We start from the raw sequence: 269,596 nt of genomic DNA, 5'->3' as shown, positions 1-269,596 counted from the left end.
GGCCAGCGTGAGCAGCATAAAGTAAGTACTGGTCTTATCCTTCTGTGTCCCAACTAACAGATCCTCCCTTACAGGGAAGCTAACGACGCCTGCAAGCGGCTCATTGAAATGGGTGCTAACACGGTGATTCTCACACTGGGCCCTCTGGGAGCTGTGTGGGGAGCCAAAGATTCGCCCGGCAAATTCCAGCACGTGCCCGCTCCTCACGTCAACAAAGTGGTAGACACAACGGGCGCGGGTGACGCCTTCATCGGTGCACTAGCCCACAACCTGGCCCGCTTCCCAGATAGAACCCTCGACGCACACATTGCGGCCGCCTGTGAGGTGGCCTCACAGTCTGTCCAGCTGCCAGGGACCCAATCGAGCTTCCCCCGCGCTTAGCGTGGCTGCAGGAGACTGTCTCTAGTCCCGTGTACTTATATCTAATAATAAACTCCACCATGAAAAAAAAATCTGTGCTTATCGTTGCTCAACGTATATAAGTGAATAAATATGAGAAGCAGGCTATAAATATCCCCTATTTAAAATAAAGCACCAGGGAACTAAATACTTACATCTGTGTGCACACATCTTAAAAAATCGAATTTACAATAGGAATGAGATTTAGCTGGATTTTTCTTTCGTAGAGTAGTGCGTTATGAATCACATGTATATGATTTAGAGGTAGCTTTCAATCGGATTGAGCTAAATGATACAGTGATACGATACCCATACCTATAGGTCAATACCAAATCAATTGGTTTCAGCTGTATTATTTGAAGATATATCATATTATGAAGCAATTTGAATAATTATTAGCTGAAATTTGTATTTAAAGACACCAATAGATTCTGTAAATGCTTGAGGATACACTAGGATATATGTGGAGACAATGCCCTGGGCTATATGGAACATAATGACTTCCAGTATTACGAATTTGACTAGCAACAAGCTGCATATATTTGAAACACTTGTTCTCAGTTCGCAAGACTTGACCCAGCAAATTAAGGGTTTGATTTTGAAATTACTTCAAGGCGGGGATGCCTTTTGGTTTTCTTCTGTACGATTTCACGTTTATATCTGAGGTTTATATATGGAAATGCTTTCAGTTTATCGCATGAGGAGAATCGGATCTAGATTCTAGATAAATTCATATTTCCACGCCGATCATGATAAATATATATAAATATATGTATGTGGTTGACGAGTTGACTCAGGACGCTCCAAGCCTTGGGGTTAAATAAAATAAAACGACAATTATATATATATATTTTTTTTGCATTTTTATTTCGATTCTTCACTCCAGCTAATTATATTTTAAACACATATTAAATTAGATTTGTATTTCCCATTCAGATAATGTTTTCAGTTTTTCTGGTTTAGTTAGGCCCCTGGGGGTGGGGATGTGGACAGGCCATCGACTGCCGTCCCCTGTTCGATTGGCCGCAGCGATAGCTTGACGGCTTATCGCCCGACCAACAGCGGATCAGGATCGATCCGCTGGTCAATCGACAATCGGACGGTAATCGGCGCGGATCCCGCCTGACTATAATTTCGTTAAATTCTAATACCTTTCGCTTTTCCATTTCCTTTTCCATATCCATTTCCACTTTCATTTCTTATTTTTTCTTTTCATTTTTACTCTTCTTTTTCTCTTGCATGTACAAATATTGGTATGTATAAGTTAAGTATAGTTGGTTGGGGGACTGCGGCTCTTCGCCGTGCTTTGGGATGGGAAGAGGGGGGGTCGGGCATGCCTGGGAATTAGTATTTGTAGTTTTAGTCGGCTTTCTCAGTAGAAGTAGTTGAGTACATATGTTTCTTTGTATGTTTATATAGAAGTATGTATACGTTTGTATAAATTTAGAGTTAGTTTCAATGCCCATTGACACGCTTGCAGACGTTGTCGTTATCATCTCGGCATCATCTTTCTAGGGGGGTACATACGATCCATCTATTCGTATGGGTAATGGGTAATGGGTAATGGGTATGGGTATAGGTATGGGTATGGGTACTACAACTATCAACTAGGTGTTTATAGAATTCTTTGTTTAGCTATGCAATAGACTTAGTCATATGTTTATGGTTATAGTTTCTCATTTATTTTGCTCTCCATTTTTTTATTGTTACTGCTGCTTATCGGCAAATCAACAAGTGCAAACAATACGGAAATTATGCAATTCGAACTCTACGAAACACATGCCAACCGACCCCAACAATTGCCGTGCATTTACCTTGAGGGCTGGGTCAACGTTTCAATCACTAGACTTTAAGTTATCCTACGCAAAATACACTCCCTTCAGTATATATGTATGTACAAAAATGTAGTTGAGAGAGATGAATCAAAATTTATACGGTAAAGACAGTGTAAAAGGAATTCGGGCTTTGCTTAATTTTCTACGCAGATCATTTTGTTCTGATTTTATATCGAACTTTACAAACGGGTCTTAAGTTGCAATTTGTATGTACAAAAAAATGTTAAAATTGTTTTAAATAATTTGTTTGTTTAAAAAGTATCCAAATACCCATCGTTCTGTTTAATATTCAGAACAGAATGTTGTAGTTTTATAAAGCAAACATGCATCTTGCGTATGATAACCACGCATCAAGTAGTGGAACCATTGTGCCCAACTGCAAGGGATTTACGAGTCATTTCTGGGGCCGACTTTATCGTGTCAACTGGATAAATATGCTAACTACGCTCATTAAATAGCGAAATGAAGAAATTTTAGTTCCTGGGTCTGTTGGCTTCCAGACTCCGAAAAGCTCTTGCGCAGCCACAAATGCTACACGAATTTGGGGTCAAATATAGAAAATAAATAAGTAATTACAAAGCGCCATCGGCTTTTTGGATGGGATGGGGGAGGGCACTGAGAGGCGAATCACTGCCAAGGGGAATCTCCTCTCCCTGTTTTTTTCTTCTTTTTTTCGTATGTTAGATGGTGGAGAGCTAACATTTTTACTATATTATATACACATACACGCAACTACATGTTACATAAATACACACACATAAGAAACGTTGATTTGAATTTTTGTTTATAATTTATATATATAAATATATATAACACAGGCCAACAGGGGTGTTGCTGCAGTACTACACGTCACTGTTCAACGTTAATACACACATATACACTCCTCTAAGATGTGCTACATTTTTAATTCATTGATGTTCTATGCGGATTATAAAAACGAATGATCCAGTGTATCTTTGAGAGGCAGCAAGGGCCTGGCCTGTGTAATATTTATACGTATATTTATATATATAATATAATTTATATTTCAGAGTTAATTTGCATTATCTTTCATATAATTTCAATTTGCTTTTGTTTCTCTTTTTTTTTAGTTATTTTTGTGGGTTTTTCTGTCTCTTTTGTCGCTAAATAGTTATAATTTTTTCTAAAAATTGATGCAGTGTACATTGGCTTAGTTTGACTTAGTGGTTGCATATCATTTGTTTTGTAGAATTGTCCTTATTCGTGGATTACATATTCATACTCTTCAGTATATAACGGGTAATCCTCCCTGCAACTTGATTAAAATTACATTTTCTTTTATAAACGTTCCTTTTCGTTTCTTTTTCTCTAGATCGATGGAAGGGAAGTATCCAGAGAGAGAGAGGGAGAGAGAGAGAGAGGAAGAGACAGCTATTGCTGACTAAACGTAAAGCGCTGGCTGCCTGTTTCCCTCGCACTCTTCTCTCCATCTCTCTCTTTTCCGTAATACAGCACAACTTTTCCAATGTTTCAAAATTTCTTCGCTTTATGTTATTTATTCGCCTTTCAAATGTGTGTGTGTGGGTCTTTTTTTGATTAACTTTAAATAGTTACGCGTTTTTAATAATTTTGAATTTTTTTTTTTGCTTTAGACACTTTTTTCTTTGTTTTGTTTAAAGTTATGTCTTAAATATCTTAGTCGAATTTAAATAATTAACGACTGGCATTCTCAAAAAAAAATCTGTTCATCATATGTTTATGTATCATGTATCATGTATATATATATATGTGTGTGTTTGTGTGTGTGTGTGTGGGTGTATATAATGAATATTCCTATGTAGGTGCGTTTTTAATGCTACGGTTTTTTTTTTATATATTAATTTTCTCCATTTAATTTTTGTTTTTTGACTCATTTTGTGGTTTTTATACGGTTTTCATCCGGTTTCTGGTTTATTGGAACTGTTTCCTGTTTTTTTTACTCTCGGAAAGGCCTGCTGAGGCTCTCTCGCTGCTAAACGGCGGCATTTTTCGTAGGTGCTTGATAGTTGTTTTTTTGTTGTTGTTGTTTGTTTGTTTTGTGTGTGTTTTGTGGTTTTAACATACATTTTCATTTCATTCCCCCATGCGGCTTCTTTATGGCTAGCCGTATAGATCTTAACTCTAGATAATAATTATTTATGCACACATATCATATCATTTGTTGTGTGCTTTCTCGTTTTCGGTTTTTTTTTCTTTTGCGGCTTCTTTTTTTAACAATTAAACGCAAAACTATTCAAGTTCTTAGCTGGGTTTTGTTATTTTGTTTTCGTTATGCTGTGGTCTTTGCATCCTATGTACACGCGACTATATGCTAGTGTTCAATCGGTTCCCTTCCTCTGCCTCCCCTCACTTCCCTGTGGGCTGACTCTGTCTATAACTAAACTAGTTTGCTCAATCTTACTCGAAGTAGTGATAAAATATACTCGTACAAGCTACAGGCGCGCGCATTAAAGCGGAGAAACACAAAGGCATTAAAAAGTACAAAAAAAAGAATGGTTGCTTCCGTAATAGTAGTAATAGTAGTTTAAATTAGAGCTCGTAAGTGTAATAGTAATAGTAAAACGTAGCGTTTTAAGGAGCCAGAAACTTGTAAATTAACAAAAGCAGTTCCAAATGCTGACTGAACATCGCCTGCTATCTGAATCGCACTCCGAATCACCGGTCCAAACTAAGTGTTTAATAAATATTCATATTTTACGTCACCGACTTGGCCTATTGTAGGGATCAAGGATTTCTTATAGGGATTTTCTCCCCTTGTTTTTGTTTGTTCTATTCACAGCGGTACTAATGGATTGAGAGTTCGTTCTTCTACGTCTTATTTTTTGTCCAACAAAATCATCTTTGTCTTCGTTTCGTCTTCATATTTATAATGATCTAACGTCTTGTGTGTCGCCCCCGATAACTTCTCCATCATCGATTATAATCTTCTGCCTTGTTATTCTTAATCTTTCTCTTTGTCTTTGCCGGGATCTGTTTTCTCTCGATCTTTTTGATATTGTTCTTTTTGGCTTTGCCTTGCCTTGCCCTCTTGGCTCTCCTACCTGGCTTTGCTAATGGAAGAGACACGGTCCTATCAGCTATGACCTATGTTGTGTTCTGGTTCCATTCGAATGATTTTTTCATAGTTTTTCATGGTTTTATTTGACACTCATGGTGGTTTTAGTTTTGCCGCTCGCGGTTTTAAATTCTAATCGATAGTTAATCAATAGTTTGTTACATTAATTAGCACAAAAGCGTTTGGTTATAGCATATCCGTGTATATCCGTAGATCTGTGTACAATCGATGGCCCAGCACGAAGCAAACAAAAATGCAACTTTAACAGACATGCAATACAAACTAATCCTCCTTTTCGTTTTTGTAGTTCTGATCCCCTCGCTGACTGCCGCCTGATGTGGCGGCTGCGGTATCTGCTTCGACCGGCTCCTCCTAGATCTCCTGTTCGGGCTCTTTGTAGAACATTACATGCTTGCTGGTGGAAATGGCGTGCCAAGCTGCGGGACGAGACGATATGAAAATGAAATTATTCGTATTTGATGATAAAAATAGTGCGAATAATCCTAACAAATCAATTACGCAAGTTCGGAAACATAATTTAGACTTTTCTTAACTATCAACAGACCGTTCACTAGGTTTATAACTAACTAGGTTATGCACAGCCTACTGTGCATTAATCCTGACCAAAATAAATATTGACAAGGGACTCGATTTCTCGATAACTCACTGCTTGAAATGTAGTCTACGATTGGATCTATGCGGGATGACGATGCAACAGCCTCGGCATCAGCCTCCGCTTTCACTTCCGCCTCCTCCTCCACGTCTACCTCCGCATCTCTGAGGTCGGCCAGGAAGCTCAGCTCTTCTAGGTCCTCGTCGTAGTCCTGTACGCCAACATTGTAGGTCGTATAGACGGGCGCAATCTTCGATTTGGCAACTGGGCTCTGATGCTGATGCTGCTGCTGCTGCTTGGACTTGGACAGAGACAGGGACTGCGAGGACTCCAGTTCCTGGGAATTTCTGCGACTGCAGCTGTTACTGCGTGCCGCGGCCGCGGCCCGGGCAGCGGCTATGATGGCCGCCTCAATGTCATTGCAGGTCTCCAACTGTTGCATGGAGATGGGGACATTCGGCAGCGGCTCCTCACTACTGCTGCTGGCCCGGCTAAGGAACTGGTTGATGTGGTCCTTCACGGACGTGTTGGCGGCACCATAGATACCACTATCGCTGGACTGGTTCGCCACATGGGCCGCACCGGATCCCGATCCCGAGCACAAGCCCATCGGACCGTTGCCTCCAGATGAGGAGGATATCGAAACGGATGACGACGAGTTGGAATTTGGCGCCGAGTCAGACGAAGGTGTTGAGGATGTCGACGAGTTGATGATGCTGGATGAGCCCGAGTTTGTGGAAATGGCCGCTGAGTTTGGCGACGACGACTGCACGGCCTCGCCCGAGATCGATAGCATGTCCAAACTGGCCGAGCTGTTGACCACATCAGAGGCAGCGCCCGAATCATTCAGTATCAGCTGCTGGTAGCTACTGGAGCTGACATCCGACTGAGTGGCTGCTGCGTTTTCTGTCTCCTTCTTCTCAGTTTTGTCCTCCCCGATTTGTTCTGGTTCTGGTTCTGCTTCTGGAATCTGATTATCATCCTCCTCCTCATCCACATTCTCATCCATGGGCTCTGGCTTGTCCATCTGTGTGGCTAATGGTTTTGCCTGTGGCTCTGCCTGGGGCATTGGCCCTGGCTGTAGCTCTGCCTGTGGCTTTGTTGGCTCTGCCTGTGATTTCGGCTGCGACTCTGGTGGTTTCACCTTCTTCTCACTCTTCTCCTTCTCCTTTTCTTTCTCTTTCTCTTTTTCATTTTCCTTCTCCTCTTTCTTGTCGTCGAAGAGCTTCAGCTCATCCTCGTTGAAATCCCCAAAGATGAACTCGTTGTTGAGTCCCTCCTCTTCCGAGTCGCGATCATCGTTGAGTATTATCACCGCCGGCCGACCAGCGATAAGCTCAGGTGTCAGCTTGCTGCTGGTGTGGGACATCTTGTGGCCCATCTTCTTGGTCCCCTCGGTCTGGGTGGCCGTCGTCGACTTCTGGGCAACTGGCATGGACACTGGAGTAGTCGCCGGCTCTTCGTTGCCAAGCTTCATGGACTTCTTGCTGCTGGTACTGCCCGAGCTGCTGCTGGTGGTGCTGCTTGCGCTGCTGTATGACAGGTCCTTTGACTTTGTCTTGGACTTGGCTGAGGTAGTTGGTAATGATGTGGTTCCCGTGGATTTGTCCACCATCTGTAACTTGGTTGCGGCAGCAAAGTTGAAAATTGATGACGAGCCCGTCCCTGCGGACGATCCTGAACTAGAAGTTGGATAGACGCCGGCTGTCAGAGACACATTGGTTGTGCTATGCCTCTTGACAGTCTTCTCAAGGGCTGGGTACTGCTGATCGAGGTTGCTGCTGTTGAACGTATAAGTGGCATCGTGCTCCACACTCTTGGACTTTTGCAGCGCCGGCTGTGACGAGGAGAGGCTGCTGCTGGGGGCAGTCGTGCAAGTGGGGGTGAGCTCTGGCGAGGCATCAACGTCGCTGGTGCTGCTGGCAGGTGTCGCATTCAGGCTCTTCGAGTAGCTGATCGATCCCGCCGACGACGAGTTGTTGCTGGAACTGGCCACCTGATTGGTGGCAGTGTTGCTGCTAGTGCTGGTGGCGGTGCTGATGGCTACCGGTATGGATAGAGCTACTGGCAGCTCTGGGAAATCCGGTTTGACTTTAGACTTGCTGCCCTTGCCGCCGGCGGGCTTATCAGCCCCACCAGCTCCTGCAGCTGATTCGGACGGCTCTGGGTCGCTGGCATTTGCACTGCCATTGCCACTGGCATTCTTCAGGGCCTCCCGCTTGTTGCGGGCTATGTCCGCATAGGAAATTGGAGCTGGTGCCAGGGTCTTTTTCTTAACCTGACGTTGGGTGGCGGCCTGCGCTGCCCGCTCCTTGTTGTTGGTGGTGCCGGCGCCGCCGCCGCCGCTGCTGAAGCCGAGACTCTTCTTCTTGACCGTCTGGATCGGCAGCGAGTGGACTGAGTCGAGATCACTGGAATCGGATTTCTCCGAGGGCGGCATCGAGGATGTGGACTTGCGTCGCGAGCTGTCCTTTTTGACCGAACCCGACCCACCATGATGATGATGATGATGGTAATGATGATGGTGGTGATGGTGATGCTGCGGCTGCGCATCCTGGTACTGCGGCTGCTGCTGCTGTGCCGACTTGCTCGGATACTGGCCATGATGGTTGCTGGAGCCGGAGCCAGAGCCAGAGCCGGAGCCCGTGCCGCTGTTGGTGTACGCCGTGTAGTAGTGGGTCCGCTGGGACATCATGTTGGAGGAGGCAGATTTTGTGATCTGCTGCATGCGCTGCAGATTGCCTCCCGCGTGGGCAGCGGCCGCGACGGCCGCATCGTCCATGGTGACGGCTCGCTGCTTCTTTGGTTTCTTCTTCTTTGTCACCACATGGAATTCGGCTGTCTCTGAGAGGACGGTGTTCAGGGCATCCATTTCGGACATACAAGAGAGGGCCGGCAGGGAGAGCGGCATCGGTTCCGCCTCGATATCGGGCTCAGAGCGGGCCGCAGCCTTACCCAAGCCTGGCTTGCGATATTCCTGATCCCCCAGATACTGCAGCTCCTCGGTGCCCCAGGAACGGCGCTCTCCTTTCCGCTGCTGAGCGGCGGTTTCAGCGACCTTACGTACTTGGACTTGGACTTGGACAGGTGTGACCTGCTGCTGCTGCTCCTTGCTGCAGTTCTTGCTAATGTCCGCCACGGAGGCAGAGTTCTGTTTGCCACTGCCACTGGCATTCGCATTGTTGGAGTCCTTCTTCTGGGGCATCATCTCGGTGGTGGCCGACTCGCGCTTGAGGTCGTCCGCCTCCATTTTGGAACAGCTACGCAGCTCCTCCAGCGAGTTGCTCTTCTTAAGCTTCTGGTTTTGCTTCTTGCGCTCCTTTTTCTTCTGTCCGCCGCTGTTGCCATCGTTCTCGATGTACTTGACCAGCTGCTCCACCGACTCTTTGCCGCGATACCCGGCCACTGACTCGGCATCCACAGTGGTTGTGTTGCGCTCCTGCTGCGACCTCTTCTTTGACTTGGTCTTGGTCGGCTGTCCCCCAGTGCCGGCACCGGCACTAACTCCGACTCCGGGACCCACTCCAACTCCGGCTGCGGCTCCGATTCCTCCCGATCCGTTCCCCACGTTAACCTGCTGCAACTGGCTATTGAAGGAGGCCGCCACTGCAGCGGCTGCCATTGCAGTGGTTGTTGTGTTGCTCCCGGTTGTGAGCAGCGTGGACACGCTGTTCTGGCGGCTTGCGGACGATGGCGGTGCATTTGCACCCATCGTAGTGGTGATCAGGGCCGTAAACTGATTAGATCCGCTTCCGCCATTGCCATTGGCATTGCCATTGCCATTTCCATTGCTACTGCTGCTGCTGGGCGTGCCATTGGCGCCGTACCCATCGCTCAGGGCGTTGCCATTCTCATCGAGGTTACGCTTTGGATATAAGATGTTTTTGTAACTGGTTTTTGCTTTGTGAGTCGTTGGTACTTACCGATGTGGACTTGGCACCCGTTACCGCGGGACCTGCACGACCGCTTTTCCTGCCAAACACATCCCCCGAGGATGCGGCTCGGCTTGGAAGGGATATCGTCGACGTATCGGCGTAGACCGAGGAGCAGGCCGTATAGCTGTCGCTCAGCGACACATAGCCGGCGTCTACTTTGCGGGTGGGATCGTCTACTCCCCTTTCAAAGTGTCCACCAGCCGAATACTGTGCCTGGAGTTGCATGTTCTGTTGGTGTACTTGCATGTGGGGCATTCCGGGTGACCTGATGCCAACGGACCCCAACAACGGCAGGGTTTCTCCGATTTGATACTCGCCTCCAATGGCCGAATCCCTCGACTCGGGCTGATGCGGGCTGTAGTTTTGCATGAAATTGTCGAGCACCTTTGTGCTGAGATACGACGTTGATGGATTGGCGCCGCCTGCTTTCTTCTTTTTTATTCCGCGATTGTCCTCCGAAAGCTGAACGCGGAAAAGAACAGGAGGAAACGGAGAAAACGAAAGTTAGTATATTTCCAAACACGAAATCTGATTCGATCGCGACTTTGCAAACCCCCTTTTTGCGGCAGACTTTTACAAATCACAAATTCAAAGGGAAAATGTACAAAAAAAGTCCTGCCCCCCCCCGTGTTAGTTCCAACTACCCCCCGTGAAGTGAATATGATATGATGATCCCACCTATTAGGCCAGCAGATGGGTGCGGAGTCCTCCATCTATCCCTTCTACCTATGCATCATACCAGATTTTGTCTACAACTTTCTTAAATCAATGGTATCATAATACATAGGATATTCATATATAACACCTGGGACAGGCACGCACACCCACTATCTCTCTGCAGGGCGTAAATACGTAATACATACATACAGATGCATATACATATTAATGGAATGGAAGTTAATGCGTGCGTTTGTGTGTTATGGTATGGGTGTTAGTGTATGTGTTTGGGTGTGGGTGTTTGTGGGGTAGACATAACTTGATTAATTCTACATTTCCATTTAGAGACTTTGTCCGCAAGAGACGACGTATAGAGGAATATTGATTATTGCGATTACTACAGGTTTATGGATTACTAATTGAATTATGCTGCTCGCTGGCAGGCCATGCCACGCCATTGAAGGGCAGCTGGCGACCTTACAGCGTCGCATCTTACCGCCTCAAATGGACTTGACCCAATTTGCCACCCATCGGTTTCGATTAGACTCGATTGAGCTATCTCCCAGAGCGTTTGATCCATACAGACGTCCCATTGATTCAGTGTATCATCGCTTACCTCCAACAGGCATTCTTGTTGGATTGGGCCAGCGCCTGCGGCAGCACTCCCACTCGCACCACCACCCGTCTCATCATCATCCATATCGAACTGGGTGCCGGCCTCAGCCTCGCCCAGGTGGCTGGGCAGGCTGCTGCAGCTGCCGGCACTGTTCTTGCCAGCTGCAGCCTGGGACTGGGATGACTCGCCCATAGTCTGTTTCAGCTTGGCATCCATGGACGTTGTCGCTGGCTCAAAGTTGACGCTGCTCGGAAGGCTTCCTCCCTCGCGCTGCCGTCCCGACACCGACCAGTTCTTGATCTTTTTGGAGGCAGAGGGTGCGTTTTGGTTGTTGTTGTTGTTGTTGTTGTGCTGCTGCTGGTGGCGACGGTTCGCGCGTCCACTCAGCTGGTAATCACAGTTGAAACGTTGGGTTGTCGCCGATGTGGCTGCCGCCGCTGCTGCTGCTGCTGCCGCCGCCGCAGATGTGGTGGCCGCCCCACTTCGATGAGCCGCCTCGACAAGATCCTGCAAGGAGCCGCCCTGCTTGTGACGCTCCCCGGATCGATTGTTTGTGTGGTGGGTGTTGTTGTTACTGCTGCTGCTAATGCCGGCTACCCCGGATGTGGACGCTGACGTCGCTAGAGTGGTTGGGTTGAGTGTGAGGCAGGATTTAATGGCACGATAAGAGATCTCTTCGTCGTACTCAGCCTTTTTGAGCATTTGCTGCACACAAAATTGGATTGGATCGAGATTAGGGCTGTGAAAAGCGCGTGAGAGGTCAGAGTACTTACCAGAAAACGCTCGCTTTTGTTTTTCCTGTCGCCAGGATTACGGTACCAATACGCCTCCTCGAGAAGCTTCTTCAGTGACGCATCATCGAGATCATTGAAGTCGCTATCTTCCCAGGCATCGTATTTTGTCTGCAAGATGTATCAAGCGTCTTTAAAATATAATGTTTTCAACGTTTCGCGACATTGCAAAAAAAAATAGTTCACACACACTCACGCACACACAAACACACGCACCGCACTCCAGCGTCGTGCATAACCTCACTAGGAAGCGACTCTCAATCCGAACGCATGCGAGGCTCTAACACTTCTACTTTGTTCAATGCACTTTTCCAAGCAGTATGACAATTGTTTTAAATCAAAGCTTATGGAAACACAAAACACATGCGGAATGGTGGAAACACACGACTCAAATAAATGGGTATAATAAAAAATAGATGTATGTTTGTTTGTATGTATATAAAGTGCGGCGGTTCAGTCACGGATGTGGTTTGCTGAAATATGTACAGATTTCTGTTGTTTATACAGTTATTTTATCGCTTCAGGAATTCTAACCAAAGCCACACACAAATGTCGACTGCGATCTGCAGAACAATTTCTCAAACTAATTTTCGTTCCTTTCCTTATTGTGCGTTTTCTTTGCGGGCAGCGCATTACAGCACTACTATAACGGTTAACTTCTCTATTGCGGACCTCCTTTTTGTACCATCTTCTTTATAGATACATATGTGTGTGTGTGTGTCTGTGTGTTGATAGGAATGTTCGGGAACATCTATGCATACATACATGCAATTGTAAACATGTATTAGCAGAACAGATGTGATTCTTTTTTGATTAGGCAGGCAACGTGAAAAAACACGATCAACCCGCGCTTACGCAAATATGAAAAACAGTTCGGTCTTCGCTAATGTGGTTTTCCGAAACCAATTTTGTACTGCATTTGTGTATTTTTATGTTTTTTCGAATCAAATTTCAAACAAATTCTTGCTTGAATTTCGCAACATCTGTTCTTTCTCAACATTCCAATTTTACTTGCGGATAGATATCAGAACCATTAATGTTCCAATTAAGAGACATTGTGCGTGTGATTTAACAGACTTTTAACATTTGCATTCTCGCCTCCTCCTACCCTTGAATAGAACAGAATAAAATATCGTTGATGAGGATAAGAAGACCAAGCTTTTGAATGCTAATATTGTCATTTTTATCGCATCAATATATTATACATACATACATATGTACATATATCGATATAGGAGGCTGCCTAATTAGCGGCTTAATTTTGATATAAATGTATTTATCGTCGTAGTTGAGGTTTTCATTTCGGCGCGCCATACTTGTTGTGCAGCACAGACGGGATTCTTGCTCGATTGAAAAGGATGGAAAATTGTGTAAACAAAATAAACAGCCCGCGATCAACATAACGATTTTGTAATCCCGTCTCGAATCAATATCAAAAACATGTACAGATGTAGATTTCTCAATTGAAATGAATTTTGTTTCTTTTATTCTTTATCATCTCCACTTTGCGGCTCAATTCAATATCGGTTACTTTTCCAATTTCGCTTAAGGCACAGATCGCCAATCGCGTGGGCGTGTCAGTACGAGTGTGTGTTAAACAAAAAACAGTGATGTGTGCGTGTGCCGGTGGTATTCTCCCTTCAAAATTGTGTGGTTCCTGCCCATGGATTATCTTCGTTAGGGGTATCAAAGTAAAAGATTCAAATGAAAAATGAGCAAGCAAAATACAAAAAAATTAATTAGAAATAAATTCAGCTTTCTTATCGTGCTAATATATGTACATAAATGTGTTGTGTGGTTAATATCTTTGTTATTTGTTATTTTTTGTCATCTTCTAGGTGAGTTCTTATTTTATATGTATTTGCATTTCCCCACGATGAAAATAAGCCATTTAAATCGCCATTTCTTTACCCAAAGCAACGTAATTCTTAAGAGCCATGTCAGGGTGATTCAATATTTCATTTATTCAAATTTTTGTACGGCATGCAGCTAACAAACATATTATGGAAAGTGATTAAAAGGGACCTAAAATGTTTAAATGGGTTCAAATGATGCAGAAGAGAAGTAAAATATAGGTAAGTAAATAATGTGGAATGATATAGAAATTAATCATAAATAATAGTGAGTAGGATTGTTAGTACGTAGCTTATGATTGATTAGTATGTATGTATGAATATAATTGATTAACTTAGCATACATTGTATGTACTATGATTAATATAGGTAGTATGTGTGATTACTTATTTAAAAGCTAGTGAAACGGTGAATAATTTCGATTAAATGATATGATAGATACACGTGCGCAACCTGGCGGGGTGCACCGAGGCTGTTCATGCACCGTCGTCCCCATCCCACGATACAATGACGTATTTACAGATGAAATAGTTGCGAAACCAATACAAGTACCAAAACAAAACAACCAAATAACCAGAGGGGGGACGGAGTGGGTTTGGGGTTTTTGAAGGATACAAAGATGATGATGATGATGATGATGATGATGGATACATGTCTCTCCGTGTACTGCACTCACCTTTTTCTTTTTCTGTCGCTTTCCCACATTCTGATCATCCTGGGTTTTACCCGTCGCTCCCACCCCATACTGCAGGCGCCTGCGTGTGGGTCCTTCCAGCTTTGACGTATCGTCAAGAAATGAGTAGACGAAGTTGGCGGCCCCTGCTTCTTCAGGAGTCGTTATGTTACTGGAAGTTGACAGGACCTCTGACGCTGATGCTGACGTTGACGCTGATAACGATGGTACGGGAGTGGTGGAGCTATCGCTGCCAATGCCACAGCCACTGCCACTGCCACTGCCACTGGGATTGTTATGACTGTTAATGGTACTGTTGCTGCCACTGATTGGGGGGGAGTATGACTTCCTCTTATCGCTATCTGTCACTGACTTTGATGTGGATTTCGTATTTGTAGACGCTGCTTTTTTCTGGCCACGAAACCCGATACTCCCATCGTCACGTTGCACCGGCACGCTGTCGTGTTTTGCCAAATTATTTGCCATTGCTTCTAACAGCTCTTCTGTGCTATGTGCGGTCGGAGTTGTCTTTGTCGATGTTGTAGTGGTAGTGCTTTTGCTCATAGTCCCAGACGCAATTGATACAATGGGCGTATGGAGTATAATGGATGGTATCTTACTATTGGCTGCAGCCAAGCGCTCTGCAGATCGCTCACCAGAAGCGGTTGCAAATGAGGTTGTGGATGGTTGTGTTGTGGATGATGATGTCTCTGGTGATGCTGGCTTTTGTTCATTGTTCATCTTTTGGGTGGCATATAACAGGGCGACCAGGTGACGAAACAATCAAATGCCATCAAAAATTTCCCGAACCTGTAGAGAGCCAAAATACACATATATGCCATGATGGTTAGTATGTGCGACCCGGGGTCTGTGGTCGTGGTCGTAGTCAAGGCCAGGGATTCAGCTACTGCCCATAGCCAAACCATACTTACGAACTGTTGCCCGGTGTTGGGCTTATCTGCTGCTGGTGGGTGGCTCTGCTTTTCCTCTTCCCCACGGTATTAGCTAGGAAGCTCACAGCTGGCCAGCGCCTTGCGGACGCCACCGCTTCTGCTAGTTAACGATGCTGCCGCTTCTGTTGGTCTTCCGTTAGTTATTGTCGATTTCAAATAATATAGTTTAGGGGCGCTGCCCTCCTATTGCGTATTGACTTCTACTCCTCCTGCTTTTGCACTTGTCAAGGCACACACAAAAAAATAACCGAACCACTCGCTCGCTGTGGCGCCGAACCACACACTGTTTTAAAACACGGCCAACTGTCCTATTTTCGCAGATCTACGTTGACTCAACAATACATTTATTAGTTCTTCTGTGTAAAGTGAGATATGCGGCAATCAAATGTGCGACAATTGCACTTGTGCTGCAACAAAATGTTGCAGAGTGTCGGTTGATGCCTCCTGCTGTTGTTGTTTGCTTGGGTTTATCGGATGACAGTTAAACGGCTGGGTCGTAGAATTAAAACACTGCACAGAAAAAGCATGGGATGAAACATTTGTATCGTTAATTACTTGACAATTCTTATGGTTGCCTTTTTAGGCGGCCTCGTCTTCGTCGGTAGCTTCACAATTCGTAAAAAAATTATTCCTTTTTTTGCCATACAAGCCAACTAGTGTTGTCAAGCTACTGAATTCGAACTGGCGTTGCCAGTGCAACGGCATTCCATTTATGGGCGAATTTTATGGACGTAATACTACTGACGAAGATTATCCCGGGGCTATAGGACTCGATTTATTCATTGTTTGTTAAGCGCGTAATATTTAATCAGATATTGTCAGATTATTCGCTGCGGATAGCTTAGCTTAGCTTGCGATTTGTTGCGCACGCTAGTTGGCAACCCTGTTGCTGTTGTCAGTGGCAACACCAGCGCAAAACACGTCATTTTGCCACACAGGTTTTTTTTGCAATTGAAAAGGAATGCGCCTTTTTTCATTAGTATGTATACATATGTTGTCATATATATGATTGGGCCCTGTATGTGAATGCATTAACAATGCTTACAATGCACTTTTTTGTTGATCACATTTGTTATTCACTGATACACACGATAGGCGGCGACAGCTGTATAACATTATGCGCACACGCACACACTTACACTTGGGAGCGCAGGTATGCCTACAATCTATGCACTGCTGCTACTACACAGAACTGTGTACATTTTTCTGACCTTCTCTTTGAACATTACAAGTAAAACGGCATTTATACACTGAAATTGCAAATTGCCATTGTGGCAGAGAGGTCAAAATGCACAAATATTTGATTGTAAATGCAATATGCAACTGTTTGTAGCATGCACAACAGGATTTGTTTCATCGCACAGCACATGAAAAATTTAGAAAAGAACACTTTTACGCTGTTGCGTTAGCAACACTTTTTCCAACTTTTTGCAACACTGCAAGTGTCAGCAGCATCGATATTTATAAACTGTGATGTCACAACTCATTCGAAACTATCGCCTTTTTATACTATACCTACGTTTGTTGATATTAGAATGCTTAAAAGGAATGTAGATTTATTAAAAAAAACTTAAATTGATTAAATTGTTAAATATTTACTGTCAGTATTGATGAAATTATTTGCATATTGATTCTTTTAGCGGGAAAACATCAATACTCGATGTGTTCACAAATTACATCGATGAAATATCGGTATATTTTCATTACCTGGCAACCCTTTTTGCATATTTGCAAGTTGCTTGTGTTCTTAAATTTCTTGAATAGCACCAAAATATACGAGTGTGTAATAATAACAGGGGCAAATGAAAATTAATAACAAATACGAGTTCGACGACGACGTCGCATCAATATGCGAGTCGACGGTAAGGCCCCCTATTTCCCTGCACTTGGTGTCTCTCATTCATGGGGTACCCCTTTTTTCAGGCTGCATTGACCGAGGGCTGCCGCCTGCCGGTGCGTATGCACAAGACGGATGACTGGCCCTTGGCAGAGATCGTTAGCATCAAGGAGCTGGACGGTCGGCGTCAGTTTTATGTCCACTATGTAGACTGTAAGTAATTGGAATTTTCTCGAAGCGAGAAGAGGAAAAACTAACCGATCTTGACAGTCAACAAGCGCCTAGACGAATGGGTCAACGAGGAAGATCTGTACACCAGAAAGGTGCAGTTTCCCCGTCGCGATGGTTCTCAGACTGGCACCAGCACGGGCGTAACAACTCCGCAGCGCCATCACTCTCTGGCCGGTAGTGTGTCGCGTCCCACTTCGCCCCAGCATCTGGGCATTGGAATCAGCTCCGCAGGGGCTGCTGGCATTGGCAGTGCCGGTGCCGGTGGTGGTGGCGGAGGCGTTGGCGTTGGCGTTACCGTTGGCGGCAGTGTCACTGGTAGTGGAGGAGCTAACGTTGCAGGAGGCGTAGTCAGCGGTGCCGTAGTGACTACAGGTGGCACCGTAGGCGGTGGAGAGTTGGTCAACGGCAACAATGTCCTGGCTGCTGCTCTGCAGAAGCGTTTCAATAGGAGGCGCAGGGTTCACGGCAACACCCATGGCCACCACATGCCGTCGCAACAGCCGCAGCATCCACAAACACCAAACGCTCAGGTTGCCACACCTTTGCATGTGACAGGTGATGGTCTGATTCCCACCGCACCCATTGAAGATGGCGATGGGTCGCAGGAAGGCAAGATTCCCACGCCCAGGCAGTCGGGCAGCATGGTCACACACCAGGACGATGTGGTCACTCGCATGAAGAACGTGGAAATGATCGAGCTGGGCCGCCACCGCATTAAGCCCTGGTACTTCTCGCCCTATCCCCAGGAGCTCTGCCAGATGCCATGCATCTACATCTGTGAGTTCTGCCTCAAGTATTGCAAGAGTCGCAAGTGCCTGGAGCGTCATCTCTCCAAATGCAATCTTCGTCATCCGCCGGGCAATGAGATTTACCGCAAGCAGACCATCTCCTTCTTCGAAATCGATGGACGCAAAAACAAGGTGTACGCACAGAATCTCTGCTTGCTGGCCAAGCTGTTCTTGGACCACAAGACGCTCTACTACGACACAGATCCATTTCTGTTCTACATTATGACTGAATTCGATTCGCGCGGCTTCCACATTGTCGGCTATTTCTCAAAGGAAAAGGAAAGCACCGAGGACTACAACGTGGCCTGCATATTGACAATGCCGCCGTATCAGCGCAAAGGCTATGGCAAGCTGCTCATCGAGTTCAGCTACGAGCTGTCCAAGTTCGAAGGCAAGACAGGCTCGCCAGAGAAGCCGCTGTCCGACCTGGGACTGCTCTCATATCGCTCATATTGGGCCCAGACAATACTGGAGATATTCATTAGTCAGAATCCCAGCACTGAAGGCGAGAAGCCAACTATAACGATCAAGTATGTTCCATTCAATAATTCTGTTATTTCTTTTGCTAATCGGCTGCTCCTCCCCAGCGACATTTGCGAGTGTACTTCGATCAAGAAGGAGGACGTGATCTCAACATTGCAAAACCTTAATCTCATCAACTACTATAAGGGGCAGTATATAGTCTGCATCAATCGTGACACCATCGAGCAGCATCATCGCGCCATGGAGAAACGCAAAATTCGCATCGACTCCAAGTGCCTGCACTGGACCCCCAAGGATTGGTCCAAGCGCTCCAAATGGTAACCCAACCTCTCACCCTGCCATGCAACGCTCGCTTACACCTAGCTATAATATTTGTAAATTCATTGTAGATGGCCTGCTATTGCTATTAACCCAGCCACAGCGTGGTCGCTTGAGCCGGCTACCCGCCGCAGGACTGACCTGACCAGCGCTGGCATGCCCCGAGCCCCGCAAGAGACTAACTGGAAGCCTTGTAGTTCGTAAATAATAGTTTTTATCTGTTACGCTTTTAATAATGTACAAAGAATCCATGTATTCCAAATATATTTATGACGAGTCAACATTCTTGCCCGATTCCCTCGGCGGTAGCTCACTGACCGGATTGTCCAGTGCCTGAAGAATAGCCGCTTCCAGACCGTTCTCCACAAGCTCCACCGACGCGTGCACCGACTTGAGGGCCTCGTGATTGTCGGCACAGTTTTGCTGCTGCTTTCTAAGTTGGGAGCGCGCTCGGTGGCCCGTCTCCAGCTTGATTCTGCACTGCTCAATGGTCTGTTGGTCTAAGATCGTGGGTTCTTTGTCGCTATCAATTTTTGATGCCAACATTTTCACATCGCTGGCTATACATGGGGGGGCCTGATCAAGAGAAACGCGTTTCTGAGCGTCTGCGGCGTTCCGCAGCAGGGTGCACTTCGCAATGCCGACCAAGCGCTGGTAGTGGCTTTGGTACTCGCACTTGGCGTCTAGCCAGTTACGCGCGTGCTCCTCCACATTGCGCTGAACGTTCTTGCTGTCTTCGGTGAATCGCTTGATGGCTTCCAGATGTATTAAATATTGTATATCGTCGAGACCATTGTCTGCAGCTAAGAATGATGATTCCATTTTGGATTCCACTTTTTTGAAAATGGTGACTGTGCTATCGAAATGCGCTTTCGATTACTCCAAATACAACCAAATGAGAGAAGGTGGCGCATTCTGCTACACTGTGACGTCATTCGGGATGATTTTCAATGTTTGATGATCATATCCAAATATAACTTTAAGCGGGGTATTATACTGATAAAGAATGATTATAATGATTATAATAAAGGCTGAAGCTAATATATATATTTACCTCACTATAGTACCTTGTCACCATTATTGAGTTATCGAACATATTCTGGCAGCGCTATGCCACCTAGACAGTGCTGCCAGACTTCAATCCAACACGTGTTGCCGGCTGTTTCGTACTGTGGGCGCCTGAAAAATAAATATTTGTTCATAATTTTTCATATACTTGGACTAGCACGAAGAAATTGTTTGATAATGGCGCGTGGAAAGAAACAGAATCCCTTTGCGGCCCGAAAACGCCAAAAGCGCGAAAACGTACGTAGCCTTTTCCATCAATTTTTCTCTTAAAACTATAGTTTATTTTTCTGTAATTCCCATTACTGTGATTCAGGGTCCACAACGCCCCGATCGGCGTTCCGAGCCTTACGAGGAGACCAAACGCGACAATATATCATTCATCAAGTACTATCACCTACAGAAGATTTGCCACACAGAGGAGGAATGGACGCAGTTCCTCGAATCCATTCGCGACAATCTGCCAACCACGTTTCGTGTGACGGGTTTCAAGGGCGAGGCGAAGGCCCTGCTGAACATCATCGAGACGCAGCTCTTCACCGAATATGTGCGCGCGGTGGCGGAACTACACCAAAAGCCGCCAGAGCAAGTGGAGCGACCCCTGTGCCTGCCCTGGTATCCCAACGGGATGGCCTATCAGCTGCAACTCACGCGCAAGGACATTCGACGCTCAGAGCCTCTTTACCGGCTGCACAACTTTCTCATTGTGGAGACGACGGCGGGAAGTATCAGTCGTCAGGAGGCCGTCTCTATGATCCCACCCATTGTGCTGGACGTGAAGCCCACGGACAAGGTCCTGGATATGTGTGCTGCGCCCGGCTCCAAGACGGCCCAGCTTATCGAAGCCCTGCACGCCTCGCCCGAGGAGCACAAGATCCCGCCCGGCTTTGTCCTGGCCAACGATGTGGACAATAATCGCTGCTACATGCTGGTTCACCAGGCAAAGCGTCTGAATTCGCCCTGCCTGCTGGTGACAAACCACGACAGCAGCATCTTTCCGAACCTGTTGCAGAGCAACGAGGACGGTGCCAAGTCCGTTCTCAAGTTCGACAAGATCCTCTGTGATGTGCCATGTTCCGGAGATGGTACGCTCCGAAAGAATCCCGATATCTGGACCAAGTGGAACTTGGCCCAGGCCTACAACCTTCATGGGATACAGTACCGCATTGTGCGTCGCGGTGCCGAGATGCTCGAGGTGGGTGGGCGCCTGGTCTATTCCACCTGCTCTCTCAATCCCATTGAGAACGAGGCTGTGCTGCAGCGCATTCTGAAGGATGCCGATGGAGCCCTCGAGCTGGTGGATGCTGGTCACCTAGTGCCCGGCTTGAAGTACAATCCCGGCATGACAGACTGGAAACTGGCCACCAAGGAGGTGGATACTGTATACACAAGCTTCGACGAGGTACCGGAGACGCTGCACACCATCATCCGTCCAGCCATGTTCCCGCTGCCCGCCGAGGACATGGCCAAGATTAACCTGAACAAGTGCATGCGGATATTGCCGCATCTGCAGGACACCGGCGGCTTCTTTGTGGCCGTCATCGTTAAGCGCCGCCAGCTCAGCTTCGAGAAGAACGATGTGCAAGACTTGGTGGAGAAAGCAGCTAACACTGCCGTCGAAGAGCCCCAACTCGACGAGTCCGGCAAGCCCATCGAGGCGAAGAACGTGCCGTGGGGACCACAGCGGAAGCGAAAACGACTCCATGGGTATAAGGAGGATCCGTATGTGTTCTTTGGAGAGGAAGATGCCGACTACAATGCCATCAAGGAGTTCTACCAGCTGGACGAGTCGCTCAGCAAGCGCTGTCTCCTCACCCGCTGCGTCACCGAGAAGAAAAAGAACATCTATTACTGCTCGGAGCCCATCCGGAAGCTGGTGGTGAACAACGAGCACAACATCAAGATTATAAACACAGGTGTAAAGACATTTGTCCGCTGCGAGAACCGCCACACGGTTCATCCATATCGGCTAGCACAAGAAGGTTTGCAGACCTCCAACGCGTTCATGGGCAGCAGTCGTCGCATCGAGATCCATCGCGACGATCTGGTCCGGCTGCTTAACTGCACCGATCCCACGAAACCGCCCTCGACCCACGAACTGAAGCAGTCCACCCAGGACCGCTGCAGTGAGCTCGGTAAGCCGAATAACCACTTATGTCGCAGAATTTTGTAATCTCCATCTTCTGACATTTCGCTCTAGGCGTGGGCAGCTGCATCCTGAAGTACGTGGACGAACAGTTCACCCTATTCGTGGTTGGATGGCGCGGCACTTCTAGCCTGCGGGCCTATGTCGATCGCGACGAGACCATTCACATCCTCCGTCTGCTCGGCGCCGATCTCAGCAAGTTTGAGGTCAACAAATACGAGGAGGCCAAGAAGGCGGCCGCCGCAGCAGCAGCAGCAGCAGGAGCAGCATCCGCCGCAGAGAATGGGGCTAATGGCGCAGAGATAGAGGCCCAAGCGACAACACCCACAGCCATGGAAGCGGATGAACCGGCAACGGAGAGTTAATGAAGTTATAATCTCCTTGAAAATGCATTAAATTTGACTCTCCGCCTCCACTGATACCCTCTTCTCTGGAGGGGTTTGTATAATTACTATGAAAAATATACATATATGTACTCTAATATATAGTAATATTTGCTCCTTTTTTGTACCCTTGCAGACAGTACTATATATAGCATATATGTATATTAAATATAAATATATATAATAATATTAATATACTAGTGGGCAAGAACCCCAGCCATGGGGGGGAACTACGGGACCACGACGACCCAAAATTTTTATAGATATTAATAGAGATAAGCCGTCGACATAAATCGGATTACAAGGAACATCGGATCTGTTAGATCAATATCGGAACAGTATATCATTTAAATAGATATATATAGAAATGGCCAGACTTCCGATTGAACAAAAGAAAAATCACAGTTTCCATGGAATCGACCAATCAGAAGGATAGGTGACCATGAACGGGTGATAAATGTTTAATTCACGCAATCGGCCAATCTATAAATATGACAGCTAATCGATTGATTAACGAATGGAAAGCAAGTGCCTCCAAGATTGTACTCTTTTTACCCCACTCAAATTCGCCGCCCGATAAAGAAAGAAATCATTATTTTGAATACGTTTTTGTTATAAAATGTTATATTTATGGTTTTATTTTTGTTTTTCCAGTATAAATATATCATATGTAAAGTATATAAAAAAAAGTTCATTAAAAAATTACACATACTCTTTATAAAAATGTTTGCTTTTGTCTTATATCGTTTTCCATACTAGTTGTTTCGTTTTATACGCTTCATACGTGTGTGGTTTTCATGCCTTTTAAAAAGTATTTCTCATATGTTTCCTTTTGTTTTGTTTCTCTTATTGCGTTTCATTTGAGTAAAGTAAGTGGTTTTTTCGTGTGTTTTGGAAACAATTATGCACAAATATATATTTATAGGGGGAGGGGGCTTTTTTATAGACGAATGTTTAATGTTAAATACGTTTGTAGGAATGAGACACTGTGTTGCCAGCAACAGCGGCGACGGCTACGGCTACGGCGGCATCGGCAGCTTTGTTAGTACATAATACAATTTGCAAAGAGAAAACCAAAATACATACATGTAAAAAAATAATAATAAAAAAAATACTTTTTCAAGCAGGCAGACAATAATTTATTGGATGTGGTACAGTAACAGTCTCACGATCTGTGTTGCAAGCTCTCTCTCTCTGTCTCTCTCTCGCTCTCTCTTTCTCTCTCCCCCCACCAACCATCGCTGCAATGACTGGCAATGCCATTCCGGTAATTGTTCAAGTTATTGTGGAGCTTTTCTGATGGATGGCGGCGAATGAGGCGGCTTGAGTCTGTGCTTCGTGGGTTCTCCTTCTATTACTCGTATGTACGTTAGCCTGAACTGAATGTTCGTTTTGATGGTTTTAGCAAATGGAAAAAGGAAAAAAAAACATATATACGTATAGTGTGTGTGTGTGAGTGTGAGAGTGTGTGTGTTTTTGTATGCGCTTAAGAGAGATGCAACGTAGTTGGCAATGCTGGATGCGCCTGCCATTTTGGCTTAGGCCTTCTTCTCGGCCTCGATGACCTCCTTGGTAGGCAGCACGTTCTTCTCGTTGGTCTCGGTGTGCTTCAACTTTTTCGCATCGAAATTCTCGATGCCGGCTATGAATTGATTCTTCTCCTTCTCCTGCTCAATAGCTGCAATCGAACAACAGAGAAATAGAGCGCACATTAGTTGCATTCACCAACTAAGGCAATACGCTTGGCCAGCCAGACAGACACGAGAAACAACCGCTATGGCAGCGGCAAGGCCGGGCCAATATCGTTTTATGGCCAACAACAGATGGTGTCCAAACAGAGCAGAATATGGCCAGACAGACAGCCAGACAGACAGACTGACACTCACCTTCCTTATCGGGCAACGGGTTCTTCTCGTTGGTCTCGGTGTGCTTCAAGTTGTTCTGATCGAATGCAGTGATGCCCTCGAAGATCGATTGTTGGGTCTTCTCGGCAGCCACATCTGTTCGAAAGAGCTCCCCTCAGTTTTTCTCTTTTATCGAGATCTAACCTACTATCCAAACTCACCCTCGGCTGTGGGCAAAATTATCTTCTCCTGGGTGCTGGCATTCTTCAGTTTCTCCGTGTTGAAACCCTCCAATTGGCTCTTCAGGTTCTCGGCCACCTTGGGCAGATCCTTAAGTGCTGGGGCTGTGGATGCCATCTGAAAGGGTACAATTTTTGTTAAAAATTAGCGAGGGAGCAACAGGAAAGGAAAGGAAAATATGAATATTTCAGGGACGTTTAACATACTCGAATTCAAAGATCTATTGTGCCCTCTTTATCCGTCTTAAGAGAACTGAGACTAGCTTTCTTAGCTGTGAAGGATATAATTTAAAGTAACTTGTAACCGAGAAAAGTGAATGTGCATTAAGTGTATGCAAACTGGATAGAATCGGTTGATTTCACATCCACTAACTTTTGAATTCTGGATACCACATCTGTTTCTCTATCTTTGCTGTGATTGCCGCCGCTATGGTCTCAGATTTCCAGACAGATGCACCATATGGTTCGACTTATCGGGTTAGAAACACGTTTCTATTCCATTCTCCCTTCATTCCTTACATTCTTTTCTTCTTTTCGAGCGGAAGAGGATATCAGCCAGTTCGATTAGGCGGAAACAAACATTGATAACATTGAAGTTGTTTGTTTCTGCGCTTTAATAAATACATTATTCATTTTCGTAGAAGACATTTCTTTGTTTACCGTTGATTTACGGTTGCGATTTCCCCATAGAAAGATTGTAATAAAATTGCAAAACAATATATTAATCATGAATTTGTCAACCGATAACCGATGAGTCATGATCAAAGGACGAGGAGAATGAAGAGGACTGCCATTTGCGTTATTGTGTGATTGTGTGCGTGGGGTTCCTATCAGGAAACCAGCACTAAAGAGGAGAGGAACAGGGTAAAAGCAAAGAATGAGTTCAGCGAACCTTTCGTCATCGTCATCAAGCGGGGAAAGAGATTAAACTCAAATTCGACTCATGACTGGGGTTCGGGTTCGGTTCGGTTCGGTTCTCTTTCGTATTTCTTTTGTTTTATTCTCTGGCCGCCGTTATCAGGGCGTTACGGAGAACGTTCTTGAAGAATGCTGGCCGTTCGGTTGGGGCTGAAACCGAGGCCGTGGTCGGGCTGTTAAATTGCATTTTATCACGTTTATTTTTAGTTGCAAAATTCGAACTAAAGGTCCCCTTGGTCCCAGGGTCCCAGTGTGCGTGCCCCAACCCATGCTTCACTCATGTCCGCTATCAGCATTATTATTTCCACAAAGAATTTGCTTTGTCCGCCTTTCATCAATATCGAAATCAAGTCATCAAAGTAGTATTGCTTCTGCATCCCGATAATTGAACAGCTGCAAGCGTTACAAGGGCAGCGACCGCACCAAAACCAACAAATCTATATACATATATGTATGTATGTATGCATGTGTATATTTCTATGTATGTATTGTGCATTTACAGACCATAAATGGTCTTAAAGCTGCGCCTAAAGCGGATAGCCAATCATTGTGGATTGACTACTACTAACGGCCTCCTGTGGCAAGGCACCTCACCTCAGTTCTCTGCGCCACTCCAAAAGTTCAATCCAACCCACTCCACTCCCCCAAGCTAAGCTCAACCAAGGTGTATCTATACGGGGTTGCCTATTCTATCGCTCTCTCTCTCTCTCGCTCTCTCTTTTTGCGACAATTGCAATTGATACAAAGTATGCAATTATTGTGGGAGAGGGAGCGCTCTCTGCGCAATCCTCACATTGCACAAGCACAGTTCAAGTCTCTGAGATTGTTTATGCGTAGCCATCTGATCATGATTACCAATTGATCGTGAACTATTAAATGCTGATCGTCCATTGAAATCGTTAGCGATTTGCCGTCGATTAATTGACATCACATAAACGGGGTTTCGTATTAGTCAGCTCCTTGGCAGGCAGCAAAACAAAGGAGACTCAACATGCAACTCTGCATACATACAAAATGAGTTGATTGGAATGGTGATGTGTGGTGTGGGGAGACGGGGTGGATAGGATGAAGTTTGCCGTGAATCAACTGCCAACTTCGAAATATGGTCGCCCCGCTTAAAGCGACCGATGAATCATCAGCCGACGTTAGCCGTTGGCATTGCCATTGCCGGCTCTGTCGCCACGCCGCCGCCACCGCTGCTTGCTGTTGTTGCTGCCGGTGCTCTGGCTCTGCCCACACACTCTCTTTTGCTGCTTCTTTCCAGCCGTCTTTTGTCAGCTTTCCACAGCTCACAGCGCTCTTTCCAACTCTCTTTCTTTCTTTCTTTTTTCCTGTTTTTGTTAATTTTATATCTTGTAGTGCTTTTGGGTTTATGACTTTGTTTGCTGATTGGAGCTCTTAACGAGGGGGAGCCCATGGAGGTGGAGTCGGCGCCAAGCTGCCAACAAAAAATTAGTTTTGGACACATTTGAAAGCCAAAATGAGTCAAAAGAGTGCTGATGCGTGGCAAAGGCCAGACAGAGAAGGGAGCGAGAAGAGGTACCAGGCACAGCAGACGGGCAGCAGCAGAGCGCAGAACGAAATTCGAAAAAAGGGGAGAAATGACAGACACGTCCGTTTTACACCCTCGCCGGCGCTGCCACCAGAATCAGCCTCAGCCAGCGTCGCCAACTCCTGCGGCACGTACAAAAATATGTACATACTACTGTATATACAAATATACGTACATATGCATATCATACATACATATAAGCGACAGAGAAATTCACAGTGAATTTTAAATATGCACATATGTACATATATGTATATGCAGGCGGCAAAGCCTACTCATCCGTCTGTTAAATTTTTTTCATTTTAAAATAATTTTTTTGCGATAACAAATTTGAAATTGGTGACAGCATAGCCAGCCACTGCAAGCGCCGCTGCCACGCCCCGCAAAAAGAGACACACACATGTGCATGTGCATGACTTGCGCGCAAGCCGTAGTTTTCGTGGGGAGGATATTAAGCAGCGTCAAAAGCGCCCCGCCCAAAGCAGCAGACACATACAAGCAGGCGTATAAAAAAACGAAGTAAAAAAATGCCGGCCGGCACGCTCAGGTAGGGAGAGGGAGCAAAAGAAAAGCTTTAACCTCACACACACATAAAAGGAAACAGCGACAAAGGCGCTTCAACAGCTGCGTTTTACAAGGGGCGAGAGGGAGAGAGGTATAAAAGCCAAACCTAACGGGTAAACCACCATAATAAATATTTATAACAAATCTGAGAAATCTCTCACTCTTCCCCATACTCATCATTTCTGCAATCAATGAAGAAGCGCAGTCAACAAAAAAAAACCAGTTAAGTGCTTTTTCTACTCTCTTCTGTCTTCGGCTTCTTCTTGCAGATTTCTTTTGGCCGTCTGCCACAATGGAAGGAGAATTGAAAAGAAATTGCCGGCCCACAATATAAGGGGAGGGGGGCGGAGGCGGATGAGAATTAAAATAAATTAAATGTTAGGCTCACCTTAAGTTGTTTTTTGTTTGCTTTGGATTCACAAAAAAAAGATACCGGTGAGGTGTAGCTATCTGGCTAGGTTTGGTTGGCTCTGCTCTATATATATTTATATATAAGCGGTATACACTATGCAAATTTTTACACTTGATTTCAGAAATTTATTTTCATTCAATTCGGCCGCGGAGAGCACAAGCTAACTAGATGGACGACGTCAAAACTGGATTTGAATCAATTTTAAAAACTTGAAAAAATTAATTGCGCTCCGTGGTAGTGTGACCGCGGATTTATCGATAAAATATGCCGTCCGACCGTAAGAAATATACCAAAATATACCATCTCAGTTGAAAAATATACCGTAAATATACTGACAAATTCAAGCTATATTTTACATGTGCCGTTTTTGATATTCCGTGAAATATTACCAGCTATATAGAACATTTAGCCATGCCCACATAATTTTATACGATTTATGAATCTATTTTCTACTTGATTGGCTTAATTTTAACATTTGCTTTTATTGTATCTGGATTTGAATCAATTTTAAAAACTTGAAAAAATTAATTGCGCTCCGTGGTAGTGTGACCGATAAGATATGCCGTCCGACCGTAAGAAAAATACCAAAATATACCATCTCAGTTGAAAAATATACCGAAAATATACTGACAAATTCAAGTTATATTTTACATGTGCCGTTTTTGATATTCCGTGAAATATTACCAGCTATATAGAACATTTAGCCATGCCCACATAATTTTATACGATTTATGAATCTATTTTCTACTTGATTGGCTTAATTTTAACACTTGCTTTTATTGTATCTGGATTTGAATCAATTTTAAAAACTTGAAAAAATTAATTGCGCTCCGTGGTAGTGTGACCGCGGATTTATCGATAAGATATGCCGTCCGACCGTAAGAAATATACCAAAATATACCGTCTCATTTTAGAAATATACCGTAAATATACTAACAAATTCAAGTTATATTTTACATATTCCGTTTTTGATATTCCGTGGAATATTACCAGCTATATAGAACATTTAGCCATGCCCACATAATTTTATACGATTTATGAATCTATTTTCTACTTGATTGGCTTAATTTTAACACTTGCTTTTATTGTATCTGGATTTGAATCAACTTTTAAAAACTTGAAAAAATTAATTGCGCTCCGTGGTAGTGTGACCGGGCATTCCTCGATAAAATATACCAAAATATACCGTCTCATTTTAAAAATATACCGTAAATATACTGATGAATTCAAGTTCTATTATACATATTCCTCGTTTTTCATATTCCGTCGAATATTACCAGCTATATAGTACATTTAGCCATGCCCACATAATTTTATACGATTTATGAATCTATTTTCTACTTGATTGGCTTAATTTTAACACTTGCTTTTATTGTATCTGGATTTGAATCAATTTTAAAAACTTGAAAAAATTAATTGCGCTCCGTGGTAGTGTGACCGGGCATTCCTCGATAAAATATACCAAAATATACCGTCTCATTTTGAAAATATACCGTAAATATACTGATGAATTCAAGTTCTATTATACATATTCCTCGTTTTTCATATTCCGTGGAATATTACCAGCTATATAGAACATTTAGCCATGCCCACATAATTTTATACGATTAATGAATCAATTTTCTACACAATTGGCTAGTTTTTAATCCTTGCTTTTATTGTATTTATTGTAAAAAGGGTTAAACAAAATAGTTCAACAAAAAAAACAGTCGCAATGTTGCTGGTATTTAAAGACATGATGCGTGTATAGGCCTTTGTACACCCTATTTTGTTAATTTTATATGAAGATCAAACGTAATTTATTAAGACCTTTTCTCAAATTGATATTCTTTAGACATAATCAAGTACATTATTAGTATCTTGTATATATTTATGTCGATCCTGATACCTACTGAGCCTTGGAAAACAAACGCATTCACAATTCTATGACATCCATTTCCCCCAGGGTATGTGTGCATGGAATGGGACTCATTGTTCTGAACCGGTTATGACGACTAATTCTTGGTTAATCTTTCTTCCGTCGAATATTCCCAGCTATATAGATCTCTCAGTTTTGCCCAGACAATTTTATATGATAGCTGAACCAATTTTGATCAAGATTAACTATTTTTAAGTACCTTCATGTTTTTTGTTTTGACAAAAACACGATTTCATCAAAAATGTTCAATGTCGCAGGTTGTGACGTCAATGTTGCTGGTATTTGCAGACTCATTTGTTGTCAACTAGGGTATTGATCGTTTGTATACCCTATTTCGTGAATATTATATAAAGATACTGTTTTCCAAGCTGCTTTCAAACGTAATTAATAAAGACCTTGTCTTAAACTGAATTTGTTTGGCCCATTCATGCATTAGATTATAGATTAGATATATCCTGATCCCAAAATATCGGTTAAAACAGAGATTGACTAGTTTCTGCATTAATTAGAGCCTGGGATGACAAATATTTTCTCAATTCTATAATATCCTTTCCTAGGGTATGCATTGTCGCTTGCATGTTGCCGCAACATGGAACGCGATTTTTGCATTAATTTAATTTAATGTTGCTGCAGCAACATTTTTTGCATTTCGTTTCGCTTTAATCGTTCATAGTTTGGCGGTATATTTAAAAGAACTAAGTTTATATGGATATATTATATGTATGTGGTGTATATCAAATACATATTTAAACTAACTTATAAGTACCAATTTAATAGTAGTCCCTGCTTCGTTAAAGTGACAAACATGGCAAGTACCTGCTGAATAGCCTGATGGCAGGAAACGGCCGCGACAGAATGTCCGGATATGTCGTATTAATATTCTCCAATAATTGGGTCACATTCACCATAAGTCGATATCCAAGTACAGTAATTTAAGTACATAATTTAAAAGTATGGAATGAGACTCATTGTTGTCAGCCGCGTAAAAGAGGTCCTTACCCGATTCAATAAATACCAAAATATACCGTCTCATTTTCAAAATATTCCTCGTTTTTTATCTTCTTCGAACAAAAATTTCCACAAAATTAACGACACCTGAAGGGGAAATGTGTATGTTGTTGATAAATTTGGCCGTTTTTTTCAAATAAGCCAGTGATGCCAGTATGAACAACTTTGTTACATTATTTTTTTCCATTTTTGAAACAGTTTGGATTTTGATGGCAAACGATCGGGAATTTACCGCGAATTAGTATTTGATGTGTCCGTTGACATGGCTTTAAATGGCATTTCTACACGATTTCAACATTGGTGCATTGGACTAGAGAGTGAGTCCATAACGAGTCTTAACATATACTGCAAATTATAAATAAAATATACTGTGCTAGACATCGTGTCTAAGCAGCTACTATACATTTTTTCCACTAGACTTGACTTGAACTAACAATTAAAGCCTTATAGGGAAAGCAGGCAGTTGGAGCGGAATAGATATGTACATATGTATTTACATATATGTTGTCGTTTGGCTTTCTAGTCTAATTACATATTTGTACTCCAAGTGTCCTTGGCTGGACTTGACAATATTTTATCGTTTGTATATGTAACAGAAAATGTCTGTAAATTATCCTTATGGACAGTTCATATAAGCTATAAGGTACGATAATAATATTAATATTTTATATATATTTAATATTATCTGGCTAAAATTTGAAATTTTCGAGTTACCAAATTGTTATTTGATAGAAGAATCTTTTGAATGAAGCTTATACACCCTAAAAGTTATACGACCAATAAATATATTTCCAAACAGGGCCATCTACCATCTACATTTTGTTACCGTCAGGATCGGACGAGTTCTAGTGAGTTCATGACTTGTAATTAATAAAATGTCACAAGTCGTAGATTCAATAGTGACAGAAACAAAACTGTAGTTATTATTTGATGGTTACTGCTTAAAAGGAAGAGTATGATCATCGATTAATATATTTACACATTTTGGCTTATACATATATGTACTTTAAAAAGGCTTGGTTTTGATCTACGTCAAAATACATCTGTGTATATACAGTCGAGTGGCTCGGATTATTGTCCGTAGCAGTCAGAGGCGTGTGCTACGCGTAGTTCGCCGACCGGCATTCGTTCCACACCTGCACCATTTCTTCAGGATCGCTGAAACCGTGCGATGCTATCACGTTGTTGTAGCTATCGGGCCCGGAATAGTGGGGTCTGTGGAAAAGAAAGCCGTCGCAGTGGTGGACGGGAATACGTGCTTTGAGCGCCACAATGCCCAGATAGATGTCATCGAAGCGGAACATGGGAACTCGCATGCTAGTCTCGTACATCTCGAGCAGGGCGCTGCGGGAGAGGATAAAGGCACCGGCCGTCACATACGGCGGCCACTTGTCGAACGGGTACTCCTCCAGCGAGACATACCACTTGCTAAACTTGTGACGTAGTGGCGACGTCTGAAACACGTAGCCGGCAAATAGCAGATCCGGATGGTGGGTATTCCGTCCACGGCCGAGGAACCGCAGAACATTCTTAATAGACACATAGTAGTCGTCGTCGACGAACATATAGAAGTCGCTCTGGTTGAAGTGCTCGCTGGCCCAGCGCATGCCCATCATTGTCTTGATGGTGTTGTTGAAGTAGACATCCACAAAATCTGCGTGTACAATGTCCCCATGCTGCTTGGCCTCCCGGCCCACATCGTCCATGCTGTCCGGGGAGGTGCCCAGCAGAAAGGCGCGACGGATGTGAACGTCGGAGAAGCGGAACTCATAGCCCCATGTCTTGCGTATAGCCTGGCGTCGCCGCACATTTCCAATTGCGCTTTTGACCAGTATAGTCAACCGGGGCGGATCCACGCCCGTGAATGCGGGCATTTGCAGAAATTCGTAGCTGGAAATTCCGGAGGAGGCCAGGCCCTCATCGTGCAGGGGATAGTAGAAGTGTTGCTCAAAGTCCAGCTCATGCAGATGCGTCAGCAGCCCGCAGAAGTCGATTAGGAATATGATGGGAACGGCCAGTGAGCATTTTAGCAGCAATTTATAATGTTTATTTAACATTAGTGTTGTGGATATTAAGTTAGAGCTCGAGAAACATCGATGTTAACATCGATGTCATCGATGGTTATTTTTGTCTCAATATATTTAATCTACCCTAAATTTAAATACAAATTCTTTTCCATTTGCTTATTTGTTGCCGGATACTATGTTGAATTGTCTTTGTGATAGGTATACCCTTTCTGGCCAAGTAATTTAAAGACCTCCCGTCGTACCTGTTATATTTTAAACAATATTTGATCATCTTATTCGATACATATTTAATAAGTTGCAAGGTGTGTGACATAGAGAGGGGCGTAATTTGTGATATAAAAAATATGTGAATTAGAGCGAGAAATACATCGATCTTTGCGGACATCCCTTTAAGAACGAATATAATAAAATTATAATGTTAAAATATTAAAAATAAAAAAACCTACTTTTATACTTAAATACTCAACTTATGCTTCAGGTATTCGCGCAAGCTCAAAAATATGAAATCTATTAATTATAAATTCCCATTCGTTCACTAGGGAGTTTTAGGCACAACTCAGCTTTTATTTATATAAAAAAAGGGGCCTAGTGGTGCCAAAAAGTTAAGTTATGGTTCGATTTTCCGAATATTTTATTTTATGGCTGAGGGAAAATTAGCATATATAAATCCTTAAAGCAAATACTTTAAACTTATTCGATGATTAGATCAATCATATTAATAATTTGAGTAGTAGTAGTAGTAGTGTCAATAGGGTATACAAATGTCCATACTCCGGTTGATAAGCAACAAGTCTTCAATTACCAACAACATCGATGTGACAACATAGCGACTATTACAAAATCCTCAAAATCAAGGAATATAGTTTCCAATCCTTGACGTAGAACGATTGAAAATTTAATCATTTTAGCGCAGTTAAGGTGAAAGATATCGTGTTTCCTTTTTTTGTTTAAGTTCAGAGGAAAGATGGCATGGATCTGCAAAAAGAATTTACAATATCTTCCGCCATTTACCTCAAGTCGTTGAACTGTTTAAAAAAAGGGGGATTAAGTGGGCTAAGTTTTTTTTTTGTTCATCGGTATATTTACAGTATATTTTAAAAATAAAACGGTATATTTCTGAGGGTCACACTGAAAAGTAGAGAAATATTTACGAATTGGAATTTTTTGTTGCTTGGCGCCCGAAAAGAATTTGTTGTGGCAAAATGTCAGAGGAAACAGCCGCAGTGGTGGTAGCCCCCTCCACTCTCACCACAGCCCAGAAGTCACGCATTGAGCGCAATCTGGCCAAGGCCCAGAAGTTGCGAGAGGCCAAACTCGTCTCGCATCCTTATAGGGAACTCGGCAAGTAGGTTTGACCTTACCGTCGTAAGCTAACATCGCAGAGCTTACTCTCCATTTGATTTCTTTGTAGAAACGGCGATACTCAACTAGAGGAAGGGCCGAGTCAGGGCACCTCGGTTATCAAGGTGCAGGGCACCAAATACATCGACAGTGGCGGAGGCTTCCTGCTGGAGCAGCCTGTGTTGCCCGCGGCTGGAGCGGGAGCTACAGAAAGGCCAGAGGATGGCGCTGTTCCAACTATCGTGGACGATGCCATTGCTATACCGGTGGTGTACGAGGAGTGCCTCGATTGCGGCGATCCGTTTGTCGACTCATATCTGTTTAATAATTTTGGACACTCGGTGTGCGACAAGTGCCGGGACACCGAGGAGCGCCACTCGCTCATCACCCGCACTGAAGCCAAGGCCGAGTATCTTCTGAAAGATTGTGACTTTGACAAGCGCGAACCGCCGTTGCGCTACATTAGCCGCAAGAATCCCCATAATGTTCGCTGGGGAGAGATGAAGCTCTACCTGCACTCGCAGGTGCAAAAACGGGCCATGGAGGTGTGGGGCAGTGAGGAGGAGCTCGTCCGTCAACACGAGGGACGGGAAGAGAAACGTGAGGTAGGAAAGGCCCGGAAGTACAACAAACAGATGAAGCAGCTCCGCATGGAGGTCCGCAGCAGCATTTATACCAAGAAAACGCATGCCATACACGAGCACGAATTCGGGCCGGACACCTACAATGAGGAAGAGGACGAGTATACGCACACCTGCCTCACCTGTCCCTACACAGAATCCTACGAGAAGATGTAGAATATCCTGTCGCCACACCTAAGAGGAAAACCCATAACTTCTTCACTTAAAAACTTATTTCGCCATATTTTGTAAGACCCTTGAAGGGAAACCTTTTGATTTTGATTTAAAAATGTATTTGAATGCTTTTTTACCGCCAAATGAATGAAATATATTGGAAATTGCTAATATCTTTAAGACATTCAACTTTTCCAACATTGACTAGCTGCAAAAACAGAAATAGATATAGACATATACATACACACATATGTATGTATGTATATGCGTACAGTTGGTTGTCCAGTTGTCCACTACTTTTTCGTTTTATCTAACATGCTATCTATGTACTACATACATACATATGTATCTCTTCGCAGCAAATTTAGCAAAGTGTAATGTCGTACAGCTATAATGGAGAAATTTTCATGTTCATGTTTCATTTTCAAAAAATATTTTAATTTAATTTTGCAACCACATAAATTGGTGCTTCAAAACCGAAAAATTTTCCTCGCTGATATTAAAAGTAAACGGCTTTTTATACAGAACAAAAATTGTAATTGCAAAAGGAAACAACTTGATGGTTTATTGAGGCATTAACATAAATTTGACACCATTACCATAGCAATTTTTTTTGTAAACAAAATCCCCTTCCCGCCTACTCGTGGGAACTACTATGTCAAATACTCAAAATATCAAAACCAACAAAATCGCAAAGGAGCTCGGTACTCCTCTTAAAGTACCGGAGGGACAAGCCAATCCCTCTGCACCAGCGCCTGGGAAACCGGGTCCAAAGAAGACGGGGAAGGAGACTGAGTCGATCCACCGTCTTCAGGCAGCAGCCGCAGCGAGGGGGGGATCGAAAAGCCAATCGGGTCCTTCCAAGTCGGGTGGCTCCAAGGGCGAAGCGGATACCGGGGTGGCTGCCAAGCAGAGCGTAATCGCGGCTGGTAAGCGCACCGGGACCGAAGAACCCTTGGGAGCCCCGGCGGGCAGCGCCTCTGCACCACGGGGAGGAAAGCCGTCGTACCAGGACAGGAGACGAGCGGCTTTCATCCTGTCCAACGAAGACCCGAATTTTAAGGCGTCAGCCGAAGGAAAGGAGCAGAGGCTGTGGGCCTGCTCAATCCTTCCTCTGTTCCAGCCAGCCAAAGCCGGAAAGGGCGCAGCCAAGGCCCCAAACAAGCGGCAACGCTCAGCGGAGGACCCCGCAAATCAGCCAGGCCAAGCCCAGCAAGCCAAGCGGGTGAAGACCCACCTCACGAACCGGTCGTTCGCTGAGGTGGCGAGGGGCAAGACCCTGATCGGTGTCCTGGACAGGGGCGCCGAGGACGGCCATGTCCCTCGCGATAAGTGGCACCTGGTGGAGAACGAGCTCCAGGACCGCTTCCTACTGGAACTGGAGGAGAACGGCGGACCACCGCCAAAGTGTGAGGACGCAGGGTGGCATCAAGGCAAGGTGAAAGCCATCGCCTGCCAAGACGCTCCCTCTGCGGCCCTCTACATGAAGGCGATGGCGGCCCTCAAAGATTTCTATCCAGGGGCGAAACTGGAGGCCGTGAAGTGGGAAGATGTCCCTAGCCGCCCGAGAGCCAGAGCGTGGGTATCGGCTAAGCCTGCAGAGCCTGAGAAGATCCTCAGATCCGCAGGTCTGCAACCCCCACCTTCCTACAGCCGATTGGAAGGTGGCAAAGGTGGAGGATATCCAAGGGCAGAGGCGCCAGATTATCCTCGTCCTAAATGAGGAATCCATTGATCTCCTCGCAAAGTCGGACGGTGTAGTGGATTATGGCTACAAGAAGGTCACCATATCCACTTCCAGTCCCACCTGAACGATAGGTGGCCAGGGCTGAGGGCGACGCGCCATCTAGCGGAAGTCCAGGGAGGCTCGATGGTGTATGCGGACATCGGGGGGAGCTGGAGCCGTTACTGGGGATATAAGGAAGAGAATAGGATTAGTTATATGTATTAGTAAGGGAAAAAGGGATAAATAGGAGTGAAAATATTAGAAAACGTGGATTGGATTATGGAAATCGTGGAGCGTGGACGGAGTAACGTCGAAATTTGAAATTTTGTGCTTAAAACAGAAAGTTTGAAGTGAGTACAGAAAAAGCGGGCGATAAAATAGGTTGTAATGCAGAACATTTTACTAACAGCCGGCAAGGAATATAGCCACCAGAACCGGGCCAGAAGATTTCCTGGAGAGGAACACTGGAGTTCGAGAAAGTCGACTGCAGAGAAGAAGACTGTCCAACGGGAACCTGAGTGAGATCGTTCCAGTTCACCAAGTAAAAACCCCGAAACCCTATTCACACACACACACACACGCGCACACGAATACACGGACCTATATAAATTTAGGGCTGACAAGCCACGGCCAGCGATCGCCCACGTCGTTTGAACTTAAAGAAAAAAAACATAATCCGCACTCCCAACACCGTTCCACATTAAATGTTATTTTGTTCCGTGTGTTGTCCTTTATTCAGTATTTAGTATTAGCTTAAACCGTTTAACGTAAAATCTTCGCCATTGAAAAAAATATGTAAAACCACCAACACCTTTCACACACCTAAATCTGCGATCAGCTGTTCAGTTCCAGAAGATTAACCCTTAGTGGGTGACGCGGGGGTCCCATCAGTCCACCGTATTTGGTCGAGCGATTTGTGGAAAAATATTGTTTATTGTTTATGTCCCGGGGCCGTCAGCCATCGGGTGCTACAGGGGGACAAACGGATGACGGGTCGGCTCGCACAACTGTGAACTCGGAGCTGAGGCGCAGCCGCTCCGGTTAGTAATACCCGGTGCGGTCTGCGTCTCACACCCCCCCTAGGATACAGAGGGTTGCGAGCGAACCGTCACCCGCCGTAACTGTGCACACCGGTGGAAGTGCGACTATACTCTCCCCGTGAGGGCGGCTGGAAACAGGTCCTAGCACGGTCATGTCTCTGCTAAGATGCTGGCGAATGGTAGTCGGGCGGAGAGAAGAAAACTCTCAGTGAAATTACCCCAATCCAATCCAATCCACACTGTTATATGCCGAGGGATGCATGGCCGGGGGGGTGCCCGGTCGCTAATATGCGGACTCTGGATACCTGCCGACCTCCAGTTTAAATCAGGCTTCCCGGGGCAAGCGGGCTATGCCTCGGGTGACCATCCCCTTCCCGCCTACTCGTGGGAACTACTATGCCAAATAATAAATATATAAAAACAAACAAAGCCGCAAAGGAGCTCGGTACTCCTCTTAAAGTACCGGAGGGACAAGCCAATCCCTCTGCACCAGCGCCTGGGAAACCGGGTCCAAAGAAGACGGGGAAGGAGACTGAGTCGGTCCACCGTCTTCAGGCAGCAGCCGCAGCGAGGGGGGGATCGAAAAGCCAATCGGGTCCTTCCAAGTCGGGTGGCTCCAAGGGCGAAGCGGATACCGGGGTGGCTGCCAAGCAGAGCGTAATCGCGGCTGGTAAGCGCACCGGGACCGAAGAACCCTTGGGAGCCCCGGCGGGCAGCGTCTCTGCACCACGGGGAGGAAAGCCGTCGTACCAGGACAGGAGACGAGCGGCTTTCATCCTGTCCAACGAAGACTCGAATTTTAAGGCGTCAGCCGAAGGAAAGGAGCAGAGGCTGTGGGCCTGCTCAATCCTTCCTCTGTTCCAGCCAGCCAAAGCCGGAAAGGGCGCAGCCAAGGCCCCCAACAAGCGGCAACGCTCAGCGGAGGACCCCGGAAATCAGCCAGGCCAAGCCCAGCAAGCCAAGCGGGTGAAGACCCACCTCACGAACCGGTCGTTCGCTGAGGTGGCGAGGGGCAAGACCCTGATCGGTGTCCTGGACAGGGGCGCCGAGGACGGCCATGTCCCTCGCGATAAGTGGCACCTGGTGGAGAACGAGCTCCAGGACCGCTTCCTACTGGAACTGGAGGAGAACGGCGGACCACCGCCAAAGTGTGAGGACGCAGGGTGGCATCAAGGCAAGGTGAAAGCCATCGCCTGCCAAGACGCTCCCTCTGCGGCCCTCTACATGAAGGCGATGGCGGCCCTCAAAGATTTCTATCCAGGGGCGAAACTGGAGGCCGTGAAGTGGGAAGATGTCCCTAGCCGCCCGAGAGCCAGAGCGTGGGTATCGGCTAAGCCTGCAGAGCCTGAGAAGATCCTCAGATCCGCAGGTCTGCAACCCCCACCTTCCTACAGCCGATTGGAAGGTGGCAAAGGTGGAGGATATCCAAGGGCAGAGGCGCCAGATTATCCTCGTCCTAAATGAGGAATCCATTGATCTCCTCGCAAAGTCGGACGGTGTAGTGGATTATGGCTACAAGAAGGTCACCATATCCACTTCCAGTCCCACCTGAACGATAGGTGGCCAGGGCTGAGGGCGACGCGCCATCTAGCGGAAGTCCAGGGAGGCTCGATGGTGTATGCGGACATCGGGGGGAGCTGGAGCCGTTACTGGGGATATAAGGAAGAGAATAGGATTAGTTATATGTATTAGTAAGGGAAAAAGGGATAAATAGGAGTGAAAATATTAGAAAACGTGGATTGGATTATGGAAATCGTGGAGCGTGGACGGAGTAACGTCGAAATTTGAAATTTTGTGCTTAAAACAGAAAGTTTGAAGTGAGTACAGAAAAAGCGGGCGATAAAATAGGTTGTAATGCAGAACATTTTACTAACAGCCGGCAAGGAATATAGCCACCAGAACCGGGCCAGAAGATTTCCTGGAGAGGAACACTGGAGTTCGAGAAAGTCGACTGCAGAGAAGAAGACTGTCCAACGGGAACCTGAGTGAGATCGTTCCAGTTCACCAAGTAAAAACCCCGAAACCCTATTCACACACACACACACACGCGCACACGAATACACGGACCTATATAAATTTAGGGCTGACAAGCCACGGCCAGCGATCGCCCACGTCGTTTGAACTTAAAGAAAAAAAACATAATCCGCACTCCCAACACCGTTCCACATTAAATGTTATTTTGTTCCGTGTGTTGTCCTTTATTCAGTATTTAGTATTAGCTTAAACCGTTTAACGTAAAATCTTCGCCATTGAAAAAAATATGTAAAACCACCAACACCTTTCACACACCTAAATCTGCGATCAGCTGTTCAGTTCCAGAAGATTAACCCTTAGTGGGTGACGCGGGGGTCCCATCAGTCCACCGTATTTGGTCGAGCGATTTGTGGAAAAATATTGTTTATTGTTTATGTCCCGGGGCCGTCAGCCATCGGGTGCTACAGGGGGACAAACGGATGACGGGTCGGCTCCCACCGCCAAAGTGTGAGGACGCAGGGTGGCATCAAGGCAAGGTGAAAGCCATCGCCTGCCAAGACGCTCCCTCTGCGGCCCTCTACATGAAGGCGATGGCGGCCCTCAAAGATTTCTATCCAGGGGCGAAACTGGAGGCCGTGAAGTGGGAAGATGTCCCTAGCCGCCCGAGAGCCAGAGCGTGGGTCTCGGCTAAGCCTGCAGAGCCTGAGAAGATCCTCAGATCCGCAGGTCTGCAACCCCCACCTTCCTACAGCCGATTGGAAGGTGGCAAAGGTGGAGGATATCCAAGGGCAGAGGCGCCAGATTATCCTCGTCCTAAATGAGGAATCCATTGATCTCCTCGCAAAGTCGGACGGTGTAGTGGATTATGGCTACAAGAAGGTCACCATATCCACTTACAAGTCCGATCGCAAGGGCAGGCAAGCGGAGGTCGAGCCAGACCCGGAGCTGCCGGAGATCCCGAAAGAGGGGGCCTCGTGCGAGGAAGACAACCCGGCGTCGGATGCGGCGTCCATGATGTCGGACGACATCTTGGACGACTACGCGTTCGACGAGAGCGACATAGCCAGAGGTCTCAGCCACATCGTTGTCGGGGAGGAGCCGGAGTCCCCTGACAGCGATCTAGAAGCAACAATTGTGGAGGCGAGCCTCAGGAATGTCGTTGACGCTCCTGCAGATAAACCTCCACCATTGTAAGGCAGCATGCGCTGCTCTACTGCTCCACCTGGCCAAGGGTGGAGCCGACATAGTCCTCATTCAGGAGCCCTGGATCCTCGGAAAGAGGGTCTTCGGTCTGAGGACTTCTGACTACAAGCTATACGTAGCTGAAACCGCAGGTAAAATTCGTACCTGCATTCTTGCAAAAAGAGAGTTGCACTTATTTTTGCTCCCAAATTTCAGCAATGAAGACCACACCGCAGTGAGCCTCGAAGGCCAGGAGCGCTCACTGAGGATCTGCTCCGCATACATGGGGCATGAACAACCAGACTCCCCTCCACACGCGCCTCTCCGGGCTCTAATCGCAGACTGCTCGGCCAAGGACATCGGCCTAATTGGTGGAATGGTGGAATCCGAAACTGGGTGAACTCCGGAAAGCCTCCCGGAGACTCTTCAATAAAGCTAAGGCTGAAAACGTTGAGCAAAACTAGGCCGAATACAAGGCCAGTCTGTCAACCTACAACAAAGAACTTAGAAAAGCCAAACGCGCCTCCTGGCGTAAGTTCTGCAGCGAAATCGAGAGTAACTCAGAAGCCTCACGCTTGCGCAGAGTTCTCTCGAAGACAACACCCACCCTGGGCTACTTGAAGAACACCAACCAGTCGTGGACTACGTCCAGCGAGGAGTCGCTAAATCTTCTCCTAAATACCCACTTCCCTGGCTGCGACCCAACTACCTCGCGCCTCCTTCTGTCGCCTCAAATGCCATCCTGAGACTGCTAAGCCAGGAGAACATTTCCTGTGCGATCAGAAGCTTTAAACCCTACAAGTCCGCGGGGCCAGACGGCATTTTCCCTGCCCAACTGATTCACGCGGGACATAATGCCATTAACTGGCTCAAAATAATTTACGAGGGAATCTTCTCCCACGGGTGCATTCGTGACACCTGGCTTCAGACCAAAGTCGTATTCATACCCAAGGCAGGCAAGCCCTCGCACACTGCCCCAAAAGATTTCAGACCCATAAGTCTATCGTCTTTTCTTCTAAAGGCGATGGAGCGGCTCCTGGGGCTGCATCTCACGGCATGCATTCCGTCCAGTCTGATATCAGACTCCCAGCATGCCTATCGGAAGGGAAGATCCACCGAAACGGCCCTACACTCGATCACATCGATCATCGAAGCGTCCCTTAACTTTAAGGAGTACACCCTAGTAGCCTTCCTCGACATAGAAGGCGCCTTTAACAACATCCTTCCGACCGCCATCACGGGCGCACTGACGGATCTGGGCGTTGACTCCAGGACGGTGAGCCTGGTCGATCAGATGCTACAATGCAGGACGGTTGAGGCATCACTGGGGACGTCAACGTGTACCAGATTTGTCAGCAGAGGCACACCGCAGGGCGGAGTCCTCTCGCCCCTCCTATGGAACGTGGCAGTGAAAACACTGCTGCGGGAGATAGAGGGGGGTGGCTGCCGTGTGGTGGCATATGCGGACGATGTTGCCATAGCATTCTCCGGAAAATTTCCGCAGACGTTGTGTGAGTGCATGACAAGTACGCTAGTCTTCAGCAACAACGCCAAGTATCTTGGCCTAATCCTCGATAGAAAGCTCGATTGGAAATTTAGCTTAGAGGATAGAGTAAAGAAGGCCACAGTGGCCCTCTATACTTGCAGGAAAGCCATCGGACTAAAATGGGGAATGACCCCCTATATAGTTCGGTGGCTCTACACCGCCATCATACGACCAATCATGCTCTATTCAGTGGTGGTATGGTGGCCAGCCTTAGACAGAAGGACATGCCTCAATAAACTCAGCAGAGTTCAACGCATGGCAGAGCTATGCATAACTGGCGGGCTACGCACTACTCCAGGGGAAGCCCTGGATACTGTGCTGGACCTCCTCCCTGTGGATCTCATGGGAAAGAAGGTGGCAACACTTTCCGCACTCAGAATGAGAGAAGCCAGACTGTGGAAAGCATCCGCGGTTGGGCACTCGGGAATCCTGATGAGACTCCCGCAATTACCATAGAGGACAGATTACTGTATTCCTAGTGATCACCTCTCGACGCCCTTCCAGGTATCAATCCCACCTAGGGAGGACTGGGAGATGGGCGAACCAGGACCTGCAAATGCGGTCCACTTCTACACTGGTGGCTCAAAGCTAGACGGCCGCGTGGGAGGCGGAGTCTACTGCAGCGAGCTGAACATCAGTCATTGCTTAGTGTGCGTCTTCTCGGGCAGCCAAGCAGCTATTAAAGCTCTAGGCTCAATATCGTCGAACTCAGCGACTGTAAATGACTGCCGCAGGTTTCTGCATGAGATCGCAGAGCAGTTAGATCTCTTCCTTATATGGGTCCCCGGCCACAGGGACATCGAGGGGAACGACGCCGCCGACGAGCTAGCCAGGCAGGATACTACGATTCCTCTCCTATCGGAGAGGGAGCAAGTAGCGATGCCCTTGGCTACGGCAGGCTCCTAACGCACGAATTGTTCGAGCAAAATGCCAATAGGAGATGGCAGCAAACCGTTTCCTGTAAAGTCTCAAGATTGATATGGCCATATCGATCGAAGAAGCGCTCAGCAGAGCTGTGTAAACTCAGCAGAGCACAGTGCTCTGCAGTTACTTGCATAGCCTAATTTCTATTGTAGTTTGCATTAAGTTTAAAATAAGTTGTAAATACGAGCATTTACCATCATTTATAACAAATCACGACCCCATTTCACCCATCTACACCCGTCCGATCCCCCATTAAACAAAGACATCACGATTAAACGAAAACACCACGATTAAACAACATCAGCAAGCATCAGGAAGCAACAACCTATTTCAAAGGGGCTGCCAATTCGGCCAATACAGGGTTCAAAGTTTTGTTAGTATTTTTTTTCTTTATGTCAACCTAAAATATTAATTAATAATGTTTAAGAAGATAAATAAGAAAATATAATGGATATAAAATGAAAATTTAAAAAGTATAATGAGTGAGTAGAGAGCTGTAGTTGGGTGGGACGAGAGCAAGAAGAGGAGCGGGACCCTGAAAATGAAAAGGCAGCGCGCGAAATTGAAAAGTGGCGCTCACGGAAGGGATGGCCCTGCTAGGAATAAGGATACCAACTATCCCCGCTGACGAGAGTGCCAACGAGGACAATCCTGGTCAAAAGGTTAGTTTTGTTTTTTGTTTTTTTTTTGTTTGCCGGAAAGAAATCCTAGCCGTCTTAGCCGCTGAGAGGAGTAGAAATCAGAGAAGATAGACATGGTAGTTTTTTAATCGCAGGTAGAAGGGAAGGCATTTTAGGTCCCGAGTTGTGGTCCAGGTATTACCAAGGGGTAGGTTCTCACTATCCGGAGCGGAAGAGATGAGGAGATGCTGGAGGATCTGTCAAGTCGCGGTCCGTATTATGTCCAGAGGCATTAACGTCGTTGTCCGATTCGGGCGATCCACTGTGATCTGATGAAAGATACAGAAAAGAGAGTTGGCACTGAGAAAAATTAAGCGAAAATAAATAGCCAGGGGAAACGATGGGGTCCACTCACCTGCAGAACTATAAATGCAGTTTTCTCTCGTCTCACCCAATAAATTATAGGTCAATTGTTGTCTGAAAGATTTTGTGTGCAGTAAATTGTTTTTTTGTGATTTGAAGTCGAGTTAGGAAAACCAAAGGGGATATAACTTTTTCGAGGACTGAAGACCCTCACTATTATTGTTAAGAAACAATTTTAGAAGTAGGAACTAGGCAGGTCATTGGAAAAAAGGGGTTTTTGTTTGGGAGAGAAACTATTTATTTATTCAGTGTTTTACATATTTAGGCGAGTAATTTAAATTAATCAGTTTATTGATGTAAATTAACCTATTTATTTATTTATTTGAACATAGAGATAATTATTCGCGTATTTATTTATTGCACTATTTCTCTATTTGGTCGTTGTCATTAAATATTTTTAGGATTAATCAGTCAGGTTACGTTTACGTTGTTTGTTTATGTTAGTCATATCATAAAATATCCAACTTATTTAGGGCAAGTATACACACGTAGGTAAATTTATGGTAAAGCCGTCAGTAGGCCGGAAGGGTCGTCTCAAGTGGTGAAAAACGTGCAGGCGGGGTTTTACCAAGAGGACTCAGAGGCCGGAGCAGTGGGAGGTCAACAACAAACCCGGATGGACCTGGAGTTACCGTCCGAGTTAAGGTCAGCCGTGAGTGCAGCGTTAGCCCAAGCACAGGAGACCTACCGAGCGTCACTCGGGCAGGAAATGGAAGCACTGAGATCGTCGATGCAAGCAGACATGCGAGAGATCAACGCCGTTGTGGGGATCAGAGCGAACGCCGAGTGATGCTACTGGAAGGAATCGGGGATCAAATGCAACCAGTCTAGGAGGAGGTCAACCGGAAGAACCCGCGAACCAGCAAGCACAGCCAACGCACCTGTTCGTGGACAACCGGGCATTGGAAGCCGATCAGAGGACCCAAGTCGAGCAGTGGACCCAAGCCGATCAGAGGCCTGTGGAGGATTGGTTGTTCAACGGAAAAGGCTCAGGAGCAAACCCTAACAGGAATCGACCGAGTTTCGGAGAAGCTAGGCAGGATCAAGTGCAGATACGAAGATGGGGGCTTAACTTCGATGGCGATCCAAAGGGGATGCCCGTGGCGGAGTTTATATTCCGTGTGGAGCATCTACAGACGGCGTATCAGGTACCGTGGGCCGAGGTGTTGAAATCCTTTCACACATTGGTCAGTGGTCACGCTAGGGACTGGTACTGGATGCATGCTCGGACGGTAGGAGTGCCGGAGTGGCCGAATCTGAGATATGGTCTCCAGCAGCAGTTCCAAGTTCGTTGGACAGCGTTCGAGCGAGAGCAAGAGCTCAGGGAACGCCGACAACGCCACGGGGAGTCGACAGACCAGTACATCCAGGAGACGTTGGTGTTGAGGTCGAGATTACTGAATCCGTTCTCAGATTACGATCTAATAAAGATCATAAAGATAAATATTAGGGATGCAATTTCGAGGTTGATCTAAACGATGCAGATACTAACAGAAGAGTGTGCGGATGACGAGAAACTGCTTGCGACTCGATGGGCAAGGAGCGGTCCAGACCACGGACTCCGGGGGCGATAGCTCCAGTTAAATTGCTGGAATTTCTCTCAGCCGGGACACACCTATTTTGAGTGTGAGTCGGCCGTGCGTAACTTGTTCTGCTACAATTGCGGGCTGGCCGTGGTCATCCTCCCCAAATGCCCAAAATGTAGGCCGGGAAACGGGAAAAGGAGCACGACGAAATTGGAGGAGTCGAGTTCCACGTCACGGCGAAGCATCCAGTAGCAATGCCCTCCAATGATAAGTTAGAGACACCTAAAGGAGGAAGTAGCGATAAGGATGTATACACAATTATATATAAGGGTAATCAAACTGTGTTACCCGAGGCTAGGTGGTCCATGAACGAGCCAATGACGGAAAGACAGCGGCAGTGCGAGCAGGCCAGGAATCGGATAATGGGAGACGAAGTCGATGAGAGTATCCGAACGAGAGCAGTCAGAGCACAGCGGACAGGTTCCAGGGGCACAAGATTTCAACGCTTTCTGGGAAAAGGTGGCCTGGAATTGATAGGAGAATTAGAGCTGAAACTGCAAGATACAAAGAAATTCTCCGTGCAAACAGCGGGCGGCACACCCCATAAAATACTGGGTCATGTGTCGGCGGTGATGGCGTATGGAGGCCAGAAGCAGACTATCGAGTTGTTCTTATGTCCCTCGCTAAAACAACCTCTGTATCTAGGGGCTGATTTCTGGAGGAAGTTTGGTCTGGCTCCACATATAGTAAGCCTGGAACGACAAGAGGAGTTAGCCCAAATTGAGGCCGAAGGGCTAATCAGGAGTAGACCAACTCAACCGCACTAGCTGACACGCAGCAGACCCGTCTGGACCAGGTCTGGTTTGGGAAGAACGACGCTCGAAGAACGACGAGACACGAAATACACTTAATCGAGGGAGCCGTATTCGTAAAGGAGCGCTTTTACCCGGTATCCCCCGCGGTGCTGTTGTTTGCCGAGGTGGACGAAATGTTGCGTCTCGGGGTCATCGAGACCAGCAGGAGTCCGTGGAGCAATCGCGTGACTTTGGTACGGAAGCATGGAAAAAACCGATTGTGTTTGGATGCGCGGAAATTAAATAAAGTAATATTGAAGGATGCTTACCCGCTGCAGAGCATTAAGTCAATCCTAAGCCGTGTAGAGGACACCATGTACATCAGCAGCATCGACTTAAAACACACATTTTGGCAGATATAGCTGGAGCCGGAAAGTCGGACGTACACAGTGTTTCTTTATCCAGTGTGATGCGAGCTAGTAGCAGTTCCCTTCCAGAGGGATGATGAAGGAGCAGAGCACCCAATCGCATTGTTTTCGGCGAAGCTAGGAGAGGCACAGCTCAACTATAGCGTACCAGAAAAGGAGTGTCTAGCGGCGGTAAGAGCCATAGAGAAGATAGCAGATCATGCGCGATTTGCAGTGGCTCATGCGATTCAAGGCACTGGATGGGAGGCTAGTCAGGTGGTCGTTGGCTCTCCAGGCTTATGACTTCGAAATCGAGCACCGCAAAGGAAAGGACAGTATCGTCGGTGATATGCTGTCACGTCCCTTTGACGTTGGAGTTCGCTACCACAGCCGGCCTCCTTCGAGGATGAAGAATACCGAAGAAAAATCGAAGCGGTCCAGAACGATGAGGATAAGTTTCCAGATATGAAGGTGGAGGAGGGACTGCTGTTTAAGTGCACCCAGTTTGGCCGGCCGGAGTTTCCGTGGAAGCAATGGATTTCAGAAGCCCTATCGGGCACACTGATCCAACAGGCTCACGACAGCGCTGTGGCAATGCATGGACGGGTCGCGAGGACACTGGGACGGCTGCGACAGTTCTCGAATGTTAGTCTAATAGCTATCCTTCTTGCATGTTCGCGTTCGGTACGGCTATGCACCGTGCGTCATGCGGCAGCGCCCCTCGGTCGGTTGGGCGGGAGGAGAGCTGCGTTTTGTCTGGGATCAGCGCGTTCTGCGGGTTTCACACGGGCCACTTGACGGTGCAGTAACTGCATCGCCTCTTGAAAGATGCAGTCATTGCATGTCAACGTCCAAGATAATGCTCGGATTATAATTCCCTCTACCATAATATATCCACCACTAATTCTTTTCCTGTTATTAAATTACTAATCCTTACACACCTTTCTAGTAATAAGTAATTTTATTGGTATTTGTATTTTGAATGCATGCTTAGTTCTCTTAGTAAGTTTAGTATTAATTTTCCTCAGATATTAGTCTAACAGCTATGCTGCATGCTCGCGTTTGGTTTGGCTACGCGCCGCGCGGCATGCCCCTTGGTCGGTTGGGCGGAAGAAGGGCTACGTTTTGCCTGGCATCCACGCGTAACAGCCTTCTGCTGATTTCAGAGGGGACACTTGACGGTGCAGTCTTTTATAGTTCGATAGGGTCCCAAAAGTGGTATCCGGCAATTTCCTAAGCCCAGGCGAGATTGGCAGTCGAGCACATGGAACGCTTCAATCTTCCACTAACCCCACCACCAAGAATCCGTGACGTTTTCAGGGCCAGACAAGCACAACGCTCCAATGCCAATCCGTTATAATTGTAAAAATGGAAAACGTCCACGAGAAGATCAATCTTCTCAAAAATAATGGTCTACCGCTGCAAGAGCAAGTGACAACTGAGCTTACAGTTTTTTGGTTTCGACTCGGAAGCTGTTGTCTACGTCAATGAGCAGCTTTTAAGAGAGAACTATCAAATATTTCAAGAGGCCATGCGAATGCACCTGTCTTTACTCGGCGCTGCCTCGCTCATGTACGATCTTACGATAGAGAGGGCATTCAATGCATTGAGCTTATGGATAAGCTTTCGTCGTTCGCACCATCTAATGAGCCCGCACAGCCAATCCCCCTCGCTTCGATTGCCTCCCCCACTTGCTCCTCGGTTGGATCGGAAGAAACAGCAGCAAATAGCTTTCGCTCTTAATAACATACATACTGCTCTCTTATTAGTTAGGTTATTGTTCTTATTATGTTTTTATCACAGTTCTTACACACAGTTAGTTTATTATTTTTCAAATAGTGAGTTTGCGCCCCTAATAAGTTCTCCTTTTATTAATGAATGGTGAGTTAGGTAGTTCCATAGCCGGTAGTATGATTAATTTAGATTTCTCTTTGCTCAGTCAAATGTAGATATTATATGAGTATCTAATACGTGGTTTAATTCTGATTTAATTGATTTGTCAATTGTGTGTGATGGTTATGTTGTTTTCGTTCGGATCGTATTGGTGGCGTTGCTATATTTATATTTGAATATGAAATTAAAATTTAATGTTAAACGTACACAACGTAGTGAATCTCCTATTGAATATCTCTTCTTGGAGGTAAACATATATCAAAGACAAATGGACGTACATATGCTCTGTTGCGTCAGCTCTCATCATCTAAAACTTTTTTCCAGAAGAAATAAGACTATTACTTGCTAAAGTCATTCTCATCCCTACTCTCTTTTATGGTTTAGAAATTTTTGGCATTGTGACGCTCGTGACTTGCGCACATTAGTAGAAGTCTTTAATTTAATTGTCCGTTATGCATTTAATTTAAGTCGTTTCGACCATGTCTCACACCTGTCTCGTAAAATACTTGACCTCAACTTGACCTCATGGATAGATTTTAGAACTAAAATCATAAAATTGTGACCACCCAAGAGGCAGTTCTTCATTTACGCTATCCGCTTATGGAATAATCTTTCCCCTAGCATCAAAACTCAATTTCACTTTAAGGTTAAAAAACACTTAGGAAATCAAAATAAATTAAAAAATTCACTCAAAAAAATAAAAATATTAGTACAAATAAATAAAATAAATAAGAATAAATAATTAATAAATAAAAAAAATAAAAATAAAAGAATAAATAAAGAAAATTATATGAAATGTAAGAATAAGCAATAATATATAATAATAAGCGTCAATAACAATTAAGTCACGGCTCTCTTAAGTTTTCTGTTATCGCGCTCAGCCTATGTACGCTCTCAGTGCATAACCGCACACACCTACATATGTAAAGTTATTACTTGTTATAAGCCACTGCTTCGACCCTTCCCTCTCTCTAGTCGGTCGTTCCTCTTCGAGGCAGTCGGTCGGTTGTTCGGCCTCGGCCTCGAACAAAAAACACACAAACAATAAACGCCAAATTGTAAACGGAGCAATTTTTTTCTTGTAAATTTTAGAGTCAGAGTGGCCGAAAAAGCTCGGCAGCTTCCAACAAATGTTAAATGATATTTATTAGATTTAGGTAAATAACTAACTGTAAACTTGTACCGCTAGGATAGAGAGAGTTCTGCCGACGCAGGCGCTAAAGAGAAAAGAAGAACAAACAAAGTTCTCTTCTACTGCGCACGGTCGGCAGAACCGAATCACGTTCGGCACTGGCGGAAAAGAAAGAAACAAAGGGTTCGATTAGGCTGGCGTCAACGCCTAGATGACATGGTAGTTGGCATTCGTCATCACTCACTGCTGGTACTGCAGGCGAGTTTCTGTTTTCTGTTGTGTCTCCAGCATATTCGAATGCATGGGAACGCATTCTCAGGGACTTTGAGTTGATGCATGTATTTTCATACAAACCAAAACAGATCAACACATGAATATAAATAAATAGAATACAAAATGAAGTCAATTAATAACTTGTTGCCATTGGCTTTTAATTAGCTGCAGAAGATCCCGGATTGCCTTGCGAATGTGCCACAGCCTGTGCCGTTTTCCAAGATGCCAAAGGAAGAAATGGAATGTACGAACTTTATAATTGTGCAGTCCTTGCGCAGCTTTCGGTCCTCGTCCAGCGTCTGCTGTTGCTCCTCCTGACCGACTGGACGCAGGAAATGACCTTTCCAAATACCTCTTCTTCAAGTGCCGACCATGAGTTTGTTGACTGCAGTAGGAAGACCACTCTTGGAAAGTGATCAGTCGCAGCTGGAGTGGTAGGCACTGCAAGAAAGTTTGGGGTTAGGCGTTTGGTGGAAGCCTGTGGGGTGGATTTTGCCTCTCACCATTGAATCTCCGCTCTGAGAATCAAGGTCGTCGCTCTCGTCCAGCCGCTTGTGGAAGATCTTGTTCAGCTTGAGATTTATCTGGGGAGGCCTTGCCGTATGCCTCAGGCAGTTCCTCCAGCAGACGGTGGTGGTGCTCCGTGGCTCATTGCTGGCATTGCACGTGGAGTGGTCCTCGAGGATGACAGTATCCAGCAAACATATTGGTCGGTGGCTCCTCCGGGGGCTTATTGCCTTTGGGCAGAAGGATTAACCGCTGCACTTTCCACTGCTCTAGAAAAACTTCTTCCCGTGGGCATTTGTTGAACGTGTCAACAAACACGTCTGGTCTGGTGGTTGCTCTAAGCTTTAAGATCTTATTTGGGATCCCGTCCGGTCCTGGTGCCCTTTTGTCTCCAATTCTCCTTATGGCCGCTGTCACAACCTCTACGGAAATCTGTTGCCACAGCTTGGGGTCTTGGCGCGAGAAGCTCTTCCCGATATGGGTGATGTGGGAATAGGGCCTCCACAATGCTACCAAGCAGGACCGGGCACGTCACTTCTGGCATTGGCTGGCTCCTTATCTTCTTGGTGACGACCTTATATGCCGTCCCCCAAGGGTTGACGTCAGCCTCCTCGCATATCTGCCTAAAGCAGGCTGACTTGCTATCCTTTATGGCACGCTTAAGTGCTCATTTCGCTAAAGTTCCTCCCCCCTGGTGTCGAATTCAGGGCGACCTCGTTCTCTTCTTCCTCGTAGGCAGGTTTTCCTTAGCGGGTTGACCTCCGTATTCCACCAGTAGCAGGGTGCTTCTTTTCTGCATGGCTTCCTTCTTGGCATGGCGACATCGCACACCAACTCCATGAGCTTTGCCAGTTTCTGGGCCAGGCTCTTTGCCGTTTCCCGCGCTGGGCTCCAGATGGCGTTGCGCAGGAACTCCTTGAAGGTTTCCACATCCAGGTGGTCATCCTTCCATTTAGGTCCAGTAGTCTTGGCTCGTCATTTCATTTTTTCTCCGCCTTCCAAATAGATCGCCTGGTGGTCGCTAACGTAAACTCCTCGCTTACTCTCCACGTAGATCCCCTACAGAGGGAGACGCTCATGAAGGTTAGGTCGCTAATGGACCCTCGTCCCGCCTTGAAGTAGGTTAACTTCCTGCCGTCATTCGCAAATATTACATCCAAGGATGCAAATTCCTCGAGCAGACATGTGCCTCTTTTGTACGGTGGAGATGGCTTCCCGCATCTGCTGCTGATCCAACCGCCTCTCGGTTTCGCCTTAAAAGGCTCGCAGATGAGCACGATTGCCGTCTTCCTCTCCCTGACTGCTTTTCTCTAGAGAGACTGAGTAGCTTCGCAGTGATTTAAGTTCAGCTGAGTGAATCTCATGCTGATCTGTTACTCAGGGGGCATCTACAGCTGCCGGCCACGAGCTTCCAGTCTGCGCTCTTTTCCTTGCAGAGCATGCACTGTGGTTCTAGGCAGCAGTCCTTTGCAGCAGCTTAGATCTGTCCACTTCGCTACTGCACTGCCGTGCCATGTGCCCAATTTCGGGGCATCTAAAGCATTCGGTGACACTAATACGCTCACGCAGTCTACATCTTACCGAACCTACCTTTAACACTCCAACTGTCAGAGCCTTCTGGCCGCTCTCCGCTGGCAGCCTGATTATGGCCGTCTGTGTTCCCCCGTATGCCTTTCGCAGCTGGATATCATCCGTAGACAACTCCGCCAATTCAACATGGCTTCTCAGAGCTTTGCATATATCCTCCGTGGTGGTTATCTCGTCCAGTTCCTTGCACTATACGGTCACACGGTGCGACAGGCTGCGGACCTCCGCCTGCTCCTTCAGCGTATTGGCTACCAGACTTTTAAACGTCTCCGTCTCCTCTCCCGACTTGTTGAGCTGTAGCAGTAGCTCTCCCTTTTGGGTCCTCCTGATCCTGGCGACCGCATCACCGAGTCCACGCAGGGTTTCGTCCGTCCTCACCTTGCGCAGTATCTCAGCATAGGTCTTTTCGCCTTTGGTGGCAATGACGATGGCATCTGGTCGCGTCTTGTCCGCGAGCGCTCCAGTTGGCTTTTGCGGCCTCTTCCTTCTGCGTCGGTTGGACACTGTCAGGAATGGGGTCTCCTCCGGCTCCTTTCTCTTCCTTTCAGCGTGGGCGTCCTTTTCGACTGCTACTCCCGGTGTGGTCTGGACCACGACCGTTGCCTTGGTCCTCTTTGTCCGGGGTGTTGGTGCACCTGCAGCCTGTTTCCTCTTAGGCTCCGGGAGAGGTCTTAAAATCGGTGACGTTTGAGAAGACTGGTGGGTCCTGATCACCGCCTTAGCTCCTTCATCGTGCAGCTGGATAGCAACCAGCTCATACAGCACCCTTATACTCTCGATCGAGTCCCGCATGGGTTGGTGTATGGATCGCCTCTTGCCATCCTCGAGCATCTCCACGAGCTGTGTGATCTCTCGTCCTAGATCGCGCAGCGCTGTGCAGCCCTGAGCTTTTTGGTTCTGCTCCGGGCCAGCGTGGGCCGGCAACGGAGCGTCAGTCCGCTCGCCAGTTGGCGTTCTCGCCATTTTTTTGCTTTTATTGAAGCCTTCTGATTCGTTCGTCGTTATGGGTGTGTTATTTTTACTCATTTTGTTGGGTCCCAACTCGTAAGCCGTTGTCCTTGTTTGTTGTACAGTCGCGTTATGATCCCATGGTTGTCTATGCAAGCAGGGAGGCCATGTAAGGGTCGGGAGTTCAGAGCCGAATACAAAATATTAAATATTTACACTAATGCCTGATTACCAAAAAAATGTAGTCTTCTGCCTATCTAACATTTACTAAAATTCCACTATGATAACTATAGATAGTCTCAAAGGTGCGCGCGGTGGCCCTGCTATCGGAAATGTTTGAAAACGCCCAGTTATTGGACGTTGACATGCAATGATTGCATCTATCATGAGGCGATGCAATTACTGCACCGTCAAGTGGCCCGTGTGACACCAGCAGAAGGCTGTTACGCGCGGATCCCAGGCAAAACGCAGCCCTCCTCCCGCCCAACCGACCGAGGGGCGCTGCCGCATGACGCGCGGTGCGTAACCGAACCAAACGCGAGAATGCAAGAAAGATAGATATTAGACTAACATTCGAGGAAAATTAGCACTAAACTTATTAAGAAATTAAGCATGCAATAAAATACAAAATACAAATACCACTACAATTACTAATTACTAGAAAGGTGTGTAAGGATTAGTAATTTAATAAGAGGAAGAGAATTAGTGGAGGATTGTGGAGAGCACGCCCATGGCCTTATTTACCATGGTAGAAATGTGTTCGGAAAACTTTAACTTGGGGTCTAACATAACACCTACATAGATCATCCACCAGGGTAATTCTCTCAAGAGAAACACCAAATAGGGTGTAGGGAGCCAACCTGTGGCTGCCCTGTGGTACTCCCGAAGAAACCTTTACTGGTAAAGAGAGGGAGTTTTTGAAGAGGACTCTTTGAGACCTAGAACAAAGATAGCTAGAAATCCATCTCTGGAGGTTGGGCGGAAACCCTAAAAGGTCAAGTTTATGTGCTAAAAGGGAATGGTTTACAGAGTCGAATGCTTTACTAAAGTCGGTGTAAATAACATCCGTCTGTAAGTTACCTTGAAAGCCTTTAATAATGAAAGAGGTAAACTCTAACAAGTTCGTGGTGGTTGATCGCCGCCTTATAAATCCATGCTGAGTTGGAGATATAAGTGACTTGCAGAGATGTTGCAAGTGCGGAGTTAAAACCTTCTCAAACAATTTGGGAATAGCGGATAACTTTGCTATACCTCTATAATTTGTTGCATCAGACTTGCTACCTTTTTTATGGAGAGGAATTATAAACGATTCCTTCCAGATTGGGGGGAAGCAAGAGGAATCAATGGACAGGGTGAATAGTTTAAGCAATGGTCCACACAGAGCCTCGGCGCAGTACCTGAGTACACAACCTGGAACTCCGTCTGGACCCGGTGAAAACACCGGCTTAACTAGTCGAAGATCTTGAAGTAGGGAATATTCATTTAACAAGGGACTGAAAATGCCGTTCGACCTCGGTAATCCGTATGAGTATATATTTTTATAAAGTCTTGATTTTAAGTTTTTTAGACTGGATAACTCGTTGGTAAACCAAGGGGGTTTTCCAGATCTAATCGGACAAGAAAGCGGGACACAAGAATCAAAAAATGTGCCAAGAGCATTTTAAAAAATGTTTGTGCCTTTTGTGACATCAGTGCACAAGTACAAAGCGGACCAATCAAAATCCCTAATTAGGTTATTAAGCTTCGCAAACTCGGCTTTACGAAAGCAGCGGACACGTTCAGGTAGTCTACTCGACCGATCCAATACAGTTGGTCCTATGTCTAGCGACACCTCGAAAGTAGGGTGGTAGGCGTCTTCAGGTATAGTGAGCGGAAGGGCTCGGGTTAACAACACTATGGTCGGATCCGATACAAAGCATAGATCAAGCAATCGACCCAAGGAATTTTTCACATGATATGAAAGCGATATGGGGGGCCTATTCTTCTTCTTAGCCTTAAACTCCTTCACCACCAAATGCTCCGGCCAAAATTTGGTGGAGCAAATGGTGTCAAATTGAGTTGGGGAGATGCTTATCTTAAACGACGCTATCTCCCTGGCATAAGAGAAGTTAAATTTCTCCACCTTTAAACCCACGGCTTTTATTTTGCTTTGAATGAAAGCAATTACATCATTAGATGTGAGGTCAGGGGCCAGCCGTGAAACAAAAACTTGTCGTTTTGGTGGGACTCCCACCAGTGGTTTAGTCACCACAGGTCTAGTACCTGTGGTGGCAATATCCGGAGGTCCGGAACGTCTATTTACTGGTGGGATCGGGATAGACGGGACAACTAGTGAACTTGCGGACACCACGGACACGGACGCTGCAGACGTACTTGGCTGCACATTCTCCGAGGCGATGAATTCGGCTACCGAATCTGCATCGCCAGCAGCTGTCGTTGCCCTTGGAGTGGAAAACGAGATCAACTGCTGCACACTTGGAGTGGTCGGAGTCAGTTTTTCGGCGGCGCACGGCTGAGTGACGGTTGGCACTTGCAGGTCCCGCGGAGTGACCTTTTTACGCCTCGGAGACTCATTCAGCAGTTTTAAACCGCTAAACTGAGCCTCCATGGCTAGGAGCCGATCGTATTGGTTTTTGAAACCAACGGTCAGCTCCTTAAAGCCACTCCGCGTCTGCCTCATGAAAGCCACCATGTCTTTCTCCACCGCACGGCATGCCTCGCAACTTCCTCTTCTGGCTCTGGCTGCGGCACCTGCTGGAGCGACTCGCTCTTCTTCTGCTTCATGGATTTTGTTTATCTGTGTATGTGTGTAGGAAGCTGGGTTGCATACGGTACATAAACCGTCTACAGTTTGGGCGTCGCAACTAGAACTTGAACCAGTTGGACTGCGGAGAGGGTATCCTACGGTGCGCAAAGTGAGGATCTGAAGACACAGCGACAGCCTCTGTTGATTGCGATGGAAGATGAGTGACAGGCAGTTGTGGTACTGTTTCTGATACTGATTTTATTTACAAAAATGATTCTTATTTATAGGTACAAAAGTGCTGAGTCTTTAAAATATATGTTTGTGTATTATGGATAATTTTGGTGTCTGGTGGGCAATTGCGACATTTTGATGGTCAGCAAATGCCTCCGCTGTCTTTGCACTCTGCGGAAAGAGTGCATTGTCAGCAGAACTCACTGCAGTGGCTAGTGCATTGTCAACAGAACTCACTGCAGTGGCTAGTGTGTTTGTCGTGAGGTATTATATTGCAAACAATTTATCACATTGATTGTAGAGTCAATCAATGATGTTTGATTTTTAAGCAAGGTTAATAGGTGATCTTCGTTATCCTTAACCTTTGCTATAGTTTCCGACATTTCTCGGGCATATGTTGAATCTAATACGCCAAATAGACTGCTTGCGATGTTTCCAATGATGTCCAGCGGTGCCCTTTGCCTTCGTGTTCTTGCTATTAGTGTATTTTCAGCTTGCAGGTCCTCTTCTATATGTTTGAAGTGCTGATACATACTGGTGCATGCGTCTACTAGTTGAAGTTGTGTGCATAGATGTCCAATTTTTGTAGTCCCCATGGTGAATGTGTTCATGTCTTTCCAATAGGGCCTTAAATTGTAATAGACAATGATGGTCCAATCAGTTGTCGCAAGTTGGCTGGTTCCTACTCTTTCAAAGTATATACCCGGTTTTGATCCAAACTGGGTTATGTTGATTGACTGTGCCATCGCTAACGGTACCAGCAACAACATTACAAACATTGTCATGGTTAACGACAATTTATTCGGCTGTGTCCTTTTCCTAGGCTGTCTGTCCTCGGATGATTCTTCGTTTTCTGATGGATCATCTATCGGATGTTGGATGTTCCTTCCTTAATGTTAGCCGAAGACTTCCTCCACTTTTGACGCTGTTGCAACTGCTGAAGATATTCATTGGACCATTGTGTCCAGAATGAGTGCTTCAACTTTGACACTGCTTGCCATCGATTTCCTAGCGTCTTTGGCTGCTGGGATGGCTCACTGTCAGCTTGTGCGGTTAACGGCTCTCCTATCAGGAAATGCCCTGGCGTTAGTGCTGTTACGTCGTTTGGGTTGTCAGATATCGGTGTTAATGGTCGAGAGTTTAGTATGGCCTCTATTTCGACTATAACCGTTTCTAACTCCTCATAAGTTAGATTTGCCGTCGTCACATTTTTTAAGAGGAGATGTTTGGCAGATTTTACTGCAGCTTCCCATAAGCCGCCGAAGTGTGGTGCGCGAGGAGGTATAAATTTAAACTGTACCCCTTTGTTGTTGCACTCTTGTACAATATGTTCTTTTGCCTTTTCCGAGAATATGGCTTCTTCTAATTCTTGAAGTTTGTTCCTGGCTCCTACGAAATTCGTAGCATTGTCGCAATGGAGCACTTGACATTTTCCTCGACGAGAGATGAACCGCCGAAGTGCCGCTAAAAATGCTTCTGTGGTGAGATCACTGACAAGCTCCAGATGTACTGCTTTAGTCGCGAAACAACAAAATATAGCTATGTACGCTGTATTAGGCTTCTTTCCTCGAATTTTATAGTGGATTTTGAATGGTCCACAGTAGTCAACACCAGAATTGAGGAATGGCCGTGCTTGGGTGACTCGAAGAGGTGGCAGATTTCCCATGATTTGTTCTAGTAGTTTAGGCTTGGCTCTAGTGCATTTCACGCAGTTCTGCACAATACTTCTGGCCATGTTTTTTCCTTTCAGTATCCAGTACTGTTGTCGTGATGCTGTCAGCAATGCCTGTGGGCCGCAATGCATGTTTTCCTTGTGTATCTTACCAAGGATCAACTTCACAATTGGATCGTTGTAGGGCAGGAGCATTGGGTGTTTGGCGTCAAATGAAATGTTTGCCGCTTCCAGTCGACCACCTACTCGTAAGATTCCCTCCTGATCCATGAATGGTGTTAGAGAGTTAATCGAACTTCCCTTTTGTGTTTCCTTATGTTTTGTTAGGTGACGTATGTCTTCTTTGAAGTCATTCTGTTGTATGTAACGAATGACAATTTTCTGAGCTTCTTTCATCTCATTGACTTGGACAGTCTTGCTTGTGTGCGTTTTCTTTCCTCGAAAACGCATCATGTAAGCTACTATTCTCAATAGCTTGTTGTATGAGTTGTTGTGCTTTATTTTGTAGTTTAGGTCATCCTCCTGAGTGATAGTCATAATTGATGACTGACCAATCTTTTGGGGATTTGCACTGATCAACTCCTCTTTTGTAGCCACAAATGGTGGTGGCCATGTAGATGTTGGGCCGTGTAAAAATAATGGTCCATAAAACCACATGCTATGTTTTATGAACTTCGTCGCCGTCATTCCTCTGGAGAGTACATCTGCTGCATTATTTTCGGATGAGACATGCCTCCACTGTCTTTGTATCGTCAATTCTTGAATCGTAGCTATTCTTGTAGCTACGAATTTGTCTCGGATGGATGACGAGCAGTTAATCCATGATAATACGATCCTTGAGTCAGACCAAAAGAAGGTTGATGCATCTTCCATTGATAACTCTTCCTTTACTTTTGCTGTCAATTGAGCACCTAACACCGCCGCTTTTAGTTCCAAACGGGGTAATGTTAATGCATTGATGGGCGCTAAATGTGATTTGGCACATAGCAATTGAATCGTTGCCCGCTTATCCTTATGTATTGCTCGGATATATACTGCAGCTCCAAATGCTTTCTCCGATGCGTCAACAAAGGTATGTATCTCCGATGATATCGGAATCTGTCCTTGGAATATATGACGTGGTACTTGTATGGAGTTTAATAATTTTAACTCCTCCCTGTACCTTTTCCATTCCTCCTGGAGATGAACTGGAAGCGCTTCTTTGTAGTCAAAACCTTCCTTTGTGAGATGCTGCATAAAGATTTTTGCTTTCATCACAACAGGTGAAAACAATCCAAGCGGATCGAAGATCCTAAAAATTTCGGATACGACATCTCTTCTGGATATTGTTTCCTTAGTGGCAATCTCCGTTTTTCCACAGAAATGGTCGGATTTAGGCATCCACGTTATTCCCAGGGTCTTCACGCTGCAGTCTTCATAAGTGGTATCCTCCAGTTGTACATTTGGAATCATGTCTTCCTTCGGAATGTTCTGTAGTATGTGCACGTTGTTTGTGCACCATTTTCTCAGCTTAAATCCAGAATTTTGTAGGAGTTGGTTAAGTTCCTTCTGTTTCTGGAGGGCCTGTGGTATGGAATCTGCTCCTGTTAAGCAATCATCCACATAGAAATCCTTTTCTAGTGCATCAGCTCCAGCCGGGTATTCTCTCTTGCCCTTTTGAGCAAGATATTGTAGGCATTTTGTGGCTAAATATGGAGCTGCCTTAGTTCCATATGTTACAGTTTTGAGTCTTTAATATCTCAGATCTTCTGATGGATCATTTCGCCATACAATTGTTTGATAGTACTGGTCCTCAGGATTGACCCAGATCTGACGATACATTTTTTCGATGTCTGCCGTAAATACATATTTGTGCATCCGGAATCGAAGCAATATTGAAAATATCGAACTTTGCACAGTCGGACCTTTATGCATCAAATCGTTGAGTGATTTGCCGGACGACGTAACAGCAGAAGCATCAAAGACAACTCTCAATTTTGTTGTAGAGCTGTCAGGTTTCATCACACAGTGATGTGGAATAAAATAACGTGATCGTGCTATTTCCTTAGTGTGCATTTCCTTCATATGCCCAAGTGCCTCATATTCTTTCATGAATTGCACATAGCTTGCCTTGGTTTCCGGATCTCGTGACAGTCGTTTTTCCAGACAAAAAAGTCGACGTGTAGCCAAATCACGGCTCTCCCCTAGGGAAGAAGCATCTTCCAAAAATGGGAGTCTGACAATGAATTTCTTGTCACATGCCATTTGAATATTTTGAACAAAATATTGCTCACATCGCTTCTCTAGAGGGGATGAGCATGGTGTGTTGCTCGGGAATGAATCCAATTCCCAAAACTTGGAGATTTGCTGATCCACCTTGTCCTCCTCAGTCAAAACTGCACACGTGCTTTGGCTCTTTGACTCCTGTCTTAGCTTGCCAGCCACTATCCAGCCTAGTTTCGTTTCCTGTAGCCTGGACAATCCTTTTCCAATTGATACATGCTTGTCTTGCATGATTTCGAAGTAATGTTCTGCTCCCAATAGTATGTCTATTCTTCCAGTCTTGTCAAAGTTGGGATCCGCCAAAGTGATATTTTTCGGAAGCTTCCAACGAGACGTATCAATTGACTGTGCTGGTTGATCTGACACTATGTGTGTCAATACTATTGCTTCTAGTCTTGTATTAAACTTGTTATCTTGTGAAGTAAGCATAACATTGACTCTTGCTTTTGACTTTTGTGTTCGTCCGCCAATTCCATTTGTTTGTAGTTCTGATTTTGTGACTTTCAGATCTAATATTTTCAATGCTCTTTCAGAAATCACATTGACTTGAGAGCCTGAATCAAGTAGGGCTCTAAATTCACCCATTTGTCCATTGTTGCCTTTTATTGTAACAAGAGCAGTAGCTAGTAATACATAAGTGTTTTGACTACTATTTGATGATGCTTCAGTTTTGGCTTCAGACTTGATTTCCAAATGTAGTAGAGTGTTGTGTCCTTTATTGCACTTAACACAATCTCTTCTTTGGCAATTCTTTGCAGTGTGATCGCGTTTGAAACATTTGACGCAAAGTTGGTTCTTTTGAACCCAATTTAACCTCTCTGCGACAGTTTTTTTTAAAAACTGCGTGCATTTGTAAATAGCGTGATTTGGCTTTTCACAAAAATAGCAGACATACTGACTTTCAGTTCCTGCTGAGGCGCATGTGATGGGTTTCTTTGTTTTTTCCCATCCAATGGCTTCCAAGGTAAGGAACCTTTGTTCGAGAAATTTCATTAATTCGCTCAAAGGCTGTAATTTCTTTGTACTTTGTATGGATTGTTCATACAAAGTGTGAGTCTGACGATCTAACTTTTTTGTCAAAACACATAGAAGAATCGGATCCCATCCAGCTGTCTCTATATATATGTTATTGAGTGCTGATAATGTTTCCTTTACATTATCGTGCAAAGCCTTAATGGACTTTGCATCATTGGAAGTGCTTGGTTGATCCAATAATTTTTGAATTAATGCGTTACTAAGCACTCTTTTGTTGCTGAAACGCTCTTGAAGCATGTTCCATGCCGTTGTGTAATTACTTTCTGTTAGCGAAAGGTGGCGTATTAAATTTTCCGCTTCTCCCGTAACATTGGTTTTTAAATACCACATCTTCTGAATGACCGATTACCGATCACCGATGCTTCATGAATCATTTGTTTAAAAATGTCATGAAATTGTTGCCATTTTAAGTAGTCACCATCAAATTTAGGGATAGCAACCTTAGGCAGGGGTCATGCATTATGCATATGTGGAGCAGCGATAATTTTTTGAACAGCGTTTGCTTCAGTCATTGTTTGGACTGTTAATACTGCATCTTCAGCTGCAATGTAATTGTTAATGTTATATCCCATTTTCACAGGATCAATGCATTTTTTATAAACTTGAACGTGGATCGCTCTAATCTCATCCCAATATTTGATTATTATTGGTTTGCAGTCCTTTCGCGTCTCATTCGTCATTCTGTTCATGATGCGCTCTAGACTTTCAAGCAGCACCTTTTGTTCTCGGATCATGGGCTCTATTTCAGGCTCACTCTCCATAGATGTAATGGATCCTGTATCTATATCCATTTCTAGTGCAGCTAACTGCTTTGTAAATTCGTCTTTATATCTGACGACCAACTCTTTTGTGTGTTTGAAATATTCGTTAGAGAAATAACTGTGCTCAATTTTTGAGTTTTGAGTTATTTTTTTTATGTTACATTCCTCCTTTGAAAATGCGTCCCAGAGCTTTGATAGATTCTCAATGCGGGATTTAAAATATTCTGGTTTCTGCTTCCTTTCAGCAGAATCCTTTTTATAATTTCGTACCAGGCTCTGAATCTCTTCGCCTGTGGCAAGCTGCCTGTCTAGCATAACATTAATGCTTGATGATGCCATTTTATTTTATTTATTTTAATACTTTGACCCGATGGAGGTAATTTGTTTGTCACTATGACTGGTTGTGCCTCTACTCACAACCACGAAGATGGTCAAAGTATCTCAATAAATATTTATGACACTGGAATTCTTATTTCCAATTCAACCTTAGTCGCCAAGTTGACTGTGATGGTTGAGTTAGATCCAAATAACTCCAATTACGTTTTCCTTCACCGAAGGTTTTAAATCACAACTGTGAGTGTTGTTGTATGTATGTAAATTGGTCGCCAAGTTGACCAATTATGTAGTATTTTCCAACTAAATCCAAGTTCCAAATCGGGAACAACAATCCAGATGAACGGTTAAGTGTCCAAAAGTCGGGGGTCACCAAATGAACAAATCAAGTGAATCTCTTGATGTAGATTCACTTGATTCTGTGGTGATTGTCAATATGACAATCGTATGCTGAAAATGTAAATTTGTATGCTACCGGTTCATGTACCAGTAACAAATGGTCGCCGCAATCGGTACTTGAACAAATTGGGCTTCGGAGATGTGAATACGTCAGAGGTTTCTTTCGTACTGATTTTATTTGGTAAAATGCGAGATTTATATACAAGTTCTATGAGCATAATTTTTTACATAGGATATTAGGTATGTTTAATTAGTTCTGAGTATAATATTGCTAGGAAATTTGTTATATATATTTAGGACTAAGCAAGATTTGTAGTAAATCCAACAGTGGAATATTCCAAGGGTCAGATTTATGACGGTCACAATGGTTATCATGCAGATGGTGTGAGATTTGACCACAAGCAGGTCATCCAGACTGTGTTCAATGATAGTGCTGTAAATATCTTAGCAGTGTATGTACACAAATTCATGCAGCTGTCCGTTGAATATTTATTTAGGTCAGTAGTGCATGTTACATATTTATATTTAGAGCATATTATCGTTTATTTATTTAGGTGGCTGCGAAATCTTAACCTTTTATGGCTAGCTATTTTCTGCGCTTTCAGTTTTCTCGTATCTTTCAAATTGTGGATGCCACAGATTTTCGCCTTTTGAGGGGGCGGAAGTGGGCGGGGCAAAGTTTTGAAACATTTTCGTAACAGTGACATATCACAGAAGTCCGGATATAAAAATGTCGTTGCTCTAGCTCTTATAGTCTTTGAGCACTAGGCGCTGATAGGGACGGACAGACGGACGGACGGACAGACGGACAGACAGACGGACAGACAGACAGGACTCAATCGACTCGGCTATTGATGCTCATCAAGAATATATCTACTTTATGGGGTCGGAAATGATTCCTTCTGAACGTTACACACATCCATTTTCACCACAATTCTAATATACTCTTCGAGTACCGGGTATAAAAAGTTACAATTAGAGCAACAAAAATATCGAGTGCTGCGAAAGAACAAGAAAGGAGAACTCATGTGGGTGTTTTTTTATTTTTTTTTTGTTTATAATAACTCTTTCATTAATGAAATTGTATATGCCTAGGATTTAACTATAGATGATTGGTAATAATAAGCTGTGCTAGATAGGGAGCTGAGTTGAGTTGGGGAGAACGGCAGGAAGGTCCGGTACGGCCGCAAAGCACTGCTTCGCAGGGACCATGGTTCCTCCTAGCCACTCTCATTCCTTCGACGCTCGCACCTACGCAGTTCCTTCATAGCGTCGGCTGCAAAGTTGCTCCATGCCGATCATACCATGGGATCTTCCACAATCGCCTCGATCATGTTGTTCGGCGTGAGCTGCCTGCCGGCGGCTCGCCTCAACTCCTCCTGGATATGCGCGAGCCGCCCATATTGGAAAATGATGTGCTCAGCGTCTTTAATGGCATCGCCACACCACGAGCAGTTCGGCGAGTTCTCATGACCGAACCTCCAAAGTTAATGCCCGAAGCAGCCGTGTCCGCTCAGGAGCTGTGTGGTGTAGAAATTAACTGCTCCGTGCCGCCTGCCGATCCAAAATCGGACATCCGGGGTCCACCGGCCGTTACCACAGACATCCCATTGGCTTTGCCATACTCTGAGGCTTTCTTCACGGGCCTGCTTACGCGCGACTCTCTTTGCCGCGCTGGCCCGGGTGGCTTCGGCCACAGTCCTCTCCTCAAGCACCAGAAGGTCGACAGGTAGGACTTCCGCGATGACTAAGGCAGCGTCGTCGGATAAAGTCCGAAAACCCCAACAGATTCGAAGCGCACAAAGGAGGTGAGTGGCTTTTACGCCCCTAGCGTAGCTGGCGACTTTAATGCCATCCGCCCATATGTCTGCTGCATAGCATTCGGAACAGCGCCCGACTCGTATTTGCTGCTTTCTCCAGAACGTAGCTGAGGTGTTCTCGGAAACTGAGCCTGGTGTCGATCATCACGCCCAGATACCGAATGGCTCGTTTCGACGATAATCTCTGGTCGCCAACCCTGATGCGAGCGGTCTCCACCGTCGAACGGGTGCTCACCAGTACTGCTTCAGTTCTAGTCCCGCAGTCTGCAATAAGCTGGATTGAGGTGTCGCAATTTGCTTCGGCGACGTCCAGGTGCTTAGCTACCAACGACAGGGCGACGTCATCTGCATAGCAGGTTAGCTGACATCCGCCTGGGAGTGCTAGCTTCATGACACCATCGTAGGCAATGTTCCATAGAAGAGGACCCATCGCGGATCCTTGCGGAACGCCTGCCGTTATGCAGTGAGACTGCACGCCGGCCGCCGTATTGTATTCCAGCAGTCTCCCCTCGAAGTAGCTCCGAACGATTGCCTGTAGGTATTGGGGTACACCGCGCCGGTTCAGTGAGTCCAAAATGCACTCCTACTTTACAGAGTTAAAGGCGTTCTTGATGTCTATGGTGACAATCAGGCAGTATTCCTTCTTGCCGCCCTTCCATCGAGTTCCCTCCACTGCCACCGTTGACTTCCCTCTCCTGAAGCCGTATTGGTTAACTCATGTGGGTGTTTTTTTTTTAATTTTTTTTTTATTGTGAAAACAATATTAACAATAGTGGGTGGTGGGGAGGAATGGGTTTTTGGAATGGGAATTTTGAGGGTAGGTCCGCTCCCGAGGGACTGCCGCTAGGCATTACTTCGCGGTGCGGAGCTTGGTGTCTTCTATGGCTCTAGTTGGTTCGGCATCGCTCCAGCCTACGCAGCTCCCTTATGAAGCTTGGCTCCATATTGGCAGCCGCGTGCCACGTCTGCTCGTCGGCTACCATCCGCTCGGTGAGGGTGTCTGCGCTTACTCCTGGGCTCGCCTCTCCTAGCATCTCTCGTTCCCGACGAAAGCGGGGACAGGAAAAGAAGACGTGCTCCGCGCCTTCATCTACTCCTGGCCCGCAGTAGCTGCAGTACGGGTCATCGGCGTGCTTGAAGCGGTATAGGTATTGCTTGAAGCAGCCATGCCCCGTTAGCAGTTGGCCGAGGTAGTGGTCAATCTGGCCTCTCTTCCGCTGCATCCATGGTCTCAGCTGGGGGATTAGCCGTCTCGTCCATCTTCCATTCTCGGCTTGGTCCCATCGCCGTTGCCAGCGTGCTATAGTGCCAACTATGTGGGTGTGAGTGTATATGTGTGTGGATTTTTTTTTATGGATACGCCACGGTGGGTGAGAATCTCGAAGATACGTGACCAGCCCGTACCAGTCAACGAACTGGGCTACCTCTTCGGGGCTTCCCAGCTAAACTTACCACGCACATTTACATATCTCATTCCATGCGGGATCACCGCTAAGTATTACTTCATACACGCATCCATCCACTAGGCATTGCGTGTACGTATCCATGAACGGGGTGGAATCCACGGCGATCGCAAGTTTAAAAGCTCTGTTTGGAACTCCGTCGGGCACCGGTGTCTTTCCATTACCCACTCTAGAATGTCTAGCATGGCTTGGAAGTCTGGGCGCCCCCTGGCCCTTTGGGAGCGTCTTCTGGCTTGCAGACAGGCCTTCCTAAGACCACTTATCTCTTCGTTCCACCGTGGGGCGGCCGATCTCTCCTCCGCCGATCCCTGAGACCAGTCTGGTTGATTGAAGATTTCCGAGAATGCTTCCTCATCCAGACCAGCATCTTTCCAAATTGGCACGGTAGTTTTCGGCGTAATAATTTTTTTTCCGAGTGCGAAGTATCGCAGCTTCGCATGCCTTGAAGACCTCCACGGTATGTACCGGCCACACGTGTGGGTCCGATTATTCACAATTTTCGCGTTTTTTTCTACAGGCTTTTGGCTAAATAAACTACCGCGCGGGAGCACTAGGAAAACTCGTCCGCACTTGTTTCACTTCCTGCTTGCCTGGTTTCGAAGGCGTACCGGCCTCTCACTCTTTGGGCTCGCCGTTGCGCTCTGAAACAAGCCCTTCTAAGCTCGCCTAGGGGCACACAGCCTCTGGACTGCGTTGCATTCTCGGCCATATGTTTTATGCTTCATTGCATCAACCCATATTGGTGCAGCGTACATTAGCGTTGAGCCAACTACGCTCGCTAGTAGCTTTCGCCTTGGCTGTTTCGGGCCTCCGGTGTTGGCCATGATGCGGGATAGGACCACTGTCGTCTTTCCTGCTTTGCTGCTTGCATACGCCATGTGATGCTTGAAGCTGAGTCTGTGGTCAATCATGACCCCCAGGTACTTCAGGCTTGGACTGGAGCTAATAGTGCAGTCTCCAACTCGTATCGTGGCCGTCTCCACTACTTTCCTGCTGCTTATGAGCACCGCCTCCGTTTTGTGGGTGGCTAATGAGAGATCCCTCCCTGATAGCCATGTTCTGGCTCTCTCTACCGCGTCGTTGCAGATTTCTTCCGCCGCTTCTTTCTGTTTTGCCACTACGACTATTGCTATGTCGTCGGCAAAGCCTATCACCGTGGCGCCTATTGGCATATCCATCTTGAGGATTCCATCATACATGATGTTCCACAGCAGCGGGCCGAGGACCGATCCTTGGGGAACTCCTCCAGTGATTTGGTGCTCACGTGTCCCCTTATCCGTCTCATATACATATGAGCACTCGGTCTCTAAGGTAGTCCGCGATGATATTCTGCAGATACGGCGGTACTTGAAAGTTTCTCAATTCTTCTATTATGTGATCCCAATTGGCAGAGTTGAATGCATTTTGGACATCGAGTGTTGCCACTATGCAATACTCTTTGGTCCCGTACATCCATCGGGTGCCATCAAGTTGCTATCTCACATACCTCGCCGATTGCGTCCACCGTGGACCTGCCTTTGCGAAACCCGTGCTGTCTCGGTGAGAGCTGACGCGTTACTGCCTTCTCCAGCCTGGTGTGGATTATGCGCTCGAGGATCTTACCCACTGTGTCGAGCATGCAGAGTGGTCTATAGGATGATGGCTCCTCGGTCGGCTTGTTCCCCTTGGGTAAGAGGACTAGCCGCTGTAGCTTCCATGGTCTGGGGAAATCCCTTCGGACATGCACGCATTGAATAAATCCACGTACATTTGTGGATTGGTCTCAATAGCCGTGCGGAGAACGGTATTTGGGACCCCATTAGGTCCTGGTGCTTTGCCGTTCTTGATCCGTTGTAGAGCTTCGAGGACTTCTGCTCCCGTGGTGGCTTCTATTTCAGGTGGCGGAATTCTATCCATCACCCTCTGGGCTGCACTTTCTCTGGAAATAGGGTTTCTACTATGTTAACCAGCAGATCTGCACACATTGGCGGCGGGGGACTGAACATTCGCAGTCTCTTCATTACCAGCCTGTATGCGTTCGCATCTGCGTCATCGCAGAGCTTTTCGAAGCATTTGCGCTTGGCATCCTTGATCTGCCTCTTCAAGCAGCGTCTGCTTTCCTTATATTCTCCTTGGAGCCTCTCGAATTCCGGGGAACCTCTCGAACGCTGGTATATTCGTCTTTTCCGCTGGCACTCCTGCCTGGCGCTACCTATTGCACCAATACGTTGGCCTGCGGTTGTTCAGGCTTCTTCTTTTCCTTAGCATGGAGGCATCACATGCTTCCAGGGTATGTATGGCCAGTTGGCTTGCTCTTTCTTCAGCCGTACCGTTGGTCTCGTAGTCCTCAAACATGGCCCGGACCATATCCGGCTCTAGCGTTTCGGTCTTATAACCGATCTGCTTGCCAATGAACGGGTTAGGTGCGCCCGCTTCCTGGATTTCACATATGAGGGCTTGGTGGTCACTCCCGGTGGCCACTAACTTCCCACGTTGTACTGCGGCTGAGGCTGCTGCTCACGAACGTAAGGTCTATTATAGACCCCGTTCCAGCTCTGCCGAACGTCTGCTGTGTGTCTGGGTTGAGCAGTACGACATCCAACGTCGCAAAGCATTCTAAGAGCGCCTGTCCCCTTGGGTTCGTTCTCGGGCATCCCCACTCCGTCGCCCAAGCGTTAAAATCGCCGGCTATGAGCGTAGGGTGTTTCTCCCGCGCATCTTCAGCAATCCTTTCCAGTGCCTGCGTCGCCTGCTGTAGGCTGAGGCTCGGGGGCAGGTGCAGCTGTATATGTGCACTCCATTTATCCGGGCCCAGGCGAATCCGTCTGCGACGTGTGTTTGCAGTAGTTGCTGTGTCGGACTCCCACAGCTCCATATCGCTGCCTTCTTGCTCGAGTCAGCAATCCACTCTCCCGAATTGCATTTCCGGTATTGCTCGCTTAGACTGCTACATCAATACGGTGCTCCCTTATGGTCTGGTCCAGCAGCTGCTGTGCCATCTCGCAGTGGTTGAGGTTTAGTTGGATGGTTTTCATCTATTCTTCATTTGCTGCATCGCCTTTTGGTACTGCGGGCCCCTCGAACTCGTCGTTTGGTGCTTCGGGTCCTTCCCCCGGTGGCGCTTGCAAAGAATGCAACTTGGTTCGACTTTGTAATCTTTGGCCTGGTGGTCGGCTCCTGCGCAATTGTAGCAGCACTTCGTGAAGTCTTGGCTGCTCTTACAATTAGGCGCGATGTGGATGAACTCCATGCACTTGTAGCATCTTCTGGGAGTTGACTTGGGTCGTATTCTGCAATACCCCCACCCCAGGCGAATTCTTCCTTTCTCCAGGAGTTGCTTTGCTATGGCCGGTGGAACTTTCAGAGTCAGGGTCTGCGTGCTCCTATAGGCTGGTTTGATGGAGATGGCTGCGGCCTCGCAGATTTCCACCCCTGCCTGCGCTTTGATTTCCGCTACGACTTCCTCTTGGGTGGACACTTCGTCTATGTCCCTTACCTCCAAGATGACAGTTTCGGTAAGACTCCTTACTTCAACCGTGCTTCCTAGCGCTTCCTTGACTGCTGCCTGCATCTCGTGGGTTTTCGGATCCGCCGATTTTTCCAGCATCAGCAACAGCTCTCCTTTTGCTGTGCGTCGCACCCCTTGCACCGATTGCCTAGCTTTTTAAGACTTGGCTCTGTCTTAACCTTCCTTAGAATGTCTGCATATGAGAAAGCGTGGCGGTCTTGGTCGTTGCTGCTGCTTTGGCGTTGGCCTTTGCCTAGCTACGACCTTCACCCCGTCACTTCCGGCTGTGTAACCTTGGCTACAGACTGCGCCACAGAGATCGCCTGCCAGCACAATTCCAACTCTCGCCGCAGATATTCGATCTCATCCACCAGATCCCTCATTGGGTTCGTGATGGACCCCTTTGGGAGCACCATCAGCTTCCTCAACTCTCTGGCCTTTTGGCCCAAGCTCGCCAAATGCGCCATGGCCCTCTCCTTCGGGTCTGCTTGCTCCTCTTGGGGGCGTGCAGCGTTGGAGGAGAGGAACTTGAGCGCTCCTTCACTGCTTCCGCCGGCTGGTTTGGCGATCGCGCCAGAGCATTTTTCCGGCGAAAGGGATTCTCCTCATCCCGGGCGAATGAGCTTGTCAGCGGAGTGCTGCAAGCCGCAGCTTGTTCCCGCTGATCGCTCATCTCCGATCTGGCCGTTGATCTGGCAACTCCGGTTGCTGTGGCCGCGCCCTATATTGGCCAGACGCTGTCGTTTTCCAGCACTTAGCTCCGTGCCTCCAGTCAGCTGTTCTTCAGTCGTTATTCAACACCACTTGCGGTGTGCTTGGCCAATTTTGCCCAAAAACAAAAAGAAGGCAGCAACCAACAGGTGGCGACAAGAATCACAGCGAATAAGAATAGGAAAACAGGCACTTACCTGCGAGATCGAGCCCGACCAGGTCCAGCCACTGTTGAATGCGCGCTATCGTCTGGTTGCAGGTCGTTTCCACGACGGACAGGTCTTTTGACACCACTAGGACAGCCACATCGTCTGCAAAACCACCATGTGTGCTCCGCGGGGGAGGCTGAGTCGCAAGATGCCGTCGTACATTGCGTTCCACAGAGTGGGGCCAAGCACTGAACCCTGCGGGACGCCTGCCGATACCTCGTATTTCTCCGTGCCAGCCTGCGTGTCGTACAAAAGCAGCCTTCTCTCAAAGTAGCTTTGTACCATCCGCTGTAGGTACCTGGGTGTGCCGGATCTCTCCAGCGCTCTTAAGATGCAGCTCCACCTCGCCGTGTTGAACGCGTTCTTTATGTCTAGAGTGACTGCTAGGCAATACTCTTTCCCGCCGCACCGTATTGGTGCGGTGAGAGGTCGCCAGCCTCCGCGATGGAGCGTTCCAGCCGCGCGCAAACCACCTTCTCAAGCAGTTTACCCGCGGTTTCGATCAGGCAGATAGGCCTATACGACGACGCTGTCCCCGGCGGCTTGCCTGGCTTGGGAATAAGCACTAGCTTCTGGATTTTCCACCTCACAGAGAACACTCCCTCACGAAGGCACTAATTGAGCAGCTTCGCAAAGATGTCCGGACGCGTGGAGAGGGCGAGCAAGAGGGCTCTGTTCGGGATAGAGTCCGGCCCAGGAGCCTTGTTCGGGCTGATGCTCCTGGCTGCGCGTTCGACTTCCTCGAGTGACACCTTCTCGATGTGTGCCTGACTGGGCGGTTCCAGTGTGAGGCAACGGACATCCCCGATGTGGTCAGCCCTGTACGGAAAAAGTTCCTCCACGATGGATCTTGTCGTGTCGGGGTCCGATGGGGGTGCCTGCCTCTTGGCGCAAAGTTTGTTCGTCACCAACTTGTACGCCCTTCTCCATGGGTCCTGCCCCGCAGAGTCGCATAGCTTGAGGAAGCACTGGCGCTTGCTATCCCTAATGGCCGCCTTGAGAGCCCTTCTGCAGTCCCTAAACGTGGATTGCCATTGCGGAAAGGCAGTGCTTCTGCGCGAGCGCTGGTAGCAGCATCGAGCTTGGTTGCATTCCCGGCGTAGCGCGGCAATGTCCTCGTTCCTCACTCCTCAGCCCACGCGTTGAAGTCCCCTCCAATGGCTACTGGGTGACGTCCTCTAGCATCAGCCGCTAGGTTGTCTAGAGTACCTGCGAACTCGGAGAGCGTCAGGCTTGGGGCGAGGTAGACGCTGTATATCCACACACCTCCGACCTTGGCGCGCACAAACCCAGCCGCAGCGCTTGAGAGGGAAAGCTGCAATGGCGTGGCCCCGCATGACCATATCGCGGCCTTTTTGGTGGCATCCAAGATGAACCCAGGGGACTCTCTACTTTGGTATGGCTCGCTGAGGATGGCGAGATCAATTGCCAATTCTCTTATGGTTTGGCTCAGCAGTTCTTGAGCCGCAGCGCAGTGGTTGAGGTTGAGCTACATAACCTTCATTATTTGGCCGGCACGGTGGGCGCAGTCCTGGCTGCAGGGCATCTCCTGCTACCCGCATAATGGTTCGTCTCATTGCTGTTGTTAGCGGTGCAGATGAAACACCGCGGATCGCTTTGACAGGTTGCCGCCTTGTGCCCGTTCACGCCGCATCTGAGGCAGCATCCGTTGCGATCCACCGCGCTCTTGCACCTGATTGCTAGATGCCCAAACTCCAGACACCTGTAGCATCGTCTTTGAGCTGTCCGCTCCCGGATCCTACAGCTTGTCCATCCGACTTTAAGTTTCCCCACCATGAGCAGGGCTCTTGCCTGCACGGGCGGCAGGCACACAACTGCCAGTTGCGTACCAGCGAACAAGGGCTTCAGGCTTTTAATGGCGCTGGTGTCCACACTGGGGGCGTCTATCGATGCATCTATCGCTGCTGCGATGTCCTCCTTCTCGACCAGGCTGTCGAGATCCCTGACCTCCACGTAGAGTTCTTCTGACACCGCCCTGATGCCCGTCTGCAGTCCCAGTGCCGCGCTGATATCCTCCTTGAGCTTAGCTGTGTTGCTTTTGCTCGAGCCATTGAGCCATCGAGCCATTGAGCTCGAGCAGCAGCTCGCCCTTTGCCGTCCTCCGGATTCTGTTAACAATTTCCCCTACCTCCTGGAGCTTGCCATCCTGGCGCCTGGTGACCATACGGAGGATGTCGAATGACTATCGCGTCTGGCCTTGGCTCGCGCTCACGGGGCTCCCTTTTTTTCCTTACCCTAGGGCCCACCTGCTGCCACTTGAGCTGTTTCTTAGCGGCTGGGGTGGCACCATGGTCCACTGTACCCGAGGGAGTTAATTCATCCTGGGACTGCGCCGGCGGTTTGAGCTGGGTCGAAGCTTGCTTGTGCCTCTCTGCCTCTTTGTGGGCTCAGCAGCCATTTGAGGCAACTCGCGCAGCCTCTTTGAGCCGGTGTGCGGCGGCTTCGCAGCTGTTTGGGTACCAGTAGTGGCGGTCTCAATTGTCCTGGTGTGCAGCTTCTCGAAATTGTGGACCACCAGGGCCTGAAGGGTTACCACTCTCAGGGCTAAATCTTTCATCACGTTGTCCACATGCCGCTTGTCGTTCATCCTCTTGACCCGAGTACCCAGGTTTTTTAGCAGCTCTAATGGGTCAGAGTGCGATCGGTCCTTCTCTTTGCCATCCGGACTGGGCTTGAACATGCTCGAGCCCTGAGCTTTCGCAGGTGCTGACGGTGGTGGGGATCTGGCGTTGCGCCTACCAAAGACTGCGTCCTCAGTCATCTTCTCTATCTGTGTGTTTGGTGTGTGAGGGGTGTTGTCCATGTAAAAAGAATCTCCACTCGAGTTCGTTATTCCTGGCCGCAGTACGTAGTCACCGTGGTGATCCCATGGGTGTCTTTCCGTGGAGTGAGGCCCATGCGAGGGTTGACCCTGGGCCTTATGAGCACCAGGGTTCAGAGCCAGATCGGTGATAGTTGGGATATGAATCAACCAAGCCTGCGCAACCACCATAGTGGGACGGCCAGGAAGCGTGTGCAGAAGTGTGCGGAAGTGTGTGTGTGTTTTTTTTTTTTCATGAGTTTTCCCGCATCCCTGGCACAGCTTAGAACGATCTACATCGCTCCTACACTGTCTGGCAATGTGGCCGAGCTCCATGCAGCGGAAGCATTTGGTGACGCTGACCCTTTCCCTAAGTCTGCCTCTTACCCAGCCGACCTTCAGTCCTCCTATTTTGAGTGCCCTGCGGGCGTCCTCTGTCGGAAATCGGACAGTTGCAATCTGCGTCTGTCCGTACCCTCTCCTTATTGATATGTCGTCCAGTGCCACGTTTGCCAACTGGACCTGGGACATGAGGGCGTCCCTTATCTCCTCCTTGGTGGTCACCTCGTCCAAGTCGCTGCATTCAACGATGACTCGCTGTTGGAGGGCGCGGACCTCTGCTGCGTCCCCTAGCGACTCACCGACCAGACTCTGGAAGGACGAGGTTTCCTTTCCTGATTTGCTGAGCTGGAGCAGGAGTTCCCCCTTTTGGGTGCGGCGGATTCTTGCCACCGCCTCTCCTAGCCCTTGTAGCTTCTCGTCTCCTTTTACCTTTCGCAGAATCTCTGCGTAGCTGCTCGGGTCTTTCGCCGCTATGATGATGGCATCCGGGCGTGCCTTCTCCGGTGTATGAATATGATATAAAAAATAATAAAATTAATATATATATAAAGAAAAATAAGAATGAAAAAAGAATATCGAAAGACCGAAATGAATATCCAAAACGAAAATAAATTTATATTTATATATATATTTTTTTATGTTGGGCAGTGTACGTGTCGGTTAGACTCCAATGCATTACCGACTAAGAGAACTAAAGAACGGAAAGCTCCGAATGTTTTTACCGCAAGCGTTGCGCTCTCTTAGCAGCAGTGGTCGTCCATTGCGCATGACTTTTAGATATATGCGAATATGGCGAATAGGCGCAAAGGAGAAAATAGAAATTAAGTCACTTACAGCTTCAGTACAGTCGTCCCTCGCTTAAAAGGCGCCTTTGGTTGTTGAGCTGTGGGAAAAATGTTAATGTGTGCCGATCTCAAAGGGGGTGAATACTCGGTAGGTTTTGTTTTTCTACTATTATTAATTTTTTTTTTCCAACCAGCAAAATAAATTATTTCCCCTTCGAACAATTTATTTATTTTATTTTATATACATATATGTATATATTCCTAGCGCGACAGTATTTCTACTTTATGTTAATGCGCTAGTCACATGGAGTTCACATAGTTGTGTGCTTTTAAACAGAATGATTTTCTTATTCCAACATTTTTAGTACGACTAATATTTATTATTATTATTTGGTATTTTTATTTATTTATATATATTTTTTTTATTATTATTATTTTTTTTAAGAGTTTATCAAGTGTGTTTCTAATTTCTCCCTAAATTGCGTTGCTCTACTAATATTTTTAATATTGAAACGTAACTCGTTCCATAACCAAATAGCATTTGTTAAACATTGTTTTCCCGAATTGGCAAGTTTGTACCTTACGGTTATTAGATTCAACGCTTGCTAAGATTGAGATATGATCGGTTCGTTTCTTATTAATAGACCTCGGATTTTGCATATTTGCATATTTTTAAAGGATTAAGATAGAAAAATTCTGATGACTCGTACTCGCAGCACCTCCGATCCTCCGATCCCCCAGCCAAGTGCTTTTCAAATATAGTCAAAGGAAATCAATTGAACAAAAATTAATAATGAGCCCACGACTATGCTGATGAATAAAATATGCAAAATCCGAGGTCTACTTATTATATATGTGGGCAATGTTGTTAAATGTTACTTTTAGTTTTTTTTTAGATTCAGCGTCACAATTTCAAAATATTTCAATCCCATAGAATAAGGTGGGTGTCAAATATGTCTTAGTTGGGTTAAGTAAGTATTTTTGTGTTGGTGCGAGTTGTCTTAGTAGACAATATGTTCTACCAGTAGCTGTTAATCTTAAGTTTTCCACATGATCTACGTAATTCATTTGTTTTACTTCGATTTCAAGTTTTGGATAGGCCATCGTATTTAGTTGCTTCTTGTATATAATTACACATTTACATTTATCTGGATTAAGTGCCAGACCATTACGCTTCGCCCAGCTACTCACATTGAGCAAATCACTGTTACACACACTTATACACTCATCAATTTTACTCAATGGACGACTAACATACATTTGGACATCATCCGCATACATATGTATGACTTTTACAATTTAACAGTACGTCTGGCAGGTCATTCACATACTCGTATAATGAGAACAAAAGCGGTCCAAGAACTGAACCTTGAGGCACACCACGTGTAGTGCTCATCATTGAAGAAATTGTACTTCCACTTACTACTACCTGTCTTCTATCAGTTAAATTTTAATAGCTTAATAGCTATTACTAAAATTGAAAAAGTAGACTAATTTACTTAATAAGATTTCGTGGTCAACCGTGTCAAATGCTTTACTGAAGTAAAGTAGTATAAATAACGTCACATTTCCTTCATTTTGTTTTAATCTAATGTCTTCCGTTATATTTACTATTGCCGTAGTACAGCTTCTTTTTATTCTGTAAACTGACTGTTTGTCACTTAGTAGTGCATTGTTATCTATTTGTCTTAATTTTAAGCACTGACTGGCACACATGAAGCTAAAGTTATTATCACAGGAACTATTCGGTATATTGTCAAGATAATGATTGTATGCTACTTCAGGTACCCCGTTTATCACAAATATTCAATTTAATTCATCTATGTCTATCAATTTTGGTGTTATTTGTCCTCTTCCCTATTCCCAAGTCTTTGAGCTCCCTCCATGTCCTTCTTGTTGATATTACACTTTGAAACCTTACAGAATTAAAAGACTTTTTAGCTGTCAGTATTAATTAGTGTGGTTTTTTTCCTTAAAGTTTTAAATTCTTGATAATGAACAGACGTTCTGTAGCGTTTCCATTTGTTATATGCTTTGTCTCTTAATGATATATTGCGTGCAATACATTGATTGAACCATGGATTTTTCTTTAATTTACGCAGCGGTACGAATTTCTCATAAAGACATGTTATGTGAGCTCGTAGTTGTTCTACTTGGGAATTAACATCATCCATGTTAAATATTATATTCCAGTCATATGTATTAAAATTATCATTAAGTTTGGTAATGTCAATGCTCTTAAAATTTCGGTACCATATGTCGTCATCAATGTCGTGTGTTTGCAGTGTTTGAGAAATGTGTTGATCTTCTATTATTGACAAGATGCAAGCCTACCGATGCCCTCGCTGACGCCATATGTCGTTCCTTCGGTATATTGCTATATGCTAAACTCAAACTAATGATAGCTAAGACATATTTGACACCCACCTTATTCTATGGTATTGAAATAGTTGGAAATTGTGACGCTGAATCTCAAAAAAAACTAAAAGTAACATTTAACAACATTGCCCGCTACATATATAATAAGAGACGAACCGATCATATCTCAATCTTAGCAAGACAAATATTCAAAATGGATTTAAAGACATGGATACGGTACAGAACACTTATTTTTCTACATCGAATAATCTATACCAGACAGCCGAGCTCCTTATATGATAAATTAACCTTTGCTTCATCAAATAGAACGTTGAATCTGGTAACCATAAGGTACAAACTTGCCAATTCAGGAAAACAATTTTTAACAAATGCTATTCGGTTATGGAATGAGTTACCTTTCAATATTAAAAATATTAGTAGAGCAACGCCATTTAGGGATAAACTAGAAAAACACTTGATAAACCCATAAAAAAAAAAAAAAATAAATAAATAAGTAAATAAAAATAAATAATAAAAATAATAATTAAAAAAAAAAATAAATAAATAAATAAAAAAAAAAAAAAAAATAGGAAAAAAACAACAAAAAACAATTAGAATTAGTATTAGTATTAATAATACAAATATTAGTCATAATAATAAAAATATTAGTCATACCAAAAATGTTAGAATAAGAAAATCATTCTGCTTAAAGCATACAACTACATACATATGTGAACTCCATGTGACTAGCGCTTTAACATAAAGTAGGAATACTGTTGCGTTAGGAATATATATACAAATAAATACAAATAAATACAAAAAATATAGAATTACGTCAGTATGGCTTACAGATAGGTCTAAAATTTCGTCAATTTCTTGGTGGTAGATTAAATTGCGATGTGGTCTGGACAGACAGCCCAATAGTAACTTAAGAGAACTGTTAGAGGCCGATAACTCTATTAAATGGTACTCTATGGCACTTTCTGGAGGGTGTTTGCATATTAATTTGGATTTGAGTTTCTTGTTTATGTATATAGCAACACCTCCACCATTTCTTTCCCGCTCAGATCGGTATAGATCAAATCCGGTACACAAAATGACATTATCACATAGATGCGGCATGAACCACGTTTCCGAAACACAAACTACATCAACATTCGATTGTTCAAACATATATCGGAACTCATCTATGAGCATTTATATGACAAAATTGTATGCCATCTTTTTGTTTGGCCAGCGTACGAATCAATATCCTACTATTCGTTGGAAGTCTATTCATATTGAAATTTTAGAATAGTTTTTCAAAATGTGAAAAAACCGAGAACTGCAAATTATTGTATTTTACGACGACCTCCCCTTCTTAGCCTAGCTTACCTACGGTGGCAAAGCGGTGCGAATTCGCCAAGAGCGAGAGAGGTTTTATTGCGCTCCCGCTTTGCCCTAGCCTAACTTACACTTCATAAGACTTCATAAGATTCGATCCTAATAACCAGTATAGGCAGAACCAGTGGCAGAAGCGCCAACTTGTGGATTCGCCTCCTGAACGTGGCTCCGCTGCTCGTCCTTAGGTCGACCACTCTGAACCTTCCGTCCTGCCCGGCGGTTGTTCCGACCACCCTTCCAAGGAGCCACTGTTGAGGGGACAGGTTGTCCTCGGCGACGACTACGAGGTCGCCTTCCTTGACATTTGGTTCCTCCTGGTGCCACTTGCATTTTATTTGTAATCCCAGCACATACTCCCGGGACCATCGCTGCCAGAACATTCGCCTGCCTGATGAGACAAGCCGCCATCGCTTTAAGCAGCTCAGACCCTCCTGGTCCGGGGTCCAGGGTGCTGGGGGTGCGATAGCACGATCTCCAGCTCCTCTGCGGTGAGGAGAGCGCTTCCGAGTGCCGGTAGAAGTAGGCTCTTTGCAGACTTCACACCGGCCTCCCAAAGTCCGCAAACTCGCACCCGCTTTTTGACACGAATTCGCGTATCGCGTCCGCTTCCGGCGGACGACTTGGCGACTTGCTCCGACGAAATTTGTCGCGTTATCGCGGACATCCTCGACGAACGACGAACCTTTCGAATGCCAACAAGGAATTAGTCGTTAAATCGGAGACAATTTCTAAATGAACCGCCTTGGACGCAAAAAAAAAACAAATAACGCAGTCGTATAGACTGGGCCACAAAAATCAACGCCACATACTAAAAATGGGCGGAGAGCACGGAGCCGGTCTGCGAGTAAGTTACACATCATATGGGTCTGGAGTAGAGGCTTGCATTTAAAGCAACGAATACACGACCATCCAAATGCGCTGTCTAAGGATACTCACGAGTGCTCGTGGGCCGGCATGAAAATTCGTTTGATGCAGATAGCGAACGTATGTCTGCACAAACTGCGAGCGTTTTGTCAATAAAAAGGGAAACTTGGCATTATATGACATACATAGGAGCGTTAACTAGTCGCCCCCCAACTCGCAACAACGAAAAAGAGCACCAAGTCCCAGCCTCTTCATGGATGAAGGGATTCAAACGCTGAAGACTGGGGCCTAACTTGGTGCCTTTACGAACCCTTTCAATATCTTCTTGAGACTCATTTTTCTGTGTTATTTCGACTATTTTTAGAAACGCCTCGTCGTATTCTACGGATAACGGAATTTTTCCAAAGTTGAGACTTTTGTCTTTGCATTTTCGGATGAAGCGGAACACGAAAACGAACACTCTTAGCAGTTTGAGGTGTGACGAGTATCCCTCGATTACATCCACTAAATAATTTGGCTTGGCCGCGACGGTCAGTCCGACCGATTTCTTCCGACTTTCCATCTGTAGCTCTTCTTCGGAATGCTCGAAGTGTGGATTTCTGGGCCAGCTCTCTTCTTCACACTTTAAGAACGCTGGTGCACCAAACCAGCTCGACTGCACGATTTCCTCTACGTCACAACCTCTCGAAACTATGTATGTCTACTGGGTTCTGTTCTGTTGGCACATGCCGCCACGTAGCGTCACTTGACCACTCTTGAATCTCCGCTACTCGGTTCGCAACGAATGTTGACAACGACGAAGGGTGGGATCGGATCCAATGAAGAGTAGCTTCTGAATCTGACCAGAATATCATTTTCTCAATTGGAACCTTGAGCAGTGATTTGATTCGGTGACAAAGGTCTGCTAGAAGGTAAGCGGCACATAACTCAAGCCTTGGGAGCGTTTTCGTCTTGAGTGGCGCTACTTTCGACTTTGCAGTCAACAAGGAGACCTCGAAACCTTCTGCAGTCTTTCTACGGATATAGACGCAGGCTTCATAAGCTCTCATGGATGCGTCGGCAAAGGCTTGTACCTGAATCGGTGACGTGGTGAAACAACGATAAGCAACGGTGAGGAGCGAAAGCGAGACGAAAAAATGCACCTCTGCAGCTGCGTATTGGTATGCGTGCTTGGCCAAAGACCCAACTATACATATATTTGACACAACGAAAACGAGACAGGGGAAAGGGGTGACAGCGATTGCGGTTAAAATGAGTTATATGTGTAGTTATTGCGTCCAAGAGGGTTAGATGTACATATGTATGTATATATGTTGAGCAAATGTATAACTCTAACTACAGCATGCAAATCTAGCTCTACTATGTCATACGTACATATGTGCCAAGAATTGAGAGCGAGGTGCAATTGTTTCAGCGCAAGACAATAATTGCGAGTTTTTTAATCTTTTCGTCTTCACTCGAGCTTTCAATTTTTTCACAAATACCTCTTGATAAGATTGGAAATTCCAGGTGCTGTACTCTCCTCTTCTGATGCTGGATGCTCCACTTGGATCTCCTTTGGTAGATGGTATATGTATGTATATATCTCCTTTTGTATATAGCTGCAGACAGGGTATTGCACGACCGACGCGGTGATTTTCAGTTTGTTTGTTGAATTATTTGCATACACGTCGCGGTCAATTTGGCAATTTAGCTGTAGCACATATGCATGTACATAGGTATGATAGATTTTGGCTATTGATCTATTCTCCACTGTGTCACTGTCACTTTTGCCTTCCACTTTTAATTAATACGTTTAACTTGCAAGTCCACCCGGGGGCGCCATGAAAATTTAGAATAGTTTTTCTAAAATAAAGAGACCGAAAAACTTGGGTGACTGCAATTTTTTATTTTAATACGACGAAAGAAAAGGGGTGCGTGCGTTCGATTTCATGGATTTTTCTCGACTTCCTCCATATATTAAAACAATTTCTTCTATGCCTACCTTACCTACGGTGGCAAAGCGGGGCGAATTCGCCAAGAGCGAGAGAGCGAGCTTTTATTGCGCTTCCGCTTTGCCCTAGCCTAACTTACACTAGACTTCATAAATTACGATCCTAATAACAATTATTATACGCCAAATGGCGCTACAACCATGGAAGCGGTGCCCCACTCTGATTGCACGCATCTCCAACCTAGGAGGTTCCTTATCCACAGCTTGAGTGCTGGGTGTGTATTAGTCGCTACCAGGCGATTTGTTATTGCTTTCGTAGCCACGCTGTTAAATGCTCCGGAGATGTCCACGAAAACTCCCAGTGTATACTTTTTATTATGAAGGGTCTCTTGCCCTTGTTGTCTATCTTAAGATATTTTCACAAATCATTTATGATTGAATTCTTATATTCTGTTCCCATGTCCGTAATGAACGTCTTCATCGGACCGTACTTCAGAATAAAGTTTTCAAATATTGCTTTGGCAACGGTTGTTGCGCTTTTATTTGGAATTGGTATGGATACTAAATACTTTGTTAAATCGCATATTAGCGTAACTGCATATTCATTGCCATTTTCTGAGCATGGTAGTGGACCTATAGTATCCACTATCACTCTATCAAAAGCCATGGTTGGTATTTCCGTTAGTGTCATTGGGGTCCTAATATGAGTTGTTATTTTAGATTTCTGGCATTTTTGACATTTACGTATGTATTTTTTGATATGACGAGTCATGTTTTTCCAATAGTAATGTCTTTTTATTTTCGCTAGCGTTTTCGAAATGCCATTATGACCTCCTTGAGTTGGATCGTCGTGAAATTTAGACAGTATCGCTTCTTGATCTTTTCCATTTTCTATTTGGGTCACCGGCTTGAGTAGCGCTACTCGTAATGATTTTAATATTTTATTGCCCATGTTCTTAAAAGATTCAATTGAACTTAATTCAAAGATCTTTTCGCTCGGTGCCATTTTGAGCTGGCCTTTGGAAGAACTGACCTAAGTCAAGGGTTCCATTGGTATACAGATCGCTAACATCAATTCTTGCTACAACTTTTCTTCCATGTTTCAAAAAACATATCTGATTCTGTATGTGCAAGGCCACTACTTTCCGTACTTCGTCATTACAAATGACTTCATATACGTTGGGCTTAGAAGCGTTGTCAAGAGTTTGCATAGGCAAATCTTCTTGTACATTTCCTGCGCAGGAATTTTTCTGTCTATTTTGTTGCCTGGTAGTGACTTTCAGGACTTTGTTGTGCATGTCTTTTAGGTCGGATATTGTAATCCTGGATAGGGCGTCTGCCACGAAATTGTCTTTACCCTTGAGATATGCGACTGTGAAATCATATTCTTCTAGATCTAATCTCATTCTGGTTAGTTTTGAACTTGGATTTGTCATTGAGAACAAATAAGTTAGTGGTCTGTCTTTACTGTAAAATGTTTTCCATAAATATATGGTCTGTAATGTGTAATTGCCCAGTGAATTGCTGCTAACTCTTGTTCTGTAGTAGTTTTGTTGCTTTCACCTTTGGTAAATGAGCGTGAAGCATATGCAACTGGGAGATGTTTATCTCCATATTTTTGTGTTAGAACAGCTCCACATGCGTGTTTACTTGCATCTGTAATTATGCAAAATTCTTTATTGAAATCTGGATATTTTAATAATGTGGGTTTAATTAAAGCCTTCTTTAAGTAATCGAATGCATTTTGGCATTCATCAGTCCATTGAAAGGTGACATTCTTTTTACATAATCGAGTTATGTGCCGTGAATAGTCGGCGAAATTTTTGATGAAACGTCTATAGTAATTGCAAAATGCAACGAATATTCTAGCGCTATCTGCGTCTTTAGGGACTGGATATTTTTCGATGACGTCATATTTTTTATCGTCGGGCAAAATGCCTTGATCAGTGCACTTGTGGCCTAGAAAAGTCACTTCGTGCATGAAGAAAGCGCATTTTTCTGGATGTAGCTTAAGGTTGTTTTTCCTAAACACAAATCAAAAACGTCTGTTAAGGCTATTACGATCTTTGAATACAAGGTTGACAACCATTGCAGAAAGAAGAGGTATTGAGATACATGTCCCAAAAAGTCTAGGTTCGTTAGCTCATTTTGATGAAAGTCAACTAGACAATATAGATGAATCAAAGCCGATAATAGACACTGAAGTCGACCTTTGCAAAGATATAAGACGTCGGAAGCGACTCGGAACTAAAAACCGAAATAACAATATCAGACAAAATGAACCAAGTACAAAAAGATCGGCAGTACGTGAAACTAGTCTCATCCTCTATCCCAGAGTTTGACGGCAGTAAACAGTCTCTTCAACGTTTCTTAACAGCATTAAAAATCACGGATAGGACTAAAGGAGATCAAGAAGATCTAGCCATTGAAGTTATCAAATCAAAGATAACGGGCTCTATCCTTTATAAAGTCCAAAGTGAACAAACGATCAATGGCGTAATCCAAAAGCTTAATGATAACGTCAAGGGAGAATCCTCTGACGTTATTAAAGCAAAAATATCCAATATTAAACAAAAAGGAAAAACGGCATCTCAATATACCACCGATATTGACAATCTGCGCAAGCAGCTCGAAGCATCATATATTGATGAAGGGCTAGACGCAGATCACGCCAACAAATTTTCGACGAAAGAGTCCATAGCAGCCATGACTCGCAATTGTGAGCATGACAAGCTGCGCCTAATACTTGAAGCAGGCAACTTCAATACTTTCAACGACGCAATGGGTAAATACATCCATTGCAGCACCGAAATAACTGGAAATGCCAGCACAGTGTTTCATTACAGAGGCAACAGTGGTCGCGGTTATCGAAGAAGTTACAATAACCGCGGCAATAATAGATCGAACAGAGGTAATTACCAAAACAGAGGTAATTACTATACTAACAATAACCAAAATAATTACAGAGGCAAGTATAGAGGCCAAAATAGAGGAAACTCTAGGGGCCAGGGCAATTCAAACAGAGGCCAAAACAATGCCTACAATGTAAATGTACGAGCTACTGAAAGTAGTTCGGAAAACCAATAAACCCCTTAAGATATTCAAATTGTGCGATAGTATACAACATCAATCTTAGTTCAGGAATATTTATAAAGGTTAAAAAAATTTGAAAACAGGTAATACATTTACCTTATTAATAGATACTGGTGCAGACATTTCAATACTAAAAGAAAATATCGATATTTTTGATAATGTTAATGTTAACATATCAACCAAAATATCAGGAATCGGCGAAGGTTCAGTTTTTTTTTCAGGAAAGTATATAATCCCACACGATTATCATTTAGTTGAACAAAACTTTCCAATCCCTAGCGATGGCATTATAGGTATAGACTTCATTAAAAAATTCAATTGCCTATTAGATTGTACACATACTAGTGACACTCTAATACTAGGGCCAAACAATCTTAACTTCCCAATAAACATACTTATCACACACACTTGTGATAATAATGCCACAATTCTTCCAGCACGCGCTGAAGTTGTCCGACAAATTAAATTATCGTCAACAGAACATACCGTTCTAATCCCGAATCAAGAAATTGAGGACGGAATATTCATTGGAAATACAATTTCCAATAAAAACAACATTTTTTTCCATATTTTTTTGTCATATATATAAAAAAAAATTTATTTTTTTTGTGAGTATTTGTTACCCTATTCTCAGAAATGAAGTGTGAGTAGTTTTAGTGAACGGCTGTTAGCTTACATAATTGTTTACAATCATTTAAAAAAAAAAAATGCTAACAGCACGTTTGTTAGTTAAAGCCTAACAGAATTAGTATTTCGCAAGCTGCATTTTCATGCATCAGCTTGCTTTGTGGTAGGACTTATATTAAGGCAAGTTAAGGCTTGCGCATTTCTGCGGCCCCTTTGCGTTTCTTCGCTCTTTGGCGAAGTGTTGCCTTTATATTTGCAATACGCTCTATGCAGCGTTGTCGGTCCTCTTCTTCAGTTAACGACTTCAGGATGTCCTCTTCTAAATGCTTTTGGGTTAGAAGTTTCCTTACTTCTCCTCCTCGTTGGGTTTTGGGTTTCAGCTTCTTTTGCTGGGGAGCCCTGTACTCAGCTATTGTGAGTGGGCGTGGTCCCGCGGTTGGATACACTTCTAAAGCCTCTTGTAGGCTGAGTGCGTCCCTTTGCTCAGTAGGAGCAGCTGGTGCTGGTGTTTTCGTGTTACTGTCCATCGACGGTGCAAGGGGCGGTCCTATGCCACTCGCACTTTTATTAATGTCCCTTGCTGGGTCTGGTGGAGCCGGTGCTGGTCTTCGACCAGGTTTTTGTTGCCCATGCGCTCTATGTAGCGCTGTCTTTTAAATTTTCTTATGCCTGGCGATGAATAAAAATTGTTATTTGGCAAGCTTGTCACATTCTGTATTTGAATTGTTGGACTGTAATTTGGTACACATCACTTTAAATGAAAATTGTTATTTGGCAAGTTTGTCACATTCTGTATTTGAATTGTTGGACTACAATCTGGTACACATCACTTTCTAGTTCACTTTTATTGTATCTATTCGATCGGTTGTATATATTTCGGGCAGTCTTTGGAATCTGCGTGCTGTTTTAATGTTTTTACTTCTAACATTTACGTGACGTCCTGTCACGGTCGCCGTGTAGAAATGGAATCGTAATCGAATAGAAACAGCGAAAACACTTCTGTTCTTTCTTCGGGTTGTATTCGGAATGAATTCAATTTATTCTTCATAAACTTATTTAGCCTAAAGTACATAATGTTCTTGGTTGAGTTCTGTCGCTAAGGGCAGAGGCAGAACGGGATCATGTAGCATGCCATATGTATGTATGTGTATATTTATGTTTGTAAGAATGTATATGCAGAAGGCATATCATATACATTGGAATGCTCATTTGGCCACTTGGAATATATTGCCGACACTGCAGTTCTCACGCTGCAGGCCAGTCCACATATAAGGGACTGATCGTATTACGGCTCTTGAGTGTGGCTATGTTACGTAAACATTGCGACAAAGTGTCTTTATGTTTATGAGCGTGATACTCTACATTAACTTTGGGCATATGACCACTTGACATATTGTATACACTACAATACGGTGGGCATATGCTTATTTGGCATACAGCATACTGCAATGGTGTGTTGCTCGGGAATGAGTCCAATTCCCAAAACTTGGAGATTTGCTGATCCACCTTGTCCTCCTCAGTCAAAACTGCACACGTGCTTTGGCTCTTTGACTCCTGTCTTAGCTTGCCAGCCACTATCCAGCCTAGTTTCGTTTCCCGTAGCCTGGGCAATCCTCTTCCAAATGATGCATGCTTGTCTTGCATGATTTCGAAGTAATGTTCTGCTCCCAACAGTATGTCTTTTCTTCCACTGATGTATCGATTGATTGCGCTGGCTGATCTGCCACTATGTGTGGTAACACAATTGCTTCTAATCATGTATTGAAGCTTTTATGCTGTGATTTGAGCATAACATTTACTCTCTTACATTTCCATTTATCTGAAGCTCCGATTTGTGCACCTTCAGATTTAAGATGTTCAATGCTCTTTCCGAAATCACATTTACTTGCGAGCCTGAATCAAGCAGAGCTCTAAATTTACCAATTTGTCCAGTATTGCCTTTTATGAGTACCTGAGCAGTGGCTAATAGTACATAATTGCTTTGTATACTGTATACCGATGCTGCAGTTTTGGCTTCCAACTTTGTTTCTAAATGAAGAAGAGTGTTATGTCCTTTGCTGCATTTAAAACATTTCTTGCAGCGTGGTCACGTTTGAAACATTTAACGCATAGTTGGTTCTTTTGAACCCAATTCAATCTATCCGCAGCAGTTTTCTTTAAAAACTGGGTGCATTTATAGATGGCGTGGTTAGGTTTCTCGCAGAAATAACAGTAATATTGATATTGATTCTGCTCCTGCTGATGCGCATGTGTCTTTGTCCTTTCCCATCCAATAGCTTCCAGAGTTAGGAATCTTTGCTCGAGGAACTGCATGAACTCGCTCAACGGCTGTAGTTCCTTCGTATTTTGTATGGATTGCTCATACATAGTAAGAGTTTGACGATCTAAATATTTTGTCAACAGACAAAGAAGAATCGTGTCCCATTTGTCTGTTTCTATCTCAATGTTGTTTAATGCTGCTAATGTTTCCTTTACATTATCATGCTACATTTTTATTGATTTAGCATCGTTGGTTGTGCTAGGTTGATCCAATAGTCGTTGAATCAATGCATTACTTAGCACTCTTTTGTTACTAAAACGATCTTGTAATATATTCCATGCTGTAATGTAGTTTCTGTTAACGAAAGGTGGTGTATTAAATTTTCTGCGCAAATTAGAAAAACACTTGATAAACTCTTAAAAAAAAATAATAATAATAAAAAAAATAAAAATACCAAAAAATAATAATAAATATTAGTCGTACTAAAAATGTTATAATAAGAAAATCATTCTGTTTAAAAGCACACGACTATGTGAACTCCATGTGACTAGCGCATTAGCATAAAGTAGAAATACTGTCGCGCTAGGAATATATACATATATGTATATAAAATAAAATAAATAAATTGTTCGAAGGGGAAATAATTTATTTTGCTGGTTGGAAAAAGAAAAATTAATAATAGTAGAGAAACAAAACCTACCGAATATTCACCCCCTTTGACATGGGCACACATTAACATTGTTTCCACAGAACCACAACCAACGTCTCCTTTAAGCGAGGGACGACTGTACTGAAGCTGTAAGTGACCTAATTTCCATTTTCTCCTTTGCGCCTATTCGCCATATTCGCATATTTCTAAAAGGCATGCGCAACGGCCGGCCACTGTTGCTAAGAGAGCGCAACGCTTGCGGTAAAAACATTCGGAGCTTTCCGTTCTTTTAGTTCTCTTAGTCGGTAATGCATTGAAGTCTAACCGACAAGTACACTGGCCAACATAAAAAAAATATATACATAAATATAAATTTATTTTCGTTTTGGATATTAATTTCGGTCTTTCGATATTATTTTTTCATTCTTATTTTTCTTTATATATGTATTTATTAATATTATTATTCTTTATATAATATTCATATACCGTATCGTTATTATATACAGATGTATATCTATAAGTTTTCTCTCTATTCTTTAATGATTAAGACATATTTTTTGAATTCAATTAATTCTACTGGTCGAAATTAAATACTTGTGTTACTTGTGGTTTGGGGGTGTATAGCAGCAGCTGGACCTGGAAAATGTTTATTGAGACCAAGATGAACACATCTACAAAAAAATTTTGACTGACAATTTAATGCCGAGTGTCGAAAAATTGGGTCTTGAAGCGAAAAATTTATTGTTTCAACAAGACAATAACCCCAAAAATACCTCGTATTTGGTTCGAGAATTTGTCCGAATAATTGTTGTGCGTAAAAAAGTGGCCTTTTTGATATTTTTATTTTTTTTTTATATGATTTGAAATTAGCAGTAGTAATATCCATGTTCATAATGAAATAAAATTTTTTTCAAGTTATTTATAAAGAAAGTTGATATAGACGGGTGTCCGATTAAATGTTGTGCTGACTGTAAATGCGACCACCATTGCCCTCCCTTCCATGATTGCTAAATTCCATATTAAACGTGAATAGCGATAAAAAAAAGTCTACCTATGCATGTACTTGTAATAAAATTGATAGATACAAAAATAAAATAAAGGCAATGAAATTAATGATTAAATTAGAAAAATATAATGTCGAATGCAAAATAAATATAAAAGGAATTTGTTTGTGGGTCAGTGTAAGTTAGTTTTACCATGTACATGCAGGCAACTGCATGGAAGGCACCATTGCTCGGAAGCAACAACACCAACGACTAACGCTATTCTAAGCTCTGGCGCTTATGCTTACGAGCATGTCGTTTCGGCTAGCGGGAAGATGGGCACAAAAGGGAACAGCAAAACATAGATTATTATAAATAAAAATTCAAAATGACTGTAGGATTGCATACAGTGCTCCCTCGCTGAAGGCGCCTTTCGCTGCGGTTCTGAGGAGATGTGGGATTAAAGGATTAGGGTTCCCCGATGGCTTTGGCCCGGTCTATAGAAAAGTTTGGTATTAGGTTATGTTCTCTTTTTATTTTCTAGTTCAGTGCTTCTCCCTCGCCGACGTGACCATTGGTCCCTCTAAGTTGAGCTCTACTGTAGAGACGAGGCAGCGCCCATGCCCCAATGCTTATATTATATAAGATTATATCATATTATGACGAGACTGTAGCACTTGTAGCAGGAAATTTGGAGTTTTTTGTGGCGCCATCTAGTGATCAGAGAGGCAAGCGAACGATGGGTCAGAGAAAAGAAAAAGGCGTTAACAGGTCAAAATGTCAGGCTCTCTCGGTAGGAAATTCATCCAAGGACCTTTTAGAGGATTGTCGCCAGAAGGTTGGCGTCCCTATTGGCTATTCTCTCTTGAAAGTCGATTGAGTCGGTTGTGAATCGATCCGAAGAAAAGGAAAAAAAACTAGTGAAAGAAAAAATCTAGGAATACCCAAACATTTCGATTCGAAGGGAAACCTCAAAGCGTTGTCGTATTTATAGTCTTGGCGCTTAATAAACCGATGGAGCCATAAGCTGGAGAAACGGTACGATAGCACATTGAGTAGATTCTGTTATTAATAAATTAAAACTTGAATCAAAGGAACTAGGGCCGATCGGTGAGTGAGAGGGAAAATTACTCACTCGAATTTATTTCGTAAAATGAAACTTGTAAAATAATTACGGCGTCCATTCAAAAATGGAGGACTGTCGATTTTAACGCTGTGCTGGGGGTCTCAGACTGTTCAGATCTAGCCTCAGTCTCTTGAAAGAAAAACTGTTGGCGAAGGCAGACGAGCTATGTTTGGCCAGTCCACGTATCAAAAAAAGCGAAGAAAAAAAAACGGAGGAAAAATCTTGACAGCTGAATGCAGCTAAGAAAAAAAATATATTGTGCGGTTATTGGAATATAATCCTACCAAGAAAAATAAATTAAATGTGTGTTACGTGCCAATTTCAACTGGTATGTTTCTCAGCCTCGCTAATATATACCACCTACACTCGTGGCGTAGGGTAGTGCCTTTTTCATTATAGGAATTTCATTTTCCAGATTGGCGGTTAGTACCAGCTTAAAATTCGGCCAATCTTTTGGTACGTGTCTGGTCTGATGAGCTCGTGAGGTGGCTCAAAGGGGGCTAGCTGAGGCCACCGGACGGGTCGCAGGTTGCGGATAGCGAACGACCTACATATATAAAGGTCATATAGCTATGTCAGCTGCGAATGAGCGGACATCCCTAGGGAGAGTACCGAAAATAAGCAGCCCCGGACAGCCAGCGGATGTTCGTGAAGTAGCAACACTGACGATGCGCTTGTGGTGCCGCCTCGTATAAGTAGCTCACACACTTCCCTATCCCTACACACTACCTACCCACATCCCAACTCCCACATTCAGCTCATACCGGGCCGGACTAAGAGTGTTATTCGACCAGCCTGGCTGGGGCCCGGTATATAAAACTAGCCCAGTCGTTAACGGAGAGCTCAGGGACTTGGCAGCCCCCTGTTCTAAGTATGCTTTATCCGAGCAACGTGGATCTCTGCCCGGACGGACCGTACCCCTTCTCTGCAGCTCGTGGGAAAAGAATGGAAGAATTTAAAAACAAACAAAATGAGTCTGGCACTCCCCAAATGCCAACAGGGAGCAATCCCAAACAGGGGAAGGCAGAGGCCCAAAGGCCTGGCCCGACTCGCAAATCAGCAGGGAAAACCTGCGCGGCGGAAGATGCTAGGGAGAGCCCAAGGGGGTCCCATCCCGGTGTCGGGGTGGGTGGTGAATTGGCTCCCAAAACCGATACCTTGGCAGAGTGGCTATGCAATCCTGCGGCTGCTCTGCCTGCTGGTAAAGTGGCTGGTGATGAGTCACCATCTACTAGTGTCCAAGCCAAATCTTTAACATATGCGGATAGAAGGAGTGCTGGCAATATACTCCGTCGGCAGAACGCAAGCCAGATGTCCAGCCCGACGGAAAAAAGGATAAAGAAGGTTCAGTGGGCCTCGAAGGTGCTGCCGAACTTTGGCAAGGAAGCACCGAAGAAGGAAGCCCCTCAGCAAAAAAGGCAGCGCTCGCAGGAGACTCCGGGGCCGACACCGAAGCGCTCCAGAGTGATGCCTAACACATCGTTCGCGCAGATTGCCAGAGAAAGGACGCTGATTGGCGTCCTGGACAAAGGCAGCGCGGACTCCCGGATACCTAGAAACCAGTGGAAGTGGGTGGAAGCGGCACTGGCCGACCGCTGCTTCGAGCTGCTGGAAAAGCAGCCTGGACCGCTAAGCGCGATTTCCTCGAACTCGGCCACCGTGGCAGACTGCCGCAAATCTCTGCACGAGATGGCTCAGCAATTTGCTATTAGCCTGATTTGGGTCCCGGGTCACCGGGACATCGAGGGCAACTGTATAGCGGACGAGCTGGCCAGATCTGGCACTACCATCCCCCTTCTCCAAGACAAGGAGGATATCTGTATGCCAATGGCCACCTGTAAGCTCATTATAAGGGAACAATACAAGCGACTAAAAAACGATATGTGGCAAACAGTGCCACGATGTCGCACAACTCGCACAACCCTCCGAGCTCCTCAAGATAAGCAGGAAAAGGTGCAGCGTAGTCACACGTTCCCTCACGGGACACTGGCTAATAGGCACCCACATAACGATTTTTGTCGCAGCTGTAGAGACGAGGAAGAGGAGGAGACAGTGGAACATCTGTTCTGCTCCTGCCTCCTGCTCCGGCTACAGCACCTGGGCTCAGCCTTTCTACACGAGATCTCAGAGATGTCCAAACTATGTCCCAGGAGGATAGCGAACTTTGTGAGAGCATCTGGATGGGATAATTGCTGACAGGAAGTCTCACAACGCAGGAAGGAAATGATCCTATGCGGTATCACAACGGGCCGAAACCGGCGTAAGTGTGACGGGTTCCGAGCGAGCCCGGCAGCCGCCTCAACCTAACCTAACCTTGGTACCTGTCTGAACCCCAATACGAAAGCTCGCAACAACAATTTCCACGATATTAGGGTCTCCGTTTGCGACGAGGGACTTATGCTCCTCGCCCAACTACAGCTCCGTACCCAAAATTCTCAACGCTTTGGCCGAACAGCAGAAAGCGGGAGGGGTAAAAGATCTGCTCATCAGTCGCTTGCGGGCGCGGGCTGTTTATGCGTCGCGGAGCCGGAATATATTGTAGGCCGTCCAATTCTGCAGAAGTTATAAAAGTGGAACGTTGCCGCAGTCCATGGAAGCGCTTCATCGCTGTTTCAACGGGTTTATTGAAACCAATCAAAGGAATGCCGTAAGTGATCCGAAAAACAGTTTTACATTCCCTGAATAGCCTTTCGTTTGCATATTTAATTATTTATCTATTTACCTAATATAAAAAGTTACACTGCCTTTAAATTTGTAAGTTATATTTGTAATTTATATTTTAATTAGTTACTAGTTGCGATGCGCGCTCGATTGTTCAATATGAAATATAGTATTTAACATGAATTGGTGCTAGAGTTCGATATGCTGGGCAAAGGAGGGTAATATGGTTGCATAGAAGGCTGTAAAAGCCTCCTTTATGGGATCACCGGATGAAACGGGAGCGGGGATCATGGTAGGGTGGGCATAAGTGGTCACAACAACATGTGTGTATGTGTCCGTGTGCGTGGTTAGGTGTATTTGCTCATGTTCGTATTTGTGTCCGATACTTCGCTGCACGTGAAATTTTAAATAACGTTACTGTATCTGTGTTATGATTGTTGGAGTAGAGCTGTGTCCCGTCCGTCCTGGGAAATTACAACCCCCCCCCCCCCCCCCCCATTTCTTGCCGATGAGACGGAAGCCGGAACAAGCACGTGCCCGGACGGGAGACGAACCATCACCTGCTCAGCCTTCCTTGAAGGTTTCCAATACCCAATATGCTACAGCGGTCAGGCCTAAAACGCTAGGGAGTGGCCCCCTCGAAGATGAAGGGATGAAGGCTAAAGCACAATACAAAGCGGCCCTCAACATCAAAAGCCGGCTGCAAGGCAAGGCAGACATCTCCCAGGAGGAGAAGGTCAAGCTGGCCTGAGCCGAGCAGCGAGTAGAGGAGGGCCGGCTACATTACGCTCAGATGCTACAGATGAGGGCGTCGTATGGCGAATTTGCCAATAAGGTGGAGGAGATGATGGCCACCAAGAGGCAACGCGCGACTGAGAGTGCCATGAAAGACACACCTGCGAGCAAGCGGCAACGCGGGCCCAAGAGTGCAGCCCCTCCACCGAAAGTGGCCAAGAAGCCAAAAAGCCTGATCGTGGCACTCATTGACCGCAGCGAAGAAAACGGCAAGATGTCAGCGGCACAGTGGAAGCTGGTGCACGCGCGTCTTGTCGACGCACTCTTTGCACACATGGAGGAAGACCCCGCGGCCCCAATGCCCACGTTCGATGGTGCTGGGTGGCTAAATGGGGTTAAGATCCTGAAGTGCAATGATGACCCAACCCTAAGGTGGCTAGCGCGCACGGTCTGCCAACTGGAAGGAAGTGTGGGAGGGGGCCAAGCTGGAGATTGTGGACCGGGAGCTTTTCCCGTCCAAGCCTAAGGCGAAGGTACTCCCAATCACAATCCAGGAGGACCGAGCGCGGAAGCTCCTTCAGCGGCAAAACGCGGAAGTGCCAACGACCGATTGGAGGATCTTACACATTGGTAGCTCACTACCCAACGAGGGGGGGGGGGGGGGCAATGTGTGATCCTCCAAATAAATAAGGAAGCAGAGGATCTGCTATACCCCAAGTTCGGGAAGATGGCGTGGGGCATGGGTAGCGTCTACCTGCGCCTCAAAAAGCGCCACCCTGAGGACAAGGACGCGCATACCCTGCAGGCAGGCGAGGTAGAAAAGGACCTAGGTCTCGAGTCCATCGTGGAGGCCGCCCAGGGTCTTGCGCTTGAAGACGAAGAAGAGGAAGACGGTGACCTGACGCTGGTAGTCAACCCGTCAGGTGCAAGTGAGCCAGCCACCCATGCTGAGTGTGCTGCAGCTCAACTTGCATAAAAGCAAGGTAGCTTCGGCGGAGCTGCTCATCGCCATGGAGCCTTGCTCGCCGACATAGCTCTAGTCCAGGAGCCCTGGATTGCGACAGGCAACTCAGTGGCCGGACTAAAGTCTTCAAATCACAACTAGTTATACTTAACACCGGTAAGCAGGAACACAATGTATGGGGAAGCGCCGACATCAATGACAGAGGTCACTCTTAGACTTTATACTAGCAACTAATCTCTACATGGCAAACGTTGGGGAGGAGCACACCTATGGAGTCTTAGTGTGGTGGCAAGATACCGAAAAAAAAAGTATCATAAGCTTATGGAAAAGACTCAGCGACAGGCTTTGCTCTGTATCACAGGGGCGCTGTATATATATACAACGACTCCAAGATGGACGGAGGAGTGGGAGCGGGCATAAACTGTACAGACCCTGAGATAAGGCTGTCATATAAGCTACCGGACCAATGCAGCATATTCCAAGCAGAGGTTTTGTGTTATCAGGAAATCAGCAGAGGCCGTTCTTCTTACTGAACGAGCACACGATGCGGTCAACCTATCGAAGGAAACGAGACGGCGGATGTACTAGCTAAAGAAGGCGTCGGGCTGGCGAATACGAGAACCGAGAACTTTCCTGTCTCCCTTAGAACGCTGCAAAGTGATCTAGAAAAGGAGTCCAGATCACAAACCGAAAGTAGGTGGAGGAGTACCACCACCTGCAGAACATCGAAGGCATCACACACAGAGACACTTGTAGGAAATGTGTGGAACCTGGGGCAACCGAAACCCTGGAACATCTCATCTGCAACTGTCCTGATCTCTTAAGGGCAAGGAGGAAATACCTGGGCGTGCCGGTGCTGGCATCACTGGAAGATGCCTCCAAGAGGACGCCAAGGCAACTGCTGGCATATGCGAAAAATACTTCGATTCTCGAGGACTTAAAAATCCCCTAAACACTGCCGCGACGGTTTATACCCCCCTATCGGTCTTACTAAGGGCCATATTGCCGTATGTGGGGCCCCGCTGAGGTCCGTCCAGGTCAACCTAACCTAACCTAAGCTAACTAGTTTTTTTGTGGGATTTTATACATTTTATCTATTCATTCAATGTGGATGATTAGATCATGGTACTTGCGGGTAATGTTATTGTTTTCGCCAGTAAGTAAATAAATTTTATAAAAGGTATTTACTTACCTCGGAGTAGATATGGATAATTACATATGTTTCGATCTTCAAGACAGCCTCTGGGAAAGACAGGTCCATTATCGGAAAAACAACTCTCTGTGTGGGATACAACGCAATGAACAAAGAGATTTTGTTTTACATATGCCCGTACCTAAGGCAAGCCTGTACTATGGTATCGATACTGGAGATACTTCGCGTTAAGGGCGCTGGAAGCTTGGGCCCTGGAAGAAACGGAAACTGAAGAGCTGGAGAAGGTAAAAGGATGCCGGATTGGGAATAACAACGGTAATGCAGCATCGTATCCAGTTTATCGAGGGCGCAGAACCTTTTCCAAATCGGCATTACCTTCAAACCCCAGCGATGCAGGAGGTGGTCTGGTCCGAGCTGGACAAGATGCTGGAACTAGGAGTCATCGAGGTTAGCGATTGTTCATGGAGCAATCGGACGACGGTGGTGCGGAACACAAATAAAAATAGATTCTGTTGGGACGCGCGAAAACATGAACCAGCTCTCCGTAAAAGACGTTGAAAATGGATCCTGATAAGGTTGTGACTATTCAGTGATGGAGGTACGGAGATTCATAAGAACCGCAGGATGGTAAAGGCGATTCATCAAGAACTTCGCAACAATCACTGTACCGCTAACAGATGCCCTGAGGTTCGACTTTGAGATCGAATACCGAAAGGCAGTCGACAACATAGTGGCATATATATATATATATATATATATATTTATTTATTTACATTTATACATATATAAATATAGTATATATACACTATCACGCTCAATCGAGGAGATGTCTCTAGATCCGACGGAAATCCTCGGATTTCAGTCGACGAAATTTGAACCAACAGAACACCAGGAGTTGAAAGGAGAATTCTGCAAGAACAAACAGTTATTGCCTGACCTGCGAGTAGACGGGGACCTAATATTCAAGCGAATGGCCTTCTCGCAAATGGACGACCACGTGGAAGGGTCCATGTGGAAATTATGGATTCCCGCGGCATTGACAAAAGCTCCCATCGGTGGGATAAAAAATACTTCTCACCGATTAAAAAGGCATTGCTACTGGCCGGTGATGACGGCACATGCGCGGGAGTGCTTCCGAACCTGCACCGAATTCAAGGAATGCAAAGCACCCAATTCCCGTAGCCAAGTAGGGATCGGTCAGTAAGTAGTCACGAAGAGGCCATTTGAGACAATTTACATAGACTTTCTTGGAAAGTATCCTAGGTCAAAAAGGGGACAGGCCTGGATTTCTGTCGTTGTGGACCATTTCTCGAAATTGACCTTCTTGAAGGCGATGAGAAAGGCGACCGCTCCGAGCTTCATTCAATTCCTGGTGCAAGAGGTCTTCTAAAAATTCGGAGTGCCAGAGGTGATCCACTCCGACAACGGAAAGCAGTTCCTGTCAAAGACGTTCATGGACATGGTCCGCGCCTTCGTGATCCAACACACGCGCACAGGAGTCTACTGTCAGCGAAGCAATGCAGCCGAGAGGGTAAACCGAACGATACTCGCTGTGGAGATAATGTTTTTTATCCCCAATCGGCCGACTAATTATTTCGAATTAAATAAAACTCGGCGCAGAAATAAAATTACGATATGTTCTTGAATGCGTGACATCCAAATTGCAAGTGTGGCTTGCCTGCCCTTTACATTGCCGCTCCGATCGCTAAGCGCAGCTTCGCTCGGCCGACGTCGGTAGGCAGACGCAAAGCGGAGATAGCGAAGAGCGAGCTGGCAGAGAGCGTTTAGCAGGGCAGGCACGCGCAAAGCTTTAACAAACAAATGAGTGACATAGACATAAGTAACAAACAAAATAAGCGGCTGAGGGCCAAGAATTAGGTGATGTTTGGCAAGCAGCTAATCGGCTGGGTTCTGCTCCAAACACTCGCTGCCATAGGCGTAATGCCTTTTTTCGCCGGCAGCTTCCCGAATCAGGCAATGCTATAGAAGAAAACGAAAAAAAATCGGGGAAAAACCATAACGGAGCTGACTAGTGGGACGAACGAAACCGAAAGTACACCCAATATATATAAGTGAGTCCGCTCCAAAGGGGGAGAAAAAATCATTTTTGTTTGGTCAGTCCATAGGGAATTGGGCCCGGGTCCGCCATTCTGGATCATTTTTTTTTTTATCCCTCGGAACCATCCATTTTAAGCCTTTATTATATCGTATTTTTTAAGTAACTAGTTTAATAGCAGAAAATAGTTAATAAAATTACAATACCTATACTACCTTCTAAATATGATAAAACTTAGAATTAATCATTATTCTTGATCAAAAAAAATAAAACTCAAAAATAATGATTATCAATGATTTTTATTTTTTTCGCTTAAAATAAAACTCAACAGGAATTTACGGCTTCTGTGTTAGAATGTTCGCCAATATTATTGAATATGCTTGTCAAAAGACCACAAAGCCACAACCTGCGCTAAAATTTTCCTTTTGAAAATACATTAAAATTGTTTGTTATTTTTGGTTTTGTTGTCGGAAATACGTTTAATTAATAAGTATTATTTAATTTTACAAAAAGTAATTTCGACAATGATTCGTCCGGGAGGTTGCATCTCTGATCAATGAGCATCATTTTGAGTGCCGAAAATGATCTCTCAACACTTGAGTCGCAGGAACTGAGTGCACCACTTTGGCCAGCTGGTATAAGTTTGGGAAACGGTATCGATGCTCCTCCCAATACTCCATAATATTGGAGGTCAAGCAAATTGGCTTTGGGGTATAGTCGTCAATTTCGGCATATCCTTTCTTGATGAGGTCTGCACGCTCTCTATCCTCAGTTTCGTCTTCTGAAGCTACCTCAATAGTTTGCAAAAACTCGTTCAATAGCGAGCAAGTGTCTGAGTTTTGCGATTTACCGAACGAAGTTATCGTCAAGCTGCTTGAGAAAGGCTGTGCCATTGCACTAGTCTGAAATATTAATTTTTAATATGTTATGTTATATGTATAAAAATAATATAAATACTAACGGGTTCTTTCAAATTAAATAGCTGCAAGAAAAGCTGCTTTAACTGAGCTCTGGCGAGCATCAGGCTTATTGGGTTCTGCAGCAATACTCGTCTTATCCGTGGATCCAAGTAGATACTGCAAACGATTGCATCGCACCCCAAAAGGCTCTCCTCCCTGTCACGGATGCACTGGCTCAAAGCTTGGCTTTCACTGGTACTTGCTGCTGCCACAGTGAGCTTCAGCTCCAGCCATAACTCGTAGAAGTCACCCATGAATAATTGAGTGCTTTGTAATTTTACTGTTGCAAGGTATGCCGGTCCCAGGGTATTAACAAGCCTTTTCAAGTCACTCCACTCAGCTGCAGTTAATTTTAATGAGCTTTTTAGGCGCCATTCGCAAAAATCTTCGAACTGTTGCAGCTTGCTCAGCATATTGTATGTTGAATTCCAACGAGTCGCAACATCTAGCACTGGTTGGGGCAATGACTCAGTTATTAAATACCTACATTACAAAGAAAAACGACATTGTATAAAAACATTTTTTTGTTTTTTTTTCTGAGATTGCGCCCCATCTTGAAACGCGACTAAGAATCAATGCATTAACACTCGCGGCTTAAGATAAGCAATTCTAAAAATAGATAAATAAATTGAATGAGCGTAGTCAAGCGCAAGTAAGTTTTCGTAAGTCTTCTTCCCCCCTCAGGTACGACTATGAGCAACTAGCTTTCCTTATCTTTTATTTGTTATTGATACATAAAAGCAGTAGTAACGTAGTTTCAATAAATACAAATATTTGTATATATTTACATAAATAAAACAAATAAATGCTGAGATTTATTTTGAGCGAAATATAATATATAAAATTGAATATATATATATAAAATTATATATATTCAATATATATAATATTGAATGAATTTTAAATGTATTTTCAAAAAGAAAATTTTAGCGCAGGGTGTAGCTACATTCTAACATTCTAACACAGAAGCCGTAAATTCCCGTTGAGTTTTATTTTAAGCGAAAAAAAAATAAAAATCATTGATAATCATTATTTTTGAGTTTTATTTTTTTTAATCAAGAATAATGATTAATTCTAAGTTTTATCAAATTACTCAAAAATAATGATTATCTGTGAAGAAAATCGTAAAAAATCGAAAGTTTACAAATCATGGCAGCAATGCATAGATTGTACAAAAATAAAGATTTTGGTGTAAATAGTGTTTTTCTAGGTCCATTAAAAATAAGAGATTTTTTTATTTAACAAAAACAAAACTAATGATTATTTGCGGTCCCTGGTTTCTCTATCTTAATCCTTTAAAAATATGCAAATAGGCAAATTCCGAGGTCTACTGATGTGGTATGAAATAGTGCGGTCCTGGTAGAATAAAATTTGCTGTTGGAGACATATGACCGAGCTCGAGGTACACCTTCATAGAAGCAAAGCACATTTCTCGAAACGAGCTATCTTCTAGACTTCTACAGTCTAACCATAAGAGTCGGCACTTTGCCACTAATATCCGGCTGCTGGTTCGTAATGGTGCTGAGAACCCAAGAATGTGCGACGAAACTATGATTATTTAACCTCGACTATATATTGTAGTCGGTCAACCGGCGCAGGATGTGACGAAATCTGCACTCTATTAGCCTGACCTTGCGAGGGTGAACATCTGTGCAATAGTGTGTGGTGTGAGCAAAGTCTGCACTTAGAGGATGTGCACTGGGAAACTCTATGCCCAGATTTGATGGGAATTAATGCACAGCTGCTTGCCCTTTGCAAAGTCGAACCGCTTCAACACGGGTATCGCCCCAAATCCCAAATTATAACAATTTTGAATCGAGTGGTTGGAGCCAAAATATATGCACTTTGGATCGGTAGACTTTTCTGCCCTTGCGCAAGGCAGCGACGACCTGGTGTTTTTCTTTGGTTTTCCTCTTCCTTTGGAGGATTCATCTGCTGAAAGGTGCTGGTAAAGATGAAGTGCAGTGCGTTCAAGCCGAACAATATCCAAACCAAGCACGCATAAGTTCGTTAAAATACCAACGCATAAACGCGTGAACGAAACAGCCAAGCTTTGGCTCGACGGATCAAGTTCGAACCACGTTCGACACGATACGTAAGTTAAAACGAAGACGAAGCGGCAAAGTTCCACAAATTTAAGAGAAGGAACGAACTGGGAAAGCAAACAGTCGAACGATGCTCCAATGTTATAGTTAACATGCCTGAAAAAAGCTCTCAAACCAGCTGAGCTTTCAGCTATAGTGTGCGCGAGCCCTAAGAGAGACCGAAATGATAGCTTCTTAACACACGAACGAAAACAAGGCTGCGAAAGCAAGCTACGAAACGAAACGCCATGCTGTGATCAGGGTAAAGACCGAATGAGACAATAAAGAGACGCGTAAGTGAGGCATTAACGAGATGAATTTTTGAAGAGAACGGCAATGCGCATTAGCTTACCGCTGAAAGCGTCAATGTTTTCCCGAATCGAAAGACGAAATATTGCAGCCCAAGAACCGAAGTAAGCTTTAAACTTTGGCGTTGGCAACCCAGTATTCATGCTTCTTCTATCTTGGCTCTTCACTATGCTCTTCATTCTCCGGTCTGCTGGCGCTGGCGCGACACACGGTTATTCGCGAACAGCGTCTCCCAAATACCACGTCCTCTGCCAACTCATTTCGCTGCGAATTCAGCTCCTCCGTCAGTTTGTTATTTGTTGAAAACATTTCCTTAAATGGGTCCCAACTCCACTCCGTTGTCGTCAGCTGTAGTGCGTATTCACCTTCGCAATCAAATGGGTACCTTTCCAAGAGTGAGGTCCATGCGAGGGTTGACTCTGGGACTAATGAGCTCCAGAGTTCAGGGCCAGATCGATGTTGATTGGGATGGATCAACCAAACCTAGGCAACCATCTTAATGGTGCAGCTGCCGAGCGTTAGAAGGCGCCTGCCACGGTTTAAGCGGGACGGGAGCGGTAAGGACATTAGCCCATAAGTCATTTCAACAGCGTATCAAGCTGCCTACTGAGGTCATGGAATGCCCTGGCCGTCAGCCCTATATCAGAACAATCATATGTGGCTTCCAGTATACCATTCGGAGGACCTTAATGGGTTCGGTGCGTCGGGCAGGTTGGTAGCCTGCCATTTCCATTTTCTGTCCGCTGGAACGAATTCCTATCAGGATGGGTGGCCGTCATTTGGAGCAGCCTTTTTCCCCAGCCATTTGCGTCCGTTATGAAGTGCCGTTAGTTGGAGCGTAGTCACCTGCCTGCTCTAGTAGATCCGCGCATTGTGCCCTTCCAGCATAAAGCAGATGCTCAGAAGCTTGAATGCTGAGACATATGTCGTTAATAAAAATTAAGAACAGAAGTGGACCAAGTGCACTTCCCTGTGGAAGGCCAGAAGTAGCCAAGAATGGGTCCGAAGGCTTTCCGTTTATCAATACGACATACTATTTCCGCTCAAGATATGACCTAAACCAACTGAGCAGGAAGAAATGAATCCCTAACCGATGCAGCTGGGCTATTAAGGCACAGTGTGAGACTTTGTCAAAGGACGTTAACGCTGCACACCACTGTCACTGTATTTTTGTATTTGGTAATAGAATGACTGACGTGATATATTGTATAATCCACTGATATTTTGCATCAGAATACCAGGGTTAAACTTCAGAATGATTTCATTTTTGAAGAGATTCACTCCATTCCTTGTTTTACCCATGTTTAAAAAATTATTGAGCTAAACTAATTTGTATCAGGAATTAAAATCTCTAAACTAAGATAAGCCGTAACAATGGTTTCGCTTTCTACCAACGGCAGATCAGTGCAGCTTAGCTCAGCTTACGAATGAGATTAAGAATCATATTAAGAAAACCCAGCATTCAACTTCAAAGATTATTTGCAATATACTTTTTGCATTCATGTATTTAACGGTAAATCAGATAAGAGAACCGTTACATATAACATTTGTCAAAACACAACTCTAAACGTTGCGTAGAGTTTTTTCAATATACTTTATTATTATTATTAAATAATGCTAATACATGTTAAAACTTAATATTAACAGAAGTTGGAGCTATAGCTACTGAGGCCTTAAGCTCTAGGGTAATTGGGTCAGATTTTATACATATATACAAAGTTGTTGGGATGAGTATTTATTTATAGTATTTTCGGTTATATATTGTGGAGGATATTTGCAGTTTGAAGGAATTTGAGGATAATTTTGGAATTTGAGTTGGTAGGGTTTGCGATAAGGTGCATGGGGTCGTTGTTATTGAATGATAGGGACCTTTGTGGTGAGAGTGAGGGACAGGTGTATAGTGTGTGTCGTAAGTCTATGTTCGAGTTGTGGCACAATGGACATGTGTTGGGCAATGTTTTGTCAATGTAGTGGGCGTTGGTCAGCTTGGTGTGGCCCAGTCTCAGTCTATTAAATATGACCTGGTGCCTTCTATTAAGGATATTGTTTTTGGGGGTGTTGTTGGTAGCGAGGTTGCTAATTTGTTGGTACCATGTAGAGGTGTTTGTGAGGAGGTCAGTTTGTTTGGATTGGAGGATTTTTTTTAGGAAGTGTGCAATATCGGTAGAGTTGTGGTTTGGGGTGTAGATAAGGGGAAATTTGGCGTTCATTTTGGCTGTAGAGTCGGCGAATTCGTTGCCTTTTATGCCTATGTGACTGGGTATCCAGATTATTAGGATCTTAGGCAAGTGGGTGGATAATAGGTTTCTGATCGAGGAGGCGTAGTAGGAGTGATTGTTGGGGTTCCTGAGTACATACATGTAGAAATGTTAAAATGTTAGACCGTTTTTTCGATATTTAGGGTAAGTTTTATAATACTTCTACGGTGTTTTTTAATAATAATTGCTTGACTACGACTTTGGCGACAGACAACTGATAAGACGACGGCTAAGAACTGAGTAATGAAAGTGCCCTCTGTACGCTTGACGGCTCTCTCGCTCTCGTGATTCGCACTCTGCTCTCTCGCGATCAGGAGTGCTGCCAGATTTTGAGCGTCAAAATAGGCTAGATTTTATAAAAATACAAGCAAGAACAAGCTAAAAATTGTAAAAAAATAGGCTACAAAATAGGCTACAAGTAAAACAGCACAAAGATATACATTTCTAATTGTGTTATTATTTCATACAATTTGCTATTACTCCAATCGGTATATTTATCGCTGGAACGTATTAAATTTAAATAATTTCCGGTAATTGATAGTTGTGGCAACATTTGCCATGACGGCGCAATCCATATGCGTTAAATTTCAAACGAATTTTAGTCGTATACATCGAACAAGTAAATATTTCTAAAACATACCTTATATTTAATATTAAGTTTAAGAATTTAACAGTCATTTTGTTGCTTGGTTCTGTCTTTGTTTGTAGTGAGGCGGACGAAGCTCAATTCCTCAAGACGATATTGATGATGCAGTGAAACCTCCTAGTAGCCATTGCAGGAAAAATGAACCGTGGGGTTTCCTGGTATATACATACATATGTATTTATTCGGGAGGTCGCGCGGTAGCTCGGCCGTTTGAATCGGGGGTGACTACTAACACTTATGATCTATCCTCTATGCTGGCTTGAGCGCCGTGTGGATAGTGAACTGTGGATCGTATACCTCCCGAGCGCCAATCCGAGCGCGCGAGCGCAAGTTGGGACGGGGCGCCCGGAATTGGCACAGTGCGCGGCAATCATCTGCTGCTGGCCTGAACAGTCTTAAGGATATTCAGTTGAGAGAATACCCGTTCAATCACAGCATTTGACCACGGTAGACTTATAATTCCAATGCCAAATAAAGCCTTTTCTTCAAAAGGTTAGTTTTTGCCAGCATCTTTATAAGTCAGTACTTCTGACCAAAGCTTTATTGTGTCCTCTGTACTTTAAGGGACTGTAACGAACCTGCTTTTTGGGCTCGCTTGAGTTTCTGGGCTCGCTCAGCGGTCGGCAGATTCGCCGCAACGTATTTTTATTGTTGCCCCCAACGACAAATGAAAGGACCTTCCTTTTCTTCGGCTTTCTTTATTCGGCTTTATTCGTAATTATATTAGGACTTAGGGCTGTTACAATTTTACTTATCTACGGATCTCCACCACGCGTGGGCTCTCGTCGGGTGTGGCAGCGCTGAGGCTAATGATTGGCCACGGGAAAGATACCGCTTCGTCGCCGCAGCCTCCTTTTATAGCCCCTTGACGGGCCCCGGCTCGGCGTCGGTAGTTTTCCATCGCCGTCTCCTGGTTTCCACGGCCTTCGTAACGGGGCCTGGCCGGTGGCGTGATCCCATGCCCTTATTTGGTCATGCGTCGGATCACTGCCGGCCCGATCCCGCCGTCTCCTCTGCCCCTCGCGTGTCTCTCTCTCCGAGAGCGGGACACTTCTCCTCTCGGGGCCCTTGGCCTCTTCGCCGCATCCGGATATCCGTGGGTATCTGGACTGACCTTCGCCTTATCCGGCCAGCCATCAGCCTTTATCCGACCGTCCCACCGCCTTTATCCGGCTGTGCTTTGGTCGCACTCGGCCTGTGGGAACCTCGGTTCCTCACACCCCCCTCTTTCTTCCCGCAGCGGAATACTCCCGTTTTCCGCGATCTTGCGACGGAGTGTGCCTTCCTCATTCAAACGGCACTATTTTACGCGCGCTCTTTGTTGCACCTGGGATCACGGGCGCCCTGGCGCCCTCTGGCGCCTTTGCTCGGGCGGCGCTGCCAGCCCTTGCAATTTTCTGGCTGGGGCCACTAACCATACAGTATACTGTATAGTGCTGGAGCCGAACCCCGCCTATCGATAAGATGTAGGAGCGCTTCTGCGATCCACTCGATATTTCCTCCCAGTCAGTATTCCGTTTCTTTCTTTTCCGTCTTCTCTTTATTCATGTTCTTCCCGCGTGTTTTGCCTTTTCTTTTCTCCCCTTTTTTTTTGTTCCTTCTGCCCCCCTTTTTCGTTTCTTCTTTTCATTTTTCCTTTATTTTTGCTCCCGGAACACCTCCGTGCGCGTGGCCGACATTGCGATGCAGTACCGCGTACCCCGCTCGCTCACCAGTTTCTTCACCCGCCTACCTACGAGGCGAATCTGGGTCTGCGCGCGGATCACCGCAGCCGGCCACTCCTCCCGCGGGATTGCCGTCCAGTGGACCGTGGCTGCCGGTGCCGAGCTCTGCCGTTGCAGGGCCGGCCGCTTCGGTCCTGCATGGGGCTCCGGGCAGGAGGCCTGCCTCTTCAGGGCTGGGCGCTCGACCGCCCTCGACCTCTCCGGCGCGGGCCACACCCACGGCCCGCGTTCCCACGCCTCGACCTCCGCGTGTTCCGTCGCCGCCTTCGCTGCCTCCGCCGTCGCCATTCCTGCCGCTGTGGTCGCCGTTGCCGGGCCAGCCGCTGCTTCGTCCGTCGCCGCCTTCGCTGCCTCCGCCGTCGCCATTCCTGCCGCTGCTGTCGCGGGATCAGGTTTGGGGTTTCTCCTCCGCGGGTCCCTGTCGTTGCTACCGAGGGGGCTTTCTTCCCACACCCGGGCGCCGGTCTCTGGCTGGGTCTCGCCCGGGGCGAGCCCCGAGGCCCACGTGATGTGCAAGGTCTGGTGGTGCCAAACCATCCCCTGGCGCACGGCGGTCCGCACCACCTGCGACACATATGGCCCTATTACGGCCGCCTCCGGTCCCCTCCATTGTGGCTGCTGCTGCCACTGCCCCTTCTCCTGCTGCTGTTGCTGCTGCTGCTGCTGCTGCTGCTGCTGCTGCTGCTGCTGGCGCTGCTGCTGCTGCTGGCGCTGCTGCTGCTGCTGGCGCTGCTGATGCTGGTGCTGCTGCTGCTGCTGCTGCTGCTGCTGCTGCTGCTGATGCTGGTGCTGCTGCTGCTGCTCCTCCTCAGCCTGCGGTGGCCGCCTCTCCGGGCCCTCGTCGTCCTCGGCTGGTGGCGTAGGCTGCCACAATTCGCCTTCCTCCTCCTCGGCCTGCTGCAGTCGTCGCTGCCATTCGGCCTCGGGATTCGTGGCCCGCTCGCCCCTGGCCGGGGGCTGCGCCCCCTCGGTCCCCGCCTCGTCGGCCCGGGACTGCATCGGCGGCAGTACCACTCGGAATGGCGGGGGTGGCGGCGCATCGTCGCTCTCGTGGCCGGGCTCCTCCTTCCTGGTGGCCCTTCCCTCCTGTCGCCGCCGCGCCTCCAGCCGCTCGTTCCTCCGCCGTCGGATCATTCGTGCCGCCTCCAGCACCCGGTGGATCCGGCGCTTCTCCTCCGACGTCGCCTCCTGGAATTTCCGTTTCAATGCTTCGACCCGGTCGCGCAGGGTCAGCGGCCTTCTCACTCTGGCCTTCTTTTGACGTCGTCTTCGCTCTCCCCGGCCCCCTCGTCCGAGGATACCGTCGGTGACACGGAGTCGTGGCCCGATGGCGCCGGCGATACTAACGGCGAGGCCAACAGCTGGAGGAACTGGGAGCCATCGCATCAATCCTCCTCGTCGCCACGCGAGAGCACGGACGCCCGTCGCTGACGAGAAGCATCGGCGCGGTAGCCCCCTTCTCCCACTATCGCCTGCTGCTCCTCCAAGAAAGCCCTCAAATCCTCCATCTTCTTCTTCCCGTCCTCGTGGGTGAGCCGTTTTGTCTCCATTTTTTTTTTCTTCTCTTTTTTTGCTGCGATTTCTCCTTGGTGATAATTACATTCAAGTGTCCGCCGTTCCGTCTTCCACCCGCATATATACCCGCGTTGCATTACCAGTCGTTCCCTCTAACGGTGCCGGTGCGTCGGGTTTCGGTCTCTCTTGCCTGGTTCTAACGGTTGTTACGTGTGTACTCATGGCCTCGTCTCTCTACAGGCCGCGCTCTCTAACGGCATCTTTCCCCTGGTTGGGTGAGTACCGACGCGCTCTCCGCTCTCTATCCGACTTCGCCTTGTCTTTCTTTTTTTTTTTGGATACTGTTGTGTTCTCGCCGCGTTCTTTGTTGGCTGACGGATAATATTTTTCCATCTTTGATGGACCCACCCCCTTCCCATTTGTGCTTACGTATATTTCTCCTTTTATTTTAATTACAATTTAATTCCCTGCTACCGTCGACCTGTTCTTCATCCCGTGCTGATTGGACCCTCCTTGGCCTGGGTGAGTTCTCCCGACCCGGATGACTTTTACTTAACCCTTTCCAGCTCGCCCTCTGCCCTCACTGCGGGTCCTTGCCGCCACCCGTGCCGCGGTTCTCCTTCCGCCGGCGTGGCCTGCTTCCGGGTTATCGTGGCTCTCCTTTAAAACCCTTTCTCGGGCATATTTCGGCACACATAACTTCCACGAGGCGACTTCTTCGCTCTCGTTCTTGTGGCCCAGATACCGCAGCTCTTTCCTGAAGAACTCGCACTTGTCCGCATTCAGCCGCAAGTTGGCCAAGCGCAGCCGTCGAAACACCTCTTTCAGGTTTCTTCGGTGTTCTTCTTCTGTTCGCCCGATGACCACTATGTCATCCTGGTACGCGAATGCGTGCGGCATCATCTCTGGCCCTATCACTTGGTCTAATGCCCGTTGAAAGGTGGCCGACGCGGAGTGTAACCCAAACGGCATCACCTTCCATTGGTATAGCCCCTTGCCGGGCACCGTGAACGCCGTGATCGGCCGGCTGCTCTCGGCCAGGGGGATCTGCCAATATCCATCCTTCAGATCCATGCTACTTATGAACTTCGCTTCCCGCAGCTGATCGAGTATGTAATCGATCCTGGGCATTGGGTATGCGTCCTTTACTGATCTCGCGTTTACTTGACGAAAGTCCACGCACAATCTCCACTTGCCATTTTTCTTCTTCACCATCACTATAGGCGAACTGTAGGGGCTCTTTGACGGCTCTATGCATCCCTTTTCTAACAGTTCGTCCACTTTCTGGTTAATCTCGGCCTGCATTTTGGGGTTCTTTGGGTAATATCTTTGCTTAATCGGTTGCGGGTCACTCATGGTGATTGTGTGCACCGCCACATTAGACACCCCCTCGATCTTGGAAAACGCCTCCAACTCTCGGGCCAAGAAGTCCTCCACTGGCTCTTCCCTCGCCCCCTCATTCCGCCTCCTGCTCTCCGCCACCTCTCGGGCGGCCGTTCTTAGGGTCGTGTCCGTTTTGTTGTCGTACTCCGGACCTGTCTCTCTAGCTTCGGCCTTCGCCACGGACAGTCTTTCCTCCTGGCCTCCTCGTTCCCGATCTTGGGCAGGGATCACCACCCTGTGTCCTGCACAGGTCACCACTGCCCACCGTGGCTTGCAGCTCCATGCCCGCGACCTCCACTACTGCGGATAACTGCTCCTCCTCGCTGATCAGCCTGCCGACTAGGCTTGAGGGACCGTTTCTTGCGACCCTGGCACGGCCCTCCGCGGCGTGGGTCGCGGGGCGTTTCCCGTCTTCCTGCAGCACTGCCATGCCGAGATGCCCACTTTTCCGCATCTCCAGCAGTAGGTGAGCGGTCGGCCGTTGCACTCCTGGCTCCAATGATCCGCGCCCCCACACCTTCGGCACGCCTGGGCCGGATTCTTGACATATCCATTCTCGATATTGCCGTTGGTCGGTGTCGGCAAGAGGCCATGCGCTCCCCTTTCCTCCCGTGCTGCCTCCTCCAGCGGGCCGTCTTTGCATCGCCGACATGCCGTCGTCTCGGCCGGCTTGTGGAAGGAATTCGCTGCCCGGGCTTTCACGGTTGGATTCTCCCGTTGGAACTCTAGGCGGTCCCTTTCCAGCGCCTCGAACTCGTCTGCCAGTTCCATCATGGTGTCGAGATCCTTGCACCGGTGTGGTCTCATATACGCTCTTAAGTCGGGCATGCTATTCTCCCGAATCAACTCTGTTTGCTCCTCTTGGGGACATTTCAGGGGTCGCATAAGTGTCTGCATCTCTACCATGTATTCTTTGAACGGCTCGCCCCACTTCTGTTTCCGCATCCTCACTTCCTGCAGCAACTTCTCAAAATATCCCCGAGGCAGAAAGTAAGCCTGGAAGCTGGAAGAGAACTCTTTCCACGTTCTCCACTGCCGATTGTTCGCCACGAACCACATCAGCGCCCGTCCTTTTAGCAGCTTGGGATCAGATCCGGATCCAGACCGCACGTCTCGGCGGACCACTCGACCTGCTCCAAGAACTCGAGAGGCTTCGTCGTACCGTCGAACCGGAACGACCACTCTCTCACCTGTTTCGCCACTCTAGCGTAGTCCAGGTGTGCTGGCCGTGTGGTGGCTGGTTCGTTTCTCTCCCTTTCGGTTTCTCGGCTTCGATCCCTTCCTGGGTGACGGGACCTGCTAGGCGTCCCTGTGTGTGAGCGTTCCGGTATTGGCACTGAGAGACTCGCGATCAATTCTCTTTGTATATCGACTGGGGACCTCCACAGCGCCGCCGCGGCTGCGCCGGGTGGGGGCGCCTGGTGCTCGTACGCGGCTTGTTTGTCGTCCGCCCGGGGTGTCGGCGAGGACCTGTCCGCCCGACACTCCCATACCTCTATCAGATCGGCCCACTCTGCCTCATCCTCGTGTTCCCTCATCCATTCCTTAAATGTTCTTCTCATTTCGTCCACGGTGCCCTCCAGCCGCACGCCGAAGGCTTTTGGTCGCACTCGGCCTGTGGGAACCATGGTTCCTCACAATAGAGATATCCGAAGAAGGTGGAATATACGAGCAAGTAATGAAAATAGTGAAAGGGGGAAGAATCAGTTTCACACACAGGAATTCCTGTTCCTGTTGAACTGAGACTGTGAAGTGTTCCGAAGTGAAGTTAGAGTCCACTGCAATTAGAGTCCCTCCTGTACGTCGAGACGAACGGTCCTTTCTAAAAGTTGTATACCGACCTGCCAAAACCTCGGAACTAAGAATGTCCGGCTTTAACCAGGTTTCAGTAAACACAATAATGTGGGAAGCAAATGCAACACTATCCCGGAAAAGAATGCTGAGCTTACTACGGAAGCCTCTAACATTCTGATAGGTTACTAAAAGAGAAGTTCGTTTTTTGGAAAGGTGGAAGCAAGACGGAAGAAGAGTTGAGGAAGTTGAGGTAAAGGGTGGCACACTGGAAAGATTTGTAAGGGTTATGGGGGGCCTATTCTTCTTCTGAGCCTTAAACTCCTTCACCACCAAATGCTCCAAAAATGGTGCCAAATTGAGTTGAGAGATGTTTATCTCAAACGAGGCTATCTCCTTGGCATAAGAGAAGTTTAATTTCTCCACCTTTAATCCCACGGCTTTTATTTTTCTTTGAATAAAAGCAATTACATCATTAGATGTGTGGTCAGGGGCTAGCCGTGAAACAAAAACTTGTCGTTTTGGTGGGACTCCCACCAGTGGTTTAGTCACTACAGGTCTAGTACCTGTGGTGGCAATATCCGGAGGTCCGGAACGTCTATTTACTGGTGGGATCGGGATAGACGGGACAACTAGCGAACTTGCGGACACCACGGACACGGACGCTGCAGACGTACTTGGCTGCACATTCTCCGAGGCGATGAATTCGGCTACCGAATCTGCATCGCCAGCAGCTGTCGTTGCCCTTGGAGTGGTAAAAGAGATCAACTGCTGCACACTTGGAGTGGTCGGAGTCAGTTTTTCGGCGGCGCACGGCTGAGTGACGGTTGGCACTTGCAGGTCCCGCGGAGTGACCTTTTTACGCCTCGGAGACTCATTCAGCAGTTTTAAACCGCTAAACTGAGCCTCCATGGCTAGGAGCCGATCGTATTGGTTTTTGAAACCAACGGTCAGCTCCTTAAAGCCACTCCGCGTCTGCCTCATGAAAGATACCATTTCCTTCTCCACCGCACGGCATTCCTCGCAACTGTAATGCAACCCATTACGTTTGGCTATAGCATCACTCACGAGGCCAGAAAATCCAGGGCATATTGCGTGCACTACTCTGTCGTAGAGCCAGCAGGGGACATTCGGCTGATCGTGGGTGATCTGCTTCTTACAAGTTTTTTTGGCGCAGACCACAGCGTATTCCATTTGTATTAATTATTTATTTACTAAAGCATTTGCGAAAAAAAAAAAAGAAAATTTCCAAAACAAATTGGTATCAGACCAATGTGCCAGACAACGCTCAAAGCGGAATTAGTAAAAAAAAGAGAGCAGAGTGAAGAGCGGTTATAGCGAGAGCTACCAAGCAGAGAGCGCTATTGCTCAGAAAGTTTAAAGAGCGAGAGAGAAAGAACAGTTATTGCAGTTGAGGTGATAGAGAGAGAGTGATAAAACAACAAAAGCTACAAGACGCGAGCTGTAAATCAATGTAATGCACTCACGGCAACAACACAAACACGACAAGCCGACGCCGAAAAATTTGACACACAACACAAATCAAAAGGCATGCACTCGCGGAATAGAATAGATTTCCAGATAGTAGGTAGGATTAGGAAGGTATTTAATGTTTATTTATGAAAACACCGGTTGTTTATGCAAAACAAAGGGAAAATATGCGGAGCGCAAAACAAAAACGCGTCTGATCTACGAAAGAGAACGAACGTAATATTCTCGAGATATGATTTATGTAGAATACACAGGACAGAGCTGTCTTCAGTTTGAAGAGCAATCCAGTGTGCCACACTCTGTCAAATGCCTGTTTAATGTCCAGGAAGACTGCCGTGCAGTATTTCTTCTCCTTAATGGCTTCCAGGATTTTCTCCACGATCCTGTGGGACATCCTGAAGCCAAACTGGTGATGGGGGATCAAACCGCCCTCGTCCAGTATTGGTTGGACTCTACGTAAAAGTAGTCTCTCGACAACTTCGGAGAGTGCCGCCAATAGGCTTATCGGACGATAAGAGGCGAGATTGGCTGCAGGTTTCCCAGGTTTTGGGATCAGGATTATTTCAGCGCATTTCCACTGGGTAGGGAAGTGTCCAAGCTGAAAGCATTTGTTAATTATGTTGAGTAGGAGGTTTGGACACGTTAAGCTTTGCGATTTCCGAAACCACCTCCTCGGATTCCACCATAGAGATGGGGAGAGCCATTTGGTAGGGCATGTCGAGGAACTCGGCCGTATCATCTTCTTCCTGTTGGAGAATGGAGAAAAATCTTCGTATAGATGTTCGTATAGATGCTGCTAGGCATTACTTCGCGGTGCGGGCTGTGGGGTCATCTTTCGGACTTAGTTTGTCCGGCTTCGCTCCAGCCTGCGCAGCTCCTTGGTCACGCTTGCTGCCATGTCGGCGACCGCGTTCCATGATTGCTCATCGGCTAGCATCTGGTCGGTGAGGGTGTCCACATTCACTTCTGCAAGCGTCTCCCCTAGCCTCGTTCGTTCTTGCGAGAAACGGGGGCATACAAAGAGGACGTGCTCTGCATCCTCGTTGACTCCAGGCCCGCAGCAGCTGCAGTACGGGTCGTCAGCATGCCAAAAGCGATGCAGGTACTGCTTGAAGCAGCCATGCCCCGTCAGCAGTTGGCCCAAATAATGGTCCATTTGGCCGTGTCTTCTTCGCAGCCATGGGCTAAGCTGGGGAAGGAGACGTCTGGTCCACCTCCCTTTTGCCGCTTAGTCCCAGCGCCGTTGCCACTGGGCTATGGTGCGCTCTCGCCGCTCGCTGGCTACCTCCACTCCGCTCTGCCGCTCAGCTGCCAGGAGATCCAGCGGGACCATGCCTGCCACAACAAGTGCGGCGTCTTCAGACACCGTCCGGAAGCAGCATGTAACCCTCAGGGCACAGCGTCGGTATGATGCTGGTGCCCACACTGCTGATCCATATACCTTAGTAAAATGGCTATATGTGCACTGCTTTGAATGACGTTTTTTTTTTAAACACGTATTTTCTTGATTTATTTTATATTTTTATTTGGTTAGCTGTTAATAAGTAAAAAACAAAAAGGCACAACCAAATTCAATATCAATTTTTTTAATAACAAAAAAAAATAATTTTTCATTTTTTACATAGAAAATGGGTATAACAGCAAAAAATATTTTTTATGAACAAAATTTCCAAGGAACAAGATTAAGGGAATATAAAATCTTTTAATAATTAATAGAGTTAAATTTATGCTCCTGAAGCTTTTGCAGCCTACTGGGCATTGAATTTGCAAAGTTTTGTAGAGTTGATAACTCTATCCTGTCCCATTCTGTGACTATCGCTTGTTTCAGTTGCTTCAATGTGTCGTACTGCCTTGTACAGGCATAGACTTTCGCTGCAAGTATTCCCCACAGATCCTCAATTGGATTTAAGTCCGGACTCATTGCCGGCCACTTCATCAATGGTATCTGGTGGGTCTCAAAATAGCCTATTGTAGCACGGGCAACGTGAATTGGCGCATTGTCCTGTTGAAAGGTCCATTGATCCCCATGGAAATGCTCAGCAAATGGAATTAGCTCACTATCTACCAATTCTATATAAGCTTGAGCATTCATTCGGCCGGATACAAAACAAATTGGGGACTTTCCTTTAGCACTAAATGCAGCCCAAACCATAAGCGATCCACCGCCATGGTTCCGCTTGTAGCAAGTTGCCCGTGGATGACGTGGATCTCTCCAATACTTATGATGGCCGTCTGGACCATCTAAATTAAATTTTTTTTCGTCACTAAAAATTATATTTTCGAATTCGAGGTCCCAGAACTTGTGTTTTTCATAAAAGGCCATGCGCGCATCTTTATGCCGTTTACTTAAGCGAGGTTTGCCAACTTTGTTTTGATATGTGAGGTTCAAATTTTCGTGTAAAATTTGGCACACACGCTGCCTGGTGATTTTTAAACCCAGTTCTGCCTTAATTTTGTTGCAGCTCATCATGTCTTCAGTTGCCAGCTGCCGCATGTGCCGTTTTGTGCGTTCGGTAATGGTTGGTACCGGGCCAAGCCGACGATTAATGCGGTAACCGTCTGGATCTTTTAAAAAGTTCGAAATCGTATTACGATGTCGATTCATTAGAGAAGCGATGCGACCAGTTTTCATGCCGGCTAACTTCATTCCCTTGATCCTTCCCTGCTCTTCCTCAGACAATTCTGAACCACGAGGCATTTTTAACTAAAAATTCAATTTTCTTTATAATTCTTATCGGTTTGATGCAATAATGAGCTCTTACGTACAGAATCAATCAGCTTGTCACTTTTACTAAAAAGATGCTAACACTGCGACTCTCACAACATGAATAAACATGATTGCACATATACATATCTATTTTCTACTTAGAGCGCGAGCTTGATCTCTTATCTAAGCTAACGGTACCACAAATAGAGTTCAAAGAAGACGAAAATGTGTCATAACTGAGCACAACAATAAGAGATAAGAACTGCATAGTTAAACCAAACAAGCAGTTATTACTTTTAAAGAAAAATTGAAAATAATTTTTGCACATATAGCCATTTTACTAAGGTAGGACTATAGAGGTGACCACCCCAGCGATGAGCTGCCTGCTGCGCTGCCGTGGTCCTCCTGTATTGGCCATCATCCTGCTTATGGCCGCCGTTGCTGCAGTCGCTTTCGCGCTGGCCCAAGTGGGCCTTGAACGTCAACCTCTGATCCATTATTACCCCTAGGTACTTTAGCGCAGGCTTGGTCCTGATGATCGTGCTACCGACTCTCACGCATGCCTGTTCGACCTTCTTCCTGCTGCTCATTAGCACAGCCTCCGTCTTCTTCTCCGCCAATGCTAGCCCGTTGGCTGCGAGCCAGGCCACAATCATCCCGACTGCTAAGTTGGTTTTCTCCTCTGCGTCTCTTACGTGTTTCGACACTCTCACCAGTGCTATGTCGTCGGCAAAGCCCACCAGGGTGCACCCTTCCGGTAATGTAAGCCGCAGGATGTCGTCATACATCACGTTCCACAGTATCGGCCCTAGGACCGAGCCCTGTGGGAGTAGCTGTGCTTTACGAATGGGAGTTTTGCGCTTGATATCCACTGAATCCGTGCCAGATGAGTTGTTTTCGTCATCACTGATGCCTTGCTGCGGGATGGGGGAGGCAACAACAGTATCGGTACAAGTATTTATTAAATTCGATATATAGGTTAGGTTAGGTTCAGGCGGTAGCCTGGGGGAGTGATGAAACCCTCCAAAGCTCATTTGGACCTGTAGAAGGTCCGTTGTGGTGCCGCATGGGCGTGTGCCCCTTCCCAGTGCCTAAAAACCGTGGAGAAACAGGCTGTTGCAAATTAAGGGCAGTCCCATCCGGAGGCTTGGATGAATCTGGACAAGGTCCCCGGGTTGAATTCGGCCAGGTCCGAAATGTCTGTGAGGAAAGCAGCCCCGAGAAAACGAAGACGACGATTTCCAAGGGCCGGGCAATGGCAGAAGAAGTGGGGGACCGATTCCTCCTCTTCCTCGTCGCGACAACTCCTGCAGAAGTCGTTATGAGAGATTGACAGTCTAGAGGCATGAGTGCCAATCTGCCAGTGTCCCGTAATGGCTCGAGTAACTGCAGAGCACTGTGCTCTGCTGAGCCTATACAGCTCGGCTGAGCGCTTCTTCGATCGATATGGCCATATCAATCTTGAGATTTTACAGGAAACTGTTTGCTGCCATCTCCTATTGGCATTTTGCTCGAACAATTCCTGCGTGAGGAGCCTGCACGTAGCCAGAGGCATCGCTACCTGCTCCCTCTCCATAAGGAGAGGAATTGTAGTACCCTGCCTTGCTAGCTCGTCGGCGGCGTCGTTCCCCTCGATGTCCCTGTGGCCTGGGACCCATATAAGGAAGAGGTCTAACTGATCTGCGATCTCGTGCAGAGACCTGCGGCAGTCATTTACAGTCGCTGAGTTCGACGATATTGAGCCTATTGAGCTTTAATAGCTGCTTGGCTGTCCGAGAAAACGCACACTAAGTGCGTGTCTAGAAGTAGTTTGGAGACGTTGGAAATGGCCTCCTTGATGGCTACAACCTCCGCTTGGAACACACTACAGTGATCCGGGAGCCTGAAGCAATGACTGATGTTCAGTTCGCTGCAGTAGACTCCGCCTCCCACGCGGCCGTCTAACTTTGAGCCATCAGTGTAGAAGTGAACCGCATTTGCGGGTCCTGGTTCGCCCATCTCCCAGTCCTCCCTAAGTGGGATTGATACCTGGAAAGGCGTCGAGAGGTGATCAGTAGGGACACAATAATCTGTCCTCTCTGGTAATTGCGGGTGTCTCGTCAGGATTCCCGAGTGCCCGACCGCGGACGCTTTCCACAGTCTGGCTTCTCTCATTCTGAGTGCGGAAAGTGTTGCCACTTTCTTTCCCATGAGATCTATGGGGAGGAGGTCCAGCACAGTATCCAGGGCTTCCCCTGGAGTAGTGCGTAGCCCGCCAGTTATGCATGGCTCTGCCATGCGTTGAACTCTGCTGAGTTTATTGAGGCATGTCCTTTTGTCTAAGGCTGGCCAACATACTACCGCTCCATAGAGCATGATCGGTCGTATGATGGTGGTGTAAAGCCACCGAACTATATAGGGGGTCATCTTAGTCCGATGGCTTTCCTGCAAGTATAGAGGGCTACTGTGGCCTTCTTTACTCTATCCTCTATGCTCAATTTCCAATCGAGCTTTCTATCGAGGATTAGACCAAGATACTTGGCGTTGTTGCTGAAGATTAGCGCTTCCCCACATAGTCTTGGGGGAATCAGTGCCGGAACTTTGTACTTCCTAGTGAAGAGCACCAGTTCTGTTTTAGACGGGTTGACGCCTAGACCGCATTTGTCTGCCCATTTTGACATCTTCATGAGAGTGCTTGTCAGGCACTCACACAGCGTCTGCGGGAATTTACCCGAGAATGCTATAGCAACATCGTCCGCATACGCCACCACGCGGCAGCCACCCCCCTCTATCTCCCGCAGCAGTTCGTTCACTGCCACGTTCCATAGGAGGGGCGAGAGGACTCCGCCCTGCGGGGTGCCTTTACTGACAAATCTGGTGGACGTTGACGTCCCCAGTGATGCCTCAACCGTCCTGCATTGTAGCATCTGATCGATCAGGCTCACCGTCCGGGAGTCAACCCCCAGGTCCGTTAGTGCACCCGTGATGGCGGTCGGGAGGATGTTATTAAAGGCGCCTTCTATGTCGAGGAAGGCTACCAGGGTGTACTCCTTACAGTTGAGGGACGCTTCTATGATCGATGTGATTGTGTGTAGGGCCGTTTCGGTGGATCTTCCTTTCCGATAGGCATGCTGGGAGTCTGAGAATAGACTAGGCGGAATATTTACCGTGAGATGCATCCCCAAAAGCCGTTCCATCGTCTTCAGAAGGAAGGACGATAGACTTATGGGTCTGAAATCTTTGGGGGCAGTGTGCGAGGGCTTGCCTACCTTGGGGATGAAGACGACTTTGGTATGAAGCCAGGTTTCCGGGATATATCCATGGGAGAAGATTCCCTCGTATATCCTTTTGAGCCAATTAGTGGCTTTTTGTCCAGCGTGAATCAGTTGGGCAGGGATGATGCCATCTGGTCCCGCGGATTTGTATGGTTTGAAGCTTTTTATTGCCCAGGAAATGTTCTCCTGGCTTAGCAGGTTCATGATAACACTTGAGGCAACGGAGGGAGCCGCGATGTAGTGTGGTCTGTTTTCATCGCAGCCGGGAAAGTGGGTGTTAAGGAGAAGATTTAGGGACTCATTGCTGGACGTTGTCCATGATTGGTCGGCGTTCTTCAGGTAGCCCAGAGTGGGTGTAGTCTTCGAGAGAACTTTGCGCAAGCGCGAGGCTTCCGAGTTATTCTCAATGTCGCTACAGAACTTACGCCATGAGGCGCGTTTGGCTTTCCTCAGTTCTTTATTGTAAACTGACAGACTGGCCTTGTAATCGGCCCAGTTCTGCTCAGCGTTTTCAGCTTTAGCTTTATTGAAGAGTCTTCGGGAGGCTTTCCGGAGTTCCCTCAGTTTCGGATTCCACCATTCAGGTTTCTTCCGGCCTCTGCTCTTGCTAGAGGGGCAGGATTTATCTAGCGCCTCATTGCAGGCGTCGGTAAATAGTTTAACAAGATGAGTCGTGGCTTCCCTGGAGATCTCCTCCTCAGGTGGAGTCTCAGGGAGAACACGACAGAGGTGGTCTGAGTACCGAGCCCAGTTTGTCCGCCTAAGGTTCCGGAATTGAGCTGGTCTCGGTAGTGAGAAAGAGAATACGGTTTCCACGTACCTGTGGTCCGAGAAGGAGTGCTCTTCCAGGACCCTCCAGGATACGATGCTCCCGTGTAACTCATGAGAGGCAAGTGTGAGGTCCAGGACCTCCTTGCGGTTTTTAATAATGAAGGTGGATTCACTCCCCCTATTTAAAAGGACCATCTGAGTGGTCAGTAAATAGTTGAAAAGGTACTCACCCCTTTCGTTGGTGTCAGTGCTTCCCCACTAGCAGTGGTGTGCGTTGGCGTCGCACCCTACGATTAGGCCGGTGTCCTTGGCCTCGCAGTCTGTGATTAGCGCCCTGAGCGCCTGTGGAGGGGGGTCTGGTTGGTCGTGACCCATGTACGTGGAGCAGATTCTCAGTGAGCACCCCTGGCCTTCGAGGCTCACTGCTGTTTGGTCTTCATTGCTGAAATTTGGGAGCAAAAATAAGTGCAAATCTCTTTTTGCAAGGATGCAGGTGCGAGTTTTACCTGCGGAGTCAGCTACGTATAGCTTATAGTCAGGAGTCCTCAGACCAGAGACCCTGTTTCCGAGGATCCAGGGCTCCTGAATGAGGACTATGTCGGCTCCACCCTTGGCTAGGTGGAGCAGGAGAGCAGCGCATGCTGCCTTACAATGGTGGAGGTTTATCTGCAGGAGTATCAGTGACATTCCTGAGGTTCACCCCCACCATTGTCCTGTCGTGGTCGCTCTCCGAAGAGTTCAACTCCTCCGCGACCCCGATGTGCTTGAGATCCCTAGTGAGATCGCTCACGTCTGACACGTAACCATCTAGGATGTCATCCGACACCACTGATGCCACGTCTGACACCGCAGGCTTGATCTCCATACTAGGGATCTCCGGGGGCTCCAGGTCTGGCTCGACCGTGGGTTGCATGCCTTTGGAGTCGGACTTGTACGGTACTACGACTACCTTCTTGTAGCCGTAGTTCACAGCGCCCTCCGTGTTGTGGAGAAGTCTGACCGACTCCTCGTTCAGGACGAGGATGATTTGGCGCCTCTGCCCGTTGCTCTCCTCTACCTTGGCCACCTTCCAATCGGCTGTGGGAAGGTGGGGGTTGCAGACCTGCAGAATCCGGAGAATCTTATCCGGCTCTGCAGGCTTCACCGAGACCCACGCTCTGGCCCTCGGCTTGCTGGGGATGTCCTCCCACTTCACGACCTCCAGCTGGGCTCCTGGGTAGACCTCCTTGAGCGACGCTACCGCCTTCGCGTAGAGGGCCGCCGAGCGAGCACCTTGGCAGGCGATGGCTTTCACCCTGCCTTGGTGCCACCCGGCGTCCTCACACTTGGACGGTGTACGGTGAGGCTTGTAGCTGCTGTGAGGAGGCCTAGGGTTTTTGGGGTCCGCCGAAAATTAGGCACCGTCTAACGAGAGGCAAGACAAACTCTCTTTAACAGTCGGCAAAGAGGGCCTGGGATCAAAGAGTGGGTCAGAGCCAGGTCAGACTTCCTCGTCGAAAGGAGAGCGAGTTCCAAGTCGAAGTCGGACAAGATAAAAGGCTATAAATAGATGGCATTGGACGCCATTGCGGGATTCCAAGCCTGGTCGACAGCATTGGATTTTGTTCACCAAGTGTCCTCTATAGTGGCAGCCGTATTTGAATATTCAAAGAAAGAAAAAAGAGAAAAACCATCTAAATACAATAACTAGTGAAAAGTAGCCCAGGCAGTGAGGCGGTGATTAGTGAAACCTCTTCGATACTCCCTTTCGACGGGTCACCCGTTTGGGTAAGTTGTGGAATAAAAAGACAGTCTAGCGAAAGTGTATAAAGGTGTTCTGTGGGTGCAAATTTCCATAGGTCTTAAATTGGAGGAGGCTCGTCTTCCACGACCGCCAGCTGAAATTCGTAGAAATTCGCCGGAGCTTTGGGTCGTCGCCTTGGAGCAGTTCGGCGAGCCAGAGAGGAGAGGCCAACTAGTGCCCGGCAGACGGCAGCCGCGTCGGCTTGTTCATCGCTCCGCGTATGCGTCCATACCCCGTGCGCAGGGGAGGAGGCAAAGAAAAAAAAAGTGTTCTGCAGTGGCGGCAAATAGTGGCAGATCGAGTTAGAAAATTTCTCACAGAAGGCCAGCCCAGTTCAAAATAACAATAACAAAAAAAAAAAGAATCAAATATAAGAAACAAATAACGGATCGTAGTCAGATGCTCTAAGCATTAATACCCGAGTATTTTATTCTCCCTCTCATTTAGGCTTCTTTAGCTCTCTATCCCTTTCTATCTCTCTCCACCTAACTTTGCGCTGCGGGCGAGCCCCTACATACCGGTGCCCGATAAGCGCCGCTGATCTGCACATAGGAATGCAAGACTGAGCGCAGAGGAATGTAAGGCGGCGTGAGGGACGGGAAGAAAAGAGACAGACAATCACCGTTAAAATTAACTCGATCTGCCTGAGCCACTCGGTCGTCATCTCATTTTTTTTGTGTGTGCTAATTGTGTGTGTTCTTCTTTTTTTTTGAACTTTTCAGGGGCCCAAATCGGAAGCGCTTCGTCGATGGAGGTTCCTGTAAGTCGTTTAATTGGGTAAATAAAATATGTATATGAAAGTTCGAAAAATATATAAAAATATGAAGGTTCGCCACGGGAGCGCACCCAATTAGTGGGTTGAAAAGAGAGGGCATCAAAAAGTTCACCTCTTGATTCTTTTCCCTCGTACATTACACCTACTCTTTTAGTGGATCGCTATGACCAGCGAATGCTCACATAAAATTTTCTCACATTTCTTTTGTTTTCACTCCTATTCAAATCATCTGTTCTCTCTCATACCTAGCCTAAACTTCTTATTTATTTACCGTACTTTACTCAAATTATTTAAAATTAAGTCGTAGCCAATACTCGGGGAAGGGAGAAGCTAATGAGTACATTAAATTACTGGGGATCACTAATTTTAGTCATAAGAAATAAATAAACGTTTATAATGTCTGAGTAGAAGCAATAGTGTTTGATCTCATGCAGCAAGCCCCTGTAGGTCTCGCATAATATAAGGGGTCTTGTAACAAATTATGTGGTATCGGGCACAGCAAGACCAAGGTAGGGTGGGCGAACATCACTCCTCATGAACAGCTGAGGAATTCTTTTCGTTGTCCGTTCACCAGTGCAGTTATTGTCTTTCGTTTTAGGTGTTGTGCTTTCCGTCCGGTTTCATATGGCTTATTGACACGCATTAAATGTAAAATAATAATAGGGTAGGCCTCAGCTTAGGAGCAAATAAACAAGAACACCACACTCGTGGCCGACGAGCCAGTAGCCGGAAAATTGACAGCGTGCCGCTTCAAGCTGAGAGGACCATCTCGCCTACATCGTGGTTGCACGTTACAACGGTGGTCCTCCATTCTCCTCCAACTCTTGGAGGAAACGGTCTTGGAGCTCGTTTTCCACGAGGTGCCACTTGTCCCTAGGGATCTGCCCGTCTTTAGAGCCCCTGTCTAGGACTCCAATCAGGGTTTTTCCCCTCGCCACCTCGGCAAACGAGCGGTTGCTCAGTGTCTTCGTCCTCTTGGCTTGTTGGACTTGTGTGGCGGTGTCCTCCGCCGAGCGTTGCCGCTTGCTTGGGGCCTTGGTTGTGGCCTTGCCAGCTTTGGCTGACTAGTAGTCGGGCAGGACTGTCTTGGCCCATCACCGCGATTCGATTCCCTGGGCAGACGCCAGGAACACCGGGTCGTCGTTGCCCAGGATGAAGGCCGCACGTCTTTTGTCCTGAAACTTGGGCCTATCTTTCGAGGCAGAGGCGCCGCCTGCCGGGGTTGTCAAGGGGTTCCCGGTCCCAAGGGGTCCGTCAGCCGCGATATCGCTCTGCATGGTCGCCCCCCCGGTAACCGGGTCGCCCTTGGGGCCCCCCGACGTGGATTGGCCCGATTGGCTTTTCGGTCCTCTCCTCACAGCGCCTGCTGCCTCGAGACGGTGGACCGACTTAGTCTCCTTCCCCGTCTTTTTGGGCACTGGTTTCCCAGATGCGTTTGTAGAGGGATGGTCTTTTCCCTCCGGCACTTTAGGAGGAGTGCCGTGCTCCTTTGCGGTGTTTTTTGTTTTAATATTTAAATTTGGCATATTTGATCCCACGAGTAGGCGGGAAGGGGTTAGTCGCCCGGGGCATAGCCCGCGTGCCCCGGGAAGCCTTATTAAAACTGGAGGTCGGCAGGTATCCAGAGTCCGCATATAAGCGACCGAGCACCCCCTCGGCCATGCATCCCTCGGCATATGACAGTGTCACCTTGGATTGGGGTTATTTCACTGAGAGTTTTCTTCTCTCCGCCCGACTATAATTAGCCAGCATCCTGGCAGAGACATGACCGTACCAGGACCTGTTTCCAGCCGCCCTCACGGGGAGAGTATAGTCGCACTTCCGCCGGTGTGTACAGTTACGGCGGGTGCCGGTTCGCTCGTGCCCACCTGTATCCTATGACGCGGAGCACAGTCGCCTTGGATCCAGGGCAAGCCATGAACCCGAGGCGCCTGTGCCCCGTTCCGAGTCTACAGTTGTGACGAGCCGACCCAACATCCGTTTATCCCCCCGTAGCACCCGACGGCTGACGGCCAATTCGATATATAACACTTTTAAATTAAAGTGCGCTTCACTTTTAGCAATGAAGTCCTTGAAGACATAAAACACTTCTGACTTATAAGTCAGTAAGTATGTTACACAATAATGTGTATATTGGTCAATAAAATGTTTCACACTTTGCCACTGCAATTCTAATAGGTTTTTCCAAGATTTTACTATCATCAAACAGATTCTCATTATTGACTAAATGGTCTGATGCTCCAAAATCCAGAACAAATGAAATTTGTTCTTCATTATTCTTTTCACGTTTAAACATAAATGCAAAACCTTCTGGAACGTCTCCAGACTGAGCAGTTATAGTTTGTAGATGTTTGTTCTTGTCATAATAGAATTCATTCTCTTTCTCTTTCTTATACTTATATGTAACAATCTTTCTATATGTGGCCATTTTTGCCACAATGAAAACCATTTTTACTAGTAAACTTTTTATTAGATTTGATCTAGTTTTTATTTGGTTTGAATTATAATTTTTATTTTGAAAGTTTCTAATTTTATTTTCCTATATAAGACTATTAGTGTTGTATCTTTACCGACATTTTTCAATAGCTGTTATTACACCGTCACATGACCCCTTGCCTCACATAATCGCCCTTAAGCTTTAATCGCAAAAACTGCATGCGGACAGACAACTGCGATGCCAGTCTCTTTTTTTCATATATAGCGTCTACATTTTTAAAAATCATTTTTGGCCTACAATCTTTTGGCGAAAAACCAAGGAAGGAGTGACTTAAATACACTGGATGTGCTAAATAGCCTGCCGTTAGGCATGATTTCTGAGGGTTTAATTAGACACTGGAATCAGACAGACCGACAGATCAAACTTGTGCACTCAATCGACTTTCAATTATAACTCCGTTTATTCTCAAGCGGCGCCCTCTTCATGAGCGGCTGCTGCTTGCATAGGCTCCGTTCGCAACATGGTATAAGAGCGCACGACATTACAATTCAAGAGCGTGATTTCATACATGTTTATTAGGTATAATTATAGATATATATATATATGTATATATATATAGGCAGGCAACTGATTTGCCTTAACATACACTATAATTATTCTTTTAGCATTTCTTTCTTGTTTCTTCCAGTCTTCTGTTATTTTACCACACTCTTGATCAATAACCGCGTCTGTTTCAGTTAATAAAGCTCTTATTCGAAACTTTCAAATGGAGTATTTTTCTCTATCGAAAGGTTTTATGTTCCTTTTTTGTTTTTCCATTGTATATAAAACAAAACTGTGTACTTATCTGCAGTTATGAGGCGTAGGCTGCGCCCATAACCCATTGAAAAACATATGTATATACAAGGCACGCAGCCTCTTGTACCCCTCTAGTACCAGGCAACTAGTTCCGCATCGGTGCCGCACTAGCTACCATTCTCACATCTCAGGTTCCAGATCGATTACCCGCAATGGGCGGAGCCACCCCTGGTTCCCGCTCGATTACCCTTCGATTACCCGTGGCTTGTTGCTCAGGAGGTAGTTCCGAACTATTTACCAGTCGAAAGCAAGCAATTAGTTCCCCACTCGACTACCCTTCGATTACCCGTAGCTAGTTCTGACCTAGTTACCAGTAACTGGTTCGGAACTAACGACTGGTAGTCAATCTGGCAGTCTGGAATAATACAAAAATAAAAACACAATGTCTCTTAATATGAACGAATAATTTTTAATTTTATGCTGCTTAGTCTACTCCTGGTTTTTTGTAAGACACTTCTTTTTAAATACTCTCTTCTTCATCCTCTGCATTGCCTTCCGTAAAGTGCTCATCGCCAAGCGGAATACATTCTGTAATTAATATTTGTTTTATTTAATTGGAAAATTTGTAAGTGTCTAGAAGTGAAAATGGTATTTTACCTAGCAAAGCTGCAAAGAATTCTTTGTGGGTCCTTAGGGCCTTCTTCCCTTGGACCCCATCGACATTATATGCCAGAACAATTTTATCGCTGAGAATAAAGCTCAAGCTGGCTAAAACGCCAGTTGGCTGAATAATTGATTTCACTGCTGTTATCTGTAAATGAAACATTAAAATATAAAGATAAGTCAAAGAAAAATGTCATATAATTTAGAGTTTAGATTACATAAATGCTCCTATTTAATTTATTTTGTCCTCCAATTCTATTATGTGCTCCTCAGATTTGATTGGGAACTGTCCTCGAATCGGATTCAATTCCACCTTCTCCTTGACCAGCTGTTTGATCAAAATGGTTTGATCCGCCAAAATTTGGACCACTGTTTTTAGTTGATCTAAAAAAAAAGTTTTTAATTTATTTGATTCAAAAAATATTAATCTATTAATCTTTATTTGTCTTGCCACGAACAACAGCATTCTCCCGTTGCAGAGTTTCTAAAAGTATATAAATATTTATTTAGATGTTTATTTATTTATTTATTTATTTACAGCGAGGTTAGAGTTAAAACTATTAACCTAGCTTATTAGTGATAGCACTGGTTACTATGACCTTCGGCTATGTTGTTATTATGTTATGCTTATTATATTATGTTTATTATATGTGAGATGTATTCCATAGGTTTTATATTAGAGTTAGATTAATGGATATAAGTTAGTTTCTTTCAGATATTTTATGATTAGGTCTATTTCAGTTTTAGTTGGGTTAGAGAGGAATGTCAGTGGATTATTGTTAGCGAAGATTTTGAAACGAATATCTGTGAGTTGTGAGGATGGGCAGTCTTTGAGTAGGTGTTCTATAGTTACTGGAACGTTGTTCAGGCAATGCGTACAAGTATTTATTTTGGTTGGGTCTAGGTAATGTTGGTGAGTTATTCTTGTATGTCCTAGTCTTAGTCTAATTATTTTTGTTTGTTTTATCCTTGATGTGGTGTTTTGGTCTAGTCTTTTGGTGAATTTGTCGGCTGTTATTTGGTTGGGATTGATAAATTGATACCAGTTCGATGTTTGTTCTAGTTTTATAAGTTTGTCTTTAAGCATTTTTGTCTTGAGGTGTTTATTAATGTCTGATATATTGTTATTGTGTGTGTATGTAAGGGGCATTGTTGAAGCTGATTTCGCTTTTTGGTCTGCTAGTTCATTTCCTTTTATGTTTTTATGACCTGGGATCCAGAGTAGTTTTATTTTTGGATGTAGTTGCATTAGAAGAGATCTAATTTTAGATTCATAATAGTTGAAGTTATCGGGGTTGCCTATAGCTTGAAGAGAGGATAGAGAGTCTGAACATATCATATATTTCCCGCGCATAGATTTAACAATTTGTATTGCCTCGAATATGGCTATGATTTCGGCAGAGTCAATTGAAGAAAAATTTTGTAGTAAGCCCACTTTTAAGGTGTTTTTTTCCGTTGTGATTGCAAATGATGTGGTACTTATGGTTTTGGATCCATCCGTAAACAGAAAGGTGTGATCATTAAATTGGTTTTTTATGGTAAGAAAGTGTTGTTGGTATATAGAGTCGTGTGTATTATTTTTGTCTAGTTATTCAAGTTCGGTATTTATGGTATTTGGTTGGAATTTCCAGAAAGGTAGGTGAAAGGTGTTTATGTTAGCTTCCATTAAAAGATTTGTAATCGGGGTTGTCCTGAATGCTCCCAAAGCTATCCTTACTGCACAGTTTAGGATGGTTTGAATTTTTTTAAGCCAAGTTATTGAGGAATTGCCGTAAAATACTAGTCCGTAGTCAATTTTAGAAACTATTATTGCTTTTGTGATTGATATTAGTGTATGCGTATTGCAATTGAACTTGTTACTGGAGAGACATTTTATTATATTAATTTTGTTTGAGAGAGAGCTAGCTAAGTCTTCTATGTGTCTAGTCCATCTATATTTTGAATCGAATGTGAGTCCTAATATTTTTAAGTGGTCTACGCTCGGAATGTTTAGGTTTCTCGTTGTTATTGTGCATTTACATTTATGTTACATTGACGGCATATATGTAAGTGTTTGCATTTATCAAATGATAAGAATGAGCCTGAAAACGAACACCATTCGTCGATTTTTTGGAATAGATCATCGAGAATGAAATTTTCTTGGGTTTGGTTTTTTTTAAATTTGACAATAATATGAAAATCGTCTGCATAGGCTGTGAATGTGAGATTTCGTTGGATAGTAATGAGGTTTGCTAGTTTATTATATGCTATTAAGAATATAATAACTTATATCGGTGATCCCTGGGGGATTCCGTTATGCAGAGGAAAAGTGCTCGATAGGTTTTTTGCTACGCGACATTTGATTTTTCTCTTGCTCATAAAATTAATATTATAGTTAAGTATTTTTGGACCGATGTTCCATTCTTGGAGTTGCTTAGTTATTGCATGTAGTCCAATTTTGTCAAAGGCTTTATTGAAATCTAATGATACTATTGACAAATGTTGTTTGTGGGATAATGCATCAGTTATCAGATGATCTAAGTACGCTAGATTGTCTGTAACTGATTTTCCACGTTTGAAACCAACTTGATTTGTGTGTATATGTTTGTTTGTAGTAACAAACCACCACAACCTCTTGGCTATGATTTTGTCTAGGACTTTTGCGAAGCAAGAGTTTAGAGAAATCGGGCGGTATGAGGTTATTGATGTTTTGATGTAGCCGGGTTTAGCTATTGGTATAACAAGACCTATTTTGTAAGTTTGGGGTATATAGTTATTAAGTATATTATTGTAGTGTTTTAAAATTCGATCCTTAACTGCTAGGGATGTATTTGCAATCATTGGGTAGGAGATTCGATCAATACCTGGTGTATGGCCCTTTAAGCTTGAGAGTGCGGAGGAAAGTTCTATGGAAGTGATATCTGATTCTATTTTCTGTGCAGATTGCGATGGAGGAGAGCTTTGATATGTTGAAATTGAATATTTGTTGTTAGTGAACATGGATGAGAAGTTGGAATCTTTGCACTGATCAGACCAGTATTCAGCAAATGAATTCTATCCCGTCTTCACTAATTTTTCTAAAAATTTGTTCAAGAATTTTACTAGGCTTTCGGACACATTTTTTTAAAGTTTGTAAATAGTTCTCAAATGCGTACGAGTCTCCTCTCTACGGTCTCCTTTACGTGCAATAAACTGTTGGAAAATTGTGCACAAAGAGATCTAAAATTCGTTGACAATTTTCTTTATTGTATTCACGAAGTTTAGAGCTGCAAAGAATTCTATATGTGCAATGTAATAAAAGGAATTCATAATAAAGGTCATCACTGACCAGCTTATTATTTACAAACCTTAACAAAATCTTACGCATCACTCCTACCTCCTCTACCAAATGCATACAATCTAATGGAATCTGTGTCGCCATGGAAATATCCATTACTTCTAATATTGACCTACAATTTATATATTGGCTGCAATGGTGACAAGGATATCTTCTTAGCGCAAAATCTTCATTAGTAATTAAAGCCCCTGAGGTAGTACTCTAAGTCAAGATTCGGTCTACCTTTCTAGCTATTTGTGTACATTTTGCACAGCCATGACGAGATGTGTGTCCTGGCGAGCCGCTAATAAACGCTCTTGCTGGAGAATCGCAAACTACTGCCCTAATAACTATATTTATATCTCTGCCACAAATGGTGAGCCTGCCATTCCTCAACACTTTAAATTCTAGAGAAAATTTTGCCAAAAACTCTTCACAGCTATGGGGCTTACTTTTCCCTAAAAATATACCTACTGGAAATACTGGAACATTTGGATAATTGTTAACTCTAACTAATATTGGCCATAGCTGTGCCCTTGAACTTCTAAATAATGGAAGTCCGTCAACATTTATATCAATATTCTTCCATTATATCTGTATTCTGACAATGTCGTTCCAGCTGCCAGGCTAGGCCTATGTGAAGATGAGATCCTCCACCAACTAACTGAATATCACCTCTGTGCTGGCGTTTTGATTTATAAAACGGACAAACATCTATATTTTCCTACTCAAAATACCTACTAAATCAAGTGCACATTCACGCGTTGGCGTGTATGCTTCATAAACCACTGCCTAAGTTTGTCATTTAATGACGATTCATTTGGCTAAATTTTGGGATTTTCATAGATGAATTCCTCCTCTTCTATCATAACTTCTTTTTCTTCTAATTTTTCTGCCACTTTTTCTACCACATTTTGCACTTCCCTTTGCTTACCTTTCACTCTTACGGACTCTACGCAAATGTCTATTGCTCATCATTTTATTTGAAATATATAATATATTTATTCACTATGTGTAAATTCTTGTCCATTTGGTTATACAGGGTATGAATGTGTACTATAGAAGCTGTGAGTGCTGTCGAACCCAACATGTTCAGGGCGAACAATGGACAATGGCGGCACGAATGGCGTGGAAAAATAAGATTCGGACAGGCACACTGGACGCGATCAAACAAGTTTGATCGAACTGGTCACTGATGTGTGTCTGACCTGCAACGATTAAAATAAAACTAAAATAAACGGCAATAAAAAAAAAACGAGGGGGAACGTTGTGAGTTGCTGCGGACACCGCAACTCTACAGTTATCCCCGATACTAAGTCAGTATGGCTCCCCTCCGGCTGACGCCGCTAATATTAAACGACACGACAAAGAGTGCGTGCGAGAGAGACAGAAAATCAGTCTGAGCGTGACGTCGGGCGCTGCGTAGCCACTGCAAATTAATTTGTTGCTTTTGGCTACAAAAATGATCCGAACTGAATCAGATTCAGCAATCGGATAGATATGGTCGTTATCTATGATTCTGCGAATTAATTTTTCGCGAATGTGCAATATTGTGGATGCAACAGATTTTCGCCCTTTGTTGGGGCGGAAGCGGCGGGGCGATGTTTTGAAATACACTTGCAACAGAGACATATCGCAGAAGTCTCTGAACACTAGGCGCTCATAGGGACGGACAGACAGACATATCTCAATCGACTCGGCTATTGATGCTGATCAATAATATATATACTTTATGCGGTCGGAAACGATTCCTTCTGGACGTTACACACATCCATTTTCACCACAAATCTAATATACCCCAATACTCATTTTGAGTATCGGGTATAAAAACCTCAGGGCTGGGTAGCTCCCCTTGCCCGCCAAATGTAGACAAAAAAGGAGACATACTACTTCTCGGGACATCAAAACTAACAACAGCCTAACAACAACAAAGAAAATCATAAACAGACGGCTATCAAGTGGGTGAAGCTTGGGTGTTATCACTTCGCGCGCCCGCCCTACCTGTGACCAAACACAACGTTCATTTCGGCCACCCTCTGCTGGAACGGTAACGGCTGGCCTAATCCATGGCTTACTCCACGCGTCCTCCCTCTATTTTAAATTTAATGCATCATGCTTCAATATATATCCAAGCTTTAATAATTATAAATTGACAATTTCATCTTTCTCATTAATAAATAGCTATACTCAAAATTATCACTAACCAAAAAGAAACACCAAAACGTTCGACACAAAAGCAAACACGGAAATAACTGCTGAAATTTCGTTCAACCAACAGGGATACCCTCACCCATACGTAATGGAATATGTGTAGATGAGTGGATCCAGTTTTACGGAAGTTAATTTAACTCGGGCCCCTACGGAGACTTAACCTACCAAGAGCTCTTGTTAAGGGTCCCCGCGACATAAACAATAAACAATATTTTTCCACAAATCGCTCGACCAAATACGGTGGACCCGTGGTGGTGGGGCGGGGTGGGACCCCCGCGTCACCCACTCAGGGCTAATCTTCTGGAACTGAACAGCTGATCGCAGATTTAGGTTCGTGAACGGTGTTGGTGTTTTTACATATTTTTTTCAATGGCGAAGATTTTACGTTAAACGATTTAAGCTAATACTAAATACTGAATAAAGGACAACACACGGAACAAAATAACATTTAATGTGGAACGGTGTTTGGAGTGCGGATTATGTTTTTTTTCTTTAAGTTCAAACGACGTGGGCGATCGCTGGCCGTGGCCGGTCAGCCCTAAATTTATATCGGTCCTTGTATACGTGTGCGCGTGTATGTGAATAGGGTTTCGGGGTTTTTATTTGGTGAATGAGACCAAACGTGTGGCACGCACTGGAAGGCGATGCAACGATCGTGTGGTGTGGCTAGAATCGCCCTGGCAGCTAAATCGTCCTCTTTCACCCTCCCCCTTCACACGTCCCGCGCTACTTGGCTCACACACGCGCAACTGGAACGATCTCACTCAGGTTCCCGTTGGACAGTCTTCTTCTCTGCAGTCGACCAGGAAATCTTCCGGCCCGGTTCTGGTGGCTATATTCCTTGCCGGCTGTTAGTAAAATTTTCTGCATTACGACCTATTTTATCGCCCGCTTTTTCTGTACTCACTTCAAACTTTCTGTTTTAAGCACAAAATTTCAAATTTCGACGTTACTCCGTCCACGCTCCACGATTTCCATAATCCAATCCACGTTTTCTAATATTTTCACTCCTATTTATCCCTTTTTCCCTTACTAATACATATAACTAATCCTATTCTCTTCCATATATCCCCAGTAACGGCTCCAGCTCCCCCCGATGTCCCCATACACCATCGAGCCTCCCTGGACTTCCTCTAGATGGTGCGTCGCCCTCAGCCCTGGCCACCAATCGTTCAGGTGGGACTGGAACAGCTTTATTTATTAAAAATTATTATTTGAATTGAATTGAATGGCCTTCCGAATCACTTTTTCTGCGGGCTCGTTGGGTATTTTCATCTTCACCGCCGCTGAAATAATATGGATATATTAATTCATTAATTATCATGTTTTTTTTTAAGTTATTTTTAAACCTACATTCCGGAACATTTTAAAATTCTTTAAAATTTTTGAGTGAAATGCTCCAACTCCATGGCATTGGGTGATAGATCTGGCTCTTTTTTAATCTGAAGTTTGAGCAGAGCCACCGCCTCCGCCAATGTTTGTGATAGCACATCAAGTTTTTTTTCTAATCTAGAAAATGCAGCCATCATACGTTGCTCTGCCGAATCTGCAATACAAATTTGTATAGTTATTATTATTATTATTATTATTAATATTATTATAATTCATGTACTTACGCGATATTGGCTGTTCTTCTGGCACAGGTTCTGTGAAAACAATATTAATTGGGTCAATACTTATTTCATACATCAAGCAAAAAAATTATATACTTACGCTCTGCTACTTCTCTCTGAATTTCCTTTTCTACTCCTTGGCGTTCAATAAGTTCAAATTTTCTAGCTATCTCATCCCTTTCTTTCTTAACTAATCTTCGCAAATGTCGACTACCAACCATTTTGCTTTCTTTACGTATTTTAATTTGGTTTTTGTTTTAAAATATGAATTACTTTTTTCAATGACGTGACGTGACGTCGGGCCACTGCAAATTGATTTGTTGCTTTTGGCTACAAAAATTATCCGAACGGAATCAGATTGAGCAACCGGATAGATATTGTCATTCTCTATGATTGTGCGTTTTTAGTTTTCTCGAATGTGCAATATTGTGGATGCAACAGATTTTCGCCCTTTGTGGGCAACAGAGACATATCACAGAAGTCTCTGAACATTAGGCGCTCATAGGGACAGACATATCTCAATCGACTCGGCTATTGATGCTGATCAAGAATATATATACTTTATGGGATCGGAAACGATTCCTTCTGGACGTTACAAATCTAATATACCCCAATACTCATTTTGAGTGTCGGGTATTAAAACCAAGTTATCATAAACAGACCTAGACAAAACCATATCCTACACATGTCGATTGTTTCACTACGTGAAACACGCATAGACATACGCCACATAATTCACAATCGCCCCCCTCTCGCCGCACAGAGATCCACAACGTTCAATAATACAGACCCCATGCAATATATTGCTAACAAAATTCTGGAATTTCCAGAAAGTTACAAAATCCTACACAATATATAATCAACACTATAAATATTCATAGTTAATACATTTGTATTTATATTTAAACTGAAACAATAACCCTGGTGAGCCAAGGCCTCAGGAGCTATAGCTCAAAATCCTGTTAGTTTTTTATTTTAGCAATTTATTATTATTGTTTGGCTCGAAAACGAAACAAAAGAAACTTTCGGTTCCACCGTTAAATTACAAAATATAAAAATGTTATCAGAGAAAGTCCACCTCTGAAATATGTATACCTACCACGAGACAGGCGTTGTCTCGCTAAATTTATTTAAAAATCGTTTCTATGATATATTAGGAGCCGAAAGACCCTACCTTGGCCATCTTTACTTAGCTCAATTTAACGCCAGACCCGACTTAGCATTTATCACGACCCCAATCACCTGCCAGACCAGAATTGGCCACCACTTGGCCCCACGGCTATTCACCTAGCATAATACATATAACAATAATAACAATTTGAAGCCAATGGATTGTATTAATTATTCATTAAACAAAATAGAAAATGACAAAAAAACTTTATTCAATTATAGTATTAGCTTTTAATTTGAAGCCAATGTTTGTATTAATTAAACAGTAGTCTTAATAAAAGAATTAGAAATGCATTATGATGGTGTATATGTGAATACTTTTAATCGCTGAAACATTTTGAAAATAGCTAGCGAGTGTACAATTTCAATTTTGTTTAGTTCTGAATTGTTTTTGTGGTTTTAGTCGCGGGTATAAGTTATGCATTTACTTGATTAATCGAGTGAGTCGGCTGAGAGGATTAGCCCTTGAGGCTGGTCATGCCCGCACGCATTACCTCGTCGACGAGCAGCAGATTGCTGGCAATTATGGAGCAGGAGTTGAGTATCTGCTTTTTGACGATGTAGTTGTCGTAGACACCCATATCGACGGGCTTCATGGGCTCACCAGTGGCCAGATCGAGCCCAACTAGGTCCGGGTGCAAGCGATCCTCGACGGTAAGCTTCACGATAGTGTCCTGGGCGTCGTATCCACTGTTAACGGCTAGCGTTTTGGGTATCACCAGCAGAGCATCAGCAAAAGCTTGCACTGCCAGACGCGCCTTGCCCTTGATGGTGTCTTTGTATGCCACCAGCTCGTTGTAGGCACGCACTTCGAAAGCGCCAGCGCCAGGTACTAGAACTTTGTCGGAAATTGTGTTGTTGATGGCTCTCAGGCCATCACGGATGGCATCCTTGATCTGAGTAATGGTGTGCTTATTAGGTCCCTTGATCAAAATGGTGACCGAAAGCGGATTTTTGCAGTCTTCCACAAATGTGTACTTGTTCTCACCCAGGACATGCTCGTAAACTACACCAGCGTAGCCGAGATGCTCCTCTTGAAGATCGTCAAAGGAGTTCATGGCGGTACCGCCGCAAGCCAGAGCCAAGCGCTCCATATTACGGCGTTTGGCGCGACGAAGAGCCAGAATTCCCTCCTTGGCAAGGGCATCTAAGGAAATAGGATCTATTCCCTTCTGGTTGATCAACACGAAAGTCTTGTCTGTGCCATCGCACACCGACCGTTTCAGTTCAATCACCTTCTTCACACGCTGATCAATAAATTCACGTTCAGCACGGACGAACGCCTCCCGCTCCTCGGCCGTCTTGTAGAAGAATCCCGAATTGACCTCAGCCTTCTCGTACTCCAGGGAGACATTGGCGGTGAGAATGTAGACATTCTCCAACCGCTTGGGCATGTCCGGATGGCGAGCGCCATGGTCCATGACCAGTCCACGCACCAGCTGCGTGTCCGTGTCAGTTTTGTGCTGCATTTCCATCAGCTCAACCATGTGCAGATCAACAGGCTTCTTATCGTTAGCTATGGTCAGAACAGCTTCCACACACACCTCAGTGAGCAAATCGGCCAGGGCGGGATGCACTTTGGTCTTCAGACTGGTGTTCGCGATCTCCACTAAATTCTTCTTGTTGATTTCCACGGGCACTTTGACCTTGTCGAGGACCTCCAGCGCCTTGTCGCGGGCCTTCTCAAATCCCTCGGCCATGATGCGCGGATGCAGACCCTCAGACAAGTAGATATCAGCCTGCTTGAGAAGCTCTCCAATCAGCATCACTGTAGTGGTGGTGCCATCTCCAGTGGAATCATCCTGGGCCGTGCTGGCCCTGGCAATCATCGAAGCAGTTGGATGCTGGATCTGCATTTCATGAAGCAGGACATTGCCATCCTTGGTTATTTTAATATCCCCGGCTCCAGAAACCAACCTAGAATATTCGAGAAATTTTTGTTAGTGTGCGTACGTTAAGCGCGTGCGTCACTCCTCTTTCCACAGTTTCGCTATCCGGCTAATAGCAAGGGAAACATTTTGTCCCCTGCCTTGACCTAGACTCAAAATGTTAGTTTCTCTTATCTTATTATTTTCAGTAATAATCTATGAAATCCGTGAATCTTTAAGCTAGTTCTGCGGTTCTACAGTACCGTCAGCTGGCACGATGACGCATGCCGCTATTGCAGTTCGTTTCTAACCTTAAACATCACGGGGCACGGCATCTGTTTCTGAATGCATGTTTTTCGACTGTGTTCTGTCGCTAATGAATTTAAACTCTGGTGGCTAGGATGTCACAGTAATAAAGGCAGTTACTTACATTTTTACTGTTCCCTTGGGACCCAGGTTGGTGCGCATCACATCCTGCAGACCTTTGGCGGCACTGATGTTGATGGACAGAGCCTGAGCGGCACGGGCGAACTCGGCCTTGGGATTCAGCAAACTGATCGAAGCCATTATGTTATTTGTTTATTTAGTTTTCGTTTAAAAATTGAACAATTAATTGAAAATTTCCTAATTTCAACACGCTGAGTCGAAAATGCAGACAACAGTATGACCACACGCAAGAACCGATTGTTTGCCCAAAAACGATTTCATTCATAAGTATGTTATGCGATAGTTTTTAAACTAGTCGCCGCTACCACTTACCATACAGTACATAGATGTGCCAGTTCATATAAAGAATATGTAAACGAATTTTCTGCGTACGCTCCCAGAGTATTCGGCTATATACGTATATCCATCCAGTTGGCATTCCAGTTGAGCTGGGATCAACAATGCGGCAGAAATTGTAGTTTGTTAAGCTGTTATGACATTCGAATTTTCCAAATTTTTCTGCAAAGAGAGAGATAGCACGATAGACAAAACGCAAAATTAATATTCGTAGCCGTCTCGAAAGACATATCCCGGCTATCAGTCAAATAACTGAGACATTTGTGACATTGTAATGGCCTTATGACACTAGACTTTGAAGCTGGACTAGCTGAAAAAAACAGAGACAGCCCTATGGAAAAAGCACGCAGTGAGAGCGAGAGAGATATATGCTAGTTTGTCCAGCGCTGATCACAGCTAAACTGGTAGACCAAAACCCCTCGGAGAGTATGCAGAAAGTTTATTTGTGACGTATGAACTGACACATCTATATACTGTATGGTTAGTGACGAAAAAAAGACATGAATTCTTTATGGTTTCTATACGAGTATCATCTCTTATCTGTACTTAAAGTAAAAAAAAACCTGCCTCAGTCCCAGTGTCAACAGGCTATTAGATTGGCCCTCCAAGTCCAAAGCTAATATATATTAAAGTTATAATCTTATTCATAATTTTTTAAAACGGGCAAGGCTAAGCTACCCCGATATATATCGTTTTCTCCTATTAACAAATATATTCACACCCATGACAATTGACTAATAAGCTACAAATACTACGTAAACACATAAGTCACAAAAGCTGTTTTGTTGTAATCTAACCAATTCAACGTGAAATCGGATTGCACACATAACAGCAGGTGGTAGGCTTTATAGTGCAGCGACGCAAATTAATTATCCACTATTTACAGCTTAGAGGTAGCATAGTACGCCCAACAAATTTTAGTGGAGGTATTTGGTTCGGTTTCTATCTTTGTTCACAATGAGCCACAATGAAGACCGCAGCTCCGAGTGCAGTGCCGAGAAAACAAACGACGTCGAGGCGGCTGCTGCTGGCAATTCACGCCAACAGCTGGGAACCTATCGCGTTTATGTGGTCACTTGGAATGTAGGCAGTCGCTTTCCGGACAACATATCACTGCGCCAACTGCTCAGCTTGGATGATGCAAGCGATGCTGCAATCTCGGAAAAGCACTTGCCGGACATATATGCCATTGGACTGCAGGAGGTGAATGCACAGCCACAGCAACAGGTTTTAAGCTTGTTTAAGGAGGATCCGTGGACGCACAAGGCAAAGGAGCTTCTGCGCAGCTACAACTATGTGTCGGTGAAGTCAGAGCAGATGCAGGGCCTGCTGCTGACCATGTTTGTGCGGCGCCCTCACGTGGAGCACCTGCATGACATCGAGGCGGAGTTCACGCGTACTGGCTTTGGCGGCATTTGGGGTAACAAGGGCGCGGTGAGTGTTCGTTTCACAATGTATGGATGTGGACTGGCCTTCGTGGTGGCCCACTTGGCTGCCCACGACCATCAACTAGATGAACGGATCGATGATTACAAACAAATACTGGAGAATCACCATTATCACGTGAAACACTATCGTGAGATATACGACCACGATTATGTCTTTTGGTTCGGTGATCTCAACTTTCGGCTACAGGGCAACGACTCTTCAACAGAGGTTAGGGAGGCGTTGCGCGATGAAAGCCAGCACGAGACTCTTTTAAAGCGGGATCAGCTGTTGCATGTTCGGGAACACACACAGCAAGCTTTCCAAGTGATGCACGAACGAATGCCTGCATTTCCACCCACGTTTAAGTACAAGGAAGGCACCTCCGAGTTCGATTTGAAGCGTCGTCCCGCCTGGACGGATCGCATCATGTACGCCGTGCAGCCTTCGAACCGTCAACGTGGCATGCAGCTGGCCATCGAACAGTGCTCGTACAAATCCCACCCAGTATACAACATCAGCGACCACAAGCCGGTCACAAGTGATTTTACTATCAAGATGTATCCAAATGTTCGTGCCCCAGGTGTGAGTTTCTCCCCTATTTCGTTGTGGAGCATTGGTGATGAGAACACCGTGGAGTACCACAAGCAGGCGGAGTTCGAAGAAGGTCCCCATGACTGGATAGGCATATACCCCGTTGACTATGCCAGCTTGGCGCACTACTCTGCCTATGAGTACGTCAACCAGGCTGAGTCGCCAACTTCATCGGACTCGAACAACGAGCGCGAATACTTCGATACGCCTGCCCCGCATCGGCGTGGCCGCCACCATCATCGGAATCGCCAGCGTCTGCGGCGCCAGCAAGAGACGAACGGAGAGCAAGTGCGCATCGACTTTGCCGACGACGTGGAGCTACGGCATGGTGAGCAGTACCTGCTCATCTACTTCCGCAGCACAGGATCGCGGGGTGTGACCAGCCTGTCGGGGATCAGCAACGTGTTCGTGGCTGAGAAACGACGCGGTTCGCCTTATCGGACTGAGTACCATGTTGACTAGCTAGCCGAGGCGCTGGACGTCACTATTATTTAGTCCAATAGCAACCTGAGTTCGTTTTGCCCTATCAACTGCATCCATTCTTGTTATGATTGTCATTTTGTGATTCTGTTTAGTTGGTTGCCTGTTAATATAGTATGTATGTACATATTTTTTCAATGTTTTTCGCAATGACCCCTATATGTGTGCCTGTATGTCCGCAGAGGACGTGTACATATACCTACAAGCATTTAGTTATACATATGTACACACATTGTTATAGAATTATACAGAAAATCCAACAAATAATGTTCGTGTACTTGCAGCTTGGCCATTTGGAATTACTGTATTCATTTCGCCATTTATATTGCAGTTTCATGGAATTAGAACCGGTTTGTCAATTTCATAGCGGATAATTATACTAACAAGCACGTGCTGCTCTAACCCATCCCGCCCTCCCACTATGTGCTAGAAAACAAAGCCCAGTTGACCAAAGCTACTTGGTTGAGAGAGTAAATTCAGCCAGCTTCGGCCGCTGCTGGGCTTTTCGACTCGTACAAAATATGAAAAGAGCAGTGAATTCATACAAACAAAGCTTACATACATTCCCTTGCTGACATCAGTTACCGTCTTTACCGTCCCGTCTGCTGAGTTGAACATCTTAGCAGAGTATGTCGCAAACATATCCTGTCACAACTATCTATAGAGCATGATGGTGAAACATATCCCTGTCAGATATGCACGTTGAATTCGCCCAAAATTATTAATGGGTAAACAAATATTTCCAGTGGAGTATACTCGTATGTAGTTGTTATTGCTAGGTGCATACATATGTATAACATTCTATGTACAAACATATACACATGTGTCTATCTCTTAATATTCATTCCCTAAGTGTATTTTATTCTGAATGATATATAAACTTACTTAAAGCAACGTGTTATATGTATATATACATTTATATATATTAACATATAAAACTAAAACCAAAAATGTAAAGGATTTCAACTTAAAACATTTGTTTTTTTTTTCAAAACACTTCTGGAAAAAATGCGAAATCTTAGACTTCCTACTATGCCTTACGTACCTACCTTGGCCTTTGCAAGTCACTATATAAATATGTACATATGTGTCTTGTTTTTATGTACATAAATATGCATATTAAAATTGATCAAACTTGACTGCTGCTTTAATTGACTATTCGCATGTCTCTTTTTTTATTAAAAGTAGCAAAGATAAATGGGTGAAGCTACTAAATAATGTGCTTATTCTTGATTTTGCTAGAAGGCTTTTGCTTCAGGGCTAGAAGTCAGACTAGATTTTCCCACTAGATTTAGGCTATGTTCCCATCAACGGACAAGCCGGAAAGAGGTTCCATTCTCTTCCTGATATACAGCATTAATGCGATCACAGAACAATTCCGTGATAATACATACATACAAACGTATGTGCATATATCGTGAATATTAATAAAAGTCCGACAAACTCTTGTGCAGAGGACCCAATATACACATATTTATACCGCTTTCGAGTGATACGATAAACAATTTATGTAAATTTATGTGTATAGTGCTCAAAACCTCGAACCACCATCCACCATGCATTCCAACTCCACTAAATCGGGTGGACATTGAAGGATGGTGTACGAAATACGAATATCAACATCAATAGTGTATACAATACTTAAGTCGGGATGAACTGTTGCCCGCTTGTAGCTAACAGCCGATTTTATTGCTATGTTTCTTGAATCTTGCTAATGTGAAAGGTTGTCATCGGTTGAGGGTAGAGTTGTATCGTAGAGGCTTTCCCACAACTTTCCGCCCGGCTCATAGTTGGATTTGTTGGATAGGATGGATCTAGTTTCGTAGCGAGCGAACCTCTGGTTTATGTTGCCAATCCGAGTGTTTTTCGCACCAGACGTCGAGCGATACTATTGAACTCTTCCCTTCGCTCGCGCCACATTATGGCCGCATCAACATTGGCGCCACTCTCGTCGTTGGGTTCTAACAGTAAGAACCACAGTCATAAGATCAGCTGCAATTCGTGGGCCGACGAAGTTTTACTCACCCGCCAGCATGCTGACCACGCTAAGCAAGATCTTTTCCACGCTTTGGACTGGACTCCACCGCTCGGCCGACAGCTCGTAGCCCAAGGGATCGTCGCCGGGCGCATGTAATATTGATATGCAAACGCGGCCATCAGCAAAGATGTTTGGATGGAACATATCACAAGTGAATTTCATTTTTGGCGGACTCAGTGGGTAGTCGGGTGGAAAAACGAGTCGTGCGGGAAATACGCCTCCCTCGAAGCAAGTGCCCTCGGGTCCACTGCAAAGCGCACATAATGGATACAACTATAAATGATAAGGCACTACAATGGCTAGAGCCAGTACTCACGCAATTAACGCCTCCCATTCGAAGAAGTTGTCTTCACTAACGGGACCAGCTACGATTCCTTCCGGTGGGTCCAGCGTTAACTCTATGAGAAGCGTGTCATTCAGCTGATAAACAAAACTAAAAAATTGTTGCAGCAGACGCAGGGCACAGGCCTATGCAGTATTTGGACTTTGGCGGATCTAACAACGACAACATAATCAACGCCAACACCCGCACCAGCACCCGCGTCTGCTCACGCACCATCATCCGCCCCACTTACGTTTGTATTCCGCCATAAGGCGACGAAGTGCGGATCCAGCCATTGCCCTTCTTTTCCACTTGACTCAGTCCAGGTGTCTTCGTCTTTTGCGACGAGCGCAGCGATCAGAGCTCGGATACGGCGTCAATTCAAACACGTCGTAGTAAATTAGCTTTGTAATATTTATTTATATAAAATATAATACAAGTATGTGTTTTTGTCAATGTCTGCCCCAAGAAAAAAATTTATACTACGTCAGCAGGGTTGCCAGGCTTTAATTCACTGTTAACTAAACAGTGCCAGTGCAGCGTCGCACTAGCTCTCTGTTAACTAACAGTGTTATGAACAATATGAGTCATCTTAAGCAGATGGCTAGCTCCAATACTCGTATTCTATTACACTTCAAGACCAGACTAGTCTGAAAAAACTTACACGATAAATTTGTGTTTGTTGGTTGGTAAACCATATGGCCATATGACATTAGAATTTGCTTACTGTCTAGCTGCGAAAACAGTCTTATGGAAAAAGCATGCAGTGACAGCGAGAGAAATATATGCAGTGCTGGGAAAAAGGATAAAAGGATATTATAGAATTGTGGAATTAATTACGTTTTAAAACAGTATCTTTATATAAAATTAACTAAATATGGTATACAAATGGCCATACTCCGGTTGACAAGCAACAAGTCTTCAAATAACAGCAACATTAACGTGACAGCATAGCGAATATTTTTGGTTGAACTTTTTTGTTTAAGCTTGGTTTTAGTCGATATTTTATTCTATTTTTTGCTGCTTTCAAAAGACAAATACGCAATGATATGAAATTAAGCTACCGATGTTTTGCAAAACATCGATGCATCACTCAACATCGGTATCAGCAAAAACATCGGAAAATATCAGTAAACATCGGCAGAAAAACATCGATGATCGATGCATTGATGTTATTTTACATCACTAGCTGGTTATCAATCATCGCTCGCACGTGCACCGAAAATGGGAGATGCTGTGGAAGCTTTATTCGTCAGCGCCTGCAGCGAGGAAAACACAACATGCAGCGTCCAGGATCTGCGCACCGGCACCGACCTAATGAAGTACAAGGGCGGCGGGAATGCCCAACACCACAGTCTGGCTATGATTGGGCTGAATTATGTTCTGGCAGCCAACACAATTAAGCCTTTGCTCCACGTCTGGCCTATCAATAAGCAGGAGCAGATGTCGAGCCTGCGATTTGTGTTGCCAGGCAAGGCCAATGCTATGGCCCTCACTCCAGATGGCGCGTACCTGGTAGTTGGAATACAGGAGAGCATTTATATCTGGCACATGAGCACTGGCCGCATGCTGAACACCCTCTCGAAACACTACCAGGCCATAACCTGTCTGCGCTTCACTGACAATGGCGAGCGCTTTGTCAGCGCCGGGAAAGATGGGGCCGTTCTGGTCTGGGACCTCACCTTCTCTGTTGCCCCGCTAGACAACGGCAGCCAGGAGGGCAGTGAGCCTCTGTACAGCTTTAACGATCATGGCCTGGCTGTGACGGATCTGCACACTGGAATTGGTGGCATTCGCTCCTACTTATACACAGTGTCCCTAGACCGCTGCTGCAAAGTATATGATCTAAACGGTGGCATCATGCTCCTCAGCATTGTGTTCCCAATAGCACTGCACAGCGTGGTTGTCAATAGGATGGAGACCAGCATTTATGTTGGCTCCGCCGAAGGCAAGTCGTTTGTGTTTCACAATTGGAGAGCGCCACGGATGAAGGTGAGTGACTATAAAAATAATAATAACATGGCTAATCATGGTTTATTGCAGGAATACCATCTGGAGGAGGACGATGCTCAGGCCTTTATCGGCCATACGGTTGGAAAACCCATAACCTCCTTGGCTCTGACAATGAATGCCCAACTGTTGGTCTCTGGCGGTGAGGATAAGCAAGTCTGCGTTTGGGATGTTGCGAGTCGGCAGCTCATGAAGAGTATTCCCCAGAACGGCGTGATCACTAATCTGAGAATCCGTCTTCTCAGTCCCGCCATTTTCCAGCCACAACACAAGCAACCACAATTATTCGCAAACAGTCTCAAGCGGATGATCACGCCTCCGGATGTTAATGATTATATTGAGTTGCTCGTCACCAACGAGTACCCCAAAGCACGTGCCAAACCAAAGCTAAATTTTGACAACTGTAACTTGGGTCCGGAGGATCAAAAAATATTACAAAAAATGCAGCACGTAAATCTGGGCGCCGATGACGTTGACGATGACGATGATATTGAATTTGACGAGGAGGCGTTGAAGTCAACTCGGCAATCTTCCAAAGTTAAAGATGAAGATGTGGCTTTAGCGGTCGAGGAAGACTTTCATAAGGCCCATTCCAATGACCCTGCAGTACAGAAACTTATCGCCGAAAACCGACGACTCAAAAAGAAAAACGAGGAAGTGCTTCAAACCATGGCGAAGTATTTGGTAGACCATTCGGAAAGCGGCAAGGGTCCTCCACAGAGAAATCGCAAGAAAGCTCGTAAGAACTAGTGGTTGGCTCCACCCGTGCCTTTTGTTTACTTAGATTATAGCTCATTACTATATAATAAGAAAAACTTAAGACTGTAAAGAAATCAGAAACCAGCTGTCCGAAAAGGGCAGTGCATTTTCAATTATCCGCTGTTAACTTTCAGGCTGCAATTTTTATGCAAGAGTGTCAAAGTGTACGGGCTAAATTTCGTGTAAATTTATGAAGATAGAAGGAATCTATCTTCGTCCGTCTCGTTCGAAGCCTAGTTCTCAGAGGATATAAGAGGAAGACCAACAGAATGTTGTGTGTGGACTGCTCTTATATCACAGTTTATTAAAGAAAAACTGCCCCCATCTAGAATTTTGAAGACACGAGAGTACTAAAGATGCTATATCATAACGAATAGTTATGTCTACCAGATTGAGGAATGATTCTAATGAAGAATATGTTCTTGTATATGCATCAGCCGGATTGTACTTCGGTGGTGGGATAATCGTACACTCTAAAACGTCGCTTCCAATGTTCTGACTGGTTTTCAAGTGGCCCAGTTACTTGTCTTCGTGAACTGCTTAAGGTGGAAAGTAACTTCGCAAAATATCCGGATAAAATGTTCTTACTCAACGGCGAGTTTACTTTCAAGATTGAGTTCTTTAAAGACGAGAAGTCATACGCCAAACCGAGGGATCGGAACAATTGGCCTGATCCCCTATCCTCCTGCTCCTTCCATAATTATTCGTATAAATACACATACATTCTAGTTCATATATACGGGTGCTAATAATTATACAAACAAATATTGCTATACGTTTACGTATATATGCATACAAACAAACAAAAAACACGAACAATCTAATACAAATGAAGAGAGGTACAAACAAAACATTGGAAATCAGCTTTACTTCGATACATTATCATTATTCGGCTGTCCATTCATGTCATCATCGGCAGTCTCCTGATCGCCAGATTTTTCCTTCTGCTCCGCGAGCTGGCGACGGATCTCCCTATTGGAGCTTAGCAGCTCCCGTAGCTGCGACATGATGTCATCGGTGCGCTGTTCAACGGCGTCCAAGGCGCAGCTGAGGGCGTCCAGGCTCTGGTTAACATCTTCCATTTCTGTGAAAAGCCATTGTCGTTATCAATGCTGTGCATTCTTGCCTAGCTAACCTTGTAGATCTGCCTCCGGCACATTTGCTTTTCCCGGGTCGCTGGACGAGGTGGGATCGTGGTTGTTCTTGGGCGACATATTCCTTAGCTACGCTTCCCCTTTGCAAAATTAAATTTATTTTTATTTCTCCGATGGAGATTTAATGTCACGGGACAGCAGCTTGAATGCCATTTTCTCTCGATTTTCAACACTGAATAGATATACTAGACAAATATACCGATACAGTATCGAATAATGCTCGTATTCCAGTGCACTTTCAGAAGTGCTTAGCCAGAGAAATATATGCTTCAGTTTCAGGCAGCAAAGAAGAGGTAAATTCATACTCTTAAATAACAGTTCTCTATACAAATATGAATCAGCTGTGCTCGTTGATGAACTGGCAAACAACCACTTCACACAAATTTATCGTTTTGTTTGTGTTTCATACTGCTCTGGTATTAAGGTGTAGTGGAATACGACCATAAGAGTAGTTAGGATTTTATGTGTGCTGGCCTAAAAGTTACCTAGACAAGATACAAATTTCGCTAGGAATGATTTCGTATGCATTTTATACAAATCCGGGAAAGTACATCCCGTCGTGATGGATATCGATAAGTAAGTTAAAGAAAATTTTCACGATAGTTTTCTACCTTGCCCCCTGACATAACATCTATTGACAAATCGAAATGTGCTTTAAATACCAAACGAGAATATTGTTTACACAATTTAACGTGAGTCTGAGTGGTATGTGGCGGCATTATTATAAAACTCAGAGGTTTCAAATTTATTAGCTACCGCGATGTTATGCCACAAAGCAGGCACCGAAAGGGAGCCGTCCTGTTGGTCTGGCCCATCCGCCAGATCCGAAGACCGTCAGCTGCGACTATATAGGTCCGCCAGATCCGCAATCGAACCTCCGCCCCTACGTGAGGCACTACGATGAAAACGAAACGGATCTGGCTAAGAAATTGCGATTGACGCGCATCGAAGTGGAGGCTTGGAACGCGAGTTTCTGGACCAAGCACAACAAACGATTCTATGAGGTTAGCTGGCCCCAGTTCTTTTTCCTGGCTATCTCTCTTGTCATCTCTTTCGCTCTGATGAAGACTTAAAACAAGTGTCGTTTTTAGGAGAAGGAAGACTTCATACGACTGCACAAAGAGGCTGGCACCGAGGACATCTCGGCCGATCGCATGAGTGAATTCTACAAGACCTTTCTGGACAAGAATTGGCGAATTCATATGATGTACAACCTCTCGTGGTATCTGAAAAACTTTGACATGCTCACATTGGCGTTCATGGTGCAGGTCCAAAAGCTTCTGTCTCGCAGAAAGAGACGAACAGGAGTCTGAGTACTCAGAAACTAGTTTCAATTCGTTTTGTTAATTTGATTTGTTTCGTTTTGTTTTGTTGGATCGGGTAGACTACACTCGAGTATATGTATGCACCAATTTAGTTCTTAGGATGAAAATTTTTTGAGTATTTAAATAGACAAATAAAGTGAAACGTTTCAAATGATTGCAAAATGGTTGCATACAATTTACTTAACACTTATGGAGATGAAAAAAAACGCTTTCTGGATAGTTAATATTCTTAATTTTAAGGCGAACTAGTTAAATAAAATAAAATAAAATACAATATATGTATATTCGTATGTCTACGTATTCAATGAAGGTTGTGCATATTACATTTATTACTCCTGTTGAGAAACAAACTCGCTTTCATGTCTACTCGCTCTACCTTCTAATGTCCATTGTACGAATGCAAAAACTAATAATCGTTATAATTATGATAATATAATAATGGTAAACAAAAAGGAAGGCACACACGCATAAAGTCAAGTGGCGGCACTCGCTGGGGTCTATCTCTGTGGGGCTACAAACACGATGAATAATATTGTGATGATAATGATGCTGAGCTGATTGTGCTCTTTGTGGTCGTGGTGCTTGGGGTTGAGGGGAGGGTGGGGTGGGGAGGGGAGGGGAGTATGTGGGGTGGGGGGAGGGGGGAAGGAAAGGGGAATCGTGCAATAATGTACCTAACATAAAATACATATTTTTTTTTTATAGAAATTATACAGTATAGCACTTCAATGGTGAAAACGCTGTCCATTCCCACTCCTTCCACTGCCCTGTCCCCCTTCTTACGGGCGATTAAGGATAAAAATTAGCTACAGTGGGCGGCGGGCACATATAAAATACATAACTTGCAGGGTCCTATGCTCTATGCTCTATGCTCTATGGTCTATGCTCTACAATAGCACGTATTCATACATATAACTACATATATGTACATGATCTACACTGTTTAGAGAATGAATGTTCGGATTCCCGGTCACTGGGAGAACTTCCATGTGGGTTGGTTCGTGCTGGTGCTCGTTGCTGTAATCGCTTCTGTTGCTGCTGCTGCTGCTGCCTTTAGTTCATCCACTTGCGACAATTGGGAGCGCCACAGGCACACGGTATCTTGTGTGCATCATCCTCTATGTCAAACTTGTAGTCATACGAGAGCTGCGAGAGCATGCGAGAGAGAAAACAAAAATTAAAAATCCGTCTCCGTGTCCGTGTCCGGGTATGTGGAACTCACCTCCTCGCCACGATAAATTTTACGCTTGGCGAATATTATGATCCGCACATCGCGATCGACCTCAACAATCTCCGTCACACAGTTCGGATTGCAGGAGTGGTTGATGTAGCGAGCCAGGCCGCCGCTCAGAGTGGCGTCTACGACGCGATCCTCGTCAAGGCGGAACATATAAATGCCTCGATTCTGCAACGGCAAAGAAGTTCAGGATGACTCAATCGTCTACATTGATTGGCTGTCACGTACCTTGGATTCGTACTGCTTCTCCCGTATCTCGGAAACCTCGGTGCGAATGACCTCCCCAATATACTCGATGATCATGGTGTGCTTTTCAATATCTCGGGCCGCATACAAGCCCAGGCCCTGAATCTTCGACCTAAATGGTGGAGAAAGAAAACGGGTGATTTCCGAGGGCCCTCCTGTTAGTCTTGGAATAAACCCACCTCGCCAAGTAGACGTTGTTGCGCCACTCCTGCTTCATCTTTTTGTACTGGGAGCTCTTGGAGTGGACGAACTGCTTGCTGTAGGGGCAGGCAACCTCTCCGGCAATCGACGCCGAGTTGGCCATGCGCTGGGTGCTGCAGCTGCCTGCGGTCCGCTGGGTGTGCGGCTTGCGCCAGACGAGCAGCTGCCGTTGCTTGGGCTCGGTGCGGGCGGCGCCGGACGGATTGATAGCCAGCGGGAACTCCAGCAGCGGGTTGCGGCCGTACTTGAATCGGTAGTCGGTGAGCGTCTCGATCCCGGGCAGGCTCTCCAGGATGCGCACAATGGCTGGCTCCGTTAGCCCGAAGAGGTCCTCGCCGCTGATGTGTTGCGGGAAGAGCTGCAGCCACTTGTGCACCTTCCGCAGGCGGGTGATGGGCTGCAGGATCTGCTGCCACACCCCCGTTGGCGTGCTGGCCTGGAACTCGCGCTCCGGCTCCTTGTCGCTGCCGTCCTGAACAACGATCCGGAACTCAGGCTTGCAGCCGGCCTCGGCTATGGAGCAGATGTACCGGCACCGCCGATTCGGACGCCGCACGCACCAGTAGTAGCGACTCTGCGAATCACGAGTGGGATTGGGATGACACCATGGACGCGGGAGAGCGAACAAGAGGTACTTACCACCTTGTAGCCAATGGGGTAGATGAAATGGGGCGTGTGGAAGGCCTCCAGCTGGTGGGGCAGCAGCTGGCCCACATTGAGGAACGTCATGTTGCCCACCCGCAGCAGGTTGCTCAGCTCCGTGTAATGCATGACGGTGGCCACCTGACGGTTCTCGTCGCGGTCCACGAACACCCGACGGTGCACAACGAAGGAGCTTAGCTCGTTCTCCATTGGCCCGAAAGCGGCTCCAGACCCAGACCCGGACCCGGACCCGGCATTGGCACTTCCGCTGCCTGCGTGGGCCTGGGCGTGGGTGTGGGCATGGCCATGGGCACTGCAGTGCACGGACTTGTTCTTGTAGAAGACGCACTCCTCCCGAATGGCGCAGGGCAGGTGGTAGAGGTTGTTGCAGCGCGACTTGAAGCATTTGATGGTAGCTCCCAGCTGGTGGCAAGCGCTGCACGCCTGATTCAGCCCCGCCTGCAGTGCGGTCTGGAAGTTCATCAGCGCTCCGGACAGCGTCTCGTACACGCCGTTCGACCACAAGGCACAGTTGAGATGGACCTGTACGAGAGGAGAGGGATTCAAAGATGAGGGATGAGGGATTAGAAGGGGCCGCGACAGGCGACAACATTAGGACATTAGTCTCACCCATTTGTCCACATCGAAGTTGAGCAGCCGCGAGGGTCCGTCCGCCTGGCCGTCGCCGCGTTGGTTGCAGAAGACGCACTGGCGCGTGTCCTCTAGGTGGCTGACCACGTCCGTCTCCCACACCGTGTTGTTGGGGGCAGCAAATGAAGTGGCTCCATCGTACTCCTGCTTGATGTCCGTGCTCGCGGACGATTCCGTGGCGAAGCAGTCGCCGCTAAAGCACTTGACGATGCACTTGCGCTGCAGTGGGGGCGCAGCGGTCTCGCTGCCCAAGCTCTGCTTCACGTCGAGCTCCTCCTCCGGCGGCTCCGTCTTCACCACATGCTCCGGAGGAACGGCCGGACACGAGCCCGACGCCAAAGTGCTCTTCGAGGACCCGCTGGCCGCGAGCAGAGAGATGCTGGCCGCCTCGGCCTTTGCCTGGACCTCCTTCCCGCTCCACTTGAACAGGGCCAGGCAGGCACGATCGCAGAAGTAAAAGAACGGAGGCGGCGGCGTCTTCCGGGGCAGCAGCGCCATTAGCTGGGCCAGCCGGGGCAGCTGCTCTTCCAGCGGAGGCATGCTCTGGCTGGGCACCCGCAGGCCGCTGGCGGGGACGACGTTGGCACAGCTGCGGCACAGCTTGCGTCGCCCGTTGAGAATCTTCCTCAGGTGGCCGTTGCTCGTGGAGAGGGGCCGCTTGAACGACTCCTTTTCGGCCTGCTCGTCGGCCTCCTCCTTGGCTCCCTGGCTCTTTGGCTGGTCGAGGCTGGGCTCGGAGCCGGTCTTCGGGTCCGACTTCTCCTCGATGAGCTTGCATGTAAGGGCGGGCGTCAGGTGCAGCAGATTGGCCAGATCCCGCAGCACGCCGGCTATGTTGTCCGTCGTCGAGGAGTGCAGCGAGAGTATCACGTTCTGGTTCTTCTGCTGATAGTTGTTGTTGTTGTTGTTGCTGTTGCCGTGGCCGCCCCCCAGCTCCATCTGCTGGCCCTTGCGCAGTTCCTCGGCGCAGGTGCGGAGCAGGGGCGAAGTGGGCATCCGCATGGTGAGGGGGTCCTCGGCCAGGGCCACCGGCGACATCCGCCCGTGGCACCGACTGTTGTTGTTCAGCAGAATTAGGCCCGGAAAGCGGGTGAGCCGCGGGAGGGCCGTCCAGGCGGTCAGGGACTCGCCCTCCACCAGCTCTGTGGTCTCCAGGTTCGCGTCCTTCACGGCCCCGATGTGCCGCAGCAGCCGCTCGCGGGGATTCCGCTCGATGTGGGTGGAGAACTCCTGGTCGTAGAAGTCGTTCTGGATGCTGGACATGGGCTGCGACTTTCCCTCCACTCCCACCAGAGACCCCGACGGAGATGCAGAGCCCCCCGTCGGGCCACCGCTCCCGCCGAAGCGTTCGCTGTCGTACAGCGAGGGAATACTGGGATGGCGCACCCGACCGAAGTGGCCCAGCAGCGATCCGTCGCATTCCTCCAGCGGCCAGCTGCGGGATAGGGAGGCGCCGGCCTTTAGCTTGCCGTTGCCGGAGGTGGACCCTCCCGATCCGGATCCCGATCCCAATCCCGTTCCTGCGCCCGCCATCTCGCTGCTCCCAACAAGGAAGTGAAAGTTGCGGTTGAGGTGGGGCTCCAGCACCTGAAGCGGCTGCATCTGGCGGATGTGCGTCAGCAGCTTCTCGGTAAATGCATCGTGGTCCTCCTCCACCTTGGAGAATTTCCGCACTCGCTTCTTCAGCATGGGCGAGGCGGCGGCACCGCCTCCGCCTCCGACTCCGACCACTCCCGCGGGCACAAGACCAGTGCCGGGTGCTCCCTGCACGTACTGGGTGCCCGGGGGCATGCGGGCCAGCTGCACCATCGCGCCTGCTGGTAGCGTCCCGGACAGATCCTTGAGACTGTTGGCCGCCTGCCCGGCGTTCGGATTGCCTCTCCGTGGCTTCTGCACCTCCCGTTTGCGCCGCTTGCGCTGGTCCCCGGCTTTGGGTTCCATGGCCGTTGGCAAGCTCTGGGGATGGGCCTGGGGATGCCCCTGAGCATGTGAATGAGCCGCCTGCTGCTGCTGCTGTTGCTGCTGGTGATGTTGCTGCTGCTGTTGCTGCTGCTGATGCACGTGCAACTGCATCTGGCCAGGCATCTGGCCCTGGATCTGAGACTGCATCTGTGCCTGGTGGGGCGTCTCGCCCGGCTGCCCAGTTTTCTTCGCGTAGCTTGTGCTGGCTGAAATAAGCTGCATCTTGTTCGTTTCCGTCCCAGGGGTTCCGGGTGTATTGGTGCCGGGCGGCGGCGGCTTCATCCTTATGGCCAGAGGCAGATGCTTCTGCAGCACGTCGTCGCTGTGAGAGGGGTCAGGGTGGTTGTGCTGCAGCTGGAGCTTCTCGTCCAGCTGGGGATGCGACTGCATGGATAGCTTCCTCTTCTGCGCCTCCCCCGACTTGAAGGACATTTTGTTGGGGGCCAGGATTTGGCCCATTCCCGGCTCAATCTGAATGGTGCTGTTGTTGTCCTGGATCTGTCTGCTCCAGCTGTTGGTTACTGCTCCCGATCCGGCTGCACTGTGCACTGCTGCCGATGCTGCTGTTGTCTGGAGGTTGTCCGAGTTGGTGAGCGGCTTCTCGGCCTGCTCCGACAAGGGCACGCCCAGGGACTCTTGCTCCATTGCCATCGACATGGCCATGGGCATGGCCGAGGACTTGTGCTTCATCTGCAAGCTCATATCCTTAGAGGGCTTGGTGGATATGGAGATTGTCACATTCGAAACGGGAGCGGTGGCCAGCTCATACGGCGGCGGCGGCAAGAACTCCGTCGACTTGCTGCTGGACGTGGCGGAAGACTCCGCCAGCTTCCTGTCTCCCATTGTCAGAGTAGCGTGCGTGGGCGGTGTCGATATGAACGAGGTCTCCTTGGACACAATCTGCACGGTCTGCTTCACTTGGTGTTGTGGCTGCTGCTGCTGCTGTTGCTGCTGCTGTTGTTGCTGCTGTTGTTGCTGCTGCATTTGCTGGGCAGCCGGGGGCGGTTGGGTGGGTGTTGGTTGCGGTAGGCCTTGGATCGAGGACTGCTGCACCAGCGGCATCTGCTGCTCCAGCTCCGCTGCGGCATTGGTTGCAGGAACGGGAGCTTCAGGGGCCACAGAAGTGGGGGCGCAGGCGGAGGCGGCAACAGATGGGGCGACAGGCGGAGCAGCTGGCGCTGCAGACGCCGACTGCTGGCTGCCTCCATTCCCGTTTGCTACTGTGGTGGTGGTGGTGGGTGTGGCCACGGATCCGCCGCTGCTGCTGCTTACTGCCGCCGGCACGGGCGGAATGACCGGACGGGCCAACTGCGCCTCCAGGGAGCTGACTAGGCCCATGCTCGGGGCCCGCACGTTGATCACCTTGCGGGCGGACAGCGGCGCTGTGCTCGCAGCGACGTGGGCGGAGTTGATGCTGATTTGGTTGAGGTTGTGGCTGCTGCTGCTGTTCTGGAGCAGCTGCTTCAGCAGCGCGTTGTTCGAGTCATCAGAGTTGGCCCGCTGGTGCTGGTTGCTGTTCGCTGCAGCTGGCGCAGATGTACCGATTGTTGCTGTGGCTGCGGCTGTGGCTGTGGCTGTGGCCGTGGATGCAGGCGGGCCTGGAGCTGAGGTTGTGATGGCAGTCAGCGTGGTGCTGGCGTTCAGACGCTTCTCGGTCGCCACTAGGACTTCGCCCGACTGCTCGCCAGCTGGAGCCAGAGGCGGGGCGGCGGGAGCATCCTTGACTGTTGCTTCCTGCTTGACCAGCAGATTGGTCTTGGGCTCGTTGCTCAGCTCATCCATCTTTGGGATTATGATCGAGAATGGCATCGGTTGCAGTGCCTCTGCCGCCGCCAGGCTTACACTCAATTTGGTGGGCGTGGTGGCCGGTGTGGTGACCACGCCCAGCCCCAGTCCCACCACGGAGGGCACCGACGTGAGCTTCAGCTGCATTGGAGCCGCGCCGGCGCCGGCGCCCGACACTGACACTGATGACGATGACGACGACGAGGACGGGGATGGTTTGTCCGTATTCGGGTCCTGGTTGAGGGCGTGGTGCATCTGCAGCGCGGAACTGCTGACGGTGGTGGTGATCATCTTGGGCTTCTGCTGGGCCATCGTCGTCTTCGACAGCACCAGAGATATGTTCTTGTTCTGTATGGAGATGATGGGCCGGGCCCCCATTCCCGGCGTGTTGATGCAGATCGTGCCCGCCGTCGACTTGGCCACAGCCTCGTTCAGTATGGCCGAGACGGATACGGAGGAGGTGCTGCTGGACATCTCAGAGCCGCTGCCGGCGGCGGATGGCGTCATTGTTACCGTCACGGGTACCGTGCCGGTTGCCTGCGCCACGGCGGTGGCCACACCCGATCCCGCGCCCGCTTGTACGGACTGCTGCTTGAAGATATTAAAGCTGGGCGCGCAGTTGTGACTGGCCTTGTCCAGGGGCTTTATCACGACGCTGTTGAGGTTTCCGAACTCGTCGCCGGTTCCAGAGTCCTGCGATTTGGGCTTGTTGAATATGTTCTCACTGTAAGTTATCTTGTGGCCGGCCAGCCGGGTGGCTGGATTGCGACAGGAGTTGGCATTGACATTGACGCTGACTCCCGCCTCGTGGGCCGTGTCGCCAATCTCGGAGGCGTCGTGCAGCTTCTCCTTAACCATGGAAAACGTTTGGTTGGGATTCGAGGTGGTTATCGAAACAATGCTGGCCGTGGCAGGGGCCAGGCTGCCGCTGTTCACCTGTTGGGCCTGCTGCTGGACCTGCAACTGCTGGACCTGGTGCTGGTGCTGCTGCTGGATCTGCAGGGACATCTTCTTGCTGACCACCTTGGCGGCGACTATTTTGGTGTTGGCAGGCTTGATCTGCAGGCCCGAGAACGAAACGATTGTGGTGGGGTTCTTGGGCACGCGCTTGATCAGCTTCGTGTAGTTGAGGTGCTGTTGCTGGTGCTGGTGCGCCGCACTCTGCTGCCCGGACGGGGAAGCACTGGCCACGGCGGTCACCTGGCCGGGCTGCATGATCTGCTTGCTCTCGACGATGGTGGCGCCACCGGCGGTAGCCGCCCCACTAGCACTCATCAGCAGCGGCACGGAGATCGTCTTGTTGCCGATGGAAACCTTGGCCGTCGTCTGGGTGACCTCCGACAGCTTCTTCGCGTTCACCACCAGCTGGGTGGCCTTCATCTTGGACTGAATATTTACGCGGTTCAGGAGCGTGGGCTGGTGGGTTACTTGCTGGCTGCTGGCGGTCGTCGCATTGAATATATTGTAGTTGGCCTGTACCGACTTCTGGTTCATTATAGTGGTCCCTCCCACGCCTGGTCCTGATCCGCCTCCATTGTTCGCATTCAGTATTATCGTAGACGTTGTGGATGAGCTGACGGTCACGGGGGCCACTGCGGATGTGATCACCGTGGCAACGGAGGCGCCGGAGGAGGCAGAGGCCGACGCGATAGTTGAGTTTTCGGGCACCACCTTTTGTTCAGTTGCCGAGGACGGCAGTAGGGCGTAGTCCAACTCCTCGGCAGCTGGCAACGCTGTTTTGTTGGCCAGCTCGACATGCTCGGCTCCTCCACTCGGCTCGATTGAAATAGTGGAGGCCGTCGAGGAGGAAGAAGATGCGGACGACGGACAGACGGCCTCCTTTTTGGTAAAGCTTGTAAAACCTGGAAGCGTGGTTTGAAATAATTGGTTATTCATCGATGCCAAGGGATGCTACGGGTTGAATTGAAATATGTTTGCTAGTTCATACTCACTCTGCTTTTGACTGCCGTCGAGCGCTTCTTCAGGCTTTATTGCACTCATTTCAGCGTTGGCTCCAAAGTTACATACTATAATCTTATCCTCGCGCGGATCCCAGGCATTCTCGGTGCCGACTTGATCCACTTTCGGGTGTTGCTCAACAGCAGACTTTTCGGAAGCAGCGGATGTTTGTTTTGAGGCTGCAGCTGTTGATTGGAATGCCAATGACGGGGCTTGGACGGACCCTCCTGGAACAGCACGTTGCTGTTGTCGGTGGTGCTGGTGGTGTTTCTGTTGCTGTTGTAGCTGTTGTTGTTTGGCGGGCAAACTAGTCGAGGGCGGGCAAAGCAGCAATTCGGTTTTGAGTTTCTTGCGATTCGGATCCTCGGTATCGTCGATGCTGGTGCGCTTCTGTATATTGATTGCATTAAAATTTAGCGCTGCGGTTGCAGATGTTACACGTTCGGGTTTTGCCTTTTCGGCGGCAGCAGCCGCAGCAGCAAGCGATGTTGTCACTTTCGATATATTCATAACAAACAAGTGGACACTGGACAGAGTCAGTCGCTAGCAATGAATGCTGGATCAGCTTAAATTTCGTGCTAAATACATACAGAAAATGTTTTAAAACATGCACTATTTGGACAAAAATATTTTCGTGTATGCAGTAGCAGTGTATCCTAAACTTTTAGCTAGTGAAAATACATGAAAAAAATACCACGAAATATACAAAATACAGGGTTGAGTTTTTCGATAACAATGAGTACACACTTACCAGCTGTGCTCTAGCCAGTGCTACCATCATATAGTTTTAATATGGACTTAAAAACAAAAAAAAGACAATTTAAAATAAACTCAAATTAAATTAATATAACTTAAATAAATAAAGACCCATTTTTAGAATACAACACAATTTTTTTTTTTATGTAAACACATGCCAATGGTTTTGATCAGCCATCGTTTGGTCTTTTTTTTTTTTTCTTATTTCAAAATCAATTTAATAGGAAATTATGATTCTTCCGGCTTCATGAAAGTAGAGAAAATTTGTCCTTTACAAACATTTTTATTTTTTTACTGTTTTAAAACAATATAAATCGTTTCCTTTCAATTGAGACAATATTGATATCGAATTTTTTATTTCTATCTGCACGGAACTGTCTGGCAACGCTGTCCATCGATGTTGTCAAAATCAAACATCGATGTTGGATTGATACATCGGATTTATTCTTCGATGCATCGATGTATGACCGATGTTTCAAAACTTTCCCATTTGATTATAAAACCGAATATTCAACAAAGGAAAAATTAAACTTGAGCTTTCATAGCAGAGTTTTACATATCATAGGACTAAACGAAACAATATTTAACATAAAAGAAATGATTATGCTTTCATAGCAGTCTTTTACATATCACTGTAGATATCATCAGATATATCAGAAATATCAACTAATATTTCAAATAAGTACTATTTGTCAATGCTTTGCAAAAACCAAAATGCGGCTTAGTCGCACAGGTGAAAGTCTATTACGTTTTCGACTTAATATGTTAGCAGCCGCTGAGTACACCCGTTCAAAATACACCCAGAAAATGCCATTAACGTAAAAATTGCATTGCAATTTTGTATAAATTAGGATAGGTACTTTTCACACCGTCCCAAAAACACGAAGAATTGCTTTCAAATGAGGCAGGCATTGCTGTGTTTGCTGCTTACAAATTTGAAACTAATCGATCGATGTTCTGCAAAACATCGATACATCACTCAACATCGGTAGCAGCAAAAACATCGGAAAACATCAGTAAACATCGGCTGAAAAACATCGATGCTCGATGCATCGATGTTTTTTTACATCACTACAGCACATTATTGTTAAAAAAATTAACTCAAATAAGAAATGTGGAGCGTGAAAACAGTCACACAGCTATTCAAAAACAGTCTGTCAAGTAAGCGCATATCCTCTAGACCTGACCTTGCAATCAAGTCATTCGAAATTTCAGCAGGCAAGTTCGCAGCCATCAACACAGCCGGCCTCAAGTATTTTGCTCCTCCAATCAAATATCAAAGTAAGTTTAGAACTCTTAGAAAAGCAAAAACTCATTTACTTTTCTTTTAATCAGATGTTGAGCAGCCAGAACGTCCCAAACTGCGGATCATGGAACGCATGCCGCAGCTGCCACCTAACCTACGTCCGCCCAAAATGCAGAAGCGCTTACGCTACATGCGTGGCCCAGAACCTGTCCACAACTCTCTTCTCCACAAGCAGTACGCGATAGTAGCCACTGGCGGTGGTCGCCTGCGCTGGGGCCACTATGAGATGATGCGACTTACCATCGGTCGGAAGATGAACGTCCAAACAATGTTTGCTACATGGCGCGTGCCCGCCCCCTGGCAACCCATCACAAAGAAGGGCCAGGGCCAGCGCATGGGCGGCGGTAAGGGTGCCATCGATCATTACGTAACGCCCATTAGGGCAGGTCGTGTCATAGTCGAAATAGCTGGAAAATGCGAATTTGTCGAAGTAAAGGGATTCCTGCAGCAAGTCGCCAACCAACTGCCATTCCAGGCGACGGTAGTCTCCCAGGCGATGCTCGACGAGAGGCTGGCCGAGGAGGAGCAATACGCCCGCGAAAATCAAAACCCATTCACCATGAAATACGTTATTCAAAACAATCTGAATGGTTGCCATCGGTGGCTTTCTCCCGTAGATCACAAGTGGTTCGGCAAGCACTTGTAGGTCGCTCTAACCAAACTGATCCGTTTACGGATCCAATAAACAAACGACCCGTTGTTGAGTTGTTAAACCCGAATGTGTCTACCTGGGAATTGTTGGGATTCCCGCCCCCCCGCAACTCACTTGAAAAGAGAAAGAATGGAGGGGAATTTGGGGAAATGTACGAGTTCTATTGCAAACATTTGTTTAATTTTCCATTTCTTGTATGTGGATAATATGTAATGCGTCATATAATATGTTTTATGTTTCATGCCGTTGCAGTTGTATTATAATTAATATATATGTTTATGTATGTGTGTGGTAATAGCCTTCTTCCACTGGGCCACCTCGTCTCGGAGTCGCCCTCTTTGCTCGGGGCCGTGTGTACCATTGTCTTATCATCGTTGTGGGCACTGGCGTGCCCGTGCTTACGGACCAGGGGAAGAGGGCAGTAAATGTCGATTTATGTGTGTGGAATTCGAGAGGATCGAATTTTAGCTTGTCGTCTAACAGTCGGTATCGTACCAGGCAGCCAAGTTATTGTTGTCGTTGGGTGGCGTCGGCATGGCATCCAAGTCAAAGTTCAATGCACCGGCATCGATCTCGCCGACGTCCATGTCCATGGAATAGGGCGATGTTGGTGCCCCGCTGGGTGGGACGACAGCACCGCTGCCGGCGCTAGCACTGTTAACACCTCCGCTATTGCCAGTAGCGCCGCCACCGCCCACCGGGCTGCTGATCTCCAGACCCTGCATCGAATCTATTGGTAGAGTATCATATCCTGCGAACAAGCGATAGGGAGAGATAGAGAAAATGTACAAAAGTTAGATTAGTGCGCTTGCCCCCTGCAAAGATCCTCCCAAAAACTATTAGCTAAACGTCAACACAAGGTAAACACATAAATCAGCCGTTCCCCAATCATTTTCCACCAAGTGGCGTCAACTACGGCAGCAATTCCCATTCGTTTGGAGCTCATGACCCATCTGCATGCACATCGCTTATATAAACTAAGGACTATAGACTATACATGAACATAGTACGTGTGTGTATAGATAGATATAGTATATGAGTTTATAGCTAATTTAAAAAGGCTACTTCGGGCTACTTAACATGCAAAATGAACCAGACTGAACCGATCTAAGGGGCGGGCATTCTCCGGACAACGTCATACGCTGCATATTGCATTATCGAACGAAAGCAAACTCAAGGAACGTAAATTAATCAAGGGCAAATCAAGGGAAAATAAGTTTTAAAGTATTAATGAAAAATAGATTCTGCTTCCTCAGTCAACCAACAGCCGCTGTAACGCTGTAACGCACCTAGAATCCATGGAAAATTTATGAAGAAAGAGAAAATATGAAAGTTCATAATGCGAAGATAGTCCTAGCACGGCAGGCAGATCCTGTCAGTTGTTGTGTGTTGGTGGGTGTGCCTACAAAAGTGCGTGTGAGGTGCGAACATAGTTATATATGTATGAAATATGCACATGTCCGGGGTCCCTAAGCCTTAAAGGTTGATAATCAAAGGAAACAGCCATACATATTGTATGTATTGTACGCTTGCTGCGTTTAAAGTCATATATTTTCCTCTAGCTGCTTTCGCTTGGGCCAAGACTGAGAGATCGAGAGAGATCCTGGTCGGACACGGGAAAGAAAAAGGCTCAGTGTCGTTTAGTTTAAGAAATGAAAATCAGATTGAAGAATTGCAAGGCAGAAAAGGGGGCAGGGGATTGGGTATGCTATTCCGATTGCGGGAGGGGGGGGGGGACACAAACGAAACTTATTTCCATCGCATGCAGCGATTGACTGGGGGTGGACAACGAGACAAGTTAGCAGGGTGGGTGAAGTGGAGTGGAGATCACATTGAATAATATTATAATTGGAGGAGTCTTCAAAGTTGAAACGAACTTAACTTTAGCATCGATTATTCATATGTTATATGTAATTTAGTTAAATTGATGAACTGACACGATTACGATTAAATGCAGAATATGCATGTAATAAATGTGTGGATGGTGAGGGCGGGGCTGGGGGTGGAGGTGGACTTGCTGCTGCTTGCTGTGGCAGTGGGTGTGTGAACACTTTTTGATTATTCTCCTTCATTTTGGTGCGGGGGTGACACAAAGGGTTAAGGGTAAAGTGGGGCGGGGGCGGAGGCGGGGGCTCTCGGAACGGTGTTTCCTTATGCATATGACATACATACCTTGCTGATGGAATGCGCGACCTCCGTGCGAACTGTGCACACTGGGCGGACCTTGTCCGTAAAGGCCCTCATATGCTTCTTCGGGTCCAAGCATATCCTGTGATTAATTGATTTCGTGTGTTTGTTGTTGTCGAAAGTTTGGTTCGGTGTGTAGTTGTGCGTGTGTATATTGCAGTTGTTTGTACGTGAGTGTGGGTGTGCGTGTGCGTGTACGTGTGTGAGTGATGTATTTATTTTTTCAGTTTTGTTTTTTGTTGGATGGATCAGAAGTGAAAAGTTGTTAGGAAAGAAGAAGACACAGACACAAGTTTGTGTTGCGCATTTTTCAGCGAGAGTGACAGAGAGGAAGGGAGAGATACGTGGATGTAGACAGTTAGTTTTTGATCGTGTGTGGTAGTGGTATTGGTATTGGTGGTGATTCGGTGCGGTGATTCGTCGGTTGTTTCATGTTTTACCGTTGCAGTTGGTTTTTTGTTGTGATTGGAATTGTTTTCGTGTGTTGTTTTGTTTGGGTTTGTTTTTTGTTTGTTGTTGGTTGGTTTTTACAAGTTAACATAAAGGAAAAAAAGAACAAAAAGTAAATAAAAAAATGTGAATTAATTACAAAATCATAATTAACACAAACAAATTTCAACAAAATCTGATTTCTAGGCGAAAATCATTTCAAATTTATATGTATGTACACTTATGATTTGAGAGAGTATATAGGAGGGAGTTGTAGTTGGGCGGAGCTGAGGGGTCGATATCGATTGCCATCTACAGACAAATGCTTTTTCTACCTACTTATCGATCTATCGGTTCTCGTAATACAGTAAACAGAAAAAGAATAAAAAAAACAAAACAAAAAATGTAAATTTAAATTCAAAGGCATATTGAAATCTTAAGCAAGTCCAAGGAATATTAGGCTATTATATTGGTCGATACTTATATGAACACAAGTACAGAATGCTGGAATAGTTTAAGTTTCTACAATTTTACAGTTGTATGTACAGAGTTCGCTTCGGCGCGGACGTGGAGGGGGAACAGAGAAGCAAAGTAACAAATGAAAACCCAATGGAAGCCGGAACCCAGGCAAAGTACACCTTGTGGAATATGGCCACAGGCACAAGATACCAGGTACCGGGTGCCAGGTGCCAGGCTGCTGGCCGCCTCACTTATGACTAGTGTCCACCCACCTGCAGATCCGGACCCATGCCTAAATCAGCATTGGCCCAAATGTTGTTGTCCTCGCGCAGCAGAGAGTTGGTCAGCTCGATAGAGAGACGCTTCTTGTAGTCCTGCGGCTTGTCCTCGCTCATGCGGAAGAGCACTGCGGCGGCGTACGTGGCCACGCCCTCGTTGCGGGAGTGCAGCAGATCGGTGAGCGGGCCGGTGGCACCCTCCTGTTCAATGATCTCGGCACCTTCCTTGTCAGCGGCCAGCTCGCAGAGCACGCCGGCAGCCACGCGCTACGCAGAGAGAGACGTGAGACATTAGACAAGATTAGTGAGCACCTCCTTTCGGATTGGGTTTTTCGGATGCTGGCTTACCTGGATGTTCTCGATTTCGTTGAAGAGCAAGCGCACAAAGATCGGAATCACCGACTGCTGGCGTATGAGGGCGCGATTGTGCGACTCCCGAGCCAGGATGTGCAGGGCCCCCACTGTGCCCTCGACAATTTCCTCCATGCGAACGCCGTCGGCGTAAGCAGACGGCTGCTGGGAGCCCGTGGTGGCAATCGATGAGCGTTGCTGCAGGAAGAGAAGGGTCAGTACCAGTACCAGTACACCGAGCGCGAGTAGGGATGGAATGGTGGTGGAATCTTACCCTCTCAGTATCCTGGAAGGCGCGCATTAACAGGCGCACCAAGTGATGGATGGCGCCGTGCTCTCGCAACGGGGCATGGTTGGCCGGACAGAGGGCCAGGTTACGAATCAGCCCGATGACGGCCTTGATAAGCGGCCACCGTGATGGGGGATGGAGCAACTTCACAATAACCGAAAGCCCGTAGTTGAGACGGACCGCGTTCTGCGCCAGCTCAGAGTCGACGTGGCGCGAAGTGAGGTGGCGCAAGGCGCATACAGCCGGCTCGGTGATCTCCTCGCGATCGCCGGCATTGATGATAGTGCGGACAAGGGCGTCGACACCGCCCACCTGGCAGACGGTGGCCTTGTTGCGCTGATTGTTGCACGTCAGATTCGAGAGGATGCCGGCGGCACAGGTGACCACGTTGACGTCGGTGGAACCGAGAACCTGGACCAGTGACTGCAAGAGGGCCTCTAGTCCCTCCACCTTGGTGGCCGCATCCGAAAGATTGCGCAGAGTCCACAGGCAGTTCTGGACGAGACGGGGCGACATGTTGCCCAGGTGCATGGCCAGCGCCTGCATGCCGCCGGCGTCCACGATTGCCGGCTTGTTGCTTGAGCACACCGAGAGCACCTTCAGAACGCGCGATGTGGTCCAAAGGAGCTTCTCATAGTCATAGGAGCGCATGATGCGCACCAGTTCGTTTGGTCCGCCTGAAGCAAGAATGATGAGCTTGCTCTCCTGATTGCCGTAGGCCAGGATCTGCAGACAGTCGGTGACGATGGCCAAGAACTTAACGTTGTTCCTCTGAAGCAGGGTGACCATTTTCTGAAGACCGCCGGCCAGGCGCACGGCCATCTTGGAGCCATCCTGGTGGAGCAGCAGGTTATGCAGCGTGGTGATCGCATAGAAGAGCACGCTCTCGACGGGCGACGATAGCAGCTTGACGAGGGCCGGGATGCCGCCGCTCTTGAAGATGGCCAGGAGACCCTGGCGATGGTGCGACAGATTGTGGAGGGTTCCAACGGCGGCCTTGGTGCTCTCCAGGTCGTTGCTGTTCGATATGGCGCGCACCAGGGCGGCCACCATCTGGGGACTGTTCATGATGGCATGGCGCGAGGCCTCCTTCTTGGACAGTTGGTGGACCATCATGGCGGCCTGCGAGACCACAACCTGGTCCTCGTCGTTGAGCAGTTTGATCAGCTCAGGTATGGCTCGGGTGGCCAGCTCAGCGTCGTCCTGGTAGTTGATCAGGTTGACCACGGCATGCTTCAGCATCTGCGACGGCTCCGACAGACGCTGAACAGCCGTCGGCTGCTGTGGGTCGAACTGTGTCGATGGTATCTCGATGCCCTCCTCCAGGGTCTCCGGGAACATGGCGGCTCGCACTCGCTGCGAACGCGTCTGGCTCAACTGCTGGTTCATGTCGTCCACCTGGTCCTGTGTGAAGTTCTGCGGGAATCCCGTGTCCAGGTCGAACATGAGCGGATCGCCCTCCATCTCCTCATCCTCTTTTCCGGACAGCGACGGCACCTGGGTGACGGCCCCCGAATGGATACCCGAGTCGCCCAGATACGAATTCTGTTGCCACATCAGGGTCTGCTCCTTGGCCGACACCATGGGTGGCAAGTCCGGCGGATTATATTGATTATTATGCGACACTGCCACAGGACAGAAAGGGGTACAACGGGTTAGAGATGCACAGAAAATGACAGATTTTAAAATACTTATGTACAGCGTGGAAAACATTTGCGTCCACAGATTGAAGACAGCATTACAAACCCACCAAACATACACACATACACATATACACATGTATTTATGTGGATGTGTATGTATGTTCCAGCCCCCTTTCCCGATCCACACTGCTGCTATCCCAAGAATCTTTTGAAGAACGACAACGGAGCCCATCCTCGACATCAACATCAAGCAAGGACTGCCTCTCTAGTCGGGATGCTCCCCGGCACCACACCAGGCCTCGCCCTCTCTCTCGAAACGAAGGATTGCCAAATGGAAGGCGACAGTGACAGAAAGTGAACATGCTGCAAAAGCGGCAGCAAAATGCGGACCTAAGCACAAAAAAGTTGAAAAAATGTGAAGCATGACAAAATGAACGCTGCAGGATATTCCAGGACGAACGCTCACACTCACACTCACACTCACACTCACACTCACACTCATACACAAATACACTCACGAGGAATTGACGGGTGATGGGGAGAGTTTGCTTGAGAGTTTCCCACTGGAAAGGCAAAGGATTTGAGGGCGTTTTGTTTGCCATTTCTGGCTTAATTATGCAGTTTCAGGCCCACTTCTTTAGCTTTGTTTCGGTCCTTATACATCCATACATACATATACCGACACGAACACGTCCGCGTCCGCGTCCACGATTCATCAGTGCACAGGCCACGCCCACACCCCGGTATCTGCCTCACTGCATTTGCATTCACACATTTTCGTTTCATTTCCCAGATCGATTAAGCGCTTTTTGCGCCTCATCCCTCAAGTGGGGCACAGCACTCCAAGGAAAAAAAAAAAGCAGAGGACCACAGCGGCCGTAGCATAATTTATGCGAAGCCTTTACGTAAAAATACTCCTTGCTTTTTTTTCCTTACTAATTAAATTCCGGGCAAAAAAAAAAAGGCGCACACACACACAAAAGAATGTGTGCATTTACGTCGTAAATGAGATTGAGAGAGGACGAGAATGGGTACCCACGTGTATGTGCATACGCTCACGAGTGGGTGTGGGTGTGGGTGCGTGGGTTGGTGTTTGAGAATCAAGTTTCAAAGGGTACAACAATAACGCACATTCTTCGCCTGTCCCCGCCCACGGCAGCCGAGTGCAAATGAAGTGGTAACGAAAACACAACACACGAGAGAGAGCGAGATAGATAGTTAGATAGATAGGGGAAAAATACATGTACAGATGCAGTTGCCTTTCCTCCGTTACATTTTTAAGCTGCAGCAGCATAAAATGTTAAATTGACACAGGAAAGTCAGTCAACCATCAGCAATGCAGTGGGTGGGTGGGTGTTTGGTCTAGTTTGATGCATTTAAGTTGGGTGTGAGTGCGAAACGATGAGATGAAAAACAAATTAAAAGATAATCCAAATCCATACTGGTACCCCCCCAGGTCGACAATTCGGCCTACTCCTCGGCAAATGAATTCGCAGATTTTAGAGCCCAAAGGGAGTAATTTACTTACTTGTACGATTCTGGGCTGGCATGTAACTCATCTTGGCGATTAAAGCGCTTTACAGCACACCTGTAATACAGAAAAAAGTGAGTAATGTAAAACATGTAAAATTTCTGTGTGTGTGTGTGTTATGTTAGTTATGCATTTTTGTGCATGTGTGGAGAAGATATGAAAAAGAATTGAGATGGCCTAAGGGGTAACGTCTCGTCACTCGGTACCCAAATTATTTATTATTATTTACATTAGCAAAAAAAATAGATGGTTCTTATTTCGGTTTTACAGGAGTTGTTTACCCGTAACTCGATTCAGCACTGATAAGCTTATCCGTTATAAATTTCTTAGTAATTATCTTTGGTTTTCACATTTCCACTTTGAGAATCTGCAGATCAAACATAATTCGAAATATGATGCGTCTTTAAGTATGGCATACACAAAGAAATTCGCAAAAGACTCGCAAACAAACGCTCTGAAATATGGGTAGTGTGTGTCCGCGATCTACCTGCCGAGAACCTTAAGCCGAGCACTTTGTACGAACCTTGCGTTTAGTTAATTTTCAATTCAGTTTTTTTTACTATTTTAACACCTCCTTATACTAACAAACTGTATATTTGTTTTAGTTAGAAACTACATGCAACTTTATAAGAGACTAGTAAGAGCCCAGCAGAAAATGCGTCCGACCAGCTTGCTCATTAGAACGAAATAGACGCAAGTGACGAGGCAGCAGAACCAGAAGCAGAGGCAGACGCACTTGCAGCAACACTGCACGAGCGCAAGAGCGAGTGGGAGCGTGTGAACGAGTGAGAGGAAGAAAGTTAAGGGCAACAAATGGACAGGCTGAAAGAGCTGCTGCTGCTGCTTCTACACAATGCAATGCTGCGCAGTGTTGCCATCCATTCATCAGTTTGTGCATACATACATACACAGGCAACAAGAACGGATTTGACGGGGTTTTAGCTACTCTTTGAATGTAAGATTAGATAAATCTGAGATAATTTGTCCGATAAAGCGCTAAGCAAGCTCGCAATCAATTATTACTTTCTGCCTTTGGCGTTGTTTACCATCAAGAAAGCAAAAAACAGCAACATAATTTATCGAATACATACAAATTCTGGTTGTGTGTATCCATCTCCATGCACACATGTGTACATGTAGATGTAATGTATGAGTGTCAGCATACCACACCACCGCTGGTTACTGGTTTGCCCTTGCCAACTAGTAGCTTTCCTAATGTTTTTTATGCTGCACAGCAGTTTACCTTGCACATATACGTATCAAAATCTCACGAATTAATATGGAATCTGCGATAAATCTACTAACTCGAATTGCTCACCGTGTCAGTATAGTTTAATTCTGCTGCTCTAAAGCAGATTTCCTTTCTTTAGACGCACTTAAACAAAAAAAATTACAGCAATCCTCGACCTGTGAAAACTATGTATATCAGTGTGACCGTGGACTTATCGATAAAATATACGGTCTAGCCCCTTATAAATATACCGTCTCTTTTCAAAAATATACCGTAAATATACCGAAGAAAAAGCGAACTTAGCCCACTTAAGCCTCCTGTATTTAAACAGTTCAACGACTTGAGGATAAGGCGGAATATATTACTGGTTGTACATTTTTTCTTGTAGATGCATGCCATCTCGCCTCGGAATTAAAAAAACCATGATATCATTCACCTGAACTGCGCTAAAATGAATAAATTTTCATTATTTTCGGTGGAATATTAAAATACTCCTTTGGTCTACAATGGGTTAATTGATCTCTGTCAAGGATTGGAAACCAAATTCCTCGATTTTGATATTCGGTTTAATATTGCTGGATAGCTGGGACGCTCAGCACTAAAAACAGTTTTATTCGATAATTGAATACATTTTCTACAAGATGGTTCACTTCAAGCACTCTTTTCATTGAGTTGTTTATAAAATATGGCTTAAACTAAACAGGTAAACAGGTAGTTTATATTCTTAGTTGAGCTGCATCACAGCAGCAAAGAAGCGATAAATTCGTACCCTGGAATAATAACTGAAGCAACAACTCATTAAAATAACACAAATGTAAACACAGAACGTTGTGTTTGTGTTTTTATACTAAACTAATATTTAGAGTGGTGGGATACGACCATAAATGGAATTTCTACATTTGTTCATGGAATTTACTTAGTGTGTTAGCAAAACAAGCTGATTTCATTATCGGGAAAAACAGCAGAACATTTGATCAGTTTACAAATACGCATCTCCAAGAAGTTGGTAGTAGCTGTATGACATTAGACTGTGCTAACTGACTAGCTTCTAATACAGAGACAACCTTATGGGAAAAGCATGCAGTTAGAGCGAGAGATGTACATATATGCGACTAGTTGGCTTTCCAGTTGAGCTGGGAGCAGAGCTGCGGAAATAACAAATTGTTACACTTTTCAGATCCAAATTTGCTGGCTGGCTGGATCTGTGTGTTGCAAAATATCAGTTAGTCAGTCTACGAACACTAATTTTGCGTTTTGTCTATTGAGTTATCCCTATCTTCGCAGCAAATTTAACAGAGTATTATGCCATACAGCTATAGACCCAGTTGACCTAAAAAGGAAACAAAATCGAAAGAGCTGAAAGAACAACTTAGTTCACTGATATAAACTGAGAAACGAGCTAAGGTTGGCTGAATTTCCTCACGCCTACCATAGATGACAGGCGGATGAACATTTCCAAATGTATGATTCAATGATTCAAATATATATTGTTAAGAAAATCCATGACACAAAAGCGATTTCAATATTTCCATTTTTCCAAAATACATACATATGTACATTACATGTGTATGTACGTATGCGTTGAGTACTAACTCTGCAATCTAATTTTTAGCCTTTATCTTTTTGAAATACGCACCCAAACAAGCGTGTGCACGTATGTACATATGTATGTGTGGGTGTTTACCGACTGCACTTTTTCATACACAAATATTTGTCCATTCTAGGAAAATTATAATTTTAAGAACTTACCGCGTCGGGTAAAGGTAATTCTGCTTAAAAGCAGGTTTCTGTTAATAAAACACTCTTAAATCTTTAATATTTAACAACAAATACCAAATGTGAAAACTATGTATATGGCGACGACTACAGAACTAGTGATGGGAGGTACTTAGCAGCGATACACAAACCTGCTGGGACTGCCAACCTTTTTTTATTCATAATGTGGCGCGGTCATGTTTTCAAAAAAAGTTTATTGTAATTATTTAGGTAGTGTACAGTACTTGAAATAGTTAATTTCACAAACTAGATAACTAGGCTTCCATTCTTTAGTTATTTATTTTGTTGACAGCTGGCTCTTCAGAAGTTGTCACTGATGCCGGCACCAAGTCACATGGCTTGGGCGGATCTTTGAACCTCTTTGAACCTAACTGCAGTCTTGCGGCGCTCCTTTCCGTCATATAAGCCATACACCTGAGCGAATCCAAAGTATACACCAACAGTAACAACTCCAATCACCGGAACAATGATAGCAAAGCCACCCAGACATGCAAAGAACATCATAGAGACAATAGTGAGAAGAGTGCCTGGAACAAGTGGAAGTTTAGTAAAAAAAAATCACCCACAAGCTCGGGCTTCTTACCTTCTAGCACCAAGAGGCCCGTAAAAGTCATCACCATGGTGGCGATTCCGAAGCCGAAAATAATCAGGAACGGTATAAGAAATACCAAGCTAGCTGCCAGCAAACAGATGGCAATGTGAGGATTACGGGCGCACCATACCGCCGCAGCTTCCAACAGCTCGCTTCCACTTAGCTCGGACATAACAAAATGCCGAAGCCGCAACCCTGAAAGTCCCAAAAGGGGTAGTCAGAGTTAACAAATTGGACTAGAAACGGCTAGCTACGACTTACATGACTTTTGCACGGTGTTGAGTAGGAGTTCATGGAATTGATCCTGACTGGGGGCATGCACATTGGGCTGGGCATTATTTGGCGGGTTGCTGGGATTCTTATTATTCGCCGCTTTCGCTGCCTTCTTTGCCTTATTCGAATGAGCCTATACAAAAATGCATGTGTACATATGTATGTATTAGTGTGCGTGGAAATAAACTCATTAAGCGGAGGCTGAAATGATCCATCGAACGTGAACTTTGGCTCCGCTGCCCACCACTTTTCCTTTGAGCTGCCCATCTTATACCATTTTGTGTGACTCCAGCCGAACGTGGATGATATTTTACTGTAGCGACCCAGGCTATACTTATTCCAAATAAAAAAAACTTGTGGCACGTACAACGTCGCTAATATTCGAAACTGTATTTTTGATATTCAATTGCAAAAATGAACGCAGAACGTAAACATTGATTGGGCTGCCAACTGGCTTGTAAGCTCGATTGCTCAGTGTTGCCACTCTATGGCGATTTCCATTTCAAATTCTTTGCGTTTCTAATGAAGCAAAAACCGCAGTCCATTGAATGCAGGACGCTCCGTGATGCGCTCCGCCATCAAGTTTTCGCCATGGATCGTCATGCTGCAGCGCAGTTTTGGGGCATGCAGGAAATTTAGCTCTAGGGCACACTTTCGACCCTGCACCGGCAGCCAGCCATACATTTGCGATTCCAGCCGCGGTGTCCCCAAGCGCAGCTGCCTCTGCCGCTCCAGGAGTCTCTCCGGTTGGGTGTAGCGCAGAAAGCGCAGGGGCTGCGCCGGCTTCCGCTGCTCGTACTCGGCGTAGAATTTGCGAGTCAGCATATACTCTAAGGATGAGGAGCAGGTGGAACAAATGAGGAGATCAAAACGTCTGTCAAGGCACCTTTGCTAACCGGAACGAAGGCTTCGTAGAGGCGTATATGCCTGTTGGACTTTCTGATCAGCTCCTGTTCAAAGTCGTACGGCAACGGACGCGGATCGCCCTCATGGTGGTCCTGCCCACTTTCTCCGTCCTCCTCGCCATCGCCATTCTCCGGTGCTGCGCCGCTGGACCTCATCCTGATTGCCTCGCAATTCTCTCAACAAAGTTGTACTCGACGCCGAACCGACTCTGCGACACCGTCTACACCCCGTCGCGTGTTTCCTCCGTATGACTTGTTCGTCGGTCTTACTTGATTCACTGCAAAAACACGTCTATCAGTACGTTCGTCCGTCTGTCTGCTCATTTCATTTTGCTTTCATTTACAAAAAATTGCACTCATTAAACTTTCGCCATTGTAGCTGTTGTTGCCGGATGGCAGGCAATGCTTCCAATACTACACACGCATCCCCACGTCTCCTCACTCCCCGCCATCCACGACATACAACGCACACACAAAAGGAGCCGCGCCGAGCCGCAAGCAGTTGCGGCAGTAGGGTGTGGAGGGTGTGACCCACAATCACAGTTCCGTCGACGTCAGAGGCCACTGCAGGGCCTGCCAGCCATAGCATAGCACAGTTTCGGCATACTTTTTCACTCCCAGCATTCCATTCCCTTCAAAAACTTTCACTTCAACTTCGTTTCCAGTTCATATCATGTCATTGGCGTAATTTGGTACAAGCCAAACCGAATCCTTGAAGTAAAAGGAATTTCCGAAAATAAACCCATTGAAATGATTACCATTGCGTGTTTAGGCAATCGCAGGCGCAGCCTGAGCCGGAACACACACTCGCAACCTCTGCCCCATGGCTCTGTTGCGCAATCGACTACACTACTCCTTTCCTGGGCCTCTTGAATGTCGCCAATATTAGATAATCGAATCTAATTGAATGCATAAATACAGGTATAAATCAATTTAATTACAATACAGCCGACAACAGTCAATGCAAATAGTCAACACGCATACACGATTTCCAAATACTTTTATGAATTTATGTACATATTGTATGTAAGCATTTACAAACCTTGTTTTTGGTGATTAACAGAAGCAAAATGATAAGTATTCGTTATGATAAATGAACTGACAAAAGAATAAAGGAAATAAAGAAGGAAGAGCATCCTCATCATCTCATCTCCCTGCCTGAGGGAGCAGGAATGTACCCTATTAAAACTATTGAGAAAACCCTTACTGGAAATCCCTTTCAATTTTGGTTCGACGTTAACATCCCAAAGGTTGCTACTCATTTTAAAAACAAACCACTTCTACGTTAGGTGTACCAATATCAGTTTTTAATCCCAATTTAAAATTCTGAATGGCATCAACATCCGAAATTATTCGGAAGTTCGCTAACAAATTGGTTGTAGCCTCAGCCATTTCCCTATATACAGATTCCAAAAGCAACATTTACCAATTTTAAACCAAAGATCCTTAGAACGCTCAAAGCACTCGCACGTTTTTCTTTAAAATTTAACCGAATTCAATTAAAACTAGAATTTAGTTGAGTCTAGAGGGGATCAGCCTGAGTGGAAAATACAAAATTACATCAATCAATCAATCCTTGAACAGAGCCCTCCCATGTTATTAATGATCTTATCAATCTTATTGTGAAAACTAAACAGGAATGGAATTAAGGAATTTATCTATGCAGTCGCAGATTATAGGCAGACAGCATATCTATATATCCAATAGATACGCGTTGAGTTGAGTTGATAACATAACTATTCAGATGTTCAGATGTGAATACCTTCTAACTAAGTAAATACATATCTACAGATCAGTCGTGTTTAGTTTTCGTGGTGAATGTCCAGGACGATGACTAGGCAGCTCCCTACTACGTCACGGGGTAGAACTCTCGGTACGCAAACTGTTCGATAAACTCGGGGCGCTGACAGGTGAAAAGCTCACGGGGGTTCTCGTCGTGGGAGTGCTTTTCCAGCGCCTTGCGGGTCTTCTCCTGCAGCAGCGCCTCGTCGAACTTCACGCGCTGCACAGTGGTCTTACGCAGTATGGTCTGCACAAACTGTGACCACACCGATCCCTCCTCAGAATCCACCACTTGCTCCTCCGATTCCTTCTGCTGCTTCAGCTCGGGCTGCACAGCCTTTTCCCTGACTTCAGTGTTAGTGTTAGGGGCTGGCGGAGCCTCCGCTGGGACAACAGCCGGCTGAGCAGTTGCTGTCGCCACAGCCACGGCCTTCTCCTTGGTCGGCGTCAATTTTTGCATGAGGGTTTGCAGGCGGTCCACCGTCTCGGACATCCGCTTCCGGAAAGTCACGAGGCGCCGCGTGTACTTGAATAGCTCTCGCTGTTCGGGTGGCTTCAGTTGGACGACCTTCAGGGTGCCTAGCTCGACAGGATCGAGCAGTGGGGAAAAGCTGGGCGCCGCGTCTTTGGTGCCCATGAGGTAGATGCGATGTACAAACGCCTGCATGGCGGTGGTGTTCATCAGGGCTATCTCGTAGCCGACGCAGGCCTTGAGGATAGCTTGGTCGATGTCGCCTACTTGCGGAGTTGAGTTCGCATGTGAGAAAGAGTCCGCCAAGGCGGCAATCTCCAACTGAGTGTGCAGAGGATCCTGCTGCCGATCAAGACCGTCTAGGACCTCGGCCAGATGAGTGCGCATCACCTCGCCGTCGGTCTGGAAGCTAAGCAGCTGGAGGTGCTGAATGAGTAGGACGTTGGCCGCATACTGCTGCTCCAGAGCGTACAGCTCCCACAAGGACCGCATGCGCTCCTCATACTCCTTCTGAGCACCCGCTCCGAGGAAGTTGCTGATGTTGCTGTCGTACAGCTGCAGGCCCCGGATGAATGCCACATCCATTGTAAACTTGCCCATGAAGGCCAGCACATAGTTGAGGGCGTCGGTGGTGCTAGCAAAGTTCTCGCGGCGGCGGGCAAAGAACTCATCTAGGTCGCTGACGGTCAGCTGGTTCCGCAGCACCTTGATCTGCAACAGGCTTTGGTTGAGTTCACGCTCCTCTCGTATACGCTCGAAGTTGCTCACCAGCACATCCCCCACCGGTTGTTCAAACTCGTCGAAAACCTCGATGTCTACGGCCATGGTGGTGGAGTGTTTGCCCTTTTCCTGGTCCCTATCCCGATCCCGGTCTCGATCGGGGATCGGCTCCGCATCGTAGTTGGGAAAGTCCTGCGACTGGCACTGAGGCACCCAGTGCTCTTGTTCGACCAATTGCTGCTCGCGACTGCGCTTGAAGATCGCATTGGCGCTGAGTCGCTGCAGGTCCAGGGAGCCGAATATATCCTCATTGTGGTCGTGGCAGCAGTGCAGGGCCGACATGTCCATGGGGTGTGCCTCCGTGTTGAAAATGTAGGCGCCGGCCTGTACGACGCACGCGTTCTCCTCCGTTTCTACCAGCTCACCTTGGGCCCCGTCGCTGTGCAGAAAGTTGTCACTGTCAAAGAGCAAATACAGGTACTTGCTCGTCTCAGCCAGGAAGAACGACTCCATCCGGTTCTCCTTCTCATGCGTCAGCACATTGCGAATCTGCCAGAAGAGCGAAAATAATCGACGGGAAGAATCAGCTTTGAGTTATGCTTACCGTTGCGTACCCACACTTGGTCTTGGCACTGAACTCGAGCGATTCCAGCACCCGCTCTCCAAGCTCGAGCAGGTATTCGTTCTTGGTGGATCGATACAGATACATTGCCGACTCTATTAGCTCCGGGCGGAGGGGGTAGACCTCGCGATCAGGGGACGCCTCGCCGGCGGCAATATTGTAGAACTCGGGCAAAAACCCGTACTTCTTCCACACGCTGATGTAGCGCACGATGGTGCGCATGGCCGGCTCCGTGTCGCCGATGATGCTGAGGATGCCGGGCCAGAAGGCCTCGAGCGACTGGAAGACTGGCAGAGTGACGTGGCCCTTGTTCATGCCTACCCACACGTACCAGTCCTCCTTGCGCATGTACTTGTCGATGGCGGCTCGCGCCTCGTGAAAGAGCTCGAGAAGCTCCGGCCGGTTGAGCAGTATAGCGGCCTTTACCAGATACTCGAATAGGGAGTCGACGCCCGCGCCGATGCCCGAGTCGAGGGCTGTCCAGCGGCCGCTCTGCACGTCAATGTGATTGCCGAAGAGGCCGATGGGAGATCGATGCTCCCAGAGGGCGTACACGGCCTGCAGCGCCACCTCCTCGTAGATTTTGTTGCCGGTTAGGCGGCTCAGCGTGCCGAACTCGACGAGAAAGGTGCCCACACCGGCTGTGCAAGTCACTGGAGTCTCGCCCTTGGGAACACCGTAGCGGAGATTCACCGTGCCGTAGGGCATGCCCGTGTTGGTGTCAAAGGCCGGCAGCAGGCGTCGGGCCACGTCCTCGGCCATGCGCAGCAATGGACCCTGGCAGGGCCAGCCCGGCTCCGGCGCGACGCCAGCGCGACGCGACAGCAAATGGGCGGACAGCAGACCACCCACGATACGGATGTTAGTCTCGAAGACGGACACGTTGATGTCCCGGTCGAAGTTCATCTTTTTTGTGAGCAGAGTGAAGACTCGCTGAAACTCGGTGAAGTTGCCCATAGTGGCCAATGTGTCCAAGGCATCGATTAGCGTAAGCGAATAGCTGCCCCAGGTGTCGTGGCCGTCGCAGGTGAGTGGGCGTAGCTCGTCATAGTTGGAGGCGTGCGTCAGATAGCCGTCGTAAGCGTGCTGGAACATACGCCGAACATCCTCTCTAGGGGAGTAGCATGAGGATGGTAAAGTGTTGAACGCTTTGATGCCAATACAAGCTACTTACCGCAGCTCCAACATGCGCGCCCGTGTGTAGTGCTTCTGTGAGATTCCCTGAGCCAGCAGACCGAGGAACACCCACAAATGGCATATCACGTACAGGTTATTGCCGACTTTTTGCATATTTCACCAGGCTGAGGCATTAATCGGTCAGTCAATGAATAGCACTAATCCAATTATGAGCATTCTCAATTTGCTATAGCCAGAGTCATGAGGCGGCCGTATGATGTGGATGCGGCTCTGTCTACGTTGTGGCAAAACAAAAACAATGAAAACTTTTTTATTCAAACCTCGGACAGATACTCTTTCGATTCTATATACACCTATGCACGACGCATTTACATCCGTTGTCGCACTTTGTCACTCTAAAATTGATTCAAACATAACTCCAGCTTATAGTAAATACGTTTCTATCACCCAGGTATTTCTTAATTGTATATTTCGGCAGAGGGATGACGAACTCTACCAACAAACGGGTATGGCTGTCATAAGGGTATCAACAGCTGTTGATACTCTAAAACTATCGGCCGGGCTACCTCTGCAAGAATTTAATATTTTAACAAAACATACATCACCAAATAGATGCAAAAATGCGTGTTTTTAATTACATCAACGTTTACAGTGTAGATTATTTAAATTTTTTAATCGATATATTTTTTACTACTGCGCGACACTCGCGCCTTTTCTTTGCGACAAGTTGGCAGCACGACTTTTTATTTCTCTGCTGGCCATTCAAAAGTGTGTGTTCTTTACGAATTGTGTTGTAAATTCAAAATAAAGGGGAATTAAAGTACAAAAAAATTGCACAAACTATATAAAGTAGTAAGTAAACCAATATAGCACTTATATATTTAACGATACCTTGTTAGATTGTTCAATATGATTCGATTTAAGCAATTGTTTGTCCTGCAAACAACTGGACCACTTTCTGCCTGTGTGCCGAGCTATTTTTTTAATGTTTATTTTTACTAAACATATCCTGCGAGTGATTATTAAAACCAGATCAAAGCCTATGGACTTATCTCTGGACGCTTTGAAATGATTTGTGCTTAAATAGGCAGTGCATTGTGCAAAATGCAATTGTGTGTAAAGTGTTGTCCGTTGGGCCAAAAGTAACAACATAGTCGCCCACTCCATGTGGGCTCGTGTTTAAAATGGCCCAAATGCTATGAAAGATGTCGCGATTGCGTTCAAAACTATCTTAGTCATATATTGTCCCATAATTTATAGAAAGTGTCGCGAAAACCATCAAATTATAAACAATTGAAGTAAAATATTAAATTTTTGAAGCAGGGTTGTCGCCCCTTCGCACGCTGGTGTCGCAGTAATCGATTCGGAAGTGTGGCAACACTAAAACTTATCGAAAATCTTACCCCACGGTCGATAAGATATTTTCGTTGCTTTTTTTTCTTCTGCCTCAGTCGTACAAAAAAGGGAAATATGTATAAGAAAGTATAAAAAATCAATTGCTAAAATCAATTGTTTGAGTGCGTGTGTATCGACCATTAGTAGTGCCATTCAAACTTGTACGAGAGAGCAACAGTTCGGACGAATCAAAAACAAAATGGAAATATGCATAATATGAAAAATTGTCAGCAATAACAAAAACAGAAGTAACAACAACAATAACAGCCGCAGAAGCAAAAGCAATATCAACGTGTGTGTTGTAATTGTTAGCCAGCAGCAGCACGTACGAGGGGAAGTGTGCATATGAATTAGAATCGTGGGACGACAGCGACGACGACGACATTGAAGTTCGCTCCTCTCTTATACGCACAACTTGGAATGCAGCAACAGCAGCAGCAGCCGGAGAAAAAGCACGAGACCGAAAAAACAGCACACGGATGCGGATGCGGATGCGGATCAGGATCAATCAATATTCCCAATCAACAAACCCAAGGAATCAAAGCGATTGAGTAGCTATACCACAGCTATCGGGAATCGGGAAGGGAATCACGCGCCACCCCAATACGGAAAACACACCAGAGAAATGTTAGCGAAATTCTAAGTTACATACATATCTACAATTATTGTTGTTGGCGCATTGGCCAATGTGTGTGCGCCCGTGTGTGTGTGTGCGTCTAGTGCCCATTTTCTGCGTAGTTGTGTGTGCGATTGGACTCTAGGCGAATGAGTATGTGTGTGTGTGTAGGCCAGAGAGACATACAGACAGCCAGCAGCAATCCGTTTGGTTTGGGTTGCGGCGATGCCAAATAGTCTCGTCTGCTCAATTAATTTATCGTGCCTCAATTGCTGACAGCCCCGATCCGATCAGTTTCCATGCTAATGCATTCCCTGCCATTCCGGTCGTCCGTCCTTAAAAGTGACTGCGGATCCAAGGTTGCCCCTGCCCCAGCCCGTGCCCCAGCTCGTGTCTGCTCCCGTCTCCAATGTTATTGCTATTGCTATTGCTATTGTATAACCCCAGTTGGATCGGCTCGAATCTCTTGTTTATCTTTGCCATTCCAGTGGCCAGGCACAAAGTACAGTAACAGCTGGCAGCAGCAAACTACACACGAGCAGAGCACAAATGCGTGAATGAGTGGAGGAACCAGTGGGAGTATGACCGGGGGGGAGAGCTGATTCGATTCGATTCCGATAACCCAACAGCCACTCACTACCACAGTCACCTGTTCACGTTAACTGTTATCTCGGAATGTGCACAGAAGAGTGGACACCGTCAGTAGTAGATCTAGACTCGGATTCATGCTACGAATGGAACGGAAAGGAGAGGCACTTCTAGGCACTCCCTGCTCGGGACTTTTAGTTGTATGTCCGTGCTGTTCCGCCAACAGTTGACGGTTATGCAAGCCTGCCCCCGCAATTGCAATGTTTGCAGCTCCCTCTGTACGACCAGGCACTGCTCACACATACACAGGCGCGCACTCGAGGTCGAGCAAATGTTAACTTAAGAATACTTCTTGCAGAGCCCAGAGCAGCCCCGCAAGAGAAGCGCAAGGAGGAGGCAGTAAGGAGTGATTGGGGAACAGGACCAAGGGTAAGGGTGGTGTGGGAGTCACCATGGTGAGTACCAATCTGGTGGTGCCGGTGGTGCTGTGGGGACCCACGGCGCCCACGCACTGCATCTCCAGTGTGTTTCTTTCGGACGACCAGTGCACCCTGGTCACCGGCTGCTACGACGGACAGATTTGTCTCTGGCAGGTGGAGCCCAGCACACTGAAGATGTCGCCCCGCTGCCTGCTGGTGGGCCACTCGGCTCCGGTGCTCTGCCTGGTGCGGGCCTCGCTGCTGCCCGAAAACAACTTCCTGGTGAGCTCCTCGGAGAACGGCGAGATGTGCACCTGGGACCTCATCGACGGCAAGTGCATGGAGGCAGTCAAGCTGCCGCAGGTGCACACACAGATCCAGAGCTATCACACGGCCAATAGCGAGGACATTCGTCTGTTCTGCATCGGCTATTACGCCGAGATCATGGTGATGGACCCGTTCAGCCTGGAAGTAATCTACGTGCTCAGCTCCAAGGTGAAGCCAGACTGGATCTCGGCCATCCACGTGCTCCGGCCCATGCGGCGCAAGGACGACGTGGTCCTGGCCATCACCACCACGGGCACAGTGAAGGTGTGGACTCTGACGGGGAACGAGAACAAGCACGCGGAGCCCATCTACGAGAACGAGTCGAAGGAGATCCGCTGCCTCAACGCCATAACCATGAACTGCTGTGCCCAGAACCAGCGCACAGTGCTCTTGGTGTGCACAAAGTACTGGCAGATCTACGACGCCGGGGACTTCACCGTTCTCTGCTCCGTGATCGCGCCGGCCCGCGAGCGCTGGCAGGGCGGCGACTTCATCACATCTGACCGCGTCATGCTCTGGACGGACGAGGGCAAGGGCTACCTGTACAGGCTGCCCGCCAACTGCATCCCCGACAACAAGGAGTTCCACTCGAAGAGCGTCGTCCGGGACGCCCCCTACCTGTACTACGTGCTCCAGCATGCCGGCGACAAGGTACTCTCCTGTCCACCAGCCATGAAACTGCTGCTGGCCGGAAGCAACGCAATAGGCAATGGAAATGGCAACGGCAGCGGCAGCGGCAGTGGCGGACAGCACAACCTGCTGCGCGGCGACTCTGAGGGGTACATCTCGGTGTGGAATGTGCCGGAGGTACCGCTGGACAACATCAGCATACTGCAGGCCAAGCAGATGCCGCCGCGCGTCCTCAAGCCACACGTGTGCACTTCTCTGGTAGAGGCCTGGTCCATTATGGATCCGCCGCCCGTGGGGATACTGGATCAGCTGTCGAGGATCACCGAGTCCCCGGTTAAACTCACCTCGAGCATATACTTGCCGCAACAGAGTCGGCTGGTCATCGGGCGCGAGGATGGCAGCATTGTGATCGTGCCCGCCACCCAGACGGTGATGATGCAGCTGCTGGTTGGCATCAAGCAGAACTTCAGCGACTGGCCGTCGCACCAGATCCTCTACGGACACCGCGGCAGGGTGAACTGCCTGCTCTGTCCCTCCATGATCCACTCGCGGTACGAGAAGTCGCACCTGCTGTCCGGCGGCATCGACTTTGCCGTCTGCCTCTGGGACCTGTACAGCGGCAGCATGCTGCACCGCTTCTGCGTGCACGCGGGGGAGATCACCCAGCTGCTTGTGCCGCCGGAAAGCTGCAGCCCGCGGATCCTCAAGTGCATCTGCTCGGTGGCCTCGGACCACTCGGTGACTCTTGTCTCCCTGCAGGAGCGCAAGTGCGTTACCCTGGCCAGTCGCCACCTGTTCCCCGTGGTGACCATCAAGTGGCGTCCACTGGACGACTTCCTCATCGTGGGCTGCTCGGACGGCTCCGTCTACGTGTGGCAGATGGAAACCGGCCACCTGGACCGGGTGCTCCACGGAATGCTGGCCGAAGAGGTGCTCTCCGCCTGCGACGAGCAGGCAGGCGAGGACGGGGTTGGTGGTGGCTCCTCGGGGGTGAGCGGCGCCTCGACCAGCGAAATGGGGATGGCCAATCCGGCGGTTCACTTCTTCCGCGGCCTCAAGTCGAGGAACATGAACGCCATCCGCCACGCCACCCAGCGCGGGATCACCCAGCTCCAGCAGCTGCAGGGCCACAACCAAGGGAACTTTGACTTCCTCATGAAGCACCGCAGCAATCCACTGGTGATCCAGGGACTGCGCACCAACCCCAAGGACGCCGAGAGCCACATCCTGTTCTTCGACATCGAGGGACTGATCTTCGAGCTGCACAGCGAGGAGTACGCCCAGATGACGCCGGCCACCTTGGAGGCGCTGGGGGTGCACCTGCAGAACCCGAAGGATGGCAAGTCGATGCACCTGGACGCGAGCAAGAAGATTGGGGACTTCTTCAACAAGGTGAAGAACAAGGCCGTCGACGTGGAGAAGATCCTGAAGGACAAGGACAAGCACGGACTCGTCCAGAAGTTCAAGGAGAAGACGGAGATCGTGGAGAAGAAGGTTCAGGCCAAGGTGGAGAGCTTGCAGAAGGCGGTGGAGTCGCACGAGGAGCAGCAGGACCTGAAGAGCAAGATCGCCTCCAAGATGGAGGTCACCCACGTGATGGAGGTGGCCCAGCTGCTCCTCTCGCTGCTCCACTCGTGGGGCCTGGACCCGCACCTGGACAAGATGTGTGAGACGCGGCTGGGCCTGCTCCGTCCCATCGTGCCCATCTCGTACGGGGTGCTCTCCAAGGCGGGCTACATGTCCCTGTTGCTGCCCACTTGGCAGAACAACTACGACATTCCGCCGGGCCTCCAGCTGCCCTCCAGCTCGAAGAAGCGCCCGCTTCCGGAGGAGCTGCAGCGCCTGGAGCACCTGACCGCCATATTCACTTCACGCCTCCACTGGGAGCTGAGCACCACGCTGACGACTAACCACATCCTGGCGCTGGTAGCCATGTCGAACACGCTGCTGTCGATGAGCGCCGCCTCTTTCCTGCCGGACAGCGAGAAGCACAAGAAGCTGCAGCGCCTGGCTCAGCGGACCGACTCCACGCTGAGCAACGAGGAGGAGCGCGAGGAGATCCTCGCCCACCACATTTCACAGATCAAGCATGCCTGGAGCCTCCTGGCCACCCACCACTGCTTCCTGTTGCCCGACAAAATCGAGGCCCTCGAGCCGAAGAAGTTCAAGCGACCCCAGGTGGAGATGATGGTGAAGCGATGGCAGCACCACTGCATCGAAATCCGCGAGGCTGCCCAGCAGATCCTGCTCGGGGAGCTCACCCGCATGGGCAAGAAGGGGCGAAAGCAGCTAGTCGAAAGCTGGGCTCAGTACCTGCCCCTCTACACCCACACCGAGCCCATCGTGGGGGCCCAGCAGCAGCTGGTGCTCCTCAGCCAGAGCTCGAGCGGATCCCATGCCAGCGTCGGGGCTGGAGGCGGCGGCGGCAGCAACGGCACCCACTCAATTAGTGGCTCAGCTGCGGGTGCCGGGGCGGGAGGAATTCCCGGCGCGGAACAGCACCATGACGAGGACTACGAGGAGGAGGAGGAGGAGATCATACGCAAGCCGTCTAGTCTGTCGGAGCTGAAACGCAAGCAAACCACGGCCGTCATCCTGCTGGGCGTGATCGGGGCAGAGTTCGGGCAGGACATCTCACAAGAGTCGCCCAACCACCGCGGGAGCATCAGCCTCGCCACTGGGGCGACCGGACAGAGCGGAGAGCGCCGCATATCGTCCGTGGTGGAGGGCTTCGGCATAGCCAATAACCTGGCCAGGCTCACCTCGATGGCCCTGGCCCACCTGCTGTATGCGCCGCCCTCGCCCAAGCTGCCCCAGTACACGCCGCTGCGGCGAGCGGCCATCGACCTGCTGGGCAGGGGCTTCACGGTGTGGGAGCCCTACCTGGACGTGTCCAAGGTGCTGCTCGGCCTGCTGGAGATCTCGTGCGAGGGCAAAGCGGTGCCCAATCTGAACTACAAGCTTCCGCTGACGCCACAGGCGGACGCCTGCCGCACGGCCCGGCATGCCCTGCGCCTGATAGCCACCGCCCGACCGGCGGCCTTCATCACCACCATGGCCCGCGAGGTGGCCAGGTACAACACGATGCAACAGAACGCGCAGTCCATCAACGCGCCCCTGACGCAGTCAGTCCTGTACAAGGCCAAGGGCGAGATCCTGCAGTGCGTGGAGATGCTGATCGACAAGATGCAGTCGGAGATCGCCAGCCTGCTGGTGGAGGTCATGGACATCGCGCTGCACTGCGTGGACAGCAACGAGCTGAAGGTCCGCGGCCTGGCCGAGCTCTGCCCGCCGATCTGCAAGTTCAACCAGATCTCCCATTGCTCTCAGACCCGCCGCATCGCCGTCGGCGCCAACAGCGGCAACCTGGCCATCTACGAGCTGCGTCAGAACAAGTGCCAGATGATCCCCGCTCACACGCACCCCATCACCTCCCTGGCCTTTTCGCCCGACGGCAAGTATCTCGTCTCGTACTCGTGCGCCGAGAACCGGCTCTCCTTCTGGCAGACGAGCACCGGCATGTTCGGGCTGGGACAGTCGCAGACGCGTTGCACCAAGGGCTACTCCACGGCCCCCATTCCGGACGTTTCGCGACTCAACCCCATGCGGCTGGCCAAGCTTGTCTGGATCAATAATCGTACGGTGACCCTCATGCTGGCTGACGGCTCCGAGACGCGGTTCAATGTCTAGGGACGCAATCTCTAAGGCAGGAGGGACGAATGTATTTTAGCAGGCAATCAACGCGGGCTTCAAAAGCGACGGCGATACGAAACTACACAACAATAATTATTATGAATGAAAACGAAAACGAAGCCAATTTATCTAAGGATTATGTTTCTGCAAACGACGCCAAGCAAACGAAAGGCGCGAAAAGAAGCGGCAGCAAAAGGATAAGGAAACGGAAACGGAAAAGGGCAACAAAATCATTGCGATCGATGCGACTCACAAATTAATTTTGTTATTTATTTATATATCCTACAATATGTGTATGTATATTCTATCTATATATTCTGTATCTTTATGTATTTTAATGTATGTATTAGACGATTTTAACGTATCGTACCTTCCACTGTTGCGGCACGGCAGTACGCCAGGTGTTCCCCCAATATGGCAGTGAATCCGTGCATCCACCTGTATGCCCCAGTATCCCCTGCTAATTTTATTCCTAGAGCTACATATATTTTACCGATTCGCCGAACGTGCACAGCACGTGTTTTACCTCCTGTTCCAGTTCCAGTTGCAGTTGCAGTTGCAATTTCTGTTCCTGTTTGTCGTTGTAACCTACCTACAGAGAAAATATTACCTATATCCAAATATTAACAGTCGCCAATAATTACTATAGTGCATACTACCGTTCCGACCTACAGGCATGTGTATACAAAAAGCAAGCAAAAACAACCACAACAACATCAACAACCACAGAAAGAGGAAAACCTTGTAAAACAAAGAACGAAAAGCTGTTATTATGATTACAAACTATTATTATTATTATTAATATTATTACTACTATTGTATGCTACTATTATTACTATTATTATCCATATTTGTTATACATAATGTATTGTTATATATATATATATCTAAAGAACCTAAACAGATGTATTGCAAAACGTTACAAAAAGTTACAAAAGAAAGAAAAGCAAAAGGCAAACAAACCCACTAAATAACTAGAAAATAGAGCCAAGTGTTTTTTTTTTTTCTATTGCTATCCTAATTGTAACTACTATTATTATAATTACTTTGTTTTTCGATGTAACTCGGCCTAGGCGCCAGGCGTATCTAAAGTAAGAACTCTTTGTTTTTGTTTCGTTCTGCGGAAACTGTACAGATAATTCTGTGTAAACAAGAACACCCACACACGTGCATCATTTATTCTGAAGCTCGGAGAAGGCGGATAAGCATGGAGTGTCGAGTGTCGAGTGTTGAGCGAGGAACCAACCGCTTGCCGAGCGCGAAATGTATCCGAGAAACTATTTATCCTAAAAACATACGATATGTACGTTATTATAGAATGGAAATTGCAATGTACGCAATCTTTATGTATCTAATACCTGAAACACACGCAAGCGTCCATGTTGCATGTGTATCGAATTGTATTGTGAATGAATGTATTGTATTTGCAAATATTGTATGTGCTTCACCTACGAACTACACTACATGTATGCACATATGCATAGTTACATACGAGGTCCTTCAATCAAAGTATTACGCAACAAAATGAAACGAAACGAAACGAAATGAAGCAACTAAACCAATTATGTACCGCAGCATACAGCAAATAAAGTCAAACATGAGGAAACCGTTAATATTCCAATCATTCCCTTGACCTTCTGCAGAACCGACAAGAAGGGGTCTGCGTGCGAGACACAGAGACTCATCAAGCCATCAAGCGTACCATTCACATGGGCAAGTGGCGGTGCTTATCTCTTCTATGTGCATAGATCTCTCGTATAACTTTATAAATATCGTGACCACAAGCAATTTTCTCTCCCTTTTCGGTTCAGACAAGACACCACGAAAGCGTCAACCGTCATTCGCGAGTACATAGTATGTACATTAGGGTTCCGCTTATTTGTGTGCGCGAAGAAAATGCGTCGAAAGATAAGGTCTGCACCTCTAAACATTGTTTAAATAAGCGCAACCCCAATGTAAATAAATACTTGAGACCTGCATGAAGCCACAGTATTCATAGAATCACAGCTTTACTTATGCCCCTTTAGTGCATTCGATCTTTATTCGATCCTGCCTTCAGTCGGATTCGAATCACCCCGAATCACTAAAGAGTTTCGTTTGTATGCGGAGAAATCCCTTTGTGTATGCGTGGACATGTGCAGTATGCATGCGCAACACTATTGCACACACGGAAATCGGTATCGTGCATGCACAAACATGTTGTGTACTCGGCACCCACCCATGACGCACCCACAGTCGAACAAAGGCCCTCAGGCCGAGGGCGAATCAAAAAAAACCAGCATTTTGTATGCTGCTTTATCGTTCTGTCTACCAGAAAATCAAGTAGAGAGTGAGCGAGAAAAGAACCGAGTCGATTCGGGATTCGCTTTATTTGGTCCGTTTTGGCCGAGCTATTCGAAGTTATGAGAAAGCTGAATCGCTGATTCGGTTGTCCGTTTATGCAGAGCGCTAGGACACACACTTGTAGATCCATGAACTTGAGTATAACAGCAATGGAATTGAAGGTTACTGCTGTCCTGAGAGCTTTTCCATCGTGATTTTTGAGGAAAAATCAATCCGGTTTATCCGTTAAATAATTCCATTTTCTATAAGAAAGAGCTTTTCCATCGTGATTTTTGAGGAAAAATCTATCCGGTTCATCCGTTAAATGATTCCATTTTCTATAAGATTTTACAGTTTTATCGGCGTTATTTTATTATATAATTTTTTAAAATTGAATTCAATGAAAAACGATCGTTAACCAAATGGTACTTTCAGAGTCGCGGCCCAGGGCGACTGTACCCATACCCGGTACTCATTCAGTGTATCAAATGTACATACATATTTATCAGGAGTCATTATCGTTCGCTATCCGCAAAAGGTCCCGATTGATTAGTTGGTGAAGGCGGGTAGGACATGGGCATAGGAGATACCGGCTATCTCTATCAATTCTCGTTAAGAAAGAGAGAGAGAGAGAGAAAATACATAGAGCGAGCACATAGCAGGGGATCTGCAATGGGTAATTCTGGCTATATTTTCCACAGAATTTTGTTATTTTACCACTTATTTTCTTCGTAATAATCACGGTTGATTACAAGTTTAATTACACTAAATTTAAAAAAATTTACATTCAGTAAAATACTCTTTTTTTTTATATGCAAAATATGAAAAACTCTCTTGAAAACTGTAATACTTTTTCAACTTTCGCCTACATTTGTTGATTCAGAGTGTAATTTAACGGGGATCGAACAGTGACCCGATCTGCTTCAAATTCTTGATATTTTGATATATTTTAGTAATATGTAATTTCGCCTCAGCAAATTTGGTTGATCTAGATCTTAAAGTGTCTGAGAAATAAAACAATAGGGCGGACCATGATGAAATTATGCAAGGTGGTCCGCAAACGCAACGCGCCCTCTTTTCGGGTCTTATTTTTCTCAGTACGACTCGTTTGCTTGTTGCAAGTGGCTCCATGTTACGGATGTTCACAAAACTCCAATGCCAAAAAACATTTTCAAATACACCGCATCTAATAGATGAATTTGTCTCAAAAGCTAACAATACATATATCTGTATCTGTGTCTGTGTCTCCTCTCACATCAAACATGGCGTCAAAGTTGGCTCTCAGTTGTGCTGAGCGTAAAATAAGACCCAAAGAGAGAGAGTTTGCGGACAGACACACATGCCTATGTATATAGACTCGGCTTTGATAATGATCCAGAACACATGTCTAAACATTATGGGGTCCGAAACACATATCCAATTAAACAAACAAAGGCAGAGCTAGTTTTATTCAATGAGATATTTTCTTGTCCGCCGATCTGGCTATATTTTTGAGCAATGGTTCACCCCCAGTTCACGAGAACACCATCGCGAACCGGTTCAAGCTTCAAGCTTCATTAGAAAATGCGACTTTGATGTCAAGTTAGATCAGTGGTCGACACGGCCCTATCTTCTGGGCATAGGAGAGCGTTCTACTGCAGCGCTGCCGCTACAGGTACAGTACAGGCTACAAGAGCGATCCGGCGCCGTTTTGCCTGCTGTGAACGCACTGCAAAACGTGTGATAGGAGGTACGAGCGGTGGGAGGAGGCTACTGCCGAAGACAACCCAACCCCAGAACAAACACTGCCACCGCCTTACCACAAAGCTTCCAAAGAACATTTGCTATAGTCGGGCTAGAATAAGAATAATCAGATAGATCGAAAAGACCTTCCTTTGGCACTGTTGCCCGAATACTGTTTACGTTTACCCTCTCCCTCGACAATTGATAAAAGTATACTCGTACTTGTGTAAGTATCTCCAAAGCCCCAAAGAGTCAACAGCCGTGCCTGCCGAGTGTTCCGATTTCAGGAAAAGTAAGAAGAAATCTTGGGTTGTAGGCTGTAGGCTCACTACTTGTAGGAGTATTAGCTTGAATGTTGTTTTCTAGATCTTCAACTGTCTGTTTTCTCTGGTCCTTGCAGCTTGTATTCGCCCAGTGAAAATGCCCGTCGCAGAAGCTACCAAAGGCAAGGGCAGGAAGGCAGCAGCCGTTTCTACAGCCGCTGCCGCTGCCGCAAGGAAGAAATCGAGTGAGGAGGAGGCCACCGCTAAGCCAATGGATCACGACGATGACAGCAGGAGCGACAATGAGCAGAAAAAGGATGCCGGGGCTGGTGATGTCGATGTGAATGCAGGCGAAGACGACACAAAAGAGGGGGACGCCACAGCCGAGCCTGAAGCAGATCTGGAGCATGACGAGGACGATGAGCAGGATAGCAACGAGAACAGCGAACCGGAAGAGCAAGTGGATCCGCCGGCCTTCAGCCTGGCCACGCTAGGACTGCAGCGCGTGGGCAGCGCCCCACCACCCAAGCCCAAGGTGACGAAGGCTCCCATCCTAACGCTGAATGCCCGTGGAATGCCCGCCCGAATTCGCAAGAGAAACAAGCTCTTTTACGACGAGAATATTATCAACGACGACAAACCGTTGCGCATGAGCCTTGCCCCAAAGAAGGTGTCCGGTCGCCCGCCCCTGGGCGCCGGTAGACCTGGCAGCGGCTGCTCAGGGAAAGTGGCCAACACCGCCCCCGCCAAGGTGCTCAAGAAGCGCAAGGGCGTCGTCTCGCGCTACATGCGCTCCAGCGACAACGGATCCAGCTCCACCTCAGCCGGCAGCCAACATCAGATGACGGCAGCTGGCAACAAGAACAAGAAGACGCCAGCCAAGGGTCAGGCTGCCAGGCAGACACAGTCCGCTGGCAAATCGAACCTATCTGGCCACAAGTCGGGCAAGGGCAGCGGTGCAGCATCCGGAGGAGCCAAGGGTTCGGCAGCCGCAGCTGCTGCCGCGGCCACTGCTGAGGAGGAGGCTAGCCAGGCTCAGGCCCTGTTGGCGGCCAACAAACGGGTGGGCCAGGCGATCGGGCTCCGCCTGCGCAACCTGCTGAAGCTGCCTAAGGCCCACAAGTGGGCCATCGCCGAGTGGTTCTACTCGTACATAGACAGGCCGCTTTTCGACAGCCGTGACGAATTCCTGAACCACGTGAACGAGCTGGACCCGCGCCTGGGGACGCGTCAGCTCAACCGACACGAATGGTCGACCATCAGACGCCAGATGGGAAAGCCTAGGCGCTGCTCACCCAACTTCTTCAACGAGGAGCGCAAAGAGTTGGACAGGAAACGAAAGCTTATGCGCACTCTCCAGTCACGCAAGCCGGGCGAGCTGAAGGACTCCGTTCTCCTGGCGGATATGCCCGATAAGATCCCCATGCCACTGCCGCTGGGCACCAAGGTGACGGCTCGGCTGCGCACCCCCCAAGACGGCATCTTCTCCGGCACTGTCGCCGCCTACGACTCGCTCAACGCCACGTACCGGGTAACGTTCGAGCGGCCCGGCCTGGGGACCCACGCCATACCGGACTTTGAGATAGTGTCGGAAAACTTTCACGAGATGCTGCCACTGCACAGCTTCACCAAGGACTTCCGTCCTAACCTGATGAGCATCTACCAGACCAACAGCCTGGGCTTTACCACCAACCTGGGCTACACGGCCAGCCTCTCCAGTAGCTATCTCCAGAAGCGTCCCTCCGCCAATGGGAGAAAGGCAGGCACAGGACTTTTCGGCCCTCAGAAGCACCTGGCAAGCAATAATGCGGCGGCAAGGAACGCTCTTAGCATGAAACTAAACAAGAGTGATCCCCTGCTGGGTCAGGACGCCATCGGGGAGAGCCCGATACGGCCGCAGCTGATACGAGCTCACAGGTACTCTAACAAGCTGCTGGAGCACCTTGTCCACTTGGAGAAGCATATCGCGGTAAAGGCCGAGCGCATCAATCGCCTAAACAAAATGAACTCCACCGCGGAGCTGGCCATCGACGACATGATGGGCCATGACGAGGCCGGAGAACGCCACCGCCGTCAGATCGCCGACAACTTCCAGCGCCAGTACGCCTACAACATCGTCTCCATTGAGCGCATCAATACCGACCTCATGTATGAGCTCACCAAAGTACAGGAGCTCTCCTCTACGCTGACGCGAAATCCGAATGTTCAGGCCATGATCTCGCCCACGTACCTGCGCGAGGAGTGTCGGGCCAAGGCGAACCGGACGGTAGACGGCATGAACAATGGCCTTGTGAAGAACGAGCGCATGGTGACGCTGCTAAAGAACCTCACCACGCTGCTGATAGTCACGCAGAACCTCGGCGGAGACTGCCCAGTTGGCAAGGTCAGGCAGGTGCTCGAGGGCTGCATGGAGGAGGTGCGCACCAACCTTGTGAGCGCCGATAACATGGATGTGTTCCACAAGAGTGTCCAATTGCGGCTGGAGTTCATTGCCCAGGACATCACTCGGAATCTCGAGAAGCGCAGGCTCAGCCGGGCGGCTGCCGAAGATGTCAAGTCGCCAAAGACACCCAAAGAGGAGGGGACCGATGAGGAAAATGATGCTGATGCCGACGACACCTCAAAGTGCAAAGAGAAGGAGGATAAGAAAAAGAAGGCAGTCGATGCAGACGATTCTGGCAAGGTACTAGCACATAGTAAAGCTGATGACACCACAGAAGCTGGAAAAGAGACAAAGCAGCGGCTGCAGGAAGACAAGCGTGAGCGGATGGACGTGGACAGTGCAGGGCAGCAGGCAGAAGGCGAAGATGACGAGAAAATTGACTCCGAGGCCGAAACAGACAATGCAGAGCAGCAGCGAGAGGATGCACAGTCGCCGAATCCCGCCGTCACCGACGACTCCCAGATAACCATCGAGTCGGTGAAGGAGTCCGAGGATGAGGAGGAGGAGGAGGCGGATATGGTCGGCGTTGAGCGGCTGAACCTAGAGGAAGGGAACTCCGACTTCCAGCATGAATTCATTTATGAGACGAAGTAGAGACGTAATCCAAAACAAATGCGATTAATTTGTCGCGCTTTTTTAGTTTCCTTTTTTTCGATGGACCATTTCATGGTCTGGATCTAGGTTAATCAAATGTAAGAGGGGACTATCAGCAAGATATCTCCGAGGAAAATATCGAGAAGGCGTTGCAATAAAAGGTGTAACAAAATAGTGGCAGTCTTTGCTTTATTCACTGAAATCCTCTTCCTCGTCGTTGTCATCCTCTTCGCTGGACTGATTCAGCCAGTCGACCAGCTTGACGAGGCTCTGGCGCAGCTGGGCATGCTCCTGGCCACCGAGTTGGGCATACCACGCCTGGATGGCATCCTCCGACACGAAGTCCTTGTCGTATAGGTAGTGGACAATCTGCGAGATCTTCTCCTGCACCAGCGGATTCTCTTCGTACACGTCCTGAAAGCAATCACTCATCATTCAAATGCCCCTCATACCCTCATCCGCAGATGACGCACCTCTAGGGCTTTCAAGCAGTCCAGCATGGCTTCCTCGCTCTTAATGTAGTTTGAGACCACGGGTCCCAGCTGCTTGAAGGCGGCGCTGATGGCCACCAGCACATTGTTGTTAGCCGGCTCGACGATGCACTGCATACCGAACACGGCCTTGACCACATTGAAGTTAACCTCCTTCAGGGACATGTTGTAGGCATAGCGCGAGGAGTTGATCTCCAATATGAGGAAGTCCGGATTCGACTTCTCCCTGAAGCCGCGGGACAGCGAATCGATCACCTCGCTTAGGAAAACTAGAATTGGGGAAAACGCAATTAAATTCAGATCTAGACCCAACGTGCATTCAGGTGCATCTCATCTCATCTCACTGTTGGTGTCGTCGGGTAGGGGCGTGACGGCTCGCGACCCTTCATCGTCGTCGTCGCTGACGTCGCTGCAGTAGCTGATGTCGTCCAGTGGCGCCATCAGGTCACCCATTTTGGGTATGCAGAGCGTCTGCTGGGGCAGCAGCTCCTCGTCATCCGAGTCGTCGGGATCCCCCGTGGTGATGTCGCTCACGATGTAGGCCTGCGGTCCAATGGCCTCTAGCTCCACTGCCTCGTAATCCTGTTCCTGCTCCTGTTCCGCCCTGCGTTGTGTGCTCGGTGAGCTAGTGACCAGGGTCTTGGCCAGCTTCGTTTTTCTTGGGAGCACGCACTTGGCGCCCACGACGCAACCGGCGCTGATATCGCAGTCCGCTTCAATGACGGCGCTGGATCCCACCACGCAGTGTTCCAGCCGGCAGTTGTCTTGTATAGTCACGTTGGCCATCAAGAACACATTGCTCAGCTGACAGTTCTTTCCGATGCGGCAGTTTTCCCCAATGACCGTGTCGCTGATTACAGTGCCTGCCTCCACATGGCTGCCCGCCTGGATCACCACATTCTCACGCAGCGCTACCTTGGACACGTGCGCCTCGTGGCTTTTGTAGATGTTGTCCTTGTGAAAGACGTACTGCTGGTGCAACTTGTAGACGCCCATGTCAGGAACGAGTGGGTAAGCCCAACGGTTGATGATGTCCCGGCTTACAAGTTGGTAGGAGGGCCAGTTATTGACTTTGTGCGCGTACTGGGCGGCCGGCAGCAGGGCTACGTAGATGCGGCTGTCCAGCAACTCCTCGTTGATGAGCAGACCACGCACGAAGTCGTCGCGCGTCTGGAAGTCAAAGTTGTCGCTAAATAGCGAAAGCATCGAGGGTGAGCCGATCGCGATTTGCGGGTCCAGGAGGTTGTGATGCAGCGCGACGCAAGAGTTTCCAAGAAATACGTCAAGGGGAATCTGGTAGCGCGCTTCCTTGTGGTTCATTCGCAGGCGCTGGTGATAGTGGAGGCGCGCATTTTGCTTATCGACAGCAATGAGAAGCTCGTTACCGGTGCGGGCATTAATTGCGCACTCCTTGAACACCAGTGTGGCAGCTGTGCCCTTGTCGAACTTTGCCATCCGCTTATGCTGGTCCAGAACCGGCCGTAGGTCTGCATTGGTGACAGTATCAGCGCCCATAAGGATGAAATTACCCCGGATAAGGGCCTTGGCGTCGAGATCTCGCATGGCATCGCCGAAACAGCGGCATCCCTCGCCCCCGATCATGTGTACAGTCATTTTGAAGGACCAGGAGGCATACGTGGCAATCCCTGCCCTGTGAACATAAAATATTGAACGGAATCGAACAAAGTGTGACTAAATGATTGTTTACTTGATGTGGTCGCGTATTTCCTGGAGGTAAAGGCTGGCATAGACGAAGACTTCCTCGACTCCGCTGCGATTCAGTGCTATCAATGCATAGTCCAGCATGCTCACGTTGACCAGGGGAAGCAGGGCCTGCGCGGAGAGAAAGGAGGCACGCTATAAAACTTTCCGAGGCGGAAGTGGGCCAATAGCTACCGTAGAGCCTTCGTCGGAAAGCGGCTTGAAGTTCCATACATTGTTGTCGGCTATGAGCACCGCCTGGACGATTTCCTTTTCGAATTGTGCCATGCTATCTAACCAAACGACGCTTTCCCGTATTGGATACTAGAGCCTCAGCTGATATGGCAGTGTTGGTAGACCGCTGTTACACCTTGTTATGGGCGGTCTTAGAGAGAGCCGATAGTCTGGGCTGGGAATCTAGGTTATTAATTAATATTGTTAAAAATAGATAAATAAGAAAATATAATATGAAAGTCAAGTGTAGTTATGAGTGCGTAGACAACGGTAGTTGCGTGGGACGAGAGCGAGAAGAAGAGCGGGACCCTGAATAGAAAAAGGGAGCGCGCGAATTCAAAATGTGGCTTTCATGGAAGGGAGGGACCACGCTAGGGATAATAATATCAAATATCCCCGCTGAAGAGAGTGCCAACGGGGACAAGCTTGGTTGAAAAGTTGGTTTGGTTTTTTTGTTTTTGTTCATCCGTCCGCTGGTCTATCGGGTCGGAAACAGCCCTGACTTCCCCGTGAGCTAGCTGGGAACGATAGGCCAGGGTGGTAAAGAGGCGGGTCGTAACAACTTCCACTGAGCAGGTTTCGGTCCCACGAAAGAATACTATAAAGCCACAGTAATGACATGTTTTTTGAGCAGTTATTCACGCGTGTGACAGTTTTCGTGTGAGATGTGAACTATGTAATGGATGCAATCCATTCAATCACGGTTATGAACAATTCAGAATCGAAACCTGAAATTTAAACGTAATTATCGTCATCGCCGATGAATAAGTGGCTGCCTGTGTTCATATGTGTGAGAGACAGCGTCCAGCGTCTGTGATACGCCCGCCTTGACGGAAAATGAGAACCCCGAGACAACAGCAACAACAACGATAAACCGAAGCAGAAACAAACAAACGGCTACGGTTTCAACCAAGAGCAGGGTCAGACCAGAGCCCGAGCCCTCAAGTTCGCCCTCGCAATCGAAAGAAACGCCCATTTCGCATCGGAATTCCAATCCCATACGCTCGTCATTAATGTCACTTTTCGCTGCCGCGGCTGACTGGCGCGCCAACTAAAAATAGAAAAGCAAACAACTATCCATATCGAAGCAGTTGCCACAGCACATCACAGAAGCCAAGTATTTTTCTGCATTGCGAGATTAAAAACAACGAACAAAAACGCCGGAGCCACCTAGACTCGGACCGACATCACAAACACAAGGAACGAGGGAACGAGGGAAGCCAACCAAAGTATCAATCAATCAATATTCCTGGCAATGGAAAGTGTGGGCGACCACGTCCCGAATGGACTGACAGGGGTCAAGTCGAACCTGGAAATAGTCAGGGAGCGTTTCAAGGAAGACGAAATAATACTCTATGTAAGCCAACGCGACCCAACCCAACATAACCAACAAAAAAAACACAAGAAAAAGCCAAAACAAACAATGTCTCCAGCGACGATGAATAATTATCGGCTGTACGGCACGGAGCTTACGTGGTCGCTACACAGGCAGTGACGAAAGACAGCTCCGAGCATACGTACATATATGGCCGCTCTTCTCTCCCAAAGATAACACTTTTTGGTTTTTTATGTTCCAGCTATTTGAGGCTTATCAGATCAAGGGACCCGAAGACGCCAATCGACTACTGGCGCTGGTTTCTTCGGAGTCCGGCGGGACGTTTGCCATCATCTCGTTTTCGTTCGTGCGCACGCCGCTTACATCTGTAAATGAGTTGATCGTCAACAAAGTGTTTGCCATTGATGAGAGTTTCCAGCTGCAGCAAGGTGAGATGGAGGCTCCTATAATTTATTGATGTATACATAAGTCTAGGTGTTGCCCATAGATTGCAAGGGATCGATCACGGCTTACCAATTTGACCTGTCCACGGCCGAGGATGGACCCATCAAGTACTATTTCTATCCAAGTGAGAGCGCCAGCTATGAAGAGTTCGTGGCCAAGATCATTTCCTGCAAGAGTTCCATGGCCCGAAGCGATCCCGAAACGGTTCTCAACTTCAGATGGCTGAACGACTACCGCCAAATCGGCGAGGTCAAGCAGGAGCTGAAGAAGCGCGAGAGCGAGTACATTGTCTACAAGGATATTATGTGAGCAGCCTCTGTCCCACCCAACACCCACTAATATATATGCTCTTTTGTTGTAGAATCTATTGCGCCACTTGGAACGTGAACAACAAACCTTGCTGCGACAGCCCTGACGGTCTGCGGTCCTGGTTGGGATGCAGCGAGCGGGCTCCTGACATCTATGCCATTGGCTTGCAGGAGCTGGACACTCCTGCCAAGGCCATGCTTAACTCCACCCAGGTCCAGGCCAGTGTAGCCCAGTGGAAGTAAGCGCAAGACCCACTTCCCACTGAAAGCTCGCACATACTCATTTCTTGCATGTCTCGCATTTGCAGCGAAAAAATGGTGCAGAGTGTCCATCCAGATGTCGAGTACGAGATCCTGCAGTACCACCGTCTGGTGGGCATCATGCTGACGGTGATCGTGCGCAAGCAGTTGCGCCAGCACATCCTGCGCTGCCGCTTTAAGTCCGTGGCACGTGGCGTTCTGAACACGCTGGGCAATAAGGGCGGAGTGGCCATCAGTTTGCAGTTGAACGAGGGACACATTTGCTTTGTTAACTCCCATCTGGCCGCCCACATGGGCTATGTGGAGGAGCGCAACCAGGACTACAATGCAATAGTGGACGGGCTCCGATTCGACGATGGTCGCACCATCAGCGATCATGAGTAAGCTCCGAGTACGAGTACAATGAAACTTACACTTGAGTTACTTTTTTGTCCACCTTGCAGCCACATCTTCTGGCTGGGGGACTTGAACTATCGCATACAGGAGCCGCCCGGGCAGCAACGACCCGGGCCGCTGACGGATGCCCAGACGTACGAGCTGCTCCTACAATACGACCAGCTGCGCCAGGAGATGCGCAAAGGCAAGTGCTTCGAGGGGTACACAGAGGGCGAGATCAAGTTTCGGCCCACGTACAAGTACGACCCGGGAACTGACAATTATGACAGCAGCGAAAAGCAGCGAGCGCCCGCATACTGCGACCGAGTGCTGTGGAAGGGCACGCGCATCGAGCAGCTGGCCTACAACAGCATTATGGATATACGACAGAGCGACCACAAACCCGTCTACGCCGTGTTCCGGGTCAAGATCAAAACTCGCGACGAAGTCAAGTACAAGCGCGTGCAAGAGGAGGTACTGAAGGCGGTGGACAAGCGCGAGAACGACAACCAGCCACAGATCAGCGTAGAGAAGACTGTTATCGACTTCGGACGGGTGCGCTTCAACGAGCCGTGCATGCAGGACTTTAACGTGTACAACAGCTGCCCGCTGCCGGTCGACTTCAGCTTCAAAGAGAAGGACATCCACGACATATGCGAGAAGTGGCTGCAGGTGGATCCACGAAAGGACAGCCTGATGATCGACTCGGCGCGCAGCATACGTATTAAGATGGTCGCAGACGTGCACACGATCAGGGGTCTACTCAAAAAGATCCGCACCAGCGACAACTTCGACATCCTCATCCTGCACGTGGAGAACGGACGCGACATCTTCATCACAGTCACGGGTGATTACCAGCCCAGCTGCTTTGGCCTCTCAATGGAAACGATGTGTCGCACTGATCGCCCGCTTAGTGAATACTCACAGGAGCAGATCAAGCACCTGGTGAGTCCTTAGTCCTTAGTTGCCAAACGTGACGCCAAGGCATTGAGTTAACTTATTCTATGGGCATGCAGATGAATGATGACTCACAGGAATATTGTGTGACGATGCCACGCGAGTTCTTTCTGCTCATCGACTACTTGCACAAGCAGGGATCCAAGCTTGAGGGCGGATTCCACACTTTCGAGCCGCGAAAATCTGTGAACGCACACTTCAATGTGGTGCGCGACTGGCTCGACACGTGGTCCGACGAAGAGTTTCGTAAGTTGTGCTAAAACCACATATCTACACCTGACTGACACCTGATTTTCTGCGACTCCAGCTGGAACTCCACAAAGCGCTGCACAGGCGTTGCTGCTCCTGCTGGACCTGCCCGAGCAGGCGCTGCTTGAGCCATTTGTCGAAGATCTGCTGGCGTGCAATAGCAAGTCGAAGGCCATGGACTACATAGCCCTGCTCAGTCCACCGAAACGCAATGTATTCATGCACTTGTGCATGTTCTTGCGCGAGGGCATCGAGTGCCAGTACTACGAGCTGCATCAAGTCGGTGCGTCTTTGATTATCTTATTCAGAACTTCTGAAAATCGTATTAATCGTTAATTTCCTCTGCGCAGCTGTCACCTTTGGTCGTATTCTTCTGCGGAGCAGCGAGTGCAAGGCCTGGCCGGACTACAAAGTCCGTTGCAGTCAATTTATGCGTCTGTTTATCGAAAGCGACGGTGCTGATTCCCTGGCCAATAGAAACGAAGGAGCTGGAGCGGGATCGAAAGCCGACCTACCAGCAGCATAGTTATTCAGTAAAATGTCGATATTTATCTATATTCATAGGGTTAATGTATTTATTTTACTTGTTGGTACTTTGTTGGAACGCCTACGAGAAGGTTCCGTCCGGCATTTATGTACGTTTCTCTGTTTTACATGTTACTTGTTTATAAAATCCCGTTCGAGATGTCCGTCGCGTGGCATGCTCTTCATTCCAACTCCCTTCTGGGTTCTCCTCGAATTGTTTCGTACTTTAAGTAGTTCTGTGTTGAGGCAAGTGTTAATCTTCCCTATGCGACCCACTCGAAAGTACCAAAAACATGGAGTCACACGGAAAAGTGCAGGCAGTCTAAGACATTGAGCCTGCTCAGACGTTTAATCTTGTCAGGTGAATATCAGTTTTACGCTTAACAACACAACCCCTGGCTCTCACGCATGAAAAAACGAATCTGGAGACCGATAATCACTGGAATTTCATGTGGAAATAGACCACATAGCTATAAGTATGTACATATAGCATTCAGATGTACTATGTATTGTATTGTGGGCTTAGAAATTTAAATACACGAACGTAGCGTACGAGCATTAGATTAAATCCACAAAAATGTCAAATTGCGCCACGCCCTGGTTTCAGTTTTGTCTGAAAATAATTAAAATTGTTGAATACTACTTTTATTAAGATGGTTTTTGGTATTCGTTTCAAGAATTGTGGGTGGGAAAAGCTTTGTGTATTGCCGAATAAGACACACTCAGTTCAGGCCTTTCCGTTTGCCGTGTATCCGTATTCGCACTTGGAAAGGTTAACGCCCATGATGACGGAACAGAGGTATCGGCTTCAATAAAATTGGTCCGTGATTTGATAAGAGTCCAAGAGTCGAACGATTGCAACTGCAATTGTTTCCGCTTGGCGCTCATATTGACTGCATGAATGTAAATTGCTTGAAACTCAAAGGAGTAGTCGAGCTCTGGAATATCAGGCAATCACACATCTGTTCCCTCCACCTGGGAGTGTGCCAAAGTACGGAAGATCTGTAGACATTATTGAGTCGAAATGTTCTCTCTCGAAAATTAGTTATGGAAACAGGAGGTGACCGTAGTGGGAATTCGCATCACAGAATAAAGGTAACGCGCTCGAATTGACTTTATTGAAATGCCCGACGCTTGCGTTAGCACAACTTAATCGTCGCGAAGCATCAGGCAGGGCAGGGAATGAAACAGACTATTATCTATTGAACCAAAGATTGTAGAATAATTGTAGACTTTGCCGACGAAAGGTCATTGGTGGGCGTTAGATCGTTGGGCATCGAAGTACACGCAGAACACAGCATTATAGGTTTAGATCATTATTTATATTGGTAGAATTAACATCATAGAATTTGTATATTCATAGCATAAACATATGTAGACATACACATACACATACAGACAATACCAAGACAATGGATGCCAAAGTTGGCATACGATTATACGTACATACATATGTTTATTAGAGTGGGGAAGGGAAAGGGGCGGGAGTGGGGGACCATGGCTGCCAGGCCGATTTCGTATTCATATAGTATATAGTATATAGTGGCAGGTAGTACACTCATACACATATATATATATATATCAAATTAACTAATTATTTTATAAAAACCATACAAACTCCTCCACTTTCAGTAATATATTTAATTGGTTGTTTTTGCTGGTGTTCTCTTTTAAGTGATCCTTTTTTCTTGGTGTTCCTGATTCTGTGCTAGTCCGAGGGGAATGAGATTTTGTGGGGAGCTTAGGTGAAGCTGCAGCACGAATTTGTCTTTTTCGCTGTCTTATAGAAGGCCTTGCTCTGTATGGACAACTTTTCCGATTTGTTGACCATGTCATCCAACTTCTCGCCCCGCTCCAGCACAGCCTCAATTGTGTTCTTCAATATTATCGTTGTCTCGTCCAGGTCATTCTGCATTTTCGTGAGCGGATCGGCCTCTACGGGATTCTGATATTTCGACAAAAATGCTGGCAGTAGGTCAAAGGCTATGGTGGCCTCCGTACCGTTGGGCCACTGGTCGGCGGACACTTTCGCCGTGAAGTCGTCGAGTATCTTTGTAATAAGTGTGTGAGCAACTCGGTGCGGATACTCATGATCGGCAATGAGCACTCCCGCCAGATTATCGGCCCGAACATAGACGTGACACATGTAGGCATCCTGCTTAACAGATTGCCTAAGCGCTGGCTGTGTGCGTTCCACAATCGTTTTCGATGCGAAGCTGCCGTGACCCAAACGAGAAGAAATGTTAGTGCGTAAGCGCTGGTCATAAGAGGGGGATGGACATTGCGCCGTCGCTGTGGCGAGGGCACAATGGTCCAATATGAATTACTCACGTCATAAACTCATTGACGGTGCTACGTTGGAAAAACGAGAAGGACTGCAAGTCGGATGCTGTCTTCAGTATACGCGCTTCGCTGGCACCTTTGAAGAAGACGCTCAATGCAAACAGCTTGACCATATTTATCTATTTCTATTTCGCTATTTCAGCGCTCTCACTGTGCAGTTTGCGAAACTTGTAGCTGCTGCTCTCTTGCGTCTGGCTCTGCTTGTAGAGTGCCTTGCGTGGCTTGTAGGTTTTTTAATGTTTTGGTGGGTGGGTTTGAGATAGCTATGTCATTCACTTATTGCTTTTCACATCGAACAAGAAAAGTGACAATCGTTAACCCAGGGGTATAGGAGTGTTTCGCCTAATTGGAGATGGGAAACGTCACACCTATCGGCTACCATCTCAATCACATCGGATACAGTTTTGAACATCTATCGATACAACAATGCTCCTCCTATATTTTGTTGCAGTAACGGCTTTCCCAGATCTCAACTCTTCTGAACGAAAAAATGTCGAATTCTACGCAAAAGAGAAAAATCTTGCCACTGGCTGAAATGCAGCCTACCATGACTAACTTTTCGACGGTTGTTCTGATTATATCGAAATCGTCGCCTAACTTGTTCTTGGACAAGCTCAGTGGCAACGAACGTGGCGTCATCACGCTAACGGTACGCGACTCCATCAGCCACATTACCAATTGCACGTGCTGGGGTCAGAAGTCATGCGTGGATGAGTATGACGCTATGCTGCACATTGGCGACGCGGTGGACATCGTCGGCGCAAAGGTGATGTCGCTTTCTATGCCCCACGAGCCTCGCTATCAGCCCCGAGCTACCCTCTCGTGCGCACTAACGGTCAACGAAGGCTCTGGTCATATTGTGCGACACGACACCAACGACACCGCCGTAAAGGCCCTGCAGCAGCTCATCCACAAGCCGCACAAGCCCCTTGGCTCTGCCCTTAATCTGGTCGAGGTTTGCAGTGGCATTGGGCTTCAGGAAAGGCTTATCAATGCATATGTGGACCTACTCGTGGTTGTTGCCGCGGTTCGTCCGTTGCGCGAGCTGAAGCGCAAGCTTACCCCAAGCCATGGGAAGGACAACGGACTACTCCAGTGCCTCGAACTGATCGTGATCGATGCCAGCTATCCAGATGGCATGTTGCTATCCCTGTGGCAAGCGGAGTGGATACGCCGCGCCCAGTACTGGGAGCCGCGAAGAACCGTCCTGCACTTGATCGATGTGCGTATCTCCTATTCGGACTACTACCGCTGTCCAGTGCTCAACCACGCCGCCTGTACGCTTATCTATGAGAATCCGCAGGCCGCCGGCGGAGACTGTGATGCGCTACTCTCGTTTGTCGCCACTGTGCCGCTTAAGAACTTTGAACAGTCAGTCCTAACAGATTTGCAGGACCTTCCGACAGGTGAATATTATCCGCACTTAGCGGATTTGGCATTAGTTTATAATCGGCTCTCAATTTTGTCTTCGACAGCCTGCGAAATCCAAAGCCAGATGACAACAAAACAGATTTACTCTCGTGCCGAGGGTGAACTTTGCAATCCAGCTAACGATCGTTTTACGGCCGTGCTCTACTGTATGGTCACCAAGTTCGACATTGACGGATTTTCCATGAACACCAGCAAGAAGTGGCAAGTGGCATTTCCAGGCTCAGGAGGAGTCTGACCCCACGTGTTTTTCTTTCTTTTTATATGTCTATTTAATTGCTGAATTTTTAGCACAACATGTCAACGTCTTATTCCACGAAATCAAAACGACTGCACCAGTGAAGCTTGTCAATTAGTGTTCTCGCTGGAATCCAATGAGCCAAGACACTCGAGCTTCATCAACATCAATATTGAGTTGTCTGATCAGACGGGGACGTTGATCGAGAGCCGTCTGAGCGGACACGTGGCCGAGCGTGTGATGGGCATCAAAACGGATGACTTTCAGCGGCTTTCAGAGCGTGAGAGAACCGGACTCAAGTGGCGCTTTCTGCTAAAGTATTTTGAAGTTAAGCTGCTCATAAGGAAACCAGCAGGCATGCGCAAGAATCTCTCCGCGATTGTGGTAGACATGCAGGAAATAGCGCTGAACAAACTGGTGGAAAAAATTGCCGTGTTCTAGTACCAAGGAGTAGAGATTATCCAGAATGGGATTCTCAATAAATACCGAGTTTTATTTCACGTTTCCACATAAAATTGTACAACTACAATACATACATAAATATACGCATTCTCGTACGTACGCGTACGCGTGTCTTTACGTTGAAAGAGCATGGGAGGGGAGGAATGAAGTGGGATCTACCCACGATCTACGGGTTCGGGTCAAGAGGGTTAGTGGGCAATGACTACAGTTCGACCATGGTCGGATCTATAAGACAGTGTGCATCTTTTATGGTAAGCATTGTTATCGAATACCGGCCCCTACGGATTAAGTAATAGAATTAAAGCCAGATGAATCAGTTATTAGATAGTAGTTGGTAGTTGGTCAGTTAATACAAAACAAATATTTCAATTTGCTAGCCGACAACTGTCTTATAGTTTTAAAATGTACTCCACACGTGGGTTGCTCACGCGTACAAGCTGGGGCTCGGGAAAACAATGCATAATCGATCATGGTGAGTGCCTCATTTAACTATAAACAACGATTTGGTACAACGCTTAATACTGACCTACATAAATTGTATGTACATATGTACAGACAGACATACTATACACATAACCAACGAATAACGCTAGCAAATCAAAATCAACAACAGACTGAGACAACAAATTAAAATCAATGGAATTCGGGGGCTGGAAATAAGTTGCAATGCTGATCTGATTGATGGAGTTACTGGGAAACAACTCATTCCTCATTCCGCACTCCGCATTCAGCTACACGCCTGCATCTATTTCACCAAGTAGAAAGAGTAGCGAGCATTCAAGTAATATCATGAAAATCTTAGCACCTAATGAGTTGGTAAAAACATAAATATGAAAACGAAAACAAAACTAAAAATAATAAAAACAATACGAGTATGCCGTCTACTTGGAGCTGCCTGAGTGTGCCGAATGCCCCTGCTGCTGGTGAGACTGGTGAGGCTGATGATGATGGGATCCGTGGTGATAATGGGACTGCAGATGTGAGTGCGAACCTCCTGTGCTGCTCGAGGCAGACGACGTGGACAACGACATCGATGATGACGATGACACTTGCTGGTGATGGTTTTGAGAAGCGGTGGTCAGTCCGCCGCCACTGCCACTGCCACTGGCACTGCCATGGTTAAGGGGCAGGGTGGCGGCTGCCGTGGCGGCTGCCAGAGCTGCTGCAGCCGAGGCAGCTGCAGCCCCCGCGGTAGCTGTGTTCAACTTGGAGCCATTGGTGGAGGTATTGTTCACTCGAAGCTGTCGTATTTCGGGGAAGAACTCAATCATGAGTATCTCCAGTAGTTCCTGAAAGAACGGCAGGTTACTGGTGAGCCACAATTCCGACAACGCATTAAATCACTTACATAGAAGAGCTGCTTGTTGTACGCAGGGTTCTGGAGGGCCTCGAAGACCTTGAGGACGCCTCGCTTGGCCGCCTGGGCCCCCACCAGATTGCAGAGTACCTCGGGTATGTGATCGGTAAGCAGAGCCTTGGCCGCTGTGCTGGTCATCTCGCGCATGTCGTCGGAGCGCGAAGGGTAGGCAGATGCCAGTACACCGCCTGGCCAAAAAGATTTCAGTATGACAGAGAAGTAGTTGTGCAGCATGGACTCCTCAAAGAGATACGTGACCGATTCGCGGATCTGTCGATTAATCGTCCGGCCGTACGTAATCTGCACGAAGGAGATGATGCTCTTGCGCAGCCATTTGAAGACGCCGCCCATGTCGAATATCTCGCCCATAAGAGCATAGAGGGGCTCTGCTATAGAGTCCTTGCTGTCTATGTCAGCCATCAGTCGACTGGCATCGATGCCGGACTCTCCGTCCAGGTACGTCGAGATGTCGTCGTCGTCGCGTTGCAGACCCCAGAAGGGATCTGTCGCTTTGCTGGAGTCGTGAGCCTTTGCAGCGTCGCTCTTAAACAGCGTGGAGAGCGAGAACTTTGACTTTTTGGGCGAGGGCAGCGACTGTTTCAGGTGGTCTGAGCTGGGACTGAGGAACGTGTAGATAGCCTCGCTGCCATTTAGGTGATCGTCCTCGAGTATGAACTGTTTCAAGAAATATGCGATTATGACTTTTCCAGTAGTAGATCAAAGAATATATCAATCTCACGTTAAGAAACTTTTGGATTTGTCCCTTGGCCTTTTCCTGGCCATGCCGGTCCGTCTTCAGGAAGAAGAACTTGAAGTTGGTGGGTAAGTCGAGCGTCTTTAGATTCGAGCTAACGTGTCGAAGTTTTCGTTGCAGTTCCTGTAGGGGAAGAGATGTGGAAAGAGTCAGCCACTAGTGTAAATGACAATCACTTCGGGGCGGGGCCCCCCGCGTACATGGACTTGGTTGAGGGATCGCATGACTACCCAGCCGCTGGAGATTCCCGAGGGCCGTTTGGCCGGCTTGGCGTTGCTGCTGTCCCCATTCTTTGGCAACGCCTGCGGGGGAGCGTTGATGTCCTCGTCCACATGGACAAGTATCATAAACTGCAGCGACTCTTTTTCATCGGAGACCTGTGGCGAGGACGAGAAGGATTATGATTTGAGACTATCAGTCAGAGTCCACAGTCCACTCACTTCCACACTCTGTATGGTGGCCTTCCACTTGCCCAGGTGCTCGGTCCAAGCGTCTGTTCGCCGGAGATGTGCCTCCGTTTGACGCTTCTCGCTTTTCAGCCACTCCATTTCCTTCTCGAGTATGGACAAGACCTTGGACTCCGGCTTGACCGAATACTTAAGGGCGTCCAGGGCCTGATTTTTCTTGTCAATGCGCTCCTGTATCTGTTCCAGCTTCCGCCGTGCATACGACGTGTGGGCGGCCACATCAATGGCCCTGCCATTGAGACCATCTGCGGCTCTGGGGTGCTCGTCCTGCGTCTCGGATACATCCCCGATGGCGGGGCACAGCATCAAGGTGGGATCGGTAAATTCGTTCGAGTCCAGCGCCTCCTTCAGCTGTCGGTACTGACCGCTGAGCACAAATGGTGGATAGTACTTTTCCTCGAGGGTGCGCAGGATGTTGCGCTGGATGTCATAGAAGATGTCGGGATCGGCATCCCCCAACAGAAAGGTCTCTATCAGCTTGCGCTCGTGCTTGTCGATCTGGATCTCCGGCTTCGGTACACGGATGTACGTGTAGAAAATCTCCGTGCCCAGTTGATGGGTGGCACTCTTGTGTGCGTGCTTGATCTCCTCCACGGCGAGGTAGAATCCCACCAGGGCACTAGCCTTCAGCGGCTCCAGGAACAGGGTGAAGTACCGTCGGCCGACGGCCGTGTTCAATATTTCCTCTAGCGTCAGATCCTTGACAAGACATGAGACATAAGAAATATGTAAATTCAGTTAGCCTGGGCCACTTACAATGTCGCTAGAGTAGTTGCCGTTCCAGCCGAATTTCGCCAAATTCTTCTCGCACTCGGCCTTGGCCAAGGTCAGCTGGCGGACATAGCGCTTAAGCCGCACGGCCGCCGTCAGCTCGGACTTGGATAGGGAATGGTCCTCATGGTCCGGATCGAGGCCTTTGGCACGTTGTAAGTTCTGCATGGTTGTGGCATGCATCAGGTCGTTCACAATGCTCTTGCGGATGAGAGAGAGCTCCTCCAGGTTTCCTGAGCTGTTGATGATCTTCAGGAAGTCCTCAAAGCTGGCCGCATACTCATAGCTCCGCTTGTTCATCGCCGCCGCCGCCAGCCGCGTTTCGATGTTCTGCACCACCTTCTGGTTTATGTAGTCGGGTGCGGTGAGCATGTTGATCATGGGAAAGAAGACTAAAATCCAGAGAAGGTATAAAACTATAAGAAACGGCAAGTGTGGTGGCTTTTCTTTTACACCAGAGAGCCTGGTGTATATATGGACAGTATATATGTACAATATGTATATTCTATTAGTAATTATTCGAAAGCGCCGGAATTGGTATCGCAGACGATGACTGCCGTATGCCTCTCCTCTGCCTAGTTATGTGCTAATGTCCATTCTTACACTTCGTTTATCCCATCTACATCTTATTTCTCAAACCAACAACAGTCGATATATCTCGCTTCCCTTAGACACGGTGTGCACAATGCACGAAAGAGAGAGAGAGAGAGAGAGAGAGATAGAGAGAGAGAGAGATAGAGATAGAGAGAGAGAGAACGAGCTCGTGGAAGGGGTACAATAATTATCCGATCTGGTTGAGATTCGGAGATCTGGTAGCTATGGTCATTTTCTATTATTTTCGTCCTTTGTGGTGTGATATCATAGTAGTCAGGATACGAAATTTGGTTGCTCTAGCACTTATAGTCTCAGATCTAGGCGCTAATCCAGAGGGACAGGCGGGCAGACAGACATGGCTCAATCGACTCGGCTATTGATTCTTATGAAGAATATCTATGTTTTATGGGGTCGGAAACGCTTCCTTCTGGATGTTACTACAACTCTAATGTATCCCCAAACTCTTCGAGCACCTGACTAAAAAGGAATATTTGAACGTTCTTCTGGTGAAGAACTTACTCTTGTACGATAAGATTTCGCTAAGTAGCATCTTGAGCGGAGGGAGGGAGTAGCCGCGTGGCAACAGCAAGATCACCATGATCTCACACAGCTTGCGCAGAAACTCCATTTCCTTCACCTCGTCGGACAGGTAAGAGTTTTTGCTGAAGACTGGCGCCGTGTTCGTCTCGGCCCTGTGCGAAAAGAGTGTTGAGTGAAACGATGCCATGATAATCGATGGTAACTCACGCTCGGGCCTCGGCAATGCGTATCTTTTCCAGGTGAACGGTGACGCGATTCACCATATCCACGGCTATGATCTTTGCCGGATCCATTTTGCTGGCGCGCTCATGGATCTTCTGTATGGCATTCCACAGATCCTCTCGCACCACGTCGTTGATAAGCTTCGGATTCGTGACCACATAGCTAATAGTGCATTGGAGTTCATTAGAGGATGGGGGAGGGAGGGCCACTCTGGAGGTTACTTACCCCAGCCAGGGCAGCATAAAGTCGCGCAGGACATATTCAATTATCTGCTGTAGCTGCAGATCGACTGTTTTTCCAAAGATCAGAGGTAAGTTCGATGGATTCTTGATGGGCTTTGGCAGATCGAAAATGGTGCTTCTGCAAGGATCAAGAAGCGGGAATGAAAAACGGAACGGATAAGGATCAGATCGAATCGGATCGGAAGGGGGCCCGAGGTTAAGGTTAAAGTCCGCACTTACTTTGTGGCATTGTAGAGAAGTTTGGAGGGCAATCGACTGGGCCTGGACGGCTCGTTGGTGGTAAATATATAATGTACGTAGACGGTGCCGGCAACAGCTAGGAAAAAGATAAGTCAATCGGATCGTCATTAGATATTTGGTCTTTTAATTAACGCTTTGTCTTGGGTGGGGTGGGGTGGGGTGGGGTGCGGAAAAACCATTAAAAATGGTCGCCAGCCGATAACCGATGACCAATGAGTCATCCATCTGCCTTGAATAGGTGGGATGGGATGCCAAATGGTACCGTTCATGGCGTCCATTGTCACTGTGACCTTACCCAAAAAGACCAAAACGAGGGAGTAGACGACGAAGGCAAAGAACAAGAAGAACGTGGGATAATACCAGATGACGGCCAAGAGCGTCAGCGTGATGCCGGAAACAATAATCCTCCAGTTTAATTGCAATGCACGTAGCAGGCTGCGGCGAAAGGAATCAGAATCACATCAATATATCTATTATTAAACTATTAATAAACATGACAGCCGCCCACATATCGACATGCCACCCATTCAGATGTATCGAGGAACAGGAAAAAACCAAAGTCCAGGTAATATGGGACACGTACACGCCAAGGATGCACGAACCCATTCACCCTGCCCCTCACCGCACCACTAACCCACACTCACCGGGTTGCCACGAGCGTGAGCCGCTGTGTGGGCGTTGCTGGCGGCTCAGGCTCGATGGGGAACAGTGGCAGGCGGCGACGCTGGAAGTCGTGCGTGCTCGGCATTGTTGTTGATGTGGGCCGCTGGCGCTTGGTGTTCAGTGCGTTGTCGGACCACAACTGGCCGTTCCCGCTTTGGCCGTCGCTGTCACTGTCACTGCCACTGCCACGGCCACTGCCCCTTTCGTTATCCGCTGTGCTCTACTGTTTTGTAGTTGTTGCTCGCCCTTTTTCGGATCTGAATAGTTGATGAGTTCTTAACATTTTTGAAACAGCTCTCTCTCTGCTTTCGTCTCGTATTGTATGGTAGCGTTCTCTCTCAGGTCGCGTTCCACACTCGTCAAAGGTTTTAGCTCTTGTTGTGGCTTTGACCGTTGCGTGGACTAGTGGCCGTCGCCACACTATTAAAAATAGTTTCCAACAATTTCTTCAATTTCAATTCCCACTTCCGCAACCACCACCACCAAAGCTAACAGAGAGCGGGGCAGAGCACCGAGGAATATGCCAGATTTTCAGTATCGTATCAATGTTCGGAAACTATATTAAATCAATACCAGGTAGTAGCGCGTCCCGCAACAAGTTGATTACTGATTACTGGCATACGGATGTGATAACGACTGCGTTTGCCGACCTCCCTTTATCATAGTGCCAATTGACGCTTCAAGAAATCAAAACAAGAGACTTTGATTACATTCGCGGACATCTCTCTTGTTGTTGTTTGATTTTGCGCACTGCTGCTGCTGTAGAGATTAACAAAATTCTGTGGAGACTGCAATTTGATAACGCTAACAAATGCGTTTTATGCCGGAGACGCACTTCATTCACTCACAAGCAAATATATTTTATGTTATGATTCTGATAATTATATATCGTATGGGTCACGGTTCTACCACAGCGCAGGGCAGCACTTCCATTTAGCGATTTATTAGAAAACTATCGATGCCACTATCGAGCGCTTGGATGGCGGCCGTTAAGGATATCGATCTCTCGGCAACCCACCCGTATGTTGTTATACCCTTCGAGTTCAATTTGTACAGTATTTATTTATTTATTGCGTTTTATAATTAGCAATCGTATTTAACTGCAAAAACTAGTTAAGCTTGGTTGAATTTGGGAACATTTTTGGTATTTAAAATTCATGTTGTATGCAAAAAAATTGTATGTATGACACGTGATGAAATATTATCTAGTCAAATTTCGTTCGCTATGGCTACCGACCACCTCAATCCCATAGATTCGTTACTGGACTTCGCTTAAATGCATCCTTTTATCATTGGGTGCCCGCACTGCAGGCAAGAGCGACATCGGATCTACTGGTCCTTGGCGAGGCGACGAAGTGCACGCTTACGAGTGCCCAAAATGTTCTTGAGAACCAAACTGCGGGCGAACTGATCACCGAACACAGCCTCTGTAAAGTGGATAACCAGCTGGAGCAGGGCATGGGGCAGATATCCAGCGGTCTGGCTGGCAATACCGAGTGTAGAGAGGGCAGACTTCACATAAGTTTCGGGGGACGGCGCAAACACGCTGGCCTTGCGGATTTTGGACATGTTGGTGGCCACAAAGCCCGGCTGCACGCTCTGGATGAGAATGCCGTGATCCTTGTACTCCGTCTGAAGGTCGTCGCTAAACTTGTTGACAAAAGCCTAAGGATGAAACCAGAGATAGTAGGTAAGGTTCAACTCTAAGTATTCTTCGTCACCGCGCACTCACTTTGGTAGCACTGTACACGCTCAGCAGGGGATTGGGAATGACGCCGGCAGTGGACGACAAATTGATGATAACTCCCTTGCGCTTGGCTATCATGACCGGTAAGAACAAAGCGATCATGTGGGTAACCGAGTGTACATTGGCTGCCACAATGTTGTTCAAAAACGCCGGATCCGCATTGTAGCAGTCCAGAAAGTATTCGGGATGGCTGTAGCTGATTCCTACGTTGTTCACCAGCACACCGACGTCTAGGCCAGTGGTTTTCTCGCGTATCTTCTCATAGATCTCAGTGCCGCCTGTGAAATCGACATCGATGACGCGCACCTCCACGCCAAATTCATCGCCTGAAAGTATGCCACGACCAGAGATTAGATATCCAGTGTAAAGGAAGTCTTAAGCTGCGGGTACCTATTTCCTTGGAAACGTCGTTCAGTTTATTCAACGATCGACTAATCAGTACCAGCTTCAGACCTTTCCGAGCCAGCTGAAAATTACAAAATATACATTTTTTATTAAATATTCTATAAGCGTTTTAAGTTTCTTTGAAAGTGAAATAGTTAGTGAGTGAAACAAAATCTCTTGTCGTCATGGAAGCCGTTCGCAATCCCCGATCCCAATCGGCAAGGTCCAGATGCATTGCCGCACAAAAGGCTCAAATGATGAACGAAAAATATAGCGAGGAAGAAAAAATGACCATTGCTGAAATGAAACAACTCTATCTGCAGACCATCCCATCCGCACATTGAACCATTTTCTTCGGCTTGTTCCGAACTGTATGTAAATGTGAAGAAAGCTTTGACCAGCTATTGCCCTTAGGCATTGTTCCTATTGTTCGTGCTCCCTTTATAGAGTACGCAGAAATTTGAAGCGCACATTGAATCATTTTCTTCGGCTTGTTCCGAACTGTATGTAAATGTGAAGAAAGCTTTGACCAGCTATTGCCCTTAGGCATTGTTCCTATTGTTCGTGCTCCCTTTATAGAGTACGCAGAAATTTGAAGCGCACATTGAACCATTTTCTTCGGTTTGTTCCGAACTGTATGTAAATGTGAAGAAAGCTTTGACCAGCTATTGCCCTTAGGGAGACACGTGCACGTCAGCCGCTGTGTAATCTTCTTGTCGATTGTTTAAAGTGGGTAATAAATACAGCCGGGATCCGCCCCGTTTCCAAAAAAGCGATCCGACCGCACTTGAACATAATATACTAATGTTACTGTGTTGAGAGAGGAGGGCAGAAAATGTTCAGTCACCACAATTAGGGAACTCTGAACGGAAGGGCTGAGTGGCTGTTGAGACTGAAGATCAATTCCAAAGTGTAGATTCACTCGGCCCATGCATTTCGCAAGCAATGTCCAAGTCATTCCCGCTTAATGGCAATTCTATGACTGAATTTTTTGCGCGCTTCCCAATAGTCAAGTCATAGTTTGATGGACTTTGATTGGAGCCAGTGGGTTGCACAATCCATGGTCGTTTACATACCTCCTTGGCATAGGCTTTGCCAATTCCATCGGTTGACCCGGTAACAACTGCAATTAATGGATATTAGCTCGGATTCTCTTCCTTATCAGCAATCGTCAAACGCCTCCTTATCGAACGCCAAAGTTTTTACTCACCTGCCCATTCGCCCATTTCGGCTAGTTTTACAGTGGATCCGAAGACCTTCGGCCCCACCACGTTGGCGTATATCCAGGGCAAGACCGTGCGGAAGAACTGAAAGCCGACAATGCCGATGGCCAAGCCACCAAGCACACTCAGTGCATGCGAATTTTCATCCATTTCCGTATTTGTTTCTTTATTAGAATTTTCCTAGGACACTGCCAAAAACTCGACTCCTAGTCTCTGCTGGCGGCTGGTTTCTGATTTCTGTCGTCGAACTGCAACGTTAAAATATTTACGCTGCCGCCGCAAACTCTGCTTATAGAACCTGCATACATATGTACATGCATACATGCATATGTACAATGTATGTGCATACCATACCTCTATCTCTCGTCGATGTCTGTGTTCTCTGTGTTCGCTGTACGGCGCCGCTGTACTCCCTATTTGCTGCCTTCACCGCGTAGAATTTAAAGTGATTTTTTTGAATTTCAGGCGTAGTTTTTCTGATTAATATTCAAAGCATTTTGTTGCTTTTGACGTTGACCCAAAGTATAAACATAAAACAGAAAAAGAAATGAAAAAGCGATTTAATGCAAATTGTGAACAGCACGAAAACGAATGAACGGTTCTTTCTCTGTCAGCATATCGATGTGCGGATATGTGTGTGTGTGTGCGTAACGTTGCCCGACCTATGTATGTCATTCTGTCTGTGTTCCCGGCTCGTGCTCTCCGTCCTCCCTTCGTCTGATTTTCCCATATCGCACCACCACCGAAAAGATAAGGGCGGCACATGTGGCTACTATGTGTACACAGTGCAGCCAAAAAGTGTTCGCCTTGAGCGTACTTGACTTTTCTCAGTCTTTCCTCGTCGTTCGAAATATTATTTAACCGTTAGAGAACTTATGTTAGCCGCTTTTACTCTTTATACTGCCACATATGATTTCTCAATAAGTTGTCGGATGATCACCAAACTTGATAAATAAATAGAACTGAATCCCTGCAAGGGGTGTGGGAATATTTTGAAAAGCTACTGTATGCTCTGCTCTCTCAATTATTTAATGCTCGCTCACATACACACCCATAACTGCACATGCGCAGGAAGTGTAAGCGTTCGATGAAATTAACATTAAAACTATTTTTTTTTTTGTAAAGGCGCTAAAATGTAGTTTATTTAACATGGAGCTTGCAGGTATGAGTGCATTGATTTTCTTAACGGAATTTTACTGCCAAAAGACGTACTTTTACCCGAACAATATGTCCATTTCATTGCGAGGATATCTATCGATAACTATCGCGTTTTGAACTGATGCTTAAATAATTATTTTTGAATGTAAGGTTAAATTTACAACATATTTTGTGGGGGCTGTGAGCTGCTAAAATATAACATTGAGAAACTATAGTGAGAATTCTAGCAAGTTCCAGAGAAACTCTAGCAATTATTGGAGGGAGAAGAACGATCGGAATACATATATCCTGCATGAAGTCCACGATTTCTTGGCTTTAAATGAATACCAACGGAATCAACAACCTGGCTATATTTTTAATAAATAAAGACAAACACGAATAGGCCAATACGGCTCATATATGCAGGATCGTATGGTATTAAAATATATAGATTGATCTTTATCGTATATATTAACATACCCTACATGTGTACATATGTATGTCCATAGTGTATGGAGGTGGCGTTCTGTTAATATCGAAGGAGTGTACCGAGAGAGCGAAATGCTGCGGATGCTGTCCATGCGCAGAGCCTGCCCTGACCTACATTCGAATTTATTGGTCATCTAAGGCAGCCACAGCCAAAGGCATTTACAAAAAAATAAATACACACGCAACGCGAGAAGGTTAATAATCGTTTACTAGCCGTTGTTTTTGTAAAAAAAATTATTTTCAAAAACTTAAATGCACAACAAAACAGCCAACACTGACGTAAACCTAACATCTGCTGCATTATGCCTTAACTTAATGCTTAATCGATAGATATTGACCAAGAAACATAGTCAAAAGTGGGAAATAAATTTTCCCTGTCTCTGCCGTGACTGTCCCGACGCATAGAGACGATGAGGCTGTCCGGACTGGCACTTACTGATGCAGTTGGATCAAAATAGAAACGGTTACAGTCAAGTGAATACGAATGTGCATATCGTGCGGTGAGTGGAGGAAGCATCACTTAGTGGAGTTTGAGTGGAATTGCCATATTGCACCTCTTTGCAGTGATGAGATCTAGATTATTTTGGATATTTGCAATTATATACTCATCACTACATCACATTGGGTCGGGATCTACTTCGACAACATGTAAGTGGCGCCCCGGTCTAATGGCACGATGCCTTAATTAATTCTACCTTTTTCTGTATTCTGTATGTGATTAAATATAGTAAAGCGTCCCAGAGCCGGCGATCCCTTCGACACGTTCCCGAAGAACTTCTGGCAGGAGTTCTCCTCGCCGTTCACAGACACGCCGGAAGATGAGGAGCTGGAGGTCACCGAGACGACCACGCACGAGCCGTTCCCCTTCTTTGCTGATCCCTATACGACGGTTAATATAAGCACCCAGCTCTCCTCGAACGTATATCTGCACTGCCGCGTCAATGACCTGCAGGGCAAGACGGTGTCGTGGATGCGGCGTCGAGGCGATGACCTCACCCTGATAACTTTCGGCCAGCACACCTATAGCGGCGACTCGCGCTACTCGCTCGAGTTCGAGGAGCCTAACGACTGGAAGCTTCTCATCCAGTTCGCCAATGAGCGGGATGAGGGTCCGTACGAGTGTCAGGTCTCCTCGCATCCTCCCCTGGTACTTCTCGTATATCTAACTATAATTGGTAGGCAACTTCCGAGTATTATACTTGATAGCTCTCTACAACCAAGCTAACTCATTTGCAGTTCCTCATGTGGAAATTCTTGACGAGAGAGGATCGGCCACACCGGAGAAGTACTACAAGGCTGGCAGCACCATCGAGCTGCAGTGTGTCATCTCCAAAATTCCACATCCATCGTCCTACATCACCTGGCGACACGGGCCCCGTCTGCTCAACTATGACACCAGTCGGGGTGGCATCAGGTACTAGTGGTTATATTGTAAACTATCTCTTACGTTCGAGTCAACAATTGGACTCGACTTTCCTGGTCTCAACTGTTTTAGACCTGTAACACACTGTAGCTGCTCATTTCAATTTACGTACACATATAAACATATCCAAATAAGCATTACCCGGACCCTTCTCATCGCTTCTCATCGTTTTCGCAGTGTGAAAACGGATATGCTACCTGGACGGGCCCTGAGTCGCCTATACATTGCCAATGCGAATCGACAAGATACCGGGAACTACACCTGTATGCTGGGCAACGAGATCACGGAGACGGTTGTAGTACATGTGCTTAACGGTGAGTCGCGCTCTGGAGGGAGTGGGAGCCTATTTCACCGGGCTAACTGGGTTGGGTTCTCTCTCTCCCCCATGCAGGTGAGGAGCCAGCCGCAATGCAGCACGCGAACGGGACTCGCCACGGTGCCAGGCCCTCAAATATGGTTGTGTTTTTTCTATTGTACGTATACGCGTGTGTTTGCGGAATGGCGGTGGCGGTGGGCCACCCGATCGGGCGATGACGATCTAGTGGCATCTGTAAGGTGAAAACACAGGTAGGTGGTCGCTACACAGCAGAGTTACAGTGAGGGAAATGCATACACCAGAAAATCTTGTCCAGAATTGCATTTTTGACTTTTACTCTAATCATGGGTTGTTTAATATACGATAAATAGCATAAAATGAATACTGAATACATACTAGATTTAAGTCGCAAATCGAATGATAAAAAACAAACAAACAATGTGAGAGCTCGTATGTATTTATATTATATAAGGGCGTACGCGAATATATGTAGAACATGAAATTGATTTTGAAAATTCTAGAGCATACAATTATTGTCATAATCTCAACGTACTACAAAGGCCGTGTTTATGTTGGCTAAATATTAATCATATATTATATGTATGTACGTGTGTATGTCTGTATACATCTCGTATTCGTTTTGATCCTGTCAGCTTATACATCATTATGCAAGCATATGTACATATTTATATATGTACATGGATGTATACTTATCTAGATTTGTACAGGCTAATGTATTTGTCAGTAGGAGCCGGCCAATGCACTTTCAGTTCCACCTAAATCATTTTTTCGAAGGCTAATCCATTATGCTTCTAATACGCTTCTAATCCAAGGCCTTGTGAAAAATGATTTTAGCTTCTGGAAATCAAACAGCATATCAGTTGGGATCATTTTAATCGTAATAATTACACTGTGCTACAGTGGCCTTTTACTTTACACCAAACCAAAATTCTGTTGTAGACCTGTTCCAGTAAATCTCTTCCTTGGAATTTGCAATATACATAATCCGATAATCGATTTTTAAAATTCTAGAAACTTTTTAGCTGACTTCGGACGCTTTAAAAACTTTAATAATTGTCACTCGGCATCTACAAGACCAATATCAATGAGAATTGAGGTTTAAAAAGAGAAAAATATGGCAAAACTTTCATAACTTTAAATTAGTTACCATACAATGGTTATGCCCAAGGTTTTAGCTTTCCAGAATTTAACATTTTTTGACATGCTAACGTATTTTTTAAAGATTTTATATCTTTGGTAGCGTCAGTTCCCAGCCAAATAAGATACTAATAATTGAAATTGTAAAAAAATTACGAAATTACATATTTTTTAGTAAATCAACCTGTACCTTACATATTTATATTACCTAGTTTCTAATATATCTTGACACTTTGCATAACTATATGCATAGGTTCCAATATTGTTCAAATATTGGCTACTTTCGCGTACCATGATTTCAAAAGCACTGTGTTTAGCCGCACTGGGATTTCCGCATCACGAATGAAAGAGTGAAATCTTGTGGAAACCAGTTCAAATTAACCGTTTGACGATATTTGGGAGTAGATATCTAGTTTTTGCACAATGTCAAAAGATGGTTTTAAGATCCACCAGATCTGCGCGGTACTCAGAGAGTACACGGTTTATATTAGATTCCTATAGACGTAATGCAAAGAAAGCATTTCCGATATTAAAACGTATTTATGTATACTCTTGATCAGCATTGAAATCCGAGTCGATAGAGCCATGTTTAACGTCTAGTTCCCAGAGACTAAAAGAGGTAAAGCAACCAAATTTCAGACTCCTGTGATGTCACTCTGAGAAAAATGTATTCTTAAATTTTGCCTCGCCCCCTACCCACCCATCAAAGGAAAAGGTTTGTGACAGAGTCTAAAGAATAAAGTTAATTGGCCAGATCTCCTAATCATTATATCCCGAATGAAGAAAAGAATTTCCCGGGACTGCTCGAGACGTGACTCTCATCTCTCTCAAATTCGTCCTTTTCTACAGAGTGAGAGATAGAGTGTGAAATTTTCTACGGTCTAGTTTTTTAAATCTCACACCAACATAAGTCGTTTTATCGCGCTGGAAGAGGAAGAGCGTGTAACAGCGTGGAATAAGTAATCGCATTGAAGCCGTTGCGTCGCCAATGAATTTGAATTTGTTCCTTCCGGTTATAATAATGAGCCGATCTGGTTCCAGATTCGGCAATCTGCTAGATATGATCTCTAGGATTCCGCGTTTTCGGCTTTCGCGTATCCTAAAGTCCTTCTAGATGCTGGAAATTTTCATCTTTTTGACGGGCGGGGAAAAGTTTTGAACTCACACTTGTAACAGTGTGTTACAGGAGTCTGGATAGTCTCTGAGACTGTAGACATAGCTATATCGACTCGGCTATTGATGCTGATCAAATATATATATACTTTACGGTATGCGGCAAGGAAACGCTTCCTTCTGGGTGATACACACATGCACTTCCACCACTAATCTAATATAGTCCTATACTCTTTGAGTACCGGGTATCCTCGTACATATTGGGATACGCAATCTGCTTTATACACGTCCTACCAAAATCTAAATTTACATATGGATAAACATAACAGAACTAACTGAGTACCGGGTATTAGTAGTGGATCGAATAACATCGATTCGACTGGTTTTTGTCTCGTGTAAAATAGATTCAAAAGTTTTAATTTTGTAGCACTGTGTCATCAATGGGGGTCTGCTTTTCCAATCCGATGTGTGGGTTTTTAGGCTCGACCTATCTCTGGCTTGAAATATTGATATCTTCAAAAGTAATCAATTATGATCAAAATGGATATTTTTCGGTAATAAAATCGACCTGAGTGACCTAAACATTGATCATACTTTATTTTTCGTCGAGTTTTCAATTAACGTAAAAAGTAGTTGGCACAGAATTTGTGGTGTGTGGATCGATGAAAGCTGTTCCAAAAACGAAGAGAACAAAGAGAAAAACAAGACATACTATAGAAGCTTAGGAAATGTTTAACGTTAACAAACTGTGTCATTTAAAATGGATACATATCGTTTAATTATTGTTAATTCGGTTGCGGAACCAATGACCATTTGAGCCCAAAACAAAAATAATATGTATGTAACTGTATATTTATATTTGAGTCTTTTAAATGAAGGCGGGATTGAAAATTCTTACACAACTCGGACCAATGGGTAGAATGTTTGATTGTTTTTATTAAAAACGGTCCCATAACAAACCAAAAACTATATATAACGAAGTGAAAGTAAATAAAACACGATCAAGAACAAGAAGCAATTGAATACGTGCAGATTTATTTTCAGTTTAGAGCTATGGTAAGGAAAATATTATTTTGAATTTATTGAAGTAACCACTGAGTCTCTATTAGCGTATCCCCCCTTTGATGCTTTAGCTTCAAAAACTCCACACCTTTCTAAATAATGACTACATATATGACAAAGGCTAAGAAATGTCCATGAGAACAGCAAGTTTCATTCTCTCGAGCTCCCAATCATTGACGACTTTTCGAATTCATATTGCATTGAGGATTATACTGGATACTGTACATCTATACAAGTGTATAAGAAAGTCGAAGTTCAGCTCAGAATAAAAACAAAATCTAACGAGTAGCATACATATATTGATGAGCTTCAGTGCTTAAGGGACTTGACTGACTAATTTCAATTGATCCCAACTAAACCCAGTCCAATCGTCGCCGCCACCTGGCTCTGCTGGCAGCCCGTTTCCATGTCCGTGTGCCCTTAAATAACGAAAAGAAAATAAAATAAATTTAAAAGTAAAAATGTTGGAGTGAGATAACGAAACAATACTTAGAGACTAAAGAAAGTGACGAAACGAAACTTTTAGAAAGATTTTGGTTACAGAATTATATTTATTAATTAATAACTTTAATATTTAATTATTAAACTAAATACATACATACATAATGTATAATATCGTCGTCCTCCGTCAAACCCCGATGCGACTGCGCCGGACCCCAAAAGATACAAAAAACAAAAACCAAAAATATAAATTAATGCCAAATTGTAAAAAATAAATTTGTTTTTCATATTAAAACATTTAAAATTCGTTAAATGTAGTTTTTATTATGGAGCATCCAGCGAAACTGGACGCTCGCCGCATATGTAGATATATTTATGTACATAAACACTCAGTATCGGAAACGATACGGACTCGAGTCCGTAAACCCTATATGTATTTTTTTTCATTCATAAAGTTAACGTTGTGCATTTAGAGCTCTAGCCATCGTATCCAACATCAGCATCTGTGTACATTTTGACGGGCTGAGCAGCCAGGCCATTATCGGTCTCCATCATTTCGACATCGCGGCAGGTGGCTGCCTGGAGTTCTCTTCTCACATCGGGCGTGATCTTCGGATGAGATTTTTTCCTGCAATCGGCCAATATGAAACTTGCTTGCATGTAAATAATAGTTATCAAAATACTGACTTTAGGAGTTGAATCAAGGCATCCCTTTGCTCGGAAGATATGTCGTTCTTGTAGCGCTGGGCAAATGTTAGCAGACTTTGATGCCATAGCACTGGGAGCTCGCGCTTATCGTTCTCGAATCTATTTAAGCAGAACGTTAATTAGTTGAAAAAAATCGTTCTAAGCTGCAATGGAACTTACCTTAGGAAGTGGAAGACAGCCGCATCGACCACGCGATAGGGCAGGGCGTAGCGCTTGTCGAGGAAAAAGCGGATGAATATGGAATTGGCACCAGAATAGCTCATCTCACAAATCTTCAGCAGGCAGGCGGACGAGTGCAGGACGGGTATGGAGTTGCGAGCCACAACACTGCCAAAGATGATGGCCTCGCGCAGGGTGCAATCACCAGACTCTAGCAGGGGCAGAATGATGCCTTTCATGAACGCGGCCGGCTTGAAAAGAGCCCGCTTAAGGGCATTGTAGAGGTGCATGTTCAGCTTCTTGAACTCGCAAAGGTCATCACGTACACGAGGTAACAGAACCAAGTTGTAGAACCTCTGGGCCATTGCCTGCGACAAGACTGAACAGAAGATGCGGGTACCCTGGAACATGGCGGCTGCACTCCAGTTGTGTGGCTCCGTGATAAATAGGATCTGCTCCCAATTTCTCAGCTTGGGTATGATTTTGAAGGCTTTTGGAATCTTGCCACTGCGGTAACGTTTTAACACATCCCTGACACCCTCGTACATTTCCTTTACCTTCGGATCGATCTCTTCGATTTTAAGCGAGCCTGCGTCGGAGATTTTGTTGTGAATATCAGCTTCTTTTTCTTGGATTTTCTGTGCGATAATTTCCGACAGTTGGAGCGTGCGCTTGACGTCTTTAGCCGGGTTCTGGAAGCGCTCGAATGCTGCCACATCGTCATCATCCATATCCATGTCGACCATGAAGTCGGTCTCGTTGACCTCCTCAGTTTCATTTGCTTGGCCATCGTCTGAACAGAGACTTTGTTTTTAGTATGTTAAGTTGATCACTAAAAGTTTATCGACTTACTCAGACTGAAGTTTACTTTCTTAACAGTGACTAAGCTGGGAAAGTTCTCCTCATTTAATTCCAGCTGTTGCTTCTTGGCAGCCGCCAAAATTTTTTGACTGCTCTTGGCGTCTATGTTCTGCAAGAGATATTATTAAGAGATATTCAGGAAGAATGGTCACATAATTCTAGACCTTACCGATGAGTCCTCCTCACGTAAATTGAACTTGCTCTTGGTTTTGGCTTTCGCAACCTTTCCTTCTGTTATCTGTTTTTCCAAGCTTACATTTTTAATTATTGCCACATTGGCCTTCTTTGGCTTGCCCATTTTGCAAAGATTAGAATAACAATATAGGAATCACAATACAATACACGTGCTGCTAAGCAATGAAAACAAAAACATTTTTTGCGTGTGTGGCAACCCTAGTTCACAGTTGCGTTTTCGATATGTTATATCGATATAACTATCGTATTGGTCCAGACTTCTAACTAGTCTGAAGAACACAGACAACGATATACTTGTGTTGCGCTGATAGGCACAAAAGTGCAAAAATGTACTCTAAAACGCAGAAATACTCAGACGCACCTGCGATTGAAAAGAACGCAGTTTTTTGTAATCACTATGCTTATTTTCTGTAAAAAATGATACGTCTTCCTGTCGATGGAAATACTTATGACGAAGTCGTAGTGCTAATAGGCTATTATAAAGTTGTTTTGTAAAGTGTATTAGCGCGGAATATATATTATTGAAAATCGTACAATGAAATGTATACTTTTTGTATACATTTTAGATGAATGATCTAAATACGGAAACATGTTTGTACATATATTTAAATCAGCCGCTCTAAATCACTATCGGTAAATTGAACGTATCGATACTTGTCAGTGCAACTAGTCCCAGTCCCATCCCTATTTCCTTTTCGGGTTCTTTTCCAACCCTGCGCTGGCTGAAAACAGACCTGAGCCGATTCTTTTTTTTTCTGCGCTGCCTGCAAACAGACCAACAGTATGAAGGTGTGCTAAAAATTTGTGAAAATTGTGCAATAAACTCTGTGAACATTAAAAAATATTGCGTGAATACAAATGTATTAACACTACAGAAGTGAAATTACCAATTTTCGAATGGAAATCATAAGTGATGCCATTAAAAATCACAGATAGTTCTCGAGATATACCGTATTTGTGTATTTGTATACACATACAGATGTACGTGCATAGCTAATGGTGTTAAACTTTGTTTTTTTGTGTTGCAGCTCAACGTTTCCTATCCCGCTACGGGATGCCAAAAGCTCTTCGAAGTTGTCGACGAACACAAGCTGCGTGTATTCTATGAGAAGCGTATGGGCCAGGTTGTGGAAGCCGATATTCTCGGTAATGAGTGGAAGGGTTACCAGCTCCGTATTGCCGGAGGTAACGACAAGCAGGGCTTCCCCATGAAGCAGGGTGTGCTGACCCACGGTAAGACACTGTCAAATCCCTTAATTTGGCGCCTACTAACTGTCAATAAATGTTTATTTTGACTAGGTCGTGTGCGTCTTCTGCTTAAGAAGGGACACTCTTGCTACCGCCCACGCCGCACTGGTGAGCGCAAGCGGAAATCTGTGCGCGGTTGCATTGTGGATGCTAACATGTCTGTGCTGGCTCTGGTCGTCATCAAGAAAGGCGAGCAGCATATTGCTGGTTTGACCGACACCACCATCCCCCGTCGTCTGGGCCCCAAGCGTGCCAGCAAGATCCGTAAGCTGTACAACTTGAGCAAGGAGGATGATGTGCGTCGCTTCGTTGTGCGCCGTCCACTGCCCGCCAAGGACAACAAGAAGGCCACTTCCAAGGCCCCCAAGATCCAGCGTCTTATCACCCCTGTTGTGCTGCAGAGGAAACACCGTCGCATTGCTCTGAAGAAGAAGCGTCAGACGGCCTCCAAGGAGGCAGCCGCAGACTACGCCAAACTGTTGGTGCAGCGCAAGAAGGAGTCCAAGGCTAAACGTGAGGAGGCCAAGCGTCGTCGCTCCGCCTCGATCAGGGAGTCTAAGAGCTCTATCTCAAGTGACAAGAAGTAAATGCAGCAACTGGACTCGCAATCTTCGTTCAAGCACGGCTAGATGATGTTTTAAGAATAAAGTTGTACCCATTTATGTTAATAAATGTGAAAAATGGTATTCATTGTGTTCGCTCTTTTGACGCTGAGATGACGTACAAAAAGTGATTAATGTCTGAAGTATTAAATAGAGTGGATTCTTGTGGATGGAGAGACTGGAGTTTTGGTTGTTCATAGGATAGCATTATGGCAGTTAAAGCAGATTCGACTCTGTAATGCATTGTTGTTACGCTTCAACGTTCGTGTCTCTGGATTGAGGAATAGGAAATACAGATTTGTGTAGGGCTAAGAGTCAGGCCTCTGTTTCAAAACTTACAGCTACCGGTCTCTCCAATGGTGACGGATCTCTCTTGTATTACGACGAGGTCATTATTTTTTTGATCCTTCCGTACTTTGTTCTCTCTCGTCATTCCATATTCATGAGTTTCCTAATCCTCACTAACTTTGTTCCCCTTTATCTTTCTGTCGTTTCTGTTACGATAAAAGTGTAAAGCGATTTGGTGGCATATTCAAAATAAATGCTGCATAAGTACAGGGGTGTATTAGATTTGTGATGAAAGTGGATTTGTGTAACGTCCAAAAGGAATCATTTCCGACCCTAAAAAGTATATATATTCTTGATCAGCATCAATAGCAGAGTCGATATAGCCATGTCTGTCTGTCCGTCCGTCTGGTTTGGCGCTTAGCTCTCCGAGTTAAATTTTGTGTGCAGTCTCCTGTGATTTCACACTGAATCAAGATTGTTTCCACGGAAGTGACTTCTATAAAGGCCGAGAGAAACATCTTGTGGTCCGACGAAATGCAGAACACAACCCCCTGACTCCCATTTAAACATAGAGGACCAAACATCATGGTATGGGCACGATTTTCATATTAGGACGGTGATCCAATAAGTGACACAAATCGATGATGGATCAACAAGTCTATGTGGATATATGTATAAGAATCAGCGATGTTGCCTTTTGTGTCTTCCAGCAGGACAAAGACCCACAACGAGCTGGAAAGAAAGCTCAAAAGTGCTCAAAGAACGTTAAAGATCTTTGAGGTAGCCTGCGTGATTCGTGGATCAATATACCAAGGAAGAGATGCGTAAATTAGGGGAACTTTAATGTTGGGATGTAGAGCTGCTCTTGTTGCTGCCAAAGTCTTAATAACAATAATAACTGAAGAACACACATTTTAATAAAAAATTTCTTTGTATTTTATAGTTTTTTGATTTTTTTTTGTAAATCAGTTATATTTTTGTTGGTGGCTTAGTTTCATAATTTTCATATGCAGTCTGCAATAAAAACCAATGCTGTGGGATAAGTCAAATTCCACCTTAAAGTTTATAGATTATTTGTAGGTTCATAAGAACCATTGTTTTAACAAAAACGTTCAATACAGACACACTAGCCTCATAGTATATGTATACTCCTCAGCAGTACATATTCAGGAATATTCATTGCTAATGCAAATGCGTTAATTGAATCAGTCAGTCGAGGAATAAATGCATTTTTGAAATAGATTCATATGGATGTACAATGACAAAAACACTTTATAAACACAAACAGAATAAGTTTGAAAAAAATATGGATATGGATAATGCAGCTGTTGCCTGATCCCAAATATTGCGGAATGATTTTGCAGACAATTCTGTCTACAGAATGTTTGCGATCTGAGTACTAGGCATTAAAAAGAGCACGGGGTCTTTAAATTATAGCTTCTCCCGCATTGAAACTGAAGAGAATAACTCATTGAAATCCAGTCACATGTGTGACATCCTAACATCCATTTGACTAAGACAGTGATTATCTGCAAAGATTATTACGTGGGGTAGTCCAAATTTGTCTCATACGTCTTACCAATATTCTATAACCGAAAATCCGGCAAATATCAATGTCAAATTAAACTCTTTCCCTTTGGCCTTTTGTCCTCTCTTTCCCTTTGGCCAAGCTTTATGTGTTTTGAAAAACAATAGTTACAGGGATCACTGATATTTGCGAATGATAATGGATTCACTAGGACGTTACATACTTGAAACTTGTGTATTCGTATCGTGTTGGAAAAATATCATTAGAAAGTACCAAAAGCCGACCTGCAATCTACTTTGAGGGGGGCTGCGAGCACTCCAGAACTATAGCCGACGAATATTATTCAGAGATGAAAAGAACTGCTGGTCCATCAATATATTCACTAACTACCATGGCAAAAAATCCACAATTTCGGCCACGAACTGATACCCCTTGTCCAGCATTATTATGAAAAAGAGCCCCTGCGAATATTTTCTGTTTACCAACTTATTTAAATATAGCTCGGGATAAGAGAAGTCATCACGGAAAGAAAACCTATTTTGAGGGCCTTGAGGAAACCCTATATTTGAAAGGGATACAACAATTGGAAAAACGACTAAATGTATGTTTGATACACAAATGTTAGGCCAAAGCTGGCTGCAGTGACGAAGCATGGCCAAACGTAGTAAAACCTTCCCACCAACGGCTGAGAACTTGAATCTGCAGCTCTTTCTCTTTGCTTGATTCAACTCAATGTGAATGTGAAGGAATCCATGGTCTTAGGACTTTATAATCTTGTGTATTATACCCGTACTTCGTCTTAAGATAAACGAAAGAAAGAGCCATCAGTACTACTAGTCTTGGCTAGTCTTCTGCTGCATCTGTGGTGTCCTCCCCCTGATGAAAATCAGACCGACTTCGTTTCGTTTTCCATTTCGATCTGGGCATGTATTTATAGGTGTATGTATGCTGATAAGTGTATAAATAAAAACAAACAGAATGTATGTATACAGATTATGTGTATTGAGGTTAGCGACAGTCCGGTCATCATCTTCTTCTTCTATCTAAGTATCGGAGTGATGTTTATCTGTTGGCAGTCTCGCTTGGAATCCCCTCCTCCGATGCAGTTTCGGCGTGTGTCTGGTTCTGGTTCTCAGTTGATTTCGGCGCCGTTGTTTTGTGCTCATAGCTTGCTAATTTGAGCTCCTGATCGGCCAGCAGCTCGAGGAGATCCTCTTGATCCTTTTGGGTGGCCAGAAGCGATTCTTGGGAAGCATCTGCACGCTGTTTTTCGGTCGCGAGCTGCTGGCGTAGGATCTCAATTTCCTTGTTAAGTCGAATGTTCTCAGCAAAGTACATGTTGGCCTGATATCGGGCCGCGTTTAGCTCCTCCTCTCTGGCCAGAGAGGTCTCCTGGCTCTGGACCGGAGTCTGACCTGTTGCTCCCAGCTGTGCTTTTAGCAGGGTATTCTGATCAGAGATCTGAGCCCGGAGGGACTGCTCCGCACTCAGCTTCTCCTTCAGTTCAGCATTTTCTTGGCCCAGCTCTTTTGCGGACTGCTGGAGAGTCTGGATCTGGGCATCCATGCCGCGGATTATGCCCTTGTACTGGGACACCAGAGCCGACGCCTCCGAGCTAAGGGTCAGCTCAGTGAGCTCTATGCCATCTACGTCGAAGCCGCTCACCAGCTTGGCAATCAACGCCTCCAGTCCCTTGTAGAGTTTGCAGTACTCGTAATCGAGCAGGAGCTCGCCGGCAGACTTGGCCCTGATCTGGGCCTGCTTGCAGGCCCGGCTGTAGGCCTCGTGCCGCGAGACCTCGCCCAGCTTGTTGCAGAACGTCTCCTGGCCAATACGCTTGATGATCAGCTGGCTGATGTCCTCGCGGCGCTGATTGGGTAGAGAGTTGTCGTTGAACTGGATGCAGAGGCCCATGAGGAAGGCGCACATTCCCTGAAACAGGAACTCACGCTCGTCATGCTCATTGGAGCAAAGCTGGGCGGTCAGGTAGACCGTGGTGCCCTGCGTCTCCAGCAGAGCTTTCACCGCTCCAGGGCAATGGGCTAGCCAGACGCTGAGCAGCATCAGCAGTCCTATTTTGCTCTGCAGGCGAGTGCGTTCTCGCTGCATCAGATTGGTGCACATCTCGAGCAGAGTGTTGGGACGCTGTCCTCCAGTCGGGGCCAGGAGGACGCGAAGCAGTTCCTCCTTCAGTGCCACGTTCTCTACAAGGGTGTGCATGATGGCCACCGAAGAGAACCAGTTTGCCAGGGCATCACTGGAGAAGAGACCGGTGCAGAGCAACTGGCCCGTCGATAAGGAGCTCACATCTGTCGCACTCGATGGGAGCAAGGTCTGCACAACAGTCCTTTGAACGTCCGCGTTCCTGTAGAGATAGCACTCGAAGCAGTAGAGCACGGCACAGCGCAGGGCCAGCAGCTGCTTCTCGTTTATCATGGACATGAGTAGGACCACGATGACTGGCCGGGGTGGATTGCTGGGGGCCATCACACGACTGAGCTCGTGCTGGTTTTCGCGATCGCCGCGGATCACTTCTGCGACGGCGTTTATGGTCTCCGTGAGGATGTCCGCCGGCACACCGCTGCTCATCAGGATTTCGCACAGAGCATTTAGCAGCTTGGACTTCTGCATGACGCGCTGGCAGGCGGTGACAACTTGATGCTGGTTGCTGGGTGTGACCAGGGCGCGCACCACTTGGAGTAGGCAGTGGAAGTTTGACATCTTCTGCGGGGACCAGCCGGCCTCTTCGACTTCCTCAGCCAAGACGAACATGGGGGCCAGCCGCTGGATGTAGCTGCCTTCCTTGAAGAACTGCTGGTTGCTCGAGTTGTTCTTAAGCAGGTTCAGCAGCAGGATGAGACAGTCCTCCACAACAATCCCGCCATCAGAGCAGCCCTCCTCACGGATAATGTCGAACAAACGGTCGAAGGCATTTTCGAAGGCCACAATTTTCTGTATATTTGAGTTTCCCTTGGTGAGCTCGATGAGGAGTAGAAGAACGTCGTTGCGAATGACCTCCCGGCTGTCCGTTAGTAGGTCCATGAGCTTAGAAACACCCATAGGGCTTACGAGGACAAGATCCTGCAGCTCTCGAGTCTTGTTTGATATTAGCGAGGTGATCAGCTGAATGGCGGCCCTCCGCACCCGGAAATCGTACTCATCCAGATAGCCCATCACCATAGTGACATTCTCCGGAGTCTTTATGAACATCTCCGTGAACTGGCCGCCGACGTTCACCGAGACAGTGGGGTTGTCTGCCTCCTCGTCGAACTCCTCGCTGGTGACAATGTTACAAAGCGTGTCCAGGGCATAGCTTATAATCTCTGTATCCTGGCCATCGTTTTGGAGGACCTGCACGAGAGGCGGCATGCCCTGGGCGCCGACTTCGATGCGGTACTTGCGCGACAACGCCTTCAGGGCCCGGCAAGCATCTCTGCGGTCCTCCAGCAGCGTAGAGGAATAAACCCGATCCACAAGCTTTTCAACCGTCTCTGCAGCGCTGGGCTGTTGACCTGGCTCCGTGCCGCCTAAGACGGTCTTAATGCCACTTTTCAAGAACTCCATCCACTTTATACCTCAATAAATAGGTTTAAAAGCAGAACTTTTTTTCTTCATTAAGTTCTGACACGTCAATTTATAAAAACAATATTGCAACAATGTTTGCACTACATCAAATGGCACCAGTGTGTACCCCACAATTGACATTAATTCGAATGGGTGACAGCTCTGGTCAATCGAAAATATTTCATTTTGATTTCCAGAAGATATTATTATGAATTACCAATGTATAAAACTCTTGCTTCCGAATGCAAAAATTAGGCAATTAATTTTGCCTATATATTTGTTGATTAATTTAGTTTCATAAAAATCGATAGTTTACTTTTAAGACGGATAGCAAAAGTTAACTAATATATCGGTACAACTATCGTTAGTTTGCCATCGCCACTTTTAGCGATATAGAACATTTAGCCGTAGAGCAACACTGGCTAATTTATTGTAAACTGGGATGTGTTTTTGTTTGTTATGCATTTGTTGCTAACTTAAATTATCAATTAAATGTTTGTGTGTTGTGCCCAGGATGTAAGCCATTCTAATGAGCGCCAACACAAACCCAGAGGGGTGTGCTCGAAGCGCACTCCTCTTCCTGCTGTGGCCCCTTGTCGCCATATTCTTCTCGCTGCCGTCGCAGCCTCTTGTGGCCCAGGCCCAGGTCACAATGTGTCCCAAGAAATGCAGTTGCAAGAACAGCCCGGAAAACATACACAACCTGCGCGTGCGATGCGAGGATCAGCAAATTGTCAGTTGGAGAGATCTAGATTTTGGCGAAGAAATGCACAACATAGTCAGCATGTAAGTGAATCCTTTGGCCACAAGGCCCTGCTAATCATAATTGTTATTAACCAATATCTTGTCTTGCAGCAATAGCAGCAAAAACCTGATTTCCCACATCACCGATGATGACTTCAGGAACTTTACAGAACTTAGGCGCCTGGACTTATCCTCGAACCTCCTGACCGAACTGGACAAGGACACCTTTGGCGACAGCCTGCCGTTAGTGGAGAAACTCAAATTGGCCAATAATTCGATCAGTCACATCTACGAGGGAGCCTTCGAGCAGATGCCCAAGCTAAAACAGCTGTAAGTGTCCTGGTCCAGTCCTGTATTTCCTATATATCTCCTTACAATTATTTACTTGATCCGCACAGAGATATATCCAGCAACCCGTTGGCCTGCGACTGTGGCTTGATTTGGCTAATTGCTTGGTCGAATGCCCGGGACGTCCGTCTCATCCCCGCTCCCAAGTGCGAGTCCCCCATCAACTTCCGAGGCATGCCGCTGAAGAAACTGAAGGTGGGGATCGACTTCCACTGCGAAACGTTGCCGCAGCCGCTACTGGAACTGGTACCGAGTCAAAACCAGGTGGCTTTCGAGGGCGACGAGCTGCAGCTGAAGTGTTTTGCGCCCCGGGTGGCCATTGGAGCGCCGCGCGAGTCCGAGGATCTGCCCACGCGAGCGTATGTCTTCTGGGGCTGGTCGGACAGAATTCGGGTGAACAACTCCACCGAAGACATCGTCTATCGTGACCCAACCAAGGTGTTCCACAATGTTAACCTAGACACACGCCACTCCACCGACTCGGGCATCCTCAAGTCTATCCTCCGCATCGCCAGCCTCACCCAGAACCACACGGGTATGTGGGACTGTACCCTGCGCTCCCAGCAGGCCAATCTCTCTCAGTCCATCGTCCTCCATGTGGTGGCCAAAGGCACACTCTACTGCGAGGCCAAGGTGGTGCACACCAACAAGGGGACCTATCACTGGCCCCGCACCATGCGGGGCGAGACCGTGCTGCAAGAGTGCGTGGAGGAGCCCACCGATGTGTCGCAGCACCGACGCGCATCCTACGAGTGCAGCCCCGAGGGCGAGTGGCTCAACCTAAACACGGACAGTTGCGTCTACGTAAGCGAGACCACGCGCATCCTGGAGCAGTTTGCCAAGGTAAACCTGACGCTAACTAAGGGACAGAACGCAGTGGAAATCGCCCGCCGCCTGCACAACTTCACCCAAATGCAGACGCAGCTCAACAAGATCCGGGACTCCATGGACCTGGAGTACATAGCGCGCACGTTGGTCAAGTACTTGGATCAGGTGGAGGTGTCCCAACAACAGGAGATTAGCCATCTGCTCCTCGACATTGTCTCGCAGCTGCTAAATCTTCCCTTTCGCCTGTTCCGCGAGGCACAGGCGGAGCAGGGCACGGGCTTGCGGCTGCTTTACGTCGTGGAGTCCTCGGCCATGCGCCTGGCCCTGTCCCAGGGCAGCGCGCAACCCAGAGACCTGCTGCCGGAGGGACTGCCTTCATGGAGGGGCGTGCAGCAGCGCAACATTTTCGTGGAGTTCTTCAACATCAGCCTCGACTCGTTCTTCAGCCTCTCTTGTGTGTGGCTGGAGGAGAGTCCGCGCGGCTTCCAGTGCAACAGCTCCAACGACACGATACCCATGTATGAGCACGGCGACATCGACGCCGCCATCCAGCTGCCTTACAACGTGATCGGCAACAGCTCCTTCTCCGCCAGCTCCACTGCCAGCTCCAAGAGCCTGCGAATCATGATCTCGCTACACAGGAACGCCAAGCTGCTGCCCAACCTGGGCGGCGCTTTTAACGAGACCCTTTCCTCGGCTGTCATCGGAGCCCTGGCGTACAGCAACGAAGGACAGTCCCTCGAACTTCAAACGCCCATGCCCGAGCTTGATCTCGATCACGATCTCGGTCTGAATGATAACGGGAAGGAGGATGTGTACCAGCAGAGGGTCACGATCATGCTGCGCGCCCATCCATACCACCACGAGCTGAGCGCGCCTCAGCCGGCGTGGTGGGACGCCACCGAGCAAAAGTGGAATCCGCAGGTGTGCCAGCAACACTACCAGCACCTCACCCTGGTCATGTTCAGCTGCAGCCGCACTGGGTACTTCGGGCTGCTTCAGCGCAGCGCGCACCTCAATGACTACCGCAGTGAAGAGGCGGGTGCCCGCTTCCACCACCCGCCGATGGCCATATATGCGGGATGCGCCCTGCTCTTTGCATGCTGCGCCGTCAACATCGTCACGTTCGTCGTCTTCGGGTTCTCCATACGCATGAACCGTGTGCAGCGGCACGCCCTGGTCAACACTTGGCTGGCTGTGGCCGTGCTCGCTCTCACCTTCGTGCTGGGCATTTTCCAGACAGCGAGCCAGACGCAGTGCCGCCTCTTCGGCCTGCTGATGCACTACCTCAGCCTCTGCGTGCTGCTGTGGGTGTGCGTGAGCCTCAGTAGCATGTACAAGCGTCTGACCAAGTCCACCTCCGCCAGTCAGGGCCGGATGAGCCAGGAGACGGAGCTGCAGCGCGACCGCGACAGAGAGCAGCAAAGGAAGCCCATCTTGGGCATCTACCTCGTGGGGTGGGGCATCGCCCTGCTCATCTGTGGCATCAGCAGTGCCGTCAATATAGCCGAGTACGCCGCCTACAACTACTGCTTCCTTCATAGCGCCACCACCTTAAATGCCGTGGTCGTGCCGGCCGGAATCCTAGTGATCTTTAGCGCCATCCTGTCCCTGTGCATTTACTACCAGCTGAACCAGCAGGAGGTCAACGTGCTCCAGCTGCAGCAGCAGCAGAAACACCATCGCCAGTACTCGGACAACAACACCCAGGCCACGGAACACATCGATCTGGACTGGCTGGATGCCAATGGTAGTGCCACCGGCGCCGCCACTGCCACCGCCGCCTCAGCCGCAGCCGCCCGCAAGGAGGCCAGCAGTCTGCAGCTGCAAGATCACCTGCAAGAGCAGTACAGCACGTTGAGCAACCCGCTGAGCAGCATCGTCGACGACTTCGAGCGCTCCAACATGTCGCACCTGCGGGGGCACTTCATATTCCTGGTCCTCTTCGCCGGCGTCTGGCTTTCGGCCGCCTTCTACGTGAACAACGGCAGGCAGATCTTTGTGCTCAGCTTCGCCGGATGCTCCTCCTGCCTGGGCCTCTTCCTGCTGCTCTTCTACAACCTTAGCCGGAACGATGCCCGCCAGGCGTGGTCCCAGCACCGCGCCAGGCGAGCCAAGCCCACCAAGATGGTCACCTACAATAACGGGAGCCAGGCCAGATCCGCGCATCATGGCAATGGCCAAGGCCCTGGCCTCGGCCTCGGCCTCAGTGCCGGCGGGGCCCCGATTGTTGCCTACAAGGCCAACCCGGGAGGGGGCAGCCTGTATGACGCCAACAACTCGGCCGGATCCCGCTCCAACAGCCAGTGCTCACGCAGCATGCGTAGCCAGACACGGAGTCAGACGCGCAGTCAGCAGGAGCAGCTGCTGGGCGTGACCGGAGTGACCATCATTAACAACACCAACAGCCAGCAAGGCGTCGGGGCAGGAGTGGCGGGAGGAACAGGAGTGGGAATGGTGGGCGCAGGTGGAGCCGCAGCAGCCCCACACAGCTTAAACGCGCTCCTCCACGGCTCCAGTCACGACCTCATCCCCTCGGCGGAGATCTTTTACAATCCCAACCAGATCAACGTGGCCCGGAAGTTCTTCAAGAAACAGAAGCGACTGGCGAAGCGCAACAACTTTGAGCTGCAGCGCCAGACCATGCCTCAGATGCAACTCCAGAGCCATCAAAGCCTGAGCGACGCCAGCTCGGAGCAGCTGTACAGTCGCCACCACAATGCCATGACCTTGCTGGCCGGGGGAACAAAGGTGAATAACACGAACCTGCACTACAAATCGCCAGCACCGGGCCCCAGTGCCTCAGCGGCCGGGATGCACCTGATCCGGGGGAAGGAGAGTGGTTGCGCCAGCGCTTCGGCACAGGTACAGGGGGAGGGTCTGCAGTTTAAGCGCTTCGTCCCCGCGTCCGCCTCCTCCGCCAAGATGCAGATTATGCAGGCCAACATCTACACCAACATCCCGGAGACGCTGACCCCCCAGCACGAGGTGATCAAGCTGAGGGCGAATGGCCGCAACACCCGCACTCGAACGCCTTCGCTGCTTGACGAAACGCTGCACGAGCAGGACGACGACGACGAGGAGGATGAGGTCGACGAGGAAGAGGCCGAAGGCGACGATGCCAGCTCCTTGGATGAGCATGCTCCGCTCTATGCCAACACTGTGCAGACGCCCAGCACAATGAACAGCCTGTTCCGGCAGCGCGGCCACGTACAGGCTCAGTCCCAGTCCCAGTCCCAATCGCAGTCCCAGTCCCAGTCCATCCGCTCGACTCCGATGACTCCGATGAAACAGCCGAGCCTGGAGGCAATGAACAGCCTGGGCCTGCCAGACACCGGTCAGGAAGAGCCGCTGCTACAGAAGTATGAGATTTACGTGTCCAACTCGCTGCAAGTGACCACGAGCAATAGCATTCAGCTGGACGACGACTTCCCCAGCGTCCTCATTCGCCTCAGCCAGCAGCAGCAGTCCAAGTCGCTCAACAACATCAGCGAGATGCTCAGAGCAGGTGGAGGGGGAGGAGGCGGATCCGCAGGAGACCCCAGTGGGGCGGGATCATCCGGCAATGCGCAGGAGGAGCCTAGTCATTTTCCTATAGAGAATGGCTCCGGCTCTCTGCAGGAGCAGCATCGACAAGTATACTCCTGCTCCAGTAGCAACCTCAGCCAGCTGAAGGCGGCCTCGGCCGCGGCCGGGCATCAGGGGGCAGAGGACGACAGCCGCCTGCTCTCGGCCAGCCCCACGAACGAGAGCGACCTGAACTACCAGAACTCGGAGATTAGCATCCGCAGCCATGGCCTGTACGCCCCCCAGGCGGACAACGACCTCAACCTCACCCTGACGGACGACTTCCGCTGCTACCAGTCGTCTAATGCCAGCGACGCCGATGTCGATGTGCTCAACGAGTTCGATGATGAGTTTGTGGCGGCCAGCGGAGACCGACCCGGTAGCGCAGATCAGGAGCTCCACCACCTCGACCCCGACCAGGACACATCCATCGATGAGCTGTACGAGGCCATCAAGTGTCGTAGTCCCCTGCGCAACAGGCAGGACAAAGACTCGAACGAGAGATTCGATCGTGACAGAGAGAGGTGCAGGGAGAGAAAGAGTCAGATACAGATTCAGAAAGAGCGAGAGGTGGAAACGGAACCGGAGCCAGAGCGAATGCCAGACACAGCTGCAGAGCCGAATAGTGAGATCCTAGCGAGCAGCAACAGCAAATCGCACGAAAATCTCAACGAAACAATCGAAGATGACAGTAGCCAGAGTAGCGTGATTTCGTACATCGATCCCAGGGCCAGCAACGAACCCAGAGGCTATCCTAGTTAGCTCGTGGGCTGGCACACAGCACCGCACCGTACCGTACCGTAGCCTCAGTTCAAGCCCCAACCCCCAACCTCCTTTGACCTACTTAGCTCATAGTCATATATGTATATACAGAAAATATACACCGCGCCCCGAACACAGTCCCCATTCCGTCTCCCGCCGTGCTTGGCCGGAAGCTTCCAAGTGCCAATGCCAAAGTATTCTTTTCGTCATTATAACCTAAGTTTGAACCCATGATACTTTCACCGCATCCGCAGACACACTGGCACTCTATGTATGACTGCGCATCATCAGGCCCCCCAACTCCCAACCCCCAACCGACACATCTGCATTTGTGATCGGCCGTGCCAGCCACATGAACTTGTAATTATAGGAAAAGACCCCGCCAACCCACCAACCCAACAACTATTTATTATAACTATTTACTTTCGATTGCCCACATCTTTTTGTTTCACCTCACCATGAGATTATTTCATTATTCAAATAGAATATTTGCATGTCATGAATCATCGAAGCCTTCCCTTCCCCTCCCCACCCTTCCTCATTCGATATGCTTAGACTTTAAGCCTTTGGTAAAACAGAATTCATTTAAACCTACACTAAAATCATATTTACACATAAATAAATTAAATGTTCACACTCGAATGCCATGCGTCCTTGAATTGTATTTGGGTGGGAGACCGCATATACATGGACATAGATCTAACGAGCCTAGAGATGACCACCCATGCGGATGCAATGTATTTTATCTGACGATAAATAGGCGTATCCATCATCTACCAAGCAAGCCCATCCTTATCTCTCTTTTGGCAGCCATCTCCTGGTAGCTTGGTATCCGTTCAACATTGCTTATAAAGTATCGTCATAGATAGACATCGGCTTAAAGTTATTAAAGAGATTACAAATGTTGGCATTTATTTTGAGGACTGATGGAATACAACTACTTCTTAACAACTTCTTGTTAAGAAAACACACATATAAATACATACATATGTATCAATTCGATTAGTTATTATAAGTTATTTTCAGTTTGTTTTCTGGATAAATCTGGAATCCGTAGATAGGGAGCATAGTGGAACAAGTTTTTATCTCATGATGGTTTTGGTTTTTACTCGAGTGCACACATAATATGTGATGCTGATTATGCTGATGATGATGTGATCTATAACGAATTAAATGATTCGACAACAATGCTAAAGGGCGTAAAAACACCACCCCAATTGTCATAGCCGTTGAGACGACCATCGGGATGTTCGCTTAAATCAATATTAAATATTTTATCTTAGGTTTAGAACAATAATAATAACAAGAAATGTGTAAATTATAATACGATATTGCTGATAGATGCCACCATTGTCTATGGTGACATAGCGCTGTGCGTGTTTCTGATGGCAATTTGTAGGGGTAATGATACTATACTCCTCTTTCCTTAGATGCTGCGTATGGACTTCCAGCGTCGCAGCAAGAGGCAGGAAGAGGTCAACCCACTGGAGTACTGACTAAATTCGCTTATGTTTACGTTGCGTGTTGGAATGTCAATTTTCTCCTTCAAAGTCTGCAACAAAATCAGGAAGTAGAAATCGACCGAATTTAATATATGTATGTTTCTGTGCACCTTGTATGCATCTGGAATTTCCGTTGGGGATCTGTGGACAATGGTTCCATTTATGTACAACATATTCGCCGCAGTCTCCTCGGGCAGTGTTAGCTTCTGGTAAGTGAAGCTAGCTTCTCGCTCCATCCGCTTCACGATCTCCTGGCACGGTGCACTCTTGCTTACACACAGAACATCCGGCCCGGCCATGGTGACGTAGTATTTTAAACGTTTTGATCCATTTACCTAGTGGACAAAAAAGGCGATGAGTTGTGCATGAAACTCGCAGCGTTTCGACTCGATATCCGTGGTTAAACTCACCCGAATTGGTGTGACTGGATACTCGGGATATGCCATTGCCACGGCTCGCGCTCCTTCTTCGTTGGTAGACCCAGATATGCCAATGAAAAACTCTCGTCCTAGTTGTGGGAATATTCAGTATGAGATTATATCGTTTATACATATAGCGAATGTGAATAGGCTTACCCGTGAAGAGCACATCCCCGCCATCCAGCCGGGCATGAGGGTCTTCCATTTCTATGACGGGAATATCAAGCTCTTTCTTTAAAATAATGGCCATGCTGGCTGCCTCGCGTCGACGCTTGGGGTTATTCGATCGGCATATGAGGGCCACTCCATTGCAGATCACCGCACAGTTCTCGACGAATACGCCCTCCGGTAGCATGTCGTCGGGGGGCAGTTCAATCACATCCAGGCCAATCTCCCGCAGCAGAGTGCAGTATTGTTCGTGCTGTCGTTTAGCCAATTTCAGGTCGAAAGGCCCGCTCTCGAGTAGAGCCTCCGAGATTCTGATTGACAAAGGCGGGAAGAAATGTGCGAGATAAACTACCATTCAACAAAATAATTAATTAACGCCCCACCCACGGCTGTGTGTGTATTTGAGTGGCTGATGTGGTGGTGGGGTAGCTGGGAATTGGATGCCCATCCTATGCCCCACCCAACCAATCAAGTGTACACATGAATTATGGACAGTGCATGACCTAATTCCCTGTGATAGGCACCCTCCATTCAAAGGCTTTTGAAACAGGATCTGCAGCGGTGGCTGCAGCGTGACCTGTACTCCACTCACCTGGCCACAATCGCGTGCGTGTATTTCGGTGACATGTTTCGCGGTGTTTGGCCACCAGTGGCCTTCCCAGCCCTTCACAACAGAGGTCGGCAGTAGTGATGTAAAAAAACATCGATGCATCGAGCATCGATGTTTTTCTGCCGATGTTTTCCGATGTTTTTGCTGCTACCGATGTTGAGTGATGTATCGATGTTTTGCAAAACATCGACCGATTAGTTTCAAATTTGTAAGCAGCAAACACAGCAATGCCTGCCTCATTTGAAAGCAATCCTTCGTGTTTTTGGGACGGTGTGAAAAGTACCTATCCTAATTTATACAAAATTGCAATGCAATTTTTACGATAATGGCATCTTCTGGGTGTATTTTGAACGGGTGTACTCAGCGGCTGCTAACATATTAAGTCGAAAACGTAATAGACTTTCACCTGTGCGACTAAGCCGCATTTTGGTTTTTGCAAAGCATTGACAAATAGTACTTATTTGAAATATTAGTTATCTCTGATGATATCTACAGTGATATGTAAAAGACTGCTATGAAAGCATAATCATTTCTTTTATGTTAAATATTGTTTCGTTTAGTCCTATGATATGTAAAACTCTGCTTTGAAAGCTCAAGTTTAATTTTTCCTTTGTTGAATATTCGGTTTTATAATCAAATGGGAAATTCTTCGATGCATCGAAGAATAAATCCGATGTATCAGTAACCAGTGTGACTTGTCGATAAAATATACCGTCCGACCCTCAGAAATATACCAAAATATACCGTTTCATTTAAACAAAATATCGTAAATATACTGTCGAATTCAAGGTATATATTCCCCGATTTGTATATTCCGTGGAATATTACTAGCTTTCTAGATCTCTCAGCCCTGCCCACATCATTTTATCCAATTGATAAATCTATTTTCTACTTGACTGGCTTATTTTAAATACTAGACTTTGATTTGTTTGCCTCAATTTTGGTTCCTCAACAACAATATTGCGTCTCGTATGATGAAAAACCGAACTTAGCTCACTTAAGCCGCATCTATTTAAATAGTTGAACTACTTGAGGTAAATGGCGAAAAATATTAACGATTGCAAATTCTTCTTGTAGACTCATGCCAGCTTTCCTCTGAATTAAAAAAAAAACCACAATATCTTTTACCTGAACTGCGCTTACATTATTAAATTTTTATTATTTTCGGTGGAAAATTAAAATAGTTAGCTTAATCGTTCTCCGCCAAGGAATAGAAACCCTATTGCTAAGTTTTGATGTTTCGTCGAATATTATTTGCGATATTTGGCCACGCCCACATAGTTTTATACGATTGTTGAATAATTTTTCTACTTAACTGACTTATTCTTAATGTTTGCTTTTATTGGATTTTGCATAAGAAAAGGTTTTAGCGAAAATGGGCAAGCAAAACAAACGAAGAGGATAGTCGTTCATATTGCTATATTTTGATATTCCGTCGAATATTACTAGCTAGAAAGAACGCCCAGCTATGCCCACATAATTTGATACAATTAATGAATCTATTTTCCACTTGACTAGTTTATTTTAAACTATTGCTTTTGTTAGATTTAGTCAAAAAAAGGTTTTAGCGAAGGTCAAATGAAAATAAAACGTAAGAGAAAAATCGTTACCATTGCTCAATTTTGATATTCCGTTGAATAATGCTGACTAACTAAAACCTTTAGCTCTGCCCATATAATTTTAGAACATTGATGAATACATTTTTTACAAGATTGTCTTATTTGAAGTACTCCTTTTTATTTTGTTGTACGAAAATGGCAACTATGCTGCTTGGCGGCTCATGAAGAGAAAACCGAAAACCTGGGAGCATACGCAGAAAATTCAGATGGTATGTTCTCAGTATATGAACTGACACATATATATATGGTTAACAATCGATCTTTAAGCCGCTGCTCCCAACTCAACTGGAAAGCCAAGCTGATGAATATATATTTTCGCTCTCACTGCATGCTTCTCCCATAAGGCTGTCTTTGTTTTTGCAATTAGTCAGTAAAGCCTGTCTTGAGGCTTTAAATTAATATTTTACATACATATTCGTTTCTGTGAACTTTTTACCAGTTCCAGTTCCAACGCAATCACGGATGGCAGCGCTGCCGGCGTCGCTGCCTCATTCGTTTTTTCCACTCACTTGTTCCACTTAGTAAGCAGCCACAGCTAGCGCCAAATATTTTTAATAAAAGAAAATATTAAGAAGACGAATTGCAGATTCCGTTGACAGATGGCCAGTCGTGGTGGTGGCTCTGCCATTATCCACGGCAATGTGACGGCCACAGCGGTGACAGTTGAGTCCATCTCTAATGTGCTGACCACCGTGACCTCCCTGCACTCGAACAGCGTTAACATCTCTAACAATATATCCGCCGGAACGGGAGTGGACATCCAGGATGGGGGCGCCGGTGCTGAAGGAGATACCTCCAAGCCGATGTATCCGCGTCTGTTCAACAAAATCGTGCTGACGCTGGAGAACAGCCTGATACCCGAAAGCAAAATTGATGTGACACCGTCCAGCCAGGACGGGCTGGACCACGAGACGGAAAAGGATCTGCGCATACTTGGCTGCGAGCTAATACAGACGGCTGGAATCCTATTGCGGCTACCACAGGTGGCAATGGCCACCGGTCAAGTGCTCTTCCAGCGATTTTTCTACTCCAAGAGTTTCGTGCGCCACAATATGGAGACCGTGGCCATGAGCTGTGTGTGCCTTGCTTCCAAGATAGAGGAGGCGCCCCGCCGAATCCGCGACGTCATCAACGTGATCCATCATATCAAGCAAGTGCGGGCCCAAAAGTGAGAGACATAAACCCGAATCCGTGAATTATGTATCTGATTGATTCTCCCTTTTCTCTTGCAGGGAGATCGCACCCATGGTATTGGACCAGTACTACACAAATCTAAAGATGCAGGTGATTAAGGCCGAGCGCCGAGTGCTTAAGGAACTGGGCTTCTGCGTCCACGTAAAGCATCCCCACAAGCTGGTTGTAATGTACCTGCAGGTGTTGCAGTACGAAAAGCACGAGAAGCTTATGCAGCTCTCGTGGAACTTTATGAACGACTCATTGCGCACGGACGTTTTCATGCGCTACACCCCGGAGGCGATAGCCTGCGCCTGCATTTACCTGAGCACTCGAAAACTTAACATCCCGCTTCCCAGCAATCCGCCGTGGTTCGGCATCTTCCGCGTACCCATGGCCGATATCACAGACATCTGCTACCGAGTCATGGAGCTGTACACGCGTCCTAAGCCCGTCGTAGAGAAGCTAGAGGCTGCCGTCGACGAGCTGAAAAAGCGTTATTTGGACGCCCGCACCAAGACGAAGGAGGCCAACACACCGCCCGCCGTTATAACGGTGGACCGCAACAACGGCTCTCACAATGCCTGGGGCGGATTTATCCAGCGAGCCGTCCCACTGCCACTGCCGTCGGAAAAGTCGCCCGAGAAGGATTCCCGGTCACGATCACGCTCCCGGACCCGCACGCAGTCACGTACCCCACGCTCCCGATCGCGCTCCCGGTCGCCAAGCCGCGAACGCACGAAGAAGTCGCATCGTGGGCGCTCCCCGAGAACGCGCTCTGGCACGCCGCCGAAGCACAAAAAGAAGTCTCGACACTACTCGCGATCCCCTACGCGCTCCAGCTCCCCCCACAGCAAGCACCGTAAGAGGTAAGTGGCATATGTCTTCCCTCTGGATAATCTCATTAATTTTGAGTGCTATTTTCAGGAAATCGTCGCGGGAAAGATCCGACTACTATACGAAAAAGGATCGCTCCAACCATGCCGGCAGCAACAACATTGGAGATGATAAGTATCGCAATTCCAACTCTAGTTCTGGAAAGCACAGTCGCTATTCCTCATCGCATCGCAGCAGTGTCGGTGGCGGAGGCGGCAACGGTGGCGACCCCCGACATGGTAGTCGCGCCGGCCACAAGCATAGGGATGAACGATCCAGGGACCGCAAGCGCTAGGAATTGTCAATGATTTTTTATTTTTGCATTATATTTTGACAAATTTGTATGGTTTTTATATTACAGCTCGCATCAACCTATTTCGCAAAATGTAACTTTATATTTCGAAAAACGTCCATGCTTAATTAATAAACGTAATTTCTCTATACTGAGTCGACGCGAAGAAGCCTTGCCGAGCCTTCAACTTGCGGGCTGTCTAACTATTTATCTTTGGAAACACTTTGCATATATGCATGTATGTACACATCACAGCATCTGCTAGAGGAAGCTAACGACTGAGAGATACGACGGAGAGAAGGAGATCAAGGGGATAAGCACCATGTAGAAAATTCTTCCTTGTCGAAGGGGAGGGCTGAAGAACACAGCTTCGCGTGAATGTTGTGTGGAATAGCGAATGCAGACAAAAGCATTATGTCATGGGTAATTTTTCTCCCCATTATCTTTCTCCATTCTCCATTACATATGGGGGAATCATTCCTAATTTTATTTTAGAGAGATGGATGCTGAATCAACATGTCAAATTGACTAGCTTCTCTCATCCAAGTAATACTCGGTCAATAAATTTTAAATTGTTGTAGAGTAGGACATCAATGCAATATGGGGATGCGAGAGCGAGATATCGCGGAACTCTGTGGTAAATGTCAGAATGAAAAAGCTAAATATGGTCGCAATGATCCACTCTGAAATGCTACTGATCACGTGAAAGTACCAGCCACCGTCCGAAGGATACCTAAAATGAATACAGATGCTTATGAGAGATTCTTTTAACGTCCACAAACGGTTGCTTACCATTTCCTGGGGTTCTGGCCCTTGAATAGGATGTGTGACATGAGCCCGGTCACGGAAAGTAGGATGAAGAGTATCGTACAGCAGACGGACATACCCAGACGCAGATGGGCGTAAATTCGAGTCCCAGACATGGGATAAATCATGTACGAAATGAGCGCCTGCATCCAGAAGTAGAGAGTGCCGCAGCCGAAGCAGCAGAAAGCGCCAATGAAGTGCACAATGCGCACATTTGTCTCCTGGAAGTTGCCCACGAAGCTAATGCCCAGACAGGACAGCATTCCACACCACAACGCCACGCGACTGTGACGCTTCACAGCGATGTCCAGATCGGGATGGTGCTCGTACAACTGCATCACTTGTCTGTAGCGCACATAGATGGTAATTCCTACTGCAAGCCAAACAACAATTAATAAAAAAAAACCCAAAAAAGTAATAGAGTTGCTGACTAGCACATGACTCATTAGCCAGCCACTCGAGAGGCAGACTCACACAGAACACTGCCGATATTAATGAGTTGGCCGAACACGCAGCTCTCGGGCGAATAGGTGGCAGCATCACTTATATACGGCACCGTGGGAACGACGTGACCTTCCAGGACCGCGGCAATGTATCTTGAAGGGTGAACAAAAATGTTTCGTGCTCCGTTAGAAGATTGAGGATATTTCCTTTGACAGAAAACTTACGTGCCAATAAAGGTCACCTGGAACACCAAGAATACGGCTACCGGCAGTAGGTAAACTTGTGACATCTTGCAAATGGGGTAGCAGAACAGAACAGTAGCAGTGGAAATTTTCTGGCTGCATGCAACATGAAATTGCGCTGCAGACAACAGCAAACAATGCGAGTATTGGGTATTCGCTGAGTGAGAGATGGTGGGTTTGTGGGATAAGGAGGAGGAAGGGAGACAATGCAAGGCCGGGCTGCCAACCCGCCTTTTAATGAATGTACCTAAAAAAGACCTCTACATTTGATTGAAAACAAATCAGTATTTACAACAGTAAAGGTCGAGGACTTCTAATTAGGGCATTATTTTATGAGTATGGACATCAAGGAGCTAGTGGAAATAGATGGCTCCTATTTGGAGGGCGGAGGGCAGGCCCTGCGCAACGCTCTCAGCTTAAGTTCCATCCTCAGGCGTCCCATCCGCGTTGTCAAGATTCGCGCCAACCGACCCAAGCCCGGCCTGGCCAACCAGCATCTGCATGCCGTCAACATGCTCAGGGATATAACCAATGCCGACGTCATTGGCAACGCTCTTCTCTCGACGGAGCTGGAATTCAGGCCCCGCACCATAATAGGAGACATGTACAGGGAAGATACGCACACGGCTGCCAGCATCACGCTGATCTACCAGACGATACTGCCCGTCCTCCTCTTCGCCGGCAGGCCGTCGCGCGTTGATGTGACTGGTGGAACGAATGTGTCCTTTGCGCCCCAGGTGGAATACATGTTGCAGGTGCTGCAGCCGAACCTGAAACGCTTCGGCATCGGCTTCGAGCTGAAGGTTCTGCACTACGGGTTCTTTCCACGAGGCAACGGACGCTGCCAGCTGGACGTGGAGCCGGTGCGCCAGTTGAGTGCGGGCCAGTTCCTGGATTTTGGCCAGCCCCAGACGATAGACGGAGTGGCGTTCTGCGCCGGCCGTATACCCATGAGCCTTGCGACCGACATGCAAGAGACGGCCACCCGTGAGATTCACAAACTCTGGCCGTACCAAGACTGCCGGATTCAAGTGATTAAACACTCCCCAGACAAGGCGCGCGACAATGGGGCGGGAATCGTAATGGTGGCCCATACATCCACTGGCTGTGTTCTGGGCTCCTCAGCCTTGGGCCAGAAGAAGGTTCTAGCAGATCTGCTAGGATCAGAGGCATCCTCCCAACTAGCGGGTTACATGAGTAAGGAGATCTGTGTGGATGCCAACCTCCAGGACCAGCTGATTATCTTCATGGCCCTCGCCAGTGGGTGCTCCCGCTTCCGCACCGGCCCCCTCACGCAACACACCCGCACCGCCATCTACGTCGCCGAAAAAATGACTGGCGTGAAATTCTGTGTCGACATTAATCAGTCTGGACAGACTGTAGTCAGCTGCGAGGGCATCGGCTACCGCAACGAGTTTATCCAAAGAAATGAATGATCTGTTCTATTGTTTTAATTTATTTTTATTTTTAACGAGTACGCAAATATATCGAAAGCTGCCTTAGAGGCGGCGGAATATGGCCAGGAAGTGATCACCTTTGTTGCGTACTACCTTGGCACCCTCCTCGCTGCTCTGGTATAGCTTCGGTGTAATGGGATCCGTATTCTGGTGGAGACAACAAGAAAATTCTCAACAAATCTGCAATTTGATTACCACTTCGTAAACTTACAGCCTCCTCTTCGTCCAGACGCTCGTATAGCGGATGCTCGTCCATGTGTGTCACAATCCAATTGTGCAGGTCCTCCACATCAGTCATGGTGTACACTAAGCCCTGCAAAAACGATTATCAGAGTATGAGACTATGAAAAACAAACTGAACGGGAGACAAAGAGGTACTCACACCCTTGCGCAGGACATAGGCGTACTCGGAGAGCAGGGCCTGGTTGATTATGCGCCACTTGTGCTTGGCACGCTTAAAGTGCGGATCTGGATAGAGGAAGAACATCTTCTCGAGCTGCCCCTTCCGAAAGTAGTTGGGTAGATATTTCATAGCGTTCGTGCGCAGGCAGGCGATGTTCTGATAGGCACCAGTACCCGAGCTCTTCTGTCTGAGGGCCGTAATGCGATCCAACACATAGTCTGAAACTTTGACCCGTATTTCCATCCCAATTGATATCTTTTCGGGAAACAGTTCACCAAGTGTGACCAGAAAGCCACCGTAGCCACAACCAATGTCGGCAAAACTTACTTCTTGGTCGGCCCGAATGCTCGGGTACAGGGAACGCCAGTCCACATCCTCTGGCCGTGCTGGGCTATAGGAAAAACATTGTTTAGTGAAATTTCCCGCAGACATTCGAGTGCGATCTACTTACTAGTCGAAACAATGATCCGCTATTGGATTAGAATGGGCTCGCTGGCGATAGTACCGTTTCTGGGGCAGACCGGTAACTGCTGAGGTCGAGGTGAGCACCTCATTTTCCGCTGTAGTGGTTACCATGATTTGTCTGCAGGAACAAAACAATGGACCAAACAAGCACGTTGACCGAATACACAATTGACAGCAGTTGGCAGCGCCAGCAGGGCAGGGCTGCACATCGCACTTATATTCGACGTTGACATGGGACTTTGCTAACTGACGAACTAAAAAAAAACAGAGACAGCCTTATGAGAACAGTATGCAGTGAGAGCGAAAGATATATAATCGTCAGCTTGGCTTTCCAGTTTAGCTGAGAGCACAGCTGAGGCAGAGATTCATTATTATTTCTGTAATTTTCAGAACCAATTTTGCTGGCTGGCTGGCTGTGTGTTGGAAAACATAATTTCGTCAGAAATGGTGCCTTAGTTATTCAACCTATAGCCGGGAGACGGCTACGATCCTTAATTTTGCGTTTTGTCTATTATGCTATCTCTCTCTTCGCAGCAAAGATAGCAAAGTCTAAATCCCAGTACCACTAACAATAGAGAATATAGATGTGCCAGTTCATACACCGAACATTTTACAGAGCGATCCTTCTGGATTAGATCCCAGGGTCTTCGGCTCTGCTGTTTGGTTACCGCCGCACCATCATGAGCCAGCCAGCACAGCAACGCTTTGCATGTGTTAGTATATCAAACACAATATATTCTCTCAAAACTATGTAAATGTATCCTTTTTCGTTTTCAAAGTTTGGTTTGTTTCATTTTCGGTTTCTGGACTAACATAATACTGTAATAATGCTAAAGTAAAAGGTATGACACTGAAGAAGTGGGAACGGAGCCGTCAAACGGTTGCTTGGAGACCTCTTCCTTTACCATAATTAATTCTTGTTATTTTCTGATAATATCTTAAGTTAGAAATAAGTTAGTCTAGCCAGATAAGGATTTTGATTCCGTTGGCGAATAAGAATAAATAAATAAATAAAAGAAGCTTGCCCCACGATATCAGAGGAACTATTATTTTGTTAATGCTTTAGATGCTAATTTTGTTTAATATAGCATAAACAAATATAATGAGCGGTTATAGATATGTAAATATAAATAACATATTTCATACACGACTTCACATTAGCATATTTGTCCATTTGGGTAGAGTATATTTACCCTTATAATTTTCTTATTTAATATCTACAAACAGGCAGATATGCACGAAACAGTCTATCACTAAACGCAAGTGTCATCATAAGCCTTACACAAGTCCCCAGCAAACCAAACGCTCACAAATGATATCGCATACGAGTCAAATGCGAGACTTAACCCGACAAAACGCTCGCATTCGGACCCGCATATGATAGAAATATGATACTTGTGTCGTTCAGTTGGTGGCAGTGAAAGTATCATATATGATAGCTCGCAAAGGAATCGTTTGCGAGCCTTTTGTGATATCGTTTGCGAGCCTTTTGCGATATCAGTTGCGAGTCTTAGATCTATTATATCTTTGCATTAGATCTAGACAGAGTAATGACGTAGGAAACCTACACACACATACACAGTGCTGCTAACTTTTTATCAGAAAAAAGCTGTTTCTACCCAGTGGACCAAAAAGCGATAGTAAAACGGAACTATCATAAAATGTCCGGAAACGGACTTAGAAATGATAAAAATCCGGGAGCGATGAGTGAAGTCTCGCAAAATGCTCGCAGACGGACTTAGAAAAGAGCATTTACCGGACGAAAACCGTGCGACGACCAAAGTCTCGCAAAACTATCACAAACGGACTTAAAAACGGGTGAAAAATGGACAGAAAAGTGAAACATAACGGAAAAAATAGCTAGGTACGGGTGAAGTCTCACAAAATGCTCGCAGACGGACTCAGAAAAGAGCATTTACCGGACGAAAACCGTGCGACGACCAAAGTATCGCAAAACTATCACAAACGGACTTAAAAACGGGCACAATACGCAAGAAACGCCGGATCACGTAATAGAACATGAACGAACATGTCAAACTGCGGCCCGGCACAACGCCGCCGTTTTTTTGTTTTGTGTTATTTTGTGATTAAAGACCGCAGCAGAAGGACGTAAACGGAGAGTTAAATCATAAAAATAGTGAAAAAAAGGAAAAATCGGTCAGTAAATTATTATTTATTTAATAGTATAGTATAGTATATAATTATTTCTAATTACAGCTATCATAGAAAAAATGAATAACCTGGACAAAAACATGGACCTTATGCTTAATAAACTCGACGGAATAAATAACCTGGACAAAAAAATGGACATCGTGATTAATAAACTGGACCGAAACACAGCGGAAATGGTGGCTCTTCGTTCCGAAATTGGCTCCATTAAGGCGAAGGTTTGTGGTGAGATCCGCAAACCCAAAGTAGTTCTGCCTTACCAACCGCTCACAACCATAGAAGAATTGGATTATTTCGAGCATAACTTGCAGGAAGAAAGTTTCTTCAAAAATGTGGTAAGTGTTTTGCGTGAAACTCACGAGCTAAAAATATATTCAAAAATAATTCTGTACAGATCGCAGAGTTAATGATGTCGGGCGAGAAAGCATTCGAAAAATGGATTTGGAGTTCTTGGCGTTCAATTGTGTCCGACGAGGTCGCACGACAGTGCTCTTGGCGGGACACAGAGGAGAAAAAGTGCATTAGGGGCTTGCGGGTTACTCTAGCCATCCGTAGTAAGTATTATTTTCAAATTAATATGTATGTATATTGTAATATAATAAACATGATTATTTGTTTACAGCGGGATTTAAGGAAAGATTTTCGTTAGAAGACGCCGATTTCGACCGAATCACGCAAAAGATTTTCCAGTACGCCGAGGACAGAGTGTCGAAGGAGAAAAAACAAATTAAATTTAATTCACTAATATAATTTTTTAATCTATTTATGTACCACCAAAATTAAAAATTTTAATTAATTAAAATAAAATTAAAAATTATAAAAAACAAAAAAAAATTGTGCGTTCCTTTTCATATTACTTTCGGCTCGCAAAAGATATCATAAAGGGCTCGCAAAAGTCTCGCAAAAAATATCATAAGCGGCTCGCAAAAGTCTCGCAAAAGATATCATAAAAGGCTCGCAAAAGATCCGTTTTTGAGCTACCGAAAATGAAACTTTCACTGCCACAAACTGAGCGACTAGTGATTCATTTTCTTATCGTTTTCGGATCTCAATTCGATAGTTTTACACGTAGACAGACCCAGTGGACCAAAACTTCGTAAAAGATATCGCAAACGAGAGCTAAGCGAAACTCAGCCGTGTAAAAATTGATATATGTTATAATTTTTAATTTTATTTTAATTAATTTTAATTTTTAATTTTGGTGGTACATAAATAGATTAAAAAATTATATTAGTGAATTAAATTTAATTTGTTTTTTCTCCTTCGACACTCTGTCCTCGGCGTACTGGAAAAATTTTTGCGTGATTCGGTCGAAATCGGCGTCTTCTAACGAAAATCTTTCCTTAAATCCCGCTGTAAACAAATAATCATGTTTATTATATTACAATATACATACATATTAATTTGAAAATAATACTTACTACGGATGGCTAGAGTAACCCGCAAGCCCCTAATGCACTTTTTCTCCTCTGTGTCCCGCCAAGAGCACTGTCGTGCGACCTCGTCGGACACAATTGAACGCCAAGAACTCCAAATCCATTTTTCGAATGCTTTCTCGCCCGACATCATTAACTCTGCGATCTGTACAGAATTATTTTTGAATATATTTTTAGCTCGTGAGTTTCACGCAAAACACTTACCACATTTTTTAAGAAACTTTCTTCCTGCAAGTTATGCTCGAAATAATCCAATTCTTCTATGGTTGTGAGCGGTTGGTAAGGCAGAACTACTTTGGGTTTGCGGATCTCACCACAAACCTTCGCCTTAATGGAGCCAATTTCGGAACGAAGAGCCACCATTTCCGCTGTGTTTCGGTCCAGTTTATTAATCGCGATGTCCATTTTTTTGTCCAGGTTATTTATTCCGTCGAGTTTATTAAGCATAAGGTCCATTTTTTTGTCCAGGTTATTCATTTTTTCTATGATAGCTCTAATTATAAATAATTATATATTATATATAATAATTTACTGACCGATTTTTCCTTTTTTTCACTATTTTTATGAATTAACTCTCCGTTTACGTCCTTCTGCTGCGGTCTTTAATCACAAAATAACACAAAACGAAAAAACAGCGGCGTTGTGCCGGGCCGCAGTTTGACATGTTCGTTCATGTTCTATTACTTGATCCGGCGTTTCTTGCGTATTGTGCCCGTTTTTAAGTCCGTTTGTGATAGTTTTGCGATACTTTGGTCGTCGCACGGTTTTCGTCCGGTAAATGCTCTTTTCTGAGTCCGTCTGCGAGCATTTTGTGAGACTTCACCCGTACCTAGCTATTTTTTCCGTTATGTTTCACTTTTCTGTCCATTTTTCACCCGTTTTTAAGTCCGTTTGTGATAGTTTTGCGAGACTTTGGTCGTCGCACGGTTTTCGTCCGGTAAATGCTCTTTTCTAAGTCCGTCTGCGAGCATTTTGCGAGACTTCACTCATCGCTCCCGGATTTTTATCATTTCTAAGTCCGTTTCCGGACATTTTATGATAGTTCCGTTTTACTATCGCTTTTTGGTCCACTGGGGAGTAATGGCGTAGGAAACCTACACACACATACACAGTGCTGCTAACTTTTTATCAGAAAAAAGCTGTTTCTAGCTTAGCAACATCATAAAAAATCCAGAATTCCCGCCTCCCGCAATTCAGAAATTTTTCCCGCATTTGGTCTTCAAACAGCTAGATTTGACGCGAAAGAAGCGTAATCGGCTGCCTCAATTTTACTATCACTACTATTTTATTTATCACCCTATAAAATGGAAGCAACATGAGGTCTGTCCCGCATTTGTTCAACGACCTACAACTATCCAGCTAAATTTTGTATTTTAAATAATTCTCACAATTCTGCCGCTAATTACTAATTACTTATAATTACATAAAATTCATACATAGTTGGATAATCGTTAGTAACTCCGCGAGATCTGATTGAATAAAAAAGATTTTTATAATGGGTCTTGGTTTAATTTGAATGTTGCAACAACATTTTGGGCCTCCTCCGCCAATAGTTTGCGCAGGTGAACGCTATCCCATAGCACAGGGTACCCAGCTACTCAGCAGGGTACTTGCCATGTTGGTCAGTTTAACGGACCCTAGGGACTAGTATTAAAATTGGAATTGATAAGTTACTTTTAATATGTATTTTTTCATTGATGTGTTGGGTTGGGTATATTTTTCAACAGGTTTAAATATATCACACATTAACCGAAACGGTAGCTGAAACGGTTTTGAAACGAAAACTGCGCGATTTTTGTTTTCGGCCAATGAAGATCGTCAAAAATGTTTTTACTTAACCCATGCACAAAAGTTGTGGCACCATTCACTTTGTATGAGCCAGACTCATGTGCCGAGAAAACGTGCAGCATGTCCCGCAACATGGGCAACATTCTGCATTTCCTTGGGAAAAGGATATTATATTTATATTAAGATATTAAACCTGGTTTTCGTCAAAATACAATAAAAGCAAGGACCAAAAATTAACCATTTTTGTATAAAATTTATTCATCAATGACCTAAAATTATGTGGGCAGAGCTAAAGGTTTTAGTTAGTCAGCATTATTCAACGGAATATCAAAATTGAGCAATGGTAACGACTTTTCTCTTACGTTTTATTTTTATTTGACTTTCTTCGTTAAAACCTTTTTTAGACTAAATCCAACAAAAGCAATAGTTTAAAATAAACCAGTCAAGTGGAAAATAGATTCATTAATTGTATCAAATTATGTGGGCATAGTTGGGCGTTCTTTCTAGCTAGTAATTATTTTTCGTTTAAACCTTTTCTTACGCAAAATCCAATAAAAGCAAACATTAAGAATAAGTCAGTTAAGTAGAAAAATTATGCATCAATTTAAAAAATTTAATAATGTAAGCGCAGTTCAGGTGAAACATATAGTGTTTTTTTTTAAGTTGAGAGGAAAGCTGGCATGAGTCTACAAGAAGAATTTACAATCGTTAATATTTTTCGCCATTTACCTCAAGTAGTTCAACTATTTAAATAGATGCGGCTTAAGTGAGCTAAGCTCGGTTTTTCATCATACAAGACGCTATATTGTTGTTGAGGAACCAAAATTGAGGCAAAAAAATCAAAGTCTAGTATTTAAAATAAGCCAGTCAAGTAGAAAATAGATTTATCAATTGGATAAAATGATGTGGGCAGGGCTGAGAGATCTAGAAAGCTAGTAATATTCCACGGAATATACAAATCGGGGAATATATACCTTGAATTCGACAGTATATTTACGATATTTTGTTTAAATGAAACGGTATATTTTGGTATATTTCTGAGGGTCGGACGGTATATTTTATCGACAAGTCACACTGGTTACTGATACATCGGATTTATTCTTCGATGCATCGAAGAATTTCCCATTTGATTATAAAACCGAATATTCAACAAAGGAAAAATTAAACTTGAGCTTTCAAAGCAGAGTTTTACATATCATAGGACTAAACGAAACAATATTTAACATAAAAGAAATGATTATGCTTTCATAGCAGTCTTTTACATATCACTGTAGATATCATCAGAGATAACTAATATTTCAAATAAGTACTATTTGTCAATGCTTTGCAAAAACCAAAATGCGGCTTAGTCGCACAGGTGAAAGTCTATTACGTTTTCGACTTAATATGTTAGCAGCCGCTGAGTACACCCGTTCAAAATACACCCAGAAGATGCCATTAACGTAAAAATTGCATTGCAATTTTGTATAAATAAGGATAGGTACTTTTCACACTGTCCCAAAAACACGAAGGATTGCTTTCAAATGAGGCAGGCATTGCTGTGTTTGCTGCTTACAAATTTGAAACTAATCGATCGATGTTTTGCCAAACATCGATACATCACTCAACATCGGTAGCAGCAAAAACATCGGAAAACATCAGTAAACATCGGCAGAAAAACATCGATGCTCGATGCATCGATGTTTTTTTACATCACTACTCCGAGGCTTTTATCTTTGTACGTCGTCGTTGTTATAATTGAATTCAATTTGCCAGCGAATCGGTTCAGCAAATATTACTCACGGCTTAATCGATCGAGTGTGTGATTTTTTTTATTGTTTTTCCTAACTGTGCAGGTTTAAAAACGAAACTCTGGACAGTGCTTAACTCAAAATAAACTAAATAAAATAACCAAGCCAACCTAGTGCCCAGTGCTGATTCCTGCTCTTTGCTCGCGTGCCATGCGTGACCTCGGCACCAAAATGGCCGAGCTAAAATTCGAGGCTCCCCTGGCAAAGTTCGAGGAGACAGATGAGTGGGGCGGCTGCGACTTCATCTCTAACCAGAACGCCCTCAATGACACGCTTAACCTGAACCTGAAGGAGGTCAGTGTGGGCAGAAAGCCAGATGCCTCCAAGCTTCGCCTCCTTGAAGATGCGGTCCGTGACGCGCATATCAGCAAGAACGGCGGCGTCGGCAGTAGCGCCGGGACCATCAGTCCCAATTGCAATTCTTTGTTGAGCGGATCCGTCACCGATCTGGGCGTCTCCGACGCGGGCCTGGTGCCTGGCGACGGAGCGGGGCTGGACAAACCGTCGGCGGCCCAAGGGGATCATGTGGACAACTTCACAGAGACATTCGGCGGCAGCCTGGAGGATCTGGTCAACACGTTCGACGACAAGATAACTAAGTGCTTCGGCAACTACGAGGAGAACGTCGAGGAGCTGGCCCCGGTGCAGGTGCGCAGCCAGGAGGAGATCATGAATGAATGCCAGTGAGTAGCCCAGCCATCCTGTATCCACATTCTCGAGCGCTCTTGTATTATGTAAAGTGCATCATTGTGTGCTGGTTTTGTCTCTATTGCGACGCTACTGGCGGGTAGTGCGCATGCCCCACTCATCCTCCCCCGGGTCCAACCAAGGCTAACCCCGGCCTCACATAAAGACGTAATCCTAGTAGGTGGTGGTAGTTTCTGGATCGATAAAAGTGTCGGGAGTTGTTTTTCGCTCTTTCGGTATATTGCCACTGTATACGGGGGAACACTGTTGCTCTGTGGGTGGATGAGGGAACGGGGGAGTGAGGCTGCAGATGCACTACATAAATTCTGCCCTGTCAGGTTCCGTCCCGCTTGTCCAAAGCTAAACCATGACGATAACGGAAGGGAGACAGTCGAGTGTGGGGCGCAATAAATTATTTCATATCCAATGTCCATAAATATACAAGCAAACAAACGGCATAATCCGCTAGGGCCCGCTTCTAGTCTTCGTCTGTCCAGCGGGCCATTGCAATAAAAACAAACACCAATGGCGCACAAAATTCTTTCCGGCAATCCGCGTGACATCAGCCATTCTTTCGACTGTGAGCGCAAATACTCGCCCACATCCTGTGCAAATCAACTTGGAGAATAGCCCAACATTGTCCCAAATATTGAGCAATATATGTACATACATACATATGTATATGTGCCATTAGATCACAGTACTAGGCTTAAAGCTTACCGGACCATCGTCACCAGTTTTTGCCCCCTCTGCAACAGTTCTTTCTTGTTGGCCATCCCCTGTTCCACCTGTCAATGTTTTTCTCTTTCCCATCCAAGCATGTACACATACAACATACATGGGCACCTACACACACACACACACACATGTGTGCACACATATTTAGCGCATTGAAGATGGTTCACATAAAGCAAACGGGAAAACGGTCAGACACGATTACGATGCGGAAACTCGAATTTTAGCTAAACGCATGCTCTGCATATCACGACTGCGATGAGCGGTTCCAGCTAAGAGTATCTGGTCGACTTGGGGAAACTTGTTCAGTCCTGATTCTCGGCTGTCCAGCAGAGCTGCATTCCCACCTAGGGCTCTCTGCCCTTCTTCGTAACTGTATTCCAAGGACAACCCAGATAGAAATTCTGTTCGCTGGGCAAGCGAGGGAGAGGGACAAAAGGAGAGTGAGACGGAAGATGGGCAGAAGCTAACGGATTTGCCATATGCCAATTATGGCACAGTACTACCCATATAGGCCGGACTCCTCCGGTTTCGATCGTAAGGCACACGCCACAAGAGCCGGGGGAGGGGGAGAGAGAAAGTCGTGACAACGGTGCCAAGTCTCTAGTACCAACATTTAATTGGGCTGCTTGGCGGTTGACTCGGCGCTTTCAGCCGAGCGAAGCCCAAAATCGATTCCCGTTTTGACCAGAGTTCAATGTTCTGCGTTCTGCCAAAGACAATATAAATAGCTAGATAAGTAACGACCATACATTTCAATGGTCATGTGCAGCGAGGTGTTTGGAATTTGAGGCGACGCACGCTGAATAGCCCAAGGACAATTATTCCAATCTGAAGTCTTGTATGAAATACATTATGTATTTAAAAAAAAATTAAAAATAAATACTGCGCAAAATAAGACTTTTCTGTAATGCATTCCAAAGTAATGGGTCTTCGACATCATAAAAACCCATGCAAGTAGGCAGATCTAAAATCTATGGGACACGGCTAAATCTCAGCCTCATGTATAGAAGAAGAGAGCGGCTGGCTCTGGAGACCCTAGAGCCACCTCTAGAGCAAGGCAGAAAAAAATCGAGTACAAACAATTCGTATGGCGTTACTCATGTTACTGTTTATATGAATAGACCTAATAATATATCATACGATATATTTTGTTTACTTTTTTCCTTTGCCACTAGTTCTCGTTACCCTTTCAGGCGGTATCAGCCAGATGTAGGGCCTTGTAGGGCCAAACATTGACTAAAATTCCCCTTTTAAAAAGAATTGTTCAGTGGAGAACAAATTTGTCTCCTTTGAAAAGGACACAGTGAATGACATAAGTCGTAGAAGAATTATTTCTTTAAGGCTAAACTGAAGAACATATTTAAGATTTGGGCCCAGTTGGAGGGATTTTCAATAGATTTCCGAAGAATTGATCGAAACCAACTAAAATGCGCGATTTCAAATAAATATTTACATATTCGGATGTTGTCCTTCTACTATATACATACATACATACATATGTTTACGTACGTTTTTGCACACACCCAAAGCCGTTCTCGACTCTAGGTTGTTGGTTGTTAAATATTGGGGGCGATGATGGGGTAAGCAAACGCCTAAGCAACCGGCAACCGCCCTCTTATGTAGTAAGAGCCAAATAAAAACAATAAAACAATTTATACAAATGTATATTTGTAGATATGTATGTGTATTTCCCCATCAGTTGTCACTTTATGGATGGATGAGTCATCCAAGCGACATGTCGTAGCGTGTTTACGGGGCAAGAAAGAGAGCGATAGAGAGCGCTAGAGAGCGAGAGCGAGAGCGAGTAAGCTTAATGTGTATCAATTTGAATGCATTACTGTGCGGTGCAGGACCTGGCTTGGGGTTGTTGCTGCTCTTATTGCACGAGAGCCGTTTCCGGGCCGCAAACTTTTCGGACCCCACTGGATTGGGTCGGACGGGGGTGGCTGAAAGGACGTTAACCTTTTAGGCATTGTTTCGAGGCGTCGCCGAGGGCACAGACACAGACACAAACACCCCTCACTGCAAGCCTACATGATATGTGTGTGTGAGTGTGTGTGTGTGTAGGTGCTTGATAATTGTGGGAGGGAGATGGCTTGAGCGAACCTAACCTCACTCAATCTAAACCTTTTCCGCGACTTCCTCTGCTTCTGCCTCTGCCTCTGCCAATATTGGCGCCATTCAGCTATTATAGATGTCTGACTGCCGTAAGAGATAGACCTGATGACTAATTCACCCCACACACACACACACACACACACACGGACCCGGAGCTCGCTTTTGCGTCGGGCTATTACATCATAAGGCAACGAAAACAAGGAAAACAAACGAAAAATAACATTTTAAATACAGTCAAGGACAACCGAAGGAGCCCAGAGAGAAGAAGGAAGAAGAGGAGGGAGCATTAGTGGGGAACAGAGTATTTGAGTGGATCTTTTATAATTGGGTGCGTCCCCGATGCTCCTAAATAGAGATGCGAGTGGACCGTGTCTTCCCTCGTGTCGCACATCTTGCGTGCTCGTTCAAAACACGACGAACCAAAGTGTTCGTGCAAGAAACAGATGATCAGATGAAGCCCCTCACGCACTAAAAACATTTGGAAATATTCATGCTCTAAAAATACACTAAAAGTTCTAAAATTAACTAAAAAATTACAAAAATTCAACCTCTATAACTACATACTTGCTATTTAATGTCCTGGCGACGCTTTTCGAAGGAATTGGAATGTATTGCAATATTCATAAAAGTGTTAAGAAGGAGCGGGAACGTTGTGAGCCGCGGCAAGGGCCGATATGTGGGCGTTACACACATTCACTTCCACCACAAATCTCATATACTCCTATATATTCTTTGAGTATCGACTACAAATACGATGACGACCGTGTTGGGCCGTGTTTTGGAAATATTTCTATTTTTTTCGTCTTGGGTCGTGCCGAAAAATTTCATTGCAAGCCCATCTCTAACTCTGAGTCATTGAGACTGGAATTGGGATGGGACGAGATGATGGGATGATTCTGTTCGGCCTTATGACTGAGAGTGAGAGGCGGATGTGTCGAGGGTACCCAAAAGTCCTCGACACCAGACAACAGCCATTGAGCAGGCAGCAGCGAGTCGGCTACGCACAGTGGACGAAATTATCACAGCACGCAAAACTTCTAGCTGGTACATATATCAGAATATACAAATCGGTTTTTGTAGAAATATGTAGAGCAAATAATTGCATTTTTAGGTAAAACGATATACGAGCTTTTGCTTAAAAAAAACCCAGAGTAAACCGATGATGGACTGCAATTTATTGGGAATTTAAAAGGGAAAAGTTGTATTTTTGTAAAAATTATTACAAATGAATCCCACTGTTATATCCGCCCTCACAATTTTGAAAACACTAAAAATGATGGACCATGTCTTGTCTATCGATTCTGATTCTGGTTTAGATCGGATCATTGTTATAGCCACAAGAAGAAAATGAAACTGCAGTGCCTACCTATTCTCTCTCTCTCTCTCACACACACACTCTTCGTCAGACGCTCTTCGTGAATAAAAAATGTAAAGAAAAATGGAAACCGATAAAATCGAATATATAAAATATATTGCATAAATTACGTAAATCATAAGCTTACTTATTTTCTATCTCTCTCTCACACAGATATACTGACTGGGTACAAAGTAGATCCGCGGCCTTTGCCGCGACTCACAACGTTCCCCCTCGCTTTAATTATGCAAATAAAAGTAAAAATCGTATTTAAAAAAATATGGAATAAGTATTGGATGGCATTCCTTCACTCTTAATCAGAGACCGTAAAAAATGGTAATTTTTGTATTTTGAGTAAAGTTGAACAAAGGGAAAATGGTGGGGTGCTGAGGCGTGAGGCGAGGCGGCGGGAGGTTGCATCTGCAATCCGTTGGCACTAATGCCCAGTTCTGAAAGCACTCTGTATGCGGCACTTGCAACAAAGCTGGGCATCACCTACAGAGACAGTTGTAGGAAATGTGCTGAACCTGGGGCAATCGAAGCCCGGCTCTCCCAAGGGCAAGGAGGAAACACCTGGGCGCCCCGGTGCTGGCATCGCTGGATCCCAAGAGGACGCCACAGGAACTGCTGGGCTTTGGCCTAAAAACACCTCGATTCTCGAGGACCCCTATCCGAATAACTAGGGGCCATACTGGCCTATGCGTGGCCCCGTTAAGGGCCAGCAAAACGAAACATTGCAGCAGCGCACTTTCCTATAAACATAAAATAGGGCCTTGTCGACACCTGGTGCAGAGCGATTAATAAACGTATGGAAAGAAATTACAATATTTCACTTCGTTTTCGTTCCGGCCATGCCCGTCTCTGGTATGTCCATGGGTCCCCGCATATTTGCAGTTATTTGTTTATGGGCCACATATGTGTGTGTGTGTGTGTGTGTGCGGTATGTAACTGCGGTTTTAACGCTGTTAGATCGCCATGGAAGCCATAAATATTTGTAATTTCTTTCTGTCTCTCGCTCTCCGCTCACCGCACCCTGGTGGGTCTCCAAGTGGCTCCGCCGATCCGGCAGACTCTTTGGCTCTCTCTCTCTCTCTCGTGCGTTTTGTTAATTTGAATGGCCTATTTATACAAATTAATTATAAATTGAATAAACCCGGGAGCCCGAGACCACAAACTCCAAGAGAAGTTTGCCTAGGGAAATTCTCCGCGAACGTCCTCTACTATGGACTCGCATTTGGCTCTTCTTTTTGTCGCTGTCACTGGCTGTGTCCCCAATCCCTCCTCCAATCGAACCGCCGTGTGCCAACGCAAAGTGTGAACCTCCTAAAATTAGAAGCACTTTGAAGTTTCTGTTGTGGTGGCATATATTTTGTTCTCTTCATTCTTCAAAGAGGCTGGTCTAGTCCTAGTACCTAAAGCATTACAAATTTTTGGAGAGAAGCTAGGCCCAAACCCACGAAAACTTTCACACTCGTCCCAATGGAGACAGCGACACCCTCTCTTCTTTTGACATGTCTTTGTTAGACGTGGTCTCACGCCTGGCCTGGCCGAACAACTCTTTGGCTTGGCCATTAATCGCAGAGAAAATGGGAGAGCGATACCCCCTTAAAAGTGCGCTTTAATGGGAAAAATAACCCGATTTGTAGTCAAAATATGTCAAACATGAATGGAACGGACCCCTAAGACTTGACTGGAGACCTTAGAGCGGAACAGGTAACGTTTGGTTATCTCCAGTTACCAAGCAGACATTTTAAAGGGTATGAATCGGTCGTACCACGATGGCACGGAGCTATTCTCTTCGGTTGGCGAAAATTCAATGTGTGGATGATGTAGTGTCCGCTGCGGTTGAGTGAAAATACCTGTGAACCAACTCCAAAAGGCAGTAACAATAACAAGGGAGACACGAAGAGCCGAAAGAAGAATTTCGAGAGGGTTTGTACAGATCATAGACTCTGAGTTTCACCTTTGTGGTATTTGGGTTGGGTTTCAATTCGCAAAATGATTGTAGAGATCTATCAACTCAACCACTCTTTACATCTGATCCGATAGGTCTGAAACTCTCAAATTTATTTAAATTTAAGCTAAAACGTAATTGATTATATTTTCCTCAAACTTTTGTTCGTCATCCCCCAAAAGTATAGCCAGAAGAAAGCGTATGTTCCTTGATCAGCATCAATGGGCGCGTCGATATGGCCATTTCCGTCAGAGACTATAAGACCTAGAGTGCAGCCTCCTGAGATATCACAAAGAATCAAGTTGAAAATTGAAATCCCAGCATAATAGAGAGTACGTGAGTTGGTGGCCCAAAACGTTTCGACTGCTCTCATCTAAGCGAGCCATAACGTTTCAGGCGGCTTTCTTGAAGATTGTTTTCCTCAATGATTTAGCCAGAGACTTGATAGCAAGGGATCGGAAAAGACCTTTGGTCTGCCAAAAACATCTGAGATTTAATTTAAGAAACTGTTCCATTTAGAGTGTGATTTTCTGTCGCTTGTGAGCTTTATTGTGACCATTGAAAAATATCACAATATTCGTTACACTTTTGGGAATAAATTGCGGTTTTTACTTGTCTGCGGAAAGACTGGCGTAAAAAGTTACGCTCCACCAAATACACGATACAAAACGGTACGTATTCAAATTAGATGTCTTCGGCGGTACGAGACCATCCATCCATCCGGTCCGATTTCCGATTCGATTCATACGTAAATCTCAACTTCTCCTCAAACGTGTGCGATAATAGGATTTACCAAAATATTCACAGATATCCAGAGAGCTCTTGTTCCCCTTCCTCCCATAGTGGCCAGAAGTGTTTGTGCTTCTGTCTCTCTCTTATTAGCAGCTCCTGCAACCACTGCGCTCTCCCGATGCGCTCTCTTTGCGGGTCTTATTTTGCTTAGCCCAGCAGCTAACGAGTAGCACCTGTCCGCTTTAAAAGCTGCTACTTCCTCGCTATCAGATAAATATCATATGATAGTTCTTGGCGACATTCCATTCGACATTCGAAGCGTCGCTCGATATAGGACCAACTGTATTGGATCGGTCGGGTAGACTTGACACATTTTTCTTCTTTTTCTTCCCGCCTTCCTGTTCGATGAGATCTGTGAAACCTCCTTGTTCCACCAAAGAGTTGGCCAGTCTAAAAAACTTAAGAAAAGGAGAAAGAAGTCATGGCGTAACGAATCCAGTTGTCTGGATGGGAGGGGGCTATGTGGGTCCCATAGGTGGCTGTGGTGATCACCAGAATAATCCATCCATCTTCATTATAACGATGATGTAATGGCTAATTTGTGGCTCTGCGTGTTGACTCATCTCGGACGACCAACCATTTATTTGTTTATCTAAATGCTCGCAATTAGAATTCATTAAAATGTTCCTATTTCCGTCATAAATGTATATCAGGGAAATAGTATTCGACCAAACGATGAGAAACGATGTTATGCGAGGCGGCTCTTTCGGCGTTTCGTCGTTTCGGCAATCTGCCATGCCACTGAAGCCAACTGTTAATTGTCGGAAAGTAATGAATAATGAATAATGAATTGTGGCAACTTGCTCCACATCAGATACGTAGTGCGTCAGGGTCAGCCACAGAGCTCCCGAAACAGCAGAAGAAACGCCACAATGTAGCGATACTCGAAAGGTATACGGTATACATTGGTATAAGCCTCCCTTAAGCTCTTCCCGATCAGCAGGAAATCTTCTATGGCCCGTGCACAGTGTGTGCAGAACGGATCTGTCTCCCACTAAAACTGGATAAGTAGGATCTAAAGCACTCATGTCCTGCTGAGATAAAAGTTAGCTTTTCCGATGAGTTCACCCTCCTAGTGCCCTAGGTCCGGGACAGTACGTCGGGTCCATATGGTAGAGAGTATGCCAAACCGTGTTAATAAGGACAAAGTATTCGGTTTTAGCTGACGAAAGTCAGTGATGTACGGACTGTAGTCGTATATAAGGACTGAGTATCGGGTATGACAGTAGAGCCGCGGGCCTAGGCGCTGCCCACAAAGTTCCAGACCGTTAATAGAGTATTCCCAATCCAAGGCAGACATAGAGAATTTCGTCCCCAATTTTCCGTTCCAGCTCATGTTTTGTAGGCTTTGGATTATTCCCAGCATGAAACGCCACCCCTTATGCAGATCCGGAAGGCAAAGCGACCGGTTAAAGACACGAGAGTTATCATTATCCCTCTCTTTACAGTATCATATTTATCAGACTCCAAGAGTCCAAGACCCCAAGACTCCAAGACTCCAAGATACTTGTTGGGGGTTCGTTGTGTGTTCGCTTGCGATAAATGCTCGGTCAGCCGGAACATTTCATCTTTATTGGAGATGAAGGGGAATATTTTATTATTAATGTGCTTGTGTTAATTGCCCAAGGCGATGAAGGCGATTCAGATGGAGAGATTGTGAGATGGAGATGATGTCTGTTGCAGTGGAAAGCCAGCTGTGGAATCCAAACAGAAAAATTAGCTATGAAAGCTGCCGCTTGATAGACTTGATCACGGTAGAAGGAACTTAGGAACTTGGGATTGTGGATGGGCACTTCTAGAGACCTCTGGAAGCATTGTTATGGCCTTCAGTCCATCTAGTGTCCAGGTGGGCTCTCCCCTACGATAACAACGGCTTTCCCCCAATGCACTGAAAGCTTGCTCCGGACAAGTCGCTCCTCAATGCTCAAAGAATCTTAACAGAGAGGAGAAGTAAGTCTTTGGGCAGCAGATCGAAGTTTCGATCAGCAAATATGCGCATGTCACGTTCCACTTTAAGATGTTCAAAATAAAATACTGTCAGTATACACACGCACACAGACTAACACACAAATGTTCCAAGAACGAAATACTAACATTATCATCTCATTTTTAGAAGTGAGTAGCGCTCGGCATCTGAGTATTTGGCTGTGTGTGTGTGTATCTGTGTATGTGACCCAAATTCGGGGGGGAATGTCATCAGCAGCAGCATTTTTGATGTGTCAATGTTACTTCATAAAAGTGTTCCACTTGGCGTTTCCGACTTAGATTAGTTTCGTTCGCTCGCAGACTCGCAGAGTCTGTAGTTTTTTGTTCACTCCAAAACTGTTGCCCACACCAGAAAATATATGGCATGTATCTATACTCGTATATTAATATGCACGATCATTGAAAAATGTACTCGTCCACACATATGTATGTACATGCATGTGTGTGCGATAAATGTATATGCCGTCCGCGGCACTTAACGAGCAAGAGCCATCTCATCGCTAGAAATATATGTAAATTTATTATACTCGGTACTCGAAAAATGTATAGGGGTTATTAGGTTCGTGAAGGTGTCGTTTGCCACCCCATAAGGTCCATCCCTACATACTGACGGCCTGGAGAAGCCCTTCACTTTCACGCCACCTAGCGGAGTGAGCGGGATACTTTGTTCCGTACTTTGCATACTTTGTAGTCTGTAATTATCAGAATTTTTAGTAAACACACTGGAAACACCCTATTTTTGTGGATACACTCCCCTTGCCACAGCCAGGCCTTACCCCTAGCCAGCACCACGGTTGTACCCTGCGTGTTGTCACGAACAATTTATGCGCTCTGCTTGTTTCGTACATATCTCATCTTGTCCATTTTTAATTTTTGTTGTCTTGCCTTGGGCTTTTGGTTTCTCGCGTCTTCCACGCCTTCCCAATGCCATGAATACTATGTACCTATCAGAATGCTTCAGCTGCATCTTGAGCAGTGCTTCGGTATTATTTTATAGATAAGAACAAATCAATCTGTCCTTTTTGCGAGGACTCGAAACGTTTCGACTGCCTTTTGCTTACCTTAAACGAAACCTAACTCCAAGTTTATTCTGTTCTCTTCAGAATGTGGTGGACCATCACTGGAAACTTTGGAAACATTCTGCCCATCGACTGGTCCAAGTCGTATACCCGTCAGATGCACATGCCCACACTCAACCTGGGCCAAAACCACACAAAGCAGCAGCAGCAGCAGCATCAGCGCAATCAGCATCAGCTCCAGAAACACCAGCACTCGTATCCACACACTCCAGGCGGCGACGAGTTTAACGATCTGGCCAGCGAGGACGAGGCGGTGGCTAACGACTTGGACATGCACGCGCTGATCCTGAACGGCCTGAACGGGGACATCGACGATCAGCCCATCAAGACGGTCGAGGAGGTCATCAAGGAGATTGACGACATCATGGACGAGGCGGAGAGTCCCTTGGATGAGCCCGACACCTGCGAGTCGGAGGTCATAGAGAAGGCTCGCGAAGTGCTTGGGGCGCCCCTGTACGCAGAAAGTAGGCACACAAATCGAAGTCAATTTGCTTGAAACTAATGTATATGAATTTCCAAAAATGTCCAAAAGAGCTGCAATATCTCAGCACAACACAGTTGAACGAGCTGTACATGGAGATGGAGGTGCTGATCCAGGAACTGAGCGAGACCCTGATCAACGAGCTGGCGCTGCGCGATGAGCTCGAGTACGAGAAGGAGCTAAAGAACTCATTCATCTCCCTGCTGCTGGCCGTGCAAAACAAGCGTCGACAATACCACGTTGAGAAGAAGCGTGGCAAGTTCCAGGGTACGTTACGGACACCTTTTTGTCCTGCCACTTGTGCAGTGTAGGGATATGTACCCCATACACAGCCCCATACACAACTCATTGTTGTGGCCTTTAAGTAGTATTAAGAGGGGCAAAGCTTTGGAAAACTTCAGAACCATCGTTCCCATGTTAGCTTTAGAGTTTGTTACGTCTAGAGCTTGCTCGTCTACGAGATAACTGGTAAAAAACTATTGTTAAATACTAGATATCTGCATGGCTCCATTCGAGACGTATGTAAATCCAATAGAATGCATTCGAATTGAGTTGAGCTGCGTTTCACAGACCTCCGGCATTGAGTTGTATGAGTTAGAATGAAGGGGTGCACAAAATGAACTGAAAGACAGACGAATTACTCGAATTTTTGTGAGCGTACTCGGGATATTCTTTACAGATTCACACTGATTGCTGTCAAAATTTGCACGCAGAAAACAAAGCCCTCACTCTCACTTATTCAATTCGTGCCGCTTATATATATATGTATATTATTCTGTCTTGCTAATAACATTGATTGACGTCTACAGGTCCCGAGCCCAAATACTTGACCACTGTTATTCCGTATCACCTGGAGAATGGTACGCCCAACAATCAGTCCCTGCAGGTCCTGATTAAGAGTAAGTTCAAGAGAGCACAGTAATCGTTGCAGCATCCCTTTAATGATTCTCCCTCCCGCAGTACTCAAGGCCATAAATGAAGACAGCCCCACGGTGCCGGCTCTTCTCACGGACTACATACTGAAGGTTCTCTGCCCCACATAAGCGATGCAACTGCTAAGGAACCCAATCTATCGCTTTATCTCTCTGTCTGTGTTTATACAACTATACCGTAAATCTATATACATACATACGTGCATATAAATATTATAATTTAACGATTAGATTTTATTCTAAACGATTATTTTAATTGCTATCCGTTTCTGCAAACACTTTCTCAGCCAATGAAAATGCTTAGAAGATAGCCGATGAGATTTCCATATATAGATCAAATATGTAACAAATATGTAACACATGTAACACATCCATACATATATAGACGTAAATATCGAATTAAATATTTGCGGAAAGTGTGCTAGACATAATTGGCCAGTCCTCGCCACGGCGACTATTCTCACTTCTCTCGAATTGAATCCGCTTGGAATCCTCTACAGCCAGTAATATTTACACTAAATCGAGTCATATTGTTAGAGAGCAGATTCCAACTAAGCTTAATATATTTACAAATATACACAAATGTATCTTTATGTCTAAGGAGGGGAGTGGCAAACTATCTCTATTGCACAGATTGCACAGATCACAGAGATCGCAGAGATTGCAGAGATTGCAGAGATTGCACAGAGGATGTATATACTTATAAACTTATTGCTTAGTTCATATTGATTCTCGTTGTATTGATCGATCCAAGCGGGACTCTCGTTGTCCGGCAGCAAATCCCTAGCCTAGCTTGTACCATATGTAACTTATATGTATAGATTGTAAGTTGTGTATGGCCGCAGACCTCTAGCTGGACAGGGACCTTTCCATATGCCGCCGATTCCACATGTGTTCGTCGTGAAATTATATAAACCTTAGCGTCAAATTTGCATCGTTTGAGACGGGATTTAGGCTCAAGAGATTGTTTTCGCATCAATTTATGTTTTTATATACATTATTTAAGCGTTTTTGTTTTTTTTTTTTTTTTTGCTCATGGCCATAAAACGCGTTTTGTTTTGTTCCAAACAAAAGATATGAAAGGGATTAATATAATTTTAATTTGCATAGGAAACGCTGTGTTATTTACTTTTACCAAGCAAGCATAAATACAACTAATAAATAAATAAATAAAAACTACAAATAAAAACAAAAGAAACAAAAATGTAGTTAAAAAGTCAGTCTGGCTCATAGTACTGTTATTTTTATTACGAGGCCTATTTTTTCTTCTTTAATTATTAAGCTACTTTCACACAAAACAAAGAATCCAAAAAAAAAAAAAATATATGAATAAATAAAAAATACAATTATATAAAGGTGGCATCGTCAAGTCCAACAAGAACAACATTTATATCATGTATTACATTTCACGAAGAGTAAAAAAAACCAAAGATAAAATAAAACGGTGACAGAATCCCCATTGGGGCTCGCCGGAGCTTGTCCACAGTCTTCGGTAGAGGACGCCAGTCGCTATTGAGCATCGTTCATTGTTCTCGGAGAGGGGAATAATTCAATACATCACATCTAATGCAAATCTTAGGTACCTTTGTTAGTAAACAATATGCATAAATGCCTATATATATAGATATATACAAAAATGACAAACACACAGAGAAACTACATAAATGTTTAAGATTCTATATAAACCTATGTATATGTGAACAATACATACGTACATATGTTGTCACGCTTTATAATAATAAAAGAAAAAACAAAAAGCAAACGAATGGATATTTACTAAATTGCACATGGAATATGGCTCTTCTTCTTGGGTCGCCAATGTTGCTCCGCATGCGAAAATCAAAACGAGCAAACAAATTTCAAAAATTACTATTCTACCTGGTACTCAGTTCGGTAAGGTGAAAGCTTAATATAACTTAATTTACTTTGATTTTAAGACCTATTAAAAGCATCAAACGTTATTTTTTCGGTCTTTCCCTTATGAGTATCTTCTAAAAGAATGATGATTTATGATAAAAGTTCTTCCACAAAGACTCTTCCACCTTCAATTACTTAAAGAAATCATAGAAAAATGGCCCTGTCTCGTCTAACGGCTTAGTACTGTAAATATTGCCCCAATTTTCACTGAAATCGCCGTTACGCCACTTCTCGCCACTTCAGATCTTGAAAACGAAAAATTGGCAACATTAATCTTAGCACCAAGCAACAATTATGGGCCTTATTAGGAATTATATTTTCCATTTCCATCCATTGATAATACCATATATTTTGCTCGATGTTACACTGTTAAGTGTTTGTATACAAATAAAGTCAGTTAAAAATTCAAATTTTGAATGACAGCAAGCCGGAATGTACTATTTGTGGGCGCTGTTGGATACATAATATCTATTCTTGCGGAGTAGAAATGCAAACGTGCTTTTCATCTAATTATTAAACAATCAAATGACTACCGGGTATAGAGTTAGTAAGTCCTATAATCCATATAATCGACTTTCATTTGACTGAGTTAACGAGATTAAATTTGTCTTTTTGAATTTAGCCGGCTGGCACTTTCTCGCTTGCTTCTCTCCATTTTTTTTTGTGCCTGCTTTTCTTTCTGTTGACGAAAGATTGAATATTTCTACATTCTGACCGTGCCCAGAATACACACTTTTTGCTTTTTCAGTATGTATCGTTGCCTTTCCAGTATTAATCGGCTATTTATTTGCTGATCGTAGTACTCGTCAGCAAAACGCCTGCTGCAAAGGTTTCCGTCGATTGAAATACAGGCATGCATTTTTATCGTTTACAAATGAATATCATCCCTGATTCGATGGTAAATTTGGCTGTTCTGAGTACCATGCTTTGGCCTATGGTCAAAATAAAAATCCGTTTCTTAGAGGGCATCATTGTGCGATTCAATAGTCAATAGTTTCATAATGCGCTGTTACACGCATTGAGGGTAAATTTTTTTACTTTGCTGGTTAGTGCCTGTCGTTTTTAGTAACCTTCAACTCTGTACATTGCATTTTGTGCTGTTATTGGCGTTCCGAGTGCTGTTTGGCGCAAATGGTGCTAATGGCAAAAAATTTTGCGCTCTATGGCCGATAGCTATCGATAGGCAAGGCTGTCGATAGTTTCCATCACTACGACTAGCCTAGCCTATCCATAGTTTTTTTTTTGTATCCAAATCCAACCGTAAAATAAGTTTAAACAAATCATATAGACATAAGTTTCATTTTTTTTCCTTTGGTGTACCATTAATTTATTTTTTAAGTGCGCATTCAATAAGAAAATGTCATCGCGAAGGTAAATCCAATAAGAAATACGACCATGTACTTACACACACACCCGCACGCCCTCACGCATACACAGGCGAGTGTGCATGGCATATGTACACACGTTACACTCGCCGTCTCCACCGCCCAGGGCCCAACACATTCGTTCACACGCACACTGGAACGCACACACGGCACACGCTCCCAACTGGGCTATTTACATATGTATAAGTATATACAAAAGGCAAAAAGAAGCAGAAACAACATTTTTGAGATAAAAAGTGCAACAAAGTGCAAGAGAATTGCCTCCCGCCCCATCATCAGCAATGGGAAAGAAGCAGGGGCATCCCAATGAACTGTTACTCTTACAGCTGTTGCTGGGGCTGGCGTGGGTCCGACACGGGTTGGGGTACTGAATCGAATCAAATCGCCCATGTAGCGAGATTGGGGAAGGGAATGAGAATGAGGTTTGATGGAATAGCATGTACATATGTATGTATGTAGATACAATATTATTCAGGATATGAACGATCAGCAGTAAATAAACAAACGACTGACTCTTTCACCCTGCTGATCCTTTGTTTGCCCGCGCAGATGGTTCCACCCAACGATATCTGGCATCGAAGCTGAGAAATTGCTACAGGAAGAAGGTTTTGATGGCTCGTTTCTTGCACGTCTCTCCTCCTCGAATCCAGGCGCCTTCACGCTCTCCGTTCGCCGTGGCAATGAGGTTACACACATCAAAATCCAAAACAATGGCGACTTCTTTGATCTCTATGGCGGTAAGTGGTATCCTCCAAGTGCTATCAGAGGAATTTTCTAACCTTCCCCGACCTTGCAGGTGAAAAGTTTGCCACACTGCCGGAACTGGTACAATATTATATGGAGAATGGGGAGTTGAAGGAGAAGAATGGCCAGGCCATTGAGCTGAAGCAGCCGCTGATATGTGCAGAGCCCACCACGGAAAGGTGAGTCCCAGTTACATACGTTCCCTTAAATGGTATGGTATGGGCTTTGGAGCTACATCTGTGTGTTTTTTGATCACCGAAGCAATGTGCAGATGTTGCCCCTGCACCCAATACAGTGCCTATGACAAAAATACTGTGAGTCCTGGGCCAACTCTAATGGTTCCTTGATGTGCGTCCGCGCAAGGCAGATGCTCAACAATTTATTCAAAATATTTAAATGCAAAATGATTTATGTACATATCTACATATATATTCCGACTAACGCCTAAATGAAATATGTATTCAAATGCAAATGGGAAAGCCTCTCCCCCGGCTTTTCATAATTGATATCGATGATTTGTGCAGGGCCGTGACCATCCATCCCTTTCAAGTGATTTCTTTTTGATTTGCTTACGCCTCTTTTTCTAGGGCCCGTCCTAATCTGACAGCGAACAGCTGTTCTGTGAGAAATTTCAATTATACTTTGATTGTGTCACGCGTCTTCGATCTGTGAAATCGGATACGATACTCGTACTCGTAGTCGTAGTTGTATTCCGGAGTAAATAAACACTTGACGAATTATTTACTATGTTGTTTATGAACGAAAAGACGCACACACACACACATGTCCACACATGTATGGCAGACGACTCGCTGTCTGCTGATGCGCCCGCTGTTATGTGCACACACATACATAAGTGCGCATTGCACTTAACAGTTAATAACTGTTAATGCAATGCTGTCCATGGACTGTTGTTGATGCACGTTTGCTAATGGGTTTTCTGGCTGCTGCTCAGGAACTTGTCGAATTTATCGCAGGTGTGTGCGGCTTTCTGAATTCAATTTGAAATCAAATCGACTCTTTTTACGAAACGATCTTGGGGACCCCACAAAACATTGCTCAGGATAGAGTTTTTTTCTTCAAAATTGAGACGAACAACTTGCGGCAATATTAAATTGGAAATATGTATGTTTTAAGCTACTTTAATTACTCTGTGGAACGAAATCGAATCGAAACCATATATTTCTGATAGACTAGGGGCTCTAAAATTTATAGACTAGGAAGGTTTTTTTATGGATAGGGTTTGTTTGGTTAAATTTTGTTTTTACATACAACAAATTTTTGATGAACTTTGCAATTATGGAAAAGATAATGAATTTTGTTATTAATCGGCCTATTAAACGTTTTAGCTTCAGCTTACCGTCTGGGAAATATTATGCTTTCAAATGCAAATTTGATACTCTTTTAATAAATAAAGTCGAAGTTTCTATAAAACTTTACATTTGATACCTTAATATTATCCAGATTGCATATTTTCGTTGGCTGTTCAGCTACAATGATCAGAAATCCCCTACAAGAGGCAAGCAAAAAACATTTTGCTCCTGCTGCGGATTTGAAAAAATTTGTAATTTGGAGACCAGGTTTTAAGACGTTCGAAGAATTCGAGAGATTATAATTTAATGGTTAAAAAACCAGGGTTGTCCAGGGTGGTACTTTTCCTGGCAAAACTTAAATTGACTTGAGGAATATTTTGTTGTTAGACGAGTCCAAGACTTTTTTCTTTTTGGTCGTGGATGCCGTTAGTATGATAGATTACCGTGGTTATCTGAATTTTCTACAAAATATACTTTCAAAACTGTAAAACGCGGCGGTTCTTCAAAAATGCGTAGAGCCATTGTTCAATCGTTTCAGCAAAAAAAAAAAAAAACACCCAATTTCACTACTATTATTTTTCCCAAGCCTTGTTCCACATTTAAATTTTTTCCTGCAAATTTTGCAAACACTTAAATAAAGAACAATATTTCAGAGACGAAATCAATGAGTACTCTTCTGATTTGTTCGGGATGCAAGTCAAGTTATTTATGTTAAGAGTAGAAAATGAACTTCACTTAAAGTTAAAAGTAAGTAAATCTTCAACTGTAATCACAAACAAGTATCTCAAAACAAAAGAGACGAGAGATAATAAACAATAAACATTATAAAATTAAATGTAAACTATGTAAGGGGAGAAGGTACAATGAATGCGTTAATCGTTGATCTTTCGTTATTCTTTGGTTTATGCTTACCAGATGTACGATCCATTTGACACAGAACTTCCATTGTAATTTATGTTTTATGTGCTGTAATGATTTTATGGGGGTTATTTCAAGGATTTCAGGCATTAAAAAGTCGAAAAAACGTCGCTTACCATTACTATTACTATTGCCAGCACGTAGGGGCAGACCCACTCTCGGGACGCTCATATACCAGGGGCTCACACCTCCGCCTAGGCGGTTTCCCGGAGGAGCCCTAGGGACCGAGAAAGGGCGGCAGCCAGCGTGGGATCCGCCTCCTATCGACCGACTTTAAAAAAGCAAGAGGCATGGAGGTAGAAAGATAAGATCACCACCTAAATCGAAAGCCTCTTCTTTAGCGCACCAAATATCTGAAACGCTAAGCAGTCCAAAGTTCGAAGCCCCTGGCGGACGCGGTAAGCCAAATAGGTCCTCTCGAAACTGTTCACTAGTCAGAGGCACATACGCCAGTGTACGAGAAACAGCTGATTCCAGATTGGCAACCTGCAGAAGACGGCAGCCGATCTCAACAGCCAGGAGACCCGGCTATAGAGAGGCAGATACGCAGACTTCGCCGAAAGCTACCGAAGATCGGTGAATGGAGACGCAAGACTGAGCAAAAGCAAGACAGCAAAGATGATCTGCTTTTGAGCCTCAGGAAAACACTTAACCAACGCGTAGGAGATGAAAACATTATTTTAGTTAGCGAACTTGACCATTAAACTGTATCTATCGATCAAAAAATATATTCAAAATGTTGTTATTCTAAAGCTTCTAGAAATTGTAGCGCCGTGTTCGTGAGCTGACTAAAGTTTTCATGAAAATATCTGATTTCGTTTAGAAGTTATTTTTGGACCGAAGGCCCCACTGTGCGTCGCCAATATCAGGAGATTTCAGCGCCTGGGCTACGGAATGGATGTCCACCACAACGAATGCCAGGGGCCGTGTCCTGCTGGTTCCTAAAATCGCTGGTTCCAACCCTCGAGGGGGCACTACAAGGAAGAAACTCTGGACATACCCACGGGGATGATGGAATCCTGCGCCTGGACTTCCAACAGGAGCCGAGATTGTGCGATTATCTTCAACGAGGCCTGGCTAAGTCTGGTTGGGCTCGAACTTGCCGAACACGAAATTGAAGCGATAGCAGGAAACATGTGGAGACGGCGAGGATAACCGTAGGAGGAGTCTCCATTGTGTCAACACTAGCAATTAGGTACATGGGAGTCATGCTTGACACCCGGCTTTTATTTAGAGAGCACCTGCATCGTTATGACAGTGTCTAGAATGATGCTAAACCATAGAGGCC

The 269,596-nt window shown here is 46.3% G+C and overlaps 42 protein-coding genes and 7 long non-coding RNA genes across 71 annotated transcripts in view; 24 read left to right on the top strand and 25 right to left on the bottom strand.

Annotated features, from left to right (window-relative positions):
- Positions 1 to 513, top strand: part of LOC4814728 (ribokinase) — a 1,416-nt gene extending 903 nt beyond the window's left edge. Inside the window, exons 2-3 of the mRNA XM_001354467.4 lie at positions 1 to 21; positions 75 to 513. The exon at positions 1 to 21 is cut by the window's left edge and continues 528 nt beyond it. Of these exons, the coding sequence (XP_001354503.2) occupies positions 1 to 21; positions 75 to 381 (328 nt within the window). The 3' untranslated portion in view covers positions 382 to 513. The remainder of the gene's footprint in view (positions 22 to 74) is intronic.
- A 1,581-nt stretch (positions 514 to 2,094) lies between these two features.
- Positions 2,095 to 16,813, bottom strand: tyf (twenty-four). Of its 8 annotated transcripts, none has more exons than XM_015185935.2 (8): positions 16,520 to 16,813; positions 15,360 to 15,890; positions 14,431 to 15,237; positions 11,884 to 12,012; positions 10,991 to 11,815; positions 9,826 to 10,299; positions 5,957 to 9,767; positions 2,095 to 5,726 (listed from the first exon to the last, which is right to left on the bottom strand). In XM_015185935.2, the coding sequence occupies exons 3-8, from the start codon at positions 15,166 to 15,168 to the stop codon at positions 5,662 to 5,664; spliced, it is 6,042 nt and encodes a 2,013-aa protein (XP_015041421.2). In that variant the 5' UTR covers positions 15,169 to 15,237; positions 15,360 to 15,890; positions 16,520 to 16,813; the 3' UTR covers positions 2,095 to 5,661. The 8 variants fall into 8 exon arrangements, with proteins under 8 accessions (XP_015041421.2, XP_033237981.1, XP_033237982.1 ...); XM_033382090.1 differs by having other exon boundaries at positions 16,592 to 16,813; XM_033382091.1 differs by having other exon boundaries at positions 11,111 to 11,815; positions 16,520 to 16,812.
- Tip60 (Histone acetyltransferase Tip60) lies at positions 13,803 to 19,318 on the top strand. The gene is made up of 6 exons (XM_001354469.4): positions 13,803 to 13,976; positions 17,021 to 17,242; positions 17,304 to 17,430; positions 17,488 to 18,766; positions 18,824 to 19,036; positions 19,109 to 19,318. Coding segments are annotated over exons 2-6 (1,680 nt in total). The 5' UTR covers positions 13,803 to 13,976; positions 17,021 to 17,182; the 3' UTR covers positions 19,110 to 19,318.
- dgt4 (dim gamma-tubulin 4) lies at positions 19,243 to 19,964 on the bottom strand. Its single transcript, XM_001354470.4, has one exon. The coding sequence runs from the start codon at positions 19,857 to 19,859 to the stop codon at positions 19,305 to 19,307; it is 555 nt and encodes a 184-aa protein (XP_001354506.3). The 5' UTR covers positions 19,860 to 19,964; the 3' UTR covers positions 19,243 to 19,304.
- A 197-nt stretch (positions 19,965 to 20,161) lies between these two features.
- On the top strand, positions 20,162 to 23,710 carry Nsun2 (tRNA (cytosine(34)-C(5))-methyltransferase Nsun2). The gene is made up of 3 exons (XM_001354471.4): positions 20,162 to 20,342; positions 20,419 to 22,237; positions 22,303 to 23,710. The coding sequence occupies exons 1-3, from the start codon at positions 20,283 to 20,285 to the stop codon at positions 22,611 to 22,613; spliced, it is 2,190 nt and encodes a 729-aa protein (XP_001354507.4). The 5' UTR covers positions 20,162 to 20,282; the 3' UTR covers positions 22,614 to 23,710.
- On the bottom strand, positions 23,486 to 28,393 carry cib (thymosin beta cib). The gene is made up of 4 exons (XM_001354472.4): positions 28,137 to 28,393; positions 24,697 to 24,832; positions 24,518 to 24,631; positions 23,486 to 24,309 (listed from the first exon to the last, which is right to left on the bottom strand). The coding sequence occupies exons 2-4, from the start codon at positions 24,830 to 24,832 to the stop codon at positions 24,170 to 24,172; spliced, it is 390 nt and encodes a 129-aa protein (XP_001354508.1). The 5' UTR covers positions 28,137 to 28,393; the 3' UTR covers positions 23,486 to 24,169.
- Positions 27,429 to 28,368, top strand: LOC117184452 (uncharacterized). Of its 3 annotated transcripts, none has more exons than XR_004469821.1 (2): positions 27,429 to 27,839; positions 28,018 to 28,368. It is a non-coding gene; the product is annotated as an uncharacterized lncRNA (long non-coding RNA). The 3 variants fall into 3 exon arrangements; XR_004469820.1 differs by having other exon boundaries at positions 27,429 to 27,861; XR_004469819.1 differs by having other exon boundaries at positions 27,429 to 27,861; positions 27,946 to 28,368.
- A 3,581-nt stretch (positions 28,394 to 31,974) lies between the features above and the next one.
- On the bottom strand, positions 31,975 to 33,365 carry brn (beta-1,3-galactosyltransferase brn). Its single transcript, XM_001354473.4, has one exon. The coding sequence runs from the start codon at positions 33,141 to 33,143 to the stop codon at positions 32,187 to 32,189; it is 957 nt and encodes a 318-aa protein (XP_001354509.2). The 5' UTR covers positions 33,144 to 33,365; the 3' UTR covers positions 31,975 to 32,186.
- An 853-nt stretch (positions 33,366 to 34,218) lies between these two features.
- Positions 34,219 to 35,392, top strand: Xpac (DNA repair protein complementing XP-A cells homolog Xpac). The gene is made up of 2 exons (XM_001354474.3): positions 34,219 to 34,458; positions 34,525 to 35,392. Exons 1-2 carry the CDS (start codon positions 34,316 to 34,318, stop codon positions 35,249 to 35,251), a joined length of 870 nt encoding a protein of 289 aa, XP_001354510.2. The 5' UTR covers positions 34,219 to 34,315; the 3' UTR covers positions 35,252 to 35,392.
- A 1,651-nt stretch (positions 35,393 to 37,043) lies between these two features.
- LOC117185038 (uncharacterized) lies at positions 37,044 to 37,474 on the bottom strand. Its single transcript, XR_004470531.1, has 2 exons — positions 37,382 to 37,474; positions 37,044 to 37,156 (listed from the first exon to the last, which is right to left on the bottom strand). It is a non-coding gene; the product is annotated as an uncharacterized lncRNA (long non-coding RNA).
- Positions 37,475 to 39,550: 2,076 nt separating this feature from the next.
- Positions 39,551 to 39,981, bottom strand: LOC117185037 (uncharacterized). Its single transcript, XR_004470530.1, has 2 exons — positions 39,889 to 39,981; positions 39,551 to 39,663 (listed from the first exon to the last, which is right to left on the bottom strand). It is a non-coding gene; the product is annotated as an uncharacterized lncRNA (long non-coding RNA).
- Positions 39,982 to 50,837: 10,856 nt separating this feature from the next.
- On the bottom strand, positions 50,838 to 52,408 carry LOC117184868 (uncharacterized). The gene is made up of 2 exons (XR_004470336.1): positions 51,212 to 52,408; positions 50,838 to 51,149 (listed from the first exon to the last, which is right to left on the bottom strand). It is a non-coding gene; the product is annotated as an uncharacterized lncRNA (long non-coding RNA).
- Positions 52,409 to 119,904: 67,496 nt separating this feature from the next.
- On the top strand, positions 119,905 to 120,691 carry LOC117184670 (uncharacterized). The gene is made up of 2 exons (XR_004470084.1): positions 119,905 to 120,331; positions 120,403 to 120,691. It is a non-coding gene; the product is annotated as an uncharacterized lncRNA (long non-coding RNA).
- An 11,211-nt stretch (positions 120,692 to 131,902) lies between these two features.
- On the bottom strand, positions 131,903 to 132,434 carry LOC26532193 (uncharacterized). The gene is made up of 3 exons (XM_033384684.1): positions 132,240 to 132,434; positions 132,143 to 132,172; positions 131,903 to 132,072 (listed from the first exon to the last, which is right to left on the bottom strand). Exons 1-3 carry the CDS (start codon positions 132,358 to 132,360, stop codon positions 131,903 to 131,905), a joined length of 321 nt encoding a protein of 106 aa, XP_033240575.1. The 5' UTR covers positions 132,361 to 132,434.
- Positions 132,435 to 133,599: 1,165 nt separating this feature from the next.
- LOC6901158 (T-complex protein 1 subunit zeta-like) lies at positions 133,600 to 135,863 on the bottom strand. Its single transcript, XM_002133823.3, has 2 exons — positions 135,608 to 135,863; positions 133,600 to 135,226 (listed from the first exon to the last, which is right to left on the bottom strand). Exons 1-2 carry the CDS (start codon positions 135,742 to 135,744, stop codon positions 133,768 to 133,770), a joined length of 1,596 nt encoding a protein of 531 aa, XP_002133859.1. The 5' UTR covers positions 135,745 to 135,863; the 3' UTR covers positions 133,600 to 133,767.
- An 809-nt stretch (positions 135,864 to 136,672) lies between these two features.
- Positions 136,673 to 139,610, top strand: LOC4814499 (phosphatidylinositol 4,5-bisphosphate 5-phosphatase A). The gene has a single exon (XM_033384287.1). It carries the CDS (start codon positions 136,918 to 136,920, stop codon positions 138,439 to 138,441), a length of 1,524 nt encoding a protein of 507 aa, XP_033240178.1. The 5' UTR covers positions 136,673 to 136,917; the 3' UTR covers positions 138,442 to 139,610.
- A 342-nt stretch (positions 139,611 to 139,952) lies between these two features.
- Ubc7 (ubiquitin conjugating enzyme 7) lies at positions 139,953 to 141,308 on the bottom strand. The gene is made up of 4 exons (XM_001354476.4): positions 141,073 to 141,308; positions 140,814 to 140,895; positions 140,485 to 140,744; positions 139,953 to 140,420 (listed from the first exon to the last, which is right to left on the bottom strand). Exons 1-4 carry the CDS (start codon positions 141,113 to 141,115, stop codon positions 140,302 to 140,304), a joined length of 504 nt encoding a protein of 167 aa, XP_001354512.2. The 5' UTR covers positions 141,116 to 141,308; the 3' UTR covers positions 139,953 to 140,301.
- A 689-nt stretch (positions 141,309 to 141,997) lies between these two features.
- Positions 141,998 to 143,669, top strand: LOC4815278 (WD repeat-containing protein 18). The gene is made up of 2 exons (XM_001354477.4): positions 141,998 to 142,811; positions 142,863 to 143,669. The coding sequence occupies exons 1-2, from the start codon at positions 142,044 to 142,046 to the stop codon at positions 143,577 to 143,579; spliced, it is 1,485 nt and encodes a 494-aa protein (XP_001354513.4). The 5' UTR covers positions 141,998 to 142,043; the 3' UTR covers positions 143,580 to 143,669.
- A 642-nt stretch (positions 143,670 to 144,311) lies between these two features.
- Positions 144,312 to 144,930, bottom strand: LOC4814980 (UPF0184 protein CG14818). Its single transcript, XM_001354478.4, has 2 exons — positions 144,724 to 144,930; positions 144,312 to 144,672 (listed from the first exon to the last, which is right to left on the bottom strand). Exons 1-2 carry the CDS (start codon positions 144,800 to 144,802, stop codon positions 144,455 to 144,457), a joined length of 297 nt encoding a protein of 98 aa, XP_001354514.1. The 5' UTR covers positions 144,803 to 144,930; the 3' UTR covers positions 144,312 to 144,454.
- A 355-nt stretch (positions 144,931 to 145,285) lies between these two features.
- Coa8 (Cytochrome c oxidase assembly factor 8) lies at positions 145,286 to 146,229 on the top strand. The gene is made up of 3 exons (XM_001354479.4): positions 145,286 to 145,434; positions 145,495 to 145,746; positions 145,834 to 146,229. The coding sequence occupies exons 1-3, from the start codon at positions 145,390 to 145,392 to the stop codon at positions 146,053 to 146,055; spliced, it is 519 nt and encodes a 172-aa protein (XP_001354515.3). The 5' UTR covers positions 145,286 to 145,389; the 3' UTR covers positions 146,056 to 146,229.
- Positions 146,230 to 146,347: 118 nt separating this feature from the next.
- On the bottom strand, positions 146,348 to 155,488 carry trr (trithorax-related). Its single transcript, XM_001354480.4, has 7 exons — positions 154,744 to 155,488; positions 149,024 to 154,653; positions 148,391 to 148,936; positions 147,730 to 148,325; positions 147,533 to 147,662; positions 147,290 to 147,472; positions 146,348 to 147,213 (listed from the first exon to the last, which is right to left on the bottom strand). The coding sequence occupies exons 1-7, from the start codon at positions 155,258 to 155,260 to the stop codon at positions 147,121 to 147,123; spliced, it is 7,695 nt and encodes a 2,564-aa protein (XP_001354516.3). The 5' UTR covers positions 155,261 to 155,488; the 3' UTR covers positions 146,348 to 147,120.
- Positions 155,489 to 156,524: 1,036 nt separating this feature from the next.
- mRpL16 (mitochondrial ribosomal protein L16) lies at positions 156,525 to 157,525 on the top strand. Of its 2 annotated transcripts, none has more exons than XM_001354481.4 (3): positions 156,525 to 156,667; positions 156,722 to 156,787; positions 156,842 to 157,525. In XM_001354481.4, exons 1-3 carry the CDS (start codon positions 156,619 to 156,621, stop codon positions 157,456 to 157,458), a joined length of 732 nt encoding a protein of 243 aa, XP_001354517.2. In that variant the 5' UTR covers positions 156,525 to 156,618; the 3' UTR covers positions 157,459 to 157,525. The 2 variants fall into 2 exon arrangements, with proteins under 2 accessions (XP_001354517.2, XP_015041424.2); XM_015185938.2 differs by having other exon boundaries at positions 156,535 to 156,667; positions 156,725 to 156,787.
- Positions 157,526 to 157,604: 79 nt separating this feature from the next.
- On the bottom strand, positions 157,605 to 167,743 carry arm (armadillo). Of its 4 annotated transcripts, none has more exons than XM_033384840.1 (7): positions 167,612 to 167,743; positions 164,629 to 164,688; positions 161,443 to 163,082; positions 161,166 to 161,366; positions 160,812 to 161,084; positions 159,637 to 159,733; positions 157,605 to 158,215 (listed from the first exon to the last, which is right to left on the bottom strand). In XM_033384840.1, exons 2-7 carry the CDS (start codon positions 164,657 to 164,659, stop codon positions 157,941 to 157,943), a joined length of 2,517 nt encoding a protein of 838 aa, XP_033240731.1. In that variant the 5' UTR covers positions 164,660 to 164,688; positions 167,612 to 167,743; the 3' UTR covers positions 157,605 to 157,940. The 4 variants fall into 4 exon arrangements, with proteins under 4 accessions (XP_033240731.1, XP_033240730.1, XP_033240732.1 ...); XM_033384839.1 differs by lacking the exon at positions 167,612 to 167,743 and adding an exon at positions 165,950 to 166,092; XM_033384841.1 differs by lacking the exon at positions 167,612 to 167,743 and adding an exon at positions 165,155 to 165,308.
- LOC117185083 (uncharacterized) lies at positions 166,450 to 167,699 on the top strand. The gene is made up of 2 exons (XR_004470585.1): positions 166,450 to 167,084; positions 167,147 to 167,699. It is a non-coding gene; the product is annotated as an uncharacterized lncRNA (long non-coding RNA).
- A 69-nt stretch (positions 167,744 to 167,812) lies between the features above and the next one.
- Ldaf1 (Lipid droplet assembly factor 1) lies at positions 167,813 to 168,934 on the bottom strand. Its single transcript, XM_015185941.2, is given in 5 exon segments — positions 167,813 to 168,000; positions 168,002 to 168,165; positions 168,222 to 168,425; positions 168,492 to 168,636; positions 168,778 to 168,934. Coding segments are annotated over 5 exon segments (609 nt in total). The 5' UTR covers positions 168,781 to 168,934; the 3' UTR covers positions 167,813 to 167,907.
- On the bottom strand, positions 168,868 to 169,588 carry LOC26532954 (uncharacterized). 2 transcript variants are annotated; one of them, XM_015185944.2, is made up of 2 exons: positions 169,390 to 169,588; positions 168,868 to 169,333 (listed from the first exon to the last, which is right to left on the bottom strand). In XM_015185944.2, exons 1-2 carry the CDS (start codon positions 169,562 to 169,564, stop codon positions 169,023 to 169,025), a joined length of 486 nt encoding a protein of 161 aa, XP_015041430.2. In that variant the 5' UTR covers positions 169,565 to 169,588; the 3' UTR covers positions 168,868 to 169,022. The 2 variants fall into 2 exon arrangements, with proteins under 2 accessions (XP_015041430.2, XP_015041429.2); XM_015185943.2 differs by having other exon boundaries at positions 169,400 to 169,483.
- Positions 169,589 to 170,693: 1,105 nt separating this feature from the next.
- Edem1 (ER degradation-enhancing alpha-mannosidase-like protein 2) lies at positions 170,694 to 174,828 on the bottom strand. Of its 3 annotated transcripts, none has more exons than XM_033384838.1 (4): positions 174,742 to 174,828; positions 174,179 to 174,415; positions 172,987 to 174,115; positions 170,694 to 172,931 (listed from the first exon to the last, which is right to left on the bottom strand). In XM_033384838.1, the coding sequence occupies exons 2-4, from the start codon at positions 174,292 to 174,294 to the stop codon at positions 171,258 to 171,260; spliced, it is 2,919 nt and encodes a 972-aa protein (XP_033240729.1). In that variant the 5' UTR covers positions 174,295 to 174,415; positions 174,742 to 174,828; the 3' UTR covers positions 170,694 to 171,257. The 3 variants fall into 3 exon arrangements, with proteins under 3 accessions (XP_033240729.1, XP_033240728.1, XP_015041431.2); XM_033384837.1 differs by lacking the exon at positions 174,742 to 174,828 and adding an exon at positions 174,495 to 174,634; XM_015185945.2 differs by lacking the exon at positions 174,742 to 174,828 and having other exon boundaries at positions 170,694 to 172,373; positions 172,431 to 172,931; positions 174,179 to 174,463.
- A 35-nt stretch (positions 174,829 to 174,863) lies between these two features.
- On the top strand, positions 174,864 to 189,327 carry mip130 (Myb-interacting protein 130). 2 transcript variants are annotated; one of them, XM_015185946.2, is made up of 2 exons: positions 174,864 to 174,993; positions 186,254 to 189,327. In XM_015185946.2, exon 2 carries the CDS (start codon positions 186,274 to 186,276, stop codon positions 189,151 to 189,153), a length of 2,880 nt encoding a protein of 959 aa, XP_015041432.2. In that variant the 5' UTR covers positions 174,864 to 174,993; positions 186,254 to 186,273; the 3' UTR covers positions 189,154 to 189,327. The 2 variants fall into 2 exon arrangements, with proteins under 2 accessions (XP_015041432.2, XP_002133863.2); XM_002133827.3 differs by lacking the exon at positions 174,864 to 174,993 and adding an exon at positions 185,705 to 185,785.
- Rbcn-3B (WD repeat-containing protein Rbcn-3B) lies at positions 175,511 to 183,422 on the top strand. Its single transcript, XM_015185947.2, has 2 exons — positions 175,511 to 176,163; positions 177,099 to 183,422. Exon 2 carries the CDS (start codon positions 177,193 to 177,195, stop codon positions 181,804 to 181,806), a length of 4,614 nt encoding a protein of 1,537 aa, XP_015041433.2. The 5' UTR covers positions 175,511 to 176,163; positions 177,099 to 177,192; the 3' UTR covers positions 181,807 to 183,422.
- Positions 189,326 to 191,758, bottom strand: eIF2Bepsilon (eukaryotic translation initiation factor 2B subunit epsilon). Its single transcript, XM_001354487.4, has 5 exons — positions 191,541 to 191,758; positions 191,353 to 191,477; positions 189,989 to 191,295; positions 189,627 to 189,913; positions 189,326 to 189,567 (listed from the first exon to the last, which is right to left on the bottom strand). The coding sequence occupies exons 1-5, from the start codon at positions 191,631 to 191,633 to the stop codon at positions 189,343 to 189,345; spliced, it is 2,037 nt and encodes a 678-aa protein (XP_001354523.3). The 5' UTR covers positions 191,634 to 191,758; the 3' UTR covers positions 189,326 to 189,342.
- Positions 191,759 to 192,085: 327 nt separating this feature from the next.
- On the top strand, positions 192,086 to 196,586 carry Ocrl (Oculocerebrorenal syndrome of Lowe). The gene is made up of 9 exons (XM_001354488.4): positions 192,086 to 192,936; positions 193,157 to 193,343; positions 193,403 to 193,664; positions 193,721 to 193,906; positions 193,976 to 194,308; positions 194,372 to 195,248; positions 195,320 to 195,506; positions 195,568 to 195,792; positions 195,860 to 196,586. The coding sequence occupies exons 1-9, from the start codon at positions 192,835 to 192,837 to the stop codon at positions 196,033 to 196,035; spliced, it is 2,535 nt and encodes an 844-aa protein (XP_001354524.2). The 5' UTR covers positions 192,086 to 192,834; the 3' UTR covers positions 196,036 to 196,586.
- Positions 196,587 to 197,337: 751 nt separating this feature from the next.
- Ykt6 (YKT6 v-SNARE) lies at positions 197,338 to 198,718 on the bottom strand. Of its 2 annotated transcripts, XM_033384843.1 has the most exons (3): positions 198,529 to 198,717; positions 198,366 to 198,453; positions 197,338 to 198,250 (listed from the first exon to the last, which is right to left on the bottom strand). In XM_033384843.1, the coding sequence occupies exons 2-3, from the start codon at positions 198,368 to 198,370 to the stop codon at positions 197,776 to 197,778; spliced, it is 480 nt and encodes a 159-aa protein (XP_033240734.1). In that variant the 5' UTR covers positions 198,371 to 198,453; positions 198,529 to 198,717; the 3' UTR covers positions 197,338 to 197,775. The 2 variants fall into 2 exon arrangements, with proteins under 2 accessions (XP_033240734.1, XP_001354525.1); XM_001354489.4 differs by having other exon boundaries at positions 198,366 to 198,718.
- A 124-nt stretch (positions 198,719 to 198,842) lies between these two features.
- On the top strand, positions 198,843 to 201,369 carry hdm (meiosis specific with OB domains hold'em). Its single transcript, XM_003736113.3, has 3 exons — positions 198,843 to 199,783; positions 199,853 to 200,009; positions 200,097 to 201,369. Exons 1-3 carry the CDS (start codon positions 198,868 to 198,870, stop codon positions 200,482 to 200,484), a joined length of 1,461 nt encoding a protein of 486 aa, XP_003736161.3. The 5' UTR covers positions 198,843 to 198,867; the 3' UTR covers positions 200,485 to 201,369.
- snz (sorting nexin snazarus) lies at positions 200,516 to 207,270 on the bottom strand. The gene is made up of 13 exons (XM_001354491.4): positions 206,929 to 207,270; positions 206,337 to 206,843; positions 205,988 to 206,127; positions 205,672 to 205,768; positions 205,436 to 205,570; positions 205,196 to 205,372; positions 204,968 to 205,140; positions 203,840 to 204,246; positions 203,057 to 203,782; positions 202,817 to 202,993; positions 202,602 to 202,739; positions 201,854 to 202,537; positions 200,516 to 201,794 (listed from the first exon to the last, which is right to left on the bottom strand). The coding sequence occupies exons 2-13, from the start codon at positions 206,438 to 206,440 to the stop codon at positions 201,387 to 201,389; spliced, it is 3,366 nt and encodes a 1,121-aa protein (XP_001354527.3). The 5' UTR covers positions 206,441 to 206,843; positions 206,929 to 207,270; the 3' UTR covers positions 200,516 to 201,386.
- On the top strand, positions 206,127 to 207,587 carry LOC117185084 (uncharacterized). Its single transcript, XR_004470586.1, has 2 exons — positions 206,127 to 206,257; positions 207,270 to 207,587. It is a non-coding gene; the product is annotated as an uncharacterized lncRNA (long non-coding RNA).
- Positions 207,479 to 210,345, bottom strand: spidey (hydroxysteroid 17-beta dehydrogenase 12 spidey). Of its 2 annotated transcripts, XM_001354492.4 has the most exons (6): positions 210,064 to 210,345; positions 209,697 to 209,957; positions 209,563 to 209,609; positions 208,493 to 208,568; positions 208,088 to 208,428; positions 207,685 to 208,020 (listed from the first exon to the last, which is right to left on the bottom strand). In XM_001354492.4, the coding sequence occupies exons 2-6, from the start codon at positions 209,857 to 209,859 to the stop codon at positions 207,685 to 207,687; spliced, it is 963 nt and encodes a 320-aa protein (XP_001354528.2). In that variant the 5' UTR covers positions 209,860 to 209,957; positions 210,064 to 210,345. The 2 variants fall into 2 exon arrangements, with proteins under 2 accessions (XP_033240733.1, XP_001354528.2); XM_033384842.1 differs by lacking the exon at positions 210,064 to 210,345 and having other exon boundaries at positions 207,479 to 208,020; positions 209,697 to 209,859.
- A 286-nt stretch (positions 210,346 to 210,631) lies between these two features.
- On the top strand, positions 210,632 to 214,095 carry dpr14 (defective proboscis extension response 14). 2 transcript variants are annotated; one of them, XM_015185948.2, is made up of 7 exons: positions 210,632 to 210,871; positions 211,666 to 211,835; positions 211,900 to 211,983; positions 212,064 to 212,510; positions 212,572 to 212,749; positions 212,936 to 213,072; positions 213,150 to 214,095. In XM_015185948.2, exons 2-7 carry the CDS (start codon positions 211,820 to 211,822, stop codon positions 213,290 to 213,292), a joined length of 1,005 nt encoding a protein of 334 aa, XP_015041434.2. In that variant the 5' UTR covers positions 210,632 to 210,871; positions 211,666 to 211,819; the 3' UTR covers positions 213,293 to 214,095. The 2 variants fall into 2 exon arrangements, with proteins under 2 accessions (XP_015041434.2, XP_001354529.3); XM_001354493.3 differs by lacking the exon at positions 210,632 to 210,871 and adding an exon at positions 210,940 to 211,281 and having other exon boundaries at positions 211,356 to 211,835.
- Positions 214,096 to 217,152: 3,057 nt separating this feature from the next.
- Positions 217,153 to 218,960, bottom strand: bys (Bystin). Its single transcript, XM_001354494.4, has 5 exons — positions 218,746 to 218,960; positions 218,568 to 218,685; positions 217,716 to 218,508; positions 217,536 to 217,655; positions 217,153 to 217,476 (listed from the first exon to the last, which is right to left on the bottom strand). The coding sequence occupies exons 1-5, from the start codon at positions 218,872 to 218,874 to the stop codon at positions 217,326 to 217,328; spliced, it is 1,311 nt and encodes a 436-aa protein (XP_001354530.2). The 5' UTR covers positions 218,875 to 218,960; the 3' UTR covers positions 217,153 to 217,325.
- A 471-nt stretch (positions 218,961 to 219,431) lies between these two features.
- On the top strand, positions 219,432 to 220,705 carry RpS6 (ribosomal protein S6). The gene is made up of 3 exons (XM_001354495.3): positions 219,432 to 219,560; positions 219,800 to 220,004; positions 220,071 to 220,705. The coding sequence occupies exons 1-3, from the start codon at positions 219,555 to 219,557 to the stop codon at positions 220,604 to 220,606; spliced, it is 747 nt and encodes a 248-aa protein (XP_001354531.1). The 5' UTR covers positions 219,432 to 219,554; the 3' UTR covers positions 220,607 to 220,705.
- A 2,632-nt stretch (positions 220,706 to 223,337) lies between these two features.
- On the bottom strand, positions 223,338 to 226,128 carry p115 (General vesicular transport factor p115). The gene has a single exon (XM_001354496.4). It carries the CDS (start codon positions 225,999 to 226,001, stop codon positions 223,500 to 223,502), a length of 2,502 nt encoding a protein of 833 aa, XP_001354532.2. The 5' UTR covers positions 226,002 to 226,128; the 3' UTR covers positions 223,338 to 223,499.
- Positions 226,129 to 226,368: 240 nt separating this feature from the next.
- Positions 226,369 to 232,892, top strand: Remo (Remoulade). Its single transcript, XM_002133828.3, has 3 exons — positions 226,369 to 226,787; positions 226,857 to 227,075; positions 227,144 to 232,892. The coding sequence occupies exons 1-3, from the start codon at positions 226,531 to 226,533 to the stop codon at positions 232,248 to 232,250; spliced, it is 5,583 nt and encodes a 1,860-aa protein (XP_002133864.3). The 5' UTR covers positions 226,369 to 226,530; the 3' UTR covers positions 232,251 to 232,892.
- A 253-nt stretch (positions 232,893 to 233,145) lies between these two features.
- Positions 233,146 to 235,090, bottom strand: LOC4814824 (N(G),N(G)-dimethylarginine dimethylaminohydrolase 1). The gene is made up of 5 exons (XM_001354497.4): positions 234,932 to 235,090; positions 234,328 to 234,650; positions 234,163 to 234,260; positions 233,863 to 234,087; positions 233,146 to 233,802 (listed from the first exon to the last, which is right to left on the bottom strand). Exons 1-5 carry the CDS (start codon positions 234,964 to 234,966, stop codon positions 233,677 to 233,679), a joined length of 807 nt encoding a protein of 268 aa, XP_001354533.2. The 5' UTR covers positions 234,967 to 235,090; the 3' UTR covers positions 233,146 to 233,676.
- Positions 235,091 to 236,931: 1,841 nt separating this feature from the next.
- LOC4814477 (cyclin-L1) lies at positions 236,932 to 239,060 on the top strand. 2 transcript variants are annotated; one of them, XM_015185949.2, is made up of 4 exons: positions 236,932 to 237,089; positions 237,155 to 237,736; positions 237,801 to 238,610; positions 238,669 to 239,060. In XM_015185949.2, exons 2-4 carry the CDS (start codon positions 237,168 to 237,170, stop codon positions 238,910 to 238,912), a joined length of 1,623 nt encoding a protein of 540 aa, XP_015041435.1. In that variant the 5' UTR covers positions 236,932 to 237,089; positions 237,155 to 237,167; the 3' UTR covers positions 238,913 to 239,060. The 2 variants fall into 2 exon arrangements, with proteins under 2 accessions (XP_015041435.1, XP_015041436.1); XM_015185950.2 differs by having other exon boundaries at positions 236,971 to 237,089; positions 237,141 to 237,736.
- Positions 238,923 to 240,449, bottom strand: LOC4814747 (DNA damage-regulated autophagy modulator protein 1). Its single transcript, XM_001354499.4, has 4 exons — positions 240,385 to 240,449; positions 240,191 to 240,312; positions 239,702 to 240,089; positions 238,923 to 239,642 (listed from the first exon to the last, which is right to left on the bottom strand). The coding sequence occupies exons 1-4, from the start codon at positions 240,447 to 240,449 to the stop codon at positions 239,477 to 239,479; spliced, it is 741 nt and encodes a 246-aa protein (XP_001354535.1). The 3' UTR covers positions 238,923 to 239,476.
- Positions 240,450 to 240,647: 198 nt separating this feature from the next.
- Rtca (RNA 3'-terminal phosphate cyclase) lies at positions 240,648 to 241,928 on the top strand. The gene has a single exon (XM_001354500.4). The coding sequence runs from the start codon at positions 240,735 to 240,737 to the stop codon at positions 241,836 to 241,838; it is 1,104 nt and encodes a 367-aa protein (XP_001354536.4). The 5' UTR covers positions 240,648 to 240,734; the 3' UTR covers positions 241,839 to 241,928.
- LOC4814934 (tRNA (guanine-N(7)-)-methyltransferase) lies at positions 241,843 to 242,906 on the bottom strand. The gene is made up of 4 exons (XM_001354501.4): positions 242,714 to 242,906; positions 242,242 to 242,653; positions 242,071 to 242,172; positions 241,843 to 242,006 (listed from the first exon to the last, which is right to left on the bottom strand). The coding sequence occupies exons 1-4, from the start codon at positions 242,836 to 242,838 to the stop codon at positions 241,902 to 241,904; spliced, it is 744 nt and encodes a 247-aa protein (XP_001354537.2). The 5' UTR covers positions 242,839 to 242,906; the 3' UTR covers positions 241,843 to 241,901.
- Positions 242,907 to 244,958: 2,052 nt separating this feature from the next.
- On the top strand, positions 244,959 to 247,273 carry LOC117185054 (uncharacterized). Its single transcript, XM_033384673.1, has 4 exons — positions 244,959 to 245,231; positions 245,291 to 245,450; positions 245,519 to 245,585; positions 247,219 to 247,273. The coding sequence occupies exons 1-4, from the start codon at positions 244,959 to 244,961 to the stop codon at positions 247,271 to 247,273; spliced, it is 555 nt and encodes a 184-aa protein (XP_033240564.1).
- Positions 247,274 to 249,798: 2,525 nt separating this feature from the next.
- Unc-76 (fasciculation and elongation protein Unc-76) lies at positions 249,799 to 263,627 on the top strand. The gene is made up of 5 exons (XM_001354502.4): positions 249,799 to 250,593; positions 260,643 to 261,082; positions 261,151 to 261,366; positions 261,909 to 261,998; positions 262,060 to 263,627. The coding sequence occupies exons 1-5, from the start codon at positions 250,061 to 250,063 to the stop codon at positions 262,140 to 262,142; spliced, it is 1,362 nt and encodes a 453-aa protein (XP_001354538.4). The 5' UTR covers positions 249,799 to 250,060; the 3' UTR covers positions 262,143 to 263,627.
- A 1,483-nt stretch (positions 263,628 to 265,110) lies between these two features.
- The window catches only part of csw (protein tyrosine phosphatase non-receptor type corkscrew), a 25,371-nt gene continuing 20,885 nt past the window's right edge, over positions 265,111 to 269,596 (top strand). The window contains exons 1-3 of one of the 2 annotated variants that reach the window (XM_015185953.2): positions 265,111 to 265,319; positions 265,883 to 266,070; positions 266,130 to 266,256. In XM_015185953.2, coding sequence (XP_015041439.2) covers positions 265,306 to 265,319; positions 265,883 to 266,070; positions 266,130 to 266,256 — 329 coding nt within the window. In that variant the 5' untranslated portion in view covers positions 265,111 to 265,305. Of the gene's footprint in view, positions 265,320 to 265,808; positions 265,826 to 265,882; positions 266,071 to 266,129; positions 266,257 to 269,596 lie in introns of those variants that run through there. The other variant, XM_015185954.2, reaches the window with a different exon arrangement.

The sequence above is a fragment of the Drosophila pseudoobscura genome, chromosome X (genome assembly GCF_009870125.1).
Source record: "Drosophila pseudoobscura strain MV-25-SWS-2005 chromosome X, UCI_Dpse_MV25, whole genome shotgun sequence".
Lineage (NCBI taxonomy): Eukaryota > Metazoa > Arthropoda > Insecta > Diptera > Drosophilidae > Drosophila > Drosophila pseudoobscura.
Note: the sequence above shows the minus strand (reverse complement) of the source record. Positions and strands in the feature narration are given on the sequence as shown.

Bases quoted from the DNA above. Each gene is read 5' to 3' on its own strand.
- tyf (XM_033382089.1), bottom strand. From the start codon at position 15,168: ATGAACAATGAACAAAAGCCAGCATCACCAGAGACATCATCATCCACA. The intron at 11,816-11,883 runs GTAAGTACTCTG...TTTTGTGTGCAG, and splicing joins ACAAAAGCGAGCGTTTTCTG to CAAATGCTCAAAAAGGCTGA. The intron at 5,727-5,956 runs GTGAGTTATCGA...CTCGTCCCGCAG, and splicing joins CGTAGACTACATTTCAAGCA to CTTGGCACGCCATTTCCACC.
- Tip60 (XM_001354469.4), top strand. From the start codon at position 17,183: ATGAAAATTAATAACAAATACGAGTTCGACGACGACGTCGCATCAATA. The intron at 17,243-17,303 runs GTAAGGCCCCCT...CCCTTTTTTCAG, and splicing joins CATCAATATGCGAGTCGACG to GCTGCATTGACCGAGGGCTG. The intron at 17,431-17,487 runs GTAAGTAATTGG...CGATCTTGACAG, and splicing joins TTATGTCCACTATGTAGACT to TCAACAAGCGCCTAGACGAA.
- dgt4 (XM_001354470.4), bottom strand. From the start codon at position 19,859: ATGGAATCATCATTCTTAGCTGCAGACAATGGTCTCGACGATATACAA.
- Nsun2 (XM_001354471.4), top strand. From the start codon at position 20,283: ATGGCGCGTGGAAAGAAACAGAATCCCTTTGCGGCCCGAAAACGCCAA. The intron at 20,343-20,418 runs GTACGTAGCCTT...ACTGTGATTCAG, and splicing joins AACGCCAAAAGCGCGAAAAC to GGTCCACAACGCCCCGATCG. The intron at 22,238-22,302 runs GTAAGCCGAATA...ATTTCGCTCTAG, and splicing joins GGACCGCTGCAGTGAGCTCG to GCGTGGGCAGCTGCATCCTG.
- cib (XM_001354472.4), bottom strand. From the start codon at position 24,832: ATGGCATCCACAGCCCCAGCACTTAAGGATCTGCCCAAGGTGGCCGAG. The intron at 24,632-24,696 runs GTGAGTTTGGAT...TCTTTCGAACAG, and splicing joins AATTTTGCCCACAGCCGAGG to ATGTGGCTGCCGAGAAGACC. The intron at 24,310-24,517 runs GTGAGTGTCAGT...GTTCGATTGCAG, and splicing joins CCCGTTGCCCGATAAGGAAG to CTATTGAGCAGGAGAAGGAG.
- brn (XM_001354473.4), bottom strand. From the start codon at position 33,143: ATGTTAAATAAACATTATAAATTGCTGCTAAAATGCTCACTGGCCGTT.
- Xpac (XM_001354474.3), top strand. From the start codon at position 34,316: ATGTCAGAGGAAACAGCCGCAGTGGTGGTAGCCCCCTCCACTCTCACC. The intron at 34,459-34,524 runs GTAGGTTTGACC...ATTTCTTTGTAG, and splicing joins CCTTATAGGGAACTCGGCAA to AAACGGCGATACTCAACTAG.
- LOC26532193 (XM_033384684.1), bottom strand. From the start codon at position 132,360: ATGGTTGGTAGTCGACATTTGCGAAGATTAGTTAAGAAAGAAAGGGAT. The intron at 132,173-132,239 runs GTAAGTATATAA...TTGTTTTCACAG, and splicing joins TCAGAGAGAAGTAGCAGAGC to AACCTGTGCCAGAAGAACAG. The intron at 132,073-132,142 runs GTAAGTACATGA...TTTGTATTGCAG, and splicing joins AGAAGAACAGCCAATATCGC to ATTCGGCAGAGCAACGTATG.
- LOC6901158 (XM_002133823.3), bottom strand. From the start codon at position 135,744: ATGGCTTCGATCAGTTTGCTGAATCCCAAGGCCGAGTTCGCCCGTGCC. The intron at 135,227-135,607 runs GTAAGTAACTGC...CGAATATTCTAG, and splicing joins CCCAAGGGAACAGTAAAAAT to GTTGGTTTCTGGAGCCGGGG.
- LOC4814499 (XM_033384287.1), top strand. From the start codon at position 136,918: ATGAGCCACAATGAAGACCGCAGCTCCGAGTGCAGTGCCGAGAAAACA.
- Ubc7 (XM_001354476.4), bottom strand. From the start codon at position 141,115: ATGGCTGGATCCGCACTTCGTCGCCTTATGGCGGAATACAAAC. The intron at 140,896-141,072 runs GTAAGTGGGGCG...CGCTTCTCATAG, and splicing joins CCTTATGGCGGAATACAAAC to AGTTAACGCTGGACCCACCG. The intron at 140,745-140,813 runs GTGAGTACTGGC...TGCGCTTTGCAG, and splicing joins GAATGGGAGGCGTTAATTGC to TGGACCCGAGGGCACTTGCT.
- LOC4815278 (XM_001354477.4), top strand. From the start codon at position 142,044: ATGGGAGATGCTGTGGAAGCTTTATTCGTCAGCGCCTGCAGCGAGGAA. The intron at 142,812-142,862 runs GTGAGTGACTAT...GGTTTATTGCAG, and splicing joins GGAGAGCGCCACGGATGAAG to GAATACCATCTGGAGGAGGA.
- LOC4814980 (XM_001354478.4), bottom strand. From the start codon at position 144,802: ATGTCGCCCAAGAACAACCACGATCCCACCTCGTCCAGCGACCCGGGA. The intron at 144,673-144,723 runs GTTAGCTAGGCA...GGCTTTTCACAG, and splicing joins GCCGGAGGCAGATCTACAAG to AAATGGAAGATGTTAACCAG.
- Coa8 (XM_001354479.4), top strand. From the start codon at position 145,390: ATGTGCTTTAAATACCAAACGAGAATATTGTTTACACAATTTAAC. The intron at 145,435-145,494 runs GTGAGTCTGAGT...CAAATTTATTAG, and splicing joins TATTGTTTACACAATTTAAC to CTACCGCGATGTTATGCCAC. The intron at 145,747-145,833 runs GTTAGCTGGCCC...TGTCGTTTTTAG, and splicing joins ACAACAAACGATTCTATGAG to GAGAAGGAAGACTTCATACG.
- trr (XM_001354480.4), bottom strand. From the start codon at position 155,260: ATGAATATATCGAAAGTGACAACATCGCTTGCTGCTGCGGCTGCTGCC. The intron at 147,663-147,729 runs GTGGGTTTATTC...TCCACCATTTAG, and splicing joins AACAACGTCTACTTGGCGAG to GTCGAAGATTCAGGGCCTGG. The intron at 147,214-147,289 runs GTGAGTTCCACA...ATGCTCTCGCAG, and splicing joins AAATTTATCGTGGCGAGGAG to CTCTCGTATGACTACAAGTT.
- mRpL16 (XM_001354481.4), top strand. From the start codon at position 156,619: ATGTGGAGCGTGAAAACAGTCACACAGCTATTCAAAAACAGTCTGTCA. The intron at 156,668-156,721 runs GTAAGCGCATAT...TCGAAATTTCAG, and splicing joins ATTCAAAAACAGTCTGTCAA to CAGGCAAGTTCGCAGCCATC. The intron at 156,788-156,841 runs GTAAGTTTAGAA...TCTTTTAATCAG, and splicing joins TCCTCCAATCAAATATCAAA to ATGTTGAGCAGCCAGAACGT.
- arm (XM_033384840.1), bottom strand. From the start codon at position 164,659: ATGAGTTACATGCCAGCCCAGAATCGTACAA. The intron at 163,083-164,628 runs GTAAGTAAATTA...GTCCTGTGGCAG, and splicing joins GCCAGCCCAGAATCGTACAA to TGTCGCATAATAATCAATAT. The intron at 158,216-159,636 runs GTATGTATGTCA...GCTTGTTCGCAG, and splicing joins TCGCGCATTCCATCAGCAAG to GATATGATACTCTACCAATA.
- LOC26532954 (XM_015185944.2), bottom strand. From the start codon at position 169,564: ATGAGGTCCAGCGGCGCAGCACCGGAGAATGGCGATGGCGAGGAGGAC. The intron at 169,334-169,389 runs GTGCCTTGACAG...CCTCATCCTTAG, and splicing joins CTTCGTTCCGGTTAGCAAAG to AGTATATGCTGACTCGCAAA.
- Edem1 (XM_033384838.1), bottom strand. From the start codon at position 174,294: ATGCAAAAAGTCGGCAATAACCTGTACGTGATATGCCATTTGTGGGTG. The intron at 174,116-174,178 runs GTAAGTAGCTTG...CTACTCCCCTAG, and splicing joins GCGCGCATGTTGGAGCTGCG to AGAGGATGTTCGGCGTATGT. The intron at 172,932-172,986 runs GTAAGCATAACT...CTCTTCTGGCAG, and splicing joins CCAAGTGTGGGTACGCAACG to ATTCGCAATGTGCTGACGCA.
- Rbcn-3B (XM_015185947.2), top strand. From the start codon at position 177,193: ATGGTGAGTACCAATCTGGTGGTGCCGGTGGTGCTGTGGGGACCCACG.
- mip130 (XM_015185946.2), top strand. From the start codon at position 186,274: ATGCCCGTCGCAGAAGCTACCAAAGGCAAGGGCAGGAAGGCAGCAGCC.
- eIF2Bepsilon (XM_001354487.4), bottom strand. From the start codon at position 191,633: ATGGCACAATTCGAAAAGGAAATCGTCCAGGCGGTGCTCATAGCCGAC. The intron at 191,478-191,540 runs GTAGCTATTGGC...CTCTCCGCGCAG, and splicing joins TTTCCGACGAAGGCTCTACG to GCCCTGCTTCCCCTGGTCAA. The intron at 191,296-191,352 runs GTAAACAATCAT...TTATGTTCACAG, and splicing joins GAAATACGCGACCACATCAA to GGCAGGGATTGCCACGTATG.
- Ocrl (XM_001354488.4), top strand. From the start codon at position 192,835: ATGGAAAGTGTGGGCGACCACGTCCCGAATGGACTGACAGGGGTCAAG. The intron at 192,937-193,156 runs GTAAGCCAACGC...TTTATGTTCCAG, and splicing joins AAGACGAAATAATACTCTAT to CTATTTGAGGCTTATCAGAT. The intron at 194,309-194,371 runs GTAAGCTCCGAG...TCCACCTTGCAG, and splicing joins CGCACCATCAGCGATCATGA to CCACATCTTCTGGCTGGGGG.
- Ykt6 (XM_001354489.4), bottom strand. From the start codon at position 198,490: ATGGTCAAGCTGTTTGCATTGAGCGTCTTCTTCAAAGGTGCCAGCGAA. The intron at 198,251-198,365 runs GTGAGTAATTCA...GGGTCACGGCAG, and splicing joins ACCGTCAATGAGTTTATGAC to CTTCGCATCGAAAACGATTG.
- hdm (XM_003736113.3), top strand. From the start codon at position 198,868: ATGTCGAATTCTACGCAAAAGAGAAAAATCTTGCCACTGGCTGAAATG. The intron at 199,784-199,852 runs GTGAATATTATC...TGTCTTCGACAG, and splicing joins TTTGCAGGACCTTCCGACAG to CCTGCGAAATCCAAAGCCAG. The intron at 200,010-200,096 runs GCAAGTGGCATT...CTGAATTTTTAG, and splicing joins ATGAACACCAGCAAGAAGTG to CACAACATGTCAACGTCTTA.
- snz (XM_001354491.4), bottom strand. From the start codon at position 206,440: ATGCCGAGCACGCACGACTTCCAGCGTCGCCGCCTGCCACTGTTCCCC. The intron at 204,247-204,967 runs GTAAGTTCTTCA...TCTGGATTTTAG, and splicing joins CGAAATCTTATCGTACAAGA to TCTTCTTTCCCATGATCAAC. The intron at 201,795-201,853 runs GTAAGTGATTTA...CCGTTCTTTCAG, and splicing joins ACAACAAGCAGCTCTTCTAT to GAACTACTGGAGATACTCAT.
- spidey (XM_001354492.4), bottom strand. From the start codon at position 209,859: ATGGATGAAAATTCGCATGCACTGAGTGTGCTTGGTGGCTTGGCCATC. The intron at 208,429-208,492 runs GTACCCGCAGCT...GCATACTTTCAG, and splicing joins CGACGTTTCCAAGGAAATAG to GCGATGAATTTGGCGTGGAG. The intron at 208,021-208,087 runs GTGAGTGCGCGG...TTTCATCCTTAG, and splicing joins GCGTGTACAGTGCTACCAAA to GCTTTTGTCAACAAGTTTAG.
- dpr14 (XM_015185948.2), top strand. The intron at 212,511-212,571 runs GTAGGCAACTTC...ACTCATTTGCAG, and splicing joins CGTATATCTAACTATAATTG to TTCCTCATGTGGAAATTCTT. The intron at 213,073-213,149 runs GTGAGTCGCGCT...TCCCCCATGCAG, and splicing joins TGTAGTACATGTGCTTAACG to GTGAGGAGCCAGCCGCAATG.
- bys (XM_001354494.4), bottom strand. From the start codon at position 218,874: ATGGGCAAGCCAAAGAAGGCCAATGTGGCAATAATTAAAAATGTAAGC. The intron at 218,509-218,567 runs GTAAGTCGATAA...GTCTCTGTTCAG, and splicing joins GAAAGTAAACTTCAGTCTGA to ACGATGGCCAAGCAAATGAA. The intron at 217,656-217,715 runs GTAAGTTCCATT...CTGCTTAAATAG, and splicing joins GCTGTCTTCCACTTCCTAAG to ATTCGAGAACGATAAGCGCG.
- RpS6 (XM_001354495.3), top strand. The intron at 220,005-220,070 runs GTAAGACACTGT...TATTTTGACTAG, and splicing joins GCAGGGTGTGCTGACCCACG to GTCGTGTGCGTCTTCTGCTT.
- p115 (XM_001354496.4), bottom strand. From the start codon at position 226,001: ATGGAGTTCTTGAAAAGTGGCATTAAGACCGTCTTAGGCGGCACGGAG.
- Remo (XM_002133828.3), top strand. From the start codon at position 226,531: ATGAGCGCCAACACAAACCCAGAGGGGTGTGCTCGAAGCGCACTCCTC. The intron at 226,788-226,856 runs GTAAGTGAATCC...CTTGTCTTGCAG, and splicing joins ATGCACAACATAGTCAGCAT to CAATAGCAGCAAAAACCTGA. The intron at 227,076-227,143 runs GTAAGTGTCCTG...TGATCCGCACAG, and splicing joins ATGCCCAAGCTAAAACAGCT to AGATATATCCAGCAACCCGT.
- LOC4814824 (XM_001354497.4), bottom strand. From the start codon at position 234,966: ATGTCACCGAAATACACGCACGCGATTGTGGCCAG. The intron at 234,261-234,327 runs GTAAGCCTATTC...TCCCACAACTAG, and splicing joins CGGGGATGTGCTCTTCACGG to GACGAGAGTTTTTCATTGGC. The intron at 233,803-233,862 runs GTGCACAGAAAC...ATTTTGTTGCAG, and splicing joins AAATTCCAGATGCATACAAG to ACTTTGAAGGAGAAAATTGA.
- LOC4814477 (XM_015185949.2), top strand. From the start codon at position 237,168: ATGGCCAGTCGTGGTGGTGGCTCTGCCATTATCCACGGCAATGTGACG. The intron at 237,737-237,800 runs GTGAGAGACATA...TTTCTCTTGCAG, and splicing joins AAGCAAGTGCGGGCCCAAAA to GGAGATCGCACCCATGGTAT. The intron at 238,611-238,668 runs GTAAGTGGCATA...TGCTATTTTCAG, and splicing joins CACAGCAAGCACCGTAAGAG to GAAATCGTCGCGGGAAAGAT.
- LOC4814747 (XM_001354499.4), bottom strand. From the start codon at position 240,449: ATGTCACAAGTTTACCTACTGCCGGTAGCCGTATTCTTGGTGTTCCAG. The intron at 240,313-240,384 runs GTAAGTTTTCTG...TCACCCTTCAAG, and splicing joins CAGGTGACCTTTATTGGCAC to ATACATTGCCGCGGTCCTGG. The intron at 239,643-239,701 runs GTAAGCAACCGT...TATTCATTTTAG, and splicing joins GGCCAGAACCCCAGGAAATG to GTATCCTTCGGACGGTGGCT.
- Rtca (XM_001354500.4), top strand. From the start codon at position 240,735: ATGAGTATGGACATCAAGGAGCTAGTGGAAATAGATGGCTCCTATTTG.
- LOC4814934 (XM_001354501.4), bottom strand. From the start codon at position 242,838: ATGGTAACCACTACAGCGGAAAATGAGGTGCTCACCTCGACCTCAGCA. The intron at 242,654-242,713 runs GTAAGTAGATCG...TTTTTCCTATAG, and splicing joins GCGGATCATTGTTTCGACTA to CCCAGCACGGCCAGAGGATG. The intron at 242,007-242,070 runs GTAAGTTTACGA...TGTCTCCACCAG, and splicing joins GTCTGGACGAAGAGGAGGCT to AATACGGATCCCATTACACC.
- LOC117185054 (XM_033384673.1), top strand. From the start codon at position 244,959: ATGAATAACCTGGACAAAAACATGGACCTTATGCTTAATAAACTCGAC. The intron at 245,451-245,518 runs GTAAGTATTATT...ATTTGTTTACAG, and splicing joins GGTTACTCTAGCCATCCGTA to CGGGATTTAAGGAAAGATTT. The intron at 245,586-247,218 runs GTACGCCGAGGA...CCCGTTTTTAAG, and splicing joins ATCACGCAAAAGATTTTCCA to TCCGTTTGTGATAGTTTTGC.
- Unc-76 (XM_001354502.4), top strand. From the start codon at position 250,061: ATGCGTGACCTCGGCACCAAAATGGCCGAGCTAAAATTCGAGGCTCCC. The intron at 261,083-261,150 runs GTAGGCACACAA...AATGTCCAAAAG, and splicing joins GGCGCCCCTGTACGCAGAAA to AGCTGCAATATCTCAGCACA. The intron at 261,999-262,059 runs GTAAGTTCAAGA...TCCCTCCCGCAG, and splicing joins CCTGCAGGTCCTGATTAAGA to TACTCAAGGCCATAAATGAA.